General features: G+C 39.1%; 5 protein-coding genes and 1 long non-coding RNA gene across 14 annotated transcripts; 4 read left to right on the forward strand and 2 right to left on the reverse strand.

The window, feature by feature from the left end:
* Positions 1-6,258: 6,258 nt before the first annotated feature.
* LOC309392349 lies at positions 6,259-38,820 on the reverse strand. The gene is made up of 2 exons (XR_014175428.1): positions 38,683-38,820; positions 6,259-6,510 (listed from the first exon to the last, which is right to left on the reverse strand). It is a non-coding gene; the product is annotated as an uncharacterized lncRNA (long non-coding RNA).
* Positions 38,821-39,196: 376 nt separating this feature from the next.
* On the forward strand, positions 39,197-46,407 carry PFN2 (profilin 2). The gene is made up of 3 exons (XM_081953484.1): positions 39,197-39,481; positions 42,387-42,579; positions 44,386-46,407. Exons 1-3 carry the CDS (start codon positions 39,350-39,352, stop codon positions 44,481-44,483), a joined length of 423 nt encoding a protein of 140 aa, XP_081809610.1. The 5' UTR covers positions 39,197-39,349; the 3' UTR covers positions 44,484-46,407.
* A 1,826-nt stretch (positions 46,408-48,233) lies between these two features.
* Positions 48,234-91,988, reverse strand: RNF13 (ring finger protein 13). Of its 4 annotated transcripts, XM_081953473.1 has the most exons (11): positions 91,843-91,960; positions 85,549-85,637; positions 76,417-76,543; positions 74,870-74,950; positions 68,784-68,909; positions 65,158-65,245; positions 63,820-63,910; positions 63,217-63,322; positions 61,303-61,396; positions 50,849-50,929; positions 48,234-49,698 (listed from the first exon to the last, which is right to left on the reverse strand). In XM_081953473.1, exons 3-11 carry the CDS (start codon positions 76,528-76,530, stop codon positions 49,322-49,324), a joined length of 1,158 nt encoding a protein of 385 aa, XP_081809599.1. In that variant the 5' UTR covers positions 76,531-76,543; positions 85,549-85,637; positions 91,843-91,960; the 3' UTR covers positions 48,234-49,321. The 4 variants fall into 4 exon arrangements, with proteins under 4 accessions (XP_081809599.1, XP_081809598.1, XP_081809601.1 ...); XM_081953472.1 differs by lacking the exon at positions 85,549-85,637 and having other exon boundaries at positions 91,843-91,988; XM_081953475.1 differs by lacking the exons at positions 85,549-85,637; positions 91,843-91,960 and adding an exon at positions 91,229-91,352.
* On the forward strand, positions 91,294-109,899 carry ANKUB1 (ankyrin repeat and ubiquitin domain containing 1). 5 transcript variants are annotated; one of them, XM_081953470.1, is made up of 7 exons: positions 91,294-91,412; positions 99,021-99,275; positions 102,298-102,441; positions 104,692-104,908; positions 105,504-105,618; positions 106,381-107,310; positions 108,654-109,899. In XM_081953470.1, the coding sequence occupies exons 2-7, from the start codon at positions 99,186-99,188 to the stop codon at positions 108,736-108,738; spliced, it is 1,581 nt and encodes a 526-aa protein (XP_081809596.1). In that variant the 5' UTR covers positions 91,294-91,412; positions 99,021-99,185; the 3' UTR covers positions 108,739-109,899. The 5 variants fall into 5 exon arrangements, with proteins under 5 accessions (XP_081809596.1, XP_081809595.1, XP_081809597.1 ...); XM_081953469.1 differs by lacking the exon at positions 91,294-91,412 and adding an exon at positions 91,647-91,789; XM_081953471.1 differs by lacking the exon at positions 91,294-91,412 and adding an exon at positions 92,018-92,148 and having other exon boundaries at positions 102,298-102,399.
* Positions 109,900-112,929: 3,030 nt separating this feature from the next.
* Positions 112,930-122,341, forward strand: COMMD2 (COMM domain containing 2). 2 transcript variants are annotated; one of them, XM_081956311.1, is made up of 5 exons: positions 112,930-113,169; positions 116,583-116,660; positions 118,963-119,045; positions 119,419-119,592; positions 121,691-122,341. In XM_081956311.1, the coding sequence occupies exons 1-5, from the start codon at positions 113,103-113,105 to the stop codon at positions 121,886-121,888; spliced, it is 600 nt and encodes a 199-aa protein (XP_081812437.1). In that variant the 5' UTR covers positions 112,930-113,102; the 3' UTR covers positions 121,889-122,341. The 2 variants fall into 2 exon arrangements, with proteins under 2 accessions (XP_081812437.1, XP_081812436.1); XM_081956310.1 differs by lacking the exon at positions 112,930-113,169 and adding an exon at positions 113,572-113,727.
* Positions 122,342-127,415: 5,074 nt separating this feature from the next.
* On the forward strand, positions 127,416-227,822 carry WWTR1 (WW domain containing transcription regulator 1). Its single transcript, XM_081956159.1, has 6 exons — positions 127,416-128,875; positions 193,104-193,240; positions 207,656-207,861; positions 220,598-220,731; positions 221,946-222,058; positions 222,636-227,822. Exons 1-6 carry the CDS (start codon positions 128,451-128,453, stop codon positions 222,818-222,820), a joined length of 1,200 nt encoding a protein of 399 aa, XP_081812285.1. The 5' UTR covers positions 127,416-128,450; the 3' UTR covers positions 222,821-227,822.
* Positions 227,823-236,408: the final 8,586 nt, after the last annotated feature.

The raw sequence follows: 236,408 nt of genomic DNA on the forward strand, positions 1-236,408 counted from the left end.
GCCTGGGGAGGGAAAAAAGAGCCTCCCCCGCCCCCTCCTGGAGGCCCTCCGAAGGCTTCAGAGACTGTCCGGAGGTGTCCCTGAAGCCTTTGGAACACTTAAAATGACCCTCCGAGCAAACCAGAAGTCACTTCCTGTTTGCTCAGAGGGTCGTTTTAAGCATTCCGAAGGCTTCAGAGACTGTCCGGAGGCTTCCCTAAAGCCTTTGGAACGCTTAAAACAACGCTACAAGCAAACCGGAAGTCACTTCCGGAGGGACTCCGGGGGGGGGGGAGGCTCTTTTCGCCCTCCCCAGGCTCCTATAAAGCCTCTGGAGCCTGGGGAGGGCGAAAAATGCCTTTTAAAAACGGTGAACTCAGCTGGCCAGTGCACGCATGCATGCTGGCCAGCTGACAGGGCAATGCCTTGCATGCCCTGACAAATGGCTCCATGTGCCACCTGTGGCACGCGTGCCATAGGTTCGCCATCACTGATCTTGAAGATTTACCTCTTTAAACAAAACAGTATATATTCAGTGTAGTATATTGTTCTTATTAGGAAAAAAGCTCTCCTGTCACAATGATATATGAGAATCAAAACAAAGTTATGACCAGGAGCAGGTATTTTGTGAAACTTTTCAGATCATTTGTAATGAAGTTTGAGTCTCTTAAATAACACTTACTACAAACCTCCAAGGGACTGTTTTGATGTGGCTGTTTTTGCCCTCAAGTTATAAAAGACTGTTTAGATTTCTCCACTGATAAAACTTTCAAAACCACTCATTGTAACTCTTGCTTTGAAGAAATCTTACTTGAATATTTTTTACTTGTAGGAAACTGTTATTATGGTGGTTTCATGAGCATTCCCGAGTAGTTATTCATGCATACCAATGTTTCTTCTCACAAACTGAAACAGGTAATAATTGCATCAGCCTTTCCCATTAGATATGCAACCTTCATCTAGTACAGCCCTTCACAATCCAACATTCTCTGGATGTGCTGAGACTTCACTTCTAAGAATTATTAGCCAAAATGGTCAAAGGCAATCCAAAACCATTTGGAGAATGTCTGATTCTCCAAAGAGAATCAGCTGAGAACAGCTGGTCAATTTTGAATGTCACAAATGTCAAAATTATGACAGCATGCTTAATTATAGGCACTTGACTCTGCACAATTACTCACTGATCTGAACTAGAATATTGCATTATCATGCCAACATCTTGGAATGAACAGCAGAAATAGTCACAAGTGTCTTCAACAGGACGGTGAGAATATGAATGTGTCTCTCTTAAAAGAGTTATCTCCAGCCTATCGACCACTCATTGTTTTTTAAGGATGATGGTATTATAATATGACTCCCTTCCTCACATCACCTTGATGTAATGAAAGAACTAAGTAGCCTCGATGACCTTGAGTGGTGCTGGTGAGAATGTGAACTTCAGCAGGACATTCTTTGCCTTCAAAAAGGAAGTTAAGGTTAATCTACAACTAGGGAGCAGGTAGGGCTCTGAAACTGTTACGAGCCTGCCCATCTAGGAAAAGGCACTCCAAAATTAAACTTGGAAAGAAGGCAATAACAAACCACTATAGAAATTACATCACCTTGACATTTAACATGAAAAATCTTGGTTGGATGATATTTTGGTGGAAACAAAACACCGAAATCTGCAACAAGAAGAAAGGCCATAATACCCCCTAAAAATAACAACAGCCCAAAAATTAGAGAAAAGAACATTCTGGAATCGTTTTTGCTCTTTGAATTGAGTAAATATAAAAAATAAATTACATTTCTAATGATAATTATTTGTTTATTGCTAGCATCTTATTTAATCAAGCGTCACTAGATAGTCAACCCTGGAATCAAGTCAACTATATAAAAGAAATTGAGAATGGAGAATTGCCATCCAGAGTAGAGTTTGTGAAACATTAGAAAATTGAAGAGAGTAAGTTTGCCAACAAAATGCAACTAGGACAGCGATAATATAAAATCAATGTAGGGAACAGATTTAGCGTGCTTAGGTTAATGCAAAAGGGAAACTGAGAAGTTTTCCTTTTACATTAAGTAGTAAGAGACATTATCCAAATGAAAGCAGAAAAGCAAATCTTAAAATTTCAAAGAGGAAAAGATCCAAATGGCTTTCAGAATGGTAGGATGGTCAGGGAAAGATGGAAGATGACAAGAGGATAAGCAGATCCTGCCAGAACGCAGGAATAACACTAGGAAGAAGAATGGAAAGATGGAAGATGAAAGCTTTGCAGTGCAGGTACACATGGTGACAGAATGCAATTGCTGTCAATGGCAAAGAAGGATTGGTATCTCAAAGATGTAAAAAAGAAGAAGAGAGGAATAAGAAAATTCCAAAGGTTTAAAGATCAGAAAAATCACAAGAAAATTTACAATTACTGTAAAATAATCAGATTCAAGAAGAATTAGGAAAGAGATAAGATATAGACAAGTGAGATTAGAAGAAAATGGAAATGCTAGCTAAACTCTTTACAAACAAGGTTTGTTTGTGTGTAAAAAGCAGATTTGCACTGAGAAATGATTATTCAGAAATAGATTCTTCTACAGCATGAACTGCAAGAGGCAACAATCAATTAACCGGGAAAGCACCAGGCACAGATAAAATGCCCACAGATGAAATGTTTTAAAGCTGCAGCAGAGAAGACAGTTAAAATTCTGAGAAATACTAGCAATATGGCCTGGGGATTTCAAAAGATTGTGCCTGCATTGACTGCAAAAGATGCAAGAAAATGTACAAATTATCGAGCTGTTGTTGGAATTATTTGTTGGATAATTCCTAATCCAACAAAATGAATATGATTAATTTGTCATGCATAAACCATCATCATAAGAGGAGTGCCAATTAATGGGAAGATTCTAGAAAAGACAGATACATAGCATTGGGTATTTAACATAAGATAGCATAACAAAGAGGTGAGAGAATACATGAAGGAGCTTTATTTTTGTTTCATTGACTATAAGAGGCCTCTGACATCAGCAGGAAGTTTTATTTTTTTTCAGCAGAACAGATAAAAGTGGTCAGTTTTCGGGAGAGATTAAACCTAGGAAAAAAGGCAGTAATAAACTGAGGCAAGATCACAAACATTTCATTTTCAACAAATATCACAATAGTTTTTTAATCATATGGTTGTAAAAGCTGGACACTGACAAAGAGCAAAAATTATGGATTTGGACATAATTATTACAAACACTATGGAATGCAAAAAGAATGACAAACTAGGTCTTGGCTGTATCAATATTGACTACTCCCTTAAGGAAGGGAGCAGAAAGCAGAAACTGTCACACTTAATGTGATACAAACAAATGATCTTGGAAAAAATGATGACGCTTAATTGTTGTTGCAGTTCACCAGTCACTTTATATGAGATGGGTGGCGGTATATATTTGATTAAAAAAAGAATATTTAATAAGGTATGTTTATTTACTTACTTATAAACTTTACAGATTGATCCAGTTAAGTGACTCTGAGCACCCTTCACATAAATAGTCAAAAATTAAAATCAGGATTATGTACCATAATGGCTGACAAAAATACAAGGACTACTTGTATTTTTTGTCCATTCATTCTGCAATTGTAGCCAGCATTTTATGATGTTTATCTTAATTTTCTTCTGGCTGTTTTTCTGATTGGCATGGAGTGAGATGGGATTATGGTTACTCTTACAATAGTCATTTTTCAATGTTGTATTTTTGCAAATCTTGATGGTCTCTAAATCAAGCCAGTTGTTTTTAGTAGCCTATTTAGCCCTGTTTGGAAGTAGCCTATTTGGAATTCATAAAAATATGTTGGCTACTGAGACAATTAACAATGTGCCACCTCCTTTATTCATATTTCCGGAAATGACTTATAAGACACTGCTCCAGGAGCTGAGCTCAAACAAGGCATAAATCCTTTAATGATACTGGATTTTTTTTTTTAAAAAAAACCTGTGCTCCAGGCCATATATTTCCAATTCTTTATTGCAGAAGTAACTAGATAACTTTAGAATTTCAAGTTATGTGGTTTGAGGGCGGGGCCCCTAGACTGCATCATTTCTAACAGAGGAAAGTTTAGATGAGCTGCAGCATTTTTTTAATAAATGGAATTTGTATTGCTGTTCATGCATTGTTATCTGCAAATGGAGACTTGAACAGACAAGATGTGACTGCATCTTAATCCCACTTGACAGAAGCAAAATGTTTCTACTCAAGGCCTCATTTACTAACCAGATGACTCACAGGACCGTACAATGAATAGGTTATTTCATCACCAGGTAATTTAAAGTTGGGATCCGCCCAGCCCAACAGCTAGGGCTATTACAAGCCAAGGAAATGCAACTTCGACAATCACACAATAATAAGTTAAGTGTACTTCGTAGTAGCAGGATCTAACAAAGATCTAAAATTCTGCTCTAAATATATGTTTAACAATAATCATGGCGTGTGATATCACAACTTCTAGTATATTTCTTTAATTACTAACCTATAACTACGACTGTAGATGAAAACCACAAAGTATACATGTTGACCACCTTTGGAATTTTGTATCTTAAAAAGAAGAAAATATGGAATGCAAACTGTGAACCATTACCTTTTCCCGTCCTGCCGCCCTGGTAGAACTAGACCAACATGTCCAATGGTAAATCATAGTCAGCAGTGTAATCCGGTCATATGTTCCCAACTGCTCTGAAGCAAATCTTATCAAGGGTATAAGGAAGTATCTTAACTAGGGAAGTAACCTAGTTCAAGGGTATAGTTTGTAGATTTCTGTCTATCTTTTTAACAATGTCTTTTCAGGATAGCCCCGGAATTCCTCTCTATATACACCTTCAAGATGCTGTTCACTAGACCCTTAAATATGCTGTCATCCTGTCATACTTTTCACAAATGTAATGTGTCTATGGTTATGTTTATGTACATTGTCTTCTCTTGCTATTGGTGTTCTTCGGGTCACAGTTTTGATTACTATTATCACAAGATCACAGCAACTTATCTTTGACAGGCTATTTTCAAAGTATGAAAGACTTGAATGAAATATAGTAGAGAATAAACAAAGTTTGGACAGGGATCACTGAAAAGCAATCCAAAAAGAACTGAACATTCTCAATGGTTGAAAAATACTGAATATAATAGCAGTCTTTAATTACAAGTAATCCTCAACTTATGAGCACAATTACAACCAGTATTTCCATTGCTAAGTATGGTGCTTAAGTGAGTCACACCCAATTTTATAACCTTTTTGCCATGGCTGTTAAATGAATTACTACAGTTGTTAATTATGTAGTCATTAAGCAAATCCAGCTTCCCCATTGACTTTGCTTGTTCGAAACCAACTGAGCAGGTCACAAATGATGATGACATGATCCCAGGATATTGCAACCATAATCCTCTTTGCCAAGTACCCAAACTTTGATCACATGGCTGTGCAGATGCTACAATGGTCATAAACGTGAGTTTGAGTTGTAAATAACTTTTTTTCAGTACCGCTGAAACCGTTCAGTACCGCTTAGTAAGTCAAAAGTCACTAAATGAATGAATGTAAATTGAAAACTATCTGTACTAAAAAGAAATATACAGCCATGTTTAAAATCAACAAATTGTTGAAGAACCAACAGGTAAATATCTTGTTACATCCTGAAGATGATTGTTTTTTTATCTTCTCTGCCCTAGTGCTCAGTCCTAAATCTGGCTGCATCAGCATCAGATCCAACCTGCCTGTATTTATATTCACGAAACAAGTTTCAAGTAACAGTCCCGCAGGCGTATTATAAGGTTGCCATTAGGACATGTGAAATCTAGAATGTAAGGCCGTGATGGTGAACCTATGGCACGCGTATCAGAGATGGCATGCACAGCCCTCTCTGCTGGCATGTGTGCCGTCGCCTCAGGTCACATTTCCATGGCGTTTCTTTCATGAGCTTCTGTTTCCCTGCAAACGACGAAACAAAAGCTCACGAAAGAAAAAGATCTTACCTCTTCCTGCGCTTCCAGTGTTGGGATGCCCTATCTCCTACCGGCCAGTTGGTCTTCGGGTCTCTGCTGCACGTGCGAGCATGTCTGCGCACTTGTGTGCGTATGTGTGCATGTGCACATTTGCGCATGTGCAGGTTTGTCTGGGCACACACATCTTTCAGTTTGGGCATGCGTATGTGTGCAGTTTGGGCACTTGGTGTCTAAAAGGTTGACCATCACTCATCTAAGGGATAGGCATTTCATGGTTACTTTATGTAAAAGCAATTGAAAAGCACAATGTTAAACATTAAATCAGAAAAAATACAAAGTTCAAAGAGTTTATTCTGTGAAAAATGTGCACCAAGCCAGAATGAAATTTGATGGATAATTATGCATCAACAATCTTTCTTACATTATTATCCCACAATTATTTACTTTATTTAGACATCAAATTCACAGATCATCATGCATACAAAGACAGTCCAAATGAGAGATATCTTATCATTTGCTTTGCCAAGTCCATCTTGAAATTCTAAGATAACTTGCTCTGTCCGATTCTGAGTAAAAGTAAAATATCTAAAAGAGAACAAAAAAGAAGCAACATGAGATGGCTGCCATTTAATGGTAGATGGTTAACACTGTCAGCAAATTTGTCACAGCAATGGGTTTGACACACTTTTGGGGAGTTGCCTATTTTTTTTATGTTTCAACAAACAATCAGAAGATCTGGATTTTATCTCCAAGTTAAAATGTAAGCTGCTGGAAAAGCAATCAATTGACCAACAACTGCAGTGCTGAAGGACACACCAGGAGTAGGGAGGTAAGTGAAGTGAAGCAGGGAAAAGGTCATAAAAACCTTTCCCAAGAAGGGAGGAGAAGGGTGGTGTTTCTTTCTTTGCTTTCTTTCTCTTTATTTCTTTTTCTTCCTTCCTTCCCACACCCCCTTGCTGTCTTATACTTTTTCTACTATCTTTTTTCTTTTTCTATCTGAACTTTTAGTAAAAATATTTTTAATAAATATTAAAAGAGAATCCATTTCCCAGGATTCTCTTCTTGCAGCCTCGAGAAGGAGACTGTTTCAGCCAAATGGTCGAGTTATATTAAAAGGTATAGGTTCCCCTCGCACATATGTACTAGTTGTTCCCAACTCTAGGGGGAGGTGCTCATCTCCGTTTTAAAGCCGAAGAGCCATCGCTGTCCGAAGACATCTCCGTGGTCATGTGGCCGGGCATGGCTAAATGCCGAAGGCGCACGGAATGCTATTATCTTCCCACGAAAGGTGGTTCCTATTTTTCTACTTTATTCTGTGGAAAACGTGCACTTTTCCGTGCTTTCGAATTGCTAGGTTGGCAGAAGCTGGGACAAGTAACGGGAGCTCACTCCGTTATGCGGCACTAGGGATTCAAACCGCTGAACTGCCAACCTTTCTGATTGACAAGCTCAGTGTCTTAGCCACTGAGCCACATCCCTTTTGGAGTTATATTTACCAATGAACAAAAAGGGAGAGCAGCAAGATCGGTGAGATCTGCTGCCCTTCTGCTGACACGATCCCTTGAGGCCTTTTTGAGACTAGGATTCCTGAACCTTGCATTTTCCAGTGGCAGAAGCTGGCAGGAAGATGCTGAGCCCAACAGCAGATTCTCTGCCTTTGTTTGGGAAACTTCCATAGTCAGACAAACACGTCATGGGATCTTTGGGACAGTGTTCAAGAGGCCATTGATGGTATTTTCCAAAGAGCTGTAGTTATATTTCCATAAGGTAAGAAAAATGACCTTTTCAAGGATGTAAAAGTCTCCAATAGCCTATTTCACATTCATCTGAGACCAAACTCTCATCAGGTTTTATCTAGTATATTTCTGAATAGGCATGTGCAAAAAAACAAAGGAAAATAATGTACTCTAAATATATCTTAATAAAGTTCCAAAACAAGCAGTAGTATGGAAAATAAATATAATCTGATATTCATTCTTGGTATTAGCAGACAATGTTGCTGATAATTCATTGAATGCAATACTAATCATGATTTTATATAAGCATGTCACATTAGGAATTAGCAATATATATATATTTAATCTGCAGACAAAAATCTGCAGATTCCAAGTGTTTTAAAAATCTGAATTACATTTATTTTTCACTTTCTACATAGTATACCACAAAAGAAGGAAAGCTTATGAAACTTACTATCAAATGAAGTGGTATGAGTAAGTGATAACACTGTTTGCGAAGTGCACTGCCCTCTTTTATTGAGATAACAATGTTATCTCTTAATAGTTTAAGAGCCACCTTATACAGACATTTCTCAGCAACTTTGGACACTTGGAAATACAGAGCAAACAAGAAGAGATTGTCATTTTACTTCCTCTATTCTGTGCCATTCTCGAACATACCAGAAACAAACCAACTCAACACCTTATGCAGAGACTTGCATAAACTGCATAAGAAGCACTCAAAATTTCACCACATCGAAACTGGTAGAAGATTAAAATGTTAAAGTAAACTGCAGAGGATATAACTTGTATGTCCTCCCTATTATCTGTGTGTCTGAAGACTGGAACTACATTTAGAAAGCGTTTGTTAATATCTAACCCGCATGTGGCTTCTTGTCATTCAAGACCAGTATGTGTCATATCCTAAATTCTCAGTCAGCACAGACTGTCTCTTGGCCTTCTCCTGACATCCCTTCAGGAATTTTAGGAGTCTATCATATCCTTTATCATTCTCCTCAAGGCTAAACACGCTCAGTTTTCATAATTTCTCTTTTATGGACTTACATTTCCAGTCTCTTAATCACCCTCAAAGTTCATTTAGCTTAGTACTGTCCATGCTACACATCAGTTGCTCCCCTGAATTTTGTATCTTGACATCAAGGTCCAAATGTGACATTTTCTGCATGCAAAGCTTATGAGCAGTCACTCAATCTCACTGCTATTCCTGCATAATTCCACGACCATGGAGGACTGTGATAGGGCCACCGGTTACATTCACACATAAAAGCAAATTGAGTACATTGAGAAAACTATGGAATTCTCATTTATCAATCATCATCATCATCATCACAATGATACTACTTCAGCAAAGAAAATACTGTCCATATGAAGAGAAATTAAATGTGGATATAGGTAGTCGTCAATTTACAACCATTAATGGGAACAGAATTATGATTGTTAAATTATCTCGTTCATTAAACGTGACTACACCCAATCTTTTTGCGATCACCATTAAGTGGACACTATAATTGTTAGGTGAACATAGAGGTTGTTAAATGAATGCTACAGTTGTTAAGTGAACCATTTCCCACAATGAGTATTTTTGCCAGAAATCAGAAGTAAACACAAGAAATTGACAATTCCTGATAAAAATTGTTGAAACTTTCTCAGTGCTTTTGTTAACATAAACCTTGCAAAAAGAGACGTTATTTAATTTTCCCTGGGGACCTCATTCATTCCATTTTTCCCTCCTCCCATCCGATCTCAAATACACAGTGAGAAGTAAGCACCAGTAACAAAAGCCTTATTTACTTGTAAACACTTTTATCTTTGAGGGATGAAATCTTAGAAAAACTGAGATAACACAAAAGGAAGGAAGAGTCCCTGTAGATTTTATTCTGCTAGTTGTTGCCAACGATAGGGACAGTGCTCATCTACATTTCAAGGCCGCTGAGCCACTGTTCTTTGAAGTTGTTTCCACGGTTGTGCAGGCAGCATGATGTCATGGAACACTGTTTCTACCCACCAGAGTGGTGCCTATTTATCTACTTGCATTTGATGCTTTTGAACTGCTAGGTGAAAATGGTTGCTCACTTCAGTGCAGGTATTGAACTCGAGAAAAGCCGACAAACCCCGTGCCTTAACCACTGAGCCATCGCATCCCCAGGAGATGGTATGAAAGGCTTTCAGAAATAATGTATCTGCAATTTTTATTTACTATCTTGCTTTTTAAACTGGTTGCTCATTTCCATCACTTCATCTCACATCACAACTGAGTCTCCCTCATTCAGAATAGTCAGCACTGATTGAAAACTCCTCAAAGCTTCATAAAGCCCTACCCAGAAATATTATTGATTCTTTCTGCCACCTTCTGCTTATCAAACACAAACTTCACTACGAAGTTAAATTCTTGAGTATCATAATCAATACGCAAAAGGCACCACTCTAGAACAGTGATGGTGAAAATATGGCACACGTGCCACAGGTGGCATGCGGAGCCATTTGTCAGGGCACGCGAGGCACTGCCTTGTCAGCTGGCCAGCACGCATGCGCGCGCTGGCCAGCTGAGTTCAAAAAGAGCCTCCCGCCCCCAGAGGCCCTCCGGAGGCTTCATGAGCTTCCCTGAAGCCTCTGGAGCGCAAAAAACCAGCCCTATGGGCAAAACAGACGTTCAGGAACGGACTTCCTGTTTGCTCGGAGAGTCGTTTTGAGCACTCTGAAGGCTTCAGGGAAGCCTCTTGAAGGTCCCTGAAGCCTTCGGAGCACTTAAAACGACACTCCGAGCAAATCGGAAGTGACTTCCAGTTTGCTCGGAGGGTCGTTTTGTCTGCTTCGGAGGCTTCAGGGAAGCCTCCTGAAGGTCCCTGAAGCCTCCGGAGGGCTTCCGGGGAGGCGGGGGAGGATGTTTTCGCCCTCCCCATGCTTCTATAAAGCCTCTGGAGCCTGGGAGGGCGAAAAAAGCATGCAAAAATGGGGGGGGCGCATTGCATTATGGGTGCGGCACGCCTGCACACGACCCCCCTGCGCTCCCCCCACTTATGGCACGCAAGCCAAAAAAAGGTTCGCCATCGCTGCTCTAGAACAACTCCTTCAAAGATTATGACTTGCTGATGTCCACACAACCTACGTTTCCTAAAATATGGCAGGCAGATTATAAAAGTTGGTAAAAGTTTCCAGAGGTAAACCTGTCTGCCACCAATCTTTGCCTTGGGAAAGCAAAACGTCTCATAAAAATATTTATGAGCTCTCCCCATTTCCTCATCAACAGAACAGTCTGTCATAAGTAAACAGGTCAGTATTTCCTAAATAATTTTCAAATGATCTGTTTATCTTTTACAAAATTGTACTTCATAAGCTATGACGGTTCCTATTTATGGGAATGGATATGACAAGGAAACAGAACTCTGAAGTAACAAACCTGATTTCACTTGTAAATTTTAACTTTTTAAAAAACTGTTTTTAACCTATACTTTTATTCGTGTATTTACGTGGTTTTATTATGCAGTTGTAAACTGTCGAAAGTCACTTAGGTGATGTGGGCATTGTAGAAAATCAATAAACAACTAAAAATAAATTCCCAAGCAAAGTTCATGTTGAAGCTTCCTTTTGTCAAACACAAGGTTATTATACAAACCCCTTCCAATCAACACCTTGCAGATGTCTTCTCTCTATAATTGGCTATTGGTCTAAGCAATTAAGGAAAGCCTTCCTTTTGCATGGATTTATTATTTCTCTGGATTATTTGCTTTGCTGTCATGATGGAAATTGAACAGGTGAAAGACTTGCCTTGAACATTTCTTCCTTTGGTTGATTAAAAGGTGATTTACAAGAACAATTCTGCAATCCCCTGGACAGAAATAATATTCAGCACAGAATTCCTGGATCAATATGCATACAATATGCATACACGAGTCAGGCAGGTTTTCCTATTGACGCTAATAAGAATCATTTCCAAACAAGCTTGCATATGATTGGGTTTAACAACCATTAAGAAAAGAAAAATTAATTCAGAAAGAACTTAACCGCAGAACATGTTGCTGATTCAAGCAGTCACTGTAAACAGAGCCATGGAGACACTTTTTATTATGGCGTTTCTCTGGTCAGAGAAGAGGATTGCTTGTGGTTTCTCCCAAGCAGAGGATTTATTTACAGGCTAGACTTTAACCATTTAATAGAATGAGAAAGCAAAAGAGAGAAACAGGGCACTTCATCAGACTGTGCATTCAATACCCAAGGGATTTGAACCATGGCTATAAGTGGGCTAGAATTTCATCCCATGAAATTATGTGCAACAATATATCTCTGCTCACTTTACTGTCCTCTTCCCACCCATGCTGCCGAAGGGAGTCAGAGATAACACTGATTAAGCAGTATTAAGCATCTGAGTGGCCATAAAAACTTATTACTGCTGTTGTTCTTTAAGCTAAATGAGGTTTGGGAATACAGACTGATTACAGATGAATTGTTGGTTTCAGCAAGGCTGAGCAGAACTACATTAGCCATGGTAATAAATGTAATGATATGCAATGCTTCCTTCAACGCCCCTTTAATTCTGAACTTCAAGAAGAAATTCCGATTGGAAATTGGCATTATCTTTGTTAAATAACACTTAATTGCACATGCAAGAAAAGCTCTCCAAGCCTTGCATTCACAGCTAATTTATCAACCGAGCAGATGGATGCAGGGAGAACAATGCAGCTAGTTATGAAATTATAAACTAAGCTGGAATTCTCTGAAGTATTTAATTTCAGTTATACCGTTTGTTGGCCAAAGAAATCAAGCTGTTCAGACAAAAGACAAATGCATGACCTATTTATTTGTGCTAAGGACCACAGAGCAGGCCACTAAGGCATACTAAGCACCCCTGAACTGAGGTAGCACAACCTCCTGTGCACAAACAACCTAGGATGGGAAACATCTGAAGAATCTCTTCATACATTTGCCAAACCTATGCTCTCTAGACATGTTGGATCACAACTTGCCAGATCATTGACCAAGATGGCTGGAAAGGTTTACAGCACAGTCTATGGAGATTCCTAATCATCCAGGTCTCATGGCTGTCCCAACGGTGCTTTTCAAAAGGCAACTGGGCTTTCTTGTTTTTATCCTTGAAAGCATTTTTCTTCTCATCTAAGAAGCTTATTTAGTTCTTCATAGCTCAATGCGTTTGAAGTATATCAAATTAAAGACCAATGCATTTCTTCTGCACCTAATAATGTGAAATGAAAAAATAAATGGGAAGGCTATATTATCATCCTTAGTTCTTATTTCTTTCTAGCTTGCTGCTGTGTTATTATCCTTATTTTTTTATTTCTTTCTAACTTACTGCTTTTTTGTTGTTTGTTATCTTAAATGTAATGAGGTCCCAAAACATGAAGTGTTCTTGATTTTAAAAAATGAGAAGGCATCTAACATCAAGCATATGGGAGGGGGGGATCAAGAGAGGTACTCTATCACTGCAACAGAGCATTTGTTTCGAATCTGGGTGTATTCCGTGCCGGAAATCCCAACTAGCATGTTCATGACTAAGAATTCTGAGCACTGAACATGATCACACGTATGGAAGGTGTTCAGGTTGACTTACATCCATTTAAAGTTCAGATGGACCTGGGCTACTTACGACCTAGATTTGAAGTTTCAATAGTTTCCCCCCCCCCCCCCGGACATGTGACTAAATGTTGGCACTTGGCAACTGGACCACATTTACAGCCTTTTACAGCTTCTTGTAGTCATGTGATTGCATTTTATGATGTGCTTTACAGAAACCTGGTCTTTACTTCTGCTTTTTGGCAAAAGCACACCCATGGTGAGCCACTGGTTCACTTAAAAACTACAGTGTTTGCTGAACGATCCCCACAGAAAAGAACAAAATCAGGTGGTCACATCACTAACCAGACTTACAACCAACATGACTTGTGACTAACATGACTTGTGAGCAGAATGCCCAGGCTCAATTATGGTCATCAATTGAGGGGTACCTATTATGCTATGTTATGAGTTACCTTGATTTTCAAAGAAAGATGTAATTCAAAGCAATAGATGTCCTGTAAGTATTGCGAAGATAATGTTGACTGAGGCTCAGGTTCATTTTCAATACATTTGCAGCTCTATACATTTCAAAACATTTGCTACTGTGTTTCCCCAAAAATAAGACAGGGTCTTATTTTCTTTTGCCCCACGAAATATGGCCTTGGGCTTATTATAGGGGAGGGCTTATTATTTTCTGGGGCAGGTGAGAAGCGAGGTGCACCTTTTATCTTTCCAGCTCTGTCGCGTTCCTCACCATTGTGCTTAGGGAAGCAGCTGGTAAAAAAAAAAACCCTTCTCGCGAGTTCAATCAAACATCTTGAAATCACGAGAAGGGTTTTTTTTTAACCAGGGGCTTCCTTGAACACAATGGCGAGGAACGCGACGGAGCTGGAAAGGTAAGAGGCGTGCCTCGCTTTTCTCCCACCTGCCACCCCTCGTTAAAGGGACAGTGGGGAAGGGAACCAGGCAGGCTGCCTTTACCATTGGGGCGAGGTGGGCGGTGTTGGGCCACAAGGCGCGCCTCTTACCTTTCCAGCTCTATCGCATTCCTCGCCATTGTGTTAAGGGAAGCCCCTGGTTAAAAAAAAACCCTTCTCGCGATTTCAAGATGTTTGATTGAACTCGCGAGAAGGGTTTTTTTTTACCAGCCGCTTCCCTGAGCACAAAAGTGAGGAATGCAAGGAAGGGAACCAGACAGGCTGCCTTTACCATTGGGGTGGGTGGTGTTTTTTTGCATGAGAAGGAACAGGTGGGAGGGGGTGATCACATTACTGGCCTGCCGCAGGCTCTTTTTGAACGGGAGGAAGGGCGGGGGGTGAAGCACTTTGCTTTGCCTGCTGCTGTTTTGCAGCGAGCCCTCTTTTTGCCTCGCAAGCTGTACCAGTAGTAACAGTGGTAATGGTGGGGACCGGTTGTGCATGCACTTAAATAGTTGGGGGCGGGCTTATTTTCAGGGAAGGGCTTATTATGGCACATGCTCTGATAAGCCCAATTGGGCTTGTTAGCAGGGCATGTCTTATTTTTGGGGAAACACGGTAGGAAACAACTGACAACGGGACATGGCCCAAAAAATGTAGCTTTGCATGATTTACATACAGTCCTGTTCAAAATTAAATCAAATTAGAATAGCAATAAAGATTAGGGGACTGGAGATTAAAACATATAAAGAATGGTTGCTGGAATAATGCACACGTCTAGTTTAATGAAAAGAAAGACTAGGGGTGACATGATAGCAGTGTTCCAATATCTCAGGGGTTGCCCCAACGCATCTGAGGGCAGGACAAGAAACAATGGATTGAAACTAATCAAGTAGAGAAGCAACCTAGAACTAAGGAGAAATTTCCTGACAGTTAGGACAATTAATCAGTGGAACAACTTGCCTGGAAGTTTTTAAGAACAAATTGGACAACCATTTGTCTAAAATGGTATAGGATTTCTTGCTTGAGCAGGGGGTTCAGAGGTAGGTTCCTACCGGTTCGGCTGAACCGGTAGTGGTATGTCGGCCTGGGTCGCTGGAACCGGCAGCAACCCAGGACTGCCACGCCCCTGAACTGGTTCTCAGATCAATGGCGCTATCTTGTTTTTAAGTTCTGCGCAAACGCAGAACAATTTTAATTGAACTGTGTATGTGCGTATAGCACGCATCCAGTGTGCGCACAAGCAAACTGGCAGTAAAGCTGTCTGGAACCCACCCCTGATGGGATTGGACTAGAAGATCTCTAAGGTCCCTTCCAACTCTGTTATTCTATCTGGTCTGTCTGAAATTAAATACAATTTCAAATAAGCTAGAAAGGAGCTTATTTTTTCCTTCTCTGCTAAAATATATTCACCGATTCAAATAGCCATGAAACATTTTGCAACTAAATCACCTAGTTGAATTCAAAAGTGGGATTTTACCATGTGACATACTGTATATCCTACCAACAATAGCTAATGTAACAGCTGCTGCACACATTCTGCTCAACATGTCTATGGCAATCATGGCACGGAATTCACATTTACTTTTCACAAAACTGCTATGATTCACAAGGGATGGGATTAGAGTTTTCAGAATTTCTAGCCAAGATCAAGCAGGTATGAAGCTCTATATTGTAAAGATATCAAGGAAGGTTGTTATGATATACAGGCATGTTGTGATCAAGAGGACATCTTCCCGAGCCTATCCTAGAACACTGTATTTTATTAAATAACCAGAATAATTTTGGCATTAGCTTTCCTTACAGGATAAATTAAACATTGATGTTTAACCTTTAAATAAGTATACTAATTTATCGCATGTGCATGGCTCCTACCTAGTACTGACTGGGTTGAGAAAACCACAGGCAGCAAATGGCACTCAGCAACCGTTCTTGTTAGTAGGCTGCTAAAACAGTCTTTCTTGTTGAGTGATATAAGAGCCTATTTGCAGCTTGACCACGTCTCAAGATGAATTAGCAATAAGATGAGAAGCAGGCAGTGGAACACTTTCAGAATATACATCAGTTGCCAAATCATTATCCACGAGAAATGCGGCCTTTAGATTGTTAATATAAATACAAAATTGAAACCAGAAGTCTTCTTTTTACGTCTGATAGACAAAGAACTTGATTTGGAACTTTGTTATTATACAGCATGTGTTGACAGTAATGCAGATCATATATTCCACAAAGGTGGAAAGATACACTAATTCCCATAATGGAAAAGTGGAGGACAAAGGTAATGAAGTTAGTGGAGATGGTGAAAGTGTTTTAATTAAAGAGAAAAATTTATCTCGTTTTGTTTCTACTTGGAAATCCCTTCTGGATTTTTTGCTTGAAACTGAAAGAAATAAAACACTGAAGTTTTGATGAATGTAATGATTTTGTTATAGAAATGGCTTAAAATGTGAAAAGGTTGAGGGTTTTGTTTTGTATTCTACACTGAACACACTTGGGAATTAACACTTTATTTGTCTCTTTTTGTACTTTTTTCTTTTAGTTTCCTAACTTCTGCTTTTTCTATATTTTTATTTTATAGTAATACTTAAGAAAAATTATACATAAAAAGAAAAATGTGGTTTTTGATTGAACCCCATTGTTCACTACTTTGTGTGCTTAACACCTTGGATTTGCAGCTTCTCTGTGTCATCTCTCTCTCTCTCTCTCTCTCTCTCTCTCTCTCTCTCTCCTATCTATCTATCTATCTATCTATCTATCTATCTATCTATCTATCTATATTTGTGTTGTATCTGTGCTGATAAATAAATATTTATTTATCAGCACAAATACAACACAAATATAAAAAGGCAACATTAAAAATATGGTTTTCTGCCTGGATGGTCTCCTGCAGTGAGCCGATAGACAGAAAGGGGGATTAGTGAGTTCCCTCCCATATTTGGGCATACCAGGAGTTGTAACACATATACATATACATTATACATATACATTATACATATACATACATACATACATACATACATACATACATACATACATACATACATATATATATATATATATATATATATATATTCCATATATATATATTCCTATAAGACAAAAGAGCTTCAGAAGTAACTGAAATGTGACTTATCCCTTGAAGAAGCAGAATGAAAACTGGTGTCTTTATTCAGAAGACAATTCTATTTTTAAAGTTTAATCCTTAATTTGATTCTTGTACATACTTTCAGAGGGCCAGGAAAAGTTTCACACATACTAGATGCACTATATTTTATTGAAAAAACACAATTTATTTTAATAAGCATACATATTTTCTTTCCATGTATCTTGCTCATCAGGGTAGCAGTGTTCAGATGAAAATTCTAACTTGTCACAAACTAGAAATAGAAGTTCCTGTTCTCATCATATATGCATAAAGAAAAGTATAAAAAGAAGAAAAGCAACAAATATTTTAGTTTATAATTAAAGGCAACCATAGCCCAAAACCTCTTCTTAGCATTATAAACTATATGAAGAGCTTGACTTGTACATTTGCAGATAGTCCTCATTTAGTAGCTTCATGAGATTGCTTCATTTAGTGACTTTTCAGTTATAATGATAGTAAAAAGCAACTTTATGACCAACCTCACACTTACAACATTTGAAGGTCTATAAAGCAAAGGAAAACAAAAGTAAGATCATAAGCACAGACATGGTTCCATTAGTGAACCTTGCTTAATGACTGAGTTGCCAGTCTCAACTGTGGTTGCTAAACAAGGATTATCTCTATAATATAGCCCTTATTCAAAACAATAACTATCAGCTCTGCTCGCATTAAATTTTCAGAGTGGATTATTTTAAACTAGTGTAATAGGATGACTGAAGCAAAGTCACTTGAAAAATACAATATATTTCTTTGCTTTTTTATGTAGTCCAAAGCAAATAATATTCTCTTCTATTCTGCTTCCAGTTCTAATATAACAGCCTTTAATTATGTAATTAGCAGCACAGAATCATCCTGAATAGCTATGTTTTTAATCGTTAATTCTTGCTTGAGATAATGACCACTTCAAACTAAAACCACCACAGTGAAAGCAAAAATGTGTACAGCCCGTTAAGTATATTTCAACTATTATGGTTTGAAAACCACTTGTGGTAAACAATATATAGGAAATGAGAAACAATGTGGTTTAGGAGTATCAGAAGCAACACCGCAAACTAATATAGGAAATGAGGTAAAACTAAAAGCACGTTAAGATTCCATACAAGGGTGGAAAAAAAACCGCCTATGAACCTGATGCCATCTTGCCTTTCAAAGTTCAAGGATGTTTTAATATCCCTGTAAGATTTAACAGGTTTTTAACTTATTTCAGTAAATTCTGGGCTTCAAACTTGACATGGGAGGACTGATTCCATGGAAGGAAAATTGTGAAAATAGGAATAAAAAACCCCAATTGGATTACATTCTGAGTCAAATCCATGGATATTTGTAACAGGATCTGCAGTTCTTTGGTCATCTCAGACCACCTCACATAGGGGGTTGGACCCGAAGACCTCTAAGGTCCCTTCCAATTCTGTTATTCTATTCTATTTTATCTTCACTGTTATGATTTCTAAAATAATCAATATTTAAGGTAAGAAAATTGATTTTTTTCTCATTCCACCTAGCCCCAAAATGAAGTTATATATGTTTCTAAGAGCAGAATAATTATTAGCTTCTGAACATGTTTATATTGACTATCATTGTAGAAATATAAAACAAAACTGTTAGTCACTCTAGTCTAGTCCTTTTCTTAATTCGTCTCTCTCAGCCACAAAAAACATTTATAAATACTGTTAAATGTTATGATAAATATTTAATATCTAAAACTCATGACAAAGAACTGGAACTTTAATGCCAGCATAATTTTAAAAGATATTCCTCTTATTTGCAAAATTTACAAGAACAATCTAAAGGTAATATAAATGATTCCAGTTAATAATACCATCCAATCTGTTCAGTACAGCTAAGTCAGGTGGCTTTATTTTCTACAATTTTCATTTTTTAAGGCCACAATTTTATTTCATTCAGTTTCTACAGCCAATTCCAAATTACTTAACAAAATTCCATCAGGAGAATTGGCATATTGATGAATAGTTTTCTTTTAAGCCACATGTTTTTTGTATGCAATTTGATTTATTATACATGTTTTGTAAGCACTTTCTCTAATGTATGCACACAGTTGTGTGCTCACTATTTGAGTGGAAAACTGTGATGCAAAATAAGAAACAAATGAGAAAACTGGAATGAATTAGGTTTTGTTTCATGCATTTATCTAGAATGTGCACATTTCTTTCCAAACCTAATTAAGGCACACAAAAAAAACACATCATGAGCTTACTTATACATTAAAGGTACAAAGCAAAAAGAGAGAAGGGTCTAATTCTAATGTAGTCAGCCTTATTATTTCAGACTCCATTTTACAAGGAACTCAAAAAACAACATACCCAGGCTGAAATCATATTGTACATACATTTACAAGAATTTCAATCATTAGGAATCTTATCCCACCTCATTTAATGTACAGTTGAAATTATAATCCATTTGCTTATTTTAAATACATCATGAATAAGCAAATTCCCCACTATTTTAATTTGGTCAGTGAAGAACAGCATCCAGGGACTCACAACTACATTGGCTACAGTAAATAACTTCACATATTGTGCTAAGCGATCATTTCACCTGGCTTACAGCAGGGATGAGCAATTTGGATCTCTGGAGGCTGCACTGTACATTTTGGATAGCCACCAGCCATTACAGAGGATGATGATACAAAATAAGCAGCATTCACTTTGATTTATTTGTGTAAATCCCTGGTAGTCTCAAGTCCCCAGTGACCTCTGAGAAGGATTACTTTCATCCACCTCTCTGCCTCCAGGCTTCCAGAAGAGACAAGCTTAGAAGACAAGCATATCAATTTCACTACTAAATTTTGGTTTCTCCAGGTATTGACAAGAGTTTCCAACAATCCCGACTTTCAACAATATGAACCAGAAATTGAGGAGTCTGTAAAAAAGACAAAGCACCAACAGATGCTCACAAATAATGGTAAAGGAGCAATATTATATCCATTTATAAATACCAAATAATATTTCTACACAAGGAAGAAAAACAAAAATGCATGTAATTCTATTAAAAAAGGATTAAATGTGTGCTTCACAGACAAGATCCCGGTTCATAGCATAAAAAGTATATGGTGAGTGAAACAAGAATTGAAAATTTACCATCCTTCAGGATCTTCAATTCGTTATATGCTTGAAAGAAGTCCATTTATATGCTTGGAACAAATCCAGATCTGCTTTGTCTTCCTTCATTATCCCATTTCTCTGCTGTAGGTCAGATTGATATGCTTTGTCTTCCTTCATTATCCCATTTCTCTGCTGTAGGTCTAGGGAAAAGGGCTGACTTGTTTTAGGTTAATAATAGCTGTGATATAGATCTGCAAAACAGCTATCTTTAGAATACCACGTAGAGTTCCACCTTTCCATCAGGCATAAGTGCTTGAATATATCTATATGTCCAGGCATGAATTCATCTAACAGAAAATCAACCAGAGAAAAACAAAGATATTGGGAAGGGCTTTTCTTAATACAAGTAGCTGGAAATATGAAAATTATTAAATTGTACATAGATCAGATGGAGAAAAGTTGTAATACTAAACTAAGTTAATTTTAATTTTTAATTTAATTTAATGCTTCTAGACCGCCCCCTCTCCCGAAAGGGACTCAGGGCGGTGTACAGTTCATACAAAATATAACAAGATACAATAAAATTAAATATGTACAGTTGACAGTTGACATGGAGGAGGTTAAAATGCCGTTAAAAGAACTGTACAAAGCAGATATAAAATAAATTCAAACCCCTAAAAACAAAAACAGTAAATTAAAAAACCCCTAAAATAACCAGATATAATACGTTTGCCAGGAGGGACAGTTGAATTATGCCAGGCCTGCTAATCGGAACAGGTGAGTCTTCAGTTTTTGCCGGAAGGAGCGGAGGTCAGAAGTGGTTCTAATGTCGGGGGGGAGGTCATTCCAGAGGGTTGGGCCCATCACAGAGAAGGCCCTACTCCTCGGTGTCGCCCGCCGGCATTGTCCAGTGGATGGCACCAGGAGAAGTCCCTCCCTGTGTGAGCGTATTGGCCGCAGTGATGTATGTGGGAGGATGCGATCCCGCAAGTAACTAGGTCCCGTGCCATGGAGCGCTTTAAAGATGGTAATCAGCACCTTGAAACGCACCCGGAAAACCACAGGTAGCCAATGCAGCTCGCGCAGGAGAGGTGTTACGTGGGAGTACCTCGTACTCCCCATCACAGCCCGCGTGGCTGCATTCTGAACTAACTGCAGTCTCCGGGCGCGTCCCAAGGGCAGCCCCATGTAGAGAGCGTTGCAGTAATCCAGGCGGGACATCACCAGCGCATGAGTGACCGTGCGTAGGGCATCCCGGTCCAGTAGGGGGCGCAATTGGCGCACCAGGCGAACCTGGTGGAACGCCCCCCTTGCCACGGCTGCCACATGGTCATCCATTGACAGCCGGGCATCAAGGAGGACGCCCAAATTGCGCGCCCGTTCCACAGGGGGCAATTGCTCGCCCCCTATGGCCAGCGATGGGATCAGCTGGCTGAACCGAGGTGCCTGTAGCCACAGCCACTCAGTCTTGGAGGGGTTGAGTTTAAGTCTGTTGTCCCCCATCCAGACCCCGACGGCCTCCAAACACCGGGACATCACTTCGACAGCCTCGTTGGGGTGGTTTGGAGTTGAAATATACAGCTGAGTATCATCAGCGTAGAGGTGATACTCAACCCCAAAACCACGGATGATCTCACCCAGCGACTTCACATGTGTTGAACAGGAGAGGCGAGAGGACCGACCCGTGGCACCCCACAAGTGAGTGGCCTCGGGGTCGACCTCTGTCCCCCTGTCAACACACATTGCCTCCGGTTGACAAGCAGTGAGATTATTTTTACGTAATATATTAACTTAGGGAAACAAACTAAAACATGTTGACAGCCACATGTTTTGATGGCTTTAAAACGGATTAGATTACACAAAGGCCTAATTCCCACAGGGAAGTCTAGTGAAGTTTCATCACAAAATGCTCAAACTAGAAAATGCTTAGAGTGGAATATGACGGTTAGAATGGAACATTCGAAAACATAGTTTTTGCATAGCGAGGGTTCTTAAGATCAAATGATTTACCATGGGGGAGGGGATCTCTCAATGTAGAAAATTGAAGTTTCCATGTAACACTCTACAATTTATAGTTAAAAAGATATATGGCAGTCACCTTCCTCTGACGGGCCAAAGTGAATACCTGTCAGCCTCTATATCGCTTTGCTTGCTATCGACTGCCATAGTAACAGGGAGGGAGAGGGTTTGTTATTTGGGAGGGAAATTGTGCTGGAGGAGATATCTCTAAATGAAGAGGGAGTTATGTTCTCACCATCTTCTGCGCATGCTGAATGGTCCTGTTTAGGTTTCGTCAGGATCAACCATCTCTACATACCAGATGGATGAGGTCTCCTAAAGATGCACCCCACATGACACCCTTGAGGGCTAAAGATCGGATTTTTAGCTTGGGGTTGTTGGGGGGGGGGAAGAGATTTGGGTAAACTTTTGATATGTACAATTTCACGCCTTTTAGCCTCAGATCTTGCTTTACTTGCGATGCTATCACTTCATATTCAGTAAAAGTATCTTTTCTCTAAAAATAATGGAGTTGGGGGTTTCCTGTTTTGAATTTTGAAGGAGGTACGTCTGACAATACCCCTTTCTTATTGTAGCTCTTGAATCCTAAAATCTGAAAGTTTTCCCCCCCCCAAAGATAAGGTTTGTAACTCTGGATATGTTACATTTAAATGGCACATAAAAGAACAATACAAAATAGAACTGAATACTTCTGAGCATGTTGTTGCTTTTTTTGCAACCTAAAGGAAAAATGAAAAAGTATGATACAAAGATTTGCAGAAGTTTGCTTTGTAACCCTTAATCTTTGTTCGGCATTATGTGCAAACAAGTTCCTATTTTAGGGAGAAGAATTCTAATCTAACAGCTTGGTGCACAGTACAGTAATTACATCAGAACAAGCTTTGTATGCAAGCTCATCAGTTATTGGAAAGCACCAATCTTTTGCATAAAACACTAGAGGGGAGAAAAAGTACATTATGAAGATATTAATAGTATTTGCTTTTGAATAATCTCAACAGTTAATTGCTCTTAATAATCGGGAGAGGAAAGAGCAAGGAAAATTACAGTGGATTGCAAACCTTTTTTGCTCTGAGACCAAACTGGTTTTAAAGTAGCATGCCATGGATCACCTTCCAACAAGAAGATAGGATCAGGGCAAAGTAGTGGGTGGAATCAGGAAAAAATTAAATTTGATTAATTATAAATAGTTATGTTGCTTAGTTTAAATACCGTATTTTTGGAGTATAAGACGCACCAAGATTTTGAAGAGGCAAATTTAAAAAAAAAAAGGTTTTGCACTCTGCAGACTTAAAGGGGGCATGCATAGCCTTTAGGAGGCTTCCAGAGTGCTCCTGGGGGCTGAGGGGGCAAAAACGAAGAAAAAATGGCATGTTTTTCACTTATTTTTGCCCTCCCCAGCCCCCAGGAGCACTCTGGAAGCCTCCTAAAGGCTATGCACAGCCATTTTTGCAAAGGGGGCGGGTTTTCAGGAGGCCAAAATTGCTGTATTTGCATTTTTAAGACACACCCAGATTTTCACCCTCTTTTCTGAAGGAAAAAGGTGCATCTTATACTCCGGAAAATATGGTAAGTGCAGTTAATATGATTATTCTCCACTAGTAAACAACTTTTGTCACAGTAAAAACTGCCATTGAAGGATGCATTTCTGAGCTAAAGGAAGTGTTTATGGGAAACAGAAAAACTACTTCCTCTAGCCTCTGAATGCTGCAGGGGGCATCTTCAGAATGGTCCAAAGTCAACATTCTACAGAGAGGGCTGCTCACACACAATGAGGATGGCATTGGTCCAGTCTTATATACAGAGGAAGAATATATTTCGATCTACAATTTCTTATTTGGAAAAGAAAAAAGCCCCCCAATTTTCCATTAGGCATTTGGAATGGAAGCATCTAGGAAAAGTTGCATAGAAGAAAGCAAATCCAAATATTGAAATAACAACTAAACAGAAGGGAATGATGAGTTACCAGGTGGGAGGTCCAATGGAATAACATATCTTAAAGGTGAGGCTCCCAATCCCCACCCCCCCAAGGTATCTCATGCTCCACTTAATGAATTGTGTGGTCACTTAATGACAATGGGGAGAGCATAAATGGGTATTGTTAAGTTAGGTGATCATGTAGACACCTTGCTTAATGACCATCACGACCAGAGATCATAATGGGCAGGATACATTATGGTCATTAGTTGAATACTACCTGTATCCTTATGTATATCCAAAGGGTAGGGTGTGCTACATCAGTGCAACTCTGCTTTTGCCATTGCCTCCCTTAACAGCCCCGTGGGATCTTCTGACCATGGATGCCTGCAGTACAAATTTCACAATGACAGAATTATCCAAATGCCACAACTTGCAAACCTGCATCAGACTTCGCAATGTGTGTGCATAATTAGGGTACAAATGCTTCTCAACTCGCAACCATTCTTTTAGTGACCAAAGTTACAATGGCCCTGAAAAAGCATGACTTGTGACTGGTTCTCACATTTATGATTGTTGCCGCACCCCACCACCCTGGTCGCGTGATCAAAATTTGGGCACTTGGCAACTGGCGAGTTTTATGACACTCACAGTTTTATGACAGTGGCAGCTTCCCAGGATCACATGATCACCAATTGCACCCTTCCTTAACAAAATGGAGAAAGCCAGATTTGCTTAGCAATCACGGGATTCACTTAACAACAATTGTGGCAAAAAGTTGCAAAATTGGATGTGACTAACTTAACAACTGCCTTGCTTAACAACAGAATTCTGATCTCAATAGTGGCTGTAAGCCAAGCTACCTATATTTACATAATGATGTCATGGGTGTGGTCATTTTTATATCCCTGCAATTTGTTTTAGTCATCATTGTTTTACCAAAGATTAATTGGTACATCTACAAACCTTGGGATTCTGCATAAGCCAGCAAATTCCAATTTATGTGTGTGGCTGATCAAACATAGCATGCATTATTCATAGATTTGAATACATTATTGAATGTCCAAATAACCACACAGTAGCCAGGATGTGATGATTATAAATTTTAACATCCGCTTTACACATGCCTAGAATAAGTCTGTAAATCAAGTGGTGGAAGAAACCACAGTGGGCATTTATGCTGGTTACCTTCCCCTGTGCTTCTCTTATCTCTCAGGAGAAAGAGCTACAGAGGAAAAGATTGACTGGAGGCATTGTAATGCTAGAATAATGTAGTTGTGAATCAGACCCAGACTGCATGGAAACACTGAGATGTATTTAAGCATTCTGACATAGGCAAAAACTATATGAAAAGAATGGGTGGGGTGGGATGGGGAGAATGAATATGAAAAGGGAATTGAACAGACATTTTTAACTTTATTGGCCAATTTAAAATATCTAAATTCCTGTCCTGGATATAAAGACATCACATTATTAAAGAAAATCCGTAACCTAAAACAATTCTTTGAATGATGAATTTCTTGAATTCCTGTGAATTACCATCCTTCCCCTCCAATGCTGGGTTCTGTTGCTTTTTCCAACCCTCTCTAAAAATGTCTTAGGACAGGGGTGTCAAACTCGCGGCTCACGGGCCGGATGTGTCATGTGTTGGCACGCCCACCCCATTTTAGCAAAGGGGGGGACAAGCCACGATACGTCACATGACAACAACCTGATGATGCAGGTTTGACACCCCTGTCTTTGGAGAAAGACTGTTGTACTTACTTGAATGGTCGTTCTCAATGCACTGCGTGAGAATCCAAAGGAATGGGTTAATTTCGATCTGGTTGCCTAGAAACGGAATTGAATAAACTTGGCCACGCCTCCCTCTTTCACTTGGCTCGTCAGTTTTTCAATGGAAGGCATGGCAGTTTCAAGAGATGAAAACACACGAGATGTTCTGCTAACTGCAACACCACACACCAACTACGACCCTGGGCCGAAACGTGAATGGGCGGGGAGGGGGGTGGGGGGGACAGAAATTCTAGAGTGAGGCCAATCCCCACAGTCTGGAGAACCCAAGCGTCCGAGGTTGATTGTTCCTATTGGTCGATGGAGTGAGTGAGTCGACCACCAATGGGAATACCAACCTGGGAGTCAGCGGTACCGACAGAAGGGTCAGTAGCCGGAGCCTCAGCCTCCACATCTGGGTTGGCACTACTGCTGCTGCTGAGGCTGCTGCCTGCCCCTATCCTTAAATCCTGATCTGTCTTGGGATCTATCTGATCCCTGATAATAGGATCTCTGGTACTGGGATCCAGTGGACCCCGAGTCCCCCCAAAAGGGCTGCCGGCGGGTGTACGGTTCAGATCTGCGGTCCGCCCGTCTCTGAACAGAGGAAAGTACTTTCTTTTTATCTTTGTTTTCTATCAGAATGGGATCTAGAGCTTCCCAAAAAAGCTTTCTTTTTTTGATTGGGGCTCCCGCCAGGCGCCACTTGCATCACATATCTGCCTGCCAATGGCGGAGCCAGAGAAGACAGCAGGATGTGACCGTTGTAGCCAATGCCCTGGATGCAAATTTTGCCGCCGCCAGGGTAGCATCCGCAGAAAACTCCAAGGCCGCCACCAACTTATTAATGTCTTGGTGAAGGCGCATGTCCTCCAGCGCTAGTCTGGACTGTAACTGCCTAAGCCATACCAAGGAAGTCCTATCGAAAAAGGATGCGGCTGTAGATGCGCGAATCGCCCAGGCAGCCGCCTGGTGTGATTTGGGAAGGTTTGCTCCGCCTTGCAGTCCTCTGCCTTCAATCCCTCAGATGCGTCTGATGGGACAATGGCAGGTGAGGTCAAGGCAGCAACTGGTGGGTCTACGGATGGTAGTTGGAGGAGCCCCTCCAGATCCGAACCGGGCCCAAAAAGTCTTTTGTCATTATTGCTCAGTGGGGGAACCATAGCAGGTTGGGACCACTGCCTCTGGATGACATCTAGAAATAGTTTGGAGGATGGAATAACCTCTTGTTCCAGAACTGGTTCTGAGAATAAACGTTCAGTGGAGTCTAGTCCCAAGGAAGGTTCCACTGGGGTGCCCTTGCCACCAATGTTAGCGGTAGACCTAGCTTTAAAGAGCAGGGATTTGAATAGGGTAGGGCGGGAAAGGCCCCCGAGAGTGGGAACATCCAAGGGGGGGCTCCTTCATCATGTGATAATTCAAGGTCACAGTGTTCCTCCTCGCCCAGGAGCGACTCCTCACTGTGGGCAGATGGCGCGGGGGATGGAGGGTCCACTGTAGGGCTGGGGGCAGGCTGCGAAGGTGCCCTAGCTTGCCTGGACCTTCTGCGGAGTTCTGAATCAACCTCTTGTGAAATGGCTGTAGAAATAAGCTCCCTGAAATCTCTGGGTAAATCCATAATCTGGTTATCCACCCCACAAGCCCAGCTGCTATGGGGGTGAATGTGGCCTTGGGCGGAGAACGCCTGGCTGCAGGTGTAGAGAGCCTGGTATGAGAGGCCTGCACAACACTGAGGCCTGATGCACTGGGAGTAGAACCAGCACCTAGGCCTACCTCCTCTTCAGAAAGGCCCTGAACCTGGATAATATCTGGGGACCAGTCTCTGGTCATCCTCAAGGGGGAGCCCTGGAGCGACAGGGTAAGCAAAGCCTCTAATTGCAACGGCAGAGGAGAATTGGGGATCCTGGATGACTTGGAGGCTTTAGAACCCTTTTTGGAAGAGGCCCGGGGCTTGGAAGAGGCATCCTTATCAGCAGCCGATGACACAGAAGGGCCGTTAGATCTACTGGCCATGCTTCTGGTGGTAGCCCTCCTCACCCTGCCAGGTGGGGGGAAATCCCTTAAGGGCGAACTTCCAGGGGAAATCCCTTCCCCTGATGCTGCAATGGGAGCACGGTCTGCCATTCTCAGTAATTACACTGAAGTGAAATAATGGGGCAAACCTGCAAGAAACCCAGCGATATGCAATCACCATGAAAAAAGGCGCCAGATGCACACAACTGAGATTGCCTGCGGAGATTGGCCAGTGACATTGGAATCACGCTGCTGCTCTCTTCAAAAGGGGGCTCACAATGAGGCTCTTGGCACTTTAAAATGGCCGACTGCTCAGGAGACTGATTGCCGCCGAGAAACAATGGCCCGCCAATCCAATCCAGCCAATCAGCGTTCAGCGGGTACAGGCGCAGCCCGCGCACACGAATTTTGAAATCCAGCAACAAAATGGAGGCTCCGCAAGCCTGAAACGGCAAGGGAATAGCGATGGGAGGATGGCGCACCAAGCCTCCTAGCGCAGATAGAGGGGCTCGAGAACGGCGTACTGAACTCACCGCCCTCGGAACCAGGCAGTAATCGAGAACAGGCTAGCCTGAGCGATCAGGCTTAAGTGACTGGACGCGCACGCCCTCCCCTGGAGGGAAAAACCCCGGAGGCGGTTCTTGCCGGCGGACCGGACTAACCAGCGCGCCTGCTAAACTCGCAGACCTTACAGATGAACCTAAAACGGAAAGAAATCAGTACCTGTGATCTGCTGAGAAAATCCAAAGGAAAAATTCCTTAAAGTTGCAGGAGAAAATGTGTATATGTCTCTTAAGGCAGACTGAATTGAAAAACTGATGAGCCAAGTGAAAGAGGGAGGCGTGGCCAAGTTTATTCAATTCAGTCTCTAGGCAACCAGACCAAAATTAACCTATTCCTTTGGATTCTCTAAGCGGTGCACTGGAGAATCAGCAGAAAAACACACAATATCTCCAATTAGCACACATACCTAGGATAATGTTCAAGTTAACACAACAAGCAAAAAGCCTTTAACTTAATCTTTTACACACGAAATCTATTGTCTTATATATTTTGAATTGTATCTCTTGCCTCACATACTAAGTTTGGCTTTATCTTTCAAAACCAGCTTTGAAAGCACTCCTGTCTATTTCACTCTACATCTCCTGCAGAAAAAGTGTTCTAGGCTTCTAGGATGCCTTTTGTTTCCCTTAATTTAAATGAAAAGCCAATTGAAAAAACATTTTTTTAATTAAAATACATTTTTGGATTTAAAAAAAATATGCAACAAGGATAGGCTTCAACTACAATTACAGCTCTAGAATATTTTCTTTTTGTTTTAGTGAAATCCAAAATGACCACACCCAGGGCCTCTATCAATGGCAAACACAGCTGAGCTATGGCCTCAGAGCAAGGTTATGTCAATCTACTCCTAAAGGATAAGCACCTATGAAGTAAGTTATGTCCATGTATAAGAAATAAAGTCTGGAGCATTCATTCTCTTTCTGTACACATCACGTATTGTATTTTTGCTTAATTTTTAATACAGGTAGTCCTGGATTTACAACATTCGTCTAGTGACTGTTTGAAGTTACAAAGGCACTGAAAAAAGTGACTTGCAACACTTTTTCACACTTATGACTGATGTAGCATCCCCACGGTTCCATGATCAAAATTTGGATCTTGGCAACTGGCATGTATTTATGATTATTGCAGTGTCCTGAGGTCATGTGATTACATTTTGAAACCTTCTGACAAACAAAATCAATGGGAAAGCCAGATTCACTTAACAATGGTGTTATTAACTTAACTGCAGTGATTCATTTAACAACTCAGGCAAGAAAGGTTATAAATTGGGGCAAAACTCACTTAACAATTGGTTTGCTTAGCAGCAAACTTCTCCTTTTCCTTCTTTTTTCCACTCTGTCATATATTTATGGACTTGAGTTTTACGCATATTTTTGGACCTCCTCCTATATGGCTGGGTGAGCTTTTATTTTCTTATAGCTCTGCCAAAGTTATTTTTTGTGATTTTCTACCTGTCTTCAGAAGAAAAAAATAGAAATTGATGGTGTGCCAACTACTCTGTAAAAGATTAACAGTAAGACCCCTTCCAAATGTCTGGTTTGTCCTCTTTGATTTTATTTTATTTATAAATTTATAAAAAGGAGAGAGCTTACCACAATCACTGGGCCGCCCATAACGTCCACGGGACTAAATGCACTGTGCTATCTAAAGCTACTTTTTCTAAATTGGTGCCTTCTAAATGTTTTAATCAAGAACTCCTCTCAACAGAGGAATTTTGGAAATCATTACAACATATCTGGACGGCACAAAATTAGGAAAAAAGCCTTAAAATTTGAGATACTTTCTTCTGAATATGGAAGTTTCTTCTCAAGGGATTCCAACTGATACACTAAATCAGGGGTGTCAAATTCGATTTCACTGAGGGCCACATCAGCACTGTGTTTGACCTTGGGAGGCAGGGTGGAGATGGCCAGCTATATGTCACTCATGTTAGGGGTGCCTGTGGTGGCCCGAGAGCTCTGCCAGTGAAAATGTGCTATTTCCAGGGTATCTCTGCGGGTCAGATATAGCCTTGAGTTTGACACACCTGCTCTAAATGGTTTTCTCTTTCCCTAGCCCTTTGTCCCTTTCTGGTTTCAACATCTTGAATGAGTTTCAGCTTTGATTTTTTCAAGCTTTGCATAATGCTTTTATTGACTTGGCTTTGAATTGCTGAGCTTTACATATTTGTATTTTACTATACAGTATTGCCTAACCTTAAAATTTCTGACTGATCGTTTGCAAGCATCTTACAGATATCAAATTTTGCTGTACTTGTACACTGCAATAAGCCATAATGCAGTTTGCTCAATGCTAGCTTAAAATATTGGGTGTACTCAGCCATTGTAAATTATTCAACAAATCACAGCTTAAACAAACCATGGCTTAAGTGCAGCATATACTCAGGTAAAATATTGGATCTTATTACTCAGTACTTTCTACCGATAGTGACTCATGAAGTATGTGACTATAGCCTTTTTTAATTCTACTTGGTAATGCCAAGGATGAAACCTGAGACCAGAAGCGTCTATGGAGATTCTCAGTCATCCAGGTCATGGTTGTCCCAAAGGTGCTTTTTCACAGCGCAACTGGACTTTCTGGTTTTTCTTTGAAGATTTTTGCTTCTCATCCAAGAAGCTTCTTTTGCCCTCTTGAAAAAGCACCTTTGGGTGCTTAAACCAGAAGCCACATCCTCTTCAGGCAATGTGTTCACATTCCTGAGAGGTAGCACAAGGAAGCACCAAGTTCATGTACATGGCATGTGTTAACTCTCCTATCCCCTTTCTCCATGTTGTCCATATTCTGGAGCTAAATCCCAACATAGTGTTCATACGGCGCCAAATATACTATTAGAGGCTTCCAGATTTCCTGCTCTAGTTGATTCTCTTATAGAACCACAATGAAATTAGCCTGTTGCAAAGCAACATGCTAAAAAGCCAATTTTGTTTCCAATCAAATTTCTGGGTCTTGCAGGGCAGTTATGCTAGTACTTTGTTGGCAGCTGTGGTCATCTTGCCAGGCAAAGCATCTTTCTAATGGACACCAGGATTGGTTCTCAGAATTTTAGATGTGGCTACCTTTTTAGGTAGATCATAAGCAACTTGCATGGAATTTTGCTAGAGGACTAGATGAAGATATATGAGGAACATTCATTGAAATGCAGAGTCTGTGCAGATAGTAAGTAATCTATCACATTTAGTTTGTGTCTGTTAATTAAACAGAAGCTATTAACATGACACATCAAAATACCTACCATTTATAGAAGACATTTATAGTTTTCAAGCACTCCATGTCTATTAACTAGCAATTCTTAAAACAGTCTTCTAAACTATGTGACTTGCCTCCATATGGCAGATTGGTGAGGGAGGATAAGGCCTCTCAGAACACATACTTCTCTAGCATGTAACACAAAGAACAGTATAATTATACAAATTGCACTGTAATTGGCAGCTGTGTCCTTTCTTTTCAGGCAAGGGAGTAGGTCTATCAGCATTTTATCCAATGATGTTGATAGAGTAGAAAAGAGTTTGACACATCACCAATTGTAATGTTAAGACTAGGGGGGGGGGGACAGTGTGTAGAGCACCAAACTCTCTGCTTTACCACAGCACAGGCACAATATGGCTGATTATAAGAAAGGCTTATAGTTCAAAAGAGGTCCCATGTTTAAATGCAGAAAGATCCAGATCTGTGGCAACTGTAAACGGGGAGGTAAAATATATGAATCAAGAGTTTTGAAAAGATAAAAATTTACAGAAGTATAAAGAAAAGAAAGGAAAAGAGGAAAGAAAGAACAAGACAAAAGTGCAAAAGGAAAGAATGAAAAGAAATAAAACTTCCAATTTTAAGTATAAATGCAAAATAACCTTTTATTCTTTAGTTACAAGCCCCCCTCTTATTATCTCTCTTTTTCTAATCATCAAAACTATAAATAATTTGTTCATTTTTTCTGTTTGAGCAAAATGTTCATAGGGGCCTTCTAGTCAGCAATAAACATATTGTCTTCTCTGTAATCAAGGAAGGTAGTTTAGCTATCTCCACAAGTTCCATTATCTTCATCAACCATACCTCCATTGTGCAAAATCTTTCTACTTTTGTGCATATAATAATCTCACCAAATTTATACAGATTGACCTAGAACTAGCTATCTGATCTGGACTGCAAGAGAACCCCAAGATAGAAGCAACAAGTTTTCTCTGTGCTGGTATCTAAGGGTAATCCAAATCTAGTAACCCTACTCCTGTATCTTAACTCTGATAATCTCTCTGTTTAATGTTCTAAATACTGTATTTTTCAGAGTATAAAACACTCCTTTCCCCTCCCCCCCCAAAAAAGAGGGTGAAAATCTGGGTGTCTTATATACTGAACACAGCATTTTTGGCCTCCCGAAACCCCACCCTCTGCATCCCATTTTTCACAAAAATGGACACACAGAGGGTTTGGGAGGCCTGCAAAGTGCTCCTGGGGGCTGGGGAGGGTAAAAGTGAGGGTGTTTTTGCTCTTTCCAGCTCCCAGGAGCACTCTGCAGGCCTCCCGAACTCTCTCCACACCCTGTTTTTTGCAAAAAACTGGACCGTTTTTTGTTCGTTTTTGCCCTCCCCACACCTCCACGGGGTGTGCAAAGAGTTTGGGAGGCTGCAGAGTGCTCCTGGGGCCAGGGAATTTACCTCTTCAAAATCTTGGTGTGTCTTATATTCCTGTGCGTCTTATATTCCCAAAAATACAGTACTTGCTTTCATGGACAGTATTGGGAACTAGTGCTTATAAAAATGCACCGTAATTAAAAAGAAAAGAAAAACCATAATTGGCATTTTAATGTGTGTAAAACAGCCTTAGCACTTAAAAAGAAAAGAAAAATCAATGTTTGGGAACTCTTGCTAATTCAAACAGTCACAATAATAAAACTTCCAGTCCAAATAGAATACAAAATTTGATGTAGGTGCATGTATGTTAACAAGACCCTCTCCCTCGGTAGCATCCATTCTATTTTCTGTTCCAAAACTTCTCTAATTTCAATATGCTTCCCATTTTTTTTAAAATGCTGGTGTATCATGCATTTATATTTCATACGCAGCTTGCATCCTAGAACAAATGATGCAAAGTCCATTGTTCAAGTTTTATCTCGGTCATCAATTTAACAAATGGCCTCAGTGGAAAGTTAATGATTCACAACAAACTGTGATTTCCTTCTTAAGATTGTTTGGTTTGGTTTCTAAAGGTAGGAAACAACACCTAAGTGACGTTGGAGAATCTCAAAGTGCCAAGCAGATCTGGAACTAGACGGCAAAGATGTCTAGAGGATTTGTTGCATCAACTGCAAGCTGTGGCTCTTTTGTATGCCTCAAATGGACAGAGCTTGCGCCACACCAATACAACACTACTGTTGTTGCTTACCCTCCTGCCCCTCCCTGCAGACACACCTACTAGTTAATGTACAGATGGAAACCATCAAGAAAAGTTAGACTAGACCAGTGGTGGGCAACCTTTTTTTTCAACTGAGCCAAATCTCGCCAAAACCACGATTGAAATTTATTTTGAGAGCCACATTTTTGAAACCGAAAATACATAGGATGGTACACTGTTTTTAGTTTCAATAAACTCTGGCATTTGAAGCACGCAAGTCTTAAAGCTGTCAAGTTGCAAGACCCTTGCACCCCTAACCCTTTAGAAAACAAAACCCCAGAGGTCTTCAAACCTGACAGCTTTAAGACTTGTGGACTTCACCTCCCAGAATTCTGAGAATTGAAGTCCACCAAGGGCATCAATCATATTAGCCCAGGGATCTGCAAAATTGGCTCTTAAGACTGGTGGACTTCAACTCCCAGAATTCTGAGAATTGAAGTCCACCAGTCTTAAAACAGCCAACTTTGCAGACCTCTGTGTTAGCCCAAAGCCTGGTGCTGGGCGGGCCTTGCTCCCCCCCATTGGTGGAGCCCCAAGAAGCGAGGAGGGAGAAAAAGAGACGGAGGCCAAGGAGCTTCCCCCCCGCCCCCTCCCAGCAAAAATCTAACCGGGGAGCCGGGCGGGCAGTAGCAAATTAGCCGATCACGCCGCGTGGGCAGTAGCAAATTAACCGATCACGCCGCGTGATCGGCTAATTTGCTACTGCCCGCCCGGCTCCCCGGTTAGATTTTTGCTGGGAGGGGGCGGGGGGAAGCTCCTTAGCCTCCATTTCTTTTTCTGCCTCCTCGCTTCTCGTCCCCGCCCGACTTCAGGATCCTCCCTAATCATTGTGGGTCGAAAAGAAAAAAGGGAAAGGGGCGCTTGTTTTGAAGTGCCCGAGAGGAGGGAGGGGAGCGGGCGGGCGGCACACAGAAGAGCCGCATTAAAGTGTGTAAAGAGCCGCATGTGGCTCGCGAGCCGTGGCTTGCCGACCACTGGACTAGACTATAAAGATGAAAAAGTATCCCAAAAGATGGGAAAGGCAAAATCATTCACACAGTCTTGGCAAGAAAACTATGTGGCTGTGCCCAGGATCATCAGGTTTAACTCAAACAAGTCTTAAATTGTCACTTCTAGGTGGGCTTCATCAGGAAAGAGACAAAAATTTCTTCTGCTATCTTCTCATCTTTGTAGTTCAGCCAACTAGGAAGTTGTTTGCCTGTGTCCTTTCTGAACGTTATCTGGACATTCTGGACTTTAAAAAAATATTTAGACTTTTTTGCCTAGGCAACAGCTTCTGCATATCTCCATCAAGGCCACATTCACTATTTATACACTGTAAAATGTAGGTTATGGAGAAGTGAATGCTTATGTTTGGAATTTTTGTATGTCTGTGTGCATAATTATTATTCAGGGGTTTCTCAAGACCTGAAAAATATTTTAAGGATTCCTTCAAAATAAAAATGTCAAGAAAGGCTGTGTTATAATATAGCAATAGAATAGAATAGAATAGAATAGAATAGAATGGAATAACAGTTGGAAAAGACCTTGGAGGTCTTATAATCCAAACCCCACGCTTAGGCAGGATATCCTACACTTCAGACAAATGGTTATCCAATCTCTTCTTAAATATTTCCAGTGTTGGAGCATTTACAACTTCTGGAGGCAAGTTGTTCCACTTGTGAACCACACTATAGATAGTTCTATAGATAGCATTTAGATAGCCATAGTTTTTTTAGAAACTCTGGATTGAAACTGCGCTTGCCTACTTCAGGGACTAAGTACCAGTCCTATCTAAGTACCATTTCTGCGAATCCTAAATGTAGCAGACTGCTACTCAAAGAAAGTGCTATAAATATGAACTACCGGTCCACTACTGTTAAGTGATACTATTGTTACTGACTCAGGGGAATATGATGATTTAACTTTATGAGTAAGAAATCTTGGCCTAACTAACGTAAGCTAATTATAGTAGCTGAAATTGATGGCATATTTGAAGGAAAGAATCCTTGTAGGTGTACCTACATACTAGTTCCCAGCTCAAAAAGAACTGCTATAAAAATTAACATTGGAAATACACTGATCATTTTGGACACAGGATCTCATCTATGCTTTTATGTACTCTTTATATATCAGTTTAATTTCCAATACACTCACGTAAAAATCTACTGTGTGACAAAACCTTGCACAAAATACAGCATAAACAACCAATTGTGTATTTTTCTTTTCCTCCTTGAAATTCTGCTGTTTGAGACAGAGCATCTAAGTTGAATCCTTTGTTTTTACCATCTGCAGGGTGGTAAAAATAAATAAATAAAAGGGTAGTTTTTAATGCCTCATTCATAGAGTAAGTCAACTTCCACATCCTAATAACAGGATCAGTCTTGGGAGACAATCTTTAATGTTCCTAAGCGAGAGGCAAGATATAGCAGTTAAGGTATCAGGCTAGAAAGCAGAAAACTGTAAGATCTAGTCCTGGTTTAGGCATGAAAACAAGGTGAGTGACTCCAATTGGGCTAGTCATTCTCTTTCAGTCCAACTTAGCTCACAGGGTTGTTATTGTAGAGAAAAGGTATACTATATATGTTCACCACCTTATTTATAAAAATAAAGGTGGGATTAAAAAAAAAATTTTTTTTAAAGCAAGCCTAACTAGAATTAAAATCTATGAAGCTAGTCTTGGTCTTAGCATTCAACCAAACGGGCAGATTCCTACTGACCTTGCATATAAAATTTTGCATTCCATGTTCAAGACCCTTCTGAAGAACCCTCAAATTATTTACTTATGATTTCCATGATATAATCCTAGATAAATATATGATCTACAAAAAAAAAAAAAAAAAACAATGGAAAAACACTGTTGTGAAATGAAATAACCGCAACCTCTCTGAACTGGGTTATGAAATCTAAAGGTTTCTGGTGATGCCCTGAAGAGACAATGAAAGCTGAAATCTTGTAGCATCTTAATTTGAAAGTAAGTTGCTTGGAATAAAGGAATTTATTTCTAAGCTGGCAGATACAGGACTTCTCTACATCCATGTCCAGTTTTGGTTAAGCAGAGTGGGTATGTCCAGTTATGACATTTTGTTAGGACTAAGGAAGTGTGCCTATTCAGTTAAAATTCCTGTCCTCTGGAGAATTCATGTGATTCTCACTCTTATGTTATTTAGGAAGTTATTGAAGACCTGATTGTTCTAAAGACCTGGGGACAAGGACACTACAGAATCCCTGTTAGTTTTTTAGCCCATTTTGTTTTAGTCTTCTTTTGAATCCTTTGCTTTTCTGGTCATAGGATAAGTTGCATCAAGTGGAAACCTTACATGTCAGTCTTTTGGTTTAAATGGTTTGTGGTTCTCACAAAGTTATCAATTTAATAAAGACTGAGCCTAGATGTAATCTCAATTAATTTCAAAATAGGATGTACTTCCAGCCAAGTATAACAGCTTTAAAACCACAATTTGCTTAAGTAGAAAGTATTTCAGTTTCATATCCGACTAACTCTTTCGCAATTATTGATAGTGCAATTACTCTAAGGAAACTTGGTATAACACAGAAACAAATCTACAAATGCTTTGTTCTTACTTTAATGAGAAATTGAAATGGAAAGTCACAATATGGGACAAATTTTATGCAAACACACACACAAACTTATATTTTTTGTTAATTGGGGTGTGGGTGTCACACTCCTTAAGTGGAAGGAATCAGAATTCATTTCTGGTTGGGGTTTTAAGATAAGAAATGGGAACCTTAAGTCTCTCCAAGACTTTAGACACGCAGCTGTACCCTCCAAATGTGAAAAGGTTACCGCAATGTTGCCCCTACCTACTCTGGGACTCACAAAAGAAATAGTGACAGGGCATGTGAGGGTCCTCTGTTTTTGGCAATCCTGGTATACAGAGTACAAATCCATCAATATTTTACCATTTTCCTAATTCAAGATGAAAAGTTAACCAGTAACAGAATACATAAACAATCTAGGCTTTCTTTCTCATTAGAGGTTCCCCATTTATTTATGGAGGAAAGTTAAGAAAGTAAACAAATCTCAGAATGCATGTTCTTTAGTTATTTCCTGGCTATTGAGGCAATCATTTATGGATTCTGGCTCTTAACAGATAGTATTTATAAACAATTTATTTTGGGGGCAATCTCCTTCTAAGCTTTTCAAAAAGAAATCCACATTGGGCTACCCTCAGCCTGCAAACACACCCTTTTTCTTGAAAGCAAACGCCTCATCTGAAGTTGAACAACTTCTTTCAGAGAGCAATTAATTTCAGGTCCATCTGCTATTTACAGGATTAACACGGATAACAAATAATTTGGAAATCGAAATAGCTTCTCTTTAGTAATAGTTTTTGCATCATCCTAACTAACGGGTTCACAGAAAGTGCAGCGGCATACAAAGACTTCCTATATCCGCAATATTGCACCCTCAATAGTTACTGTTCTTACTCGGATTTAAGATCAGCGCTTTCTCCCCCCCCCCCCCCCCCCAACGCTTAGTCAGAGCGTCGTTTGCTGAAAATAGCTGCAAGCATGCAGAAAAACCTCCAATGCCACACGGAAAGCCCGCAAGAATGGAAGTCTGGCCGTGCAGGTGTCTAAGGGCAGCAAAGCGCTAACATGACCACAACCAACTTTAAAAAGCGGCGCTGAAAGGGAGGAGGAGCACTGCACAGCAAAGCCTGAGTCAAAGCTGATCCAGGTAGAGTTCCACACACCCACAATCCACGAAGCGACCACCCCACCTTTTTCTTCCAGTCCACGTTACCCTCAGTCGGTTGCTCTGCAGCTGCCACGAATCCTCCAACCGCAGAAGCAGCTACCGTGCAGACAGAGTCAGCCGGGGTCCGGCAATCCCCTCCCCACTAATAATATCACACGCAGCAGCTCCTTCTCCTCTCCCCCCACGCGCAGTACAGCGTATCCCTCCGCCCCAAACCCAACGTTGGGAAGTGGCGGCAGCAGGAGCCGGCAGCGGAGGGATCCTCGCGAGCGCAGGCTACCGCGGTACAGCAAAGAGCGTAGCGGCAGCCCGCACTCTTTCGACTTCTCTCCCCCCACCCTTCCCCGGCCGTCTCCCCCTCCCGCGCCTCCTCCTGACGCCGTTCTTTGCTGCGGGGCCGGTTGGGCGCTGCCTGGTGGCCTCGGCTCCGGCTGTCTGTGGGGAACGGCCATTAAAGAGCGAGCGAGCGGGCGGGCGGCCATCGCGGCAGTCGCCAGCGCCTCAGGTGGACCCACCCCCTCGGTCCCCTCCCCCGTTCCCTGCCTCGCCGCCGCCGCCGCGCAGAGAAGCTGTCCGCTGCGGGGCTGCTCGCTCCGGCTGCCGCCTCCGTCCCCCCTTCTCGCCCGCCCGCCCGCCCGCCTCTGCCGCCGAGCCCCGGCTTCCGCCCCCCGCCCCCCCACCCACCGAAGATGGCAGGCTGGCAGAGCTACGTGGATAACCTGATGTGCGATGGCTGCTGCCAGGAGGCCGCCATTGTCGGCTACTGTGACGCCAAGTACGTCTGGGCAGCGACGGCCGGGGGCATCTTCCACAGCATTACGGTAAGGGGAAGCCCGCGGCGCCCGGGAAGAAAGGAAGGAGCCATCTCGGAGGTGCGGGGGGTGGGGTGAGGAAAGGCAGGGAGGCGAACCCGACATTTGGGAAGGCGGCCGGGCATTGGGCTGGGGGGGGCTTCCTCAGAGATGCTGGGCTTTGGATCCGCATCGCATTGGGCAAGCCGGGAGCACCAGCTCCGCGGGTGGGGTGGAAAGGGCTGCAACGGAGCCAGAGCTGCTGAGGGTTGCCGAGCGCTCGAAGCCCGGCGGGGCACCCTCGCTTCACACGCGTCCGCAGCAGCACCGCCGCTTGCGGAGGGGCTCGCCCTATCTTCCCACCGCCGGGCCGGGGTGGGAAGGACCGCCCGCTGCCCCCGTCCGCCGCTTCCCTTTCTCTGCCTCCCCCCCCCCCCACGCGCCGTCCTTTAGAGAAATCCTTGGAAAGTGGCGAGGGAAGAGGCGGGAGGGGGGGGCAGGGAGTTCCCTCGTGGAAGGGCTTTGCTCCCGGCCGCTGCGTTGCCTCTTCTCGCGGAAAGCCCTCTCCCGGGAGACCCAGCGTGATGAACGCGTGAACTGAAAGCGAGCCCATCTTTTTTTTTAAAAAAAATTCCTTCGCCCCCTCCCGGCTTAGGAGCTTGGAAGGGAAATGCTCCTCGAGAGCTGGCCCGGGAGGGGGGATATTTGTGATCTGAGGCGGTGTATGTGTGTGTGTGGGGGGGGGGAGATAAAGGGCTGCAGATTGGGAGAGGTTGGGGAAAGCTGCCGTTGGAGTTTCGCCCCAGATTTAAGGTGAACGTGGGGGCCAGGTGAAGGTAGAAAAAGCCCGATCTTTCATGGGGGGGGGCACCATTTTGTACGGTAGGTTTGCGGGGGAGGCTTTTACTACCAGCCTTAGACTAAGTCATGCCCGGCAACAGAGCGGGAGGAGGAAGAGGGAAAAGGCCGGACCGTGGAAAGGGCGCGCGCGCGGGCGCTTGCGGATGATTCAGAGGGAGTTTAGCGTAGGAATCCCTGAGTCTGCTTCGCGCTGTTGGGGAGGGATTTGCGAATGCAGCGTAGGAGGCCTTTGTGAATCCGTTCCTCGCCAGTTGCTCCAGGTTTTTCGCCTCCAAGATGGCGCATTGCCGCTGATTTTTTTTTAACCCCTCCTTTTCTCACTCCTCTCCCGAGATATTAATCACCTCGGTTCCTGCACTGCAGTCTTCGTCTTCTCGCCCCTTCCTTCTCTCTCTCTCTCTCTCTCTCTCTCTCCCCCCCCCCCATCTTGGCTTTCGGACTTACCCTAAAGTGCCCTGGTCCATAGAAGTAGAGCTGATAAAGGAGAGGGATGATCCCTCTATAAGAAGGTTCCGTATTGTGTGTTGACCAGCCGGTGTTTGCAGGCTGAAACACCGCAATTATTGGCATGATATAAATATTTGTACACATAATCTTCGTCGTGCCAATGCACTCGAAGTCCAATTTGATGTTGCATTACAATCCTGATCATGGCTGGCTCTTTTTCTCTGGAATGCCATTTTGGCTAACTGCTTGCCTATGTGGGCTGGCATGTGCAAGAATTGACAAACTATTGAAACGTTTTCCTCTTTTGTTAACGTATTCCAAGAATAAAGAAGTGTTTGCTTAAGGTATCAGCAATGTTAAAATAAGGCTTAAAATATTGCCTTATCTGCAGCAGGTATAGGATGGATTAAAAAAAGCAGTGTCCTTGGTGGCTGCTGAGCTAGTCTTTCTCTAGTGTTGAGATGGTGATTGGGATAGGTAGACTCCTGGCCCGTACTTGGGAATGAGTAGGGCCTGCTATGACTCTGCAGTTCCATTGGAAGGAGACGCCTTCCAATGGTAAAACCTGTGGGGCACACATTTTCTAGCTGAGCTGCCTCTTCTATTGTTATTGTCTGTATTGTTTGAACAAAATGCTGGCCTGGGTTACAGAAAAAAGACTGATTTGTAAGCAGCTTGCTTATTCTATTTCCAGCTGTTAAAACAGGGCATGTTTGTTGCTTCATTTCCCTCTTCTATATAGCTATCCGATGCCTGGCAGTTCTGAAAACCTATCCATTTTTGTCTCAGCAATCTCAGTAGCTCACCATTATAATGTTTGCAAAAAGCACAAATTTGCAGTAATGGGAGTATGAACCCTGTGTGCTTTACATTTGAGAAACTTGGTTTAAGAAGCCCTAAAGCTCTAGCTATAAATAATTAAGGATATTTTGCATTTTGTCCTTCAGTATTTAATGTAGACTATTAATGCCTTAAGGCTGTAGTTACATTGCATCTAAGAGGGTTTGTGGACAGCATAAGGCTGTTAATGGATTGGTTCACCTTGTATTTCAGATCTATGTTGAATCCAAAGATGGTGCCTATTCATATAGGAAAATGTCTATGGTGTCTATTCCTATACTTCTCTTTGATATTTATTTAAGAAATAGCTCCTTAATCTGCATATAATTTTGTTAGCACTCAAAATAATTTTTTACAGTAGAGTTCCAAGAAAAGATGCATGACATAACCACAAGAATTTCATGCATTCCATGAAAGGATTGGATGCAATCTTAGAGTCCATACAAAAACTGGCATCAATTTGTAAATTTTAAAACTACTAAAGAGAATTATTGTAAACACATAATAAAATGAATTTTGTGTTACATTTTATTTATTTAAATCTTTGTTCTGGGTTCACCTATGTTTTAAAAGTGCAACTGTGGCATGTCACTCAAATTAAAAATGTGCTTTCTGCTTAGCTATTGGACTTCATAGCTAAAGAACAATCCCTTGAATTCAGATTTCCACCTTTATGTTAAATTACTAGAGAACTTGCTATTGAACTTGCACAATTTCTAGATCCATAGATTCTTCAGGGTGCAATATTAAAGATTCAACTAAAATTCTGGATTTCTCTCTTTGACAGCCTATAGAAATAGATATGATTGTAGGAAAAGACCGCGAAGGTTTTTTTACCAACGGTCTGACTCTTGGTGCAAAGAAGTGTTCTGTGATCCGAGATAGCCTCTATGTGGATGGTGACTGTACAATGGACATCAGGACAAAGAGCCAAGGTGGCGAACCAACATATAATGTTGCTGTAGGCAGAGCTGGACGAGGTAAGCTTTTTCCCCACTTTGATTTGCTTTTTTGTTAAATAGTAGAAAATTTTCAATAAATAGCTTCAAGTTTTGTCCAATAAAATTTGTTCATAAAACTGTTTTTGTCCATATTGGTAGCGCAAGATTCACAGTATTAACGCTTAATGTTGAAAATGTAAATGAGTTGACTACATTATTTATTTTCAAAAAGACAACCTGGGTTTTTAATTTGTGGCATATGCATGTAGTGTTAGAGAGCAGGGATGTCCTGAACCATTCAACTGTTCATTTCAATAGTTCACAAACTTATATTAAGCTGACAGGCATTCCATTAAATAATTTTCTGAACTTGGAGTGGGTACAAGTAGTTCCCAATTTATGATTACAGTTGGGAACAGAACTTCCTTTGCTAATTAAAGTGGTTGTTAAATCAACCTGGCTTCCTCCATTGACTTTGCTGGACACCCAGTGGGAAAGTCAGAAATGATGATCATGTGATCTCAGAACGCCACAGCCATTGTAAATACATGCCAATTGCCAAGCACTCAAATATTGGTCACATAACTGAGGATGTTGTGATAGTCATAAGTGCGAAGACTGGGCATAAGTAATTTTTTCCAGCACCATCATAACTTAAAAGTGGGTGTTAAATGAATGGTTGTAAGTTAATGATTATCTGTATTACTTTTGGTTTCAGAGTTCAGAATGTCCCTCCAAACACTTCTGTGGATTGCACTTATAGCATAAATAAGAAATGTGTACTAAAAGATACCGAAAATTTAGTATTTGCTACATTTACATCCTGTCATTTCTCTGGAAGTTCAAGGTCCTATTTCCCCCCCAAACAATCCTCTAGAATAGAGTAATTTGAGAGTAACTTATCAATTATCAAGTCACTGCTCAGATGTGAATTTGAATATGATCTTTCAGATACAAGTCCAGCATCTTAATCAGCTGAGTCTTTAAGTGTACAGTGTATACAACATTGTTGGCGAACCTTTTTAGCACTGTCCTGAAATGGGAGCACTCACACCGGGGGGGGGGGGGGGGACGACGCCAGAAACCAGAAGAACAGCTCCCTGGTGTGAATGCATGAGAGCACCAGAAACAGGAAGAGCAGTCCAGGAAGTCATCTGATCTTCCAGTTTCTGGCACACATACATGTGCAAATACCAGCTGGTCGGCACGTGTGCCTGCTGGAAACTAAGCTTCCCGGCGTGCATATGCACACCTGGGAACTGCTCTTCCTGTTTCCGTGCTCCCGCACGTGCACGCGAGGGAGCTGCTCTTCCAGTTTCCAGCGCTCCCGTGCACATGAACAAACCCAGAAAAGCAACAGGTGATGGCTGGCATGCCCAGAAAGATAGCACTGCGCGCCACTTCCAGCATGAGTGCCATAGGTTCGCCATTACGGGTATAGAAAAAGCTGAACAATATATACATGAACACTCTTGTAGTGAGAACATCTTGAGAACAAAATTACTATATATTTTAGTGACATCTACTGGCATACAGGAGAACCTACAAATATATTCTAAATATTTCTGAACTATGCTACTCTGAGTTATACTGCAAATAATTCTGACCATATTTAAACCAAGTGTTTTGGTATATTTACTGTAGTTATTTCACATCATAAATATGCTACTTCTCAGACAGAGTTTATCTGCCTGCACTTTTTATTAAAACTTTTGAAAAAGAAAGAGTCGAACAAAGAATAATCCTATGTGATTGTTCTAATGTGAAACATCTCAGTATTCTTATTATAGTGCTTAACACTTGAAATGATATTAACACTCTTTTTATAATTGTGTTCTCTTTCAGTCTTGGTCTTCGTAATGGGCAAAGAAGGGGTCCATGGAGGTGGATTGAATAAGAAGGCATACTCAATGGCAAAATACTTGAGAGACTCTGGGTTCTAGTTGCTAGGCAGACTGTTAAGTATTAGGGAAAATTGCTATTAAACTTTCCTGACAGTAATCTACATTGTGGAAACTTTATTAGCAATGCAGGGTGATGGGGAATGAACCTGTGTCTCCTTTGTATCCCTCTATTGGTGGGGAAAGGTGTTATTCTTTCTTTATTTCTGTTCATCCTTGTTTCCTTGTGTACTCCAGCATTGGTTATGGTTATGGGAAAGAGAAACTGTCCAAAGAGGGGACACTTAATAAGAAAGCTAATGAACTGGCTTTACACCTGCAGAGGTTTGATATCTAAACAACCTCTCCCCATTCACATAGCAACTCTCATCACAATCCTCTTGTGTTCACTGTACTACTAGCCTAAAGATGGCAGTTTATTTACACATCCTTTTCCCTGATGTCATGGCTTCAGTTACTCTTTTCTTTGGTATGTTAATCATTGTTGTATCCACATTCTGTATCTGGCACCATCTATTGCAAACAGATGATATGCATGATACATTGAAGCCTTGGGAAGAAAATCATGCTAAGTCCAGACTTTGCTTTGTCTTAGCAGTTAATATGATATTGAGAACTAATCCAATTTAAATGAAGTGAAATAAAGGTGCCGATTGTACAATCAAGATTGATCAATGCCTCTTCAGCACTTTGAGCATTTACACAGCTCATTAGTCTTCCTTTGTAGAGCATGGTTGGGAGGGGTAAAGTGCATGCATATCTCTACTTTTTCCCCCTTGTCCTCATCCACATTTTGTTTCTTTGCTTCCATCTTCTATCTATAAATACATTTTTTAAAATACAGTGCCTGGTTTGTTTAACCAATTTGCTGCTTGAAAGCTGTTAAAATTGTTGCTCTAGTTTTGTTGTTGCTCTTCTGTGTAGACTTGCAAAACTCTTCATGATGTCTGAAGCACATCCTGCTTTAAAAGGGTAACTGCAAAACTATGAAAAGGTGCCGATGCACTTCTCCCATCACCAAACCACCATCACCATCTTGAATGAATCCCCAGGGACATTCCATCACCACAATAGCTCAGGCACGTAACTTTCTTTGCCAGCTCCTATTCTGTAGTTGAACTGTTAAAAAGGCTGCCATCATGGACTTTAGATATCCCAGTGTAACCATCTGGAGTGTGTCCAGTTTCATTTTTTTTTCATAGGACCAATTTTGATTTGCAGTTTGGGTTGTATATGATACTGCAGTGTCACTGTCAGCAAACTGCAACCTTTGGTTATACAGGTAGCACCTTGACTGACATCAGTCTGTTGGAACGTTGAAAGGATATTAAGACTTGCTACTTTGATACCAGTGTATGTTTTGAAGGTTGGTAGTTTTAAAATTAAAGTCCAAATAATACCATTTTAAATCTAATTTTCATTTGGCCTGTCATGCCCTAGCTGCAGAAATTGTGAAGTAAATTGCCTTATGCATTGGTCATCTGAAACATGTGTAACCAAATTGTCAGTTTGAGCACGGTACTAACATGTATGTCCATTTAAAAGAGAACTGCAGAACTCTGTATACAGAAAATGAAAGATGGTCTTGGTTGGAATAACTGAGTTGGCTGTCTTGTGATACACTTTTAATATGTATTCTGTGCCATACTAATGTTTTAAAAAATGATCTGTTGCTATTGTGAGATGGATTTTAACTACAAGAATGGTTTCCTCTGAATGGCACTACTTTAGGGACACTCTAGTATTTGCTTCTATTGTTTGAGCCTTGTGGATAATGTACAGACTTAAACAAATTCTTGTTGCTGATTTGTTCATTTATTTCCCTGCACTTTGTTACATCTGGGATACAGTCTAACTCATCTGATTTAATATGCATTTCAAAAAATGCCATAACTATTAAACACCTTGTTTACAGACAGATGAAATAAATTTATTCCAACCAAATAAATTATGAATTAGTGTGTTATGTGGTGTTTTTTTCTTTTTCTTCGTTGCCCTTGTGGATTATCTTATACTTACAGTATTTTTTTTCTATTAAGATCGGTATAAATTTAATTATCATGCTAAGTTATATTACAAATGGAGAAGGTTCCAACCATTATGGTAATACATAAATGGATATTCACGAACCACATACACAGCCTGATATTGTGTAAGCCTTTATATGTTCAAAAATTAAGGAATTTAGAAAAACGAAGGTCTTTACACTTCCACCTTTAAACAATCCCCCAATATCTAAACCATATTAAAGATAATTTAAGAAAGGAAATGGCAATTATCACCCAGAGGCTTTCCACTTCCCTTTTATAAACACCTCAAAAGTAAAACAGAGCTCTTTTCAGTGATAGAAAGCATCCTGTAGTTTACCAGGAAACATGGCCATGTATCATTGCTTAAAGTTCTTCCCTAATTTTTCATAGCAAACCAATAAACCATTAGGCCTTGCAATCTAAAACTTGCTAAAGTTTGATGTAAGCTATCTATTCTTTGAAGTCCTTTTATATCCATGGAAAATAAAATACATAAAGGTATGTCTGTTGGATGAAAACCTGAATGCCAACTTCACTTTCGCTAATAGGACTTAAGACTTAATGCTGAGATGTGCCTCAGGATTCCAAGCGCATACTAAGTAATAATTTTAAAGTCTATGCCTGCCGTGTTTTTCAAGTAAGCAATACTATTCTTTAAAAAAATATTTTTAAGATGAATATTTGACAATTTGTTTAAAACAAATAAGGTTTAAGAGTCACAAGTTCAACAGGAACTGTTTTGTTTCAGACAAATGGCAAAGCACAGACTTCTTAAAATATAAAACTGATAAAACAGCTATTGAAATGTTTATCAAGGGGGAAAATGTGTTCATTAATTGGATAAATTGAAGAGCTTGAAAAACAGTTGCCTGAATAAATTAAGAATACTTGCCAATTCTAGTTATCTCTGCTCATAGGTGATATAGATGGTCTTGCACATTTTAGAAATCAAACATTTCAATCCAATATTTAAGATATCTCAAGCCCTTTACAACAAAATTCAATACTTTAAAAGTATGAGGTATAGGATATACTTGTGTTGATGACTCACAGGGCTTTTTAAAATTAATTGTACAAATACTAATGTGAAAATTGAAGTAATTTATAAAACTTTTATGGTTTTTTCCCCTTCTTGTTCACTTTCTTGAACCTTATTTAGGCACGAAAGCCAGCTGGGTGACTTTGGCAAGCCACTCTCCTTCAGCCCAACTCACCTCATAGCATTGTTATGGAGAAAATAGCAGGAGGAAGAAGTACTAAATATTTTTGCCATCTTAGTTATAAAAATAATAAAGGCTTGATAAAAATACAATAAATATGTGAAAGAAGTTATTTCTTACTTGTTCAGAGAGCCTCCCAAACTTTATTTTTTTTTAATTTATATATTTGCCATGTTAGTTATAAAAATAATAAAACTTGATAAAAATATAATAAATGTGTGTGTGTGAAAGAAGTCAATTCAGGTGTGGTTGACCTAAACTGCATTCAGTAAACCAGTATGTTGCATGCATAAGCAAGTATTTTCCAAAGCTTATGGCTATCATGCTAGTTTACAGGTCTCACTCAAACACAGCTTCTTCACAAAGAGAATGGCATTTATTTATTTATTAAAAAGAACCATGGCAAGAGTGATTAATTGAAATTTCTGATAATCTGCCTAAACACCAGCCATGCAGGAAAGACCATTAACCGTTTTTGGAAGGATAAAGGAATTCGCACAGCCTGTTTTAATGTAGATTCACATATACTGGCAAAATGGCTATTAAAGTGGAAAACGTATTTATTAACATCCTTTCAAACTTTCCTGTACAAGGCTATATAAAAAAATCCCTGTAATTTGACTATACAGAAGCATGGCTACATTTTTTACATAGTTACACTTCTATATAATGAAGTTCTTTTCATGATACAGTGTAAGTAAAATCTTGTTAGCTATGAGCACTCATTTTCAAATTCAATACATAGTTTGATTTATTTCTCTGCATAGTTTTTAACCAAGCTAATATAGTATCAGACGTTCTTATTACAAGATATACCTCCTTTATGAATCAGTACTGCACATAAAATTGTTTCCAAATATGGCATACACAAAATTAAATGTTCTAGTAGGTGGTGTGCTTTAAGGTTGCCTTTCTGCATTGGTCCCAATCCCTGTCTGAAGAAAGCGTATTAGCCATGTACGCCAGTGAACATGGGGGTTTTCCTGTTTATTTCCTTAGAGATGGGTTAAGCTAAGTCATGTTGAGATTCCTTTGCCAGGTGCTTGCAAACGCAACAGGATAATGAAAGACTGTCAAAATCCTTCACAGAGCTCAAAGCTCCAATTCCTCTGTTGGGAAATACTCTTGGCAGACAAATACAGAACAAGCATAACTTGTTCTTTAAAAGGTGCTGGTTCTTGTAGAGAAAGCCTTCACAGACATAACACCCATACATTTTTTGGTTGGATGGATGTTTAGGGTAGTACTTACCATACGTTTAACAAATAACTGAATAAGTCACTGCTTACTTACACTGCTTACTTTTCCCTTAGCAGAGAAAACACATGTAGGATCTCGGTTCAACTTCATTTAACAAGATGCTGATATACCTCTTGTGGGGGTGCATTATATTTAGTGGTGGAAGCCCCATTACTAAGATTCTGAAGTCCTGTTAAAATGCTTGTCTTCAAAAGACAAATCGAATAAATGAAAAGAAACCTGCAATGAGATTAAACTATTGAATGCTATATGAACAGGTGCTTCTAGTGAAGCAATGGAAGGGCTGCAATGCACTTCTCTTATGTACAGGTACATAAGGTGAGAGGTCTCTGGGGAGAGGAGTTCATGTAACACTGTAACATTTTGCAGTTCAAACAGCATCTGCTACTCTGTAATCCTTTTCATCACTGGGCTGTAGCTGGACTACTACACTTTCTTCCGTCACTCCATTCTCTGCATCACTACTGTCAATATCTTCATTTCCTTCCTCCTCCTCCTCTTCCTCATAGTCTGAAGATTCCGTCATATTTGGATGAGAGTATGACTCTGATAATGCCCCAAAAGACTGAGTGCTAACTGAAGCAATCGGCCTAAGCAAAGGGGTATTCTCAGAGACTTCATTCTCCTCCTGACTGCTGTCTGTTTCAGAATCTGAATCTCCCTGAGAAGGGACCACTTTCTGTTTACAGACAGGACACGTTTTCTTCGTTTTAGTTAGCCAAGGATCCACACATTTGCAATGGTAGGCTGCCAGGAAAAAAGAGAGAGAAAGGGAGGGGAAGGAGAGAGAGAGAGAGAGAGGTGTTTGAAGGAGACTGGGGAAAATGGGCAATTATACGCAGTTTGGGGATAATTTTACATGTTTTATGATAAAACACAAGGCACTCTGCGCCACCCACCTTCAGACCATTTTTTCTCTCTAGAAGTCGGTTTACTTCTGAAGAAACAAGATGCTACTTGTGTGTGTGTTTTAAAGTTCTTGCTGCTTAGGCATTATCCTAATTGTACTGCAGTGCAGTAGCCAATGAAATGTCATTGCTGAATTTAAGAACATAAATAATGTTGGGCCTCTGAATAGTCTTACATTTTCAGGTGATAGTTATTAGTCTATTATAATGCCTACAATCATAAAATGCAGTACATAAAATAAAAGTCTACTACTAATAGTTGAACTTCAACTATTATGAAAAATTAAGTTCAAAAAAATATGTTTGTGGAAAGCTATAAATGTGGAATTTATGGAGCACAAACAGGTAATCCACTAAAGGAAATTATTTAGCTATAAGCAATGTCACATTTTTACCTGTAAGCAACCCACTGATCTGTACTTTCAAATAACACTCATGACTTGGATCTCCTTATCATTTCAAAATGCAAACTGAAAATAGCATAATTGAGTTTTTAAAAGGTAACAAGTGCTGACCTGCTGAATCAGACAAAGTCTAGTCAGTCCAGCTATTCTATTAATCTCTTTGATAAGATGCAAACTGTCAGCCAGTACATAATATTTTATAAATATGCATTTTAGATGCAACCATTTAATATTAATATTTAAAATGTTACCTGTTTCAATCCAAATATACAATCATGTCTAGGATACTGATAACACTGTCAAAATTCCTATAAATATAGGACTAAATTTCTTTCTTACATGCCACACCCTGACTTCATTATATTCTAAACTGTAACAGTAATACATTTCATTATATGTCTTTGCCCAAGATGGCTGGCAATTCTTGGAGATGTAATCACAACAATTCTGTAGGAACCAGCCTTATTATTAGTTTAATGAAAACAACTGCAATTATAAATATACATTTTATTTCTTGTCTATAAGAAGCAAAATAATCCCTCACCAAAACAAGAGTTCAGTAAATAATCCAATGTAGCTACTTACCATGAGAACAAGGAAGAATTCTGAGTTTATCTCCATCCTCATATTCATCCAAGCAAATGGCACAAACATCGTACTCATCACCTGAAGCAGAAAAGTTTTGAATGAAAGAGACAGTACAGAAGCAGAAGTAAGAGTAGGTAGCAGAATCCATGCTCTGCAGAAATTTATTCAGAGTGCCTTTAGGTGGCTGTTTGAGATCTAAGCCATTGTAAGTAAAGTAGTCATCTAGAATTGACAGCTTCCTGGATTACAGTTCGTTTCCTTCAATCAATATATCAAACTGGCTCTTTTATATAGAGTATTAGCATTTAAATAGTTATATTAAGATTTCAGAAAATCTATTATGCAAAAGCTATATGGATAGTCCTTGACTTATGACTGATCATTTAATGATTGTTCTGAGTTACCATGGCAGGAAGAATGCTTTATGGCTTATACAACACTTTTAGCTGTTGTAAAATATTGCATGTGTGTTGTTTTCCCCCTTCCCCCAATCATCTGACCACATTTGTGGCATTTGGCAACCAACCCACATTCATGACTGGTTGCAGCATTCCATTCTCATGCAATCTGCAATTTTTTTTGCGCGTGTCTAATAAAAAACCCTATTCAGGAGAATGGATTCACATTTACGCATGTGAGTGTCTTAATTACTGGCATAAAAGGGGTAGTAAAATTAGGTCCAGTCTTTAGGGTCCCCTGAAATAGTCATGACTTGCACCAAAAATCCAGTCCCAACTGCAGTCTTAAATCAAGGACTACCTGTGACTTAATGGAAAAAAAGTGCTTTGTAACAGCTGCTATAGGCATTCCTTGTAACTTTTGATGGTTGTGGAAACCTGAAGAACTGCTGCCAGTTTAAACAGTTTACTACCTCACTAGAAAGGGACAATTATAAGAACATGAAAAAAATTATAATTATTTTAAAACTTGCCATACTGTATCTCTAGATAGATGAGAGCTGAAAGCTAAGCAGGATCAGACCTGGTTAGTACTTGAATCAGATACCACCAAAAATCAAAGACTGTAAGCCAGAGATAGAAATTTAAAAAACATCCAAGGAGGCATCTATATGTACTCCATGTTGTTCTCACCAAAAGCAAAATAGATATGCCTTACATTCCCCTTGAATAGAGTTTATTTCAAAAATATTCACTTTATCCAAGCCTCCCTTTGCTTTAAATGTTTAGGTAATTTCTGCCGTTTCATAATATTGTAACTTCTCCCATATGTTACAATGCTTCTAAGAACCCAGTCAATTGCACAAATGACAAAAGTATCTTACCATTCTATAGAATTCTAATACTTAGTGTAATAGGATGGCAGCTTCAATACGAGAATAAATGGAGCATTTTTGGTGAATGATATTTCAGGATGTATGGAGAGTCAATCAAGAAGCTCCCTGCAACTTCTTATACTAAAAGCTGTATTTTCCTAGTGGGGTACTGCAAAAGCCCAGGAAAGACAAAACTGCCAAACTGTTTACAGCATCATCAAAGTATTTTTACTCTTAAAAAAATAAATCTTTATTCAGCTAAAAAAGAAGCTTTTGCACTCTTTGAGTCTGTGCTGACTCCTGACGATGGCCTAGATGAGTCTCTGTAGTTTTCTTGGCAAGGTATTTCAGACCTGCCTTGCCTCCTTCCTAGGGCTGAGAGAAAATGACTGGCCCCAGGTCACGTAGCTGTCTTTGCGTCTAAGGCAGGACTGGAACTAATGGTCCCGCCCTTAACAACTTCATTAAGCTGGTTCTCTGCAAATGATAATTGGGGGGGGGATCACTCCCTCCCCAAATAACTGATTTTTTTTAATGGAGATATGTGGCATAAAAATTGAAAAAGAAAGTATTAAGGTTGTCCAAGAATCTAAGAAATATTTCAATTTTTCATTTGCTGTGGCTGAAGATCCTGGCCATATTTGGAAAGCAATTCTCAATAAGGAGTATAGAGTATTCTAGTCTTTAGGGCACTAAAATGAGACGCTGTTGTCAGCTTTGCTTTCAGGAGATACAGATAAAGCTGGCAACAATAAATGTTTGCTGCCATCCTCAGTATTGTTCTGCTAACAGACTACAGGGCCATCCCAAAGTGCGAGAAATTTCATTATATAGTCAGCTAAGTGACTTTGATGAGGGAGTAAATTGTGTGGCTATTGAATCTGCAGTTGTCATTAAGCCAGGAGGTTGAGCTCACCATACAGAAAACAGAGACAAGATTCAAAATAATATTGGCAGGATGGAACAATGAGCTGCACTTAGTTTGAGCTTTAATTGAGCTACCAAAAATTAAAAATGGAAGCCAGCCTACAGTTCCATTAATGAGCTGGGTGGCCCTATAAACTGATTTAATAAACAATTGGACTAAATGAATACATATTACATGGGGTCTTGATAATACAGATGGTCTTCACTTAACAACCACTCATCTGTAACTGTTTGAACTTGGGGTGGTGTTGAATGAAGTTCCAATCATTACAGCCTCTTGGGGCCATATGATTGCCATTTGTGATCTTCACTGCTGGCTTCGGACAAGCAGACAATGAAAAAGATCGCAAGAAGCTGCAAATGGCAGTCTTAGGGTGTCTTGGGATTTGCTTAATGATGGCAATTGGGAATGCCAGAATTTCTGTTGCTAGACTTTCATGCAGCTACATTCAACAATCATATTGTTTAACCCTGAAAATTCCAGTCCCAATTGCTCTTGTTAACTCAGGTCCACTGGTAGACATGAAAATGATTTAAGATATTCCAAATAGAACGAAGTGACTCTGTTACTAATTTTCATCGATTAGTGCAATCACAGACTGTATTTCATTGGAAACAGTTATCCAACTATAATTTGTTAATTAGACTTCAGTCGTGGAAATATATCAAATTTACCACACTGAAAGAAAGATATGATAAATCGAAACATGTCACAAAGAGGAACCGTGATGAGCAGCCTGGAAACCAAGCCCAGTGAAGACTCAGAAAGAGGTGGATAACTCCAGGCATCTTAGCTCTAAGATGTTAATTTGCCTTTGTTGTTATAGAGGACAGGACTAGAATCAGTAGATTAAAATTGTAATAAACAGATCTAGCAAAACATTAGAAGTACTGTATTAAGGAGGAAAAGAGCCGCAACTAATGAGACTAAAGAGTTATAATCAGAGGCAGGGTGGCTATTTCTCCGTAGAATGAGTAATCTAATTATTAAGATATTTGCATCCCACCAGAAGCACAGCAGAAACTATAGTGCAAGTACACATATAGAAAAAAAAGGTTCACCGAAATAAATGCTGGTAACAATTCACAGACTTTCTCATCCTAAATACTAACAATGCTCCAGTTCCCTCATCTCATTACTGTGACATAACTGTCAGGACATTTCCTCGTTCCACCCACCAGGAAAGCTAGTTTTTATGCCATACAAGAAGTCTCAGTGTTGCCAAGATACAGCCTAGAACCTGTTAACACAAAAATTCAGTTGGGAGATGAAAGAATCCCTCTCTTTTTCTAAAAAGTTTCACTAATTAGTCTCATCTGAATGCAAAGAAGAGCATAAAGTTTGCAGGCAATCAGAATGTGCTATAGTTGAAAGAAAATGAAGGCATGCCTAACACCAAGATTATACTCCTCCAAATCTGCCATCCAAATATGAAATTAAGAAGTAAAAATAGTTAACCCTTCAGTGTCAACAGAGTTTGACCAGCTGTAATTGGTGCTAATGGATTTTGCATTAGTGCCCTGGGAAATCTTATCTTCAACAAATGGCAATTCTAGCTCCTCTTTTGCCAAATACAGTATCACAAAAGAGCTAATTCTGAACTAGGTTTTCTAAGGTACAACTTTCTTTGTGTCAGGAACCACAGGGATTACGTGGGCCTGCTTTGTTTAGACGCCCTCGTTCTCATAGCAATGTCTTTGATTAAAGAAGCTTACAACCCTTTCTGTGTTACATTTTTCCACAATCACCTTTGTTTTCTTCTGGGAGGTTAGCACACACAATTTTACAAGCCACTTGGTTGATATTTTAGCAGGGACAACTAAACTATTAACGGGAGAGTAAGTTCTGTTTTGATGCTTCCCAAATTAAAACTGTTGGGGAAACAGAAAGATTTATTTTTAAAAAATCAAATACATATAAGTCTGCAAATACTGTGAAGTGGCAAGAAATTTGCCTAACTACACATAAGAAAGAAAAGAATGCTTCACATACCATAGGCAATTAGGTCTGTAAGCATCCAACAAAGCACATAAGATTATAAACTACCAATATTATTCTTGGGAGCTCTTTTACACACAATGTAATCAACGTATAGTCAAAGTAAGTAGAAGCAGCATTAATGTGAAAATGTTAATTAAGAATTTAGATTTCTAAGCTGGGAATGGAGAAATGTGCAAGTAATGTCAAACAAGATGACCTTTAGTTTAATGCAATAGAAATCAAGTTATATTTGAACTAGGGTGTTACACTGTGACAAACCCTGCAATTTGTTAATGCGGAAACATAAATTATAAGGGATATCTATAAACCCTTAAGTAGTTGGTTAGCTTCCATTTTCAGCCAATTATTTCTGCAAAGTAATAATAGTATCTGCTCGGCCCTTCTAAGTCAGATAAATTAAAGAATTATAGTGTATATAGCCCTTACTCAAAAAACAATTATCATCATGTTATTAGAATGCTTCTCACAAGGAGATTTGAAAAGAATCATTCTGGAAACAGAGGAGTCCACACAGTTCAAATATACTAATATACAAAATATTTTGTTTTCACACTCAAAATAATTCCTTCAAGGGCTCTGCACTCATATTACAATCAGCATATTTCAAATGTTTTATTTTGAGCACAGAACAAGATACTTCTGTTTCAAAGCACGTTTCCCGAACTTGCATTGTTCTTCTGTACAGCAATATGACTGGTGGCCTCTCTTGCCTCTTACAAATGAAGTGTTATCTTTCCAGCTTTCCTGCCTGGACCAGGACAGAACCGGGAGTCAGTTATGGTCCTACTGCTATTGGTTAAGCCTAATAGCAACAGCAATGGCACTTAGACTTATACACTGTTTCACAATGCTTTACAGCCCTCTCTAAGTGGTTTACAGAGTCAGCATATTGGCCCCAACAGTCTGGCTCCTCATTTTACCAATCTCAGAAGAATGGAAAACTGACTCAATCTTGAACTGGTCAGGATTGAATTCCTGGCTATGGACAGAGTTTGCTTGCAAATACTGCATTCTAATGATTACGCTACCATGTCTAATAAAATCTCTGAAGGGTAGGGATTTGGAGCAGAGCAGCAGGCATTTAAAGAACACAGGAGCCTTTGAGGGAGCTTCTGTAGAACTTATGAGCATCAGAAAAAGACCTAAGCAGGGAGGGGGTGGGTGGGAATCAGAAATTCCTACAAGGGAGTCACGTGTTAATGCTACTTCTGCCATTGTTGTATGTCTGACTGTTTGCTTGCTTGTGAGGCAAACTACACTTTCATTCCCATTGGGGGAGGGGGGAGGAGAAGGTGATGTTTTATGGGTTTTAAGTTGTGGATTTATAATGCTATAAGCTAAGTACCATGTATGAGTTGGACGGTCATATAAATTTAATTATTATTCAATGAATGAAAATAATAAAGAATAGATATGGTAGTACCAGGGGATAATACAATGAAAGACAAAGAATTTTATATTTTAAAGTATCATGAACTGAAAACAGAAATGTTATGACATAAACCAGCCATGATGGTTCAATGGCTAGTGGCACACTGGGTGTCATACTAAAAATATTGCATGGCATTTAGAAAATCTGTGTGTTGAGAAAATTTCCATGTCTATTTCAAAAGACCATACTACTTGGATCTACACATATACACCAATATACTATGATATCCTAGGTCCGTGATTGCAAACCTATGGCACGTGTGCCACGCGGAGCCATTAGTTAGGGCATGCAAGGCGTTGCCTGTCAGCTCCAGCATGCCTGCACTGGCCAGCTGACCTCGGTCTTCTTTTGAGACTGTTTTTTGCCCTCTGGAGTCTTGAAGCCTCCGGAGGGTGAAAAACCAGCCCTACAGGCAAACCGGAAGTTGTCTGTAGGGCCCTTTTTAGCCCTCCGGAGCCTCCAGGGAAGCCTCCTGAAGGCTACGGGGGTCAAAAAACGGCCCTATGGACAAACCAGAAGTCACCGTTCCCGAACTTCCGGGTTCCCTGTAGGGCCATTTTTCGCCCTCCTGAGGCTTCAGGGAAGCTCCTGAAGTCTCCAAAGAGCCTCCGGGGCGGCAGCAGGAGGGGCTGTTTTCACCCTCCTCAGGCTCCTGGAAAGCCTCTGAAGCCTGGGGGAGGGGGCAAAAAAAGTACACCAAAAGCGGGGGAGAGCGCTGGTCGCACATGCATGCATGTGGGGGTCACACGCTCATGCGAGCTGGGGTCATGTGCATAGCATTATGGGTGTGGCACGCCTGCGCACAATCCCCAAGCTCTATCTACTTTTGGCACGGGAGCCAAAAAAGGTTAGCCATCACCGTCCTAGGTTCTTGGGAAGAACTCAAGGTGAATGAAGGCCAACACTAATTAAAGAACTGGCAGCTATGACTGTTTTGAACAGATAATATTTGCAAGTGATTCTTGCAACTGGAGTTACACAGAAAATATATCAAACAAGATCAAGAAGAAGTTAGCTATAACTAAATCGGGTAATCCTTGCTTAATGACTCTTTGCTTAGAGTGTGTTTGAGGTTACAATGGACCCACAGAAAGATACTTATGATCCAGATTCAGAGTTCAAATATCCACACACACACACACATCCAATGTGGTCATGTGAGTACATTTTTGGTGCTCAACAACCAGTCCACATTTATGGCCATCTGCAGCATCCCATGGTCACATGAACACAATTTATAACATTTTTTTTTGCCAGAAATTGAATTTTGCTCTCTAACCAAAAACACCCACTGTGAATAACTGGTTCACTTAATGATTCTGGCGTTTGTTTAACAACCATGATGATGTTCACTTAACAATTGTGGCAGTCACTTAATGACCACCACAAAATATGTAGTAAAATCAAGTCAGTCACGTGATGACCACTTAATGACTGGCATGACTTATGATTGTAATTCTGGTCTTAATTACAATTGTAAATTGAAGGCTACCTGTACAATTAAAAATACCGGAGTCCAGAAAGTCTTACAATTAACTTAGCTTGTAATGTGAAGTCTAAAAAATATTCACCCCCCGATTCAAAATCTCCTTCAAACCTTGAAAGTTAGCTGAGTGTAAGTTCTACTACTAATTCTATTATGCACCACCAAAATGAAAAGCTCTGTTTTACATACTCCATTAATAATGGATTCAATGTAACACTCACCCTTGATCAAATATTTATAACTGTTCCAGCTGCCTGTAGCTCTAAACAATAATCTGGCAGTGATTTTGAATTCAAATAGACTGGATGTTATACGTTAAATGTTGTATAATGGAAAGTCCATGTATAATTAACAAGTATTAGCAATTATTAAAAATAATTTCAATTAAAAATACAGTACAATTCAATAATTTACAAATCTCCAGGAAAAAGGTTTTCTTAGTTTGTGCCCTGGGATTTTCAGCTGGCATAGAAGGTTTTTTTTTTTTAATACGGCGAGTGGATGTGTTAATGGGAAAAGCTAAATCAACAGCTTACATGAACCTGAAAGGAGCATCCTACGAAGAACAGCTATTTCCACCCACCTAAAATTTGATCCAATCGATTGCAGCAAAAGAAAGAGGTAACTGTCTGAAAGTCATTTTTAAAAAGAAATCATGCCATTCCAAATCTACACCAAAGGAACACGTAGCTACGCCCAATGCCGGGGGGGGGGGGGAGGGGGGGGGCGACACATTTAGAGTTTTCTAGCTGTCCAAAATGTTAATGTCTCTTGAGCTCCCCTGGAAGTAAAGAATTAGGTCTGGTTTAGGGGCTGTATCTAGTCATCTATTTGCTTGGACCATCAAATGATGGGAAAGGGGCAAGACCTCTGATATCATCTACTCTATATGAGAATGCTTTTCTCCATGTCAGGCGTACTGGGGAATATGTTTATCCTTGTTTTGCCTTGTATAGGCAAAAACAATCCTTGTATTACCAATTTAAGACCCATCTTGCTCTATAGCAGTGTTTCTCAAATAGTGGAGCGCGCCCCCCAGGGGGGGCGCAAAGCTCCATAAAGGGGGGCGTGAAGGCTCCCTTTCCATCTGGGTGCAAACGAGGAGCCAGGAGCAACAGGCGGGGTCCCGCCACCACGTTCAACAGTTTGCTTTCAGTTTGTCTTTGTGGCCTCGCTCGCGTCTCCTCTGGGCTAACTGGCGGCGAAGGCGGCAACGGCGGCGGACTAGAGTTTCCCAACGAGGTTGCCTGTCCGACCAGCCCCCGCTGGCTCCTGGCTGAGGAGCAACTGGCCACGGCGGGCGAGGGGAAGCGGGAGCAAAAGCTTTTGCTATCAAATCCAGAAACCATATTTTTTATGGGAAGTACGAGAAAGAACTTCAATTTCATAATGATAGCCCAAGGAACAGAAATAGCATTTTAAAAAGTCTTTTGAAAATCTCAAAGTTCCTTGTATCTGGTGGGTGTTATCCTTTATCTAAAAGGGTTCGAACTTTGAAAGATTTTTTTTCACTATTAAAGTTCATAACATGTCCTATTTATAGGAAACATTTGGACTGTATTTTTGTTTGATCCTGTTGATAGGACCCTACAAGGAAAGGATTATATCATATCATTGCAGTTGTAATTGGATTTGGAACAATAATTGTTATAGACAAATGATACTATTTATAGTCACGCGGGGGGGGGGCGCAAAATGTTTTCTTCTTCCTAGGGGGGGCATGACAGAAAATAATTGAGAAACACTGCTCTATAGCAAGGTTCTCTAAACTTGGCAACTTTAAGACCTGGGGACTTTAACTCCCAGAATTCATCAGCCAACGAACTCAGTGGGGAAGCTGGCAAGGAAAGTTGCCAAGTTTGCAGTCCCCCGTTCTACAGTGAGGAAAGAGCAAAGTAGCCACAACAAGCTTCCTTTCCAGCAGTCTAGGTGGTTCCCTACAACAGCAGCTTTGCTCCTAGTTGGCTGCTCTGCAATTTTCTCCTTTTCAGCAGCCAAAGCAGCAACCACACAAAGGCTGATTAGATAGAGTAGTTGCATTTAATTACAACTTGGTGAGAATGATTCTTCAGTTGTATGGGACGATTTCCTTCTTTATAACATGAAACAAATTGCCTCAGCTAAATAATAAACATTTATAGAGAAAACTACCTAAACTGCTGCGCTACAAAATTTACAGTTACAAAAAGGAAACTGTAACATGCAAATTACTTCCATTTGTGAGGCTGCTTCTATTAAAAGTAATTAAATAAAGGCCAAAAGAATTAATGTGTAAGTGTAAGTTATACTTCTATAAATATAATTTTTTTAAAAAACCACAATTTTGAATGGTGCTAAATAGAGATTTGAAAGGCAGCTTGGCATAGAGCTCTAGAATGGTCCTTAGGCCAACTTTAGTGTCCATGGGCATTGACTCTAATTTTGTCCACTTTGTAAGGACAGAAAGGTAGAATTAGCTCCAAAGAATATCAATAGAGGGACACTGCCAAAGGCTCCCATTTTAACTGCCCTCTATATCTGAAAGGAAAATAGCATGGTGGCTCTCTAAATTAGGACGTGAAGTAGCAGGATAAGAAGTCAACAAGCAGCAACTATTTAAATATTTGATACTGTGAGTCTATGGGCACTTTTCAACTTAAAATTGCAATGAAACAAACAACATATGATTACTTTAATCAAGTATAATTTTTATCTCACTAGGGACTATAAACAAAGGTAGCATATGTGCATATGTATCCTATGAATTAAATGCAATGTAATTCAATACAACTGGGATGGCAGGAATTGCCACTGCTAAGGAGTGCAGTCATACTTTAAGTTAGCAACAGAAATTGCAATTCCAATTGTCATGGTAGTTGAAGGCTACCTGTATACCAAATCGACCTCATAATTGAGAGCTGGTAATGCTGCATAATTAAATAGAAAGCTTGGAGATTAAATACAGAATGTACAATATAATAAACTGTTCCCACTGGAAAATAAAAAAGATTATTTTTTGCTGATTTGTGCCTCCCGCAGCTGCCCACCAAGTGCTTCTTTCTATATGACATCTACAGAGTAGTTTTTAATTGAGGACGTTGGGGCAGGATGCTGAAAGGAACAACCATATTTTTCATTCCTCCAACATGTGTTCTGTTCTTATCTACTCTAGACTTTGGTCAAAAGCTTTGCATAGCAATTTTACACCCTGAACCAAAACTATCCATGTCTGAAAGCATTAGTGTTTGTCTGTGTGTGAAACATTATCCAATTGTTTTCTGCAGCTGTAACACAGTGTTTAAAACTGGTCAGAGCAGAGATTATTTTAAAAGTTCTAAAACATTTCACTTACCTTTCTTGAATTTATGTACTGGAAGCTTCTTAAGCTGATCCTTTTGAAGACGATTCCTTCTTGCTCTGTGTCTGTCCTGAACAAATTTTGTTATCTTGAAAGACAGGGAAAAATAAAATAAGGAAAGTATAGGACTACTGAATTTATTTTCAGTTGCCTAAAAAAGGAAGTATAATAAAACTATTTATAAAATACAACAGTAAGATGTGTAAATTCTTATCCAAATCCTGAGTTAACATAATACGATAATGCTTAAAAAATTATGAACTGCTAAGAAAAACATTTGGTAACTGTAAGAACTACTTACTTCTACTGTTCCCAAAGATGTGCAAAACACAGACAGAATTTCAGATCATTTTTTACATCTCTAAACTGTTTCGTTTTTGTTTTTATATTACCGTATTTTTCGCTCCATAAGACACACTTATTTTCCTCCCAAAAGTGGGTAGAAATGTCTGTGCATCTTATGGAGCGAATATGGGTGATAGGGAGCAGTGGTGAACAGTGGCAGCTGATCAGCCTGGAACAGCTGATCGGCAGTATTCTGGGAGACCGATCCAACAGTCGATCAGCTGTTTGGAGGCGGAGGCTCCAGAGTTCCCCCACGGAGGCAGCAGACACAGAAGAGGCAGGCTGTTTGCTGGCAAGGGACGCTAGCCAGATGAATACTGGATGGACGCTGGGAGGCAGAGGCAGGGTTTTTTGTTTTTTTTTCCTCCTCTAAACCTAGGTGTGTCTTATGGTCGGAAGCATCTTATGGAGTGAAAAATATGGTATATGGGAGCCACCTTGATTCACAGAAGTTTAATATACCTTTAACTCAACAATTGTCTCCTAGGGATAATCTTACAAAGTCTACCATAAAAGCCTGCTTGCTCTTTATATTCGATTTTTATAAATTGGTAGAAAAATAGTATTACAATTTTAGTAATAAGTTGTAATGAAGATTTTATGGTTTTATTGTTCTGAATCTATGTAAAAAGTTGGTGGAATACAAATAGGATTACATCCAGCATAGCAAGCAGATTCACTGCCTGGCAACTCTTCTACACTAAAGACCAGTTATTTGATTCCTGACACAAAATCCTTTTCTTATGGTAATCTTTTACTCTATGTACTAACTACTTTTTGTTCATTTGCTTAAATAAAAGAAATGTGTTAATTTTCATACAAAAAATGCTCCACTAGTCATGAAAAATAAATACAATTCTTAACAAACGTCTGATTCATTAATCTTACATAATAAAACTCGTGTTCCAGATATATTTGAAAATATCTGGAATCATAGTTCCCTTAACCTGCAACATAAAAAGGATGTTAACCTTTAATTTGCTTCTAATATTCTACTATGATATTCAACTTCTTGTCTAGTCCATTCCTAAAACAAACAATGAAAAGAAGTTGTGAATGCCCCAACACTGGAAGTCTTTAAGATGTTGGATAGCTACTTGTCTGAAACGGTATAGGGTTTCCTGCCTAGGCAGGGGGTTGGACTAGAAGACCTCCAAGGTCCCTTCCAACTCTACTATTGTATTGTATTGTAAAAAGAATAGTGACAAAAACTATAAGTATATGTCATCAGAAGCAACAAGCATATTTTAATTAAAGTTTGGATTTATAGTATCTGTACATGAAACATTGTATGGGGCATGCAGGAGGTTTTATATTCATATTAAATTGAATATAAATAATATCCCTAAAGAAGCTCTTCTTAAAGTGATGAATCTGTGGAACCAAACAGCTTTTTAAAGCTATGCTAAAGATTCTAATGTAAGTTTACATAATGCCTGCAGTATCTTTCACAAAGGCATACACTAAACAATAAACATTAAAATAAACTGACTTTAACAATAAAAAATGTATTTATATGTGTAGAGAAAATCTAAAGATAACATGAGAAAAGATTATACCTACCATGAATATAACTATAAGGATGAGACAGATTCCCACAATTATTAAGAATGGGATTAGATAATATTCCAAAGGAAGGCTGAACTCTGGGATTAGCACAATATGGCCTCTATGAATGAAAGGAAAAACAATTTATTGTAAAAATTCTATTTAAAAAGTTGTACAGAGAAGAATATCTGTAATACTGCATATGATAAAAAAAGTAAATCGAAAAATACTTCATTCTTCTGCTAAGATACTTGTTACATTTGGTTGTATATTTCTTTGAAGTTTTAAATTTACACAGATCACTTTTATACTGTATATGTTCACATAAATTGCCCATAAAAGCCAGCATTATTTTAAAATAAAATCATATAACTTTAGAAGACAGCTAACATCAAAACCCTTCTATAAATTTGTTTAAAATTTGAACACTTATGTCTGTAAATTTTGTATAAGTTTCTTAAGATAATAAAAAGTTTTGACATATGAGAAAATATTTAAATGTTTGGCAATTATACTATCAAAAGAGAGCAAAACATAATATCCTTACACTCAAACTGAATATTTCATTCTGTACATCACCATAGTAAAAAGAAACGTTATGAGATATCTTATACATACCCTTTGTCGAAAGTAAATTCTTCTTTAAGAGATTTTGCGGATGTTTCGCCAATGAAAACTGATGGAATGTCAATCTTCTTTAAAATTTCAACTGTTTTTTTTTAAAAAAAGATGATAACTAGTAATCACTAATCCAAGTGTGATATTTATTTATTAAATTTATCTGCTGTCCATATCGGCAATGGAGCGATATGCTGTTTCCCTAATGTGGTCTGCATAGTGCTGCAGAAAATGCCGAAGCAGAGCAGATTGCTTCATCGCTGGGCTGCATAACCACATCATAAGTGGCCGCCATTTTAGTGCAACTGCAAGGAATTGAAGCTGCTCTGAATATGGTAGCCACTTTCAGGATCCAGCCATGCAACCTAGGGGCACTAAGGGATAGAGTGGTCTGCTTTTCTTCCTCAAGGTGAGGTCCAGAGACCAGAGGTATTGTGTGATGGGGGAGGGGAGGAGCCCAAGCCCTTTGGGGACCTGATGTGTGTTTCTGGGGGGGGGGACAGTGGAGGGGAGCAAGGCCTGCCTTCTCTAAATGTTTTGATTCCTTACTTAATTGGGCATTTTCCCCACATTAAACCTTCTATTTGTCATGGCGTATGACAGATTTTCAAATCTGTCCCAATTACAGCTTTGTTTTTTTGGAACTGCAGTTCCTTTACAACAGATCTCATCCTGGTGGCCCTCAGTCAATGACCACTCAAATTTTGAGCAACCATTCAAATTTACAACGGTGCTGAATGAGTGGTACTTACAACCACTGCTCAAAGTTCCGGCCATCACAGCGTTTCCATGATCACATGATTGTGATCTCAGAGTTTGGCAACCAGCCTGGATTTCTGACTGTCACAGTATTCCATTGTCAATTATGATTTGCTACGTTCCCTGCCAGCTTCCCACAAGCAAAATTAATGGAGGAACCATCATGAAATTGAAAGTTGCAGTCATGTGAGGTCCTCAGTGACTGACAGAGATTCATTTACCAATAGTAATTGGGGATTGCTGGAACTGCTGTATCAGCGCAGTCACGTGACATTGTGCATTATGACCACATTGTTAGTGAAGGAAATCCCAGTCCCAATTCCAGTCTTAATTACTGTTAAGTAAACTATCTGTATTCACAAGCTAAAAGATAGGAGAGCATCTTTGTGCACTTGGTATAATACATGTGATTCTGTGTTCCTCTCATTTGATTGTAATGATATGTTCCATGAAGTTCATATTAAAACAGAATTTATTTATTGGGGGGGGAATTCTTAGTGGGAACAAAAAGATGATATGCTATCACCACTGAGAAACAGAATAGTTTTCAAACAGGAGAGAATTAATACCTGTACTTACTGTCTTGAGATCCCATGCTAATGAGGTCATCAGAGTCAACATTGTGAACAATTGCTGCCTTAAACCCAGCTCTCTGTGCATTCAAAACCTGCATGCCAAACACATGTAATGCATGTAATGAGTACTTGCTAGAGATATGACATTATTATTGCCACCCATATATGCTTCGTAAAAGTATTGTCATCTCAAACTAACTTCTTGTTTTATTTGTGTGCTGTTCTTATACTATGCAAACTGTACAAAAGAAAGTGGGTGATATACAGTGTATCTTGCTTTTTTTGCCACCCTGGTGTCAATGACTCTTGATATTGGAACTTTGGTAAATATAGTACCGCTGAGCACAATACTTTTTCCCATTTACCTATATTTATAAGTAGGAATATTGCTGAAACCTCTTTTTGCCCCAAGCAAATTCACTGTATTCTACAAAAGACAAATTAGCTGTTTCCAACATCAGCTTTTTTATTTTACAATCTAATCCAGAATGTAATAGGATCCTGAGAATTAACAGTCCCATCCTGGGTTCACTAGATAATGTTCAATATTGAAAGAAAGCAAATATTTCCATAGTTAATTCTACACATTCAATGCTATTTAAAATTTACACTGATTCATCCAGAAACATTGTGTTCAAAGGGTAATAAGCTGCTTTAAAGGACAACCAAACCTTACAATCTCTTTCTAGATCTGGTCTCTCTTCAATGGGAGAGAAACTCAGAAAAGTTTGTATAAGAGATCAGCCATTCAGATAAGTCTGTAAAGTTACAGAAATTGCATACCTTTAGCTTATAGTTTTCATATGACTGTTTGCTGTTCTTAAATGGGTGCAAGGAGTCCATTTTAAACCATGACAATACTACAGGAGTTACCTAATTAATGGCCTGTTCCAGAAATTTTTCAAGCAACCTTACCACGTGCTTTCAAAATTAGTACATTTGAGAGGGAAAAGGTCAAGTTATCTAAAGCCCATAAAGATAACCAAACATTTATGTTTACAATTTTACACAATTTTATCTAGAAGTAAATCTGAACTATTCTAAATGATCATACGCAGAATTTAGTGTATGTTCCTAGGCCATACTTTCTTGACCTCTCCCACCTAACCATGCCATTTCTTTTAATACTAGATTTAAGGGAGTATTACTTGTCGTGCAGCAAAAACAGTTGTTATAGAAGGAATTGTGCTTGCTCAAGTCTCAAGTTTGTCATCAGCAGTCTGCAAAAAGCCCAAAGGTCACTCCTTTAGTTTTAAAAGGTAATGTGAGATGGCCAATATGTTTATGTATATATTTGTTCAGTGTCACAGAAGTAAGGAGGGAAGGCCTTGCTCCTAAATCTTAAAACTAAGGTCTGCCATTGGACAGGCAATGACTATGTGCAAAACATTTACAAACATGCTTACTCTGAAGTAAGTCTAATCAAGCAGTTCAATAAGCTTTATTCCCTAGTAACCATATCTGTTTTGGATAATTACTATACTTATACACAAGTTTAATGTAGACATATTGAAGATTTCAATTACAAATTGTCATTTGCAAATTTTCATAAACTGTATTTGTTGTTCATTACACATACTTTCATAAATAAATAAAACAGATTATTTAACATTTGACTATTATGCTGTTTAGTTCCTCTTCCTCGGTAAACATTTTATTAGATCCACAGAGTCCTGAATACAAAGCTGCCTCTCACATTAGACTAAATCACTGTTCAGAAATCCTACACTACCTATAATCCATAAGGCTTGTTCCTTATTCCACTGTTGTCAATCAAAATAAATATTTTAGCAGCATTAATTTCAGTATTCAATATAAAAACAGCTTACACATAGTAACTGCAATTTTAAAAAGATAATGAATAGTGATAGTGGATGAAACTACCAAAGTTTGCAGCTTGGGAAATGGTCAGGATTTATTTCAAACTATACTATCTGATTTCTATGCAACAAGCCTACTGCTATAGAAAATAAAGCTAAGCTATATCAAAAATTCTTCTGGCTGTGACAATTCACTGCAATTCACACTTTCTCCTAAGCAAAAGTTCAGTACTCCAAACACAAATATATATATTTATTGGAAAAAAGTATGGTTTTCATATACTGTGTTAAGACCAACATATATGTTCAGTAGATCTAGCAGTAAGCATTTTGAATATACTGCTTGAGAGAGTAAGGAAACAAAAGAAACATTCAGGTAAAATAGTGTGGGCATTGGGCAAGAGTAGAATTTTCCCTTGATTGCTATTTTTTTTCTTAAATCTTAGCAGTTTGTTTTATGCTAAGAATATTCAAAACCGTTCTCCTCTAGCAGTCAGATGAAGTTCCCACTCCTGAATTTAACAGATGTGTAAACAGCAGCCATTGGAGAAGAGCAAACCTCTGCAAATATTCTCTTTTGCATTTGTAGAGTTCAGCTCTCCCTATCCCACCTCCAGACTGTTTAGAATTCTTGAGACCTGCTATTTAAATAAAAACAAGACAAAAACGCACTTTTAATTATGTTCATACAACCATTGTGTTCAGTATAGCACCCTATTAACTGTGGTGGGAGTACACATTCTTTGCATTCCACTTTTCTAGCAACATTACTAGTCATTTGCCAGCTTGCTATTTTATTAGCACTGCTCTGAAATATGTGAATGGCACATGCAAGGCGCCCTCAATCATATGAACACGCTATACACCGAAGTTTTATAACACGTGTGTCATTTTTTTTTTACACTTGCTTTAGTTTATAAACTATAGCAACAGATTTTGTCCAAGCCACAGTTTTATGTGTTAGGAATTGTGATATGCTTGGAAGCAGTTAGAAAAATTGGAATTAAACATAATTTCAGATCCTGGATTATTTTTACTTCAAACGGGAAAGTAAAGTTGGAGAAGGAAAAATAAGCCTGGGACTGGCAAATGTATTAATTTTAAGAATATGTTATCTTCATAATCTCTGTTCACTAATCCCAGAAAGCCACATGTTCAGCATAAACCAGCTGTATTTTAATGTGTAAGTTATGCTGCATTTTACTGTAGTTTAAACTCTGTTTTAAGAAGACCAAAAGAATGAAGCAGTTGCATTCTGGAATAAAGCCTAGTCCCAACTCTTACACTTCTGAAAATATAAAAAATGTCATTTATTTTCAAAAGTATACAGTACAGGTTGCTGGTACCCACAAAAGAAGAAGTTGCAAGCCCTGCATTAAAGACATGCAAATATTGCATATTAAGTGATTGCAGAAGAAAAGGAGTTTCTCCCCACAATGGTTGACATATAAGAGAAATTGATGGAAATATGGCAAAGTTTTTTGAAGAAATTTAACATTTTCTGGCAACCTGAATGCTATTATGTCTAGAGAAAATTAGAAAAAAGAGAGAACGATTTTTTGTCTTTTTTAGAGTGGGTTTCTTTCTGTGTATTTTAAATTGCATTGTTTACTAGTTTCCAAGGTGTTTATCTGTCTCAAAACAATGAGACATAGTTCCAACAAACTTCAGCAAGAAGAAATTTGGGAGGGCAACTTGCCCAAATTTGATTTATGCATATGGACTCTTTTCAAGCAGCGTATTTAAACATAATTTTGAAGCTTCAGAAACTACATACACGTCTGAATCGAAGACATGAAAGGTTACTTACCTTTATATCAAAATTGCAATCAAGTCTTCTGATTAATACAATGAATTCACGGGATGAGTTATCCTTCAGAGGTGGAGAAATTATAGGCTCACAGGCATTCTCAGGTTTCGAATTTATTAGGAAGCCCTGAAAACCAATTTCAAAAGATACGTTTAGCATTTTGACATAACATGGGAAAATTAACAGATTATTTTTTTTTACGGTTCTGGTGCAGTATAAATAAAAATGTAATATAATTAACAGGAACTATAAAATAGCAGCGCAGTTCCATATCGATTACGAATAAAGTAATTTTCATGATTGCAGAAAGATAATGACATTTCTTTGCAAGGAAGGAATTCCAAAGCCTGAAGAAAGATTGCAACCATGCCTCCTCCCACAATCAGACTAGTACACTTGCACAATAACTCACCTGGTGACAAGTCACCTGCACTATACAACAACTTTACAACAGTTTAGATTGAGTTTGGGACTTTATAAATAACCAGTGCAGCAATCAAAGCTTAAGTATGTCTGTGTAAATGCTTGATTGCTGTGGTCTCTATCAATTGCAGTTTCTCAATTTCCTTCAATAGCACCCTCATTTAGAATATATTGCAGAACTGGAAATATACAATGAGAGTATGCTTGATTGTTATCAGGATTTCACGGAAAGGCAGGAGCCACAAGTCAAGGAGGACTTACTTACTTTTGAGGAAGGAAGGGAGCTTGACACAGAGCTATCACTTTAATTGAATCAGAGCTAGCAGTTCCTGAAAGGACAGTATTTCCATCTTGCTAGGATTTGATCTGAGTTTGTTTTATCCCATCTATTCCCTCCAAGTTCTGAGTACCAATTCTACACCTCCAAATAATCTCTTGCCTAGCCTAGCCAGTGATGTATAACTGAATGTCATCTGTATATTGATAATTAATACAATTAACATGTTATACTGAAATCTAAAATATATCAGCCAAATATATGCGGGCTAAGAAGGTAATATAAAACATATCTCATTCAAAATATTTGTACTGGTTTTATTTCACAGAAGTTGCTATGATACCCTCTAGCACAGGGATCGCCAACCTTTCAGACCTCAGGGACCATTTGATTCATAATTTTAAATCTTGCGGACCACTAATATCGTATGATTTTTTTTTTAAAAAAAAGATAAACAGCATTCAGTGCAATATAAAAAATGCAAATAAATTTTCTGCAGACCACCAAAATTTTCTCATGGACCACCACTGGTCCGTGGACCACCAGTTGGTGAGCGCTGCTCTAGTGGATAGTTTAGGTGGTTAGTTGGCATTAGTTTTTTTTTTAAAAAGGCAGCAGCTCTGGCTTAAGCAATTATGGAATTTCAGCTCTTGGGAAATTTCTTATAGTATGGCAGTTTGGAAAGAGAGCAGCAGAAACAGAGAAAGCCATCCGACAAATCGGTTGTACACTCTCTGTTGAAAAAGAAAAAATATTGTGCTGGAAGAACACTCAATATTCCTGTACTGTACAGCTGCCTTCATTGTGCTATCAGTTACAGGATGTTCATAATCCAAACTGTTGTGGCCAGGAAACTGCCCTGGCAACACTTACCGTGTGATTTTCCAAATAAGCACTAATATTATTTAATCTCTAGTACTGGTTGCTGGGAAGAGATGCTCTTCTAAAGAGTCCTTCATGCAACGCAATAGAAGAGAACTCATCCTATCTGTTTTGCAGAACTACATCAACATTATAAAATCTAAATTATAAAACATCTTATACAAAACATGGCAATTAGTTCAGTTTACTTATGATTGCCCATTTTAAATTCTTCTCTTTAGGATAAAAAAAATGACAGACGTTTCATCTAAGTCAGTCAAAATTCTTAATGGGGCAAAGATGACATTACTGATTATCAGAATCCTTTGCCAGGTAACAATGAAATCAGAATCCTAATATCCTAAAGTCCAATACAAATTAAAATTAATCAAATGTCAAGGTAGAGTATAACTTATTATAACGACAACTTTCAAGTGTAACTGAGTTATAATTCCAGCTCTACTTCATATGGGCATTGATCCAGCAAACCACTTAAGCATGTACTTAAATACAGATAGGTATAAATGTTTAGGTTTTAAGCATATATTAAAAAGCTTTGTTGCAGCCTGCTAATTTTATAGTATTTTAAGTGCATTTTCATTCATGCATTTTAGGTATTTTCACCAAAAGCAGAATAAGAATTTTATTTAATCTTCATTTTAAATCTATCTTTTGAGAAAGGAAAAACATAGACCCTCTCTGGATCCTTGGCCCTATTGGGTATAATCACTAGAGAAGGAAATAGTATACAGTACAACTATTATATGGACTTACTGAATCAAAGCTTAGAGTGGCCCCTTTATAGGCAGTCCTCAATTTAAAACCCACAACTGGAACTTCTATCACTAAGTGATGCAGTCAATAAGTGAGTCTCTCCTGATTTCACCACTCTTTATGCCAGTCATTAAGTGAACTTTAACTTTCTATTGCCTAATTGTTCACAACTCCTGTCAGGTAATACTGTTCAAATGTACCTGCCTTTCAGATGTATTTAATTATACGCCCAATATGTAATTGCTAATTATTTAGTTGCTTTTGTAACACAATGGATATCAGTTTACCAAGACTGTCTATCAATAAGTTCTCCTTTCAATTCTTGTTAGCTCAATAACAGTATTTTTCCATCTTGTTTTCTGTCAGACTTTTCACTAATTGTTTCTGATTGAACAAGCACTGGGTCTTCCCCAGTTATTCTTGTCTTCATGGTATAGGTCCAAAATATTTAACCTTTACCTTCATCTTCCTGTGAATTCTGTAGTTTTATAGAAAATTGAATTATTTGTTCTTATAGTCCAAAATATTCTCAATTTTCCCACTACCACAATTCAAAGGCGTCACTTTTTCGTTGTTCCAACCTTTCTAATAAACAAGCTTTCAAAGTACATGTTTCATCTAAAAAAACCAGAGTCTTGACAAAACATATTTTTGCTGTTGGTGTGATATCTTTACACTTTAGTATTTTGTCTAGATTTGCCATGGCAGATGTCACTTTATTTTATGAATACCACTGTGAATCTTTGAGCCTAGGAAAATGAAGTCTGTATTACTTCACTTTCCTTACTGTCTGTTCACATTGGGCTGTCATTGCTTGTTGACAGAATCTTTTTTTAAAGAAATATTGACCAGCTGACTCCTTTACTTTCAATAAGAGTAACTTATTGTAGTTACTTCCACTTTCCTTTTAGCCATCAAAATGGCATCATTAGCATATCCGAGGTTGCTGATGTTTCTCCTAACAACCTTCATTTCAGTTTCTGTTTTTTTCTTCTCAGGCACTCTGCATAAACATTATTTTTTTTAAGAAACCACAGCATACAATCTTAGCCTGCTCCTTTTCCAATCTTGAACAATGTAGTTGCTCCATATTCCTTCTAACAGTTATTTCCTGGTGATTGCATAAATTATTTAACAGATAGATAAGGTAATCCAGTGTTTTTAAGGTTTTTTGTTGTGGTTTGTAGAGTTAAAAGCAGTTGTATAATTAATGAAGCAAAAAATATTAATGTATGCTTGAAAGTCCCTTGTCTTTTCCATTATCCATCAGATGTTTGCAATATAATATCAGATGCTACTGCAGAAGAGGCAGTAATCCTCTTAAACAGAATCCAACTTAAACATCGTGACTCTTTCTGTGCAGCTAAAGCCTGGATAGGGGAAAAAATTGAGCATTTTCTTACTGCCATGTGAGATAAATGCAATTTGTCATTTGAGCATTCTTTACCACTGCTCATTTTAATATTGGAATAAATATTTTTTCGTATCAGTCTACAAGCAGCAAACCGTTAGCATTTTAACCATATCATCTTAAAGTTGCCTTGAGCCAGAAGATGGGTGGTGTATAAATGTAATCAATAAAATAAGAAAAGAAAATAAGCTTTAAACAGTTAACTGATGTTTCATCAAATCTCACAACTCATTGTTAGCAATATTTCCAATAGTCCATTTCACTTCACTTTCCAGATTCCTGACTCTAGTTCAGAAATCAAACTAGAGAGAGAGAGAGAGAGAGAGAGACAGACAGAGACAGAGACACAGAGAGATATCTTCTTCAATAGATTTTTTTTCTTTGCCATTTACAGTGTTTCTTCTTTGCACAAAACTTGCACCAATTTATATAAATATCTGAAATAACTAGCACCTCCAGAACAATTATCCTCAATTTCTTTGCACTGCTTATTAAAATATATTTCTTTCCCTCCTGCTCCTCTCTGGAACTTAGTGTTTAGTTGGGTAAATTTTCACTATCATCTTTTACCTTTTGCCAGCCCTTTTCACTATACTGGCCAAAGGACATTTCATCTTCTTTTGAGTTTTTTCCATTCAGGGTTTTTTTGTTTATCTTATCTTTAATGATGGCATTAATTTCAAAACATAGCTCTTCAAACACTCTATTTATCAAGTCTAAATCTATTCTTTATCTTCATTGCATTACCATGCAGAGTACTGATAAGATTAACATTTCTTGTTGGCCAGTTTTTTAAATTTTATTGGTAATTATCTAAGAATTATTTCATGATCTGAACCACAATCAGCCTCTTGCATCATTTTTGATGTCTGAAGAAAGCTCCTCCATCCTTCCTTGCACATTACATACTTAACCAATTTTGTTGTATTTAAGTACAATGACAATAAAGATTATACTTATAATTTGATTCCAATATTGTCCATCCTGTGACAAATGTACTCATCTTATTGCTTTCTACTGTATTTTGATATTATAAACTGCTAAAATTTGGCAAAACACTGTTTTTCCTGTTAGTGCAAATGCTATTTGATTCCAATTTCAGCATTCCATTCTTCTATAATATAATATCATTTGAGGATGTTTTTGCTGACCCTAGAATGTCAACATAGTGAGTCCTGACACTTCTATCTGACGTTCGCCTTAATTCATGCTTTTGACATCAGCAGCTAGATGTTCTTTTAATTTGAATCCAGGCACATCGCCAACATAAAAACTATTCCAATTTGTCCTTTGTTCTTTGCAGTGGAATACTTTCTCATTGAATGTCCCTTCTATATCTTCTTAACCTATGAGACTCATCTTCCAGTACCATATTGACATTGTCCTCGCCTTGAAAATCTATGTGGTTTTCTTGGTAGAATTCTGCCGTGGGTTCCCATTTTTTCAAATGGATTGTATTCTATCTGCTCCATTTTCAATGACTGGTCTATCATGGATATACTTTTGAAAGTATATAACCCTAATGGTATAGCTGAATGTCACTGAGATATGCAAGTCCTTTCATTGATACAAGGCAACGTTCCATTGATTGATTGATTGATTGATTATATGCCATCAAGTGGTTTTTGAATACCTACTGACCACACAGATTTTCTCTCCATGAATCAAGAGAACATTTTCTCATGTTCCAAGAGATGGCCTATACATTACTTTATTTTAAAAACAATTAGAGAAGTAGACAATAATTCAAGAACTCTTTGGTAGAAGCAAAAAAAAATTCTGAGCATTTTACAGCATTAGCGGATATACAACCTGACAACTAACACATTATATTTACTTTGAGATGCTAATTTGCCAATTTTCTTGCAATTACTTTTGAAGACAAGTGACGAGGATCTCAGTCAATATCAAAAGAAACCAAAGCATTCTCAGAATACATCACTCTAGAAATATAGTTACAATATTCTGCAATTCCTTTTGATCTTGGCATAGCTAGTGAGACGCGGTAGTGCAATGGTTAAATGCAGTACTGCAGGCTACTTCTGCTGACTGCTAGCTGCCTGTAATCAAAATTTAACATAAATATCCTGAAGATGTTCATTAATACAGAGCTATAACAGAATAGTTAAGATTAAAAGATGAGGCACTTAGTTACAGGTGAATTAGGTTACATTACCTCAAAGAGCTCAATTAGTATTTCAAATGGCAAGAACGTAATGTTTGTTTAAACAAGAATCCCAAAATTTCTCTTTCAACAGCAGATGACAATTTGTATAGTCAGTAAATTACCATCAGGTAAATTACCATTTAATAATCTGTTTCAAAATTATTACTTCTTACCTTCAAACCTTCAGTAGGCAACCTATAACCAAATCTTGCTGGTAAGTCATCAAATGTCTGCGTTGCATTTTCAAAATTAAACTATAATACACAAGAAACACAAAAACATATAACATGTATTAAACTGCAAAATTAGCCATATACAATATTATTACATAATTGTATAGCAGAATTCAAATAACATACTCTTACGATCTTTCCAAAAGGATTGTTACAAAGTATGGATCAAGACGCTTCTCATTTTAAAATTCTGAAGTAGCCCAACTATAAGATATATTTTGCTTTCATTTATTAAGTGATATTTAAACCAAATCCATGAATAACTATAGAGACTGTAAACTAGTTTCATTTTCTGGAAAGTCAGTCAGAAAGTGCCAGTAAGAAAAAAAAACCTCAACGTTTAGAAATTCAGTCAGCTTTTTGTTTCTATTCTGTCTGCTACACCAAAAAAAGAGAGAGAGAGAGAGAGAGAGAGAATTAACAATCATATAAAATTTACTTACATTTTTTATATGACTTTTTCAATATGAAACTAACTTAAACATAAACTAGAGCAAGTTAAAATTAATATTACTTATAGTGCATTTACAGCACTGAAAACTAATCAGCGGAGAATAAATAAAACATGGAGAAATCTAAGCAGTAATTTTTGTTGAGAAATAGTGAAAATATTTTATTAAATAGAAATATTCTGTACTAAGACTTGGCTTACATAGCAGGCATTGAAAAATAAACCACTGAAAGGAGCAATAGAGATTCTTCCGAGACAAAAGATATTGGAGAAAAGGGGCGTTGGTCCTACAGATTGCTCCCTGTATGGCTCCCCAACTCATTACTCATATATGATATGTTGGTCATAAGCTACAATTAACTTAGTGCTTTTAAGACTTAAGTTGGGAGAAGATGGAAGGCAATTTATGAAAAAAAGTGAATAAGTTGAACAAAAATGTGTGCGCGCGCGCTTTTCTATGGATATATTCACCTGCTATAAGCAAGCAGAGTTTCTATTTTGTCCTAGTAGCAAAGAGGCCCTCAACTCATTTTGCTAAAGTTATACTTGGCCATTGACAAGTTTGTGCATCTGTGGAACAAGGCTTTGGAAAGGCAAAATTGAACTGAGGGCCACAATGACCTTTGAATAATACATTAGGTTAAATGCTAAATGGGATAGAGCCATTCTGCAAATGAGTCAGGTCATATCAGATTCAAAAGAGGGGCACAGTTTTTTATTTTTTTATGAAGGCAAGGAGGTTCATAAAAGGAAATGCAAATAGGCAAGAAAGACAAGGGAAAGAACAAGCAATATAAAGAATTATTGCTTAATGGAAAGCAAGATGAGATAATGAGGTAGTGGATGTTATAGATAGTTGAGATAGTGCAGACCAACCAGTGGAAAATTTAAGTTAGGATATGTGCTATAAAAAATGTAACCATAGTATCTGGTGAAATACTTGAGTCTGTATCTAACATGCAACTAACCTAGGTTTAAAGCGTTGGGTACCATTTTTGATGAATATTTTATGCTATAAAGTGATTATAAAACTTACCGCTAAGATATCGGCTTCTACTGGCAATAGGTTTAAAAAAGCAAACAGCTGAACTGTGAGAATAGTATAAATCTGAGTGGCAGACAACATTAACATTCCCATTGATAGCAGCATCTTAATGAAATTCCTGAAAAGAAGAACAAAAAAAGAGAATCGGGATATGAAAAAAGCATTGACTTCTCCTTCTTCTTTACTTTTACCCCTTTGGGTGTCGAAGGAGATACAAAGTCTGGCAACCTCAACCATCGTTAATTGATGTCGTTGTCAAAGCATTCACACTCTGATCTAATTGAAGCATGTCATCATTAAAGTATAAGAAATGCTTTAAGGTGATCCAATTATAGCCACGAGTTATAAAAGTCAGCTAAATATCCGGTTGTTAAATAAATAGCACACAGTCTAAGAAGCTATTGACAAGGAGTATTTTAAGAAGCATAGGGTGATTTTAGATTTACAGGTAAAAACAGCTACTTTATTGTTTTACAAACAGTATCATAATTCTTTACTTTTATAGTCATGAAGTATGATTGCATTAACTATCACAAATAATAGCGCAGTAAATGTAACCCTGGTTTAACGACTATTTACAGTTATGTTGGTGGTAAAAAAGTAATGTTATATAACCAATCCTCACATTTATGGTCTTTGCTGGCCTGTAAAGCAAAGAAAAGTTGAAGCAAGATCAGAAGCGCAGTCATGGTATCAGTTAGCAATTGCTTTGCTTAATGACTACAGGTAATAGTTGTGGCCATTAAACGAGGACTACCTGCATGTTACTATTCCTGAATTATAAGGAAAATTTCATCACAGGCTAAGGTTGGCAAGGTGGGAACCAAAAGTTTCCAGGCCAGAGATGGTCATTATGCAAGCATGCAGAATCTACACAGACTACCAAGTATTTACGCCAAGGATCAGTCAAATTCATGGAGGTAAGAAGAAACCTATGTTTAAATCCCTAAAAGTATATCTTTGCACTGGAAGTGAGGGGACAATCATGTGTTACATATGGCTTTGTGTAGAATAAGCATTCTAATTTAGCCGAGATGCATTTATTTTACAAATGCTCATCACTACCAATCTTAATTAAATAATTCTAAGGGGCTAACAAGTAATAAAAAGAAGCACATTAAAACCCAGCAACAATAATAAAAGACTCCCGATAAAATAACTGATTCTTCAATCATCACAGAGCAAAACACATACATTGGATTCCACTATCATCATGACACCCTTTTTAAGGACTCTGAAAGGACAATAGGGTTGTGGACTTCTGAACCTCAGCGGTGGAAATGAGGGCTGCTCCTCAGAAGGCATATTTACCTCTTAGGTCTCATAACATTGTTCACAGAAGGGATCTGGCACATGGCCATCTTTTTTAATCAGGTAGAACAGGAAGAGACAGGCAGTCCACCAAGTATCCTGGCCCTATGCTTTAAAAGTGGTAACTAGCATGCTGAATTGTACCTAAAACCCATGGAAAGTTACATCCCACATAGCAGGGATGTTACATGAGCATAACATGATGTATCCAAAATGGGCCACACCGCTATATTCTGCATAAGTTGTAGCTTCCAAATGCTTTTAAAAAATGATACCCCTGTGTAGAGTTCACTGCAACCGTTCAACTGGAAATTGACTAAAATGATTAAAGTATGAGTGACCACGAGAAGAATTTCTCAATCTAAGAATAGGCACAACTGATGCACATCATGGATATAAGCAATGGCCCTCTTGGCCCTGGCCAATTCAGTCTAGGAGAATGCTATTACACCTGAAATTAACACCCCTAATAATTCCCAATTTTTGTCCCCCTTTTCCAAGTCAAAGGATTCCATCACCCACTAGAAACCACACTCCACTAAAGCGATGGACCAATTGAAACACCAATAATGCTTTTGCAAAGCAATCAATCAACAAGCCATATAACCCCCTTACTATTTACTCATCACACCTGAAGAAGAAATCCAAGAACTACTCCGTAAATATCAACTCAATCCTGGGAGAGATGAGGCATGAAACAAACTCAAGGTAAGCTCAGCTTTTTTCTGTTTTGTATGAAGGGAGACAGAGGGATACTATGGGAGTCTTTCAAAAACCTGTTATTATACCCTATAACAATAAAGTAGAATCCTAACTACACCGTACCACCTTCACTATCAATCCTCGTAAATCAGTTTTAACAACCAGGAATCTGCCAGCCACCACTAAATCTTGTACGTGTTTTCTCCCAAGCCAAGCCAAGATGTTGATCTAAGCTATAAAGTAACACTTATTTTACTGCCTATCCCATATTGGGAAACCTGACAGGTTTATCTAATTACAGCCTAGATCCCATAACCTTTGTCCCATAGGCATATCAAGAATTCTGAAAAGTTAATTTGGGTGCACTTACAAAATGGTTGTAAGTGCCCTTACAAAATAGCTTTCTTGATTAGTCACAAAAGATGCACTTATCCAAGAGCAAGCTGGCAAGAATCTCTTGAACCTTTCCTTATTAATATTTCATTTATCTAGGCAGACCGTCACAGAACTAAACAGTAGACTACAGAGGTTCAGAGGACCTGTTGAAAATTAAGATAATGCAGGAGACCATATACCTTTTCTCTTGATATTTAAATATTGACTTCTTTTTTTAAAAAGGAAGTACCAGTACTCCAAACATGATTCATTAATCTGCAAAATAATGCTCCATAATTTGCTAGTCCAAATAACAACACAATATATTCAAACTTCCATACGTTATACTGAAGGCAGTCAGATACTCATAACCCTCTTTTACCTGATCGAGATTGTAAACATTCCTCAGGTCTAAAGTTGCAGACATTCTGCAGCTGGTCTAACAGGTCTGATATTACAGGAAGTGGATAATGATCCCAGATCATATCCTTACTAAGATCTTTGTAATCATGGGGTTCCCTTTTTCGTTTCTTTGCAATGAAAAAGACTGGGGCAGAGGCTGGGGTGTTAGAGGGAAATCTTAAAAGGAGATTTAGCAGACCATCAAGATCTGGAGATTTAGATCCTTAAAAGGAGATTTAGCAGACCATCAAATACTAAACTGTTTGGTATACGTGAGATAATGTCTTTTGCCTGGGATTTTTGCTCCAGGTTTCAGGTCAATTATGCAATCACAGCCCCTATGACAGTGATGGCGAACCTATGGCACGCGTGCTGGCCAGCTGAGTTCACCTTTTTAAAAGCTATTTTTCGCCTTCCCCAGGCTCCAGAGGCTTTATAGGAGCCTGGGGAGGGCGAAAAGAGCCTCCCCCCCCCCGAGGCTTCAGGGACCGTCCTGAGGCTTCCCTGAAGCCTTCGGAACGCTTAAAACCACCCTCCGAGCAACCCGGAAGTGACTTCCGGGTTGCTCGGAGGGTCATTTTAAGCGTTCCAAAGGCTTCAGGGAAGCCTCAGGACGGTCCCTGAAGCCTCCGGGGGTGGGGGGAGGCTCTTTTCGCCCTCCCCACTGAGCTCCCCCCACTTGTGGCACGTGAGCCAAAAAAGGTTCACCATCGCTGCCCTATGAGGTGGAAGTGCGATGGTCACCTCCTCCTACTCTCCAAAGATATCTGAAAAATCAGCATGTTTAGTAAGTACTCCACATACTCTGGCTGAATGCTCACTATAAGCACCAAGGAGAGAAAGAATGTTGGTCTTACCTGAACGTGTCTTTTAAGTAGAGTAGAGGGAGGGGTCACACGAGGGTTTAACACAGCCTGATTGGTCCATTAGACTGAGAGAAAACTTCTTAACCTTCTGTCTATCCTATTGGTTCCCAGTTTCCTTGATGTCGAAAGTCTGCATCTGAAAGTCAAAAAAACAAGGGACAAACCCCGGGGTCGCCCGTTCCTCCCCCGCCCAGTCCCTGTCTCACTATCTAGGATGGGATGTGACCCCTCCCTCTACTCTACTTAAAAGACACGTTCAGGTAAGACCAACGTTCTTTTTCCAGTAGAGTAGAGGGAGGGGTCACGTGAGGGACATACCTAAGCTATGTCCCAGGGAGGGAAGACTGGGGCCCAGGGGGAGGATCGGCCGCCACCCGCTGAAGGACCTTCCGGCCAAAGGACGCCTCAGCCGAGGTGTAAACATCTAATCTGTAATGGCGAATGAAAGGGGTCGGTGAGGCCCAAGTGACCGCCCTACAGATCTCCTCAAATGGAGCTCTGGTCGCCCAAGCCGCCATTGCTGCGGCGCTACGAGTGGAGTGAGCCATAATGCCCGTAGGGGGAACCTGACCCGCAGCATCGTAAGCCGTAACTATTACCTGTCGTAGCCACCTGCCAATGATGGCGGAGGAAACCTTGGTCCCCAGGGATCCCGATTGGAAAGACACAAAGAGTGCCTCTGTCTTACGCGTCCCTTCCGTCCGTCTGAGGTATATGCAGAGGGCGCGCTGGACGTCCAACCTGTGCCAGAGACGTTCCCGCTCGTGCGACGGGCTCGGGCAAAAGTTAGGCAAAATGATCTCCTGGGCTCTATGAAAAGTAGTATTCACCTTCAGTAAAAAGTGAAGGATTAACCTATCCTGACGAAAAATACAAAGGTCGTCCCGGGACGAGAGAGCGCCCAACTCTGATATACGTCTGGCCAAGGTTATGGCTACCAGAAAAGCTACCTTAAAGGTGAGCAGACGTAGATGGACTGTACAGAGAGGTTCGAATGGAGCCCCCATGAGCGCCCTGAGAACCAAAGGGAGGTCCCAGGTCGGGAATCTATGTACTGGAGGGGGCCTGAGATTCGCCGCCCCTTTGAGGAAGCGCTTTATGAGGGGTGAATGGGATAAAGTGTGGGATCCCTCCCCTCCTAACACCGTGGCCAGGGCTGCCACCTGTCGCGGTAGCGTATTGTGAGACAGGCCATCCTCCAACCCCTTCTGCAGGAACTCTACAACATTAGGAATCGTGGCCCTGGAGGGATTTAGACCTAGCGAAGCGCACCACTTGGCAAAAACCACCCAGGTAGCATTGTAGATCCTGGTGGTGGAGGGCCATCTGGATGCCTTGATGGTCGCTATCACCCCAGAAGAGAGCCTAGCCTTCCTCAGAAGCTTCCGTTCAAGAGCCAGGCGGTCAAGTGGAGCCACTGGGGCTCCGGGTGGATTAGGACCCCTGGCATAAGGACACCTCCCCCTGGAGAATCCGCCATGGTTCTGACACTGATAGTTGTACCAGGTCTGCGAACCAAGGTCTCCTGGGCCAATGCGGGGCGAGCATGATGATGAGGGCCCCCTCCGCCACTATCTTTCTCATGGTCCCCGGGATGAGGAGAAGGGGAGGAAAGGCATAAAGTAGGCCCGGAGGCCATCTGCTCCTGAGGTCATCCGTGCCCTCCGCTGTGGGCGTCTGGAATCGGGAGAAGAAGCGAGGCAGCTGCGAATTGCTGGGGGTGGCAAACAAATCCACTAGCGGGGTGCCAAATTTCTGACAGATCTTTTGGAACAGTTTGGGCACCAGTTGCCACTCGCCATTGTCAGAGTCGCCCGGCTCAGCCAATCCGCTTGGTGGTTGGACACCCCCGAGATATGTTCCGCTACCAAGGATGCCAAGTGTCTCTCTGCCCACAAGCTGAGTGTCTGTGCCTCCCGACAAAGGGCCCGGGAGCGAGTTCCCCCATCGATTCACGTGTGCCTTTGTGGCGACATTGTCCATCAGGAGGAGGACATGCTGGCCCCGTAAGAGTTGCCTGAAGTGTCGTAGGGCCAGTCTCGCAGCCTTGAGTTCCAGCCAGTTTATATTGTGGCTGAGATCCGAGGCCGACCACTGTCCCTGAGCCATGTTGGAGGCCATCACAGCCCCCCAGCCGAAGAGGCTTGCGCCCATTGTCACCGTCACTCTGTCCGGCTCCCAAAACGAGCCTCCCTGCTGTACCACCGGGGACAGCCACCATCGAAAAGACGCTCGGACGTCCGCCAGAAGGCGTAGTGATCATAAGGAGTTGCTCATCCTCTTCTTCTGGAATGGAATCAGTGCTCACTGAAGCGGACACAGATGGAGGCGGGCCCAGGGAACTATCTCTATACAGGATACCATCTTGCCTAGGAGTTGTGATAAGGTCAGGATGGAAACTGACCTTCTTGCCCTGACCTTGGTTACAAGTTGATGAAGACTGGTCAGTCCGTCTGGGGAAAGTTTCACTATCTCTGTCTCTGAGTTTATAACTGTCCCTAGGTGTAGAATCTGAGTGGAGGGGGACAGGTGACTCTTTGAGAAGTTGACAGAGAACCCCAAGGATTGGAGACAACGGATGGTGAGGCAAAGGTCTGAGTTCACTCTGGACCGGGAGTCTGCTTGAACTAGGACGTCATCCAGGTAGCATTGGAGTCTCACCGGCACCGAGCGCAGGTGAGCCACCAATGCTGCCAGGATTTTGGTAAAGGTGCGGGGGGCCAAGGCTAGACTGAAGGGAAGGGCCCTGTATTGATAATGATATCGCTGTTGTTGTTCGTGATCAGGAGCCCTAAAGGAGGGTCTACGGTACGGATGGGGACAGGATTCCTGCTTTTTGGCGGTGGAAGGCATAACTTTCTTTTTATCTTTGTTTTCCACCAAGATGGGGTCGAGGGCTGCCCCAAAAAGATTGGGTCCCGCGTAGGGGGCCATGGCTAAGTTCCACTTTGCCTTATTATCCATTTGCCAACTGCAAGGCCATAGGAGGCGACGGGAGGAAACGGAAATGGCCAGGGCACTTGAGGTGAACTTAAGTGCATCCAGGGTCGCGTCGGCTGAGTACTGCGAAGCCGCTAGAATCTTTGTAATATTCTGATATAGACAGTCGTCCTGGATCGGGATTTGATCCTGGAGCTGGCGGAGCCACATTACCATGGTACGGTTAAAATATGATGCTGTGGCTACTGCCCTGACCGCCCATGCAGAAACGTTCAAGTTTTTGCGGAGGATCAATTCTGCCCACTTATCCTCCGGCTTCATCTTGTCTGCAGCGTCCCCAGACACTACTGGGTAGGAGATGAGAGCCGCTATTGGAGTGTCAATAATAGGGAGCTGGAGTTCCTGAGCAAAGGCCTGTTCCACATTATAGGCACGACGGTCATTGCTGCCCGGGGTGGAGAAATTGGAAGGACGGGCCCACTGATTTTTCAGCACCTCCAGGAACAAGGGAGGAGCAGGAATCTCCTCCTTGTTCGTAGCTGTGTTGGAGAACATCGCCATGTCTGGGTCCCTTGGAGGTGGGACTGTGGAGTCCCCGGTTCCAATTTTGGTGGTCTTCCTAGCCTTGTGCAGCAAAGGTTTGAACATGGCCGGGGGCAGTAGAGTCGATGAAGATGGGGAGTCCAGGGGGGCGGAGTCCTCATCTTCCGAGAAACCCAAGTCATTACAGCTGTCCTCCCTCCAGGTGGAGCCCTCGCTAACCAGGGAGGGAGAGGTGGCCCTAGATCGAGACCTATGATAGGAATAGGGTCTGCTGTGATAGGGTGCCCTATCTCTCTGAGCAATGCCTCGGGAAATGGCTGCCGAAATAAGTCTCCTAATGTTTTCGGGAAGGTGTTCTAGATTCCCCAGGGCGCCGACCCCTGGATGACTGGAAGTGCCTGGAAGACCCTTCCAAGAGGGTCCGCTAACTCTGCCTCAACAGGATCGGGAGACCCTGGCGGGGAGGGAGAATCGGTTCTCTTGGGGCTCTGGCATGACCTGGGAGGGGACACCGAGGGAGACGATGGACTGAAGCCCTTCCGAGGAGAGGGAGAAGGATCCTGGGTGGGCCCAACCGGAGATCTCGACCTGGATTTGGGCCTAGCTGCCATGGCCTGTTTCTCCGCCCTGGCGATGGTTCTTTCCAACGCCCTCTGGCGCCTCTGTTCGTCTCTCTCCGTTGCCCTAGACGGCCTCTGTGCTGCCAGAGGCCTAGAGGAGGAAGGCCTGGACCTTGCTTGGTTAGGAGGGCCTCCCTATCTTCTGGGACCTGGGCAGGAGCGGCTTGCGCCGAATCAGCACGCGCCGCCATCGCCCCACTCACGTCCTTGCCGCCTTGGACCTCCTGCAGGTCTTCTGCTTGTGATGCACTGGGCCCGCCGATCTGGCTGTCTGTTGGTTCCGACGTGGCCTTCGGACTGCCTGTGCCCGCCTGAATACCACGTGTGGATCGTTGCAGGGCTTTGCCGATCCATCGCACGTGGCGGCTTCTAAAATGGCCGCCGGAGCCTCTTGCCTGATCTCAAGTCTTTGGGCGGCCGTGGTTTGTTGTTTAATGATCCGCAGCCTGCCCTTGCCCTGGCCAGGAAACGTTGGGGCCGTTTGCAGAGCGCGCGCGGCTCTGGAATGGAGACTGGTGCAAAGAGCACGCGTTCAGAGAACTGCACGCAGCCAAGTGGACCTTCGGCGCTCGGCGGCGTTGCGACTTGGATCCAGCTCGATCTCTATTGGGGCGTTGCGGGCAGCGTTTTCTGGCTCCTGTGGCTGCAGTGGTCGCCCCGACACGCCCACAGACCCGGGAATATGTCCAGGACACCAGGCCCGTGGGAAGGGAGATAGCACGCCCCACGTGGCTCTCCCTGGCCGCTGGGGATAGGCATGAGACCTTCCGTTTGGGCGCAGCCTGCAATTTAATTTCGAATAGCCAATTGAGCAAATTTATGTCCAAATTTACCTTGTCTAGTAGATTTAGTCGAAATTAGCTAATTTTCCTGTCTAGAGAACCAAAAACACAGTGCTTGGACCAAAAGACTGAGAGGAAATTGGGAACCAATAGGAGAGACAGAAGGTTAAGTTTTCTCTCTGTCTAATGGACCAATCAGGCTGTGTTAAACCCTCGCGTGACCCCTCCCTCTACTCTACTGGAAAATGGAAGTTTGTGCTCAATGGAGAGGGAAAGGAGATTGCTTGAGTCGTCCAATCTGCTGATGGTTTATGGAGCTGCACCACAGGCACTTTCAAGGAAGCTGTTATGTAAAAAGGCAAGAATCCCATGTCAATTGCCAGCTGCACTAGAGCAGTGAACTGCAAAAAACCTTCAAAGTCTGTCTATCTACGGTCTCTTCTTCTACAAGTCTTGGTAGTTTTACTGCAATTTATGACCCACCTCTACATCTATAAAGTTTGTGATGAGATGGAAGCATTTATTTCCACCTTATACCCCAATTCTAAGGCTATAGCCACAAGAGTAAGAAAACATTCTTACCCCCTTTGTCTTGAGCTCTCTTTATTTGCTGGCTGGTTCCCTCCTGTGAATTCTCATGATGGAGGCTACTGGCGTTCCCTGGTGAGCATCTGTGGATGAGAGTAGGTACTTGCTGGTGGGTTGCTCAGATGGTCTAGTTCCTGCTGCTGGTTTTATCACTATGTAGGTCCTGGCAATATGCCCTGATACTCCACAGTAAAAACAGAAGCACAGACCTCTTTGCCTATCTCCTCCTTCAAGACTAACCTATTGACAGCTCCAATTTGCATTGACTTTCCAATCTGTCTCTGGAGATGCAACATGTTAGAAATCAGTGACCTGCAGGCACCTCTTGCTCTGGTGTGCTTGCTCTGCTTCAATTTTTCCAAGAGTGTCAATTAATCAAACAATGCTGGATTATCTAATTGAGGCGAGAGACCCTTGCCATACTCAACTCGAGCATCATCATTCAACCCCACTCTAAATTGGATAAGTGCCATTTCATTCCATCCAACACCCCAACCAACAATTTAAAATCTGGGATGAACAAGCTTATTTTCTTGTTTCTCTGCTTGAGTTTCCAAATTTCCCAACTGACTGTGATTCTCTGAATGGGATAGCTGAAATTGTGTCTAAATCTCCTGATGAAGTTCTGGTAGTTGTCCAGTATCAGGTTATTGCCTTCTATCATTAGACTGGCCCATTTCACAGCCCACCCCTTTCATCAAATTCAATAAAAAGGTCACACTAATGTGATCTGTTGGGAGCTCATTACTCTACTATTATTGAACATTTCATTCTGAGCCAGAAAGATTCTTAGTTCGTCTACAACTCTTCTGTATTTTCTAGTAAGCTTCCATAGAGTGCAATAGCACTGGCTCTGCTGCTACTGCTGCACAACTTGTTGCACAACTTTGCACTACAGCAGCTTATTGAACTGTACGTGTACCTGTTGGTAATGCTGGAGTAAGGATGCTGCTAGCTGCTGTGAAGTTATTGGCACATCCTTTATTTGCTTGCCCCTAATGGCTAGAATCTTGCCAACCTAAAGCTGTAATCTTCTAATACTGGGTATATCCTGAGAGATGCTAGGGTGTGGCTACCTGAACCTGTTCTTATCCTCTCCCCTAATCTGGGCTTGTCTCTGGGAAAGCTCATATTTCCCAAACTCCTTACCACTGCTTCTTCAGGTGCATTCTACACTTGTATTTTGCCCTGCATGGCAGCAGCCACTCCTGAGCCTGTTACATTCACGCTACATAACTTAATGCCGCCTGCTTGTGAGCTGTCTGGGACTTGTTTAATGACGCATGATCCTCACTTAATAACAGGAATGGGAAATGCCAAGATTACTGTTGCTAAGTAATGTGGTCATATTGTGTCAATCTTTACATGACCACATTGCTTAGTGACAGAAATCCAAGCCCAATTATTATTGTTAACTGAGGACTACCTATTTCCTGAAAATGAGACAAAGATAGAAGCTGAGATTGTTCCTAGTATATCTTCCCTGCTGCTCAAAAGCTCTGAATCTTTGAGTCATCCTGCTGCTGATATTGCAAAAACTGAAATATGGTTTTGAGAGACTAGAACTTCCATGCATTGGGACAAGGAACTGAGTCAACTAGAGATTGCACAGCCTGCATTACAAGTATGGGCTTGTCACAGATAATTCCAGCCCCAAATCACAAGAGAGAGCATATGCTAAAACTCCTTTTTAGCTTAGAGTAGATGAAATATAATTTGAATATAAAAGCTACTGATATTTGTCTTCAGATTGTCTTCACTTAGGCAGGAAAAATCAAAAATGCAAGTACAAATATACAACCTGGCTCAAAAACAGTGACTATAAGAGGGACCTTGAAGTGCTTGAAGTACTAGTGGACAATCACTTAAATATGAGTCAGCAGTGTGCGACAACAGCCAAAAAAGCTAATACAATCCTTTATATGTATAAACAGAAGGAAAGAATGAAAATCACATGAAGTATTAGTATCGCTTTTTATAGAATCTTAGTAAGACCACACCTAGAATACTACATCCAGTTTTGGTCACATTACAAAAATAGAGGTTGAGAAAATGTTAGGAAATAGTGGAGAGAAGAGCAACTAGAATGATTAAAGGTCTGGAGACTAAACATGTGAAGAACGGTTGCAGGAACTGGGTATTACTAGTCTAAAGAAAAGAAGGGCTAGGGGTGACATGATAGCTGTATCCACTATTTGAGGGCCTGCCACAAAGAAGCGGGGGTCAACTTATTTTCCAAAGCACCAGAAGGCAAGCAAGAAACAATGGATGTTAACTAATCAAGGAGGGAAACAACCTGGAATTAAGGAGAACCTTCCTAACTGTGAGAACAATTAACCAGTGGGACAGCTTGCCTTCAGTTGTTGTGGATGCTTCCTCACTGAAGGTTTTAAAGAAGAGACTGACAATCACTTATCTCAAATTGTATAGGGTCTCCTGCCTGAGCAGGAGGTTGGATTAGAAGACTTCCAACTGAATAGATCAGTTCCTAAACTTATTTGTGTGGCAGGCTTGGGATCTTCAAGGATCCATTTCCTGGCTCTATTAATATTCCTAGTAATAGTTTTAGATAGATAGATAGATAGATAGATAGATAGATAGATAGATAGATAGATAGATAGATAGATAGATAGATAGATAGATGATAGATAGATGATAGATAGATAGATAGATGGTAGATAGATAGATAGATAGATAGATAGATAGATAGATAGATAGATAGATAGAAAGAAAGAAAGAAAGAAAGAAAGATCTATCATCTATCTATTTTGTATAGTTTGTAAAATATACATATACAGTTTGAAATTGTTTTTATATTTTATGATGCATGTCATCCAGAGTCACTTATTGAGATGGGATGCTCTAAGAAATCAAATAAATAAGTAAAATATGAATCCGGGATCTCAGCAAAGGATCTATTGGGACGGCCCATTTCAGGTATATAATACATCCCAATTATTATTTCTTTTTTGTACTGCATTCTATTGTTCTCCCATGAGCAACACTCTGGTTTTTTGTATGCATTATTGCATGGTAAATATTAAACTACTTCAGAAAAAAAATTTAAATCCTATTCTAAACCAAGCTGTCCAAACAAATTAAATATATTCCTAGCTTCTATGTCACACAAATGTATCCTGTACATCTAAACATAAGGAAAACATTTGTAATGTAGACTGTTACCATCTATATAGTAAGATCAGATAACTAGGTTCCCACATTTTGTGACAATTAAATTGCTAGTATTGTCATATACATATATACACGCAAATATAAGGCTATTGATCTAATTAATGAGCTGGGGAGTTAACAGCATCTTATTAGGCACGGGAATGAGTGACATAAGAGTATTCAAACCCTCATTTCTCATCAACACAAACAAATGATTGTTTTAACATATCTACAGATAGTATGTCACATTTTTATCACAATGAGTATTGTGACAAAGAGAGTGGAATTTTGAAGCATTTCTTAAAGGAATATACCATAAGCTTCTCTCAAACTCCAGTGAAAATTGTTATGCACAAAAAGGTACCATGTTATTTTGTTTTATTATATAGTCACAGCATTCAACATTTCCAGTACTATAGTTTCAGTTGTAAAATCCACCCATTTTACTTTTTTTATAATTTTTTTTTATTTTTTTGTTTTCAAAACAAACACAACACATAAAATCTTCCCTTTTTGCATACTGTAGAAAGTATATCAGTTGGTTACAAAAGGCTTTCGTGCATCTCTTCCAGTCATCAAGCATAATTCATATTAACTCAAGTGTTTTAACTCAGATATTTATACATGTTACCGTCATCATATCTCCATTTACATTTGACTATAATTGTTTAAACGTCCTTCATCATAAAATATACCAAAATTTAATACATAACCACATACTAGTATTTCATTTACTATTTCTAAAATCCTCCAATAACACTGAATCTTTATATCTTATTCTAGCTAAACATCCATAATATTAAATAACAAAATTTTCTAATCCTTTTCCAAATCATTATTTGCAATTTACAAATAATCTTATTACATTCCATTTCCTTATGTTGTATCCATGCCTATATATACCTTGTTATCATTATCCCTTTTATTTAACTATCTCCTATATTATTACATTTTCCCAATAATATTCAAAACATAACTATATCTAACTTAGTTCTTTATTTATTTATTTATTCATTCATTTATTTATTAATCTTTATATATAAGCCAAGATGGTTTCTAATCTTCCTTTCATGGGTACCATTCAATATTCATATCAGATTATTACTTATCATACTACACATAGTATACATTATTATCATTATCAATTATTTGTTTAACTATATCTATTATCACTAAATTTCATTAAGTTTAGCTAGTTTTAAGTTATATTCTTCCATCTATCAACCTGTATATTTCCAGTAACGAGGCAATCTCATATCTTCTGCTGTTTGTGGTATCAGTCTTCTTATCTTCTCTTTAATCAACTTTGTATGGAGTCCTCTTAGCAGCTATCACCATCACCACCCATTTTAGTGGTGATAAAAACTAAATAAAAATTATCCCTATATAGTTATGAAATTTTGTTTAGCCATTCATCCAATCCTTAATAGAAAAATGTGTAATACTTAAAAGGAGCCTAGGCATTACCAAATTTTGAAGCTTGGTCTGATAGAAAGGCAGAAAGAAAGGTTTTCTTATTAAGTGTTATATTTAAAACAATAGCACTTAATAAGAAAACTCTTCTTGCTTTACTGCTTATCTGCCTTTTTATCAGAGTGAAGCTTAAAATTTGGTAATGCCTGGGCTCCTTTTAAGTATTACACATTTTTTCTATTAAAGATTAGATGAATGGAGAAATGGCTAAACAAAATTTCATAACTATACTGGGATAACTTTTATTTATAAGCAATTGCTACGATATAGAAACAATTTAAAATTCTTTTAAGAAAGCAGAAGAGAAGGCACTTTTTGATCTCAGACTATTTATTAATAGTCTATGGGTCCAAACCCAATAGTCTATGGGTCCAAACCCAATCGCATCAGGAGTATGCCTCAAGATTTGGCAGCATATCTGGCAACTCTTCTACCCCTTATTCCAAAAAGTCTTTAGCCTTTGGAGCTCAGCAATCTGGAGGTGCCAAATTGGGGAAAATTGCATTATCGCTTGTTCCAGGGGTAGAACTAATCTGAGATTTCCCAAGAGATGAACTTCCCAACTTTTGTATAGCAATTTATACGGTATTTCTGGAACTACTCAATCCCTTGTTTGGAATAAACACACAGATTAATGATTGTCTTTTCAAAAGCCACTCCCTGTATGTAAACCTACAGGAAACTTTAAAGGCAAATAACTAAACAGCTGCATGATGATATCCAAACTGTATTGAGATAGATAGGTGGGTGGGTGGGTGGGTAGGCAGGCAGGCAGGCAGGCAGACAGAAAGACATTCTCGATTCAACGTGACCAAAGTTTGGAGAAGAGTTCGAGGCTACCCATATCGGCTGCCACAACTAACACAGAGGCAGTAAAACGATTTTCTATCCCTTTCAACTATTCGCTATTGAAGAGCAGGCATAAATTCTCCCCGCGCCCGCTAAGCCCAATAGAGGGCTCTTCACACACACACAAAAAGGTCATGTCATCACAAGCATTCACTGCATCACAAAGACGCCAGAATCGCACCGTGCGCGACTGTCTTCAGCTTCTGCTTCTTGGGGGGGGGGGGGGGGGGCAATAGGCGTGAGCGCAACTCGGAGCCTGATGGAACTTCGGCAAACCCCAAACGGGGCGATTTCAAGGTTCTCCCATCCCAGGCGCTGCGGAGACGATGTTGCGACAAAGCTCGTGGGAACCGTATCCACCCGGGGTGAGCGGTCAACACGGCCAGCCGCCTAAAAACCGCAGAAGGGAGACGGACAGAAAGAAAAGCGGGGAGGGGGGAACAAGCCGCAAAAGTGAAACCAAAGTTACTTTATGGGGGGGGGGGGGAGAGAGTTGGAGAAAACAGCTCTGCCCCTCCCCCTCGCTCTTTTTAATCGTGCATAAGCCGAACCGTGCAAGAGAAGCTCCTGCGCTTGCAAAGCCAAGGGGACAGAGGGCTCAACGGGGATGGGCGGGAGGGGGGGGAGAAGAGGCAACAAAATCACGCCCGGGAAGGCAATAGATTCCCCGCCTCTCCCAACGACCGGCTGGAAGAATAACCCGTACACTCAATCAAGAGGTCATCTCCGGAAAGAAGCCTAGGTGCGCCCACCACCCCAAAGCCCTTGGGCGGGAAGGGGAAAAAAAAACCTTACCGAAAAGGGAGAGATTCCCAGACCAGACGAAGGACCGCAGGACGGTCAGCTCAGCCAGAAGCCATAACCGAGCCCTCCCTCGGTCCGTCAGCGAGCCAGCCGAGAGCTGCGGAAATCCCACCTCCGTTCGCGTATAGGCCCAGAGGACCGAGAGGATGGCGTGGATTGGCTTCCTCCGCCCGTCACTCACAAACTGGATGGTGTTTGCGCACGGCTGCTCGCACGTGACGACTACTGGGGAGGGGAAGGGCTGGAGTGAAGCGGCCACCTCCCGAGCGATGCAGGATTGGCAAGGAGAGGAGGAAGGTGGGGATAAATGAAAGGTGGGCAGGCGATTAGGGTTAATTGAGGGTGTTTTGGAATTTGTTGTTTCCTCTGTGCCAGAATTTAATTTTGGAGTACAATGATAATGAACGCGATTTTTTTTCTATTGAAGGCAATTGGACTAAAACATAGAGCTAAGTATAGGTCAATCCTAATTTACTGAGTAAAATATAATTGGTAGAATTCATGTAACATGTTAAACTACTTGTTTTTAGGGGTTTGAATTTATTTTATATCTGCTTTGTACAGTTCTTTTAACTACATTTTAACCTCCTCCATGTCAATTGTCAACTGTACATATTTAATTTAATCTTATTGTATCCTGTTATATTTTGTATGAACTGTACACCGCCCCGAGTCCCTTGCGGGAGAGGGGGCGGTCTAGAAGCATTAAATATTATTATTATTATTATTATTATTATTATTATTATTATTATTATTATTGCATCAACAGAATTGTATCACAGCGGCCAGTTGTTTCGCCGGATTTGGCATTGATTACTAGTCGGGCCCCACCCAGGGGCCTAGGACGTCGTAACGTATTTTCGTAATATGTGTGCGGATCCAAGCAGTGCGGCCTTTTGCATTTGACTGATGGTGATTTTGTCAATTTTTAACTGTTTTAAATGTAATTCCAGTGCTTTTGGAATAGCACCCAGTGTGCCAATTACCACTGGAATTACCACTGCTGGTTTGTGCCATAATCGTTGAATTTCAATTTTTAAGTCCTGGTATTTTGCGATTTTTTCATATTCCTTCTCGGCGACCCTGCTATCACCTGGTATTGCGATGTCTATGATTGTTGTTGTTGTTGTTATTATTATTATTATTATTATTATTATTATTATTATTATTATTATTAGATGAAGTTGACAAGCAAGATTAATGAGTCTGCTGTGCTGGCTGTGCTTACACAGCATGCACATCTATGATTGAAACGTATTTCATTTGGTTAAGATACTTAACTAAACAAACAACAGAGGCTGGTTTTGGACAGCATAACAAGTTAGCAGAGGATCAGTTCACACATCAGGCTAAGATATACTTGGTTTTATTTTTAAAAATGACATAAATAATTAAGTAACAAGTCATCTTTATTAAATAAACTATAATTAGCTGCATTCAAACATTACAAAATTATCCATATTAGATTATGAACTGAATGAATTTGTATTGCACTAAATCATAGCAAGAATTCTGCATATGGCATAATATACTCCCAGCCAATATACTGTAATTGTGTCATATAATGTTCTGTATTAGTAAACATCTTAAGAATTTTAACAGTATGCCCTGAACATATAGGGATTATTATTTTCATCTTCAATATTAAGAATCCCCTTCCCAGCATATCAAAGAATATAGTCATGCTTTGATAGGAGAAAGAATGGTATGGATTATAGACATTTTGAAGAAAGTAAGCCTAATTGAAAGAAGGATTTAACTAATAAGAAATACATGTTGAAGATGTCCTTTCCAAATTTTATCCTTTTCAAATCTCATACTTTAAGAGATTAATATTAATCTCTTAAAGTATTAAACAATTCCTTCATTTTCTCACAAACTGGGAATTGAAATGCTACAACTTTGGAGAGCATCAGGTCAGGGCATTGGAGATAACGAAGTTTATTCAGTGATTAAAATAAAATATACTTTAAAAGGGGGGATCAATATTATGCAATTTTAGTATAAAATACTCATTATTTTGTGAATAATTAATTTTCTATTGAATTAGATCTCTAAATAACATTTAATGTTGTTTGCAATTATTTGTATACAGTATTTAATTCAGTTCTGTGACATACTTTTAATGCAAATACCTCATTCATATTATCAAAACAACAACACAATAAAAATGCACACGTGCTAAAGCCATTACAAATTGTACAACATCCTGATATTCCTGTTAGGAAGTATAAGAACGATCGGTTAAGGAGTCATTGCTAGTCTCAGCCGTGAAAGGCGTTGCTTACCTTTTAAAAAATTTGGAGCGCAGATCTCATAGGACACAGTATTGCTCAAAATATGCGTATGTTAATGTCAATTATTAGACTCAATGTCTATGGAGAGTCTCAATCATCCTGGCTATGGTTGTCCCAAAGGTGCTTTTTCAAGAGGCAACTGGACTTTCTGATTTTTCAAGATGTTTGACTTCTGAAGAATCTTCTTGGATGAGAAGTGAAACGTCTTTTAAAAAACCCCAGAAAGTCCAGTTGCCTCTTGAAAAAGCACCTTTGGGTCAGTTAGACTGACTTAAATGTATTTAATGTCACAGAAAGCAAGCAAACTAATTCATTTCGTATCATGAGATACAACGTGACCACTTGTTCAACTTAAATCTGCCCTGTAAAAGGAAGTAACCTACCATCTATTTTCTTACTTCTGTTAGTTGTAAACTAGCTTTATGGAAAAATAAATGGCTGTTGAAAATAAATATTTTCTGTAAAGCAGTAAATAACCAAATAAATATTAGGCTGCCTACATATTCTTTCCTATCTTAATGGCAGATTAATGTTCAAGTTGTATGATATCTTTACAGAGGAATATTTGGTGTCTGCCAGCCACCTGCTGGCTTATACACAAAGCTAGAACAAGGAGTTAAATAAACTGGAGTTGCAAGAAGTGGGATTTTTTTAAATTCTTAATATTACAGCTTTATGCTTGAATCATTTTTTCGGGCTAGCAAAAGGATGAAACAGGAAATGCACAAAAAATTAGCATTGCAAGACGTTCTATGTTCTTGTTTTCTTTGTACTTCACTTTCAGCAACCAGTGGATGCAAATTCTTAATGTTGCTTTGGCTTCTTATGGAGGCAAATCAAAAGATCAACAAAGGAATGATTTGTTACTAATTCTAACAACACACATTTCAGTATTTAAAGTCTTACATTTAAGTCTGCAGATAATTATAATTAGAAATAAGGTGGTGGGTTGGTCCGGGGGGGGGGATAACCAAATAAGTTTGCTTTATGTCCTTCTGGGGTCAACTCCAAGTGGGGAAAGACACTGGAAACATGGAGGCTGCTTGGAAAGATAGTTTGGTGGACAGGATCACATAGCTTGAGCTCCTGAACAGAAAAGGGTGATCACATGCTTCAAGATGTTGGGTGAAGAAGAAAAGAGAGAAAAGAAGGGCTGAAAGTTCCTGGCTTTATATTCTCTGTTCAGCCCCACCTCTCTGTTTCTTGTTCCTGTGTAAGAGATGTATTCTGTTTGGTTGTCAGACTCCCATGGGCCATGCAGGGGCAACTCTGTAGACTATCTTGAGTCCAAGTTTGGTTCAGTTCCCCGATGCCATGTGGTGAGTTGGGTAAAGGGCTAATATTATCATACCTTAATCCCATCACCCTGAAGCTGAAGGGGAAGGGTCTTTGTTATGTAGAATAGACTGGCCCAGGCTTTTTTAATGGCCCATTGACAAAGGTGGGTGCTATTAAGAGTCAGTCTGTTTCCTGCCCAAAACATGTTTCTCCATTTTTGATCCAAGGAAATATAATATTCTGCCTTTTTAATATTTTCCAGGATATTTCATTTCTCTAGGAGAAGGGTGGGTGCTAAATTCCTACAATCACTTAAATAGTTTTTCTCTCTGTGTGTGTTTTTAAAACCCTTCCTAAAATACAGAAGAACAGGAAAATCTCAGACATGCTCAGGGAAATATCTGCAGATACAGTAATAATTGTGGGTGCTATATCAGGAAGATCTGGCCTAAATATTAACAAACTTTTTGAAGTGCAACAAGGAATACAGGAAGATACTTGCGAAAGGGAGACAGGGACCTGGCAGAAATTTTGGAAATTAAGCAGTGGAAAAGGGTACAGATGAGAGAAATACCTAGATTAAACAGCCAAAAAATAGATGCAGACAGAGACAAAGATTCAAGAGAGGAATATGGGAGGCAAGTCAAAAAAAAGCATAGCACTTAAAGTATTGAAGCAGGCAAGAGACGATGGATAGATGATTTCTCTTTATTGCTGTTGTTCTGATTTGCTTTTCTTTTTCTATCTCTTTCCTTTCTTTTCTTAAGTAGGTGACATGACTAGAAATTAGGTAGGATAGAAAGAAAATGTCTTTTAATAATCAGTGACATAATTAAAATCTAGAATAAGAGATAGAAGTAAGAGAAAGGGGGAATGTTAATATAGACACTTCTGTATAATAAAAAGAACAATAACAAGAGAAAACATAGAATAATTGAATAATGACAGTCAGCATCTTAAATATAAATATGTATTATTATTAGAAATATATAAGTCGGCTGAATGTAATAATTATGATTAATTTTATTAGTTTTATTTGTATTTGCCACACTGTTCACGCATTGACATATTTGTAAAACATTTTTTTTAAATAAAAAAACTTAAAAAACTAAAAAGTAATAATTGTGGGTGCTATATCAGGAAGATCTGGCCTAAATATTAACAAACTTTGAAGTGCAACAAGGATAGGTAAGGGGGGGGGAACCTAAAAATTTGAAAACCGCTCATCATTTAGCTGTTATGTATAACTTTTTTTTTGCAAATTTAGGGAAAAAAGTCCTTTCAATCATTGTCAATTCCTTAAAATATTCCTAATCTAATGAACAGGTGAAAGAATGTTTGTTTTGATTGATATAGTAAATCAAACATTTGTTTTGATTGTTGTGGTACATTTATTAAAAATAAAGAACATTGTAGATCTTGTTTTAATTCTTATAAGTGACCACACTGGGATAATAATAATCCTAAAAGGATCTTAGGATGTAAGTGGGAACAGAGGGCAAAAATGTAGTTCATGCATATTTTATATTAAATAATTATTTTTTTAATTTAACAGCATCTTCATTGCACTATTTAGATAGATAATAGTCTTTCCCACAACATCCACAACAAAAAGAATGAGAGAAATCCTGTTATTGGGGTTCCAAATTAAAAAAAATCAGGATATATAAAGGAGTTAAGGCAGAATGTCCCCCTTCAAACAGAAAGACATCTAGACTTACTTCCAGAGCATAGAGATGGAAAGATAATCAATGGCAGTTTTGGATTCAGCTTTTTAGAGGCAAGATGTACATGAAATGAAAAAGGCCAGAAAATATGCTATAAATTTATATCAGGCAATAGGATTTACAGAACAATAATAACAGTTCCAGCAATAAATGGAACCATGAATCAAAATGGTTTCATTCTCAATGTTTCACTTCAATGTTTCTCCAGTAAACCCCAATTCCTGTTTTGTTTTGTTTTTTACAGAAAAAGGAAAACAGTTATGCTTCCCCTTTTCTCTCATTGAGGGAAGTCAAAACTATTATACTTCTGCTACCGTTTCCCTGAAAGTAAGACCTCCCCGGATAATAAGCCTAATCGGGCTTTTGAGCGCATGCACTAAAATAAGCCCTCCCTCGAAAATAAGCCCTCCCCGAAAATATTGCAGCACAAAAGCAGCCATGAGGTGACCATGCTCGGTGCCTCCTGAACCTCAAAAATAATAAGATCTCTCTGAAAAGAAGGTTGAACGCTTATTTCAGGGGTCAAAAGAAAATAAGACCCTGTCTTATTTTAGGGGAAACATGGTATTATCAACTAGAGCACAGTAATTTTCAACCCTTTTTATTGAAGGTAAATTAGAACACAGCAATTTTCAACTTTTTTTTTACTGAAGGAAAATTTATTAAAGGGATGATTTTGGAACTAAAAAGTAGAGTATTGTACTTGACTCTGTAAGTAAATTCAACCTCAGAAAAGGGAAAATACTAGGATTGTTAAAATATTTGCATTTTCAATGATTCACGGATAAAAATATAAAAACAATGTAGAAAATGATGTATTAATTAGATTATTAAACGTACCTGAAAAGATATTTGGCAAAAATGTGATTGAAAGAATATAAAAGGTAGCAAGACGCAATATTTAGAAAGGGTTTTATGCTAGACATTGGTGTGTAAACCATGTTTGTGCTTTTTAGTAAGTCATTGAGTAATATATGAATGCAAAAAGACTCATTGTACAGTTTCTGCTCCAGAATAAGCCTGTATTATGGAATGTTTTGTGTGAATATAATGTTAAGGTGAACAACTTTTTTACAATGAAAAGGAGGACAAAACACGTTCTATTGTCCAAAATGTTGAAGGCTGATTGGTGAATTCTTCAGGAATTAACAATTTGTTTTTGAAGTAAAGCATGATGAGAGTAAATGAAATGCTTTGTGAATGATTTAGTATTGAGAAACTGATGTCCTATGGGTTGTTGAGTGTGTTTATTGACATATATTCTATCACTTTCCCACCTGATAACCAGGGAGGCCCCAAATCTCTTGGCCTTTCAGAAAGCTGTGAAGCCTGGGATCCTCCCGCAGAATCTTTTCCCTCCTTATAACCAGGAACATATTTCCCTTTCGTAAAGGAAATGATAGAATACAAGAATATAAAATAGTTATGCATTTCTTCCCCCCCCCCCTCCCGGCTAACATCTTTCTTGCTTATATGACCCTGAAAATCTCAAGCTGTTGGCAGATCCTGTTGGTTTCCAAACTAAGTGGGCAAGGCTTATTCACATTAACAGGTTTACCAAGTTGTTATGGTAACATGAGTACAAAGCTTAGATTTCTTTACAGAAAGTTTGAAGATTGTTCTGAACAGTTGAGTAAACATATACTAATTTAAGTCAAGAGACTTATTTTGATCTTAGATAAATATAATTGAGCAAATACTGCTGCATGATTGGCTGGGAGCAGCAGGTATATATAGTACATACTAAAATCTTGTTCATGCTTGCCTTGGTCAATACGTGCTTTGGAAGTTTAATTAGGTTTGTAAAGCAAACTTTTTCTTTTCTTTTCAGTTCAGCCTTTGATCAAATTCTTCTTACTGTTTTTAGATTCCATGGGCTGGCTGAGGATTTTCCAGGCTACTTTTTGCTTTTAAACGAGAATATGCAAGTTTAGACTGGATATTTACAAAATTGGGATTCCCCCCCCCCTTCTGTTGTGGTAAGATGAAGCTTATTAAAGTCATTTGAGGAATGTAAATAACATCTTTCAAAATGAGGATATTTGTCGCTTTTGAAGGGCTCTGTGAGTCTTTTGACATTTCACCAGAGAATACTGTGCAAGACGTAAAACTGATGATAAAGGTAAGAAGTTGATCTTTATCAAATTGCTTCCTTTTTAGAACTTTTGACTCTCCCTGTGAAAAATTAAACTCAGTAATAAAATTCACTGCCAAAATTAAGAAAAAAACCTCTTTTATGGCATATACAAAGCTTTTTGTGAAACAAGGAACTGTTATTACCATCCTTCTTATTTAAGTTACGATCACTAAATTACAGTATATGAAACTAGAATTGTCTTATGACTTCTCTTTTCCCCTTTGAACAGTTACTTTATATAAAACCAGTCTGCAAATAATTTGAAAACACTCTCTTTCTACATACATTATATGGGAGGGTTGTTTGTTTTGTTTGAATGTGAGAGGTTAACAAAGGGAAAAAACCTAAATAACTAGTAACACAACTACATGACTACCAAATTTACACAAAATTCATTGGAGTTGAACTACATAGGGCTGGAGCCTAAGGATTCATGTGTTTATGGTTTAGTCCCATTTCCTTTAATTGCAGAAAACAAACTGGGTAGAGAAAGCATGCAGAACTTTTGGGATTTTTTTCAACTCCTTTATAATAGCTCTGCTCTGAGTCATGTGAGAAAGCAGGCTTAGAATGAAACAGTCGGCAGCATTCTGAGCAACTGCTCAACTGATTCTCTTACAGATGTACACTGGGGAATTTTATTTTTCCTACATGTTTTTCTCTGCAGCCCTAATCTTAATTTGGCCTGATTTCAAACTCCATTTCTCCCCCCACCCCCATTCTCCCCTCCAAATGTTGTCTATTTGGTTTTTGCGGAATTACCTTGCTGATAAACATACAAACAGATGAACAAAAGTCCTGAGTGTCTCAACACAGTTCCTTTCCAATATTCTGTTGGGTGGAAAAGAATGGAAAAGTAAAACATTCTTTTTCATCTTCATAGTTTATTATGCCACCATTAAACCCATATCTATATGATAGTGTGACTTAATGTAGCATAGCAAATAGCTACATACAAAGATTATGGACATTCTGCATTCCCTTTAACGTTTATTCTAAATGATACCTTATTCCAGTGATGGCGAATCTTTTCGGCACCAAGTGTCGCCATCTGATCGTCGTGCACCAGAAACCTGGAAGAGGAACGGGCAACACCATGCTGCCAGGCAACATGGCTCCACATGCCACTTCAGACACGTGTGCCATAGATTCACCATCACAGCCCTATTCAGTTCAAGGGGATTCCCAATGAAGGAGATATAAGGGCTGAAACTAGCAAGGAGGGGACCATACGCTTTTCAAGCTGGAGAGAATGATTATATAACCATTCCTCAACTGCAGCTGCTTTCCCTGACCATGAATAGAATACCACAGTATTGCAAATGGTAGAAGGAAAACAAATCAAGGACTTAATCCTGGAATATAGAACACAGAGAGAAAGAGAGACATTTTAACTGCTATGAATTGCAGATTTTTTTTTTTTTTTGAGGACTCTTTTCTCTTTTCTTCTCGCCATTAAAACTACTTATCACACCATGAAGGATCAACTGTAGCTACACAGTAGAATTTAGAGAAGCCTGACTGTGGGCATAGGGTTGCAAGTAAAACAACTCAGTCCTATGAGTTGTCCTACTCAGTCCTACTACTTTACTTATAGAGTAGTAGAATCCATTGTGTTAAAACAACAACATAGATTTAAAAACAGAATGCGTATTAAAAAATTCAGGCTATTAGTACTACCAGAACAGAGCCTGGTGCTCAGATGCTCCACACAGAAACAACAGAGTACAGGGTCTGGTACTGCGTCTTCCACTGCAAGTACAATGGGACCATTCACATTGATTCCCGCGCAAGAGCAGAAATCATTTGTTGTTACTGATTCAAAATTTTAGCTAAATATTATGTAGTCCTAGAATTTTATTCAGAGAATTTTGAAGACAGAGCGGAACTGGTAAGCATGTGGGATTCTTGACAACCATTGTAATCCGTTGTAAACTGCCTGTGAGTTTATCTTGCAAAAAAATGCTAAGCTGTCTATTGCAACATACATCCTGCTTGTACCATATTGTTTATCAAAGGGCAAGTAAAGGGAAGATCAAGCACTGGAATAACTGTGCCATAGAGCTGATATAAAAAAAATCCTGCCTCATCGAGTGTTCTGAATCTTTGGTTTAATGGTAAAGTGAGGTGTCCTTGGTGCTCTCTGAGTTTACTTGTTTTCTTGTGGAAGTTTTATTACCCAAACTAGGCAACATCATCATTGCTAGTAAGGAGTGCTGTTTGCTGTCAGTTTATATTAATGGTAAACTATCAGGGGCTGTTTTAAGAGTAACAGCAGTATTGAAATAATGTTAAATCTTAACCAAACTTATAACCTCTAGGCACTTTGTAAAACAAGACTAGGGAACCCTGTAACTGCTGAGCTGCAACTCTTGGTATCTCTAAGAAATTAGTAACAGAATCTGTAGATGCTATGCATTATTATTATGTGCCTTTGCTCAAGGTACACGTTCTTCTCATTCATGCTTCTAAAAAGTAAACCAGTCTCTTTCACTATGTAGTCGCAATATTGACACTTGCCATTCATTCTATGCGAGAGTTGCTTTTCACTTTGCTCTGCTTAAATTGTGTTTAATCTCAGGGTGGACTGTGACATGTTTATATTAGTTATGGGCATAGGAAAGTACCTTACATCAAAATAAATCACTTATTTATCTAGCTTAATGTTTGCATTAGCTTTTTCAAATCCTTGCCCTCTGAATGCATTGGACTTTAACTTCTATATAGGATGTTGTCTGGGATAATGGGAATTGAGGTCTGGGGCAATAGAGAGTGACAGGATGAGGGAAACTGGTTCACACTGACAGTTGTTTTACATAATTCAGAAAAGGGTTCTCCAACTCTGCATTTACATGCCAGGGAAACAGACTAAATAGCCCTGAGTTCCAATCCTTCCCCATTGTTCCTACAACTATGGTTATTGAATAATAACTTGGATATTTACTTTGAACTTTTAGTGTTTATGGTTTTTTTTAATTAAAAAAATAATCTGTTTTCTTCTATTAAGGATTATTTTCATGTTCCACTTTCTGAAGATAAACAAGGCAGGAGATACTTGGAGCTGAGATATGCAGGAGCAGTGCTGAAGGACAACTGGGTACTTGCTGATGTAGGCATTACAGTTTCTTCCTCAATTAAATGTGTCATCAAGGTATGATTTCAAAAGAAAAAGGCTGCCTAATACAGAAATTCTCTCTCTACGTTATAGAACTTGTGCTAGCATCACTTAAGTGTAATGAGAAGAACCTGGTCTTCAAATGAAATACAGTAATCTTCAAATAATAAAGCAGAATGCATAAAGACTGTGAGAATCCTTAGTCTCACTTTGATTGCAATGAACTTATAAACATTTTAAGAAGTTCTTTCAAACAATTATATGTTTTGTGTGTCTTAATATGCCATGTATTCTAAAATTTGACTTGTTCCATCAGTTCTTCTCCATCAGCGTATGTGGCACATAGTATGATGCTATGCCCAATAAGAGTGATTAAGAATGGTGGATGGATGTGTATATCAGGTTTAATGGAACCTTCAGCAAATAAAACAGTCTTTGGTAGAATCTGATAGACTCATACAGTATGGTAGCAGCAGCAAGAATAAATTAGCCAAGCAAACAAAAGTTACTATTTTGATTTGCAAAAAAACCCAAACAAACATAATTTAACCTCACATCCCTTAAGTGCAGCATGAAAATATCCACTGTTTTAGAGCATTTTAAAACTGTCCTCATTCCACAGTCTTAATCTCATGCCCAGAGGATAGGTTTCAGTTAGAGTCAAGGTTGTATTGTGAGGCAGAATGCTACACACCCAAAACACAATCTTTCACAATCTTTCCTCCTTCCCTGCGGCTGGTCCTTCAAACAATGTTTGAATTCAACTCTAAACATACCCCGGTGGAATGGAGGCTGGACTTGGGATGAAACGGGCCCAAGTGGGAGGATGACAGAGGGGAGAAAATGAGGAAGTATATATAATGACATTACAACACAAATCCCATGATAGTCGGGATTATGTACTTGTGTAAACATTGAGAAACAAGTACAAAAGGCATATTTCAGTGGGTTTTTTTGGCAGTCATTATGGCAGTTCATGCCAAGTGCTTATGGGAGGGGACTATCGTGATATGCCTTGTAAACTTCCTTCTGCTTCCCCCAATACCTCTCTGTTGCCCCACCAATCTTGAACTATTTTTGGACATGGTTTTACTGGTCTTACAAAATTAATTACTATCATACTTTTCTGCCTCCTTAAAGAACAGAAGGATACATATATAATTTTGTGCAAGCTAGAACCTTCAGTAAATCATGGTTATACCATGACTGTGCAGTGTGAAAATGTGATATGTGGCTTATGTGTCATAATTGCACATTATTTTTTAAAATGTAAATAAGGAATTGCTGTGTCATGATGTTAATGCCTTTTCTTCAGAGGAAAGAAAATAAGGAATTCTCATTGTTTCTTTGAAGTTAATATATAAACAGGGAAGGGAAAATTACTTGCAACTAAATTGAGAAACCAGAAATTATTGCTGCTGTCTTGCTTATTTTATCAGTTCAGTAGTTAGTAAGACAAAGTTATTGTTCTTGGCATGGCATTACTTGGTACATAGTACATAAAAACAAGAAAAGTATTAGAGCTGCTGTCTTCTTCTCAATCTAGTCTTTGCACTCAGCAGGACTTAATTTCTAAATAAGCAGGCAAAAAAATTAGACTGGAAATGAACTGCATTCATACAAGTTCATTAGTAATTTCAGAAGTAATTACTAAGCTTTAGATCCCACAGAAAAAAGCGCTTCCATTGCTATAGAGCTCTTTTGATTGTGGAAAATATTCTATATGATTTCTTTCTGTATATTTTCATTCTGAGAAGCATATTAGCGATTCTTCTCATTCTGGAGATGGAAATTAAGCCAGAATAAATGAATGTAAAAAGTTACCCAAAGACTACCAGAACTGATCTTAGGAGGGTGTAATTTTAAACCTAATTCTCAGAGCATATACAGCATTTTTCAAGCCTATGGCTGCGTTCGTTCTTTGAATAGCATAAGGGTATACTTCACAAGTTGGGTAGAATCAGGAGGAAAAAAAGACAATCTAATTTATTTTAATTATAGTTGATAAGAAATTGTTACCTCCTGTACCAAATTGTGACATAAACCTTAACTACTTTAGCTATATATGTGAGGGAGATTTTTTTTTTTGCACATACATTTAAAATTGCCTTTCTTAAACCAATGTCCACCAAATATTTGGACATTCTAACTAGGAATTTTAATTTTGTAGTTCAACAATTGTAGAAATGTAGTGCTGCAGTTCAAGAAATCTGAAGGGAACTAAATTATTGAAGACGGGTCATATACATTATGTTTCTTGTTCATTAATGTTGTTTTCTCCACCAGGAAGAAGACAAGCCAATTTTCTATGTATACAACCCGGTCACTCATGAAAGATTGCCCATAATGGGAAGGAGTTATCTTTTTTCATCAAAGGTTTCACAGCTGAAAACTTTAGTGACCTTGAAATGTGGTTTTCCAAGTAGCATTTATTGTCTCAGGACTCCAGAGGGCAGGGAGATGTTTGACTGCAATACTCCAAATGATTATCAGTTAGATATAGGTAAAAGATTGTTTGCATATTATATCTGTTTTTAGTTGATAAGTACAGGACCTTCAAATCTTACCTTGGTGACTCAAAATTGTAGTCCTGATTTCTTTATCTGGGACAGTTTGAGTCTCAGTGAACCTAAAGCAAGCTATTTTTGAGTAGACATATACAGAACTATATTATAAGAAATATTTACACTTTTACTGAGAGAAAATGAAATAAGATTTTCATATTTGGCAGTGTCATTTTACTATCTCTTCAGTCTTCAAATCCTAATACCAGCACATAGTTGATGATTTAAAAATGTTAGAACATAAGCAACTGGTAATAAGCAAATGAAATTTAACGTTTTGAAGGACATTTGTAGTTAGATAATTTAGCTATTCTTCTAAATTAATGTTGATTCAATTTTACATTGTGTCCATAAAATTATGTAAATAAGTCCTTTTCTAAATCTAAACTTCATTTTTCCTGCTATTGTTCATGTGATTTTCAGCTTCTCGGCTACTACAGATATTAAAATCTAGTACTTCAGAAGAGAATGAATGGTACCTTCTAGCCAACAAAGACTGAAACAGAAATAAATAACAATGTTTTCTATTAACAGGCACAACTCTTCGTTTGGATGTTTGGAATGGATGGAGAGAATTCTTGACCAGCTGTATCCTGGGAAACAAACCCAAGATTCAGTACTATCTGTCAAAGGAAGAACCAATACTCAGGTATGAAGAGTCAACATACACTTTTCAAAATCAGGTTTAATTTTAGATTAGAATATTTGTTCCAAGATAGTCATTAAGTGGTAAGAACTGAAGGATAGAGGGGATAGGCGGAAAGAAAGTGAAAGTTAAAATCAAGAAAGTCAATTCTTCTATTGCAAGATAATACCTATTTTGCCTTTGCTGCATTGGTTACAATAAGCCTTCAAGGCCATTTCAGAGTGCTGGTTGTTACTTATCAATCATAGTGCTGGTGTCAGCTTTGGAAGCCATATTAACACCGGGGCGTTGGAACAGATTAGGATTGGACGAGGTGATGGGTGCAGGGGATGGGTTTGGACTTTTGACTTACTGAGGGAAAGCCCGGAAATCTCAGATTCGGGTTTTCCCAGTTGTGCCTGTATATCAGGGGTGTCCAAACTTGGGAACTTTAAGACTTGTGGACTTCAACTCCCAGAATTCCCCAGCCAGCCATGCTGGCTAGGGAATTCTGGGAGTTGAAGTCCACAAGTCTTAAAGTTCCCAAGTTTGGACACCCCTGCTGTATATCTACTCTAATAAATGGGAGCTTTGAGAAATTGCCTGTCTCGGAGCTTCATTGGAATTGGGGTTTTCAGGAACTCTGACATTTGGGTTATATCAGGGACTACTGTATGTAAATGCACAATGACTTCTGTAGTGTAATTTTGATTACACTTGTGATTTTGGAAATGCTATACTATTCTTTACATTGCTAATTATGTTTTTACACACATATTGTTTCAGATATCAAAAGAGAGTAGCTCTTTACATGGCAGCCTTTTTCGGACACCTTCAGGTTTCAATCTGGCTCTTGAAAAAGGGAGTGAAGCCCACTGAAACAATTGGCGTACATCCTTATCGTGAATGGTGTCAGGAAGATGATCATTCTGGCAACATGAAATGTCCCGTTCATGCAGCTGCAGAAGCAGGCCAACTTATGATACTGAAAGCGTTTGTTAATTCCAGTGCCTTATCCCTTGAATGCCAAAATTCTGCAGGGCAAACTCCATTGCAGCTATGTATCCAGCATAGACATAAAGATTGTGTATTGTATTTAGTCACCAAGTTATGGTCGGTGGTTTCTTATCCTACATTCTCTCTGCCCATGAAAATCTATATTAAGTTAAAGCTGTGGCTTCTTAAATCTCAAAATAACATCTATTCAGTCAAGAAGTGCAATCCTGCTGCAGTCTTCAGAACACGAGTTGGGGATGTTGTCTTTGTGGATGGTTTCACAAAACCAGAAATGACCTCCAGAGGTTTTTGCTCAGCCATGTTCAAACATGCAAGCAACAGAGATTGCATACTGCCAGATTTAAATAATCAGTTTCAACATGAGCAATCTCAGTACCCTTTGACCATATCTGATATGAACCTCAAAGCGAATAATGTTAGATTACCTCCAGTGGCAGATGCAAAGAAGAGAGGTAACAAAGATAGACACTGGCAAAAAAAGAAGCCTAGAAAGAAGAACTCACGGCTTAATGAAGAATATATGGACCAAAATATGTGTTTAGCAAGAGTTCCTCTACCTTCTAATTCTCTCCTCAAGCCAGCTTACTATTATTCCATACCTAATGTAGAGTTTCTACTAAATCCTTCTCTGGAGTCATTTTCAGAATACTGTGGAAGAACTCCAAGAGAGAATGCAATCTACTGCTTAGCTATAGCCAGGTATGTGTCAGTTTTTATTCAGAAATATATAAGTTGAAAAATAGCACCAGATGTTTTTTTTCCTCTTATGGAGACATATGCTTCCATTCCCAGTCTTAAAGAGGTGCCTCAATCCCAAAATTGAGCTTGAAGAATTGCGGCAAAAAAATAGCGATGTGTTGCCATAATTGACAATGTGATTTCACAGTGCCAGGGGGGAATCAACCTAAATGCTGAGAGGCCTGCATATAGGCTACAGTCTACATAAGCCCTTTTTTGTGTGACAGAAGTATTCAAAACATTTTACAAATGATACAGAGTTCACTACATCACCTGTTCGACCTGGGGCAAAGGTAGCATGCTGATGATACCAGAACCTATGTGATGAGTCACCTATCCCAGCAGTTTCATGTAGATGTTAAAAAAAAAGTGAGGAAGGTTTCATAATTAATCATCGTGTATTATTGCCAATTATAATCATCACATATTATTGCCAATTATAATTATCATTTGGAGGAGCTGCTGAAAATATAAACATTCTGATGAATAGATACTGCCATCAAGTGGCAACAGTAAATTCAGGAAACTACAATCACAGAAGAGTGGGAGTCTCGGTCAAGGCTGAGCATGTGGATTGTAGCTCATTTGCTGAATCATGAAATACATATTTTTTAAAAAACTATTAAATAAAACTAAAGTGTGGATCCAAAAATGTTTTTGATTCACTTCATTAGACAACATTTATGTCAAGTTTCCAACATTCTCTGTTTGGAGAAGCTTCTGAGAAGAGGTTAGGGAATCAAATAAAGTGGATGGATTAGTTTACTGTTCTGTGCAGTATCTCAAATTCAAAAATACATTAATTTAGCAGCCAATTTATTTTTACTTATTTTATGAGACAATAAAGGAGGGGTGACGGCTCACACAGTTAAAAACACTGAGCTTGTCAGCTGGAAAGCTGACACCTCCAGTATATGACATGGTGAACTCTTGTTACTGGCCCCAGTTCCTGCCTACCTAGCAGCTTGAAAGTATGCAAATGTGAGTAGATAAATAGGTTACTTTGGTGTGAAGGTAACCTTTACCTTTCTGTACTGTCTATTTATCAAACTCTATGCAATTACAGTAGCCAACTCTATCATTTGAATGCAAGCATAAATAACATATCACAGACTGGACTTCTCCCAGGTACTTGTCTTTATTTTCAGGGTATGCTTTCTAATAATGCTTACTAGGTGTCCAGCCTCAACATTATCATTTTGTAAATGATGGAATAGTTGGGGTGTACTTGCTTTTGCATGTATGTTAATTGATACCTTTTATGTGGCTGCAAAGATAACACGTGTCTATGTCTTTTATTGCAGTGAATTTAAAGAGAAGCCTTGGCTGCAACAATTGGACATTGCAAGAAACCTAGCTAGAAAAAGTATATGTAAACCTACATACTAACTAGACAGAGGTCCCCAAACTTGGCAACTTTAAGACTTGTGGACTTCAACTCCCAGATTTCTCCAGGCAGCTATGCTGGATGGACAGTTCTGTGAATTGAAGTCCACAAGTGTTAAAGTTGCCAAGTTTGAAGACCACTGAACTAGACTCAGATGAAATAGATTATATAATACATAGACTAACCAAAAAGGTTTTGGAAACAATGCATCTTGGCAAGCAAAGTTGCATTGGGCTATCTTCATACATATTCTGAGAATCCTACAATCTTCCTCTTTCCACTCCTTCGGATGCTATTGCCATACCATTCACATTCCAAAAGGATTAAGAATACAAATGGTTTTTATAAATATGAAATGCTTTAAGACTTGTGGACTTCAATTCACAGAATTGTCCAGCAAGCAAAGTTGCATTGGGCTATCTTCATACATATTCTGAGAATCCTACAATCTTCCTCTTTCATACATACATACATACATACATACATACATACATACATACATACATACATACATTTTGGAGGACTCCTATTGGGGATTCTTTAAACAGGAACATTTTAGGCAATCAGAAAACTATTTTTTCTGAAGCTCCAGCAATGGGACTGAAATGGAATGGATTGGAAACCTTGAAAAAGATTGTGTTGGACAAAGAAGTTGGTATTAAGAGGAATTCTTTAGAATACTAAAAAAATGATTTTAGCTTACATATTATGTGGGTGAACGTATTTTGCATGTTAAAAAGTACTATCACTGGAGGAGTGGATTCTCTCATCCTAATTTTAAAATTGCAAGTCTGAATTTTACTATAATGCCATTCCAAATTAATCAGATATAATTGATCCTAATTTATAAAACATTTTGATGCTTTTGAAATGTATTTCTGCCACTTCTTAGAATTCATATATTCCTATTTATTAAATTATTATTGACATGTCTTAATTTAATTATCTTTTTGTACTAATTTATTGAATCTACTTGGAGAGCAATAAGTTGTAGCAGTTGTAGGGGTGAGGAAAGATATGCTGGAACATTATTGTCACAAAGACTGCTATTTCTATGACCCCTTACACTACAGCAATAGAGAAAGGAAAATCTAATAAGTGAGGGCTGGAGGTTCACTTATTCAGTTTCCAAGATTTTGTATCATCCTTTGCTGCTATTAAACCTAATGAATGAAGTTCTACAGTATGTCAATTGCTTCTATGGTCATGCGTTGTTATTTAAGGGTTTAATATGACGAGTATACTATCATTGGAGGAATGTGGATCTGGCTGAACAATCATCCAAAGCATGCACATCAATGTCTCCATATCATTTGAAAAATTCTACACTGCACTGTTGTTCTGTTACTTTGTCAATGTTTTTAGGTGGTTATTAGCTACCTATCAGAGGTGGGTTGCCAATTTTTTTATTGCCGTGGATGCTTCTGTGCATGCTCAGAAGTGTCTGGGTGGGTGGGGGGAAGCCTCCCGCTACCACTACTACCAGTTCACCCGAACCGGGAGCAACCCACCTCTGCTACCCATTCGTGTATAACAAGTCAGCAAGGAAGGAAGGAAGGCAATAAGGAAGGTAGGTAGGTAGGTAGGTAGGTAGGTAGGTTGGTTGGTTGGTTGGTTTAAATGCAGGGATGTAGAATTGGACCATTCTGAGTAGCAGGCAATAAACAAGCTAGACATAGGTAACAGTGCGATGCTACTGCAAAGGGACAAGAATCCTCCTGGCACTATACCAACAGGAATATAATGCCATGATCAAGATAACTCATTGTCCTCTTTACAAATAGTCCTCGACTTATGACTTTATTTAACAACCATTTGAAGTTACAAAGTGCTGAAAAAAGTGGTGGCTAGTCCTCATACATACGACTTCACATTCCCCACAGTCATGTAACCAAAATTTGGTCACTTGGCAAGTGGCATGTATTTACAATGATTGCAGCATCCCAAGGCCATGTGTGATTACCATTTGTGATCTTTCAAGAGGTTTCTGACAAGCAAAAGTCAATGGGAGGAAGCCTGATTTGTTTAGCAGCCATGTGATTTGTTTTAAGGATTAATGATTAGCTTAACAATAGCAGCAAAAAACCTAAAATCAAGGGTGATTCACTTAACAACTGCATCACTTAGTGATAGAAGTTCCTGTCCCAATTGTGATTATAAGTCAAGGACTACTTTTATTTTGCATTGGTTAGACGACACCTGGAGTATTGTATTTTGTTCTAGGCTGATTTTAGGGGGGAAAATTGACAGTCAAATCCAAAGACAAATAACTAAATAATGGAGAGAACAGTTGTACATAATGAGTATTTAAAGCTGGAGAACACTGCAGGGAAACACTATCTCCATTTTTGGGTAATAAAGATGATAGAAAATACTTTTTACGTTATGGATGACAGGATAATAAACAATGCATTTAAATCACAAGGAAGTACAGTTCAGTTAACCATCCTGAAAACATTCCTAGTGGTAAAAGCAAGTCAACTGTGGAGCAAATTGCTTTTCGTGTTATGCACAGGTAGTCCACAACTTACAACAGTTCATTTACTGACCATTCAAAGTTATAGCAGCACTGAAAAAGGTAACTAGTTTTCACACAACCGCTGCAATATCCCCATGGTCAAATGATCAAAATTCAGACACTTGGCAGCTGACTCATATTTATGACAGTTGCAATGTGTTTTGGCCTGCCAGCAGCCAACAGAGCTGGCAGCGGAGTTGGACAGTGAGGAGGTTGGGTAGGAGCATGGGCCAGTCCTGGAGGGTGAGGAAAGCTTGGACGAGGGCTCTTCATCGGAGGTAGACTCTATGCTGACTCTAACCGCTTAGAGAGGGCTGTAAAGCACAATGAAGTGATATATAAGTCTAACGTCTATTGCTATTCCTATTGTAAAATGGGGCAAAAATTAACAACTGTCTTGCTTATTAACAAATTTTGCACTCAATTGTAATAAAGGATTATTTGTATTGCCTTCTTTGGAGATATTTAAATAGACCTGGTGATCACTGGTAGAGATGTTGTACAGTGGTCACAAATTTTAGCAGCGGGTAGGAAAGTGAATTAGATTATTTCTTTTTTTAAAAAAGGTATTTATTACTAATATAATTTCAAAAATATATACAAATATTTTTAAAATACAGAAAATAGGGGGGGAAGGGAGTGGAAAAATAATAAAATGCAGGTGGGTAATTAACAATGATGCAATATTAGTCAGTTTTGCATACTTGAGCCAGTAAATCAGAAGTGTAACTAAAATCTGGTTTTATCTAAAGCAAGCTCACATTGCTCTAAATAGACTTTTTTCTTTTATCTTAATGTGTTTTGCTTTCTGTTTGCTTTGTCTGATATTGCTAACTCCAGGACATCACGTGATGGGTTTGTATGCAATACTTCGCTGAGTTTATTTTTTAAGGAGCCTGACCAACAGTCTTCAATAATGGTTACATACTTTTTTCTCCCTCCTGCCCTTTTTGGAGACTGACAAACATACCTTGGCTAGATTTCAACACAAAATATGACAAGTTTATTCTTTAATTGCAGACCTTGTCATAGGCTCTGGAAAATGTGATTCATAGCCCTGAGTGGCAATGAACCCAGCTAAATGTGGGGTGTTCAATAAATCTTATTTTAGTGCTAAAGATTTTAATTCAGGACACTTTACGCGTCAACCAAAATGCTGCCTTTCACATTTTCAAAAGAGCACTCTCTTAAGTGAACCTGTTAGCAATACGTACTGTAGAAAAGGTAAAAGTTCCCCTGCTAGTGCTAGTAGTTCCCAACTCTAGGGGCAGTGCTCATCTCCGTTTCAAAGCCGAAGAGCCAGCGCTGTCCGAAGATGTCTCCATGATCATGTGGCCAGCATGACTAAACGTACCGAAGCGCTGTTACCTTCCCACCAAAGGTGGTCCCTGTTTTTCTACTTGCATTTTTACATGCTTTTGAACTGCTAGATTGGCAGAAGCTGGGACAAGTGACGGGAGCTCACTCTGTTACGCCGCACTAGGGATTCGAACGGCGGACCTTTCTGATCAACAAGCTCAGCGTCTTAATACTGTATAGTTATGCTTAACATTAGATCTGCATTAAAATACTTTATTTTAAACATTATTTTAGATACATGATACAGAAGAGACAGCGAGTGGGAAAGTTTTGGCCAGCAGGCGGCAGCGGCAGCAGCAACGCCTCGACTATAAACAGAGTTGCAAGCGCATTCGTCTTCAACGAGTGCGAGTGGGAACCCTTGATGAGGGAGCTGCTTCTCGGCGGAGCGCTATCTCGGTGACACCAGCCGGGAGGGGAAAATCTGCCCGGCGGGTAGCGAAGCAGGGAAGTGCTCCTTGTGTCGGTGGAGGGCGCTAGGCGAGCAAGATGCTGCTGGTGCTGTCGGAAGAGCACAAGGAACACCTGGGCTTCCTTCCCCAAGTAGAGAGCTCAGGTAGGAGCACTTCGAGGGCTTGCAGCGCTGCCTGGCCGCTCGCTCTACTTATGACCTCGCCCACTCGGGACCTGCGTGGCACCCTCCCGCGGTGTGTGTGGGGGGGGGGTGTCTCGATGGAAAAGCGCATGCTGGGATGCACGGAACGAATCCTGATACGTTGAGCCCCACGCCACTACAGAAGCCGTTGCCTGGTTATTTGGGAAGTATCTGAATATTTAGGGCTGCGACCCTCAGAGCACCCTGGATACCTTTGCTCAGCTGAAAACACCCGTTGGCTAGCCTTTAGAGCAGGGCTCCCCAAACTTGGCAACTTTAACACTAGTGGACTTCAATTCCCAGAATTCTCCAGCCAGCTCTGCTGGCTGGAGAATTCTGGGAGTTGAAGTCCACAAGTCTTAAAGTTGCCAAGTTTGAAGACCTCTGCCTTAGAGTATGCTTTCATGCTTCCATGCTTACCCTCGCAGTTTAAAAGGGTTTTATCAGCATTGCCAGAAAAAATGTTCATAGCGAATAATTGTCCTGCCCCTGCTTTTATAGCACAGTTATTTATTGCAAGTAAGCATAACAATTCTAATATAGTTTTTTTATCGATGCCTAGGGATGTAGCCTTCTGTTAAACCTCTCCGTCATGTGCTCTCTTTATTTTCTATGTAGGCTTATGATTCATTTGGACTTTTAAGCTTCAAGAAATAATACAAATCTACTCCATAATTTGACCTATGTTAATTCTCCAGTTTTAACATGAAAGCTTTTCTAAGACATCTTTAGAACATCTTGCATAGCTTTCAAGGCCAAAAAGACTATATACACAGTGTCTGGAGTTTATGTAAATATTTTTAAACGAAGAGCACAAACTATAAATCTAAAAATGATTCCTATGATGTTTCCTCATATATCTTAGTATCGTTGTTAAAGATAAATGTTTGCAAAAATTCTAAGAGAAAAAATTGTAAAACTTGTAGTTGATCAAAGATTATATTGGGAATGACTTTGCCTTAGTTATTTTATTTTGTATTTTACTTTCTTGCAATTAAAATATTTTTTGAGTGAAACAAGTTATTTAATTTTTCTTCATATAGTTGATTAAGATGTGGTTTGATTAACAATTAAATTAAGCATAATTAACTGGTTTTATGTAACAAATTAAGCAATGATCCATAGTTTACAAACTAGTAACTGATATTGCACAGCAATGGTGGTTATATAATGTGATCAACCAGCTTATAGAAATAAACTTTTAGGTTCATACAATACACTGAAAAATGAAATAGCTAATAGGGTTTGTGTAATATGCTAGTTAACAAAGTTGACTAATCTTAGCAAGTTAGTGACTGCTTCTGTGTTGTTTGAACATAGCCAAGTCTGCCAACTTGCACAATCACTTAGCATAACCTAATATCATTTTAGATTAAATAAATTGATCTAATCCTCATATTGCAGATTATTAATGTAGCTAGTTTGCAATTACAAATGTTCTAGCAGAGGCAGTTCCTGTATCTGCAATTAACTTAATTTTATTCATTCAGTAAATTGAACCAAATTAACTGTGTAAACAGTTCGGATTGCATTCTGTATGATAGCAATAGCACTTAGACTTATATACTGCTTTACAGTGTTTTATAGCCCTCTCTAAGCGGTTTACAGAGTCAACATATTGCCCCCAACAATCTGGTTCCTCATTTTACCCACCTCAGAAGGATGGAAGAGTGAGTCAACTTTGAGCCTGGTGAGATTTGAACTGCCAAATTGTCAGCAGAAGTAGCCTACTGTATTGCACTCTAACCACTACACCAACACATCTCATGTGATGTTTGGGTCATTTTGTGGTTTCTTGTGAATATATCTAATTTTGAAGTAGGGACTTTCCTGGTCACATTAGAGTTTAAGTAGACAGTAATATTAGGAGGCACATTGTGGTTCACTCCAGAAGCACTTCAGAAACTGCCAAAGCTTCCCCATTCAGGTTCGGTTCATATGAAGTTTGATATGCAAAATTGATCGCGCTAACTCTATACCCAATTGTAGAAACTTGTATAAGTGGAATCATATACAGATTAATGTTACCTATATACCAACTGATTAAGTATTTAACAATTTGATTTATGTCCAACATGTGGTTTATGATTTCATTAGTGGACTAGGTAAAACATACAGAAGTGCTTTACAAAATTCATATGTACATACAGCATTTATTTTTGAACTGCTAAAGCAGCTGTTTATTTTCATCCCAGTAAAGGGATTCATATAGAGATAGCCAAGATCAGTTTTTAAAACAACAGTACAAGCATTGCAAACCATATGACTACTGTAAAGTTTCCCAAAGGAGTTAGAAAGCTTCATTTTTGGGGGGCTTTGCAAACCCCTGCTATTATTTTCACTCATACTTAAATTAACCACGCTTCCTAGATTATAACTGCAGTGATAGATCAACTATTCTTTTAGGATAATTGGAATCAATAACAGACTTTTTGCATCTACATAACATTTGAGCAAACAAAACCATTTTTTTCTTGATACTTTGCTTATTTTTATCTTTTTGGAAAAGCCAAAGGATTAAAACAAAATGCTACATAAATGATAATATAATACTTTTATTATAAAGTATGGTATATTAATACTTTAAGACAAATAAGAATTCCTGGATCATATGACAAGAAAAACAAACCACAGATCTAAATATAAATTGGCTAGTTGTTCCTGCTGACATAAGTTGAGGCTTTATTCTGGCTTATCATGTCAAGGAAACATGGTCATTTTGTGATCCAAATAGTGTGATAGCCTTTTTATCATATGAAAAATATCATTTATCATATGATGAATATTTCTAACATGATTTTCTGAGGAATTCTGTTTTTCTCAGAACAAGCAGTTTTTGGCACTCTGCTGTATTGCTGCTACATGGCTTTTGTCCCAGTTAAATAAGCTTTATGCAAATTGGTTTAATGTTATGAACCCGAGCCCTGCCTTGTTCCTTAATAACATCATCAGAAATCATGGATTCTTTTTAGACTATGGTTTATTGAGAGAAGGGCAAGGTACACATACTGAACAAACCACAGATGGTACCATTCAGGTTTATTTAGCTAACAGAATGAACTATACATAAATGTTTGAGTATTGTGCATTAGTCTAATATTTATTCCCAAGCCAGAATGTTTTAGAATCTAGTTCACTGTTAAAGGGAACATTTATAAGTGAAAAACAAGGATTGAAATTTTACTCTTGGCAGTCCATAATGTTTTGCTACTTCCTTTTATTTGTCCATTTCTGCCCACATTCATTACTCTCTAAATTTCCCTCTGTAAATTCAGAAGCAGATTCATAATTTGCTGTGGATGGAGATATGTTGTATTTGAATTGATTACTTCTTTGTCCCCGCCATAATTCCATCATGGTGTTTCTTTTTTCAGTTGTCAATGAATTTGGTCGTATTGCTATTGAGTTCTTAAGAAAAGGCACAAACCCTAAAGTCTACGAAGGAGCAGCAAGTAAGTATAAGAACAGCATGTTTGCAGGCTATAAAAGCAACAGACAGAAATAGAAGACCCATCTATTATTGATACTATCTGTTGATGAAAAACAATGATGTTAACCAGTAGTGACATTCAAAAAAGTTTACTACGGGTTCTATGGGCGTGGTTTGGTGGTTGTAGCAGGGGAAGGATACTGTGAAATCTCTATTCCCTCCCCACTCCAGGGGAAGATTACTGCAAAATCCCCATTTCCTCCCGATCAGCTGGGACTCAGGAGGCAGAGAATAGATGGGGGCAGAGCCAGCCAGAGGTGGTACTTACCAGTTCTCTGAACTATTCAAAATTTCTGCTACCAGTTCTCCAGAACTGATGACAACCTGCTGAATACCACCTCTGATGTTATTCCAATAAACAATTAATTTGAACTATAGTTTAGAATCATGAATTACAAAAAATTATAAACTAACTAGCAGGGTGATTGGCATAGGAAACTATGTTGAGGAAGTTAAAATAAGAAAATACAACTTCTTTCAGCTTGAGGGCTTGTATAGTCTGCTAAAGGCCACCATCCCAAAGAAATGTGGTAACCATTTTTTCCTTTGATTAATTTTAAAGCTTTTAGTAATTAATGTTAAAGTTAGGAAATTATTTAATGTTTAAATTTTATTGCGGAGGGAGTAATAGCAGATTTTTCCTTCCCATAAACCATAACTGATTCTCTATGGACACTTGTTTCATTGTTAACTTTCCCTATTGATAAAGAGAAGACACTACAACCTTTTTTTAAGTTCAAATGAAAGTGAAGAAGAGAAATTAGTCCTTTTTGTTATTTACAGGGAAACAAAAAAAGATTTTTTGAATGTAGTTTTAGAGTATGGAGAGTGTTTTTAAGGGGTACTTTTTCTACTTCAAAATTCCTAAAATTGAAAAAAGGAGGGAACTTTTCGCTTTCCCATCCACCATCAAACCAATAAGCCTTGAATTCAGTGTCAATGTCTGTGTTAAGCAGTAAAAACCCACTTTACTTTTACTTTTACTTTTATTTAATTTATAAACCGCACCCTCTCCCTGAAGGAACACTAAAACATTGAAGGAGAACAGTAAAGTTACAAAGGTCATTCTCAGTGAGAAAAGGCCTGATTCCAGTCTTGCAAATGAGACCTCTGACAGTACACATGTGCAAATGTTTTAATCCTTTTTTTTAAAATCAGAATTTTACTGAACATGACAAAGGAGGGGAGAATAGTTGATTTACATATTACGTGCCAAGGAAGGATTTTCTTTCTAATAAACTGTTCAATTTTCTATTTAGAAAAAATGAGGCATTTTATACCTCTGAACAGCTTGTTTACTTGTTTTTCTGTAATTCCTCGTTGCTAAATCAGTGCTTAAATAGGAATCTGGCTTGATTAGCCAGATTAGAAATTAGAAACTATCAAAATAAACTGTTAAGGAACTTTCTAATATGCTGAAAATCCAAAGCAATTTAGAAAGCAAAAAATAAATATTAATGCATGATTACACCTATAATTTTAGAAAAAATATATGCTCATATAGTTCTATTTATACAGTTTATTGCTCTGGATCCAGATATGGTGGCATAAAGCTTGCTTGCAAATGTAAAGCAACAAGGAAATTCTGAAATCACATCAGTAAATAGTGAAAGGTGTATCTCTATAAATGTGTTCAAATTCTTTTTACACTTCCTTAAAAAGCAGGAACCATGTTCAAATTGTTTCTCAATTATTGTTAAACCACTGCACTTGTATTGGGATGTCATCAGAATTGGTGCAGCAGTTTCAGAATTGGATTTAATTTAGGAATGCATACTCTGAAAAAAGGAGACACAATCTGAACATGATATGCCATATTATGGAGATGTCACATACAGTAAACAAGCATGTTTTCCATAGACTGGAATATTTGACATATAAGCATACAAGCATATAGGCAGATAATTCGTAGTTTGCATTCTAGTTTGCATTCTAAGCAGCAAAGGCCTACCTTTCTAATGTCCTTATTCATTTTATTTTCTGATAATTATGAAAAACGGAAGAGTTAGCTTTAGAAGAGCTGTGATCTCTAGTAGGACGTTCATAGGAATTTCAGTTGAAATTGTAAACCGAATATCTTTTCCTGCCTCTCTTTTCAATCATTGTTAATCATTTACATGTATAATTCAAGAGAGCTTGCTTTTAATAAATACATTTACATTTGCAACCTAAATTATATTTTATAGCTATATATTATTTATTTTTATGATGTTTTTTTAAATTGGCCATTTATATGTATTTCTGTGGACTTTTTCATTTTTTAGGAAAACTTAATGTTAGTAGTGAGACAATTCAGCATGGAGTAGAGGGATTAACATACCTTCTTACTGAGAGCTCAAAACTCATGGTAAGTGGTTACACAATGTGTTCTATTTAGAGAAATAAGCATATACTTCAGATTGTTTTGCGGGGGAGAATTAAGAATGTGTCACTCCTACGAAGGTGTGGTATTTCAGATGAAAGTTTAAACATTCCTCTGGTTTTGGTGCATTTACTATTTAGTTATTAATTTCTTCCACTTATTCAGGTTTCACTGACTTTAAGAGCACTTATTGATGATTATCTGCATATTTTAAAAGTTTTACATGCTGATTTCTACTGACCAATCATATTTCATAGTGGGAAATGTAATCTTTGGAACAAGAAATACATTTGGAACAAGAAAAAATGTAATAAAAGCAACTGAAAATTTAAATGTTCTGCATTTTATTACTTTTTAGATTTCTGAAATAGATTTTCAAGACTCAATACTTGTATTACGATTTCCTGAAGAATTGAATGCCTTATTACTTCAGCTCTATCTTGACAACAGAAAGGAGATCAGGAATATTCTGAGTGAACTAACACCAAAGCTTCCTAGTTATCATAATCTGGAGTGGAGACTAGATGTGCAGGTAAGATTAAAAGCATTAGTAGATATTTACTGATTCATATCAGCTTCAGAATGAACCAAATTTGTTTATTGGTTTCAAATTAGCAAATATTCGTTCTTTCCAGAAGATAGAGGTAGCAGTATTATGAAATCATGCATTTTGTCATATAATTATTCACAGAACGATACAATAAAGTGAACTGTATTTATTCATTAGGATAATGCAATTTGCACCTTTAATCTATTCATATGAAAAGAAATACTTCTATAAATTTTCATCATTCCCATCTTACTAGTGCGATAGTATATCCTGCTCTAGGCAAATTATTGGAATTTTATTCAAATTGCCTCTTATTTTGCAATAGAAAATTTGGAATAAATGTTGGCCATTTTAAATGGTAATGTAATCAATTATTCAAAGTAACTTCATGAAAGTTTAAAGAAAATTAAAGGTTCTAGGGGCAATCATAAAAAGTTATGTACACAGTCTAGTTTAATAAAAATCACCTTAGCAGCCTATTCTTGAAATTAGAACTATGGTAACATATTTACAACAATGTAAATAATACATACCATAAATGTGTGCGGGTGTGTTTTGCAAGGGAGAGATTATCCAATTGTCAGGCCCCATTGAAGTCTTTCCTATAAAGGTACCTTGTTTTCCCAAAAATAAGACTTCCCTGGATAATAAGCCCAATCGGGCTTTTGAGTGCATGCGCTAAAATAAGCCCACTCCGAAAATAAGCCCCCCCAAAATTATTGCAACACAGGAGCAGCCATAAGGAGACCATGCTTGCTACCTCCAGCACCTCAAATATAATAAGATCTCCCCAAAAATAAGTCCAAATGTTTATTTTGGGCGTCAAAAGTAAATAAAACCCTGTCTTATTTTCAGGGAAACACGGTAGTGTAAGAGCTTCACATGGGAGCCAGTTTGGTGGTGTGGTTAAGGCATCAGGCCAGAAACCAGGACACTGTGAATTCTAGTCCCACTTTAGACATAAAAGCCAGTCTTTCTCTTTCAGCCCATAATGGTAGGGCTGGCTTTTAGGAGACAATCTAGTTGTTGCATTCCTGTCATAATCAATAAATCAACACTTGATTGATCTGCAAAAAAAAGTACCATAGAACCCGAACATGCATGGAAAACACTAGGTTTGAATGAATACACACACACCATAAATTGAAACAAATGATGTAATTCAAATTCAATGGATGTTTGGATTTAATAGGCATTCCCTCCACCCTAATGGGTTATATTTGGACAACCATAACATTTGGATTATTTGACTTTTATAAAATAATTCAATTGCCTTTTTGTTAAATGTCAAAAATGTGTTAGATTCCAGAAAAAGGAATTGCAATATATTCTGGTTGCCTTAGTTATCCATGAAGTTTTAAAGTAATCAAATAACTACAGTACCATTGTAATATCAGTCACTAACCAAATAGTTGTAACTCGAGGACTATAGAGATAGTCCTCAACTTACAACCATTTATTTAGCCATTGTTTACAGTTACCATGGCTTTGAAAAACCTGACTTATAGCCAGTCTTTGCATTATGACCATTGCAGCATCGCCACTGTTATGTAATCAACATTTGGGGGCTTGGCAATCCATTGCCAGCTTGCAGCATCCCAGGATTGTGTGATTGCCATTTGTGTTCTTCCCAGCTGGCTTCTGACAAGCTAGATCAATGTGGGAAGCTGGATTGTCTTAACAAATATGGCAAAAGAGAATCTGAAATCAGGCGTGAGTCACTTAATTGCCTTGCTTAGCAATAGAAATTCTGTTTCCAATTGTCCTATGTGAGGACTACCTGTAATAAGGCAATGGGAAAAAAAACTTAGTCTGCAGATGTGCAAAAACCCTACTTTTCATCTGCCTTCTTGAGCATACAATATTGTACACAAATGAATGCCCAAGATAATATTTAGTTCTGGTTTAAATTTTCAAAGTATCAGTAAAACATGAAAAGGTCACTAATCATGAAGAAACAGGTATGTACTGTAACAAGCTTACATTTTTGTAAACATTTGCTTTATGACTGCTCTGAATATGGCTGCTCTTCATTCATCCTTATATTTATCTTTTTTCCCCCATCTCACAATTTAAATAGCTTGCTAGCAGAAGTCTGAGACAACAAATTAAGCCAGCTGTAACTTTGAAGCTACACCTTAATGAGAATGAAAATCAAACGACAAAGATACTACAAACTGATCCTGCCACATTGCTCCATCTAATTCAACAAATGGAGCAAGCATTGGGAGAAATGAAAACAAATCATTGCAGACGAATAGTGCGCAACATCAAATAGTGTTTTTATTACAGTAAATCTGCATAATTATAGGAAGCAGTGCATCTGGACCAGTCAGAGCAGTATTCCAAGAACATAAAACAATGTTTACTAGTTGAAGTTGATTGGGTGCTATGTTGATAATGTTGCCGGATGCAAGTTAGAATAACTGTCATAAACTTTAATCATGCATAAATAGTTGATCATGTGAGCTTTTTCTGTTCTATGTATAACATACAATGGTTTTTGACCATTTTTTTCTTTTTCCAATCTTTAAGAATAAAACATACATATTAACATTGTATATGTTTTGGGACTTCAGACTTGTTTCTTACAGTTACTGTATTATTTTCTTCAGCAAATTACTGCCTAATGTTTTATCATGCTGTAAATATCAACTGATATTGTGTAAAAAGCCATATTATAATCATGCATTCTAAAAATTACTTCATTAAAACAAGACTGTTCACACAAGTTACTTTTGTTTGTATATTCACATGTGCATAATTTAGGCAGTTGGCTTACAGAAGAAAAAAGTATAAATCAGAGCAAATAATGAATCCTTTAAAAATGATTGTTGTCACAAATGGGTATACATTATTTTAGTGGAAATTGTCACTAGTTTGTGTTTATTTTAAATATTCGGTATGAAAAAGTTCCAGGTACCCAAAGTCTCTGTCTTCTCCAGATACAGGAGAAAAATTAATCAAGGGGTCTTGTGCTGACAGCTTGGGAAATACTGGACAGGCTTGTATTAAACAAATTAATAGTCTGATTTAGGTATTGAATATGATGGCTGATTTTAGGGTTTAAGATGGTAGAAAACATTTCTGTCCTAAGAATATACAAGGCTTGTCCCTCATTATGTAATATGTCCAGTCTGTTTCCCAAGCTGCTCGCTGCCTTTCCAGGTTATAATCTTCATCTTAATTAGCATGACACTTCAGTGAAAACTTGTTTAAAAAATTAACCTGGTTAAGACAGGACAGCAATATAATCATAGGTTCATTTACTTAAAATTATACTCATCATACTCAATTCCTATGGAAGTCTGTTAGGGTTGCAATCCTAAAAATTCCAGTTGAATATTCCTGAACTAGGTAAGTTATAAGTTATGGTCTAAGTTATGGTCTAGAGCCGAGGGAGTTCACTGTTCTTCAGATACCCGGGTGTGAGTCACTTGGTGTGAAATGGGGCCCAGGGAGGCAGTGGGGTCTGCTGATTGTATACTTGGCTCCTCGCTATACGTCAGCAGCCCTGCCCGAGCTCCTCGAGCTGATCTCGGAGACGGCGGTGGAGATCCCCAAACTTGTGGTTATGGGGGATTTCAACCTGCCGTCGACGGGAGCAGCATCCGAGGTGGCTCGGGAGTTCATGGCTTCCATGACAGCCATGGGCCTGACCCAACTAATTCAGGGCCCCACACACGAAGGTGGCCACACACTGGACCTTGTTTTTGTATCTGAGCAGTGGACGAGTGATCTGGGAATAGGGGATTTAGATATTACTCCCGTCATGGTCAGATCACTCATGTCTCCGGCTAGACTTCCCCGGCGCTACCCCCCACCGCGAGGAGCCGGAGCCAGTTTGTCCAAGCTGGTACCGCCCCAAGCACCTGATGGAACCAGATAGGTTCCAGACGGAGCTTGGGCCACTACCTGTAGCCCTGACCCGCGCTCGGTCGGAGGACCTAGTGGCCGCCTGGAATAGGGCGACGGCTGGGGCCTTGGACCGGGTTGCGCCTTTGCGACCTCTCCTACGGCAGCGACCCACCCGGGCTCCTTGGTATACCGAGGAGTTGAGGGTGATGAAGCGCCATAGGAGACGTCTAGAGAGCAGGTGGAGGTCCTCACGCTCCGAGTCTGACCGAACACAGGTAAGAGCCTATTTACGGACCTACCTTGTGGCATTGAGAGCGGCCAAACGTAGACATTGTGCCGCTCTTATTGCGTCTGCGGATAACCGCCCTGCTGCCCTGTTTAGGGTGACCTGCTCCCTCTTGGTGCAAGAGACGCGGGGGGCACCCTTACAGGGAAGAGCAGAGGAGTTTGGAGAATATCTGCAGAACAAAGTCGCTCAGATCCGAAGCGGAATTGGCCCCCTCCAGTGGTCTGGACGGGCCGTCAACAGCGAGTCTTGTGAGTCCACTCTGGGAGGAGTTTGACTCTGTTGCCCCCGAGGATTTGGACAGGTTGCGTGGACGGCTGCGACCCACCACATGTTCATTGGACCCGTATCCCTCCTGGCTGGTACTGGCATCCTGGGAGGTGACACGAGGCTGGCTTCTGGGCCTGGTGAATGCCTCGTTGGGTGAAGGATCCTTACCAACTGCCTTGAAAGAGGCGGTGGTGAGGCCCTTACTCAAGAGGCCTTCACTTGACCCAATGGAGCTAGCTAATTATCGTCCAGTCTCCAACCTTCCCTTTCTGGCGAAGGTTGTTGAGAATGTGGTGGCGCAGCAATTTCCACGTCACCTCGATGAATCCGACTATCTAGACCCACGCCAGTCCAGCTTCCGACCCGGGCACAGCACAGAGACAGCCTTGGTCGCGTTGGTTGATGATCTCTGGAGGGCCAGAGATAGAGGTTGTTCCTCTATCTGGTCCTATTAGATCTCTCAGCGGCTTTTGATACCATCGACCATGGTATCCTACTGCGCCGGCTGGAGGGGATGGGAGTCGGAGGCACCGTTCTACGGTGGTTCGGCTCCTACCTCTCCGGCCGGATGCAATATGTATTGACAGGGGGGCAGAGATCGACCCTGAGGCCACTCTCTTGTGGAGTGCCGCAGGGGTAGGTCCTCTCGCCCCTTCTGTTCAATGCATATGTGAAGCCACTGGGCGAGATCATCCGTGGTTTTGGGGTTGAATACCATCTGTACGCTGATGATACCCAGCTGTACATTTCAACCCCAAGCCACCCCAACGAGGCTGTCGAAGTGATGTCCCGGTGTTTGGAAGCCGTCGGGGTCTGGATGGGGGACAACAGACTCAAACTCAACCCCTCCAAGACTGAGTGGCTGTGGCTACTGGCACCTCGGTTCAGCCAGCTGACTCCATCGCTGGCCATAGGGGACGAGCAATTGCGGCAGCCGTGGCAAGGGGGGCGTTCCACCAGGTTCGCCTGGTGCGCCAATTGCGCCCCCTACTGGACCGGGATGCCCTACGCACAGTCACTCATGCGCTGGTGACGTCTCGCCTAGACTACTGTAATGCTCTCTACATGGGGCTTCCCTTGGGACGCGCCCGGAGACTGCAGCTAGTCCAGAACGCGGCCGCGCGGGTTGTCATGGGGAGTTCCAGATACTCCCACGTAACACCACTCCTGCACGAGCTGCACTGGCTGCCTGTGGTTTTTCGGGTGCGTTTCAAGGTTCTGATTGCCATCTTTAAAGCGCTCCATGGCACAGGACCTAGTTATTTGCGGGATCGCATCCTCCCACATACATCCCTGAGGCCAATCCGCTCTCACAGGGAGGGGCTTCTCCAGGTGCCGTCCACTAGGCAATGCCAGTGGGCGGCACCAAGGAATAGGGCCTTCTCTGTGATGGGCCCAACCCTCTGGAATGACCTCCCCCCCCGATATTAGAACCACCACAGACTTCCGCTCCTTCCGACAAAAATTGAAGACTTACCTGTTTCGATTAGCTGACCTGGCATAATTATAACTGTTACAACTGTTACCTCCTGGAAATATACTCTCAACTGGTATTTTAAGGGTATTGTTTTAAATCTAATTGATTTTAGGGCTTTTAGAGCCATATTCATATTCTTCTGTACAGTTCTTTTAATTTTTTAACCTCCTCCATATGTATATTTATATTTATATTTGTATTTATTATCTGTTATTTGCTGTGTGGACTGTACACCGTCCCGAGTCCTTTTTGGGAGAGGGGGCAGTCTAGAAGTGCGAAGAATAAATAAATAATAAATAAAAATATAAAAATATAAAATTAAAATAATTGCATATTTGTTTTTATATGACAGAAGGCTTCCCTCTACTGTAATTGTACTGACCATCCTATTAGACATCTAACCTATCACAATTTTAAAAAATCAATTCTATTTGCTCCACATGTTAAGTTTTAAGCTTCATTAGGGTTTTTTATGGTTTGCCTTTACTGATCTGGTAAGTATCATGGCTGAGCAGATATTTAAATCTGATTCTAATTTAGGCTTAACTACTGTGAGTGCTGAATAAATAGTATTTTAATTGCTATGTTCCCATTGACTCTCGTTTATCAGAGTTTGTTTAAATATAATTTTGATGAACCATAAAGTCTCTAGTGAATATTAAAGTACATATGATGGCAGAGGAGCTCTCTTGTAAGGACTGAAATGCAATTTCTAGAATGCAACCAAAGGCTCATTGATGGCTCAGTTTAATGTGTCTTGTAAGGTGTTGCTGAGATTTTTATTCAGATGTGTCACCTGTAAGAAAAGAAGGCTGAGGAACTCTGAATATGTTGGCAAATCTGTAGCTCTGTAATTACTTTGTTCAAGTTCCCATTGACCATGTAAGCATGGCCAGCGGAAGTTTAATATTTGAGATTTTTCACTAAGCTAAATCTACCAACTAGGGATATTTCTTCAATTGGATTCACCCATTATGTCAATTATGGTTGGTTTGCTTTGTATTTATATGTGGCATGAACTTACTATGTTAGCTTTATTTTGTGCCTGCTCAGATACATGGATCATACTAACCCAGTAACCGCTATGCTGCTTCACTTGGGTTGGGAGCAAGATGCAGATAAAGTGGAAATTTGGAGTGAGTAGAATAGAATTCTTTATTGGCCAAGTGTGATTGGACACACAAGGAACTTGTCTTTGGTGCGTATGCTCTCAGTGTACATAAGGAGACTAAAATACATTCCTCAAGAATAAAAAGATACAACACCTGGTGATAGTCAAGGTTACTAATAAGCTATAAAATCGTACTAGGAAACAATAAAAACTATAAATTGAAAGATACGAGCAACATGGTTATAATCATAAGTGCGGAGAGATAGATACTAGGAAGGAAGATAAGAATAATAATAGTATATTCTTGGTGTATTATTGACAGTGTTGTGAGAATTAGTAGTTAAGCAGAGTGATGGCATTGGAGGGGGGGTGTGAAACTGTTTTTGTGTCTAGTTGTTCTGATATGCGGTGCTGTATAGTTTTGAGGGTAGGAGTTGAAACAATTTATGTCCAGGATGTGAGGGGTCCCTCCTTACAGCTTGGCAGTGCAATACAATCAAGTTTCCCCCCCCCCCCAATTGAAAACAAGTATAAAGCGGATTTGGCATCCACAAGAGCCAATCTAAGTGGAATATCTAGACAGTTGGCTGTCTCCGTCCTAAATCCGTTGCATCCTGGCTTTGGATTACTTCTTAGCTAAAGCTCCAAAAGGAGCAGCTGAAGGAAGCCCTGGCACGCGTTTTGCCTGAGTTGTTAGTCATAACCCTACTTGATTTCCGTCCTAGATTCCCGTAAACTCCCTCAGCCCACCCCCAGGAGGCTCCTGTTTCCCAGTTGAAAAATCCAGCAGGGTCCGGCTCTCCAAAAAACGAGCCGTGGGAGGGAGAACTGGCAAGTGGGTGTACCGTGTAATCGGACTGGTCCCAGACGCTGAGCTCATGAATAATGCAGCTGCCAAACTTTCTGCGCCGCCCTAACTCTGAGAGTTTTGGGTAAGTTTGTTTGGTATAGTCGATCGCGGCGGCGGCGCCACCGTAGAAGCGCTCAGCCCTTCAAGATCTACAGGATGGGTATGTAAAGAAAAGAAAAGAAAAGAAAAGGGACCGACTACCCTCCGTCCCGCAAAAGTCGCTCCTTCGCCCATCTTTTAAGACAAGAGAAATAATGGTAGAAAGTGACTGAGCCGGGCCGCCCTCTGCACGCGCGAGGCGGGGGGGACGGGACGAAGAGGACGCCAGGCCTGGAGCAGAGCGCGGCTGAGATTTCAGGGGAACGTTCCAAACCCGAACGTTCGCTTCTCAGTGTTCTAAGTCGCACCGGTCCCTCCCCGCCGGATCCCCCGTCGCTTCGAGTCCCAGGCCCTCTTCGGAATTCCTCCCTGCCTTTCGTGACAGCCGCGGGAGAAGATCTCTCTCTCTCTCTCCCCTTAGTCCTTTAAAGGAGCTGTTTTCTTTAGGGGGAGTTGTAGCAGATCTCTCAAATTCTGAGGGGGGGGAGGGGGAGTTGCATAACTTTCCTTCGGGGCTTGCCTTGGATTTGCTTCAACTGTTCTTGGAGATCCTGCGAGATAAAGAGACACTTTGGGGAGGGAGGGGATAACCGCCTTGCATTTTCTGCTTGAGGCCTTTTTGCAAACGAGCGGAGTGGTGGTGGTGGGGGGGGAGAAAGGTCGAGAGAGCTTGGCTTCGGAAACTTAATTCGCCGCAGACCGATTGTAGCTACAGGACTCTTGTCTCGGTCGGAGCAAAGGAGACTGGAAGGTCTGCAAGACAACTTTAGACGGAGGGATCCTGGCCTGCCGGCTCTGATTAATTCCTGCTTCTAACCCCCACCCACCCTCTGCCTCTCCCTCTCTGCGAGGTCCCGCGGCAAACTTTTCTGGCTCGAGGTAGGAAGAAATGAATCCTGCTGCCGTCCCTCCCCCGCCGGGACAGCAAGTGATCCATGTCACCCAGGATCTGGACACTGACTTAGAGGCTCTCTTCAACTCGGTCATGAACCCCAAGCCCAGCTCGTGGAGGAAAAAGATCCTGCCCGAATCTTTTTTTAAGGAGCCCGATTCGGGATCTCATTCCCGCCAGTCGAGCACCGACTCGGGCAGCCACCCTCCCCGGCTTAGCAGCGCTGCCGTCGGAGTTCACCACGTCCGCTCTCACTCTTCGCCAGCTTCTCTTCAGCTGGGCACCGGGGCGGGAGCCACCCCGACCCCGGCTCAACAGCATGCCCACCTCCGCCAGCAGTCCTACGACGTGACGGATGAGCTGCCGCTTCCTCCCGGCTGGGAGATGGCGCTCACGCACACGGGTCAGAGATACTTCCTCAAGTAAGTAAGAGTGTACGGTGGAGAGGCGGGCCAGGTGCTAACCTGCCGGTCGGTGCATAACAAAAGGTTGAGAGTAATTATTGAGTCTGGGAAGGGAAAGAGGCCCGGAGGCGACTCCAGGTAGGCCTAGTTGGCATGCAAACTTGGAAAGCAGAGGTGCTGTGCCCTCTCATTTGAAAGAAGGCCATTTCCTTTTAATTGCAAAAACTTTCCTGCTGAAAGTTGGGTAAGTGGCAGTCTCTAGAAAACTTGGAGATCTGGAATCTGAGGATCCGGCCTCATTAGTATTTGGATGGGAGACCACAAGAAAATCCTGGGACTGTAGACCAGATTTGGAAGATTGGACAAAACCCAATGGTGGGATTCAAATAACTTAACAACCGGTTCTCTGCCCTAATGATTTCTTCCATCCCTCAGTTTACCAAACCTCTCAGAAAGTTAACAACTGCTTCTCCCGAAGTGATGCGAACTGGCTGAATCCCACCACTGGACAAAACCACTGTGAAATATTTTCTAAGAACAGTTCAGAGGCTGTCCCTGAAATAAGCAAAGGTCAACTTTCTCAATGATGAAAGTGCTTTGCACTTTCAAAGAATCCCATTCTATTTTTAATTGTGTTGCAGTGTACTTGTAACTCTTCTTTTCACAGCGGACAGAATAGTATTGTTAGGTACCTTTATTGTATCTAATACATTGTACAGACATTTCAAGGAATGCCTTGCAAAACCCATTTTAGATGGCATGATGTGGCTCACTATAAAGAAAGATTTTGTATATGCTCAGAGGAGCTTTTTCACTCCATTGTTGGGTTTTCATAACCAACTTGCACAGATTATCAACCTTGAGAAGTTTTAAATGTTGCTAGATATTTTTATGCTTAATGCATTGTGTGAATTAAGGCTGTTGGATTAGTTAACTATTCAATACATTGAACACAAATGAGTTAATTCAGTTTCAAGGCTATTGTTGAACACACCCTATGTATATTTTATCTTTCTTTCAAAGGTTAGTGTTCAGAGTCAAGTATTCGGTTTTTTTTTACTTTTTATTATGATTATATCCTACCTTTTCTCTAAGAAGTACAAGATGGTGTTCATAAGATCACCTTTCATTTTATCCTCCCAATGTTAACCTATGAGAGATGTTCAGTTGTCATAAAATAACTGACCACAATCTCCACTAGGTCCCTGGTTGGGATGGACTTGAACAGGGGCATTCAAGTTCACTGTTTACACTGACTTTCCAATCCATCAGACCACCCTAACCTCTCCTTAGTGTCCAGCTAGTAGCCTGTATGCTAGCCTAACATACAAGTTACTATGAGGTTCCAAGTGACTTGTATGGCTGAATGATGATTTGAACCTGGATTTCCTCTGGTTTTACACTTACATTCTGAGTTGTATTACATTATTCATTCTTCCAAGCCTTGCGCATATTTACTTTATTCCTTGTAATGACCGGAATTAAGTATGCAAAAGTGATGTGAGCATTTCACCTCTGCCAGAAATTCTCCACTGTCCTCCTTACTATCTGTACACCAGCAATAAGCAGAAATAGTTGATAACTGTCACCTTCAGGACGCTGCCTATTTTTAATGTGTTGTGATGTTTGTGAAAAGATCAAAATATATATTCTGGAGCATCACATTTTGTTTTCTAAATAAAAAATAAAATGTCTATATTCACACATTTAATACTGACGTGGTTTCTTTTGAGCATATTGTATTAACAAGACATAAAACAGTGTATGTTTATAAACCACAGTGGCATGTTTTTTGGTTTTCTCCAAGTCAGAACCGAAGTCAGTGGCCTGATTCATATTTCATTCTAAGCCATATCTTCCAAATTACCTTGGGATGGTTTGTATGGATTTTTCTAAGTCAAAACCAAATTCTCTTATGGTTCAAATCTAGGTGTCTTTGGATTTTTGTGAGAACCAGAAAAGGATAGTTTTGCAAATACATGCTATTCTCAGTCAAGCCAGGAGACCTGGATGGTGTCAGCAGTGACACAGTTGGCCCACTGCAGCTCTTTATATGGTCCTTCAGAAATGCCTACAATGCATTTTGTTCCTGCTTTTTCCTGTCCTAACTACCTCAAAAGTCAGAGGATTGGAACAAGATGTTACTACATGAATGATGCATGCTTGGAGGGAGTTGTGTCAGGGAAAATTGGTTCTGGAGCTAAAATCTGATGAGTGTAAGGTGAGGGCTAATTAAGAACTGCCTCCCCAGTACACAGGAATTTAATAATGTTAGAAAACGTCAATAAAAGAACTATTGTCTATGGTTGGATTTAGTTTGTAACTAATTTAGAACTATTTTCCATGGTAGAATTTAGTCATGTCCTCAAACAAGGAGTCCAGAAGATGGAAGAAATAATAAATAATAATAAATGAATGTGTGTGAAGTGACAGAATTATTCGGAAAATAGAATAGTGGCATTTGTGGATAAGGATGAATTCTAAAATATGTTTCTCTGAAAAAACAAGAGAAATGATCAAAGTCAACCTTTGGGGCCCCTTACATCAAAAGGAACTTTAGCAACGCTGTTGCACTGGGGAAGGAGGGAGGAAAAACAAATTTTTGTTGGGCAATGTTTTGTTTTCACAGCTTGTAAAGACGTGTAAGTTGCTTTATACATTCAGATACTGTGGATACATCTGGACCCATTTTACTGACAGCATCAATAGGATGTATGTGGTGAAAGGGGTCTAGAAAGATTTTTTTTAAAAATGAGGATGGCAGGACTCAGAAAAAAATAAGACATGGAATCCAACCCCTTCTCAATGCAGGAATCCAAATTAAAGCACTCTTGATGGATTGGGTGTCTATAGGTAGTTCCTGATTTGCAACTGTCTGTTTAATAAACAGTTCAAAGTTACAACAGTCTCAGAAAAGGTGTCTTTCGTCTCATCCCCAAACTTAGACTTTTGCATCACTTCTGCTATCATGTTATTGGAATTTGGATGGTTAGGACTTGACTTTCATTTATGACAGTTGCAGCTTTTTGTGGTTACATGATTGCAATTTGTGACCTTTCCAAATGGCTTCGACAAGCAAAGTAAATTGAGGAAGCTAGATTCGCTTAACGACCAGGTGATTCTGTTAACGACTGTGGTAAAATGGTTATAAAATCGGACCCATTCATGGGATGACTTGTTTAATGACTGCATCATTTAGTGACTGAAATTCCAGACTCAGTTCATAAATTGAAGATTACTTGTATTGTACATCCAGTGAAGGGCCCTTTCTCCTTCTCTTGGTAATATGGTGTAATCAAATTTACTCCTTATTTAGCAAATAAGGGCTGTATAAAAGGTCTTAGGGTGCAATGCATGTAGTGGGACAGTTGCCTATAGAGCAGGGGTATCAAACTCACGTCATCATGTGACGTACCACAACTTTTTCCCCTTCACTAAACCGGGCATGGACGTGGCCAGCGCATGACGTATCCAGCCCGTGGGCCACATATTTCACAGCCCTGCTCTAGAGGTTTTTCGATATTCCCCTTAAAAAGTATTTTCCTGGAGGGCAGAATTGTAGGAATTGAAGTCTACACATCTTAAAATTGCTGAGATTGAGAAATATTGCTGGTGTAGATTTTTTGCAATCCGAAAATGTGATTTTTGCTTTGCCACAGAGTGTTCCTGTCACTCCATCTTTCCCTTTCTCCTGGTAAGGTAGAATTACTCTGTGCTTAAGCACTCATATGCTGGCCCTAGAAATTGTAGCTGATGTCACAAATTGACTTGTATGCTACAAATTGCCAAAGTATCTATATCCTGCTATATCAAAACTGGCAATCTATTGAAGATTTCATCTAAAGTTGTTTGAATGGGCCTGTAATGGTACAATAAGTATATAATATAGATCTAGGATTTTCTGTTTTCTATTAGATAGGGTGGAGGTGGAGTCTTTTCTTTTAACTCACTTGAAGTACATTTTAGGGTGTATGCCACATTTTCAGTAAGATTTTAAATTCAAAATGGCATCCAACTGCTTTTTTTGGGGGGGGGGGAGGAATAGTGCTAGAGAAATTTAGAGGTATAAAAAAGTTTAGGAAAAATTGTGTGGTAATGCGGAACATATTTGGCCTTTTAAAATATGCATATTTTTCTCAATAAAAAGATCATCAGTCCCCATCTTTTATTTATTTTAAATAAATAAAAACACAATTACCAAACCCTACCAGAGACCTTATAGTTAGGGTAGATCAGGGAGTCCTATCTTTTTGGACCTCTGAGAACATGTGGAAAAAGTTGTAGGAACACTTGTGTAATGATAGTGAATGTTCACGTTCCAAAGCTTTCGGTATCCAAAGAGACAATTGGGAGAAATAAAATCATAGCAGCCTAAATTCAAGGAAACAGATGAGTCTTATTTTAAAATCCAACTCACACTCACTTATTGATCTATTCCAGGATAGAGAAAAAATGTCTTGAGAGATAAGAATAGAATATGAAGCAGAAGTGAGATTTGGGCTTCAAATTGTAAATGATGTATTTTCAAAGGGGGAAAAAAATTCCAAAACTGCAGGCTAAAGTTTAAAAAAGCATCCTAGAGTATGAGAATGGCAATCCACTTTGATTCTGGCATCGGGAAAATGAGAGCATGTTGGCAAACCACTTGTGGCACCTTAAAAACCTGAATTCATTTATTATTGTAGGACTTATCAAATTTATGATTAACGAGAAAGTTGGGAAATTTGTTATTTTTCAAGATTTGGGGCTATTTTAAAAACATATTCGTTGAATATTATATATGGTGGGGAGGGTTGTGAGTGCCATGTTGCTAACCCCTATATCAGTGATGCCGAACCTATGGCACGTGTGCCACAGGTGGCACGCGGAGCCATTTGTCAGGGCACGTGAGGTGCTGCCCTATCAGCTGGCCAGTGCACATGCGCGCGCTGGCCAGCTAAGTTCACCCTTTTTTAAAGACATTTTTCACCCTCTGCAGGCTCCAGAGCCTTTATAGGAACCTGGGGAGGGCGAAAAGAGCCTCCCCCACCCTACCCGGAGGCCCTCCAGAGGCTTCATGAGCTTCCCTGAAGCCTCCGGAGCGCAAAAAAATGGCCCTACAGGCAAACCGGAAGTTCGGGAATGGACTTCTTGTTTGCTCGGAGGGTCATTTTGACTGCTCCGGAGGCTTCAGGGAAGCCTCCTGAAGGTCCCTGAAGCATCCAGAGGGCTTCCGGGGGGGGCGGGGGAGGCTGTTTTCGCCCTCCCCATGCTCCTATAAAGTCTCTGAAGCCTGGGGAGAGTGAAAAAAAGCATGCAAAAATGGGAGGGTCGCGCCTGTAGTGCGCCCATGTGCACTGGGGGGTCGCACATTGCATTATGGGTGCGGCACGCCTGCACATGACCCCCCTGTGCTGCCCCCACTTATGGCACACGAGCCAAGAAAGGGTCGCCATCGCTGCCCTATATTAATGCATGTGTAGAATCATTTCTCTAGATGAAATGAGTTATCATGTGTAATTAGTACAGAATTGTATACATAGGCATAGAAAAAGATAATGTAAGCTCTGGAGCCAAGCATCATTAAAATCTACAGGTAGTCCTTGATTTATGACCACAGTTGAGCCCAAAATGTATGTTGCTAAGTGAGCCAGTTAAGTGAAATTTACCTCATTTTACAACTATTCTCGCCACAGTTGTTAAGTGAATCACTGCAGTTGTTAGGTTAGCAACATGGGCTGTTAAGTGAATCTGGCTTCCCCATTGTCTTTTATCAGAAAGTCGCAAAAGTTGACCATATGAACCTGCGACACTGCAACCATCATAAATACGAATCAGTTGCCAAGTGTTTCAATTTTGATCATGTAAGAGATGCTGCAAGGTCATAAGTGTGAAATAAATCACTTTACGACTTATCAGTCATACGTCACTTTATTCAGTGCCATTGTAAGTTTGACCGGTCATAAAATGAGCTGTTGTAAGTCAAGGACTACTGTCCTGTAATGAATTTGCTACAGTGGACTTACTGCTGCTCGCTTCTAAAGTAAATTGAGACTTAATATTCACCACAGAAAGATTGTGAATAGCCCAGAACTGAATTGTTATATTGCCAAAAGTGATAAAGAAGTAAAGTAATCTTCGAAAAGCCTGCTGAAAACCACTGTATGGCATGCTGTTCCACCTCTTGCATATTTATTCAGAAGACTGCCTCACAATATTCAATAGAATTTGGTCGCTAATAAGTGTATTCAGGTTTGTAGCCTAAATTTCCTCCATGCCACCAAAATCAATGAGAAAAAATCATTGATGAGTTATGTCTCATTAAAATTAGCAGAAACAAAAATATAGTCACTCCTACAGTAGTCCTATATATGTCTACTCAAAAATATTCTCCACTGAGTTGAAAGGGATTGATTCTAGATATGTGAATTGTTTTTAACTTTGATAATATCAGACAAGGCAGGATGTTGACATTCTCATGCGCTAAAGATGGATGCAAATACTCCTGGCTGCTGAGATTCCAACAGTCGTTACCACTATGTTTTCATTCTTAAATGCTAGAGGCTTGTTTTTTCTCAAAGTCTCAGGTGAAATCTCTTCCCAGCACTTTCTATACTATGCACTGCTGCAGAATTGCAAATCACACACATAGAAATGCAAATTTTTGAAGGGGGAGGAATAGAAGCAGTGGGGGGGGGGGGAAGAGAGCAGTGTCCATTTGCTGGAACAATAGTTCTTAAAGCTGGTGCCTACAATACACTTGGGATCTTCAGGCATTTACCAGGGCCCAACAATTCTGGCAAATTTCATTAGTACCAGCTGTTGGCATCCTTGATAGGAGCAGCTGGAAGACACTCCCTGTTTTAAATTTCCAACAAAAACAGGTAAATTCCAGTGATACATTAATCCAAAGAATTGTGGGGCTTTTAAAAGGCAGATACTTCCAGTTGTATCAGAAACTGAGAAGATATGCACCAAGATTCAAGGTTATCTTATGTATTTATTAGCAAACATTTGGCATGGATGGTATACTTTCATTCTTGAGAAAGCCTTCTCTTTATATTTCTATCAGCTCAAGCAAATGTCCAATCTGTTTCATTTAAGCAAATTCAAGCAAGAAGCTATAGTGCAGTGATGGCAAAACTTTTCGGCACCAAGTGCCCAAACCAGAACATCTGCACACACACCAGAAACCCAAAGACCAGCTGGCCAGTGGGCACCCGTGTGCCGGAAACCCAAACACCAGGTGGCGATGGAATTGCGTGCCCACAGAGAGTGTTCTGTGTGCCACCTATGCACACCATCACAGCTATAGTACATTGAGGAATATGTGACAGTCCTTATATGAGGTAGACACCTTATTCCCCCTTTCACACACACACACACTTTCCTTTCTACCTTTGTAGAACATCTTGCTCCTATTCTCTGATCAACAACAAGAAAGTGTGCTTGGGTAGAATTATCCCATATTTTTATTGATTTAAATAATGATATGCCATCTTTTAATTTTATTTTTTCCTCTAAAACAGATTACACAAGAATTTGTAGACTTCTGTCTTAAGCTGTATCATTGCCCTGCTGCTCTGCCACCATAGGAACTGTCCCTCCTTCTGAATTTGCCAGATGTTTTCTCCTTAAGCCAGCAACACAGGCAATTTCCATGATTCTACAATAGTAATGTTGGTAGCTAACATACAAGGCTTAGCAACTTCCATGCCATATTGCTCCTGCCCCTAAGAATGCAGTCCCAGACCTGAAAAAAAACGTGTGTACCATTAAAATCAGAAATTTACTTGAGATAGAAGCTCAAGAAGCTCAGCTTCTATAGAATGTGAGAGTTCCAATAACTTCATGCTTCATTCTGCAATGCAGATCCAGCAATTGTTTGCAAGAATGGCACGTTCGAAAATGTCTAATCTCAAGACTGAAAATTCTTCAAGATACGTATTACTTTTATACCAAGATGAACCAAAGCATATTAAGTAGACCTGAATTCTGATATCACATATGCAAATAAACCATTTTTACATTCATTTGATCAGCTTTTGCAGGTCAAGAAAAGAGAGGATAATTTACAGGATTAAGCTAAGATTACAGGAAATTCTATCTGTTTCCTCAAGTTGCTTCATTGAAATACGTCACAGCTAAATAGGCAGAAGTAGACTATTTTTTCAAAGGTGTAAGAATAATTAACTTGCTTTTTTGAGAAACAAAAATGATTAACTAGATACTGAATAAAAATTCTGTATGTTTGTGCAGCTTCACAAAGAAGCTAAGGAATGCTCACCTATTTACTTGTATGTTAGATAATGTGTGGATTGTATTAGCCAATTTATAGAGCTAACTAAAAAAGACAGGAAATTAGCGTAGTAGTGTTCTTGAAAGCAGTTCTTATTTATAATTAGGAAATAGGTGAATGGCTATTCACAAGTCTGATATCCACTATCTATTTCTATTCTTGACATGCATATCGGAAAATATTGTGCCATGAGTATGACGTAACATTGTACCATGCTATATATAGTTAAGCATACACATTTCATTACATTACTAGATACTAGATGCAATGTATTGTCTATTTCTGAACTGTTCACTTATTACGCTAAGGATACTGTTCTGAGAAGTTGCTAAGTTTTCTGTAGATTTCCTATATAGGTAGAAATATATTACAGGTAGTCCTCAATTTACAACCATTTGTTTAGTGAAGTTACAATGGCACTGAAAAAAAATGTTATGATCTTTTTCACACTTGACTGTTGCAGCATCCGTACGGTCACATGATAATAGCATGTATTCATGATGGCTGCAGTGTCCCAGGTTCACGTGATCACCTTTTGTGACCTTCTGATAAGCAAAGTTATTGGGGAAGCCAGAATTATTTAACAGCCATGTTTCTAACGTAGCAACTGTGATGATTCAACAGCTGTAGCAAGAAAGGTCATAAAATGGGGCAAAACTCACTTAACAACTGTCTTGTTTTGCAATGGAGCTAAGCAAGCTCGATTGGGCTCAGTTGGGGTCATAAATGGGGACTCCTGTAATCCCTTCATTCTTTCTTCATTTAGTGTAACCTCTAATAAGGCTCTAATTCCATATTGGCTTCCCTCTGAGTAAGAGCAATTAAGCACTACATTTGGTGGAATGCTAGTTGTAAGCAAGTATATAAAGTGTTGCACAGAAATCAGTGTAGCTCATCAACATAAGATTACATACAGATAACATGAGAAGCTAGAATTAAAACATTAAAACCCTGATAATTTAAATCTTCAACTTCTTCAAGAGTAAGAAGTAATAACTCCATCATATTAAAGCCTAATAATTCAAAAACAAATCAATAAGGCAGAGTGAATAAAAACTCTTTTGCCTGCTGGCAGAAGCATAACAGAGAGAATGCTTCCTTAACTTTTATTGGCAAGAATTCTGTTTCATGTTGTTTTTTTATTCTGAGACCTGCCCAGAAACTATATCCTGTATAATGTAATGTTATAAACACATGTGTGTTGTAATGTATATGCAAATGTATAAGCACGCATACACATCAAGACTTTTTAAAAAATACTTTAATTATAATTGATTCCATACTAGAGGGATATAGGTAATCACTTAATAAATGGTGCACAGACAAAACATGAAATTTTTACATAGACATAGAAATTTCTTAGGCCGTCACACTCCTGACAGGTTAAAGAAAAGTTGACTTTCTGGTAGATCTGAGTGTTTTCCCCAAAAGCTGATTTTCTGGAAGTTCTGACTACCTCTCTCAATTGTTGTTTAAAGGTCATCTTGATATATCATGCAAAGTAGAAGGGATGCATTGCCTTGGTTGCATTCAGATCTTGTACAAACATGTAGTTTCAGCAGGAGTGGTCAAGAATAATAGAACCGAGCAGGCATTAATTCTACACTGCTCAGATTCCTGAAATCAAGTTGTCTAATGTTTTAACTGAGCTAATGGTGAAAATGCAGAGAATAGGTGAATATTTGGGGGAAAAGAAATGACATTGCAATAGGCGAGTGGGCCACCCAACCAAGCAGAGGAAGTAGATGAACTTTTTGCAAATCAGCTAAGCCAAGGTGTGCAGGAAACACACTACTGTAGTAACGAGGGACTTTAATTACCCAGACATCAACTGGGAAACAAATTCTGCAGCGAGTGGGAGATTGAGCAGGTTTGGGATATGCCTAGCTGACAACTTTATTCTCCAAATAATGGAGGAGGGAACAAGAGATTCAGCTCTACTAGACTTAATTTTTACCAATAGGGATGAAATGGTTGAAGGAGTGGGCATTGTAAGAACTTTGAGAGAGAATGACTATGTCACCCTAGAATTCACTAAAATGCAGGCTCAGGTAACTGAAGAAAGTCAGACTAGTGTTTTAGACTTTAAGACAAATGACTTCAACAAACTAAGAGAATACGAAGGATTCCATGGATGGAAATCCTAGAGGAAAAAACAGTTCAGGATGCTTGAGAAACTCTGATAAACAAGATAATAAAGATCCAAACAAAAACAACACTGCAGAGAAAGAAAAACAAGGCATCATATAAGACATCTGTTGCATCTTATAAGATGTCATGGTTGCATAAAGAAGTCTGATAAACTGAGGACAAAAATGAGTAATATAAAAAATGGAAAAAGGAGCATATAACTCGAACAGAAAACCAGCAAATAGCCTGAATTTGCAAGAATGAAGTCAGGAAATCCAAGGTTCAGAATGAAGACATGTACCATATCCCAAAAATAACAACAAAAAAGTTTATTTTATACACTTTTATTTAAAAAGCTTGTTAGACACAGCAGGCCTATTTATGCATTATTTTAAACCAGCCTTCCCCAATTGGCACCATCCTTTATGTTATACCTTAGTTTCTCCAAAATCTAGCTATGTGCTAAATTAGAAGGGTGACCTAAACCATATCTGGAGAGAGAATAGCATCTCCAAATATAACTTTTCCCTTATGGTTTGTAAGTTTAGCTGAAAGTTGCAATAGTTGGAGAAGCCAAGATTCACTGGAGTATGCAATTTCATTAACACTGCTCTTTTACCTTAACAATAACGGGGAAAAACCCCCAATAATTATATCTGATTTGCCAGGAATTTATATCACAGGCAATTAAGCGTGGCTTCTTTTGGATAATTCTTAATAATTAACAACAAAATCTAATCCATCCTGAGGCAGGAGGCAATGATTCTCAAGTCAGACAAAATTGTTATATAAACATGGGAAAAGTCTGATTATTATAACGCCAGGGAAAGAATAGCTGAGTTCTGAAAACAACAGGGATTTGATCCTGGCAGGTTACAGAGAATCCAAACTACCTTGATACGTGGATTTGAAACAGTGATCTCTGGATTCAGAAGAAAGTTCAGAAAACAAAATGACTGTAACATTTTTGGTTTCCACCAGAATGATGACTTGGGGGATCAAACATGACCAGTTTTGTGGAAAATCATCTATCTCTCTTTGATGTAACAAAATTTCTATAAAAAATAAAGGGATGAGCTTGTGACATCACCTCGTTAAGACAATTCACAAATTATCCTCATCTGGCCATTCAGAATAAGAAACTGTGCAACAAGGCAAGGGAATGGAGTAATGATAACTAAAACCATTTCTACTTAAAAGGCTGCACTGACTAGATACTAGCATCTTCATGCTGAAGGACTTGCAAAGGTCTTGTAAGGCATGAAAAATGCAGAAGTTCCAAATGACTGTTTTATTGCTGAAGCCCATGCACAGAAATCTTCTCAGACTAATGGTTAGCACCTGGTTAGAGATTGATAAGAATCGATGGCATTCAAGGGGCATTGGACTTCGTTCTCTTGTATGCAATGATTCTAAACCTATGCCTCTTTTAACTTCTCCCCCGCCTGTCCTTCTCCTATATAGCTATAGTTAATACGGTATAAAGATAATTTTTGAAGTGTTCTTGAGAGGCAGGAGTTTTCTACAGGCAAAAACCTCTGCCTCATCCTAATAGCCTTCTCAGAGTTCCCATACTCTTCCTAAAATAGTGACTCTTTGTTGCTTTCCCCCTGTTCTTCTGCATCACTCTGAATGGTGGTTTTGTTGCTTCCTCGTGCTTTTTGTTTTCTTTCTTGCGAAAAGCAAACTTGATGATGGGAGAATATGCATGGTCAGCTGCAGGAAATAATGGTAAACTCAGTGGTCAGGATAGGTACAGTGAAGAGGGCAGCAATGAGGAAATGTTAGAGAGGACATTAGGAATGAAGTTAGTGACACCATGGAATTACATGTAATAAGATTAATATTTAATATTTCCCATAGAATTTCGTTAAATTAAAAGGTAGCGTATGCGGCCGCGCGGGCAGTTTCTGGAGTCGTTAGGTACTCCCACGTAACACCTCTCCTGCGCGGGCTGCACTGGCTACCTGTAGCTTTTCGGGTGCGTTTCAAGGTGCTGACTATCATCTTTAAAGCGCTCCATGGCACAGGACCTAGGTATTTGCGGAATCGTATCCTGCCCCATACATCCCTGCGGCCGATCCGCTCACACAGAGAGGGACTCCTCAGGGTGCCGTCCACTAGGCTGTGCCAGCTGGCAACGCCCAGGGCAAGGGCCTTCTCTGTGATGGGCCCGACCCTCTGGAATGACCTTCCCCCTGATATTAGAATAACCACGGACCTCCGCTCCTTCCGTAAGAAGCTTAAAACCCACCTGTTCAATTTAGCCGGCCTGGCCTAATCCCAGCTCTCCCACCTCAGTCGGTATTTTAAATTTTACGGGTTGGTTTTAGGCCGAGTTTTAATTTTTATAATTTGTACAGGGGTTAAGGTTTAATTTGATTTTAATGGTATTCATTCTTATGTGTATGGTTTTTGTTTTGTTTTTTAATTTGGTGCCTGTACACCGCCCCGAGTCCCTTTGGGGAGAGGGGGCGGTCTAGAAATCAAATAAATTGAATTGAATTGAATTACAGTGAAATTGAGCCGAGCTGCTGCAGATTGAAAACTGGAAAAGAACCTAAAAAATTCAGCACTTATAGAAATGATTGAGCAAACATAGTGAGTGCCTCACATAATCATGCAATTGTATTTTATATTTACTTTTCACTTTCTCTTAAATAATCATTGATTATGGGTGATTATTAACTGGTCATGTTTACAAAAGATTAAATGGTGGCATTCACGATTGTGGGTAGGAATTTGATAGGTACTTTATGCTGTCTTTGGAATTTCCAGATATATAAAAAGCAATAAATTAGCCACAAAGCATATTAGGTTTTGAAATAAATGTCAAATATAATAAAACAAGAAATGAAATATTTTGTTAAATGGATTTTTCTATAATTTCATTTTTTAATATTTTCCTCTTCAAGTGGCTCACATTTGTATCTGATCACTTATATTTGGTTGATTTTCGGAAATGAACTGGACTAAAATCTTCGAATTCTCTCCCTTTTTTCTTGCACCAATTCTTATTTTGACAACTGGGTTGGCTTAAACATGGGTGAAGAGTGATGAACTGAATCTGATTTGAAGACTAGATCCATTTGCTCATTTGCCCTGGTAGATTGAATAGGATATCAGCTGAGATGTTTTAGTTCACGGGTGTCAAACTCGCGGCGTCATGTTGCTGTCACGTGATGTATCATGATGCTTTTCCCCTTTGTGGAGCTGGGGTGGGTGTGGCATGTGAGTGACGCATCCAGCCTGCTGGCCGCCAGTTTAACATCCCTGTACTTAGTTTGTCAATACCCTGCCAGAGTTGCAGTTGTGTCACTTGCCTTAGATATAGGTAACAACAGTGGAAGAGAGCTGTTGACCTCTTATTCATGAGCTTCTTGAATTTATCTGTCCAATTGTGTATGAACACAAATTAGATGGACAGCTAGTTTGATTCAGTAACTACATTTTTATGTTTTTATATTCCCCTTTTGGGAAGGTTTTGGTAGTAGGACAACTGAAACATTGAAGATCTTGCAGGAATTCCAAATGAGGACCAGTAATGGAACTGCTGAAATACCGTAGCTTATTAGAAGGATAATGTTTTGCTGCAAATCTCACAGCCTGAGTTTTCCCATCTCCGCCATGGTCTCCAAGCTAAACAAAGGGAGCTTAATTCAAACTATTTCATATACGCCTTGTAAATGTCCCTGGGCCAAGACATTTTGCTGTCCCAAGTGATTATGACCTGAGCTTTGAGTCAACATTGCTATTATAATGCTTTAACATTTTTTATTACTGTACGTGCTATTCCAAATGGCTACTTGGATTAAGTATCCATAAAGGTCAGCCTGAGGTGGGATGTTTAAGTCCTCAGTCTTCTTTCTAAGAGTATCTGCCTATCTTGACAATATAATCTAAAGCAATGATTTACACTGTAAATTTAATGAATGGGAAAGTTTCGTGTAAGCTCTTAAATTTGCATCCTGGGAAATGCAGCTGTAATCCAAGCAATTCATTTTGTATACATTTTGTGACCTTCTCTGATGTAAATAATCCTTTTAACATGCTCCCAACCATATGGTCTTAGGGTGGCAGAAGTGCCTCGTCTTGGAGAACAATTGATAGGACTTTGTAGAGGTTCCATAATTTCCATATGCTACACAACTGGGTATATGCCTACTGTAGTCAATTAGCTTAGCCCTACTCCTAAGAGTTACCTTTCTACTGATTACCTTAGTTTGGATAGAAGCAAAGGAATTTCATCTGACCAAAATTGCCTTATTAAAGAATCTGAAGCAGTTCCTATTCTGTCATCGATTTAAAGCTGCGATATTCTATCAGGGCTATTCCACAAGGACTCTTTCTCCTATCAAAAATTGGATCTCTGTTGTTATGGCATCATTTGCAATTTGGCAGCTAAGCATTTGCATTGGTGATGTTTTACCAATCTTTGTCAGCGCTCTCTTTTTTTTCATCAACAGGAATTCTTGCCTTGCTGCACTTTTTGACTCTAAAGCTATGGCTGACATAACACTACCTTCATAGGTCCTCACATGGGAAATATAGCTTGATGGTTTCATGGAAGGCCCTTTCCAGCAGCTGCTAAAATGTTTTTGCAGATGGCAAGAGAAATCTGTGTCACCTGCTAACTCCATGTTTAAAGGAATATGAGCTATTTTAACTTTTTGCTGATTCTTACAACAGTTTCCATACTTTCACAGTTTCCATGCTTTTATGTCCAAGAAAGGACGTGGTGGCTCAGTGGCTAAGACACTGAGCTTTTCAATCAGAAGGGTCGGTAGTGCGGCGGTTCGAATCTCTAGCACCGCGTAACGGAGTCAGCTCCCGTTACCAGCTTCTGCCAACCTAGCAGTTTGAAATCACGTAAAAATGCAAGTAGAAAAATAGGGACCACCTTGGTGGGAAGGTAACAGCATTCCGTGCGCCTTCGGTGTTTAATCATGCTGGCCACATGATCACAGAGATGTCTTCAAACAGCACTGGCTCTTCAGCTTTGAAACTGAGATGAGCACAGCCCCCTAGAGTCAGGAACAACTAGCACATATGTGCGAGGGAATCTTTAACTTTTTGCAACAGTTTCCGTGCTTTCAGGAGTCCAGGGAGGGAAACTAGGATAAAATTTGACAAGAGTTCTCTTCCCCAGCCCCATCACATCAATATGGAATATGGCATGCAAACACCAGGATTATATCATCCCAAGTAAAGAGTATATGTAAAAGGGACATCAATTCATAGTGCTAGAAAACTCCCAACTGTTAATTATTCCAACATTTCTTGGGAGGTAACCTATGTGTGTCCTTTTAGAAATGTCTGACTTCTCTTGCTGACAACTTTTGGCTTCAAAAATAGTTTGTTTTGCTTTGGTCAGATCCAGGGGTGGGTTCCGGCAGGCACTACTGCCGGTTTGCTTGTGTGTGTGATTCTCACGCGCTCATGCACGCATGCGCAGTGCAATTAAAATTAAAACCACTACTGGTTCAGCCAAACCATTCCGAACCGGTAGGAACCCACGACTGGTCAGATCCCATTTCAGGTATTGCATCCAAAACATGGTACCAGCATTCAGAGAAACTGGAATAGATTTAGAGGAGGGTAATAGGGTATTTTCATCGGATTCCTATTAAAAGAAATTGAATTAGATGAATAAGTGTAGCTCTGATAAAAGATGACTGAGGAAGAATATGAGGAGGCGATATGATAGCATTCTTTGACTTTCAGGAAAGATATCATAATGGAAAAAGGTCAAGGCCTGATCCTTTTTTACATAAAACAGTCTGAAAATATGAATATGGGATGCCTATGGGCACCAGCAATTTATCTTGCATGAATTGGGAGGCAAGCCATTTTTGCTTCTCAAGACCTGCAGAAACTTGGGATGGGGCATGGTTGGTTCAGGATGTTTTCTGCCAGTTCTGTGTGCTGTGATGCTACAGAGACATGACTTGCTTCAGAACTATTTAAAAGAATTGGGGAATGGAAATGGAAACGCCTTGATTTTGTTAAAATGTAATCAGCTCAGAAGAAGAGCTGAAGCAGCCCAATCAAGAATTCAGTTAAACCTGTTGGGGAACATAAAGATAAAGTTGATGGATACCGGAATATTGTACACAAACAGAAAACAACAACAACCCAAAGTGCTGTTCTTTGAAAGGGCAAGCTATTGTGTAAAAAGGAACTTTCATTAATGTCTTAGCAATCATTAAGGATTTTTCTAATCAGTGAAGCTGCTCCTTAAATGCAGACTTATTTCTTAGATTTATTTCTTAGATTTTTAGACCGCCCCTCTCCCAGAAAGGGACTTGGATCTTTAATATCAGGTATTGGGAATAGATTTGGTTGGCCCTGCATTTTCCAAGTACCATGCTTTCTTTAAAACTATGGAAAAGTACTGCATATATTATTTTACCACTCTAGGAGCACGGGACTGTTTGTGAACTCTGAAAAGTACAAATACTTAAAATGAAACTCACAAGAAGATGAGCTGGTCTTAAAGAAGACTATATTTTTATACCAGCTGAGATGGGCTGAAAGTTAAGAAAATATTTGTAAGGCCCATTTGAGAGCCTTTTGACATCTTCTTGATCAACAAGCATCTATTTCAAATCTTAGCATAAAGAGCCCCCAAAAAGAGCAGAAAGAGCATTTTAAAGCAGTGTCTTATAAACTGATTGTCCTGAACTTTTGCAGTTGAGATGATTGATGGTATTTAATGACACTTATTTCCAGTGGACACTTCTTTCCATTGTCTGTTTTGTGTTCATAGCCTGCCAAATGTGAGGCTTAAAGTGCAATTACAATGTTCCCGTAAAACGAAAAGCAAAAAAGCAGGACAACAAAAACCCACAAAAACAATCCAAAAGCAATGCTTAGTTCCACTAAAATATGATATTCTTTCATAGAAGAAACTGAGAGCAGATAACATGAGAGTTTCATTTGTTTGAAAAAAGAAGTGTGCCAATTAAATAATTTAGTTTTTTAATAGAAAAAAAAACTATAATGTCTGCTAACTTTCAGAAGCTTCATTTTAACTAAAAAAAAACATATTAATGTTTCTAAACACCTGCATTTCTTTTTAAGTTTAAAACAATGAAACCTACCAACTTAAGAATATATAGGTATGGGAATTATTTAATATAATTGTTCATATTCACAGGTTTCATGTAAATAATATGGCCTATCTATAAATCTGGTATACTTTTAAAATCTTTCTGAGTGTTTTCAGATAGATGGATTCCATATTATTCAAAAACTTGAAGCATTTTAATTTATTTGAATAAACCACAGTTGCTGATTACTTACTGAGTATATTATTATATTAATGAGTACATAGAGTATATATTATATTCATTGATTCTAGGTATAAACAACAAAGGAAATTGTGGTTTGCAAAGCATAGTGACTGAGTCTCCATAGTGCCCTTTGCCAAACTTGAACAAAATCACACTGAAAATCCCTAGTGATTCAACAAGCAAAATGACAGAATGTCAGGGTTCCAAGTAATATCCCCTAACGAAAGAAGAGTCCAAGGCTTGAGGTTCTTCAAAGTTCCATTTTATTAGAAATGTCATATTGGCACATCTGGGAAAACCTGAATCTGAAAGTTTCCAGGTTTTCCCCACCCAAACGAAAGTCCAAGTCCCGGCCCAGCACCCACATGTCCATCACATGGTCCAATCAAGCATTGTCCCAACTGGAGATGCCTCCTACTCGTGCCACTCCAGGTGCAGGGCAAAATGTCCTTGATTCTCTGAGAAAACAATGCTATTTTGACTATATCTATCCCAGTCCATATAATCCCCCCTCCCAATTTCCCACCGCATTTAATGTGGCAGGTCTGAGGCCCACTGCAAAAGGTAGCTTCCAGGCCTGACACAGGTAGCTCTACGAAGCCTTCTTGCTGGTTGTAGTTGTTTTCCAGTCCCAGACATAACAGGCTTTAACTTGAAACCAAGTGCTTTGGAGAACCTGTGTGTATTGGCTGGTATGACATTGGTAGTGTGCCAAAGGAGAACCCACATTTCAGTCAGATAAATTACATGCTTCATATACAAAAGACACCGATTCAGTTGAACAGGATGAACAAGCAGCCTGCCCTGAAATGACATGGTCACATGAAAGGACATGAGAATGGCACACTCCCTGATTTTTAATTTTAAAGGGAGAGGCAGGAAGGGCAGTCAAGGAAAAAGTCAAAATGCAACATTAACTAATAGTAGAAGTATTGCTGAACATATGAAAGAAAGATGTAACTATCAACTGGCTTTCAGCAACAACATCTCCCAGGTGGTTTCTATAAGCCTGTAGCATGTTGCTGGTTCAAAAACCTCATTAAAAAGATTTCCATCTAAAGGACAGGCAAGTTTCTTTTGAAGGAAATCCAAACTGTCCTCAGATGGTGATAAAGCTGTTTAATCCAAGCTCTATCTAAACACATAGAAGGAGCTATGTAGTGGTTTACTGTTACATGCTGTGTTTTTTTTTTTTTTAAATTCCCTATGTCCAAATAGAAGAAGCAGTGGTATCCTTAGGCTTGCTCCCTGTTTGAAATGTGAATTACATTTTGTATGTAGTTGGAAACTTGTTTATTTTATCTTGGTTGTCTTACTCATAATTCTTTCACTTTGATTATTGAGGTTATTATAGGACAAGAACTTTTTTGCTGCAAAGATGGATAGAGTGACTGGAGCTTAGCGTGACTAGCAGATATAAATTGTATGGAAGCAATTTAAGTGGAAGGAAACGTCATATGGGCAGAATTTAAATGTACAGACTTGTGGTATTGATTAATTTATTTTCTTTTTTCCTTCTCATTTTTATAGGAAAAGTTAATACCATTTTCCCCTCAACTAGCTTGTTTATAAAGTCATCCATATGCCTGTGCTTAAGGATTGCCCAGTAAAATTATTCTTGGCAGGATTTATATTTGTCCCTCAAGAAGTCTTGAAATGAATAAGGAGAGGTTATTTGGAAGTAAAACCTGAGCAAGATAGGGAGGACTTTGAGAAAAAGAGCAAAGAAGAATTTAAAGTCTTTCGACCTAACCATGGACAAGTGTCCCAGAAAGCCTGTGCAGTATTAGTGGCTGAGTTAGTTCCAGCATTTATCTTTATTAGAAAAGTTACTTTAATGCTCTTAGCACCTGAGCATTAAACTCCTGAGCTCTTATTGCAAGTTGGGTTTCATATGCTGCTCTTCCTGATGCAGAGTACCGTCTAGATTAGGGCTGTCAAGCTCCCGGCCCACGGGCCGGATGATCACACACTGACCACACCCAGTTTAGCAAAGGGGGGGGGGAGTCCTGATACATCACGTGACAACATGAGTTTGACATTCCTGATCTAGATGAATTAGACCACTCTTAACATCATGATTCCACTGAATAGATTGCCTGCAGAAAAGGAGAAGAATTGGGAGAAGCCCTAGATGTTACTGAATTCACAGATCCCTGGCCCTGGTGCTGGGATTAGGGCAAAAACCCTAGCACTTTTGTTTTCAGTCAAAATTATTTTGAACTTTCTATGGACCCAGAGGATTGAGTGTCAAATGAAAAAAAAATAGTGCAGTAGTACTGTTAGATACGTGCTCTAAGTACAGTGATTTCCACCAAGGTCTAATCCTATTGGTCGAAGGGTCTGACAGCTCCCTATAAAAGGGCTGCTGTCAGACTCAACCTTTGCTGGATTGGTCTCACTTGTTGTACTTAATAAAGAGCTGTTGTTACCGTTAAGCCTGTGTGTGCCTATCCATTACACAATCTAACACTGGCGACGAAGGTGGAATTGGAAGGCAACTAGGCGAACCGAAAAGAGCGTAGCAATCCAGCAAGTACATACAGCCCAGAGCTCAGCGTGGCTTCGAGCAGCCATTTTTGAGCAGCAAACCCCAAACGTCCTCTGAACACAAAATGACCACGCTCCCCCCCACCGATTCTGTATGACCCAGTCACTGAGCACTGGGACTCGTACATGCTACGATTTGACTGTTTCCTCGAGGCAAACGACCTCATGGGCCTTTCTGAAGGCCGCAAAAACATGTTCCTTGGGTACTGTGGCTGGGAAGTGTTCGAGATGGTGAAAGACCTCTCTGAGCTGACACCGCTACAATCAGTCGCCTGGTCCATGCTTCAGCAGACATTAAGGACTCACTATGCACCCAAGCCATCCAAGCACGTTCGCTGGCATGAGTTTAACATCAGGAACCAGAAAGAGGGCGAGTCGATTAACAAGTACGTTGCGGCACTCCGCAAAGCCGCAGCATACTGCGAATTCCGAGACCTGGACGAGCTGATTCTGGACCGCATAATTGTGACATACGGGACTTTAACCTACAGAGGAGGTTATTCGCTAAATCTGACCTCACTCCACAGATCACCTTGGACGAAGCCAGGACGTCCGAATCAGCGGTCAAATCTACTGAGACTCTGCAGCGCCAAAGCGCTCCACAAGACGCATGGAAGAGTATACCCGTACCTCGTGAGGCTGCAGAGCCCGAGAGCGAAGAAGGCGAAGAAGATGACAGCTGCCGCATGCGCAGTAGCCGTGCCCAGCTGGTGCGCAAATTCAAATCACATCTCCTGCCTTGCGCTAGCTGCAGAGGAGACCATGCCATCGGCTTGCCATTTCCGCGAAGCAACCTGCCAGCGTTGCGAGCGAAAGGGGCACATCGCCAAGGTGTGCCAGAGCGAATTCCCTGCCACTGCCTGACAGCCTAAAAACGCACCAAACCACCAACAGCGGCCCAACCAAGGGGCCTGGCAGAAACCACCATGGTGCTCAGAGTCACCTACTACACGTCAATCAGCCAAGTCCGTACCAGGTGGCCAAAAAAGCTGAAGGTCACAGTCCTCATCGAGGACTCTCCATGTGAGATGGAGATCAACACTGGGTCATCGCTGACCATCATACTGTGGATTACCCTAAAACAGGCTATCCCTAGCCTAAAAAAGCAGCATCTTTGCACCCCTGACATCTGCCTACATGATTACCAGGGAAACCGGGTCCCCATCGTGGGCCAAGGCACCTTCCAGGTGAAGTTCAAGCAGTTCAGCGGGAAACTCCCAGTGACAGTGGTCAGCGGCAACCTGCAGAGCCTGCTAGGGCTAGATGGTTCCAAGCCCTGGGCCTAGAGTATCACCTTGAAAGACGATGGCGCTGAAGCCACCTTTAAGGAGTTTGAGGACGTCTTCGGCACCGGTCTGGGTAAGTATGTGGGGACTCCAATTTCCTTTAGTTTGGACCCCAACATAGCCCCAATAATGTTAAAGCCCAGGAGAGTACCTTTTGCTCTCCGCCCCAAAATTAACAGGGAAATTGACAAGCTCGTAGGCCAGGGAATCCAAGAGCCGGTTGATCACACACGCTGGGAGACTCCTATAGTGACACCTGTCATATCTGATGGGTCTGTCCGCATCTGCGTGGACTACTAGTGTACAATAAATAAAGCGCTACAACAGACCGCCTACCCTATACCCATTGTACAGCACCTCCTTCATTCATTAGGCCCCGGAAAAATGTTCGCTAAATTGGACATGGCACAGGCATACCAACAATTGCCTGTAGATGGTGCTACAGCAGAGGCCCAAACCATTGTGACGCACGGGTGCATTCAAATGTCACCGCCTGTAATTCGGTGTTAGTATCGCCTCTGGACTGTTCCAAAGCATCATGGAACGGCTTTTGCAGGGGATTCCAGGTGTCGTCCCCTATTTCGACAACATCTTGGTATCAGTTGCAAACGAGGCACAACTTTTAAAACGTGTACGAACAGTTTTAGCTCGAATTAGAGACAAAGGCTTCCGTCTCAAAAAAGAGAAATGCCAAATTAATGTGCCAAGGGTTGAATTCCTAGGGTACCTGATCGATGGCTCTGAGATTCACCCGACCACACAAAAAATCAAAGCAATTCAGGATGCCCCCACACCTCACAATCAAACCAAGCTGCAGACGTTCCTTGGGCTCTTTAATTTCTACAGAGTCTTTTTTAAACAGAAAGCCACCATTGCTGAACCCTTACACCGTCTCCTGGCTAAGAACGCGAAGTGGTCCTGGGGCAAAGCCGAGGCTGCTGCATTTGCCGCAGTAAAACGATTCCTGTCGGCGGATTCCTTCCTGGTACAGTACAGCCAGACCCTGCCATTGGTGCTGACCTGCAACGCTTCCCCATTTGGCATCGGCGCAGTCCTCAGCCACCGCCTGCCCAATGGAGCCGAAGCCCCTATTGCATTTTACTCCAGGACCTTGTCCGCCGCAGAGCAGAACTACAGCCAGCTGGACTGTGAGGCTTTGGCTGCAGTGGCTGGAGTAAAGAGGTTCCATGAGTATCTTTATGGCCGGGACTTCGTACTGGTTACGGACCACAAGCCATTGTTGGGCTTACTGGCTGGGACTGACCTATCCCAGTGTCATTATCACCCCGCATGACCAGATGGACCATTTTCCTAGCTGCCTACTCCTACCGTCTCATCCATCGACCAGACTCCACTTTGGGACACAGTGACTGCTGCAACTTCTCACTGACCCTATCCTGAGACGCCAGTCCTCCTCATTGACTTCCTTGAGACTGGGCCTGTCTCGTCCAGTGACGTTGCCCGTCACTCTGCAAAGGACTCCACCATCAAGCAAATTTTGAACTGGGTGTGGAGGGGGTGGCCCAAGGGGCCTGTTGGGGTTGATTTCAAAATGTATTTTGGTAAACGCGATGAGTTCTCGGTTGTAAATGGCTGTTTACTGTGGGGGGACCGGATTGTTGTTCCACCCAAACTGCGCATTGCAGTATTAGAGGCTTTACACGTAGGGCATCCTGGAATTGTCAGGATCAAGGATGAAGCTAGGAGTTACGTGTGGTGGCCTGACATGGACAGGGAGATCGAAGAATGGGTGGCTACCTGCACACTGTGCCAGGAGTCCAGACCAGCTCCCCCAGAGGCACCTGCTAAGGAGTGGGAGCGACCTCAAGCACCATGGTCTAGAGTGCACATTGACTTTGCTGGCCCAGTTCACGGCCAGACATTTCTCACAGTTGTGGTGCCTACTCGAAATGGTTAGAGGTAGTCCTGATGACCTCCACTATGGCAGAAGCAGTCATCAAGGTGCTATGGAGACTTTTCTCCAGGCACGGCCTGCCTGATGTCTTGGTCTCTGACAACAGCGACAAATCACGGTCATGCAATTTGAGACCTTCCTAGCAGCTCAGGGAATCAGGCATGCCCTGGTCGCGCCATTCCATCCAGCCTCCAATGGTCAGGCAGAGAGAATGGTGAGATCTGCAAAAGAGGCCCTCTCTAAGATGGACCCGGGAGATTGGCAAACACGGGTTGACCATTATTTACTAATTCAGCACATCACACCCAGTGCTACTACAGGAGAAGCCCCTCCGAGCTTCTCATGGGTCGCCGACTAAGGTCCCACTTAGACTGGCTACACCCCAATTATTCTGCTTCATCGCCCCCAGACTCCACAAGCAAGATTCGGACATTTAGCATATGGGACTTGGTATACGCCCACAACTACGCGGGGGGAACTCTGTGGATTCCTGCCATAGTGATAGGCATCACCGGCCCTCGGTCTTACCTCCTAGAGCTCGAGGATGGTAGGAATTGGAGAAGGCATATTGACCAACTCCGTGGCCACCTCGCCAACTCCACTCTTAGACAACCAGAGGTAACTCCTGCACAAGTTAGCCAAAGCCCTACCCAAATGGAGCAAACACTCACTCCTTCCACGGCCAGCTCAAGCCCGAGGGTACCGGGAAACCTATCTGCTTTTGTTGCAGGCCCGCAGCGAGCTCCAAGCAAACCGACTGTAGAACCTCCATCCGCGGCCTGTGAAAGGTTCCAGGAGCAAACAGGTCCGTCTGACCTGTCCAAGGAAACCCCTCCTACTGAACTGTGCAGGTCAGGCAGAGCTACCCAAAAGCCCGCTTACCTGCGGACTACATACCTAGTAGGATTGTTCCATCCAAGAGGGGAGGACTGTTAGATACTTGTTCTAACTACAGTGGTTTCCACCAAGGTCCTCTGTTCCGGTGGGAACAGAGGTTTAATCCTATAGGTTGAAGGGTCTGACAGCTCCCTATAAAAGGGCTGCTGTCAGACTCATCCTTCGCTGGATTATTCTCAATTGTTGTACTTAATAAAGAGCTGTTGTTACCGTTAAGCCTGTGTGTGCCTATCCATTACCCAATCTAACAGTACCAAATTGCAAGAAAGAATTATGATGTCTTTGAGAGTTGTTGTCCTCAATATCTTGCAATCTAAACTAATATTTTTGCCTAAATTATTGTAGTAACTCAGCAGCTAAGCCTTTAGTTGGCATGGCTAAATATATTGTGAATTCACACATTATTTCAGCAGTAATCTCTTACTACAGCAGAGCTTTTAGTCTTATCTTCAGAGCCATCATCTAAACTTTGCAGAGCTCATTTGGATTTAATTAATCAAAAGGTCGATTCAAAAATAATTGTTTTGTATTGTTTCCAAGGAGCTTTTGCTTGTGAATAAGGCTTCTCTGCTTTTTTGCCTTCTGGTTCTGAACTCTCAGCCATTTCCACTGTGTAGAGCCTTTGCAGTGTTTCCACTTCTTTGTGAAATTCAATTCTTATGTCTCATGGTGAAACAAAAGATGGCCCGGGTAGTGCCTTCTCAGTAGAAGCCGGTTCAGAAGTTCTTTGAAGGTTTCCTTTTGTGTGAACTCTTCTCTAAAATGCATGAAAACCGAGGACCTTAAACTTTGCCACAGAATCTACTCTAATTGTGCCATGTTATGTTATTTTTTTCCAGCCCTATGAGATGTCTGTTCAGACCATATGCTATACCACAAACAAATCACACATTTGACTATGCATTCTATGAATCCTGCCCTGGAATCCTATAGAAGGCATGTGAGGTTTACAATCTAATGTCAACTGCTCCAACCTAAGACTGGATTCACACATCATTCACAACATTCTCTGTTTTCCTACAGTACCTGAACGTAGCCACTAAGGTCTGAAAAGTGTAACTTATGATTAAGTGGATAAACAGTTTGGATTTATGCAGATGATACTAGGCAAAACATGAATTATAGTCTCCTGTCCTGCTCAACTTGTTACAGAATATAGTAAATGTGACCATTACCATCCTTTATGTTAAATTGTATTTGATGTCAAGTAAGTAGGATAAGTAAAATGTCAGAGACAGCTAGGCCTGGAAATAATAAGATCTTTTGTGTAGAACTCCCACACTAAGATTCTGGCCTTGATGACTTGAAAATGTTGACCTTTGAGTATATGCTAAGATACAGTGCTTCAGAATTGAAACTGTGCTGCATTGAGCATGCAGAGCTCAGTTTTCATATTTCAGCTGCTGAGGCCTGCTGTGTCTGCATTTTCCATCAGGAATTTTATATAGGTAATTGGACAAAGCCTTGCACTAGAGAAGACAGCCCAAGTGGGAAAGAAATGCCTTACTTTTGTTTGGTTTTAGACCCTTTTAAATGGTTAGGCCCACATGATAGACTTTCAGGAGATGATAAAAAATAAGGATTTCTGCAAGTTTTTTTTTATTGCAAGAACATTTCTAGTTTGGATTCATTTTCAGTCCATTATTCCAGTCCCAAATATCTGATGTTAACCATTTTATTTAGTTAAGTGATGCTTGATTCATAGTGAATCTACTTCAGGAGTTTGCCTAGCAAAAGATGATCTCATTTGGGTTCTTGGTATTTTGGGAGAGAAAAAATAACAATAAACTTTCCTCAATCTGTGACACACATGTGTTACATTCAAACCTACCCCTTGGATTGAGAATCTGCAGCTCTATAGAATGGCCAATTGTAAGAGCTGCTTTATGTTAGTTTTGGAATATACATAGGCAACTGATTTTGGAACCCTTTTCTTTCCTAGATTTTTTTGCCCCATAAATGAATTTGGATAATAAATATAGATCTTCAAGACATCTACCCCTATTAAATAAACCTTACCCAGTTAAATTTCAGAACAAACTTTTTTCCTTTGCTTTCCTTCCCCTCCCCCACCCCGCAACAAACAATAAAGAGCCTTGTGGGTCTTTAGTGTCCCAACCAAATTAAGTTATAAACTTTCTTATTGGATATTCTCCTGATATGTAGAGGTACCGTTCCATTCTCAGACATCGTAGACAGAGATCTTGGTGATTGAGAATGATATAAACTGTGAATAAAAATAATTCTATTTAGTTCATAAGTACAACCAGAAAAGATGAAATATTTTAAATCAGTGTGACAGTGGCCTTTCTGCAGGCGGGAGCTTCACTTTAAAAGTAACCTATTTCAGTGACAAAGGTTTGCAGGAGGAATAGGTAATTGTGTCACCAAGAAGTTGGCAACAGGGTGGAGTTTTTGACAGAGGCAGAACTTTGATAACACTATTGTGGCCAACATCTTGCCTTCTTTGATCATATACTGCATTTTCCCTAGATAGGCTGCATTGAAGTCCATTTTGATGACCTTCAATCATTAGTCAGCAGCTCATGTCCACTGAGTGTAAACAGTATGATGGGACTATATTCGATTTTTTTAAAGAAAACTTGAGTGTATTTGTCCCTATTTTTTTTCTAAATATTTTTCTATGACTATAATTGGAGTTCCCCAGAACATGCTGATACCTCCATCTTATTTTTAATAACGCAATTCTGATTTTATGTAACAGTTTATCTACTAATCTTAACCCAGTGATAACCTTCAGGTACGAAGGGATTACAATTTCTAGAATCCAATAAAAGAGAACATATATAGCTCAGGGTCTAATTGTGGAGTCAACCATGCTCAGACTATGGCTCTCACAATTTCTAGAATTCCTATCCAGATGCATCTGAAAAGAGAAAGATTGTGAACGTTGGACCGTTGTGCCCATAAATAGGAATCTCAATGGTGTCTTCCTAACAAGTACCCACTCAAGATTTGATCTCTCCCAAAATAGCGTCTTATTTTGCAAATCCTGTTCTATCACCCAACTCTCCTTTTTTTTTATTGCCCTACTTGTTTAAAAGGACCGACTGACATGGCTTTTTCTAGTCAATGCTACCCTTGTTATTTATTTATTTTTACTTTATAGTGCTTTTCCCTAAGATAATTATTAATAATTTTATATTTGAATTTCTACATTTTTCACAAGGTGCCCACTCCCAACAGAATGGCATTTGTTCTTCAATGACCACATTCTTAAAAATGTAATTTAAAGCAGATTTGCATAGCTGAATCCATCCAGAGCCAGTTGTAGCCCCCAAAAAACATTGGGTGTGGTCTCAAAGAGGAGAAAATTATTTAATGTTTTATTGATGAATAATCATGCTACCTTGATTTAATGTTAATATTCATTGTAAGTATTTAAACACTTCCGCTGTAATTATAAATAATTTATATAAATTTGCATAAAATGAAGACATTTTCTATTCCCACTTTCCATTTAATAAACCAAAACCAAATCATGGCCAAAAGCAGCCTTCATCCCAGAAAAAAAGTTATGCATATTTAAAGGTAAGCATCTTCGCTTGCCCAGGATATGTACAGGGCCAACTTTCCATGGTAACGTTGCAAATCTTGTATATTGGTACAGTCCCAGTCCTCTTGTTCAGGTACAAGGTACTCCAATTGATCCAGCTGTAGAAGTCACAGAGTCCTCTAATAAAGATTAGCCAAAGACTCAGGGCTGTGTAATAAAACACTGCACAGGTAAATGAGATGTGGTATTATGTATATAGTTTCTGTTTACAAGGTTCCCTGCAATTATCACAGCATTGTAGAAGAATGGTGGAAAGCAAGATTAAAAATGTGCCAACAGCATGTTGAAACAGAAGTGTAGGAATGTGAAAAGCATAATGGCAGGCAACTAGTTCATACTATTTTATAATATAAAGGATAGGGTTCAAGTTGAATACCCTGTGGGATTCATATGTTGGAGGTGGTAAAACAAGATGAAGTCTTCAAAATACCTCCAGTTTTAATATTAAATTGTAATCACCAGATAGTAATGTAAGTTTAGTACAATAGCTAAGAATCTAGGCTAGAAACCAGAAGGACCTAAGTTTGGTCCTCCCTTAGGCATGAAAGCCGGTTGGGTGACTTTGGGCCACTCACTTTCTCCCGCCCAACCCTCCTCACAGGATGAAGCATCAAGGAAACATAGCAGCTTCATTTGACTAAAAATCAAAGCAGGATAATAATCTAAGAAATTAGTAACATTAAATCCACTAGAGCAACACGCCAGGTCTTAAAATAAAGTGTATACAATATTTTTGAACTGGATCTTGATAGACAAGGTGTTTCCCCCACTGTTTTATCAAGAATCTACTTGATAAATCTTGTTTGGACAATGTGTAATTAAAGCCTATGAGTTAGAAATATTATATAATTACAACAATATAACAGATGTTGTACTATATATTATAATTGTACAATTATTTTAAAAAATGGGTATAGAAGATAAAGTTTTAATTGATAGACCAACATTTCTCCTGCAGTTTTGTTGTGCACTTGAGGTTTGGATGAATGCAGGCCAAATGTTTCAGAAAAATGAGACAAATTTCATGAATATAATGCAATAGATAACAGAATCTAAAACTCAGTTCAGCATAGTACTTATCTTTCTAATAATTTTCCCAATGTTCAGCACCACAAAACTACCAGTTTATTAAGCAAAAGGTGTGCACCCATACTTTTCTAATATACAGAACCTGTTAGTTTATAATAAATGTCATACAGTTGTTAGATTTCTATGTTGACTAATCTCTTGAGAGCTCAAGAGACATACGTACCATCCTTCCTCCAGTTGTTTACCTACAGCTCTGCAGGGATGATTGGACTGGAGCTCTCTGGTCTTACAGTATGTCTATGTTGTTGTATTACACTGGCCTCCTAAGCTTAGTGTAAAGTTTTTCCAGCCAATCCTAAATTTTAATTGTGCTTATGCAAGGAAATGCTTTTTTGCCTAGTTATACTTACCAACTAATTAACATGGACTTAGAAAATGTGAATCTGGCAAAAAAAAATGTGTAACCAGATGAACTGATGCAAAAAATGAGGATTTGAAAAATGTGGATTTCTACCTTTTCATCAAACAGGTATTTGCTCAAATATATTACAGCATATTTCATGCCTGATTATTCTTTACTAATGTTCCTTGTTTATTCCTTATTTTTCAGTTACCAAATTCTTAGAGTTGTAACTGATTAGGCGAAATGAGGTACTCAGATGAAAACTATGAAATCGAAGCATCTTGGTCAGTTGAGCTTTTCCCTTTTATGAACCTAAAATTCTACCTTTTTCAGTTCACCAAGAGAAACAGATGATTTCCTGTGAGTTTGGCATCTAATCTTAGACAGTTCATGTAGCTGGTCCATATGTACTAATCAGCTATCGCTATAATGACCAAGGCCAGAAAAGGTGGTAATTTACAAAAAAATCTTAGATAAAATTTTTAAAAGCTTATAGTAATTTTTTAACCATTTCTAAATGATATCAGTGTATTTCTTTTATATAGTAGTTGTCAGAGAGAAAAACTAATTCCAAATGGATGTCTTGCATGGTACGGATATTACCTCATTTAGATTTCCTCTTTGTATCAGGATGGCTGCTATTATAACAGTATTGTTATCAGACTTCTGTCTTTTTATCTGTGAAACACAGATGTCTGATTCATTTTCCTAAGAAAAACAGGATGCTGTAGAGCACCCTGACAATAGCTATTACTGACAGTAATACTTCTATAGGTCCTAAACAATGAGAGAAAAAGTAAGCTAATAATAATAGGTAGGGATGTAGTAACCTCTTTTTCCTCTTGCAAGTTTTCCACAATCTCCTTTTTTCCCTCGTAATATTTCCATGTTTTTAATGAAGTTAAAATTACAGATGCAAATCAGGAACAAGCACAATGTGATTAAAAATGGTGAGGCCTACAGTTGTTCCATCTCTGAACATCTTGATCGAGGGACAAAGGATAATCTTCAGGACCACGTCCTCCAGTCATCAAGTTGTTGTGAGATCATTTGTTAAGCTGCTGCGAGAACATGGTATGTCAGCGCAATCTGCAAGGATGATACTTGCAAAAGTCTTGGCAATGCTATTTTTTCAGTGATGGAAATAAAATTTCTGTACATTCCACAGTTAACCAATCCCCTTCAACTTGGTAGTGCTGAAGATGTTACCAAGGTGGGTAATAAAACACCTGCAAAACCATGCTCAGAGAACTCAAATTTCAGTTGGGATAGGTCAGAAAATGCAGAGCATTGGAGACACAGGGTCAAGTGTCTAATAATTAAAGAAATAGAGCAGGAGTGTCATACTCATATCGTCACAGCGGCGTCACGTGACGTATAGTGCCTTTTTCCCCCTTTGCTAAACGGTGTGGGCGTGGCCAGCGCATGATGCATCCCGCCTACAGGCCGCCAGTTTGACAGCCGTGAAATAGAGGATTAAGAAAGAAGAAAAAAAAGGAAGCAAATTTTTTAAGGAGAATTAACAACATGGATAATGATCTGAGTTGGTCTGCAATGGGATCAAAAAGTTATTACGGTAGCCACAATCATATTGTCAGCCCTGACATAGTTATCGTAACAGAATCCTAGATGTCTGAAAGCGGTTTCCTGCTTCTGCCTCCTAGAGCCAGTTCTATTTTCTCCATCACCATTCCTGTTTTGGAGTCAACTCTTATCCAACTCTTGTCTAGACTGCAACTCTTTTTCCTATCTTTCCTATCTTATTTTCACAGTCTTACACATATCCATTGAAGTCCTGCCCATTAAAAAAAATAGGGCACTGATCACACAGTTGTGGTCCCCTCTTGATATTTTTATCCATCCATCCTGAAGATGCCCCAATGCAAATACAAGGATATTTAGGAACACAGAGAGAAATTGCTGGAAAAAAATGGTAGTTGTGAAATGTCTCCACCCACCCAGAAATCTTAATGCAATCCCTTGTATTTTCCAAGGGCTTTTCACTTGAAGCACAGACATTCTGATTCATTGAGTCCTTAGCTTTTGCTTCCCCAGTTTAATGCCCTCCAGATGTGTGAATAACTTCCATCATACCATAGCTAATGGAGCCACCTGGAGAGTATCAGGCAGGAAATGTTGTTCTAAACTTACACATGTAGTTTTGGAGGCAAGTGTCACACTGTTGGGTGGGATTACTTCTGAGTAAATTTATGCATTGGCTAAGGGTCTTTGTAGAAAAAAAAACCCATCTAAAATATTGTTTCATTTACCACTTCAAATAAATAGTTGTCTGAGATCCAAAAACTCTCGTTTTAGTTTTTAAGAGTTTATACGGGTCTAGCTAACACTTTTATGAGGTCAAGTTCATTGGGATAGTCTTACTGGAGAAGCAGCTGCCAATGACTCAAATATATTCATTTCCCTTTAAGTTAATACTTAGGAAGAATCTTTCCAGTTGAAAACATTTTGTGGTTTTAGATTTTGAATAGGTGATTATGATGATGAAAAAGTTAACCATTATTTATTTATCTAGAAGATATATTAGATGGCAATAGAAAAAAAAATTTTTTTTATTCAACTCAGTACTGCCATTTAGTGTTTAGTGACATTTTTGCAGTTCTTGTGTTGTAGCTCTAGAAATTTACAAAGATTGATAAAATTCTTGAATCGATAATTTTTTTTGCAAATATTTGCCTATAGTAAGATTTTTGTGCTTAATATACAAAATAGAATTAATTAACAATCAGTTGGGTTTGAAGTCTGTTGAAATTCTTCTGCCCTTTGGGCAGCTTCTTAGATTACAGTTCCTACAAGAGGCATAGACACTGCATTGTTACACAAAGTTTGGATATGTTGCGCATAAATTGATATACATTGTTAAGAATCCAAATGCACATATGTGGATGTGAGGAAATAATGTCACATTCATAAATGTAAACCAATATGCAAAATAGCCTTTAGATTCTTTTTTTATGTGCCAGAAATTTTTTTGTAAGAAAATGTAATATGTTTAAAAACAAAGATTAAATAGAATTTTAAAACAAATATGTAGTCTTAGTTGGTGATCTTAGTAAACGCAAATAAAATTTAATGAAATGGAAAACTGATTTCTGTTTCATAAACCTTCATAAAAGACGTTCAGGATGAAACAAAACCAGATCGCAACTTACCCCCTCTTCGCTAAAACGTGGGTGGGCGAGGCCAACGCATGATGCATCTGGCCTGCAGGCTGTGAGTTTGACACCCCTGCTCTATAAAATGCAGTTATACTTGTCGACTTACTCAGTTATTACATTTGTTTCTCTGCATATTGACCAAATTTTAGGACTTATACATGGAGAGAACTCATATCTGCGCTCCTCAGAACAGTATTATGTAAAATTCTACATACGTCTGCCAAGTTTTCATATACATTGCTTAGAATTTCTGCCCCAAAATTACAACGCAGCAAGTAGAATCTTTTTAGAGTTCAGTCTTTACACCTTTAAAGGTGTGAGAAAAAGTTCTATATTTCTTTTTTGAAATCCTCTGTATGGTATGGTGATAGTAAAAATGTGATCTACAGGCAGAATGGCCTGTCTCTCATTTCTTTTGATTCCCTTGTAGAAGGGACAAAATGGTAACCTCTATCTTTTATCAAATGTTGGCATGTATTGGTGTATATGGGGACTAAAATGAAATGCAGTTTTCCTTCCCTTATTATATGCACAGAAACAAAATACATATGGAGTCTTGATATGACATAGTTTGTAAAAGGCCTGCATAACGTCTGATTTGAAAGTCGAAATAAAGCCAACTAATAATTTATTGCGTTCCACCAAGGTCTCAAACTGAATGCTATCCCTTCCTAACGTGGTGAAAACAAGAGTGATGTAAAGTTCCTCTTATGCTAAAAAACACGATTAGCTGGTTAGTTGGCCTTGACAGACCACAAAGATGGAGTTATTAAACTTACTAAATCAGATTAGGGAAGCTGTCTGGCAGCCTGAAGCTGCAAGACCTTAAACCTGGGTTAGAACTGAAGTTAGACTTAGCCAAGTTATGTATTCTGCTCATGGAAAATTCAACATACTACAATGAGGCCTTTGATTATTTTTCTGGTATCAGTATTTATTTATTTATTTATTCTTCGCACTTCTAGACCGCCCCCTCTCCCAAAAAGGACTCGGGGCGGTGTACAGTCCACACAGCAAATAACAGATAATAAATATAAATATAAATATACATATGGAGGAGGTTAAAAAAAATTAAAAGAACTGTACAGAAGAATATGAATATGGCTCTAAAAGCCCTAAAATCAATTAGATTTAAAACAATACCCTTAAAATACCAGTTGAGAGTATATTTCCAGGAGGTAACAGTTGTAACAGTTATAATTATGCCAGGCCAGCTAATCGAAACAGGTGAGTCTTCAATTTTTGTCGGAAGGAGCGGAAGTCTGTGGTGGTTCTAATATAGAGGTAGAAATGCAAAAGCAAAATGAATTTTGGTTTCTCTCTTTCAGAATTACGATGTCAAACATTCAGCACTGATCTAAGCATGGTCTAAACAGCATGAATTATTTCTACAAATTTTTAATATGCAACAAACTTCTAATTTTCCAAAATTACTTTCATTTGGCTACAGTAGTTCCTTTGCTTGTCACCAGAGATTCCCAAGAATTGAAGGAGCAAAAGTACTTGACTTCAGGCTTTTCATTGGGGGTGGGAAGAATTTTAAGTGCCTTAAGGCACACTTTTTACTCCTTAAATCTTGAGTCTCTCCAAATTGGAATCACTTTCTAATCTGACCCTGTCCAATTTTGGAGTATATTCTGCAGTGCATGGTATAAAACCTAGTATGGCCCTAAGTAATAGGTTGCAACTGGAAAAATATGTTTTGATATAGGTGCATTATATTCATTTCTGCATTCAATTTGTTGTTTTATTGCCAAGAGGTATAGTGCATTTCAGGAAATCTGCCCCTGAGATGCAGCAGTAGATGTTCTCTAGCGATTAGTTTTTATTGCATAGCTATTTAATATCCTCACTTGAAAATTATTAGAATGGAATGTCAGTTGTTCTGTACCTTTAAGGAAGAAATCTCAGAAAACCCTACATAATATAATGCTTCCAATGTGAAATGCACTTGTAATGTAAGTGCACTTGTGACTTTATGTCCAGTGTAGACTACAGCCTTCAGGGCACAGAAAATTATGTATATTTCCAAGTCTTGGTAAGCATACAGCTGAAGAAAGACGCTTTCTGTAGTTTTAGGACTACTGACAGAGGAGCGCATTCTTTAAAAGCTACCATATAGAATTGCTTCTTTGTGTAAAGTCTCCTTTACGTTGAGCGTGACCCCTGATGACTTCTTGTAGACCTTAGCAACAATAGAGAAGTGCTATCTAGTGCCCTCTTCCAAGATTTTATTTTATTTTATATTTTCCAGTCTAGCTCACAGTCCATTCAAATACAAACCAGACACAAACCTGCTTAGTTTTTTATGAAAAATACCAAGAATTTTATGAAGCTTTAGAACAGCGATTCCCAATGTGGGGCCCATGTCCCACAGTAGGGCAATTTGATTTTTAATGGGGGCAATTTGAACCTTGTTTAAACCAAGTTAATGGCCTTTTAGCCTTCACCTGTGTGAGTAGAGTTCACTTTTTGAGTAAAGTAAGAATTATATGTCACGAGGGTAGGGGGGGCATCAGGATTTTAGAGATGCTTAGGTGGGGCATGGCAAAAAAAAGGTTGGGAACCACTGCTTTAGAATATTTAAAGACTTTGTCTATATTATCTAAATAACCTACATATCCACCAAGAGAATTATATGACATTGTAGAGCTATGGGTGAAGATTGAGGCTAATGTCATTTAATGACGTAATTTAAACAACACTTGAATGACAATTTTGCATTCTTGGCTATCTTTACTTAATATTGTTTATAGATGTATCTTGGGAATATTGTTTTTTTAATAGACAAAATCAACAAGTACTAAAAACAGCAGTTTTCTTAAGTTTTCCTTGATAAGAATACATGCAACCATGGAAAAATAAAACCAGCAGACTTATTTTTGATATCTCTTTCTACCATCTAATTAATGCCAGTTATTTTCTATTTAATTGTTGTTTTTAGTTAGAAAAATGATCCATTGAGACTTGTTGATTTTCCTGCTGCTCTTAGCATTGTTCTCTTGTGGGTAAAATGCTTCTTGAAGCAGCTTCCTTCTGGCTTTGTCCAGGAATAGGCAAGAAGTTTTGGGCACATTCTAAACAACTTCAATACACTCAACAGTTTAAAATGATAAAATATGTTATGATAAATTGTAAAAACTATGACACCAATCCTAAATCACTAATCACCATTAGGCTTAAAATGCTGCCATACTTTTCCTCAATAAAATGGTAGGATAATGGAAAACACTGTCTCAAACCTCCCACCCTTTTTATGTTGATAGGGAATCATAACCATCCTCATCATTCCATATAGGTCCACTTATATTTGTAGGATATGACTACAAGTATAACTGGACCTATATGGAATGATGAGGATGGTTATGATTCCCTATCAACAAGTTGTTTGGAAGCCAAGCAATAAAGGATAACATTTTTAACAGGACTCTGAAACCTATCGGAATACAGTGTTACATTGCAGTAGCATACGTATCTCCAGTTAGCATATAGGGTCCTGTATTCTGTGTTAATTACAGTTTTAAAATGGTCTTCAAAGATAGCTACGTGCAAATAATGTTGCAATTATGTATTTTGATGATGATGATGGTTTGAGTTTTCTGTTACCAGGATGTCTCACTTTGGCTAGGGCCACAGCTGACACACCAGCTAAAGCTGAATGCTAGTGAAGACTTCACTGGCCATGATATTCTCCTGCAAATACAACCTAGCTCACAAGGATAACTCACAAGTCATTCTTGTTCAGGAGAAATGACATCCCATGTGGAGCTAAAGCAGAATACCAGAGAGTTTCCATCTTGCTTGATATCAATCTCTTTCATACCATATAATCCCTATGGCTTGAGATATGTAGTTATGATTTCCATTAGGTTGGAAAGTCAAGTATCCAAATTGACTTCTGATGCTTTAAGGATTCTTAAGGTGCTTTTTTTTAAAAATGAGGATACCAAAAGGATGCCCAAAAGTTATGAGACCTACCAGCACCCTGTTTATGGTTTCCACAGATTCCTTCAGCATGTATGGGGTCAGAAACTTAGGAATTTTTTTGCATTTGACACACAATGGAAAAAATAGGCCTGTTAAATTTTACAGATACATTAGTATCAGTATTTCCCATTTTTAGTCTCATTCCTTTATACTATCTCCTCTCTGATGTTTAGATTGTCTCTGTAATATAATTCTTCTTTGTTAGAAGAATGTAAGTTAGAGATGGATCGTAACCATTATGCCAAAATTGGCATTGTTTCTTGTGTCTTCTCAGTAATTCTTACCGACTTTTATCTCGTTGATACGTGGGTTTGTGTTAGGTAAGGCTTGGCATTAGCACTGATTTGCCATCCTTTTTTAATTGAGCTCAACTAGCAGCCAGCAGACATTCTCTTTATTTTGGAAAGTTTTCATTTGGGCAAAAGCTTAGCCTTTTAACCAGAGCCTGCTTGTCTTCTGTTTTTGATGGCAAAATACCATGTTTCTCAGTCATTTTCAAGCCTTGACTGTCTGGCAGGATTTCCTGGATACATAGTAGTTTTTAGACTATGAAAGGCTAGCATTCTGATCTTGACAGATTGGTTGAATTATTTGCATAGTCTCTTTTTTCTTCTTCTTGAAGAAAGCTCATTGCTGGGGAAGAAGGATATGTAAACCAAAACAAAAGTAATTAAGAGTCCTTGGTGCTCTCTAAGATCGGTTGTTTTCTTGCAAACATTTCATTATCCAAATTAGGCAACATAATCAGTGCTACAAAAAGTAATTACCGTAGTTCATCTCATCTTTCTCCTTTACTAATCAGCCTTATGTTATTCTATGGGAAATTAGTCCATCAACCCAAACTTCCTTCTGCCCTTCATATATGTTGACCTGCAGCTCCCAGAATCTCAAACTATTTTGGAATTATAAGAGAGCATCATTATGATTATCCTGTCATCACTTCCCCTGTTAATGTTTTTCTTACCTCTGGTTGGAAGGCAAGTCTATATAGTTTAGAACCTAAGCTACTTCTGAAGGCTATATGCTTTGGAAGCACATTTTTCTAACCTTGATGTGTTCTAGTTGTGTGCACTGCTCCAAGAATACTTAGCAACGGCCCTATTGGACAAGAAATTCTTGAGATTAAAATCCACATGTTAACCTTTTTAGGGTATGCAATCTCAGAAAACAAGGACCACTTATATTTTTGGACTAACTTTTATTTCTAATTAGAGAATCCTGAAAGCTAGTCAGAGCCAATTTTCACAGTTCATACCTAGCAAAATTAAGATAGTGTTTCTCAGACTCTTTCTCCTGGGTTGAGGTGTCTCTCCAAAATTATCTTGTTTCCTCCCCTATTTTCCCAGGGCATACTAGGTATACCATCACATGTATCAGGAAGTTGTCCAGTTTGATAAAGTCTTATATAGTAAAGTTCTACATGAGCAGATGTCTTTGGCTGTAATACATAGATGTCAGCAGTGTCTTTCTTTTAGTGGTGACTCTGCATTTGTCTCTGTATTGTTTATAGAACCATGAGCAATTAGTACTTCCAAAAAGGGAGTTCTGTTAGCTTGTACATGCAAAACTGTTTACAAATTTTAATGTCTGGATTTCCACATTTGCAAAAACCAAACTGAAAGCACATTATAGGTTAGCATAAAATAAAACACACAACACCCCACCTGCACCCCAGTGTTTGGCTAGATATTTATTGGCTGGGACTGAATAGCACGTTGCTTGAGAAATCTTCTGGCTACAATCATTTACTTTCTACTTTACTGAAAAGTAAGTTTGAGAATCAGCATCTGGATTGGGACATTTAAAAAAGGAGAGAAAATACATTAACATTTACAGTACCTCTCTATCTGCTTCCACAGTGATGTTGATTTTTTTACTTTCATATTTCATTGCTGTTTTGGTACAAATTGGGGCTACAATAGAAAGCAAAAGTTCTGTTATGCTCCTGACTGGATCTTTGTATAATAATAATAATAATAATAATAATAATAATAATAATAATAATAATAATAATAATAATAATAATAATAATAATAATAATAATAATAATAATAATAATAATAATAATAATAATAATTTATTTCTTAGCCGCACCCTCTCCCGAAGGACTCAGGGCAGCGTACAATGAAACATATGAAATAAATATGTGGACAAAACAAACATATAACAGAGACATATACCGAGACACACACAAGGAGTAGGTCGGCTGATAAATAAAAACAATTAAAATACAGTATTTAAAAACCCCTAGATAATTAAATATAATTAAAATACCCAGTTAAAAACCCGTCAGGAGCGATATGGTTAGATCAAAGTTGAGCCAGGCCAGCTGCTTGGAATAGGTGGGCCTTAAGCTTAATATGAAAGGAGCGGAGGTCAGAGGTATTCCTAATATCCGGAGGGAGGTCATTCCACAGGGCTGGGCCCGCCACAGAGAAGGCTCTACTCCTAGGCACTGCCCCGCGACACTGTCTAGTGGACGGCACCTGGAGGAGGCCCTCTCTGTGCGAGCGAATTGGTCGCAGGGATGTATGGGGCAGAATACGATCCCGCAAGTAACTAGGTCCTGAGCCATGGAGCGCTTTAAAGATAGTTATCAAAACCTTGAAACGCACCCGATAGACCACAGGAAGCCAGTGCAGCTCGCGCAGGAACGGTGTCACATGGGAGTACCTAGTACTCCCCATAATTACCCACACGGCTGCGTTCTGGACCAACTGTAGCCTCCGGGTGCATTTCAAGGGAAGCCCCATGTAGAGAGCGTTACAGTAGTCCAAGCGAGACGTCACCAGCGCATGAGTGACTGTGCGTAAGGCGTCCCGGTCCAGTAGGGGGCGCAATTGGCGCACCAGGCGAACCTGGTGGAACGCCCCCCTTGCCACAGCTGTCACATGGTCATCCATGGACAGCCGGGCATCCAGGAGGACGCCCAAATTGCGCGCCCGCTCCACGGGGGCAAGTTGAATGCCCCCAATGGCCAATGATGGAATTAATTGGCTGAACCGGGGAGCTGGTACCCACAGCCACTCTGTCTTGGAGGGGTTGAGCTTGAGTCGGTTGTCATCCATCCAGATCCGTACGGCTTCCACACACCGGGACATCACTTCGATGGCCTCGTTGGGGTGGTTCGGGGTGGAAAAGTACAGCTGAGTATCATCAGCGTACAGATGGTATCCCACCCCGAAACCACGGATGATCTCACCCAGCGGCTTCATATATGTGTTGAACAGGAGTGGCGAGAGGACCGACCCCTGTGGCACCCCACAAGTAAGGGGGCGTAGGGTCGACCTCTCTTCTCCTGCCAACACACACTGCATCCGGTCAGAAAGGTAGGAGCCGAACCACCGCAAAACGATGCCCCGGACCCCCAACCCCTCCAGCCGGCGCAGCAGGATACCATGGTCGATGGTATCAAAAGCCGCCGAGAGGTCTAATAGGACCAGGATAGAGGAACAACCTCTATCTCTGGCCCTCCAGAGATCATCCACCAACGCGACCAAGGCCGTCTCCGTGCTGTGACCGGGGCGGAAGCTGGACTGGCGCGGGTCTAGATAATCATTTTCCTCCAGATGTCGTGGAAACTGGTAGGCCACCACACTCTCTACAACCTTCGCCAGAAAGGGAAGGTTGGAGACAGGACGATAATTGGCCAGCTCCAAAGGGTCCAGGGAAGGCTTCTTGAGCAAGGGTCTCACCACCGCCTCTTTCAAGGCGGCCGGGAGAGACCCCTCGCTCAGCGAAGCATTCACTAGGCCCAGGAGCCAGTCTCGTGTAACCTCCCAGGATGCCAGTACAAGCCAGGAGGGGCACGGGTCCAATAAACATGTGGTGGGTCGCAGTCGTCCACGCAATCTGTCCAAATCCTCGATGGCAACCAAGTCAAACTCCTCCCAGATCGATTCCTCAAGACTCGCCGTGGGCGTCTCCATTGGACCACTGACAGGAACCCAATCTCTCCGGATTTGAGTGATTTTATCCTGCAGATATTTACCAAATTCCTCTGCCCTGCCCTGTAGGGGGGCCTCCCGCGGCCTCTGAAACAAGAGGGAGCGGGACACCCGAAACAGGGCAGCAGGGCGGTTCTCCGCGGATGCAATGAGAGTGGCACAATATTGGCGTTTGGCCGCTCTCAATGCCACAAGGTACGTCCTTAAATGGGCTCGTGCCTGTGTTCGATCAAATTCGGAGCATGCCAGGTTTACTTAAAATTTTTAAACTTTAATTTGACTCTGGGTCCTCTTGAAATCTGGGTCTGCATAAGACAAAGTGGCTTAGCAAAGAAGCAGTAACCCAGGCTTATAGAAATAAACTGCTGCTGGTAATGTTTTTTTCTTTCAGGGAAGTAAAAACATTTGCTAGAGAAGTTAATTCATGAAAGTCTATTGTGCTGACATTTGGAAACTCTGACTTGAATTGGAAGGAAAAGGAATTTTGTCATTGGAAAGTTTGAGCCATGCTTTGCACGCTTGCAGGAAAAGCATCATGGAAGCCTCTGAAGCCTGTTTTGTTGTCCCTCTGGTGACAGTCTTGGTCAGTGATCTACCAAATACAATAAACTGTACCATTTTTCTGTTTGGCAGTTTGCAAAGCCAAGAGGATCTTCAGAAGTTTATGGTTAGTTTCTTGTTAATGGACCCGCACAGTAGAATAGTCTTTGGTAGCCATGTGCCAATCCTTGCCTTTTTTTACTCAATTATTGATTTATCTAAGTGGTTGTAACTGAGGGTTTAGTTGGGAGCCTATCATTGCTAAACCGGTCGTTAAGTGAGTTGCTCCCAATTTTAAAATCTTTTTTTGCCATGATTATGCAGCTGTTAAGTGAATCATGTGGTTGTTAAATGAATATGGCTTTCCCCATTGACTTTGCTCGTCAGAACCTGGTTGGGAAGATGGCAATTACATGATTCCTGGATATGCAACCATTGTAAATACATGCAGGTTGCCATGTGCCTGAATTTTGAATGTGGGGATGCTGTGAGGGTTGTTAAGCGAGAAGACTGATCATAAATCACTTTTTTCAGGGCCCTTTAACTCTGAATGATCATTAAACAATTGATTATAAATCTAGGATTACCTGTAATTGACTTAACAATGCTTAAAATTGGTGGGCAGCCTTCAGGCTGCTCACAGCATATTGGCTGTGAATTACAAAGTGTTTGTGGCTTTCCCACAAAATCACACTACCAGCATTTGGTGGGAAAATTACCACATGTTAGCAGTGAACTCTGAAGGGTGGATATTTAAAACAGAGAGAGGGGATGGCAATTTGAGTGGCAGCGAAAAACATGAACATTCACTAGTATGCAAACCCTTTCTGTGATTTTCCTAACAGAAAAACGAAGGTGTCCTCAGTGTGAAGCTTTAAATTAAAAGGCATGCATGACTTCTCTTCTTGATCTTTCCAGTTATTGTCCTGCAAAAACCAATAAAAGGATCTGCTCTCTGAATAAGATACCCTAAATTTTGAACATGGTAGGAATATAGCTATGAATGCACGGGGTACTCAGCCAAAATTTATAATTTTCTCTACTGTCCTAAACTGTCATGGCTCAGAGTGTTTATGAAGAAAGCAAACATCAGAGGAAATAAAAATTACATAGACAGACCAGTCTACCACTTAGGCCAAAAGTATATCAGAATTGGATGGATGTTATAAGTTTGTGAGATCCAAGCAAAATGGAGACTTCCTTTTTGTCAAGGGAAAAGGTATCCTATAACAAGGGGGACTTCCCTAAGAACCTAATATAGGAATCCTAAACAGCCCCTCTCAGGAAAAAAGAGAGAAAATGAGCCAATTCTATTGGTAGGCACCAGCCTATAAGGATGTACTGTATAATCAAAATTTCCTTACCCCAAGCTTCTGTAATTCATTTAAAAAAAACATCTTAGATTAAATTTGTCTTCTCTTCCTGCTTAGTTGGAATGCCTTTTTTAAGGTGATGATTATTAGGACAGTTTCATGAATAACTAAGAGAGAAAAGGCAAAATACTTTCTACACCTCCCTAATAATTTTACTCATATTAAAAGTTTATTATTTTGTTTGAAAAGCCCTATGTATTCAATTTTAATAGTAAAAAAACCCATTCTGGACAACATACCAATATAATGCAAATTTTGAATTATAAAATGTACAATACATAATCCAAATATCCAAGCCACAAGTGAAACCAAATAAAATGACTTTAGATATGCTGAATATGTGGGCAAGCAGAATAAATTTCTTACAAAATTGAGCAGATTAATCATGGCTTTTAACTAATGAATCAACTCATGGCTTTTAAACAAGTGACAATACTGCTTCTTTTAAATGTATTACGCAAAATCATTTAGCTAAAGAAAGAAAAATAATACACTTCTATGTTAATTGCGTTTAACTTTTCCCCACTACAATGCTATACAGTGTAATTCAATTCCTTTTTCCTCCCCCAGCTCTCAGAAATTGGGATTTCATCCAAATGTTTCAAAGTTATCAATACCACTCTAAGAGTGTTTTGTTTCCATTGTATGACTAGTTTAATGTTTTTTAAGTCCTAGCATATGCTAACAATTAAACAACTAAATCAATAGGAAGTTTAGAAAGACATTCTTTAAAAACTTATTTGTGTACTTATAGACACCATAGAAACTAATTCAGGAAAAAAGGGAATTATTTAAGAATAGAAATATTTTTTTTAGCAATTTGTATAAAATAATAGATGCTAAAATCGTAAAGTTGTAGCTTCAGCATAAGAAAACTACTAGGCAGTTCATAACATAGTGAAATAGGAATTATAGCATATACAGGTAGTCTTCGACTTAAACAGTTCATTTAGTGACCAAAGTTACAATGGCACTGAAAAAAAGTGACAAATTTTTCACACATGTAAGTACACACAGCACCATTCTCTTTCCAATCCGATCCCATCTCCTCTTCTTGAGCACAATGCTGAAACATCCATTTTAGACTGTCTAATCTAGAGGGTGATGACTGAAAATAAGCCAGTTTCAGAAACCATGGCTTGGCATTGGCTTGTTTTAACCAAGCATAATCAAGTTTAATTACAGTTTTTTCTGGGTTTAATAATGCGACAAGATGTAGTTCAGGGTTAAATGTAAGCAAAGCCTGTCAAACTCCTTATAATGATGCTAAAAGAATATAAGCAAGCAAGCCCAAGGTTTGCTGTGCTTGTAACATTAAACCAATCATAGTATCAGCAAATAAGACTTTTTCTTTGTTGTCATTAAAAGTTAATAAACTATAACGAAGTCTACAAAAAGCAATAAATTGCTTTGTATTAAGTAAACATATACAGTGGTGTGTGGCGCGGTGCTAAAATGCTACTTTCTTCTTAAGGCCATATATTATGCAAGCATGCTATTTTCATAGTAGACTATGCTCCACCAAACATAGATTAAAAATCTACCTTTATTATTTTTATAAATAACTCAAGGCAGAAAACATATCTAATGCTCCTTCCTTTGCCTTTTTCCCTACAACAACAACCTTGTGAGATGAGTTTTGCTCAGCACAGGCTCCCCTCAGTGCTGTGTGCTCAGCCCCTAACTGTACTCGCTGTATACATATGACTGCATATCCTCTGATCCATCCAGCATCATAATAAAGTTTGCAGACGACACAACGGTGCTGGGTCTCATAACTGGAGGGGACGAATCAGCATACAGGGAAGAAGTCCAGGAGGTATCCACATGGTGCTCAAGAAACAACTTACATCTAAATACTAGTAAGACAAAGGAGATGGTGCTAGATTTCCGGAACCACAGAGAGGAGCCTACCCCCACTGTATATCGAGGGGGGCTGTGTGGAGAGGGTTTCCTCTTTTAAATTCTTGGGAGTGGTTATTAGTCAAGATCTCACCTGGAAAAACAACACGTCTCTGCTGATTGGAAAGGCCCAACAGAGACTTCATTTCCTTAGAGTCCTGCGAAAAAATCAGTGGAACAACGGCTGATGACCTCTTTCTATCGGTCCACCATAGAAAGTGTCCTCACATATTGTATTACAGTATGGTATGCTGCTTTAACAGCTGCGGACAGGAAGGCACTACAGAGAGTGATCAATTTGGCACAAGAAACCATTGGTTGCCCTCTGACACCACTGGATGACATCGCCAGATCTCGCTGCTTTAGCAGAGTAAGGAAGATACTCAGAGATGATTCACACCCTGGTCAGTGTCTCTTTGCACTTCTACCATCAGGCAGAAGACATCAAAGTATAGCCAGCCGAACAAACAGGTTTAAAGATAGTTTCTATCCTTGGGCTGTGAGACTTTTAAATACAACCACAATCACTCCATGCACACTCTAGTTTTTTTTCTTTTTCTTTCTTTTTTCGTTTCTGTTATAATTTTGCACCAGTGAGGTTAAAATCAATTTTGTTGTCTTTAAGTACAATGACAATAAAGATTATACTTATACTTATAAAAAAGAACTAAAATATAATGTATCAAAAGGCCTCTTGAGCATTTCAGGTTCCAAGATTTTGAAATGCCTTGGCCACTTCACCTCTAAGGATATAAGAGAGCTGACAGATCAAAGCAGTAATTCAACTAGACCAGCATCCTGTTTCCTCAGAACTAAACAGATGTCTCCAGGAAATCTTAAATTAACTTTTCCCTATACTACCTGTTATATTGCTTTGGAATAGGGAAGATTCACTTTGCCTTGCCTATTCGGGGCTTCAGCTGTGTTCTTAGACAGACGACACATCTCCATTTGCATACCATCTGCATTTACTTCTGACATGGCTGCAGCAGAGCACAAATTGGAAACATATTGATTTTCAGATGGAGATGCTGAAGTTTGATAGAGCTTGGCTTTGGGCTGTTTTCTCATTACTAGAACTTCAGGCTCTTGTGCTATTCTTAGCTTTCAATTATTTCGTACTTTTTTTGTTTTCTTTGCATGGTACAGGACAATGGTGCCATGGGCAGTTGTTGGAGACCCCCAGTAGTAATCAAGTGATTACCAAAAGCCTGAGGAGATAATGGTTCCTTTCAGATTTTTGTAGGGCTTCAGGTTAGTTTCAGTGAAAACAGACACAGAACACCTTAAACCCTTAAACTATTCTATGGGTTTAAGAATGAGTCTGACAAAATGGAAGTACCCTAAGAGTTCCCTTCTGTTTATCATCCAGAGTCATTTTAGTGGCTGGCAATGCGTTCACAAAATGAGTCATGCTTCAAGAAGCACTTTATTTTACTTTGGTCTGAAATGTTACTATCTCAGTTTATTATTTATGAAAATGCTTTATATTTATACCTAAAATTAAAATGCTGGGTAAATAAGGGGTGGCATGAAACTACTTCATGCGTGAAATGCCTATTCTACTTTTTATCTTGTTGAATGGATATTTATGTAGAATATATCAACTTTTGGGCATCCTAGTGAGGATTTAGCCCAAGATAAGCTATCTATAAAGCATGGGAGCAGTTTGTCAGAACAGTTTGTCATATAGGTAGTCCTTGACTTATGGCCATAATTAAGGTGACCAACCGTCCTCCTTTAGGGAGGACAGTCCTTCTTTTGTAAGTTCTGTCCTCCCTCGAAAAGTGTCCTCCTACATGTCCTCCTTTTCGATATTTGAAGACTAATCTGTTGCGTGTTATGTGACGTATTTGTATTTGACATGACAATTCGTCAAGACTCGGTATAGTGCAGTATAAGACGCGATTATGAGACGCATGCGCTCCGCACGGGAGACCTTGAGAGAGAGTGCCGCATGAAAGTGGCTTTGTTTACTTCTTACCGAAACACAACACGACACATACACACACAGTAGACTCACAGCACATCAGCAGTTGAATGACTCACGGTAATTATTTCTTTCTCAGTGAATATTCAATTATACAGAGGTAAGTACAATTCACGTTTTATTAAACAGTTTTTAATGGTGTTTTTTTTTAACTTCATCGAAAGTATATTGAACAGATATTGAATCTTGTGTTGAATTTTTATCTAAAGAAATGCTAGACATTAAAATAGACAACAATTGTCTCTTTGAAAAATTAGAAGACTGAATGTATATTTAAATTCTGAAAAATTAATACAATGGGAAAATCAACATGTTGAAATTGATAAAAGATGGGTGGATATTTTCAGCCATTTCAAAAATGAACATATTCCATGTGAGCATTTATTTATACTTGTTCAATTTACGTTGTGCTGCCCTGGAACTAATGCAGCAGTTGAAATAGTTTTTTTCAATTGCCAATGATTTTTCGACAAGTGAGAAATCGAGATTGAATGTTGATACTCAGGCTGCAGCACTTGCCGTAAAATTCAATATGAAGGATATTTCTTGTTCAGATATTTCCAATATATTGTTAGAAGATGATACATTGACAAAAAATATTAATTCAATGGAAAAGTACTCATTTAAATAATAACAGGCATGTAAGCATAATTACAATATAAAATGTTGCAAATGTTTTTATTATGCATATATCATATTTTAGTGTATTATTGTTGCAATGAATAATTTTTTTTAAAATTTACGATATATTTTTTCCAATTTATTTGTCCTCCTTTTCATTGTAAAAAAGTTGGTCACCTTAGCATTTTGGACAATAGAACGTGTTTTGTCCTCCTTTTCATTGTAAAAAAGTTGGTCACCTTACCATAATTACAGCCACCATCATGTGACCATGCCCAATTTTGTGACCTTTTTGCAGTAGCCATGACATGATATCGAGGACATGAAACAAATACCACCATTGTTAAACAAACCCATTATACCCAATAGGAAGGGACAAAAAGGTTTGCCAAAAGTCATGGTTACATGATAATGGGATACTAAACGCAGGGCGGTTGCTAAGTATCCAAAAATTCTATCGTGACTGGGTGGGGGCAGCCATTGGAATTTAGAACCCGAGTTGTAAATAGTTCGGAGAAAGTCGGTCATAACTTTGGTCACTAAGAGATTGGTTGTAAGTTGAGGCCTACATGCCATGCACTATATAGTGTCTGCAGTTTAGAAGGAAAAGTAAAATAGCAAATGTTGTGCTGTTGCTGAAGAGGATAGTTTTTGTTCATTTAGCACATTCATCACCAACTTTCTCCTGGAAAAACCTTGCCATTGTAGTTAATAATAAATTTAAAAAATAACAGTAAAATCACAATGAATAAGTATGCTAAATCCACAAAAAACAATATAAAAAACTTCAAACCTAAATTGTATCCAAATTGTAGTCTTAAAAATTAAGTTAATAATTTATAATAAATCCTTTGAAGATTATTAGGGTTACTTCTCCATAATCTGTGGAGAAAGCTGCTATTTATGACATAAGGCTTTCCTAACAGGTTGTGCACTTACGATACTTAATTTTGTAATCAAGAAAAATAAAGAAGATTAAGGTGTCCAATAAGATTTTATAATTAGGGTAGTGTATCATCCACCATGACTATTTTGCAGAGAATATTCAAATGAATATATTACTGCCTTGATTCTTCCTGGATTAATACAATGGTAATAATAATAATAATGGACATGCCAACCAAAGTCCGTTATTTGAACAGATACAGTAGGTGTGTAGGCCTGTTTCTTTAGAAACATCTCTGGGGAAGCAGGGGCTATTCCAGGGGTGTTCAACCTTAGCAACTTTAAGACCTATGGACTTCAACTCTCAGAATTCTTCACCCAGCCACCCTGGATTATTCTGATGAATGACAAGATTAATTTGATCTAGTCTCTGCAGGGACTTTGAGCTCCTGTGGAAACTTCTGCATTCAGTGGTCTAGGTCTGAGACTACACTTATGAATGATGATTACACTCTTACATTCTTTTCCATTGTCAGATTAAATTAAATATAGGTATTCTGTTTAGGGTCACACACCTCATTTGTATTTTTACATTAACTATCCAATTTCACGACATCATTTTTTTGAGATTTCTGAAGAAATAGGCCTGCAAGTATCATATTTGCATCAGACAGTATCATACTACACTTTGTATCATCAGATAAAATGGATCCAGAGAAATTATAAACCAATTAGTCTAGTATCTATATTGGACAGGACAGTTGAAGACGTTCTCAAGCAAATAATCATATAACATGATTACTATTTATCATCTTATTTATATTTGCCTGTCAGAAATGTTTTTACATATAAACTATATACAGTATAAAAGCTCATCAATTTGTAAACTTGAACTCATTTCTCCCTTAAAATATCTCAAGCCAGTTTAAAAGAAGCAGATATATAGATTTGTAGAAATTCGCCAATAGAAGTGTAAAAGCACAGTCTTCGGTGGTTTGGAATTATTTTTAATTCATTCATTTAATCAATAATTTATTAGCTTTTGGTTGCCACACAGATTAAAAATGCAATAGTGGAGGATAATATTCAGAACTAAATCTCAGCAACATACAATTATATTATCTCCATAAAATTTGCTACGTGTCTTAATTATTAGTTACTCCAATAAAAAGGGCTATCTTTTTTCAAGATCAAGAAATAGTTATTTCAAATGAAATAAATCAATTTTTGAAGCCAAAGTATTTTCCTCCAATACTTGATAAACCAGACCTCCAATTAATACAGCTAGATTCATAGCTGTATTAATGTTACAGAGGAAAAGTTCTTGTCTATAAAAAGACATATTATCCATTGATATTCAAGAAGATGTTGGATAACCATTTGTCTGAAGTGGTGTAGGGTTTCCTGCCTAAGCAGGGAGTTGGACTAGAAGACCTCCAAGGTTCCTTTCAACTCTAATATGATATGATATATTTTTCTGAAGTTGATTTTAGAGATGTTCTCGGTAGATTCTTTTACTATCTGAGAGAAGCCTGATAACCATCAAATTGATATTTATATTTGTCTTACATTCATAATTGACCTAGGTCCATTGAGGCAAGTAATATACTGAATATTTTTGTGTGCTAGCAGCTTATTTGGAGTGCTGTTTTATCAAGACTATTTTAGCTTTCTGATATGACATGTCTTTACTTGCTTGGTTTTTTTTAACCCAGATTTAATCATAGAAGACATTCAGTCATTTATCCCAAACAACTCTCTATCTCTTAAAATGAAGAAAAAATTGCTAACAAGTTAATGCTGAGCTCTTTGAGTAAGTGTTTAAAATAAGAACTTCTTAGTTGTTAAAGGCACGAAACAGGTATTGCCTGTTCACTTTATCTGTGGAAACACCTAACATGTCATTAGGTTTGATAAAGTGAACCATAATTAGGGCTTTATCAAATCATCTTTTCTATCTTGGGGATCACAGTACTGAAAAGAGAAAAAAAAAGTATTTTCCTCATTGTTGCTCCCACCAAGTCTTTCTTCATGATTTTACATCACTGTTTCGTTTGTATGTCTATTTTTGAGGCAAGCCCAGAGAAATGATCTGAATGCTCTCTACGTAGCTCAATATACATAACTTGTCAGGCTGGATCGGTGGAACCTTAATAAAGAAAGACTAGGGTAGAAGGCATGCTGATCTCAGTATTGTGAAGGAAAATATGAACATAAATTTAGGAAGGCATTTTTTTCCTTTCATTTTAGGAGTAAGCAATCTGCAATCCATAGAGCTATTGAAATAATTTCTGTCCTCCCTCCCCCAAAGCTGTTAAGAGTTCTCTGTTGTTTCTCTATAGCCAGCTGTTTAGAAAGAGGAGAATGGGAGAACAAAAGCGGCTGACAGAGCTTGTGGGTGTTCTTAATAACCTTTGGCCTGTAGTTCACCTAAACCAGGGGTGTCCAAACTTGGGAACTTTAAGACTTGTGGACTTCAACTCCCAGAATTCCCCAGCCAGCAATGCTGGGAGTTGAAGCAATGCTGGCTGGGAAATTCTGGGAGTTGAAGTCCACAAGTCTTAAAGTTCCCATGTTTGGACACCCCTGACCTAAGCCGTATGCACAGAGTGCCATCCATCCCAGAGGGAATGCAAATCTTAATGAGGGAAAAGATGTCTATCTTTTGCTTTAAGGCATGTGTGCGATTTTCAAAAAGGGAAGGGCATTTCTTACAGAATGATTAAACTGGTCCTCCCCAACCTAGGAATTATGGGAATTGTAGTCACAGGACACAGAACATCAACTGAATGTTCTTTTTTATTATACATTTCATTTTGGATTTGGTAAGGGGAAAACATAAGAGTCTGCTTTAAAAGAGATGGGCTTAACTCGATTTTTATTCAATAAATTAATAAGAAATCATATTCCTTGAGCCACATGGATTCTGGTTTCAGTTTAAAGGCTAATGTTCTTGTATAGTTTGTTAGTAAAGTTATTCATACTCTTTCTTTCTGGTTCATCAAGAGTCACATTAGTTGGCCATGGGCATCTCTTAAGCTAACCTACAGTACTACTTTGAGTGAATATAATAATAGATCCTTCTCTACAATGAACATTATAGGTTATAGTTTTTTTCAGAAGATAATCAAGGAGAGAAGCAACCTGGAATTGAAGAGAAACTTCTTAATAGTGAGGATAATTAACTAATGGAATAGCTTGCCTTCAGATGTGGTGGGTGCTTCATCGCTGGAGGTTTTTAAGAAGAGACTGGACAGTCACTTGTCTGAAATGGTATAGAATATCCTGCTTGAACAGGGGGCTGGACTAGAAGACCTCCAAGGTCCCTTCCAGCTCTATTCTGATTCATGTACCGTAATCATTAATGGATTTTTAAATAGAATTTCTCCAGATTACATGTGGAAAATTATCAAATATCTACAGTAGTGATAACTGGTTCCAGCATGCTTGGACATTAGTGCACAATCTGGTTTCTAGAAGGGGCCTCTCACCATATGTTTGTTTATACAAACCACCATTGCAATCCCCACAGTGTCTTGGTGTGACTCCCTGTAGTGTCACCCATGTAAAAATGCTTTGAGGGAAATCCATCAGATTAAAACAGGTTAACCAAAGGCTGTATTGTTGAGGATCTTCTTGAAAACGGAGTCAGTTCTATTAATAAAAGGAAATAGTAATAATGTTCTTGAACCAATCTTAATATCTTAGCTACCTGCACACAGATGTACAATTTCTGGATGTGTTTTCTTTAGAGAAATCCCATCAAAATACTAAAGTCTGGCCTGAGTTAACTTCTGAGCCCAAAAATATATACACTTACGTACGTACGTACGTACGTACGTACGTACATACGTACGTACGTAGGTACGTGAATTGCTCCTGCAATTTATAATTAGGGGTGATATCTCTGGTTTGTTATGAGATTGAAATACCATAAACAAAAACAATGAGAGAGAGCTTATTTAAAATTTCAGAAAAGTATTTTAATTCTGGCATAACAGCAAATGATACATCACTGTCTGTTCTTGACAATCTAAAGTGGGAAATATTGTATTTTCCTTCTGAGAGTGGGGCAGTTCTCTACATAGATAAATAGCAAAGATTAACTCCTAAATTGATTGAATTTGAATGCCTTTCATAGTCAAAGGTGTGGCTACAAGGCCTGGAGGCCCATGATCCAAAGCAGGCTAAAGCTTGCCTTGCAAAACTAACACCATTAGGGAACCAGACAATGCCAGTTCCCTTCTTATCTCAGCAATGATAGATAAAGTCTTGAGGAAAGGAGAAAGGAGTTTGAACTTCGTTGAAAGGTCAGCAAAACATACCATATGGAATGAAAGGATTTGGGTTCTAAAGCATATGCAGGTTGTGGCATATCTGTTAGTAGATATCTAGGATGCAGCTAAATAGGTAGTTCACAGATTATTTTCTAGAAGTCATTCCTCAAATCTGCTTTTTTCCCCCCTAACTTGTCCAGTTGCCATGTACAATTTTGTCGTGAATCTCCTATGATTCTGCATCCAATGTGAGCTACAGGATTTGATAGAAATTGTAATGTCCTATAAGGTAAAGGTTCCCCTCGCACATTCCCAACTCTAGGAGGCGGTGCTCATCTCCGTTTCAAAGCCGAAGAGCCAGCGCTGTCCAAAGACATCTCTGTGGTCATGTGGCCGGCATGACTAAACACCAAAGGCGCACGGAACACTGTTACCTTCTCACCAAAGGTGGTTCCTATTTTTCTACTTGCACTTTTACATGCTTTCGAACTGCTAGGTGGGCAGAAGGTGGGACAAGTAACGGGAGCTCACTCCGTTACGTGGCACTAGGGACTCCAAGCGCCGAACTGTTGATCTTTCTGATCAACAAGCTCAGCGTCTTAGACACTGAGCTACCACATTCCCTTTGTGCTATACTAATAGTATTATAGGACTTCTGAAATATTGCATTTTATGATGTCCAGTTTATCATATGCTTGGCACATTGTATAATTGATTGTTTTAAAATGCCTGCAAATCAGACTTTCCCAATATTGTACAGTATTATTAGTGCATTTAGATGCATAATGTACATCTAATATCACACATGATATAAGTTTAATGTGCTAAAACATGTTGGGCTAAACTTCAAGGGATAATTTGATTTTAAATGGCATTAAGTGAATTACTATTTTATACACACAAAACACACACACTAGCACAAAGACAAATACTAATATGATAGGGGAAGTAGGGGAAAAATCTATCAAGAAATAAAATCTGAAAAGTGGGGGAAGGAGGAAAAACTGATATTTCTTGGGGAGATATGCAGTTTTAAGAGCAGGGCAATTACTGTTTTATTTAGATGATAACAATGCTATAATAATAGACTTCAATGGTTAATCATAGCATTGTAGCAATGGTACTGGTTGACTGGATATTCTACAGAACAATGTAAGCTGTCACCCTTCAAAGAGTAGTAAATGACTGAGAACGTGTAGGTTGCTGGACCTGATGAGTCATCAATTTCTCACATGCTCTAAAACTGGCTTTCTTTGATTCAGCTCAGCCATAAAATCCATTCTCTTTTCTGTTCTCAACACAAAACTCTGTATTAGAAAAGCTAACATGTACATCTATAATATCCTGCTAAACAAAAATACTAGATTTGCAGATCCAGGCATGATTTATCATTGTTATCTATCTATCTATCTATCTATCTATCTATCTATCTATCTATCTATCTATCTATCTATCTATCTATCTATCTATCTATCTATCATCTGTCTGTCTGTCTGTCTGTCTATCTATCTATCTATCTATCTATCTATCTCTCTATCTATCTATCTCTCTATCTGTCATCTAATCTCCTATCTAATATTTCAGTGTTTTATTCAGCTAACAGGTTTTCACATCTAGGTGTGCAGATGACACAATAAAATTAAGTGGCAAAATAGAAACCTGCCCATGTAGATTAGTAGTCCTTATCCAACTGAATTTTATTATATAGGGATAGAAAGATTACAGTATACAGTTCAGATGAAGTGGCTTACCAAAATTTACACGGAGAAATTATTTTGCTAGAGAAGAAAGGCAAGATTCTTCCTGCTCCTGTTAACTGAGTGGAAACAGTCTTTCTCAGCAAGAATGCACTCAAAGTGAGAGGAATAAGTCCCCATTTTCAAATTCCATAATTTATTATATGACTTCAAAAATGCCAGTGAATATATGAGATTACAAGTGGAATGCAAATACTCCAAACAGAAATTTAGCTTCACATAGGAGTTTAGAAACTGGTCTAAAACATTCTTAACCCTTTAGGTCAGGGTTTCTCAACCTTGGGAACTTTAAGATGTGTGGACTTCAACTCCCAGAATTCCCCTAGTTGGCATCTAGTGGATAGAAATGGCCAGTCTAGAAGGATCCTAAAGACTTAGTCTTTAATTGTAATGTCCAAAGTTGAGGTGCACAATGGCTTATATTTTCTCTCTTCATTAACTTGTAGTAACAATGCTTGTTATATCTTCTAGGACTAGTTGCCATAAACTACCACCTAGCCTCAACTCCATAATTTGGCCCAAAAGTATAATATTGATAGTATTGAAAGCTGCCAAGAGTTCAAAAAGAGCAAAGATAGATGCACCCCCCTCCTGCTCCTGTCAGAGATCCATGAGAACAATCCATTTCATTCAGTCCCACATCCAGGCCTGAAACCTGACTGAAAAGGGTCCAGATAATCCATTTTCCTTCAGATCCTCTGGAGTTACAACGTCACCACCTTCTCAACCACCTTTCCCAAAAACGGGAAGTGGGATATTGGATGAAAATTGCCCATAATTGTAGGGTCCAGTGATGGCTTCTTGAGTAGGGGACACACTGGTACCTCTTTAAAAGGAGCCAGAAATACCCCCCTCCAACAAGGATGAATTCACCATCATTTTGACCTCGCCACATGATACCCCCTGGATGGCCTTAACCAGCCAGGAAGAGCTAATGTGCAGTTGGTAGTGTTTGTATTCATTAGGATTATGATTGTTTGTGATTTCTTACTATTACTGCTCTCCCTTTTCTCTCCTTAGGTGTGTTGAAAGTAGTGCTGATGGCAATGAAGAAATTAACACAATATAGTAGACTATGCAATGTCTCCATCATAGCATAATAGGCTTGCAAACCTGACCTGTGTGTTAAACTAAGTTTTTAAAAAATATATATTTAATTACTTCCTTCTCTTGACTTTCTATTTTTCTTTCCCAATTAATAGCCCAAGTTCCCTAGCTTTGCACACCCCAACCTTCTCTGTTTTAGAGTGATCTTATTCATTCATTCTATTTATACGGCTCCCTATCTCAAATATATGGGACATAGTGGCTAAGACACTGATCTTGTCGATCAGAAAGGTCGGCAATTCAGCAGTTACTGAATGGGTTACTGTCGTGTAATGGAGTGAGCTCCCGTTACTTGTCCCAGCTTCTGTCAACCTAGCAGTTCAAAAGCATGCAAAAATGCAAGTAGAAAAATAGGAACCACCTTTGGTTGGAAGGCAACAGCGTTCCTTGCGCCTTCTGCATTTAGTCATGCCAGCCACATGACCACGGAGACATCTTTGGACAGCGCTGGCTCTTCAGCTTTGAAACGGAGATGAGCACCACCCCCTAGAACAGCGGTTCTCAACCTGTGGGTCGCGACCCCTTTGGGGGTTGAACATCCCTTTCACAGGGGTCGCCTAAGACCATCGGAAAAGACATATTTTCGAAAAAATATGAAAAACATAAAATAATGTTATGATGGGGGTCACCACAATATGAGGAACTGTATTAAAGGGTCGCTGCATTAGGAAGATTGAAACCCACTGCCCTAGAGTCAGGAACAACTAGCACATATGTGCGAGGGGAACCTTTACCTATCTCAAATATATAACTATGCGTGGCTAACAAAATGTTAAAAGTATACAACACCCCACATAAAACACATATCAGCCAGGAAAAATTAAAGAAGCAACAATCAGAGTCAGCTGAACAAATAAGCAGACTTCATCACATACTCTCAAGCACAGGGTTAAGTCGTCAGGATCTTACAAAAGGCCAAAAAAGTGTTTATAAATAAATAAATAAATATATAAATAAATATATATCAGTGGTGTGTTCCGGATCCAGTTCCAACCAGTATGGTTGGAATGGGCCCGGCGGCGTCCACATGGATGCGCACAGGATGCGCGCACATGCATTTTACAGCCTCCGTGAGCCTCTGCGACCCTCCAGCTGCTCAGCGGAATGTCGGGCAGGTGCTGTATGCGTCATGCACGTGCACGGAAGCACGGGAAGACTTAAAAGACCAGTAAGGAGGGTGAGTGGGTGGGCCCTCCGAAGCACCATACCGGAATGGTATCCATTGCTGCGGGCAGGCTCCGATACTCCCATACCGTGTGTGTGTGTATATATACCGTAACCTGATGCATCCCATGGAGGCTTAGTTTCATGCAATAAAAGGGGAGGATAGAGTAGGGTTTTCCAAACTGAATTCCAGCATAATTATGGTTCTACAATAACTTCATAAACTGTGAGAAATTAAAGGCAAGAAAAAAAATATTCAAATGCAGCTTCCATCACCAGAACTTTGTCTCTTGATCAGGAATTCTTTTTTCTTTAACTATCGGGTTCTGCAGTCTGAAAACCTCTGGGCTGCAAGTATCAGGCATAAGTAGTTCTTGCTTAGTGACCACAATTTGCAACAGGAAGTTGTGTTATGTGAACCTGTCACTAAGTGAAATCATAACTTGTGCTTTTGATCTTACTTCACCTTTCCTTTGCTTTACAGACCGGTGGAGGTTGAAAATGCATGGATTGGTCATGAAATTACTTTTTCATCATCATTGTAAACAGTCACTAAATGAGGCAGTTTGTTTTGAATCAAAATGTAAAAAAGAAATCCTTCTATTTTACTATCTTACTGTAGCTTTCTTGTCTTCAGAAATATATTTTCTTCTTCTCTAAGACCAACTGAAATAGAAATGCTAATTTTAAACCAGTACTAGTGTTTAAAAATAAGTTGGTTTTCCACCTTATGAAGTCAAGTAGCATTTGCTAACCAGAGCTTTTCTTTGAATTCCTTGAAGCTGAGCACACTAATAAAAATGCCACAATAAAGCCATCCCTCTGTAGAGACTTTCTTGTCATGTTCTTGAATGAAGTTGAAAGGCTTTTTTTTCACCATAATGTTACTAAGAAGGACAAGCTTAAGTTTCTAGCTTAAAGCAAGTTCAGCACATTCTGGTCTCTTTCTCTCTCCCAAATGCAGCTGTAACATTTTAGAATCTACAAACTCTGCATAATGTTAATATCTTTGCATGCTCACTAAATAGGTTTTGAATCACGGTTCTATTAATTTCCTCGTGTATAACTCTGAACAGCAGCAATGGATTGCTTGTACAGTAGGAACTGCACTGCATATTTTTGAGGGCTGTCCAGAATCTGGTTGAAAACCAAAATCTTGCTGATATAAGTGTGGTCATCTACTAGTTAAGTGCAATGATTTACATGAAAAAAGAGCCATCACAGATCCAAAGAGGTTCATTCACTTAGTAGGACTTTCCAGTAGAAGCAGTTTATATGCTCAACAGTGAGTCATTGGGTTGACTAATAGAGGGTAATGAAGTTTCTGCATATAAAATAAAAGAACCACAACTCATTCACTTTCAGATTTTTCACTACTAAATCAAGGATTTTAAAAGTATATATTTAATTTAAAAGCAGAAAATCTTATGGGTCATATAGCTACATCAATTGCTATTGAAAAACCTGAGAGCAATGTTCACATTTTTAGACAACCATGAAAATTAATGATTTTAATATTAGGTTGTAATTTGGTAATAGAGCATGCCAAGGAAAATGCTTTAAGACTGGGAAAATTGGACACACCTATTTGAAACTCTAGTTGAGGGCTAACCAACCTTGGCACTTTAAGACTTGTGAACTTCAACTCCCAGAATTCCCCATCCAATGTTGCTTTCAGTAATTCTGGGAGCTGAAGTTCACAGGTCTTAAGGTTTCCAAGATTGGACATCCCTGATCTAGATATTTCTACTTATTAGTAAGAATTAGACTTCAAAACCTCATTTCTTCCAGAAGTATTGTGTTCAGTTATCACATGTAAAAGCTACTAAGTTCAGAAAGGCTGGTGTGGAAATGGATTAATGATCTGATTTGATCTATAGATGTATAATTATCTATAGTAGCTTCCTATTTTCAATATTCATCTCTCCATAGCACCTTGAATAATATCACAAGAAGATTTTACCAATTGGATGGCATTTACATATTGGATGCCCTTTGATTGATAAGTCAAATATTATCAAGTGATGATGCAATCTTTATAGTGTTTTTTTAAAGTAAGGTTTTCTTCTTCCTTTTATTTCCCCCCTTCCTTTTTTAAATATTTTGCTTACCTCAAATTTATTTAAGCTCTTTTTGAAATTACAAGTACAAGGACTTTATCTACGCCTAAGAGAATACTTTTAAGTACTTTTAAGAATACTTTAAAGAGAATTCACTTTTAAGTGAATTGTTTGGATGTAGTGAAAAATGACCCAGCTTTAAACGAGAATGCTGTAATTTATTCCAATTTTGTTTTGACCTTAAATATTAAATGCATTGATATAATTAATGCTAATTAATACAAACAGATAGTCATCTGTTGAGGGATACAATACAGTTATGCTGACTTTACCAATATTTGACCAGACAATTACCCAGACTGTTTGGGGGCAAAGGAAGAGAATCCATTGCTGAGAGCTGCATCTGGTGCTGGAGAAGAGAACTGCAAGCCATGTGCCCTGTCTTGTGTTCTTAAGAGAGCCAGGATCAACCTGTGACTCGAAAGTTTCTTTCTTGTAGCACCACAGTTTCTTGCTGTAATTGGTGGAACAATTTTTTGCCCCAACAAGGGAAGAAAGACATTACTATTGTAGCATAATCTGTAACATCAGATTAACTTAATTATAGAAAACAAAGGAATTCCTCAAACTCACACTAAGAAAGCAAACAAAAAAACAGTTCCAGCCCCCTCCATTTTTATCACCGCCCATCCCTGTTGCCCTGGGCTCTTTCGAAATGTTAAATGTTGCCCTTAGCCACCAAAAGGTTTCACCTGACTTAAGAAAGGATTTAGGGTGGCATGAACTCTATTGTTAAACAATTGCCAAAAATCTGCCAATCAAAGGAGAGAACAATACAATCTTCAGTCTTCTCAGACACTGTAATGTCTTGGGCTCAACCTGCCCAGCCTTGTTTCACTTTTTTTGTGTGTCTTTGATCTGCATGCAAATCTAGATGATGTTGTGAGCTCCTTCTTTCCAGTTTATCTCTCCTTTCAAAAAAGCAGAAATGCATCTCCCATTTTCATGGGATTGTGGTTTCCTTACATTTCAGCTTCACTTCAAGAGAAGGTACCTTAGGGCCTCTTTATTTTGGAGATAGTTGTTATCAAGCTCGTATGAAAGGACAAGAAGCAGATGGCAAGAATCTCCCTTTAGGGCAGGGCATCTCTGATGGCTATAATGGAAAGGGATGGAGGATTGACTGACAAAACAAATAAGGGGAAAACCAGGCTCTGCCGTTCCCTTCATTCTAATTTGGTGAACAAGAAAGCAACTGCTGCAACAGGGAGTGTTGTGACAAATGTGTTTCCCAAAAGAGTAGATAACACTTGGCACTGTGATATTTACAGCATGCCAGTAACAGGAGGGAAAATAGAGCATGGTTGGAAACAATAGATGCCTATTTCAGCGGCAGGCTTATTAAAATAAACAACTTCATTTGTTGTCACTGTCATTTCTTAGAAGAGGTCATTGCTTTGTTCATACATTGAAGTAATTCATACAGTTTTCATCTTAAATTACCAGTTTATCCAGTAAAAGAAATTTCCATTTAAATCTGAGTCTGATTTAGTCATTTATTAGATGTTCATCTTGCAGCTAACAAAATGAGGATCATATATGTATTTCATAGGTGTTAAGGTCATTGTACCTGGATGTGATAATAAAATAAATACATGTGCTCTTCACTTTTTGTACTGGTATGAAAATAGACCATATCGGATTATATCCAGTTACATTAGTTGAATTTAGTTCCCACTGATATCCATGTGAAGTTCATTTTAGTATTGATTTTACTGTGTCAAAATTTAGAAAAATGGAACTTGAATGTAATCCATAGGCTGGATTCACATGTTTCACTATGCCATAATATGTTTTGTCTGGTTTGTGATTACCACATAAATGAACCCTATGATTTATAAATCATACCTTGCAGGATGTGCAAGCTCTGCTAATTATGGCTTAGACAACAAAAAAAGCAGTGATGGCATAAAGTAGTATGGTATATGAATTAGATTCTAAGGTGGTTTAATTTTTATTATTTTCTTTGCTACAAAGAAAAAAACACACTTTTCCATATTTTTCCCTTCTTTCCCATATTTCCACTTTTTCCTTTCTTATATTTAAGTTCTCATTTCTTTAGACTGCAGTGTTCCATTACATGTCACAAGAAATGTATTTTGATGCCTTTTTATCAAAAACCACAGTTGATAAACTGTCCCATGTGACATTAGATTTTTGCACAATAAAGCATTTATTATTTAAAATGATTGGGATGTCATATAAACATTCTTCTTTTACTGATAAATTAGGATTATTATTTGATCATTATGTTGTCTTCCTATGTGAGAAAACCTTATTGTCCAATTTCAATATCTAATTTTCTGTTTGCATTTCAGTTTATTTCTATTTGAAATTTGCTGAAACAGTTTATTTCAACATTTTAAATCACTTCCATCTTAATAAATTATATTATTTAAGTGAGTCATATACTCTGTATGTCAGTCAAAACTTCAATGCCACATAGAGTTTATGCTGCTTAAAGTGCAAATAATCTAACTACTACACGCATAGAATTGCTGAACTGACTGGCAGATGTACAAAATTGTTAGTATATTTATTATTACAAGGGGTAGGAGTGATTTAAAACTGTCCAATTTTAATACTTAAACTGAAATGCATATACTGAAAGGACAAACTTGGGAAATGGGTCGATTTTCAAGTTTTTTTTTCCATTAAGGAAGAATAGTCAATTTTTAGAAATATTGATATATAATATTAAATTATTTTTATTTAATTATAATTTTCTATCTATATTTTTTACCCCATGCATGATTTTGTAAACATTGATCATATTTCTCTAAAATCTTTTTGTTATCCTTAAGACAGAATACTTTACATGTTGTTACCCTCCTTTTTTTTAGAAAGGAATTTGTTGAGATTCCAGTCTGCTCACTTTCAACAACTTTTCTACACTACAATATATGTTAAACTACAGCATTCATAGTTCCTGAATCTCTTGAACAATTGTGGGAGATGATAGCCAACATATGTAGAGGCATCAAATACATTTCAATATTTTGTTTATAGAAAACAAAAGAACTTAGATGTTTAGACAGCACAGAGTTGAAAAGAAGAGGAAAATGTTTAATAATATAGAAGAGAAACAAGCGCTGGAAAGCAAAACTAGAATTGAGAGAAACCTTGAAGACAGGAAATGACTCACTAGATGAAAGGGAGGGCAAGTGATACAGAAAAATTGAAAGTGGCTTTGGAGTTGCAGAGTCGAAAATCTGGGATAAAGGTGAAGCTAAATTTTCAGAGTTTTTAAAAGTTACATCAGAATCTGTGCCACTTCGTATGCTAACATTTTTATTATTTGTTTATTTATTTTCATTACCACCTTTATTATCTTTATTATTATTATTCATAAGAAAAAAATTAAAAGCATTCATTGTGCTTTTTTTAAAAAAAAAAAACCCAGTTGCCTGCAAGTTTACAAATATAATGATGAAGAAAAGAAAGAAAGCACAAGCAAAAATGAAGAGCAGTACAATGAATTTGTGATGGATGTCTTTTTGCTTGAGTAGACACAGGGCATTCCGATCGCTCCCTTCATCTTAAACAATAGGCAGAGCTAGAAGACTCTGACGGTACTTTCTATGGGAAGAGATAGTTCCACCTCCAGTTTTGGAATGCTAAGCTAGAAGGAAAACTCAAATTAAGCCCACCTGAGAAAGATAAAAATAAAAAATAGATACAAGTGGTAACTGAAATTGAATATGCCCCCCCCCCCATATCATGTTAAGGGCACAGTGCATAGGTGCTATTCTGCTGGTTCGCCCCAGTTCGCACAAACCAGTAGTGGGAAGCTCCACCCACCTGCCCAGAGGTCACCATGGACGCTCTGTGCATGCGCAGAAGTGCCTTGAGCAAAGTGACCGCGCACGCTCCCAGTTCCAAACCAATAGCAAAGGTAAGATGCCTGGCACAGTGCCTAGGTGGGCTGGGTGCCTTGTTTCTGATACAGAAAAAGGACCTTCATGGTATGGCCAGTATTAAGTTTTCTGCTGCAGTCAGACTTTCGGAATTCTGTAGTTTGGTAATATCCTGGAGAAAACCTAATTTTTTGCTAGGAGCTATTTTCTGTACAGGTAGACCTCAACTTACAACAGTTCATTTACTGAGTGTTCAAAGTTACAAACAGCCTTGAAAAAAAGGGCATGATAATTTTCACACGTAAGCCATTTCAGCATCCCAGGGTCACATGATCAAAATTAAGGTGCTTGGGAATTGAATCATACTTATGACCACTGCAATATCCTGGCTTGATATGAACACCTTTTATGAAATTTTGACAAGCAAAGTCAATGGGGAAGCCATATTCACTTAGCAACCGTGTTACTAACTTAAAAGCTGTTCTGATTCACATAACAACTGTGAAAAGAAAGGTTGTAAAATCAGGCAAATTTCACATAACAAATGTCTCGCTTAGCAACAGAAATGTTGGACTCAATTGTCATAAGTCCAGGACTACCTGAAGTACTTTACTGTTTACTGCTGTTACTACGAAACAAAATCATACCAATTTGAATGCCAAGTTTGTGAAGTACTCCAGACAGGGAGCAGAGCCAGATGAACTAATTTTACTTTGGGAGACAGGGACAAGAGCCATAGCCAGGGCAACAGTCAAATAAGTGGCCACTGCCTACAAGAGGCAGGCGAACATTTCAAGAGGGACCCTCCTTAGTTTCTTGGGCTGTAAAGGCAATGGGAGGAGAAATGTACTTTCAGATTTGCAATATTTTGCTAATGTACCTTAGAATAAAACAGAGCTTGTTCGTCTGGATGTATTACTTGTATGCACTATATTGATGTTGGCATGGTTTGGTTTTTTTTACATATCTATATGAAATCATGTATGCAACTAGTAGAAGCTCCTCAGGGTGCCAAAATAGAAAGAAGGCCTTGCTAAAACTCCAAGTGTGTAATTGAAACTAGCTGTTACAAGTAGCTAACTATATGTGTACCCAGGTTTGAAGGCAGATTGGAATTGAAATTTTGAAATTTCATTTTTCAATTTTTTTTTGAATTTTTTTCAGTTTGCATATTCCTATCTTTGTTTGCAAGACTACATCCAATAATACAAAGATATTCAAATGTAGCTGAGTAATTTCAATAGACAGATTGGTGGGTTCTTTGAAGAATAACCTTGTAGATAAATGCTGAATTTGGCATATTGTTTATTCATCTGAAAAACAGATATTTTATCAGGAGAATAGAATAATCTTTTCTGAGAGGAATTACCATCAGAGTTAGAGCTACCTCTGGAAGATTGGAAGGGAACTATCCCATTATAGAATTCATTGACTTTGCTATAGGAAAATAATGTAAAAAACAAGTTCAAGGGATATCTACATATTTGGAGACAGGAAATTCTAAAGCAAGGGTGCCAAACTTGCATCATCATGGCGGCGTCATGTGACAAATCAGGACTTTCCCCCCCTTTGCTAAACTGGGTAGGGCCAGAACGTGACACATCCAGTCTGCGGGCCACAAGTTTGACACTCCAGTTTTAAAGAAAAGGATTTGGAAAAGGAGAAATAATAAAATAATTAAGACATTTCAGGCTGTACGAAGACGGGTTAATTAATGCAATAAGAGTTAGTACTTTTAGGTAAATAGAAAATTAACTTTTGCAAGATTCAAGAATTCTCAGATGTCTCAAGAACTTCACCCTTGAATTTTTTTCAGAGTTTGCATATTCCTATCTTTGTTTGCAAGACTACATCCAATAATACAAAGATATTCAAATGTAGCTGAGTAATTTCAATAGACAGATTGATGGGGTTTTTTGGAGAATAACCTTGTAGATAAATGCTGAATTTGACATATTGTTTATTCATCTCAAAAACAGATATTTTATCAGGTCCGTGATGGTAGTAAAATAATATGACAGAAGAGTGAACAAATAGCAATTTTGGATACTTATATGTGTTAATATGATGATGCCAACAAAAAGTAGGGAGGCAGACTAATAGATAGCATAAACAAATGAGAAACATGTAATTAAAACTATGATTGGAACAATCTTAATAACTCCCAACTTTCTCTTTTGTAGCCACATAGAGAAAATTACAACTTGGCAAGATCCTCGAAAGACTATGACCCAGCCATTAAATCACATGAGCCATCATCCTTCAACCACTTCCACCCCAGTATCACAACGTTCAATGGCCATGTCGCAACCCAACCTCGGTGAGTAATAGGAAAAGGAACAAGAGTTCCAAATAATTGTGATCTTCTTCTAATCTCTTTTATTGACAAACAATATACTTGGTTGACTGTGCATAATGATGAATAAACTTTGGGGACTAAGTCCAACAATTAGAGTGAGTCAGAAAATACAGAAGCTTCTTGAAGAATATCCAAGATCCTTGTAGAAACCTTTTGGTCCTAGCAAGTTCTTGTTTGTTTAACTGTATCAAATATACTATTTCTTAAGGAAATTAATCTGTGAACATCTGTTTCACTTGTGTCTCATCTGGGAATGTCTTGTAGAGACATTTACAAGATTTAAAATGAATTTTGTTTTTGAAAAGTTAAGCTTGTGTTGTCTACTTGGTAGTTAACTATATTTAAAAGAAACCTTTATTTAACTCCAACTAACCTTAACTCCACACTTAATTGTAAATAACTCATATTAATACAATTGAAGCTACTTCTGTAAAGGCATGCATATAATTGTGCTGCATTTTTTATCATTGTAATTAAAAATTATGGTGAACTAGGATCTGAAATAGATATTTCAGCTCTGGCTAAGATGGAACCTGTTTATTTATTTGTTTGTTTATATTTCCTATTTTTACTGCCCATCTCCCTCAGATCTGTGGAGTAATTAATATCTATTATAATTCTAATACTAAATTGTGATTAAAACTGATAAGGAAAGGAAAGAGAAGAAGGAATAGGTATCTAAATATAAAGCGTGCAATTCCACCAAGTAGTCTTTCCCCAGCCATAGCTGGCAATACTACTGATACTACTGCTGCTCTGAATCCTGTTACATGTTCAAAATTAGATTTTTCTTTTCTTTTTGTGAGTCTGAGTTCCTAATCGCAAATTATATTTTCCCAGAACTTTGATAGTACATGTTAGTCCCAGACACTTAGCACCTTTATGTAGCCAAAGGAAAAAGAATGTTTTTGGTTCAAATTTGAAGCAGGTTTTTTTTTTACACCAGCCAATAAGCCCTGAAACCAGGCCTGCTGAGCCAACATTTTCCCAGACAACACAGATGGAATGGAAATTGGATAAGGAGACAGATGTAATAGCCTGGCAAAAATCTGTTCAAAAGCAGATTATATACTTCTGACTTTTGCCTTAAGATATTTAGGCAACAAAAATTGTATTGGAAAATGTGCCATGAACAAGGTGGAGACTAAAAGTTTTTCTATGTGTATTTTCTGGTCTGTTCTTATGTAGGTGTTTACTGTTGTGTTGCTTCCTAGTATGAGCTGGGAAATTTTTTTACCCCCTGAATGGCTTATCTAGTTTTACTTCACTTTTCCTATTGTATTTCAAGAAAGGGTACAAAACACCCTGGCAGGTGTTTTATTAGTAAAGATTTCTGATTAAATAGAACAAAGCGGAACAGTGTTTAACCAATTCTAGTTCTTCCATCTTTTTTGTGTCTGATCTTTGTGGTATATTGCTACAATGGCACAATAATTCATTTTTTTTAACTTGTATATGTTATTGAACTAAACTAAAAATGGCAACAATTCCCATCATTGGCAATACTGGCAGGTATGTTTCAGTCAGATTTGGAGGATCACAGATTCCCCTATCCCTGCTTTATTGGTTAAATGAGAAAAAGTTCTTCAACTTGTGTATGCATTGTAAGAATCTTATATCAATTTTGGGACTGTTTTACGTTAGGTCTAGAATTTCTCCTAATATGGTTAGACAGAAGGACTAGATTTCTAAACCACAAGGAGATTTAGGTTTCAAAGGGAACTTTCCAAATATTGCAATAAACAATTCAGTTGTTCTCATTCTGGTTATTTGCATTGTGGAAGTGCTTAAAGTTCTATCATTATGTTTTTTATTTATGCCTTACACAATATTCCAAAACATAGTGAGATTAATAAATGTTTCTGTGCACCTGGAGGCTTTATTCTTCTTCTCTCCCTCCCCCCTCCCCCTTAAAAATGAGAGATAAGTTAGATGACACCTCAGGGACATGTGTAGAATCATTTTCTGTTTTGCTGTATTTAATGCCAAGAGATAGCAGATAATTTTCATCAATCAACTCTACAAGAAAAGAATAGACCAGAAACCAAATGAAGTGCTTGAGGTTGTTTTATAGGTAAATCAGATATTCCCAACCTTTTAAAGGTCATAGGGGGAAAATGCTATCTATTTTGGGAATAATGCAGATAGTATAAAAAAGCTATCTTTCATATTTGGATTTTTAAGGGAAAAGGGAAAGAGTGTTTGTGGAGATTCTCAGACATCCAGCTCATAGTTGTCTCAAAGGTGCTTTCTAAAAAAGTAACTGGACTGTTCTTTCCTTGAGGAAGAAGAACAAAACCTTTTCTTCTTCTTCTTCAAGGAAAAAACAGCCCAGTTGCCTTTTGAAAAAGCGACTTTGGGATATTGACCAAGTGGTGACCAAGTTATTTTTGCTTGGATGGAGACATACTGTATATCATGTGTCTACCACAGTACATTTACAGTGTACTCTAATATAAGTTTCTTCAAGTTGATGAAAAATTATATACAGAGATAGGTAAGAGTACATCTTGGTGCTAAAAATTCCTCTATTCTGCTTCTCTGTTAACCTTAAACAGAGAAGCAGAATAGAGGAATTTTTAGCACCAAGATGTACTCTTTCAGGACAAGTTTATTTCCTTAAAGTAGATCCCTGTTTGATTGTTCTTCCAAAAGGAACATTAGGTGAGATCATCCGTGGTTTTGGGGTTGGATACCATCTGTACGCTGATGACACTCAGCTGTACATTTCCACCCCAAACCACCCCAACGAGGCTGTCGAAATGATGTCCCGGTGTTTGGAAGCCGTTCGGATCTGGATGGGGGACAACAGACTCAGGCTCAACCCCTCCAAGACAGAGTGGCTGTGGTTACCGGCGCCTCGGTTCAACCAGTGGACTCCATCGCTGGCCATAGGGGGCGAGCAACTGCCCCCTGTGGAACGGGCGCACAATTTGGGCATCCTCCTAGATGCCCGGCTGTCGATGGATGACCATGTGGCAGCCGTGGCAAGGGGGGCGTTCCACCAGGTTCGCCTGGTGCGCCAATTGCGCCCCCTATTGGACCGGGACGCCTTACGCACAGTCACTCATGCGCTGGTGACGTCTCGTCTGGACTACTGCAATGCTCTCTACATGGGGCTCCCCTTGAGATGCACCCGAAGACTACAGCTAGTTCAGAATGCGGCCGCGCGGGCTATCATGGGGAGTACTAGGTACTCCCACATAACACCTCTCCTGCGCGAGCTGCACTGGCTGCCTGTGGTTTTTCGGGTGCGTTTCAAGGTGTTGATTACCATCTTCAAAGTGCTCCATGGCACAGGACCTAGTTACCTGCGGGATCGCATCCTTCCGCATACATCCCTGCGACCAATTCGCTCTCACAGGGAGGGACTCCTCCGAGTGCCGTCCACCAAGCAATGCCAACGGGCGGCGCCTAGGAGTAGAGCCTTCTCTGTGATGGGCCCAACCCTCTGGAATGACCTCCCCCCCCCCCCGATATCAGAACTACTACCGACCTCCGCTCCTTCCGACAAAAACTTAAGACTCACCTGTTCCAATTAGCTGGCCTGGCCCATTTATAGTCCCATTTATACCTCCTGGCAAATATTTTACCCTGGGATAGTTTTTAGGGGTGTTTTTAATGTATTTTTAAAATTTTTAAATTTTAAATCTAACTTTAACTATTGTACAGTAAATTATTGCTACCTCCTCCAGCCACATCTATATTTATTTTATATTTATATTATGTATATTTACTGTTTTTAATATGTCTATACACCTCCCCGAGTCCCTTCTGGGAGAGGGCCGGTCTAGAAATCAAATAAAAGTTAAAAAGTTAAAGTTATTAGGAAAAATACTCTCCTGGATAAAACACCAAAGTAAACTAAGGTTCTGTCCTTCTTTCCTATCTTTTTAATTCAAATGTTCTTTCCTTTTGAATTTTTGTCCTTTTCTTAAATAGCCTCATTACCTTTGCTAGAAGTGAGAACTACTTGTTGCACAGAATTGTGAAGTTGCTTTGAAACGTTCTCTTTTGTTATGCACTTGTTAGTATCGCTGCTGCTATCATTGTATTACTTTTAGCAATACAGATATTCCCAAAATGGCTGGTGTGCAGTATCAAAATGCATTAATGAAATACAAATACAGAAACATAGGTCAACAAGATTTTCCCCACAGAGCTGTTTATAACAGATAGTCCTTAGGATCAATGGAAGATATTCCAGGTAGAAGATTGTCTGTGGGGTTGTTGTTTTTTTGTCTACCTCCATTTTTTCCCCACTTTTCCCTTCGGAGTGATATTAATCTGAGTGATGTAAATTTCATTATGCACTCTACATTTCTCAACTGTCTAATCAAGAGTTAAATTTACTGCACAAGGGCTGCAAAAGCTAGAAAAGGAGAGTTATTAAAATGAAATTGAATTCTTTAGTTCTAGAGACATCTTTGTAATTAATTTCAAAATAATAATAGAATCCAGATATTAGGGAAGGTTCCAACCTTTTGGAACAAGTGTTCAACCTGCATGCCACCTGCAACCCCAAATTTGTTGTCCCTAGTGTCTCCACAAATCACATCACAAAATTTGGAGGCAAAAATAGCTAGTTTTCATTAGCACACTTTTCAACAAATTAATTTTAAAGAGCCGCCTCTACATGTTTATAAGCTTTCAGCTCCTCCACAAAAAGGCTAAGAAAAAGAGATACTGTCCACCAGAAGGTTGCCTGACCTTGTTTTAAAATAACTTGTCCAAACCAGGTGATCTCCACATACACTATTGTATAGTTAACATCTTCTCTAACCAACCCAGCAGTTTGGCCTGCTGTATGCTGAGCAAAGGAACTATAATCTAATATAGCTGAAGAAATAAATCCTGGAAATGATAGACCTGGTAGAATTTTTACTTCTTTCCATCTCTAAAAGATCTAGCAACTAGAAGGACAAAATGTCTGTATTGTTCTTCTAGTTGTACTGCTTGTCTTGGTGTTTCTGGCATCTGAATGTGCCCCCTTCTGCTGCTTTACCTTTCCTCCCAAACTGGCAGGCACATTAAGACATGATCAGCTTCTTCAGTGCCATTGAAAAGGGATTCTTGGGTTATCTATCCCCTTCTTGGGATCCTTCCTGCTGGTTGACTGGAGAAACTGTAGATCTTATCTGTCTTTGCTGGACTGTGATTGACGAGAGGCAAATGGGAAAACTTGTCTGATGTTCAAACTTGACTCCAGACAAAGAAGGATCAAGGAAAGGAAGAGAACAGTCTGCTGTGGACTTGAAAACTCAGCTTGGGAGTCCAAGCTTAGGCCTAAGTTGCCAATCTTTTGACTTTTATCTTCATTAAAATATCTTCCCCTCTGCCTTCTACCCACGTAGTCAAACCTAGGCTCTGGGCCATTATTTCTTGGCAGGAGAAAGAAGAATTTGAGACCTGACACACCTAAGTAAATTGCAGTCAAATGGCTACTTAAAGTACAGGTACACAGAGGAAGGTCCCATTAATCAGCTCCATTTTTAAAAAATGAACAAAAAAAACAGTTTATTTTTGTCTTTTCTTGCTTATGTGTGCTGTAAGTACCATTTGCAGTGGGCTATTTGGACTTATGTGTCTGCTTTTTCTTTTCGTCCTTCCCATAAGAAACCTCAAAAATAAAACCTGTGCAACAGTTTTAAAAAATCAACTTCTTTACCTTACTATATTATTAGGCATATAAGCTGACTCTGGTGTATTTGTCATATGTCCAAGGTGAGAAAACCAAGGCCGGAGATGATACTTGCTACAGCCTCTGGAGAGGAGACATCCCCTTAGTGAAATTGGGTTGCAAAAGCTATTTTTCTTTCAAATTGTACTGCATTATTCAGTACCCTAAAATTAATAGACAGGCGCCAGCTGGGATTTGAAATATTAATGTAATTTTTTTGGAGAAGCAAATGTAATTGATAAAAGAGAAGATGGAAGTGTAAGGCTTATCCACAAGTGCTTCTGTCTATTTGAGTAGACATGTATAAGATTGCTCTGTCAGACCTCAATTTAGCATAAGCAGGAAACAGGTGAACTGCAGAAGGGTCGCGGACTAAAATAGCTTGGCCCCATTACTCCCTGCCTCTCATCCACCCTCCTTCCCTCCTTCTGTTTTGTGGCCTCCTGACCAACTTATATATGGTGCCATTCAGTTAAACATATTTTGTGAAAATTCAAGGAGCTGGCATTATACCTCTCCCTCTCTCTGTGTTTGTGTGCACATGTGTGTGTGTGTTTCGCCCGGGATTTAAGCACAAAGGCCCAGAAGTGTTGTTAAATTTTAGTTACCCAAGATCAAGGTATGAATTAGTTCTTAGTGGACTATATGTTTTTTTTTCTTTATCATTCTTTTCAAACCTGAACAAAAAGTTTTCTACTGACTTAGGACTTAGGGTTTTTTATTTAATACTTTACAGATTTTTGGACCACTGTGTACTCTCAACTGGAAAGCAGTATTTTTGCTGACCTTGTTGGAAGACTAATGCTGTTTCTGGGAAATAAGTGAAACAGGCAGTTCTTTGTTGGCAAGAGCAAAGAGAAAGAGAGGAGAGGGAGACTGCTCCCCCCCTTCCCTTTCATAATGCCGTGACTAAGTCAGAAGTGTAATGTGGCTGGATTTTCTTCCTATCTCTGCATACATATGTTTTTCATCAGACTGCTTTGCATGACACTTGATGCTCTCGAGTTTGCAACAAACTGGAGTAGGGATGAAATATATAAATAGGGACTAGTCCAGTGGTGGGTTGCAAATATTTTTACTACTGGTTCGCGTGCTTGTGCAATGCTTCTGCGCATGCGCAGAAGTGTCCCGGCGGGTGAGCCGTATCTCCCACCGCTGCTACTGCCGGTTTGGCCGAACAGGGCCGAATCAGGAGCAACCCACCACTGGATTAGTTCACTACTGACTCGAGATCCTAATAAAACCTACTGGAGTTTTTAATATTGAACTACAATTTCCAGAGTTTATAGCAATACTTTTAAAGCTGCTCAGTGCTGAAAGTTGCAGAATATCAAAAGCACAATAACAAAATCATTATTCAGGGTTTATTCCTTCAGTAAACTATTATAATTTATCAGTATTTATGCCTCATTATTCTCGTTGGTGTCTTCCCACTTAGAAGCATGTTCAGGAAAATCTTGTGCTGTCCTAGCCTGTAGACAGTTTATGAGAATATGAGTCAGAAAAACAAATTACAACAGATAGTGAAGCCTTTTGTAATAGGTGGCAAATGAAATATTTAGAGGAAAAATACAAACCACTCTGACCCCAGTCTGATAATTTTCAGATTTGTTGGACTTCAGCTGGGTGGGAATGATAGGAATTCAATAAATCTGGAGGTCATAAGAATTATATTGAATTCTTTTTTAATGGTTAAGATACGATTTTCTGTTAGATTCTTGAATAATAGGCAACATTACCCCCCTTTTCCGGAGGAATTTTGCAGGATTTGCCAGGATTGGACATCACAATACCCAATCCAAACCTGGCTAATCCCACAAAACCTCCTAAAACAACAGTTCAGGTAAGACCAACTGTCATTTTCCGGAGGAATTTTGCAGGATTAGCCAGAATTGGATTGGGTATTGTGATGTCCAATCCTGGCTAATCCCGCAAAACCTCCTAAAACAACAGTTCAGGTAAGACCAACTGTCATTTTAGTGACATATTAGTAGCTAAGTTTAGATTTTACAGCAATCTAAGGACCCAGAGACATGACTCACAGAAGTCCCCTAAAAAGCTATTATGTGATCTACTGCCATTTTGAAGCAAGATGCACATAAAAACTAGAATATTAAGCCATAAATAGGTGTGATGCAGGTTTTGTTTTACAATCCTTTAAATTCTCCCCGAACCATGGGGAAACTCCTCCAGAACTTCCTTTCCCCTTCAGTTTTTACATCAACATCTTTCTCAATAGTTTACGTACGTACGTACGTACGTATGTATGTAAAAATTTTATAGCATGCTCAGTAGGGGCATCTATGGGGATGTCAAAAAACCAACATGGTGGCTGGAACCGCCCAACTGAAACTTCACTCCTCCTCCCCACAGAGAGAGAGAGAGAGAGAGAGAGAGAGAGAGAGAGAGAGAGAGAGAATATATGTATACACAAATCACAAATAGAGACAGAAATGTAGCAAACATTTATCACCCACAATAATAGAGGAGCCACAAAGAAGAAGGGGTCAACCTATTCTCCAAAGCACCGGAAGGCAGGACAAGAAGTAATGGATGGAAACTAATCAAGGAGAGAACCAACCTAGAAATCAGGAAAAATTTCCTGACCGTTAGAACAATTGACCATAGAATGACTTGCCTCCAGAAGTTGTGGGTGCTCCATCAACGGATGTTTTTAAGAAGAGATTGGACAGCCATTTGTCTGAAATGGTATAGAGTTAGAGTTTGTTATTCTTATATTTTCCTTGCACTAACGTTGCTGCATTACTGTATATTTTCCATCCTATATTGGAGTTTTCTATTTATTTCCCCTATGTTGAAAAAGAAATTTCAAGTTAAATTAAACTATTCTAAATTATGAGGGGGTGGTGGTAGGAAAACTACAATTGGTGTAATTAATATCAATGATGTAAAAAATAGGAACTATAAAGAAATGATGACAACGCTGAAAAATAATTGGTATAATGTAACAGCGGTTTTGAAAGTATATGATTCAGATATTCATATCATTACAGTATTCACAGATGGCCTGATTTCCATTTACTGCAGCACAAAGCCAAAAACACAGTGGCCGTTTGTGGAGGAAAAGGCACTCTTTGTTTAAATGGTATAGACAGATTTCCTAGGGAAAAAGTTTGCAAAAAGCCAGCTGCGAATTTTTCTTCCTTTTGCTGTAATGAAAGCAGAGAAGATTCAGATTAGGTTTCTTGCTTTGAATTTATTACTCTCTCACTACTTTTGAAACATGAAATAAAGGGACACAAAGTTCACCAATAATAAATAACCACCTGTGTCCCTTCATGATGTATTCCTGTATTTCCATTCCTTTTCTTATTCTGTAGCCTGTTAACCCATGCATTTGAGTTGCTTAGGTGGGCATTGTCTAATTTTGATCTGGAGGCCCACTTCCCCCCAAAATTTCCCCTGGCCTTAACCTCTGCCATCTGATCAACCATAGTGATCAGAAATCCACACCTTCGTATCAGGGGTCGTGAACCAAAAACCAGGTAGGGCCAGGGCAAAAATGAATTTTTATTTAATTAAATCTCAGAGCAAATTTAATTGGTATTAATTTAATTAGTAAAGCTAATATGAACACTCCCCACATATTTAATAATTTGCCTACTCTGCAATAAAAAAATTAACAGTTAGGTAACATTCTGGGACCTGTCTCAAAGCTGCTCTTTCAAAAAGGAACTGGACTTTGTTTTTCCTTGAAGACCTTTTGCTTCTCATCCAAGAAGCTTCTTCAGTTTGGAGTGGTGGAGAATGGAAGGATTTATATTCCTTGCAATCATCTGGTGGTTAGCAGTCTTTCTGGGAGTCATTGAGGTCACTTGGAGGTTTGTCTACACCCTCAAGGTATAGTGCGAATGGGTGTGGAACCTTCTTGGAACTGCTGAAAGGGTTGTGCTGTAAACAGGAGATAAGTGGTGATGTATCCCTCCCCATCTGTAGAAAGAGGGCTGTTCAGTCTTAATGTAGATGGACTCTTTGACCCTTCTTTCAGACTGGTCCTTTCTGTCCAGAATGTGGAATTTGCGGTGTTCAAAAGAATGAACTTGGTCTTTCAAATGCAGATGGATTGCTGAATCTTGTCCTGATAGGATTGTCTTCCTATGTTGTGCCATGTGTTTATGAAATGGTTGTTCTGTTTCTGCCATGTACAGATCTGCACATGTCTCACTGCATTGTAATGCATATATCATATTGCTCAGTTTGTGTCTGGGTGTTTTAGCCCTGGGATGGACAAGCTTTTGCCCTAGTGTATTTTTGGGTTTAAAGTGTAAATGCTTTGATTGAAAATCCTGAGCTTTTCAGATATTCCTGCAATTCATGTTATAGGAGATGCGAAATGTCTTCAAGGAAAAGATGAAAAAGCCTTTTGAAAAAGCACCTTTAAGACAACCATGACCTGAATGACTGAGAATTTCAATTCTGGGGCCTGGCTTAAATTCTGCAGCCAGAAGTTGGTAATCCTTAATAGCAAAATATCTGCTTATCACCACTCTGGAATCCCATCGGGGCTCAAATGTTGTGCTTGCCAGAGAGTACCATGCTTCATTTACCAGCTCTGTCAATCTGTATAGGAACAGATCCGCCACAAGATAGGGTGTATGTATGTGAGGGATCCTCAAACCCAAGATCAGATCCAGACTCTGAAGTCTAGGGGAATATGGGCTATCTAGGATTTTAAGAAAATTTAGACTAGTGCAGCAGAATGTTACATTCAGCTTGTATGAAATTAAGATATTATTACTGAACTATTTTGGGACAAGCATATGGCAGATTAATTCTCCAATTGTGGATATTCTTAGTTAACAGAGAGCTATTTGTGTATATAAGGCCATAATGTCCTCCAAACACTGTTAGTAACGTTTAAGATGTTCTCTGTGGTGTAGTGCATAAACTTTGACTTTATGGCTTACAATTTAATTTGCTTTTAGAGACATAAATTGAACGCTGACTTCTGTTTCATTTGCAAAGTGGTGGCCGGGGATAGCACAGTTCAGAAAATATTTCCTAAATTGGCTCCACCTGTTATACATGGATATAAAATTGCTTCTATCTAATTCTGGGTGGGATGAGGGTTTTGAAAGCCATTTGGCTTGTTTTGAAACCTACTGTCTTTGGTATTAAGCCACAGTCTTATTCCAGCAAAATGATAAGATATTAATGAGGGTCCATCTCATTGCTGACATGGCTGTTGAGTTTTCACAGTCTCTGAGAGTAACTGCATAGATTGTTTTCTATCCCTTTTACTGTAGATCAGATTGTAGTCCTAAGTGGCATTGCTCAACTAGCAATCTGTGCGAGGAGTCACACCTCAGTTTTAGATAAGAGGAGATGTGCTGTCTCTGCAAGCAGTGCATGTCACAACCAGAGGCGAAGATATTTTTGTCAAAATGTTCTCAGCAGTTTATACTGCTGCCCTATCAAAGGATAAAGTGGGGTACTGATGATACTTCTGCTACAATTTGATTTATGGAGAGATTTGTGGCATTACTGAAGAAAGAAATAGAACATCTCAAAATTGGTATTTCACGCTCAATAGCATCCCATTACAGTTTTATGTACAATTGCCCTGCTTCAACTTGTCAGTAAAAATGCTAACTTTATAAAAGAAGAGTATATATAGTGTTGCTGTGATGTTTATTGACTGAAATGAGGTTAGATGTTCCAACACACACACACACACACACACACACACACACACACACACACACAAGAGCTGAAAGATGAATTAACGATTTCCACAGACAACAAAGTCAAGTCAAAGACTGAGATAAATCATTCAAAGTGGGTTGACAGCTTGGGATCCATGCTGTAATTTCTGACTACATTATGCAGCACACCAATCTGGGTTTGTATGTATGTATGTATGTATGTCACTGAAGGATATGTGGTAAGTGAAGCTAAAGCATAGTAAATTGAGCTATTTCCCAGCACATTTAGCATATTCAACCACTCAGTATGCTGATGAATTTTTAGAGGAACTCCTAAAGAGCTTGAGGAACATTTTCAACATCTAAAATTCATTTATTATTGTAGTTGATTCAAAAGCCATGTTCAGGCAATGCCTATCACAATAAGCGTGATATGGTTAACTGATAATCAACCTGAAAAAGCAGCTATGAGTTGCAACACTATCAGTGCAACCAAACACCCCAAAACAAATTAAGAGTCTTTAAGAGGGTTTCAGTCATTTGATTTAAATCCAAAATAAAACTCCACTTTCTCCTCAACTTCATTATATTTTTCTCCAATGATTTTGCCATTTGTGGTCCTGGTCTCTCCTTTTTCGTTGGGAGAGGGGAACAATGTAACCCTCAACCAAGAGGTCGTTAATACCTCTGAAGTGGCCAAAATTTGTATCTCTGTGCTAAGAAAAGAGCAATGGCTTGGGATCCATAGTTTCTAAGTTTTTTTTTCCAAAAGACTTCAATGAACAGGGCAGGGCCCTTGTAAAAGAAAGAAATGTTTTGGAAATTTTTGGTTTTGTTTCCTTTTTCCTTTTTTGCTTTTTCTAACATGGCTGATATCTTCCCAACAGCCTGTGCACCAATTGTATTATGTTTTATTTGGTGCTCAAAATAAGAAGTTCATCTTAGTTTTTCTATGATTTGCTGACCTGCACGTTTTCAAGAAAAGCCTTGACCTAAGATTGTTTGTTTGTTATTTATAGGATCTATGTAAGGCTGCCCATCAACAATTTATAATTCTAGGCAGCATACTTAAAATGAGTATTAACAACAACAACAAAAAAACCTCACATAGGCAAGACTATGTGAAATATCAAACCCTCCCTTCCTAGGAACTGTACAACTGAACATCATTAGCATGCTGATGATACTTGTCTCTGTGCCGACAATGACTTCATCCAGTTTCTTCATGTGGATGTTAAACGAAAGTGGAGAAAGGATAGAGCCCTGAGCAAAGCATGCACCCGCCAACAATGACTGCATCTAATCCTGGAGAAAGTGGGAGAACTATGGCAACACCATGCCACGTACTCCCAATCCCCTGAGTTGGTCCGGAAGAATACCACAGCCAGTGGTGATGAATGTCACTCAAAAATCAACACCAGGACACTATCGCCTTCTCCTGAACACACCACAAAGTGCAACCAAGGCTGCATTAGTGCTCTCTCTCTCTCATGTAGAATAAAAATGCTCTTTTTATTTTATAAAAGGAGTCCAAATAGAAGGACATTCTTAAATCAATCATACCCCTATGTTGTTTTCCTAAGTCTTTCCTGAATTAAAAAAAAGTTACATTGGAAGTTCCAATCCATCTTGGAAATTAGTGAACTGGCAAAGTCAGTATTGGTATGGATTTTGCTTTGCTCTGTGCTGCCAGCTAAGCTTTGGTCTTTAATGCTGGATTTTTAAAAATTGCACAGCCTGAACAGAGAGAATAGGTACTATTTGTGCTGTGTACACTTCAAAAATAATTCAGAGGAAGTGTTTGGGCTCATGTCCTTGTTCAGTCATCCGTGCAAGCTTGAAAAAAGATACCATGGAAGTAGATCACAATGCAACTCTTAAAGAAGCTACAACTTTCTTTCAGGCACCTTGTAGACACCTAAGAAGGACGAGCTGCATTAATAGGTGCAGTCCTTCCATGAGGTACTTTTTACAATGATTTTCAAAATGTGTATGGCCCTATATGGACTACCGGTATGCTTTTAGGACTACAAAGAGAATGAACAGAATAATACACGAAAATGGTTTCTGTGCTTAATTATGTAAAATAAAGGTATCTGTAGTTATATGCTTGTTTACCTATGCCTAGTTGCGCTCAATATGTTAGGCATATTGTCAGGAATAGCTGTATATTTGAAGAGATGGCCTCACCTGTTCTCTTTAAGCAGAATAGAAATGAACCCCATTTAGAAGGTTTCCATGCATTGTGGATAAAACTGCCTTCGAAAACAATCCAAAAGGTTTAGCTAAATGAAACATAGTGACAAAAATGCATCTGGGAACAGCACTGCTGTATCCTATCTTCTTGTTCTACTTCCTAACATCCCCTTAGATTTTTAAATTGAGGTCCCGTTCTGAGTATTTTCATCTCCTGAAATATGGCAGCTAGTCACTCGATAAAAATGGGCATTGCATGATAGACTCATAGCATTTAAAAAAAATTACATCTCCACAATTATTCAGCAGGCACCTAGAGGGATTTTTTTTTTGGTGTTTGTTTATAAAAATCTGCATATCGTATGTGATTATGAGGTTTAGTAGTTTTTAAAACTGAATATTTAACCATGGTGGCACAATGGTTAGAATGCAGAATTGCAGGCTCATTCTGTTCACTGTCAGAGGTTTGATTCTGACTAGCTCAAGGTTGACTTAGCCTTCCATCCTTCCGAGGTCTGTAAAATGAGGACCCAGATTGTTGGGGACAATATGCTGACTCCATAAACCACTTATAGAGGGCTGTACAGCACTATAAAGCAGTATATAAGTCTAAATGCTAGTTTGCTTGTTGTGATTTTAACTTCTGCTTGTTTTTAACTATGGATATTCTCCGTTGTTTTTAATTTGTGCATACAGATGGGAGTTGTTTGGATAACTATTTTTTCCACATATCTGAAGACAAATGTTACAAGACAACTGGAATCTTGATTGCATGAATAGACAAATACAGCATAATTGCATTCTTATAATTTCAAAACTATGCTTATTCCGTAGTAATGAATCACCAGCACCAGCCACAGATGACACCCACTACATCTATATCTCAGCAGAATCACCCTCCACCAAACCCTCAAGCTGCCTTATTGAACATGCCAAATGCGCTGACTTCCCAGCAACAACAGCAGCAGAAGCTGAGGCTTCAGAGAATCCAAATGGAGAGGGAGAGGATTCGCATGCGTCAGGAGGAACTCATGCGTCAGGTATTGCAAAAATGTGGGAAGGTATCTTTTCCCTTCTGTAGGTTGCTTAGTACTCCAAGTGAGAGATCACTGAGTAGGGATTCCCCCCACCCAACACTGGAAGATTAGCATCTTTTTATGCACGGCTAAATCTTACAGTCAGGGGAAATCCTGACCTATCACTCTCTTGATCTGATTTTCATCTTTCTTCACGCTGGGAGAGTCCATTTGTCCAATTTTTGACCCTCTCAAGGACTGGAGGAACGCTTTTGAAGACAGCTACAAAGAGGAACTCTTAGACTTAACATTGCTAACAGTTATTCTCTGGCTGGAAATTTTTCTCATTGGGTTGTGTATTTTTGCTTAGGCTTGAAGGGTTAGCTTTTATTGTGACTCACATTGTTCAAAACAGATCTGGTGCTTCCTGTACTTGGCTTCAAAGCAAGAACTGTGAACAATTGCAAAGGATGTTTTTCATAGGGTAAAGGAATATTCCACCCTACTGATAATGGACTATGAAAGTATGATTATATGGTTCTACTTTGGTCAATATATTAATCAGCTTCCTCAGAAAAACAGTTAGCCAGTTACTTTGCTTCCAGCAATGTTGAAGGTTGAAGACAGTTGCTAAAAGAGAGAGCAGGGAAGGGAGGGAGGGAGAGAGAGAGAATATAAAAAATAAATAAGTGGAAACTTGTCCTTAAAATATTCTGCGTTTTTTTTAAATCAAAGCATCTTTTAATCTTAAAATCACATTTAATGTGATTTCTATATGTACACACATGAATGCACACTATTTCCCAATAATGTATCTCCTGTTTATTGCGAGAATACATTTTTTAAAAGACTCTGTGAATATCTACCAACTAGAGTGCAAATTGTTTAAAGGATTGCAGCCGGTAAGCAAAATTGTTTGCTTGCTTTTTAATTGGGAGTAAGCCCAACTGAACTGGATAGATATGATTTCAGACTAAACATAAGTTCAGAATGCGAAACTTTTGAAGCAGAGGAGGAGGGGGGTAAACTATCAAACCTACAGTGTTATTTTGCCTTTGGGATTTGGATCTAACCTCCTTCAGCTATTCCAGGGTAGCATTTGTTTATACTGTATTTAGTAATACAGTCTCACATTTCTTGGCAGCAGAATGAATTATGTTTTCTATTTGTGTAATGACACCAGTTGGCATATAATTTCTCAAGGTTTATTAATGCTCAGTCAGATGTTTTAAGATGCGATGAACCCAGTAGGTTATATCAAAGCTTGTGCCTTGAAATCTCCTCCTTTTTATTTTTTGTTTATTGTTTGATTGCTTGTAACTATATGAAAAAATGAAAACTTTTAATCTCTCTTAAAAGCCAGTAATAAAATTGAGAAATGTGATATGAATATAAAATAATTTTAGCTAGATATTATTTTGCTGCAGTATGTTGTGCCTTTATTCACAGATACTTTAAGAACAAGAAGTTTTCCTACCAAAATATTTTAAACGATGCACTTTAGACATTCCCATTACTTTCTGTCACTGAATCTATATTAAGAAAGCATGAACTGGAAGATGAGGATTATTTTAAAATATACTAGTTATTAAAACATCAAATTTATATTGAATTTTAATTCTACTTTTTCTCCTTGCTCTTGTTTTCCACACTAAATCTTCCAGCTCATTGGATTTTCAAAAATGAAGAGTGGAATTTAGCATAATAACTAGTATTGCCCTGAATTCCATTATTCATTTTTGAAAATCCAATGAGCTGGAAGATTTAGTGTTGAAAACAAGGAGCACAGAGAAAAAGTGGAATTAAAATTCAGTATAAAGAACACCAAACTAGTGCCTGTTATGTTTAGCAACTAGCCTTAGAATTGACAATGAAGATACTGATGTGGTGTTTTTTAGGATCAGCAAACAACAGTAAGGTAACAAGAGATGAAGAAATACACCAAAGACTAGTCCTTGATAGAGTAATATTGTAAAGGAGGCCTTAGGAAAGAAACTTGGATGCTTTGACCTCCAAGTATCTTTTCTAAGACCTTCTTTACAATATCTTTGATCCGAAAGGTCAGAATTGTTCAGGCAGTGGTTTTCCCTGTGATACTCTAGGGGGTCGAAGTTGGACTTTGAAGAAGCAAGATAGAAAGAATATGGACACTTTTCAGTACCAGAGAGGACTCTTGAGAATATCATTGATAGCTAAGAAACAAACAGTTGGATTATAGAACAAGTGAGAATTCTCATTTGAAGCACAAATGATCAGTTCAAATTACCATATTTTTGAGATGTTATGTGAAGACCTAGCTCTCTTGAGGTATGTGCTGATGAGATAGTTGGAAGGAAAGAGAAGAAGAGGATGATGAGTAACTCGATTACAGAGGTGATGGGTGCAGCATTGGAAGAAATAAAGGTCCAGATTGGGAACAGGTCCTTACGAATAAGGCCTGTTTATATTAATTTCTTATCATTAATATGAAACATAAAAGTGCCTAATATAGCAGTTAATATTTTAAATATAATTAGGCTGCCGAGGGAACATCCCTATCTATGTCCTCTAGTGTACAGTATTATAATACAGTTTCTCCAGCATGGTATTTTCCAAATAAGTTGGTCTCTTAATTCTCAGCCTAGCGTCTGAGAAATCTGGTACTTGTGATTCAAGCATACATGGAAGGCAAGCTGCGGAGATGGATGCATCATTATAAAATCTTAGTTGTACTATTTTAATTTTTCTTTTTAAACAAAACTCAGTATAGATTGCTGTTTGATGCATGCATCAAATGCCTGGAATAACTCAAGTTTGAATACAGGTACTGTAGGTATAAGATTTTTGAAAATAATAATTTTTGCGAAAATGGTTTATGTTTTCTTGGTGCATCAGGATTGGACGAAATGCTTGCCATATTTATTTAGTAACTCGGCATCAAATTTCTTGTCCTCTACAGGTCTCTGCATCTGCTTTATGAAACCTTCCCCTTGCACATCATAAAAAATGGCAAAGAATCATTGTAATACACAAGCGGGTCAATTTGAAAAGGCACCTCCTTTGTACCATCAAGTCCTGTGGCCCTGCAGTTTTGGCTGCTAAATATAACCAGGATTTTTTTTTAAAGAAACAATCCTGGCATACAGCCCTTAAACTGTTAGAATTTCTGGGAACTTCCTGTTAGCCCTCGGTATGATACCAAGGCCTGAAAACATGGCAGAAGGGTATCACTGTTCAAACAATTTCCTAGCTGCCCTAATCCTTTCCTACTAGTGCTGTTGCTGTTTTGGCTATTGCTGCAGTTGTTGCAAACTGTTTTAAGAAAAATATATATGTTTGCATCAACTGCTAAGCGACTCCCAAGTAGATGAAGAGGGTTTGGGTGAAAAAGAGTTTTGAGTTTCTTGCAGGCTCTTCTCAGACTTATCTGGTTGACAGCAGCTTGGCTTCTCTGTAGAGATTTGGGACATCAGCAGCAGCCCTCTCCAGAACGACACTTCCAACACTACACAACTGTCTGGAGTTTCTGGGTTATCTTCCTTGTTAGAAGATTAGAAAAGAACCTTTTGTTTTCTGGCTGCTGGGAGAACAAGAACATTGGCTTAGTTGTCTAAATAAAAATATGAAATGTGCTTCACACTTGTATTGAACATTTTAATTTCTTTAAAAAAAACAATAAATTGAAAACATCTGGGGGGAGGAAACCCCTCTGCATATCTTATGTGCATCCTGGTTAGACCCATTGTGGATAATTAATATGCCCATTGCAGCTTTCCCATTTCCCTACATATTTCAAGAAAGAACTCTTAACTAATAAATCCTTTCTCATTTAACAGGATTCGTGCCCCCCTCTTAATCTTCTTGGTTTCCATTTCCTAGCTCAAATGTGAGCAACAAGTAAAGTTCCTGGTTCACATGTACTACTAAGCAAAGCACAAAATAAGCTTCTACTTATTGGTGGGAAGAGCCAAATGGAAAAAAATCAGGCAGTTTAGGCTAGTGCACTGACTCAGTCACAATAAGGTAGGAAATTAAATAATTCTGGCTTAGCATTCTTTACAAATGCCAATACTGTTTTCCTGATAACATTTTGTACAATAAAGTAAGAATTTTGGTTTCAATTCATACAGCACTCAGAACAGGGGTGGGTTTCTGCTGGCATTACAGCCGGTTTGGTGCGTGCACAATTTTGCGCAGTAGCCTATAATTAGGTCTGTGTATGCACAGAACACTTAAAAAGGTCAAAAAAAGATGTCACGGCAACTGGTTCGGGGACGTGGCACGTATTCCATCCCTACCAGTTTGGAGACCAAGTCGTCATTTCCACTACCAGTTCCACCGAACTGGTGTGAACTGATAGGAACCCACTTCTGACTCAGAACCTTACATAAGGAATGCAGAAAAAAAGAAGAAGTTAAAACTAATGTTTCTCTAGTTTTCTCTTAGTTTGGTTATGTTCTTGCAGACATTTTATTATTTGACTAAGTAACACCATCAGTACCTTCATCACTATGTCTACAATACCCTCTAAAGCAGCAGCCTAGGAACTGATGATGTTACCTAGTTGGGTAATTAAATGTCTACAAGCAAACAGAGGTACTTCTGGCAGGACCCAGAAGAAGAGTCTTCTCCCTGGTGGTCTCCCTCCCTTTGGAACATCAGTCCTGCAGAAATTAGACCCCCTCCCTACACACATAGATTTTGACAATCTTTCTTAAGGCCCTGAAGACTTGGTTTTGCCAGGGAGCCTGGGGACCCCAAAGGTGATGGAACCTATCAAATGGCTTATTTAACTGTCTGTTGTTGCCTGGTGGATGGATGGTGTTTTTTTAAAAATTTAATTAATTTATTTTTCCATACAGGATTTTCTATTGTTTATAAGCTGCCTAGAGTTGTCCTGAGTGAGTAGGCAGCTATACAATTTTTTAAAAAAACAATTCAACCCTGAGCTTCATATATTCTCCTCTATTGGTACAACAAGCTTTGCTTTAAGGGATTTTAAAATGTATTTGTTAATACAAATGTGGCCCAGATAATTTGGATTTTTGGAACTCTTCTGGGCCTGCAGGGCTTTGATATATCATGCAGATTATTTAGATTGGAAATGAGAGAAATGAGGCTAGAATTGCCTTAGCCAGGCTGGTAACTTCCAAATTTCTCAGATTACATCGATCATTTCCAATCAGGGCTTTGTGCCAGCCCCAGGAAGGCTACTTATTAGTTATCTGTGGATCTATCAAGAGAACTGAAAACACTGATTAAAAACATGCCTAATCAACCATTGCTAGAGCATGTATCTCTAAGTTTTTATCTCTGTCTCAGGTTCAGCCTATGCTTGAAGACTGTTTCTGTTGCTTTACTCTGGAAGTAGTGCTTTCCTTCGTACCTTGGCTCAATTTGTTCCATGCAGGCAATATAGAGCATAACTAAGCATGTAGGAAAGGAGTGACAAATTGCATGTTGTTGCCTCATATTGATCCTTACTGATTCTGTGTTTGCCCAATGGGACTACTCTCTTTTTTCTGGCCCCTAACCTGTGATTAGTGGTCGTGGTGATGGAGTTGCTGAGGTCCTGTAGGGATGGATTTCCAGCAGAAAGAAAGCAAAAGCCTTGAATTTCCATTATTTCGCAATAGTGCTGAAAGGAGAAGAATGAAAAATGAAATCAATACAATACAATACAATACAATACAATACAATACAATACAATACAATACAATACAATAGCAGAGTTGGAAGGGACCTTGGAGGTCTTCTAGTCCAACCCCCTGCCTAGGCAGGAAACCCTATACTGTTTCAGACAAATGGCTATCCAACATCTTCTTAAAGACTTCCAGTGTTGTGGCATTCACAACTTCTGGATGCAAGCTGTTCCACTGATTATTTGTTCTAACTGTCAGGACATTTCTCCTCAGTTCTAAGCTGCTTCTCTACTTGATTAGTTTCCATCCATTGCTTCTTGTTCTACCCTCATGTGCCTTGGATAATAGTTTGACTCCCTCTTCTTTGTGGCAACCCCTGAAATATTGGAACACTGCTATCATGTCTCCCCTAGTCCTTCTTTTCATTAAACTAGATATACCCAGTTCCTGCAACCGTTCTTCATATGTTTTAGTCTTCAGTCCCCTAATCATCTTTGTTGCTCTTCTCTGCACTCTTTCTAGAGTCTCCACATCTTTTCTACATCGTGGTGACCAAAACTGAATGCAGTATTCCAAGTGTGGCCTTACCAAAGCATTATAAAGTGGTATTAACACTTCACGTGATCTTGGTTCTATCCCTCTGTTTATGTAGCCTAGAACTGTGTTGGCTTTTTTGGCAGCTGCTGCACACTGCTGGCTCATATTTAAATGGTTGTCCACTAGGACTCCAAGATCCCTTTCACAGTTACTACTACTGAGCAAGGTATCACCTATACTGTACCTGTGCATTCCGTTTTTGTTGCCTAAATGTAGAACCGTACTCTTTTCACCATTGAATTTCATTTTATTAGATAGTGCCCAATGTTCAGGTTTGTCAAGATCCTTCTGTACCTTTAGCCTATCTTCTGGAGTGTTGGCTATTCCTGCCAGCTTGGTGTCATCTGCAAATTTGATGAGTTCCCCATTTATTCCCTCATCCAAATCATTGATGACGATGTTGAAGAGTACTGGGCCCAAAACAGAGCCTTGGGGTACTCCACTGCATACTTCCCTCCATGTAGATGCAGTTCCATTGAGAACTACACGTTGAGTGCGGTTGGTCAGCCAGTTACCAATCCATCTGGTGGTGATGCTGTCTAACCCACATTCTTCTACTTTATCTAGTAGTAGGTTATGGTCTACCTTATCAAAAGCCTTACTGAAGTCCAAGTAAACTATATCGACAGCATTCCTCTGGTCCACTAATTTTGTCACATTATCAAAGAATGCAATAAGATTAGTCTGGCATGATCTGTTTTTGACAAACCCATGTTGATTTTGGCTATAAATCATATTGAATGTGTGGTTTAGGCCATGCTGTGGGGGCAGCAAGATTTGGGGGAGCCTGGTTTACCATCAGCAATGGAAAGAAAGAAGGCACAGAAGGATTGTGTGGATTTTAGCTTGGCTTTTGAGGGTCAAACTCAAGTAAATCAAGTAACAAACTTCAAAGAGTATTTTTAAAGGGATTCATGGATTCTGTTGTATTTGGGGGCGAGGAGAGATTGTATGTAACCATTGAAAATGCTGTGATTTGATTGGAATATAAATTTTGTATTAAAAGACATAAAAACATACATAAGTAAACACTTGGATGTTGCCCCCAAAATAATTTGATTATTATCTCTCATCATAAAGTGGCTTTATTTTTTATATCTGTTGTAATGTAGTTCCAGTTCTTGTTTATCCCATCCTTCCCCTGGTATAATGGACTTTTTTGCTGTGGCCTTGAAGCTGAGCACCTGTTCCGTGTTGACATAATTGACATTTTTGCTCTAAGAAACTTCCCAGGTTTAGCAACAGCTGGCAGCTATGCCCTCTTCTCCCCCCTACTCTGCCACAGAAGAAAATAGGGATCAGAGGACCCTAGAACTAAAGGAAGAAACATACACTCATTAGCCTGAATCTTCATCCTGCACCTTTCAAGCCTCTGACTGTACAGAGCATAGCAGATTATATAAACCTTGAAATTTTCCTGGTTGGTTTAATGTGGGAAAATATTGCTTTAACAATTGTACAGCTAACTATGTCTTAAGGCTTGGATTGGGAATAAGAGGAAGGCAACCTTGTGGAGGCATGCAAAATAAAGAGTCACCAGGAGATGTTTCTACCATAGTAAGATACAGATGGTGCAAGGCCTCTCCTCAGTCAAGAAACCCTGAAATAGAATTAATGATGAATGGCAGTGTTTGCCTTTGCCTTGTATCAAACAAAACCGAAGAAGTAGAAAGATCAAGGTCAGAGGGGCCTGCAGTAAGCTTTGAAGTGGTGTCAGGGGGAGTCAAAAGAAGAAAGTGCAAGTTAAGTGATTTGCTAATAATAAGAATGTGAATACTTGAGGGAGTGTTTGTCCTAGTATGAACATGTTCAGACATTAATATATGCAAGGATGGCAACTACAGGGAGAGGCTTGTTTTGTGGGAGAGGTAAAGGATCTTCTCTATTGTGGGACCCCAACTTTGGAATTGCCTTCCCTTGCAGTAAAGGCTGGTTCCAGCATTGTCTACCTTGATATCTGGTAAAAATCTTACTTTTATTGTCACATTTGGAATTGGTGTCCATTAATAGTATCTGAGTGTTAAGTTTTGCTATTTGATTTATTGTTTTGCCATAGTTTGCTTTTACAATAATTTTACAATCCTGAGCTTGTCGATCAGAAGGTCGGCAGTTCGGCGGTTCAAATGCCTAGCACCGTGTAACGGAGTGAGCTCCCGTTACTTGTCCCAGCTTCTGCCAACTTAGCAGTTCGAAAGCATGTAAAAATGCAAATAGAAAAATAGGGACTACTTTGGTGGGAAGGTAACAGTGTTCTGTGCGCCTTCAGCGGTTAGTCATGCCGACCACATGACCACAGAGACGTCTTCAGACAGCGCTGGCTCTTTGGCTTTGAAATAGAGATGAGTACTGCCCCCTAGAGTCGGGAACGACTAGCATATATGTGCGAGGGAAACCTTTACGTTTACCTTAAACAATAATCATTCTCAGTAACATTGTTTTTCATGAACTGGATGGATATTTTAGGAAACTGTCATATAGGGAATTAGTTTCTAAGTTCCATCTGTCTCAACAACATCTACCCTGAGTGGTGGATCCTCTCTAGGATTTCAAGTCAAAAGTCTATTAGAGTTTGATCTGGAAATTTATGGGTTCAAAACAATTATTATCCTTCCCAAACTAATTCAAGTGTGTGTTTCCTCTGGAGAAGTAATAAGTATGAATATTGATTCAGTCTATAGATATTTCTATATGTAAACTCACAAAAAATAAAAATTAGATAAACTCAAGATGTCGTAACTTGGTTTTGTCTGAAACTAGGCAAGCTTGAAATGTTATTTTAGTAAAAAGTGGATGTTTCATGGCTACAGAGTATATGAGGCTTCAGTTACTTTGCATTACTACTGATAGAAATGAGCAATATTAGAAACTGAGCCATCTAAAGAATACCAAAGGAGGGCCTGGATGTTCAGTTGTTGCTGTGCATCACAGTATCCAAGAAACGGAAGTTTAATAAGGGGCAGGGTGAAACTAGACCCTTCCCGCATTCTAAAGGGGCAATTTAGCAGCTGTGCTTGTGCAGCAAGCTATTTCTGCCAGCAAGGTTCCAGGAAATGTGTTTTCGGAGATTTCTAAAATCATTTGGCATGTCGGGTTTTTTTAAGGTTTACATCAAGGGCCTGTATGTGTGTGCAGAGACAGTGAATAATTTAGTGTACTTCAAGCCTGCATACATCTTGGCAGCTTTCACAGAAACCTCTGAAGGAGAAGGCGTTCTGGAGCTGCTGCCACAGCAGGCATTTCAATGCTGTAGCAATGTCAAATAGTTGCCTTGATCCTCCCTTTTGTTTCCACTGGCTGTTCTCCCTTTTCTTTCTCTCTCTCTCTCTCCCCCTCTCTCTTTGGTGGTTGTTTTCATTTCATTTCATTTTATTTTTGACCAAACATGGTGTGCACAGCAACAGCCCAAAAGACAACAGACCACAAAGGCTCCCGAGGTATCAGTGGCTTTATTTGTAAGGAAATGTCAGTGAGCATGTCAGGATGGGCTGTGGGAGGCAACCCCTTTGCCCGATGACCTGCTGGCCATAGGAAAGTGATTTGTCTTGTCCTCGGGCCTGTCATTTGCCTGGCACTGAAGTAGCAACCTCCAAACATTTTACAAGCAGTTGTCTTTTCTGGTCCACCTGGAAAAATATGAGAAATATGAGCTTTTTGAAGCCCTCTGAAGCAGCGGCAGACAAGCATTTTGGGCTGGGGCTGGGGGCATATTTGGAATTTCCAAGGACTTATTTAAGCGTTTATCTGCTGCCCAACTCAAGCCATGTGACTATTCAGTTATGTACAAAAAGAAGAGTAAACCATAATCAATATAAAGATAACAGAACTATTAACTGTAATTATATTTGCATCCTGCTTTTTATTTTATACAGTTCAAGGAAGTGTACTCACTGCTCCCTCCTATTTACTCCACAACAACCTGCCTATGTGATGGGTTGGGCTGAGAGAGAGGCACTGGTCCAAACTCAACCAGCGTGCTTCCATGCCTAAGGGAAGACTAGAGCTCACCCTTCCTAGAGGGTGTAGCTGTAAAACAAGTGACATGCGGGATATACCTTTTCTCAAAATGACTGGTGCTTTGCTTTCCAGCAAGACCATTTCCTATTGGTTTATTTTTAATTATATACTTAAAAAAAGAGATAAGTGCCAAAGTGTCATTGGGGCACATCGCTGATAGTGGTCCTCTCAATAGAACCAGTTGGGGAAGCCCTGTGAAAGTAGAAAGCCATAAAATATTTCTTGCAAGTGGACTTAAAAAAGAAAGTTGACTTATTCAGCAATGTGCTTGCTTATATATCTGCTTAAAAAAATATGGCACCCATCGAAACAGCTTTCCCCAGATAATTTACAGAAATAGTTCTTAATGTTTTAAAAAACCTACTGTGATTAATATTAAAATAACTAACATATATTGATAATGCCTACATCACAATGGAGAAAGACTACAGGAGGTCTTGTTCAGATTCTTGGATATATCTGATGCAGAAGATGATAATGAATGGGACCTTTTTGAGAAGGTCACTTTGTCATCCAGCTGACATCTGATGATCTACAAAATTAAATACCTTTGATCAAAGTACAATCTTCTTTTAAAATGCTCCAATCATTGTTGTTTTTTTTGGCAAAATGTAGTTCAGCTTTACCTTTGCTTCTGAGATTTTTCATTTTACCAATCTAGCCTACAGCCTGGGATCTCCTGGGTGTCTCCTATTTTAGTATTAATCTGGTCTCACCCTGTTTAATTTTCACATCATTGAAGACTGAGTTGCTTTACATCCTGGTTGTTTAAGAAGTGCTTTAATTGAAAGTTATGAATTCATTTAGTTACATAAAGCATTTATAAAAAGCATAAATGCTTTGTATGAAAATGTGTTTTACTTCCTTAGAGTAGTATCTACACTAGTATAGGAAGTACTTACATTTAGGAGTCTTGGATGGAAAACACCTTTACCAACTTATCTGCTGGTAAAGGGGAATTTTCTCACCAACCATGCTTACTATACATAGCAGCCATTTTGTGCCTGAGAAAGCATTGTCCATGCTAGCCATTTTGCCAGAATATCCTTGGAATCTTTCCAAAGTGTAAAATGTGCCCTTCCCGGCTTGAAAAATGAAGAAACTTTAGGAATAGGTGTTCTTCTTTTAGGAATTGGATAAAAGCAAACAAATGTTTTTTTCTGATATTTTGAAAGACTTGGAGCTGAAGAAGAGCACATTAAGTTCATTGGATTATAGCCAAGAACATTGGATGGCTGTATGTTTAAACTTGCAGTATATTTATATGTTTTTCTTTGAACATTTTGTTTTGGGAAGATGACAGAGAGGCATTATCTCTGATTTTTTTTTCCCCAGTAGAAGGTTTTCTGTAAGAATTGCACCCTTTCACCATTCTTTTTTTCCACAAGGTGTCACTCTCAGGCCATCTACAGGGGGGAAAATAACTCATGACAGTTTCCACGTATTTATCATAGACTTTTCTATTCCCATTTCATTGCTTCTTCCTGATTAGTTTCATGATAATATATATAAAGCAAAAATCTTCATATTAACTGTACAAACTCTTTCCCATCTATTGTAGCAAATTGCCAATTGCTAGCTGTAGGTTGTAGGTTGCAGTTAACTATAAATGCACTCAAATTTCTTACAGAAATCTGTTGACTCAAGCAGTTTAGGTAAACATACTTCCTACTTCATTTTTATCATAGCCAAATCAACCAAATCTAAAGCATATAATCTCTTTCAAATATAAAACAGTGTTGGTATCTCCAAATTGACTGCAAAGTTCTATACTGTTTAATGCTGGTTATATTTGTTGAAACTGATGTTAGGTCTTCCAATGACCTAGGTTTTTCACTTTCAGATGGTCAAAAGAAAAGGCTTTATTTATAAGATGTTTTCTTGGTTTCTCTGGGCATGATCCAATGGGAAATATTTCCAAATCAGACTCTCTTCTTGCCTCCAAATTTCCTCTTGTATTTTCCAAGCACCTGTTTGTCGTAGGTTTGTTAGTTATGACTCCTTGTTCTTTGTCTGTCTGTCTGTCTGTATGTCTCTCTGTCTTTCTTTCTTTCCTTCTTTCTCCTTCCTTCCCTCTAAGATATCTCTCCAAACTACCCTTCCAAACTCCTAGAACTAGATGTTAGAATATTTTGCTGATTGAAATAAACATTTTTATTTACAACACCACCTGATATTTCATCACTTTCCTTGCCTGCTATCTTCTTTAAAAGCTTATTCTGCAGTCCATATCTTAAATTACCTTTTTCTACATTAGCTTTTACTGCTTTCCAAAAGGTGTATATGAATCTCTCAAACAAAATTTGGAATAATAAAAAGATTGCTGTATTTTATTGAGGAAATAATAACAACTACTGCTAATAAATCAGAGGAATAGGAAAAGAAATAGATGAGAGATAGGAGAGGTAAAGAGATGGGGGAAAGAGAGATTGTGTGTGTTTCTGAATAACTTAAATGACCTCCAGTACTTTGCATTTCTGGCTGTCCATGCACCAACACTGACAATATGTGCTCTTTTTTAACTTTAGGAAGCTGATTTGTACAGACAACTTCCCATGGAATCTGAAAACCTTGCCCCAGTTCAGACTGCTGTGAGCACACCTAATATGACACAGGACATGAGATCTATTACAAACAATGGATCAGATCCCTTTCTGAACAGGCAAGTACCATGTTTGCTCACCAGTCATTTTATTTTATGTTCTATAATAAAGGCCTTTGCTTACCTATTAAAGCATGTGAATAGAGATTTCCATAGTGGCAATTTTGCTTGTGTGTTACAAAAGCTTTAATTGAATAGCCATGTAATCTTTTTGATTCTGATCAGTTGTGATCTGCTTACTCTGTATTTGCATTTTAGTGGTGTGTAGAAAATTGGCTGAAGGTATTTCTCATATGGGAACAGACAGAGAGGGCTATAGGATTTTAGTCTGAGAAGGGCAATTTCGTATATTATATATAATTAGGAAAATTAGGATAATTTCTTAACCCATCTCTTCACATGGGTGCTGTCTCTGTCACTATAAATTTGGATTGACACTGCCATTTGCTTTTTAAACAACTGGCATCATTTGACAGTAGAAGAATGACAACCACTGGTGCCACTCCTTAGTTGAAATTGTGATTGGGAATCATGTATCCTGCACATTGATTGCAGCAGGTGCCGAGAAGATGAAGTGGGAACAAATGTAGATGAAAGATGCAAGTCAACATAGTTTGCCAATCCAAAAGCTACCAGTGAGAAAGAAAGGATGAGAAGTGGAAGGGAGCAGGGTTGGATAGTGCATGTAGTTGGATCAGTAGACTGGAAGATAAAAAATTGGAGCCTATGATAAGGCTAGGAAGCCTTGTTTAGTACACTGATACCTTATTATAAAGCTTGTTGTTTTAAATGAATATAGAGGTTGATCTGTGGGTCCTGCATGTAAAATGTGTACTCTGTTACTGAGATATGGTTCCACTCCTTGATCTAGGCCAGGGGTGTCCAAACTTGGGAACTTTAAGACTTGTGGACTGGCTGGGGAGTTCTGGGAGTTGAAGTCCACAAGTCTTAAAGTTCCCAAGTTTGGACACCCCTGATCTAGGCCTATGTTCTTTGGGATTTGAGCTACACTGGCTACAAAATTGCCAGGAGATCTAAAATTATAATGCCATATCTTGTCATGTATAAATTTTAGTTTAAGAAAAATAAGCTTTCCAGTTGCCAAATTCTGTGATAGATAGATCTTTTCAACCTGTCACAGGGGAACTCACAAAATACTGGAGTACATTGAGAGCTATCTAAAAACTTTAGCCAATTATTTGGTAAGCCATTCTGGGGACAGACACGTGATGGGCACAGTGTTGACCATGGACTTTTCATGTCTCAATTCATAGTGGGCCATACCATTCCAGGGAGCAGAGCACAGACAGTGGCCTAGGCTTAGGATGTTACAGCATACCAACTACACCTGAAGACTTCCTCAGCAATGTAGATGAGATGGACACAGGTATGAACAAGACGTGTATTTTTCTTCTTAACAAAATTATAAACAATAGGCTCAGCCAATGACACTTTTATGCTTTTGTCTGAATTATATACTCAATTGCCCAGCTATTGAATAAACTTCACCTTCCAATTTGTGCAAAAACTGCAGTCCCAACATTCCCAGTAAGACTGATATTGCATATGCTTCAGTATGTAACCAAGAAGATCCTGATTTTTAGCCCTCAAGTTTATGTACTGTACATCCCAATTTTCCTCCAATTTTAATCTTACATTGTACTGAAACTGTGCTCCCTGAATCTTTTTAGCCTTCTAAAAGTGTCTGCCAGAGTGTTGGTGTCCAACCAAGGAATTGTTTTAGATTTGTGGACAGAGTCCCTTTACCCTCTCCTTCCTTTTGAAATTTTAAGTTGTGCACTGTTAAGGCGTATTTCCTAGGTACCTTAGTGAAAAAGACTGCTGCTGGGATTTTTGATAAAACCCTTAGCTTTCTGAAATCTAGATATGGCTAATTAAGTTTGGGTCAAGTAACCTATGATTTTAAATACTATTACTCAATTCATTTCTTCTTTATTTTGCAGGAGAAAATGTAGCGCAGACTTCCATGACTATCAACTCCCAACAGACACGCTTTCCAGACTTCCTTGACTGTCTTCCAGGAACAAACGTTGACCTTGGGACATTAGAGTCTGAAGACCTGATCCCCATTCTTAGTGATGTGGAATCAGTCCTCAACAAAAATGAACCTTTTCTTACCTGGTTGTAACTGATAAGTCAACATTTCCTTTCCCTCTAGAATTTAAGGCCAAGCCTCCTCAAGTCCTTCAGCTAACCAGCCTAATCCTTTGCTGACTTTTCCAGCCCCTTTATAGGTCAATGAATCTTGATCAGGATGTCATTGACAATAACTTACATTTGAAATGTACACACATACAAGATACACACATCCCTAGTTTTAAGGAGTAGAATTGCTTATAGATATTAAATGTAAGTTTCTCCTAGATGTGTTTTGAGGACACAAAGGGTTAGTGTGGTTTTTTTGCACCAGGTCTAAACTGAACTGTCATCAGTTACTCACAATTAAGTGTATAATTAAGGACATGATGACTGTAAGAAGTTTTAGACTGCAGAAGTTAGCTTGGTTCTGAAAACCTAGTATACACTCAAATACAGCTCTGTGATCATATTTAATTGCACCAAATGCTTGTTATTTACAAGAATTTTAAAAATCATCATTATTTTAAATAAACTCACATTGTAGGCAATACAGCTCTTTTTCTTTTCAATTCCAAGTCAACCAGAGAGCAACTTTTTTTAAAAAAACCTGCAAAGCACAAACATTACCGTTGAGACTTTTTCAGTTGCTACATGGTTTCTAGCAATCAAAAGTGAAATGTTTTAGCTGTTGTTTTTACACTACCACTGCATTATAAAATCAACCTGGTTGATACTAATTGCTGCCATTTTTAAACTATATAGAAAATGAAAAAATGCAATTATATATGTTACATTCTTTTTTAATTTCATTTTAAAGAAGTACACTTTATATGTAGCTGTTTTAAAAACTATTTTAAGGTGAATCATAAAAACAATACTTTTTTTGTTGTGTTATACACAAACCAAAAATATATATCTAGCAAAATCGAATTTCAGAATTCTGGAGAAAAACTCTCACATTATTGAATACAGTAACAATTTTGTAGAACCTCATTATATATTTTTTCTTTTTAGCAATATTACATTTTGTTGATCAGATTTTACAAGCTAGAAATAATAGCTTCACTTTATTAGTTAGGTGAAAGCCAATATCTCTTTGTCAGTGTAACAAAAGTACTTAACTTTTTACCATTTGCTTCTTAATTCTGGCCTATGAGACAAAAGACTATTGTTGGTGTACTCCTAGCTATATTCATATAAAGATTAAATAGTTGATATCTGGGACTGAGAATGCATCAAGGATTTCAAGTATTCACTTTGCCTGAAATGCAAATGACGTCCTAAGATTAAGTATTTTAAATTGTTTTTATTTATAATCTATAAACATTAAGCTTTTTTATATTGAAAAATATCTTTTTATGGAAGGCATTATAATTAATACAGGCCTTTTAATCAGTGATATGCAAACCAAACAAAGAGGTAAAGCACACTGCTAGGCTTCAAGCATACAAATAAACAGTCATCATTGTATTACAGAACTGGGCAGTTCTGTACTTAGTGAAGAGACAAGGCAGGTGAGATAGATGTTAGTTTGAAGTCAATAGGATAGGTTGAAGAGTGGCTAAGGAGAGAATGCAGATAGCAATGCTGGAGTATTACAAAGTCAATTCTGGGGATTACCCCAGTGAATCAATTAAATGCTGGTGAACACTATTTTGTAGTAGAATTGTTACTTGAAGGTATTTGTTCTGAATGCACCAGGATAGTTTTCTTTTCACAATATTTTAATCATGAGTGATTCAAAAACAAAGACAAAATCCAATATTTGTGAAGTTTTAATATTTGACCCAGAAAATATTTTGTGTTTGTTTTATAAGGGCAGGGATGGGTAGGCAGACATAAGTAAGTAGATTAGTTTGTTTTAGCAGATTCTTGCACCTACTAAAATATTTTCCATCAATGGGCATTCTTTCCCTTTTATTTTCATTTCTTTTCATTTTGCTTGCTCACTTAACATATAGGATTAATCATTAAGAGAGCAAGAGATTTGTCTTTAAGCAATGTTCTTGCATGTTTTCACTATTTAAAGATTATCGGCCATGATATGAAAACCAGACACTCCTACGATGTTTACTATTTTAGCTATGTGAACAAGTTTCTTCTTTCTTGATTTTTTTTTCTTACCTGCTTAGAAAAACAGGAAGTTATTAATGGCAGATCCAAATCTTACATTGTTGTATGGCCAGTGCTCTTGTGCTCATTGAGAAGCTGCAGAAACACTGCCATAGATCTTTTGTTCACTCAGCATCAAGACTGCTTGGCAATTTTTGGACTTCTGCAGATTTACAGATGACATAGTGATATTTGCTGTGACAGACTGGGCTTCCAGCTGGCAATAGGCTTCAATCGAAGGTAGCTCACTTATTCTAAAAAATGACCAGTTCCAATAGTGTATATTAATATTTGAAGTGACATTTCCCACATATTTGTAGCCAACATCGTGTTCCATTTTGTACAACCAAAAACGGCCACCAAAGGAGCTCTTCCAAGTTGTGTAAGTGGTATGATTTACCTCCTTTGAATTGATTTTCCAGAATTAGTCTGCATGAATTAGAATGACTTCAATTTAAAGTGAAAGTAGCTTAGAGAAGGAACTAAACTTCACCCAGGCCCCAGCTGAATCTAGGAGTGAGTTAGGAGCAGAAAGGAGAATATTGCCTTAGTCTCATATGACAGCAACGATGGGCAGGGAAGCAAAATTAAAGCATTAGAGCAGAAATTTCAAACCTTTTCTGACTCACATCCTATTAATTTTTTTAAATTCTCAGAACCCATAGAAAAAAAATCAAGAGACACTAGTAATTTAAAAAATGGCTCATTTGAGTGTTTCAAGGGACGGGGATTAACCACAGTCTTTGTACACAGAAATAACTCCATTACATCTTCATGGAACACTGCGGGTTCCACAGTTTGAAACACATTACTGTAGTAAATTGTAGCAAACCGCAAAAATCCAAATGGCCATTAAATGGTAGCAAGGAAATATGGAAAACACTATATTTGGCTACCATTCAATAATCTATATATAGGCTTTTCCAACCTAAACCTAGTAAGCCAATAATTTTTATAAATAGAAGAAGGAATTCTGTGCATACTTCCTTGTTAGAAGAGATCACTAGGGGTGCTTGTTATTGCCATACCTGTGATCACTCTGGAATTGAAGTACATAAATGAATGGGGAACACAATGAGAAAATAATAACTCATATCCTTATTCCTCACCATGATGAAAGTAAATGCTATAAGCTTAGAGCCATCAGAACAAGGTTTGAAAAATCTAGCTGCCCACTAGAAAAATCTAGAAGACTAGCTGCCAGCAAAAGAACTACCGTTTTCTGTATATTTTGTACCTAGTGGATTTTGGGAGCCCAGATCTGGTTAATAGAAATAATGCTGAACCATTCTATGTTGTGGGGGATGGGGAAGCTGCATTGTAACTAGCAGTATACCTTACGTTTACGGCTCTCAGCAGTTTCCTAGCCCTATGACGTCTTGTACTCAGTGGGAATAACTTCTGAATAGGTGTGCATAGATACTTTGACTGACAACTTTACAGCCCTGTAAGTCTTTGGGGATTTGATTTCCAGAATTCAGTCCAAGAGGACCAATTAAAATTCAGGGAGTTAGCAGATCCAAGGCTGGTTTTGAACAAGGCAGATAAATCGAGCAAATAAGTTAACCTATGAAGGCATCATGCAGCATTAGAACAAAGTCGACTAGAACAAAGGAGCCAATCTTGTTTTAAAGTGCCAGAGCTATGATTTTTAAGGAATGAAGCATCTAATAGTAGAGATTGGGGGCTGGGAGTGGGAGATGCCAGTCATCACAAAAATGGGAGAAATAAATGAATAAGTCAATTTTATGTTGCAGAATCCTGTTTTAATTTTTAATTATTTCTTACTGATCTAATAGTTTTTCATAAATTTTCAGTGTAAGACTATGATTTGTGGTATTTAATTACTTCATGTTTTACACTAAATTACATTTGCCAGCAGTAAAAATATATTGCAGTAGAGCAATCATGTTGCCATTCAAGGATTTTAAGTTAGTGAAAGGCCCCCTTCAATGCTGACCATATAGATGTTGTGGGATATGGATAACAGCTTGTAATCTTGAGTGAGGGGAAGTTTTGAGGTCATTGTTTTTCAAACTGTGTTCTAGGGAATTTTGAGCTTTCTTAGAAGTAGGTTAAGAATTCCAATGTCAATTCAAATGAACTTTCACTGAAATGAATTTGCCCTGCTGATGTGCAATGAACATGGTCTCTAGTGACTATTCCTGAACTAAGACTCAGGAGACTCAGATCCCGGTTCATACTCAATCATGATGTATTCTGAGCATCTAGCCATGTTCTGTTTGTTAACTGTCCTACACCGCAGCGTGGTTATGAGAATTAAAGGAAGGAAAGTGCTATTGTTACCATGAACTCCATGGCAAAATGGTGGGCTAGAAATGGAATAGAATAGCACAACTTTTCCTGTTGCAATAGGGGCTGTCCTATTGACTGTACTGCGAAGTTTGTTTTAAGTTAATGAAAGGGAAAAGTAAGATCCAACAGGGCTGGACAGTGCCTTGTGTTAATGGTGTGTGCACTTGAAAATTATCCCTCTAAACCACTGGAAGGAGTTAATATGTGAAGTGCAAATGAGTTCTTTGAAGGCAGATGTTTAAAAACTGCTGTATTGGACGTTAAATTGAAAATAAAGCATTGGAGAAGCCAATGGGTTTTTTTAAGAGCTGGAGAAATTAAATGCTTATTTTTTTGAGAATGGAAATGGATGGTAAAACCAATATTTCTGTTTTCCTAATACACTACATTCATTTATGTGCTAATACTTTACTACTTTTTTATTTACATCAGTTTGTTATGCTATATGCCATCTTGTGTGAACATTTGTTTTCAGTGTAGAATAATTTGCATACATATGTGTATGCTTGAAAATCAGAACAAACAGTTATATCCAGAGTTTGTTTCTTTTTTAAAAAAACAAAGTATTTCTTTATTATTGTACAAGAAAATAAATAAATAAATAGAAATTGATTTAAACTTCCTGCCCTGTGTGTTGGTTTCATTTATTCCTCGGAAAGAGGGGAAAAAAGACTCTACTGAATAGAGATAAGAGTTTTGCCATTAAAAAGACAATGGATATGGTCACGTAACACACTCTGGTAAGAACTGGGACGGAACCCACACTTACTTACTCCATTACCATCACAGGAGACAGATGTTATTTTCCTGCACTCCAAGATCACCGCAGATGGAAACTGCAGCCAAAAATTAAAAGACACTTGCTCCTGGGGAGGAAAGCTATGGCAAATCTAGACAGCATACTAAAAAGCAGAAACATCACCCTGCCAACAAAAGTGCGGATAGTCAAGGCTATGGTTTTTCCAGTTGCAATGTATGGGCGTGAAGGTTGCACCATAAGGAAGGCTGAGTGCCAAAGAATTGAGGCCTTTGAAGTCTGGTGCTGGAGAAGACTCCCGTGAGTCCCTTGGATTGCAAGGCAATCAAACCAGTCAGTCCAAGAGGAGATCAACCCTGACTGCTCTTTAGAAGGCCAGATCCTGAAGATAAAACTCAAATACTTTGGCCACCTAATGAGAAGGAATGAGAAGAGCCTAATGCTGGAGGGCATTAATGATTGAGGGTAAAAGAAGAATGGGATGACAGAGAATGAGGTCGCTGGATGGAGTCACTGAAGCTCACAGTAGGTGTGAGCTTAAATGGACTCCAGAGAATGGTAGAGGATAGGAAGGCCTGGAGGAACATTGTCCTTGGGGTCGCGATGGATCGGACACGACTTTGCAACTAATAACTACAATTACTATCACAAATCTCTTCCATGTTTTGAAATTTTAATTCAACTTTTTCTGACCCAACTCACCTCAAATCTCATCAAGTAGATGGTCTTTGGTACTTTAATATTCTTCAAATCTAGTAATGGTTCCAACTCTGATTGGCTACAGCCATCTGACCTGTCCCTATACAAGACTTTATCTTGTACAGTCATTTGTGTTGGGATGCCCAGCTTGTATGTTCTCTGGTTGTATGGTAGAATCTCCAGCTAAAATAAGGGAAGGAATGAAGAGACTAGTGAGTTTAGAGTCATTGCAGGGCAGGGACATTCTTGAAACCCTTTTCTGGCTGTTCTCAAGAGAATGCAGTCTGGCTGGCGAGATTCTTGTAAATCAATCAGCAACAATTAGCAACTGTGATCAGCTCATGGTGTCATTTTGGTTTATTGCACCTCATATAGTGGCCAGCAGCCACCTTTTCAAAAATCAGATTGCAGTCAATCCAAGAATGTCAGAAGAGTGTGAACTCTTATTTCTGCTATGCATAGCTCATTAATGAAGGCATCAGGCAGGGGTGGGTTCCTGCCAGTTCTAACCTCTTCTATAGAACCAGTTCCAGCTCCCTCCCCCTGTCCATCTGCACCACGCTTGCCCCGCCCACCGCTCACTGATTGGCTGGCTCACCAATCGCCTCGCCCGCCTTTAAGAGTCCTATCTAAAAGTCTTAAAGCTATGAAGTTTGAACATCCCTGGGGTTTTTTTCTAAAGGGTTAGGGGTGCAAGGGTCTTGTATCTTGACAGCTTTAAGTTGCGTGCTTCAAATGCCAAAGTTTCTGAATCAACATTTTGGTTGCTAAGCAAGAGTGTTGTTAAGTGGGTTTCACCACATTTTACAAGTTGGCCATGCCCACCCTGTCACATGGCTGGCAAGCCACTCCCACCCAGTCACATGGCCAGCAAACAAGTCCCACAAAGCAGGCCACAGCTACAGAAGAGGTTCTAAAAAAATTTGAAACCCACCACTGGCATCAGGCTTATCATTTCATTTGAATCCTAAATGACCACCAGCTTAGATTTGTGTACTATAAATTGTTGCAAATTAAAGCAATCCAGAATGGTGGCTATAGTGGATTTCTGAACCATACATTAAACCATGAACCTTAGTTAAAGAACCCTTGCATGATGGGAGTAGTGACTTTTTTACAAATAGAAAGCTCATGATCAAAGCTTTCCTGCCAAGTGGGTTATACGAACACATATAAAAATCCATATAAGAACATGGTCTTTTGGTTCAATCCTCTTGCTGTTCTCTTGTTCATCTCATGTTTAGGACATTACTAAGCATGAGATGAAGAAGAGAAGAGCAAGGTGAATGAGCCAAAATAGTAATGTCTTAATGGAACCTTACTTGGACACAATGCTAATCTATATTTGAGTCCTATGCACATCAGCTGAAATCAGAAGCCGTTGTTTCATCTGGAGTACTACAAATCCTCATCACTGGGATAAATACTAATGAAATTGCATTCCTATCAAAGCTATATAAATAGAAGAAAAGGAAGAACACTGGGTTCCATCCAGAGGTGGTATTCAGCCAGTTCTGACAGGTTCTGGAGAACCAGTAGTGGACATTTTGAGTAGTTTGGATAACCGGCAAATAGGCTGGCCCTGCCCCCACTGCCTCCCAGCTTCCCAGCTGACCTTCTTTTCTTGCCTTGCACAGGAGAACGGAGCTGGAAAGCAGGTTAGTGGGGTGGGGAGGGAATGGGGCTTTTGCAGTATCCTTCACCTGCTACGCCTACAAAGCCACGCCCACAAAGCCACCCATGCTCACAAAGACATGCCCACAGAACTGGTAGTAAAATATTTGAATCCCACCACTGGTTCCATCCTGACAACTGGTTTGTGCAGAGACCCACTGAAATAACTCTGAATAGTTATGGCTCACTTCTCACTAATTTCAAAGAACAATAAGTGGAATTGACCTTAAATGGCTCCAACCCACCTTGTGCTCCCCTCCCCGAAGGTTTCAGTAAAATATTACTTCAGTTTGTCCTTCGCCACTGGTGGTGGATCAGCAAACCAACCTTCTGTTTGGTTTATAAAACTGAAATGCTGTATTTTTCGGAGTATAAGACGAACCTTTTTTTCTCAAAAAAGAGGCTGAAAATCTGGGTGTGTCTTATACACTGAATACAGCATTTTTTGCCTCCCAAACCCCCACCCCCTTCACCAAAATGTGCAGAGCCTGTAGAAGGCTTTCAGAGAGCTCCTGGGGGCTGGGGAAGCAGAAATGAGTGAAAAGCAGGCCACTTTTTGCTCAATTCCGGCCCCCCCCAGCCCCCAGGACTACTCTATAAGTCTCCTAAAAGCTATGCATACAATTTTTTGACAAAAAATGGGCCGTTTTTTGCTCGTTTGGAGTGGGCACCCCCAGGAGCACTCTGCAAGCCCCCTAAAGGCTATTCATGCCTTTTTGGGGGGAGGAAATGGGCCCGTTTTTGCAAAAAAAAATGGCCGTTTTTGGGAGGTTTGCAGAGTGCAAAACTTTTTTTTTAAAATTGCCTCTTCAAAACCTTGGTGCGTCTTATACTCCGGTGCGTCTTATACTCTGAAAAATATGGTACTTACTTTATAGAAGTTGTTAGGTGAAAAAAGGCCTTTGCTCCTCCAGTTCATTGGTTTCTGCAACAAACCTCCTGCACATGTTTAAAGCAAACCAAAGCATTGGAGCTTCTTCTTGCCACCCAGCTATCTGTCTTAAAATGGGATAGCCCATAAATCTGTATTCCAGGAGTTTAATCTGTGCACGCTGCAAATGTCAACATAGCAACTACTATTCAAGCATATTAAGCAGTAAAAAAATTCTTCATATTCCTATGTTCTTCAACTCATAGAATGCTTTGTATCAGGATACGAGGCAACGCAGATCCATTTGAAATGGGGAGGTTTGCAGATTCCCAAGTCTTTTCATGGGTTTCCTTCAAAACAGCCGTTGCGCCCCCCCCCCCAATTATTTGATTAAATGGCCACCCATCTCACATACCTGATTCTGAGCAGCAAACAACTTTGAAATAAATAAAAATGCATAAAGTTGCTAAAATAAAAGCAAAGTAAAACACACAACTACTAGAGAACCATAAAATGCTCTCAACACAACTAGGATTGTGAACTGGTCACAAGAGGGCAGTAAATGTCTTTCTCTGAAGCACTTTCTACCAAAACCACTAGATATGATGGCATGTCTGGTATTGCAAATGGTCAGACTGCATTTTTATACCATTTCGGTGCTTTCCATTTGTTATTTGCATCATGAACATGTGTGTTTGTATGGCATCAGATCTAGTCAGTCTCTAGATCCAGAGGGAATTATTTATGCCTTCATGTCAGCAGAGCACAGTTTCAGGTACGCAGAAGAAATACGGAGCAGAAATCTCACTCATGCCCTTGGGGTCATCGCCTAGTTGGATTTCCATAATGCGCCACACATGGGGTTCCCCTTAAAGAATATTCAAAAAATTCAGCTGGTGCAAAATGCAGCAGCACAGGCAGTTATGTGTGTCCCTATTACAGTACACAATACACCTCTATTCTTATAACTGCTTCATGGCATGGGCAGGGTTATTTCAGATTACCTCTCTGATTACATCTGCATTATCCCCATCAGGTCTGGCAGAGAAGGTAGGCTGCAGTTCATAACTGCCAGGGAATTACATTTGACAGATCCCAGGAGACGGGTCTTCTCTGCCATAGTGCCCACCTTATGGAATCTTCTCTCCCCTGGAAGTGAGATTAGGTCCATCCTTCCCAACATTCCACAAGTTCTTCAAGATCTGGTTATGTTATCAGGCCAGGAGGTTTCAGAGGAACGGGAAGTTTTGTCTTCTTTCTTCTTTGGATTTAAAATGATGACATACAAAAGCCAGATTGTGGTTTTGAGAAAGACTGAGAACAAGCACCGGGTTGAGTTTTGGGGGCTCTGGGTGCCTATTTCGAAAGACGGAATATGGGAACAGTGAATTTATTCTGTAATATATTGGCATGATAGAAATGTGGCTTTAGTGATGCTGAACCAATATATTCATAAAGAAACAACATATACAGGTATTCCTTGACTTAATGACCACAATTGAGTGCAAAAATTATGTTGTTGAGTGAGACATTTGTTAAGTGAAATTTGCCCCAGTTTACCACCTTTCTCAACACAGTTATTAAGTGAATCACTGCAGTTGTTAAGTTGGTAACACAGTTAAGTGAATCTAGCCACATTTGACTTTGCTTGTCAGAAAGTAGCAAAAGGTGATCATATGATCCTGGGATACTGCAGCCATCATAAATATGAATCAGTTGCCAAGCATCTGAATTTTTTTTTGTAAAAAATTGTTTTTATTTTTGAATAAACACAAACAGACAAAACACACACAAAAAAAAACCACAAAACCATCTTCCATTACAAATTGTAGAAAGTGTGTCAATCGGTTACAAAAACTTTCCAGTAATTCCAGTGTCTTTCAGTAATAGTGCAGTCTTATGCCTCTTGCCATTTGGTGGCATTAGTATTTTGTAAGTTTTGTATGGACTTCTCTTCGCAACTTATTGCTTATTGTATATCTTGTATAAGCTTGAAACCCTCCATCTGCTTCTGCTATCAGCTTATCTTTGGTTATCACTAGTGCTTCTGACAAAATTTATCTCCTTAGTTCAGTGCTTCTCAAATAGTGGGGCGCGCCCCCCAGGGGGGGCGCGAGGCTCCGTAAAGGGGGGCGTGAAGGCTCCCTTTCCATCTGGGTGCAAACGAGGAGCCAGGAGAAACAGGCGGGGTCCCGCCACCACGTCCAACAGTTTGCTTTCAAGTGGGCTCAGCCCGTGTGTAAATCTCCTCTTGCAACCCTCGCTTGCTCTGGGGATGAAGAGTAGCGGGCGGCTGCGAGGGGGTGCTGGAGTTTCCCGATGAGGTTGCCTGTCCGACCAGCCCCCGCTGGCTCCTGGCTGAGGGAGGAGCTGCCGCTCCGCCTTCTCCGAGCGGGATCTGCGCCCTGCAACTGGCCGCGGCGGGCGAGGGGAAGCGGGGTGTACTTATAACAATTTTATAGACAAATGATACTATTTACAGTCGCGCGGGGGGGGGGGCGCAAAATGTTTTCTTCTTCCTAGGAGGGGCATGACAGAAAATAATTGAGAAGCACTGCCTTAGTTCCATCAATTCTTCTTTCTTTTCTTCTTCTATACTTTGAGGTCTGGAGTAGAGCTCCAGTCCATCTATCTCCCCTTTCCATATTCCACTCTTTCCATTTCCAACCAAGCTCAGTTCACTAACAGTATCAGCAATTTTCTTGTCTATTTGTTTATTTTTTCCTTCAGTTTTTAGAACTCTGACCTCCACTTTCTTCATTTGATGAACATCCTCAATTTTTCCATCAAATTTTTTCTGTTCTAGGATCTATGTTCTCCAATCTCATCTCAATTCTCTCTGTTACTTCTAATAATTTTTGAATTTCAAACATAATCTTTTGCAATGTTAAGGTTTCTTTTTCATGTTGCATCAGTCTTCCAACTTGTAAACACTGCCACTCTGGCATTCAAAACTTTTTATTAAATTTAAAGCAAGTTCATTTATAATCTTTCAAGACAAGGCTTTGTTTTCACTCCACTCCAGCTGCCAATGAAGGTCCCGAAAAGCATCTGTATAAACAACCCATGTTCTTCTCACTATCACTCTCTGTAAACAAGCTGAGGAACCTTGAAATGCAAAATCAAATAATCAAAAAGAAAAAAGAATAGACAATATTTCCAAGCTTTCCAAGCCTCCAGCCTCCAAGTGGCAGTGTTACTTCCTTTCCCTCTGTTATTACAGCCCTCTTTGTATTCCTTTTGTATCTTCTTTATATTCCAGGCTTAAAGAAAACAGTATTCTTAAATAGAGAAAAAAAAAACACCATCCAACCCAGCATTATAAAAATAAGGAAAAAGATTTTAATCCATAGGTATAAAAAAAAGAATATAAAAAGTAGTAGAAGAAAAATTCAATGTAAAGAATAGGAAACATTTGCAAAAGTTCCATCCCTAAAACAATTTTTAAAAAAAGGATAACACACTGTCTAATGTAGCTTAATTTTGCCGCTTGTTCTCTTCTGTTTTCAAATTTAATTTATCTTTCATTTTTTTGGGGGTAGTCTCTTTTATAATAATAAGAATTCCTCACCAGATGGACACACTTTATCTTTCTGTTTTCCTCCTGTTCCGGAGCTGTCCCAACTTCAGAAGCTTCTGTCGGCGGCAAAAAAAGATTCTCCTGGATCAATCAGGGACTTTGCGGAGTCCCTGAGATCAGCAGGATGTACTCTTCCCTATCACTGTCTCTTCGGGACGGTTTAGATCCAAAAGGACCATCTAGCGGCAAAAGTATTGACTGCGATCTTGGAGCTCCAAGATCCACATCATGTCGTTGCGACGTCAGCTGCTCCTCCGACGGCTTGATTTTTAATCATGTTTTAATGTTCTGCACCTGTGCAGAACATTAAAAATGATTAAAAAGCAAGCCGGCAACGGCCACAGCAACCGGGAAACTGGTTGTGGGGCGTGTCCACCCTGCCGTCCCTACTGGTTCAGCAAGCAAGTGCCAATTTTCACTACTGGTTCACCCAAACAGGTGCGAACCAGTTGCAACCCAAGTCTGGTTTAAGTTACATATAGCCTTTAGCTATGCTGGCTAGGAACTCTGGGAATTGTGGTCCCAATATATAGGAATGAGCCAAAATTACTAAGAGCCGCCCCAACCGGAAGGGCAGTAATAATGAAAGATTTGTAGACAGGTTATTAGAAGCCATTAACAGAATTCCCGGCCCTTCTGCAAACTACCCAGATTCTTTTAATGAAATATAGAAATCCGAACAGTTGTACAGTTAATACAAAGTTTCTATTGTGGTGTGTTCTTAGAAGTTTAGGTTTTTTTTCTGAAATATTAACATAGTGACATTGTCATTGAAGGCACTGAACTTCTGGTTATCCACATTTAGGAATGTTTGCTACAGCCAGGACTTTGAAACATGTTTGCATAAAAACAGTTAGTAGTTAGGTAATATTCTCTAGGAAATTGTGGAATCAAGCATAGCTAACTGGGGCTAGCCAAATAAATAGTGCAAATAAAAAGAACAGATAACTATGTACAGCAGAGTTGCAAAACTGGAGATTTTATTTTCTTCAAAATATTGGCCTTATTAAGGTGTACAGATTTTAGTAACAGATATGGGGCCAAGTCAGAAGAACACTATTCACAACATGCTAAAATGAATTTTCTTCCATCACATGTATCTTTAATTATGTACACACTTTCTATATATACACAAACAGTATATCTTCCTCCCAAAATGATCCAATTCTCGAATGCATGATGGCAAGCAAGGAATACATACTTATGACGGATAGGGAGATTAAAGCCATGATTTTACTTGAAATGCAATTGAAAATGTGGTCCACTGAAATTAATCGACCATATTTTAAATAAACTACATTGGACTAATATGCAATGACCTTTGACAAGTTTTCAAACTCAAGAAGTGGGGTTTGTTTTTGGTAAACCTGAATCACAAGGTATAATTATTGCACACAACTAATTTACATAAAACAACAATACCACTTTAATAATTTGCAGAATATTTTTAGCACAATATTCTTAATTTACACAGAAATATTTGGATAAAAAATGATGATTAAATAGGACAGATTATAGAAAGAAGGGTATTATGGTATAGCTTTAGAAAGCGGGCTTATAATATAAATGCTGTGAAGAAAATAGAAAACCACTTCTTTGTATTTTTTTCTTTCTTTTCTATTTTTCTT

The sequence above is a fragment of the Natrix helvetica genome (genome assembly GCF_964273705.1).
Source record: "Natrix helvetica genome assembly, chromosome: 5".
Lineage (NCBI taxonomy): Eukaryota > Metazoa > Chordata > Lepidosauria > Squamata > Natricidae > Natrix > Natrix helvetica.

Coding starts and splice junctions, on each gene's coding strand:
- ANKUB1 (XM_081953470.1), top strand. CDS start 99,186: ATGAGGATATTTGTCGCTTTTGAAGGGCTCTGTGAGTCTTTTGACATT. Junction 105,619..106,380: donor AAGGAAGAACCAATACTCAG/GTATGAAGAGTC, acceptor ATATTGTTTCAG/ATATCAAAAGAGAGTAGCTC. Junction 107,311..108,653: donor TACTGCTTAGCTATAGCCAG/GTATGTGTCAGT, acceptor CTTTTATTGCAG/TGAATTTAAAGAGAAGCCTT.
- RNF13 (XM_081953472.1), bottom strand. CDS start 76,530: ATGCTGCTATCAATGGGAATGTTAATGTTGTCTGCCACTCAGATTTAT. Junction 63,323..63,819: donor GAATTTACTTTCGACAAAGG/GTATGTATAAGA, acceptor TTTCATTCATAG/AGGCCATATTGTGCTAATCC. Junction 49,699..50,848: donor AATTCTTCCTTGTTCTCATG/GTAAGTAGCTAC, acceptor TTTTCCTGGCAG/CCTACCATTGCAAATGTGTG.
- WWTR1 (XM_081956159.1), top strand. CDS start 128,451: ATGAATCCTGCTGCCGTCCCTCCCCCGCCGGGACAGCAAGTGATCCAT. Junction 128,876..193,103: donor GGTCAGAGATACTTCCTCAA/GTAAGTAAGAGT, acceptor TCTCTTTTGTAG/CCACATAGAGAAAATTACAA. Junction 222,059..222,635: donor TGTAGATGAGATGGACACAG/GTATGAACAAGA, acceptor TTTATTTTGCAG/GAGAAAATGTAGCGCAGACT.
- PFN2 (XM_081953484.1), top strand. CDS start 39,350: ATGGCAGGCTGGCAGAGCTACGTGGATAACCTGATGTGCGATGGCTGC. Junction 39,482..42,386: donor GCATCTTCCACAGCATTACG/GTAAGGGGAAGC, acceptor TCTCTTTGACAG/CCTATAGAAATAGATATGAT. Junction 42,580..44,385: donor TGTAGGCAGAGCTGGACGAG/GTAAGCTTTTTC, acceptor GTTCTCTTTCAG/TCTTGGTCTTCGTAATGGGC.
- COMMD2 (XM_081956310.1), top strand. CDS start 113,613: ATGCTTCCATGCTTACCCTCGCAGTTTAAAAGGGTTTTATCAGCATTG. Junction 113,728..116,582: donor AGCACAGTTATTTATTGCAA/GTAAGCATAACA, acceptor TTCTTTTTTCAG/TTGTCAATGAATTTGGTCGT. Junction 119,046..119,418: donor CTGAGAGCTCAAAACTCATG/GTAAGTGGTTAC, acceptor ATTACTTTTTAG/ATTTCTGAAATAGATTTTCA.